At 40.8% G+C, this 261,553-nt stretch overlaps 4 protein-coding genes across 5 annotated transcripts; 2 read left to right on the top strand and 2 right to left on the bottom strand.

Annotated features, from left to right (window-relative positions):
• Positions 1–25,039: 25,039 nt before the first annotated feature.
• Positions 25,040–148,200, top strand: AIG1 (androgen induced 1). Its single transcript, XM_084201888.1, has 6 exons — positions 25,040–25,399; positions 61,125–61,280; positions 72,483–72,584; positions 134,660–134,775; positions 144,249–144,412; positions 147,448–148,200. The coding sequence occupies exons 1-6, from the start codon at positions 25,259–25,261 to the stop codon at positions 147,483–147,485; spliced, it is 717 nt and encodes a 238-aa protein (XP_084058014.1). The 5' UTR covers positions 25,040–25,258; the 3' UTR covers positions 147,486–148,200.
• Positions 148,201–178,537: 30,337 nt separating this feature from the next.
• Positions 178,538–189,506, bottom strand: ADAT2 (adenosine deaminase tRNA specific 2). 2 transcript variants are annotated; one of them, XM_084202291.1, is made up of 6 exons: positions 189,434–189,506; positions 189,172–189,276; positions 182,245–182,395; positions 181,596–181,702; positions 179,853–179,925; positions 178,538–179,737 (listed from the first exon to the last, which is right to left on the bottom strand). In XM_084202291.1, the coding sequence occupies exons 1-6, from the start codon at positions 189,488–189,490 to the stop codon at positions 179,697–179,699; spliced, it is 534 nt and encodes a 177-aa protein (XP_084058417.1). In that variant the 5' UTR covers positions 189,491–189,506; the 3' UTR covers positions 178,538–179,696. The 2 variants fall into 2 exon arrangements, with proteins under 2 accessions (XP_084058417.1, XP_084058416.1); XM_084202290.1 differs by having other exon boundaries at positions 181,596–181,657.
• Positions 189,507–189,548: 42 nt separating this feature from the next.
• PEX3 (peroxisomal biogenesis factor 3) lies at positions 189,549–210,982 on the top strand. The gene is made up of 12 exons (XM_084201591.1): positions 189,549–189,679; positions 197,842–197,973; positions 199,300–199,381; positions 202,967–203,010; positions 204,109–204,233; positions 205,561–205,627; positions 205,726–205,780; positions 206,048–206,204; positions 207,090–207,160; positions 207,948–208,070; positions 209,232–209,328; positions 209,727–210,982. The coding sequence occupies exons 1-12, from the start codon at positions 189,607–189,609 to the stop codon at positions 209,808–209,810; spliced, it is 1,110 nt and encodes a 369-aa protein (XP_084057717.1). The 5' UTR covers positions 189,549–189,606; the 3' UTR covers positions 209,811–210,982.
• Positions 210,983–211,569: 587 nt separating this feature from the next.
• FUCA2 (alpha-L-fucosidase 2) lies at positions 211,570–222,686 on the bottom strand. The gene is made up of 7 exons (XM_084203637.1): positions 221,462–222,686; positions 218,806–218,993; positions 216,799–217,138; positions 215,967–216,177; positions 214,418–214,608; positions 213,165–213,273; positions 211,570–211,819 (listed from the first exon to the last, which is right to left on the bottom strand). Exons 1-7 carry the CDS (start codon positions 221,665–221,667, stop codon positions 211,679–211,681), a joined length of 1,386 nt encoding a protein of 461 aa, XP_084059763.1. The 5' UTR covers positions 221,668–222,686; the 3' UTR covers positions 211,570–211,678.
• Between the last annotated feature and the right edge of the window lie 38,867 nt (positions 222,687–261,553).

Genomic DNA, 261,553 nt, shown 5'->3' with positions numbered 1-261,553 from the left:
TTTTCTCCCTCCCCCGGCCCCTCCACCCCCTTGCTCTCGCCTGGCCGAGATCGCGTTATCTGTCAAGGAGAACAATACACCGCCGGGGTTCTCCGTGCCGGCCGCCGGCCCCGGCTGCACAGCCGTACCCGGGTCTCCCCCGGGCGGGGACCACCCTGACCCTCGCTCACCCTCAGCACGTGGCCCCGGAGGAGGGGCGCGCATCGGGCCGGCCCGGCGGGGCTCGCCGCCGCCCCGGAGGGCAGGGAGCCCGCCGCGCCGCCCCGGGCTGTGCCGCAGACATACGCATTTATTGCAACACCCGCTCGCCGCCAGCGCCGCGGCCGAGCGGAGCGAAGCGCCGGCCCCGGGAGCGACCCGCGCCGCCGGCAGGGCGGGCGGGGGACGCGGGCGACTGCCGCGCCGCGCCGGGTAACGGGGCTCGCAGCCCCCGCCGCCGCTCACGGGGCTGCCCGCGGCCAATGGGGGCCCGCAGCGCCCGAGGCGGAGGGGCGGGGTTCAGCCGGGCCGGGGCCGGCGGCGGGGTCGCTCTCCCGCAGCAGCCCCCGGCGCCGGGGCAGAGAGGCGCTGCAGGGGAAATTCCCTCCCGGCCGGGCGAGGCGGTGCCCGTGCTTCCTTGAGACATCCCGCCGCCCTTCCGCGGTGGTCGGGAACCCACCACGGGTTTTCGGAACCTTCGCCGAAGCAGGACCCGGCCCCGGTCCCGCACCGACACACGCCCCGGGTCCTGCCGCTCACACTATCTTTGAGTTAGTTAAGCCTGGGCGCGATTCCGGGGAACAGCGTTTGTATTCCTGAGATTTGCCACGGCTGCTCGGAGAGTGAAGCTCAACCGGCTGCTTCCCTCTCCCGGCCGCTCCCGCAGTTGTGGGGTCCCTTGCCTGGCCTCGCCTGGTTTGGCTTTGCCGTGGCACCGGCGCCCGCTGGGTTTTTGACAGCAGATCTTCACTTACTTTTCAGAGCAAATTTTCTTTTGGGGACTCCATTCAGACGCGTTTACAGGTTACTAACAGTTCATTCGAAGTGATGCCAACTCGTAGCACCGTCGCGGTGACATCAAAAGTCATACTTGGCATCTGAGGTTATTCTTTTGACTGAAATCAAGAAAAAAATCGGTCTCATGGATGAAAAGGAAAAAGTTTATACATAAATCCTGAAAACAATGTTTTTTATGGTAGATACCAGAGAGAATAAAACCATTATTTCATAATTTTAGTGGCTGAGAATTGTAAATTGTTCCTGCATCTTTTAAGGACTAATAACAATTCAGTGCTCAGAGCTGGCAATACAGGGACATAAAAGGGCATAGAATCCATTAATAAAAATCTTCTCATGCTACTGTGGTCTTTGGCCCCTGTTAATTTCTCTGAGTCGGGTTCCTAGTGCTTCATTTTGCTCAATCCAGGAGGTGCAGGAGAGTCTTGGGATTTCTTGGAGTTTCCCTCAAGTTATATAGGCACAAGATCATGTGACCATAACTTCATAATTTCATTATAAATTATGACTTCTTTTACAAATAAGGCTTGCTCCTACAAGCATGTTCAATACTGAGAGGGCTGAACAAAGAAGGTTTTGCTCCTTGATAGGTCCATGAGCATGTCTGTCTTTGTTTTCCTGATTTTGTTGTAAGTGATACTCTCATTCCAGACACTAAGTATTGTTTGACTGGAATTATTCTGTCTGAGCAAACATATTGGCTTTGGGCTTGTGATCTTTATTTGATGTCATGTTAGAATAAGTCAATGGAAAATGGGAGTGCTTAGGATTTGTTTCAAATTGAGGTTTTCCCATCCTGCTGTTTTCTACAACAGCAGCATTTATCTCTGCCCCCAAAATGATGGCTGCCAGTATCTTCCCCTCCGGGAGGCTACAGACTCCTGACCAGCCCCTTTGACTTCTTTGTCTATACCCAGGGTTGTCACCCTCTCTCATCCCTCTTGCAAGATTTCAGAAGTTCATTTTTACTGTCACAGAGACCAGCCCACAGAAGGTACTGCAACAAGGTTCAGTGTTCAAAATAGGAGTTTATTTACAGGAGTTTATTTACAGTCAGTCTCAAAGCAAAGTAAAAAAATGCTTCTCCATAATGCTTTTCAAAATAAGGGTCTTTTTCCAATTACATTGGTTACCTCAAGAAGCTATACTGTGTGTGCTTTCCCCCATTCTCATAGTATTGCACCATCTGAGCCACAGCCACTTCCTTCACTGTGGCTCTACAAGCTATGTGCTGGAGCTACAACTCTTTGGCACTTTGGTGCTTCCAGGGGAGAGAGTGAAGCTATTCCTGTGCTCAGAGAGAGACCCTCACTGTTCTACAAAATTTGTTTGGCTCAAGCCCCAGAGCAGGTTTTGACAAGCTGCACAACTTGCAGCTGCAAGGGTCCTTAGCTTAGAGGAGACCTCCCCAGCCAAAGAGGCACAGAGATCCTCACAGGGTTCCTTCAGCCCTCTCCCTCTTTGTGCACAGTCGGAGGGGAGTGGGTGTAACTGAGTACAGGCTGGCCTTCATCCCCGAGCGATGCCCCTTTCCCCTCCCACGGGGAGCATGAGGCAGGAGCACTGGCCACAGGGGACTGCAGCTGGGATGCTGGGGTAGTTTTCCTCCCAGACTCCTGCCACTGACTCCGCAGAGAGGCATCAGACATCTGAATCACTTTCTCTCGCCTACTTGTGGCAACAACATAACTTAATAAGGATGTCCTTGCTTCATACCATCCTATCATTTCCCTCTAGATTTTTTTTCTGTGTTTACACCTAGCATTTAACAAAACTATCACTCTAACAAAGAAGATAACTAAGGGAGCTCTCAGATGAAAGATTTACAGCTGTTATTTAAATATAGATTTTGCAGATTCATCAAAAAATAAGTCATTCTTGATGCTTGGAAAGCACCTTGGCCATCACAGCTGCAGCTCACAGCAAACACAACATACAATGATAATATTCAGCAATGATGTTCACAGATAATTAAATGCTATAAATTATTCTGAAAATTCGGTTTGATCTTAGAGCACACAGAATCCATCAGTTTTGTAAACTGTGCTGCTCTTAAAGTAGATAATAGAAAGAATTACATAATTTTTCTATAATAGTGAAGTTGAATTGAAATGTTAAACAACCATTCATTCCTAAAATAGCTAATGATTTTAAAAGAATTCATCCTTTCTTAAGAAAAAATTACTTTGTCCCCAAACCTGTACCCACAAGCTCATTGCTATTCTTCACAAAGTTGTTAGAGATAGAACTGCAGCAAAAGGGACAAGTCCTTTATATAAGGCATTGATACCTCTTTACTGATTTCACTGTGAGCAGTGTAAAGCAAAGTGGACCAAATGTATCCAATTTTCTGAAAGTCTCGGAGGGTAGGAGTGCAAAACAAAATTAGTGGTGTTATTTTGCTGTTTAGATCCTCTTTCTGAAGGTTTGATTAAATTAGAAAATCTATGGGAAACTGCCTGTGAATGGCTTTCCTCATCAATAAATACTAGAAGTTTCCTGCCAATGCTGTTTAAAACACATTGTCCTTATTTATACAGGAGTTTCCTCCCATATTCCTTCTCCCATTTTTCTGACCTGCTGTTTCTCTGCTCATCAGAGAGAGAAGGGCCCTGAGCTGGGTGCTGTGTGATGAACAGCCTGTGAGAGTGAGGGTTCCAGCCACCAGGCCCTCCCAAGGACACATGGCAAGTCTGAGAGGGGACACCCAGTGGCTCTGGGGCCAGCAAGGAGGGTGAGAAGGGAGACCCAGATGGATCAGAAGAGTTGGCAAGAGTACTAAAAGGGCAGCATTTGCCTCTGACATTACTTAGGATGTCAAATACATCACAAAATCCATTTGAAGAGCAGTACTAATTCAGGTAACTGATTTTTTATTTTAAGAGATCACCTTCTACTGACCATCTCAAGCTCTTCTCAGAGATAACTAGCAGCTATGAGTTTCACATATCATTTAATCATTTAATACCATAAAATGCATTTCCAGCCACAGCATTCCACTATCTAATTTGTACATATTGCTTTCCTTTTGCTCAAGTGCCATCTTATCATATGAGAAAAGAGGAAAAGACACTGCCATTTCACCCTCTCAACACCTCTTCCTATGTGTTCCTTGAATCCAGGCTGCTGTATCTTGTTTGTCTCCTCTCCTACGTAAACAAGGGTAATCTTTCCTCATGGGGGAATGGGCCCATGACTCCTCCACAGAACACAAAGGAGTCACAGTGAAGCACTTCTTTATCCACAACAGCTCCAATCTCATACAGTATCAAATGGTGTGAAGGAGCACGAAGCCAAGGTGGTTAGCTTGAACAAGCCTGTGTGTAAATAACTCTGGCAGAGGGCCCAAAGGAAGGGGAGTCCTGTTTGCTTGGTAATGAACAAATGGCTGTATTTCCTGAAGGAAAAATATTTTTCTGCTATCTTGAGATTTCCTTAAAAAAAAAAAAAAAGTGATTTTCTCCACATAAAGTATTTCCAGATGCAGAACTAACATGCTGTGTGCATCAACAACTTGATAATAACATGTCATCACTTGACCTTGGAAGAGGGTGAAAAAATGAAAAAGGCAGAATTTTCTGAAATTATGCCCTTTCATGGGAACATTTTTTTAAAGCCCGTGAATCCTGGGAAAATGTTTTTTTAAATAAAATTTGATTACTTTTACTCATTTTAATTTTTTTTTCATAGCTAATTGACTAGCTGAATAGGAAAATCTACACTGCTGACTTGAAACTCAGGCAAGGGATTATGTGCACTTCTGATGTGAGATAAATAAAGCCTGTAAGTTCTATAGCCAGGTTCTCTTTGCTTGTCCTTTTTAACATCACAACCCAATTAAGTTTTTGAAAAACTTCTAGGCCTCTGGAAAAAATATTTTGCCTTACTGACAAGTGGAACATGTTACCAAGCACTGGTTATTTCTCTTTAAAGTATTAGCTCCTACAGATTTTGTATACTGGACTCAGTTCTCCCCCTCACCCTGCCCCATTTTTTATAGGAACAACTGAAGTAAGAGCCTGCCAAAAGCATGGCATGATTTAGCAACTTCTGAGTTATATATAACCTGAACTATTAAGTGACTTAATTTTCTAAAAGCTTACCTATTTTTATTCCCATTAGCCCTGATAGCCTTTCATTTAGCATTCTTCTCAAACAGGCAACTCTTTTGCATCATCTTCCAATTCAAAGAAACCTCCAGTGCTTCATGCATAGAGAATTTTACATATGGGCTGAAGAGAGCAGAGGGGCAGACTACTCTTAACAGTGAGTAGTGACAACTTGAAAACAGAGTAAAGATATCTCAAAATGGCAGGGTGCACTTTGGATAAGAAAAATTGCATTAACTAAGTTGCAGCTATCTAGAATTTCACCACATTATCCTATCTCCTTAACTCCTCTGGCACATGTCATGGGAACCTTCCTAACCACATTGGTTACCTTCCTGGTTTTGCATCCCTGGAATCTTCCCACAGGCAAGCGCCCCAAGCATCGTGCAAATACTTTCCTTCACAACTGATTGAGAGGGAAGTGTGCCACCTACTGAAGGACCTCAGCCACTTTCTATATGTCTTGGACTTTAAGTTCTTCCCCATTTCTGAACTTTCCAGGCCTTCACACTACTGATTTGAATTAGAAATCAGTCTTTGATTTATGAAAGTTTGTAAGCTCAGCAACTGGAAGGTCATGAATATGGACATGAGCAAATGTACTCCAGGCTGGTTGCATCTAATTCATGTGTAAGCGGCATGATTTGATAAATCATCTGAAAGCAGTTACTCCTACACTGCCACTTTTTGCCAGAAATGAGATAAATATCAAGAATTATCTCTACAAATGTAAGAAAATACTAGATTTGTAGATAATTAGTAAAATACACAGATGACTTGGCAGTACTGACATACATGGTATTTGCAGTTTAGGTGTTAGTTAGGCATTTTTAACAAATGAGTGAACAGCTTCACTGCCAGGCAGTAGCTGCCTCTGATGGTGGGTGCACTTTGTTCAAATAATCATTTGGTTGAACAAGCTCAAAGCAAACTTTACACAGCTGCTGTCATAATTTGCTGTTTCACACACCTAGAGAGTGTCCTTTGGTTACACGAGCCTTACACCACTGACTTATTCATGCACAGTAATGCATTATTTTGGCTACCAAAAAAGCTGAAACAGATGTCAGTGTTGTTTCAAGTGTTTTAATAGTGGATCATAAGAAAAGAATTTAAGACAAATTTATTTCATTAATATCTATGAAACTGCTTACTGAAAAATTTTCAGCGTTGAGGTTCATCAGAGCCTTTCACTTTTGAGTTAGCAATATAAATTCTGTTATGTGCATTACAGTAGATGATCAAAACTTCTAAAATTGTGATTCACTGAAATTAACAGATAATATATGCCTTTAAAATTTCTCACACTTCTATATTGGACTTATATGTTCCTAAGAAATATTGTTCTCAACAATTCTCAGTAAGAATGTCATCAAAACTTCTGCTGGAATGTAAGAAATAAAATAATGCAGTTTAGAATAAATATCTTAACGGATTAACAGTTTGAGGACATGTCAAACAAAAGTTTGAAGTGTTTCTACCAGTTTTGTCAGTCTTAACCAACTTGTCATACAGTACATTAAAATCTGTGTAATACCTGAAACTGCTAATTTCAAGGTTTCACATGTGTAGGACATAGAAGGGAAATAAAATTAATTGTCAGCAAGCACAAAACAGGGAGAAATCTATCTCTAGACTCACCATCATGTCTATACCTACTATCAGTTAAAAAAGTTCTGCAAGTCATTGCAGACAGTCCAGCAAAACTATCAGCCCAGTGACCAATGAAAGCACCGTTATCAGGAGTAATTCAGAAACAAAAGGATAAAAAAGTGTTACGCCTGTATAGATGCAGGTGGCACACACCAAATGCTCTTCTGCTCAGGCACAATCTGAAACATAACATGGTGCCATCTTTCCCATCTTTATTCTTTCCCAACAAGAAAATGATGAGGTTCAGCAGATCTAACAGGCAAAAAACTCTACTTACTTAACACAGCACATGGCAGAAGTGTAGACCTGAGGCAGAAGAATGCTGTGGGGTGCCTGACTATGAATGTCTTGAAAACAAGATTGGCCTCATTAGCTGTGAGAGAATCCCTTACTGCCTATTAAGAAAAGCTCATATATGTGCAGAAGCTTAGGGGTCAGTCCCTAAACTACTCACTGACTAGCAGAAGTGGATGTATCATGGAAAAACTCTATGAGACAAAAAGAAGAAATTCTTTCCCTAAGTGTTGTAACTGGCCACTCTTTGATGACAACAAATTACATGGAGTTCTCATCTGGCTGAAATAATGGCAGCTCTTATCTTCCTACTAATTTATGGTGGGTTGTTTCAGGGGGCTTTTTCCAGTCACAACTGGCCTTTCTTTCTGCAAATGTCTGCCAACTTTTGGGCTTTTAAAATTATTTTCGGTTTCAAAGACTGTATGGAGAAGCATTCAATGAAAATTTCAGTTCATCCTTGAATTATTTTTCTTCTTCATAATAGAAGAGACATTGCAGAGCATGTTGTATTTTCTGCTTTAAAAGCCAAAATGCATTAAAGATCTCTAACAAATTACTGATTTGTCATAATGTAACCAATTCTAGTAGCTAAAATATCAACATAAGCTCTATTTCCTGAATACCACAAGTTTGTAAATGGGAAATACCCAGGCAGAAAACTTTGTATTACCTGAGTTTTTGAACTTATAATACTTTTGAGCCACTGGCAGCCCAATTAGGTGTTCAGCATATGTCTTGCATTTCAGAATCCATACACCATTCATCTGGAGTAAAGAGATATGAAGGGGATGTGAGTCATTAATCATATTCAGGAAACAGGTTTCTGAAAATTAATATATGACCAGTTGCCAGTAAGTAACCATCTGCTACATATATGAAAAAAAAGTATGTTCTAAAGCTACATATTTTAATGATAGTCTTAAAATGTTCAAATTGTAAATGGTAATGGAAACAATGTTTCTCTAATGGAATATCTAAGATCACTTAAGACCCACTAAGGGCTGCACAATGATTCTGATCAATGGGGTCTGGGTAAAATTGCATAGTCAGTATAGTACAGACAAGTCTGAAGTCAAGGTAGTGTGTAAAGGCATAATTACTGTTAAGTGCAGAGTAAACCTAGTGATTTCAGTGATGTTCTCTTGGGCTTAAAGTTAAACAAATGCCTAAGTGTCCTAGACTTCACAATCCTGTGCCCTCCATCCTTATTCACAGACACTGACATTTCTTGCACACCTCTAGGAGAAGATGTACAATCTGGCCCCATCTCTAGTTGATTATGAGTATGCAAGTACATGGTTTTCTTTACATTTTGAAAATTTTTGGATTTTTCCAGTGGGTGGACACTATTAAATTCAAAGAGGTTACATTCATTGGAGGCTGTCTGTTAACAATTTGAGTTGTAATTTCAGTATGTGTCACCATTGCATCACTGCTGGGGGCAGGGGAAGGTGTGGGGGCAAAGAGTCGAATTGTGTTCTTGGTCAATAAGGACATTGTCAGACTGTTTAAGAAGCATATTTACCCAAAAACTAAGAATGGAAATTGCCAGCGTAATTACAATGTTTTGGCAAGGAACTTGCATGAAGCCTGGGAAAACTATGTTGGTGGACACTGACATGTATAAAAAGAGATTCACTCCTGGGCTTACAGTATGGCCAGCAGTGTTCCTGGCTCAAGGTCTGTGGACTGTAGAAATTAGTAAAACAGCAAATTCAAAGTTCTGTTCTAATCTTCACTTAAATTGTAATTATATTTCAACAATCCAGAAACTTTTGAAACTGCAGAGAAGTTGGCAGCAGATAACCCTGTGTGCTATGAGCAATAGGCGCTCACAGCCATATAGTAAATATATCATATACTTCTCTGCTGCAGGTAGGTGTAAAGGTCTGTTCAATATTTTAGGTTAAATTCTTTTCTTTCAAAAGATCAAAATTGCATCTTCAGCTTCTGTGCATGAACCAAAATATGACTAAAGATAGTTGATGATTGTAGCCAACAGATATTCTGAAGTGTAATTTAACTCTGATTGTGGTGAAAAGATACAATGTAAAAAATATTCTAGCAGCCAGATACAACGAGAAGTAGGATATCTCATGGAGGGGGGAAAAGAAATCACTGAAACGAACCAAACAGATTGCCAGTCCTTTTCAGTACCAGTCATCTGTTATCATCCCAGCACAACTTCAGAGATTGGTAGGTATTAGCCATTTACATTAATAAAACAAGATATTGCCTACATACTCTGTACTGTTCAAGATCCCACAACTGAAGAAGGTTTGTGGAATGCCTGACAAACTTGTAAGTACTGAGAAAACAGAGTTTCAAGTTTTGCTTCAGTGAAATGATGTTAGTGAAATCATGAATAAAATCTTCTGGTTAAAGAAATATTTGGGGCCAACAAATCAGGTAGCTGGTGAGCTCAACTTCTCTACAGTTTGGGATCTTCACTTACACTGTCTTGGACCGACTAGCTGACTTGCAGTGCAGTACTCACAAGCCTTTTTATATCCCTTATCTACCTCTCCAAGGCCACAGGACAGCAATGAGAAATGGTGCAGAACTAGATTTTTCCTCCACACCCTAGGTTCTGCTAACAGAAGAGGCTGGTAAGGAAATCTGAATCCAGACTTATTTTAAGATATTTAGGCTTTTTAATTAGCTTCTCTTTAATTTTCTTCAGGACTAGTATAACACAGAAGACAACAAAGCTATTGCTATAGTAGTCAATGAACCAGGGCCCATCCCTGAGGATTTGTATCTTTATCATCCTGTATCTTTAATGCCTTCCTAAAATAGTATGGCACCACACGCACACTCCACCTAAGAGAATGAAAAGATGCCAACCAGCAAGTTGAGGGCTGGCTGGCAATGTGCAGAGGGAAATGAAGTACATATTGGCAGGAAGTGAAAAAATAAAGAGAAATACTGAGAAGGAAATTATCTCAATTCAGGAAGTTCTTAATAATATGTTTAAAAATAAAGCATATGCTTCAGTATCTTCTTATCAATAGCTTGTGTGCCTCAAGTTAGGCACATATTTGAGCATCTTGCTGAGCTGGTGTTCTGCAGTGAAGTTTCACGAGCTGCTTAAAGTGACACAAGTCTGTGGTGTCACTGAGAGATGTGAACCTCCCCTTCCCAATGTCCCTAGCCCTGTTGTTCCACCACCTCTCCCCTCCTGGCACTAGAACTTGTGAGAGCTGCACTGTCAGCAGCATTAGCAATACAATTGCAATGGGGGTGGAGGAAAAGAGCAGGTAAGGAGAGGGCAAGACTGGCTTTTCTGCACATGCAGGTGAACTGGACACAAGCTGAAGACACTTGTCAAACCACACTCTGTGTGTCCTCAGCCACTCCACTCCTCTTTTAGCACAGCTAACAGAGAATTCAAACTCATCTTGGATCGCCTGCCTGGGCCTTTGCAACCTTTTTCTGAAGTGGCTAAATAGGCATCATATCTCCATGCAGACATGTTTCAAGATACATATCCTTCTACATGATTTGAAAGAAATGAAAAAGTATTAATTTGCATTTGCAGAACAAACATTTCTAAAAATTGTGTTTGTTTTTTCTTTTTTTTTTACTGGAGAAGTGCCTGACAGATGGTTTGAGTGAGGAGTGGTGAGGCACTTAAACCAATTTCCCAGTGTTCTGTCAGCTATTTACAATTTCTGTTGCACACATTCATCGTTCATAATCTTTCATAAAATTCAACTTTACCTTTCAATGTATAAGGAAAAAAATGTTCTGATGTCCCATACTGATGCCACTGTATGATACTGTTCAAGTTATTGGTCTCCATCATTCAAGTAGTACAGTATAGATATAGACTAGTTCATTAGTCAGGATGAGACAATAAAACAGCTCTAACCATTTAAAACCTATTAATCTGGATAGCACCATTAGCATAAGCAATAATTTATTATTACCAAATTAAATCCATTATAAATATCTTGAGTTTCCAATCAGGTTAGCAATAAACTGACTAAAGCTATCTACCCAAATGACTGTACTCCTTGATGGAATGCTTTTGGGATTGCTATGCATTAATCTGACTTTTAGTGGGCTGTACTGTTATTTATAACTCTGATAAACTGACTTTCATAACATGTAGAACAGCTAAACATCTCAGAATAGTTAGAATGGTTTCATAGGCTCTGTGATCAATATTTTTTTCCCTTTTTAGAGGGCAAAAGGCATTTTCTACCATATCACAGTTCCATCAGTTAGATAATCCCTGATCAATATGAAACCTATGTAATTTTTCCTTCAGATTTTACAGGACTTATGTTAAAGGAAACAGCAACAAAGACAAAAGTTAAAATACTTGAAAACAAAACAGAATCCTAAATGGATACTCCAGATGACAAGAACTAACGTGTTCTCATTGTTCCTATAGAGCTGGAGCCCTGCTAGCACTGGCTGAGCACAGCACACTGGGTGTGCTAGTCTGTTGGGACAGACTAGGATTGAGACTGCCCCTCAAAAAATACTTTAGCTATTTAGAAGTGACAGAATAAAGTCACAGATTTACTAAGAAAAATTTTAAGAAGAGAGGTAGGGAGTTTAAACTATTTTTTAACTATTTAATAGAAACATTTAATTTTCTTGCTAAGGACATGGGCATGGGTTTTTGTCCATTAATTTTAAATTATTTGTCCAGCTATTTTAAAAACCTGCTACTTCTTGTAAATGCTACATATGCTAAATATTGTGTGTATGTATATGTAATGCATGGTAAAATGTAGGGGTCAGTTAAAAGGAACTCTAGGCTTCCCCAAAGGCTTTGCCAATGGAGGCTGTCTCTTTATTGCAGTCACTCCTGCTGCAGCATGTGACTGCTTCTAAAACTGTTATTCTTCCCAGTCTCCTGTATAAGCAAGAAAATAGACCACTTTGCACTGCTAGGCAAGAAAATCAGCAAGAGCAGACCTCCCTGGTGCTTTCTGCGACCTTTTTTATGGAGTGGATACAATGTCTTTCCTTTTGGTGCATTTCCACCAAACAGTTTGATGGGATTGGTATACAGGACAGCAAGTAAAATCAAGAACTTGATTCCATTTATCAGAAGTCAGATGTTAAGCAATTGCTGTCATTGTCAGCGATTGCATTGCACATATATTTTGAGATATACAGATTAAAAAAAAATATTTCCCAGCGCTCTTCCTCATGCAGTAGAGCTATGCTTTCACAGGGACAAATGTGGGATAAGCTGCTTGTATCCACTGACAGGAGATTTTTATCACTGGTTTGAACTTTTTTAATGCCTTTGGAAATGAATGTGGTAGGATCAGCATCAAGTTTAACTGGTGCCCAGTCTCAGTCCAGTAACTTACTCCATTGGTGGGATCATGGGCAAGGAACCAGAACAAATACCCAGGTTCACAGGATATCAGGAGTCTACTGGGGTAAACTAAGTTGCAGCACTGATGGGCTGGCATGGGAAGAAGGGGAGTGTATTGCTTTCGTTTTCCTGTTGCTTCCATTTCTCTGTTATCTGACACATCTTGGTAGTCAGCACCAGATTTTTCTTGAAGCTGTTGTGATTTTCACCTGAAGTAAGAAAATATATGACTGGATCTTTTCTGACAAACTGATGGGGCAATAACTTATATACACGAATCAGATTAGTTGACAGTAAAGATACATGGGATGTGTTATTTGAAGGACATGAAGAGTTGTTGTCATTTTTCAGCCTGAAACAACTTTGCTCTCCTGAATACAAAAACCTGCCAAGAAAAGTAGAGTGCACGTAGCTCAGTGTCATAAAGCTGACAATAAGATACGCCTTATATTTTAAGCTGGCCTCTTACTCCTTTTTCCAAGGTTCAGCCATAACAGTTACTCTTCTGAAAGTCAGATTGTTTTTTGGGATTTTCCAATGTAGCATAATTCAGTTGCTTAAAAGTCTTTGAAATTCAAGAAGGAAATAACCTAATGGAATTAGAAGAAAAATCTACTGAATTTTAAATCACAGGGCATCTCTCAGGCTCACTGTTTCTCCCTTATGCATGGGTAAATAAATTTAATTTGAGGATAAGAGATGTAGCTTTCTCCCACAAAATTAATAGATTAAACAGAAATGAATCCTTTTCTGACAGTCCTTCAAAGAAAGTTTTCATTGGTTAAACTGAACGGGCTTGCACTCTGATCTTTTTTGGCTGTTTTCACTACAGTCAAAAGCAGCTTATGCATCTATAAAATTTCCCTGGCTGTATCTGGGGACTCCTCTTAACCAAGGAAGAAAGTTATTATTAATGGGAACCTGAATCTTTGCTCCCTGGCTTAATGCAAGTGATGAGCATGACTAACATGACAAGTGGCAGAGAGTAGAATCAGACTTGCTCCCTCACTATCATCACATGAGCACCTTAAAGGCTAAGCTATAGAACAGTCAAATTTTCTAGAGATGACACTTTTTCCTTTGCATAAAACAAGCTGTCAGCGGCTAAGGTCACAATAAATCCTCAGTCCTGCTTTAGAGATTAAACCCGAACATTAATCTCCAAAAGAAAGTATTTTATTATTTATGCAAAATATATAGTCACCAAAAATAATTAGAATTCTTCCCCACCCAAGCATATCCTCCAAGATGTAAGACAGAACAAGCAGTGGAAGTTGCAGATTATAGTCTGTTCTGCTACGTGGCACAACTAAAAGAAACTTTCTCACATACTTCATGATTTCTTCAACTCCTGCATTATTTGGGGAAAAATGCCACCCTTTCAGTTTCATGTATCCGTTCCTTCTCTGCTTTCTCTCACCCATCTTTCTCAAAGTATAGTGGTTCAGGTCACATAAAAAAGGTTTGTCACATTTAAGTTATTTGCATATGCCCTTAGACACCAACAGTTTGATGGCAATTTGCTATCCACTTGCAGCCACAGACCTCTCACTTTGAACACCAGGAACTGAGGGAACTATCAAAACAGGATAGCAGCACTTGAATATTGTATTACCCATATAAAGATTAAATGCAATGGGCTATCAAAAGTAAGAAGGCTCTTAGGAGCATCGAAGTAAAAACAAAGGCATTATGTAAGGACAAATAAATTATTAATTAGATTGATAGAACCTACAACAAAATTTTGTTTCAATGCAGCATAGACATATATTTGTGACAAACCTATATTTAAACTACAGACACATATTTGAAAACAAATCTCTATGTAAATTGTTGATCTTCCATAATCTTCCTTATGTACTGATGAATTCCAATCACAAATTTCTACCTGTAACTGGAACTTTCACTGGCAGTCTGGCATAGTGGCTGTTTCTATAGATTTGTGAGACAACTTGGCCAGCAGTTCTACAATTTCACATTTGAGTTCCTTCAAAATCTTGGTTGAATGCCAACCTGCCCTGGTGACTTACAGATATCTGTCTATTTGATTTAATTCCATTTGGATCCACGTCCCTATAACCGAAGCTGATGGGAGCAGGGACTTGAAGTAAACTGTCTTTGTCTCAGCCACATTGTCAAAGCAGTAGTGCTATGTTAAAATGGAAATCTGTGGAAAGAAAATAGGTCTAGTGATTCTATCCAGTCACCCAATCTGCATTGTGCCAAAAACACTAGGCAGGGTAATGGCAACGATCATAAAGGCAGTAGTGAGGCACCTTGTGATTTGCACATCTGTCAGAGCCATGCCAGCCTACTTATGAGATGATAAAATGAACTAAATTAAGAATGATCAGGGAACCCCATTCACATTATTGAAGCATCATACAGTAAGTGCAAGAGACAGGTGGCATAAGTGCTAAAACAAGGATGGAGAGCGTGTGCTGCAGGGAATCAATCTACTGCATTAACGGCTAATGGCACACTAAGTATTTATCCATTATTTATCACATAAATGAGTATGTACTGTCTAGACTGCAGAGGTGCTTTCATAACTGGAATGACACTGATTACTGAAAATTAAAAAATGAGAGATGATCTTAATAAGTGAATTGAAAATTAGCAAATGGTAACAAACTCCATATGGTATATCTGCTCAAACTAATAACAGTGGGTTTTGTTTTGGTTTTATGAAAATTATTTGATCCACTGCTATAATTTTAGAGTTTAAAGAATAATGCAAAATCTGGGAAAAAGGCAGAGGACTCAGGATGCAATCACTTCCTGCCACTATCACATACTTTCATTTGCATACATACTTTTTATTCTGAGATGCTTTTTGTTTTGCTTTAAAATTCTGCTCATTTATTTTTCCCTTTAAACTTACTGGCACATTAGTGAAAACTATCTACTCACACGGAGAAAAGAATTCTGTTACTCACCATGTACTATGTTCCAGTTGTGGCATAGAAACCACACTCTCTGCATTGTTTTTAATATTTTAATGACACCAGAACACTGGCCTTGAGTAAGTCAGTTACATGAGCTCAGGCTTGATCATGTATCATTATTAGTGGAAGCGGCATCATTACATTCAGAAGAAGAAGCGTCAAATTTTCACCTGAGACCCACTGACGGTGTTAAAATTGGATAAAAATTTTAGATGGTTAGTTGAATCAGGAATCTTTAGAGATTAATTCTAATAAAAGTAGTGCAAGGTTTTTTAGGCATGCTAATTTGTTAATGAGGGGTAGAAGAATGATATCAAATAAGTGAAAAAGAAGCCCTTAAGTGTTCCCACTATATAAAATATCTTAAGAAGATGACTTCTGGATTAAGAGAATTTTGTTCCTAGAGACATAGGTAACCATTTAAAATTTATACTAATGATAATGTTAGCTGTTTCCATTCATCCACATTACACTCAATTCTTACCACAGACCAGGAATTCCCAAGAGACAAATCATTATATCTTGCAGTTGATAAGGTTTTTAACTAGGTATGCTGGCCCTGAAAGAAACCTGTGTATTTCTTCCATGTGAATCCATCATAGCTGATCAGTTCTTTCATAAGCACCAAACTGTTGTCCTGCAGTGAATCCCTTACGAGGAAAATTGATGTTTTCCATGACAAAGTGAAAAACATAAAATTTCCTCAGCTGCCATCAGAAATGTCTGAAATTTTAAAAATCCCTATCTCCAATTATTTCTGGGAATATCCATGATATAATTTGCTCTGATAAGAAGGGTATATGTTATATTAAGATGCCAACAACAACCAAACAAACAAAACCAAAATAAAAAACCCTCTCAAACCTTGAATTGCCTAGGTTAAGAAAACATAGAGGACAGTTTTGTGATTAATCTAAATCAGCCAAAATTAAATGGAGTCTTACAAAGATTTAGATTGTGTTCTGAATCATAGTGTGCCATCTGGGCTGCTCATAAATTATAAAGCTGCTAGGCCAGTGGCTGCATAAGTTCATGCAAGGCTTGAAGATGCTTGAGAATAGATTATATTTTTTGCAAAATGTTCATAAACAGGATTTCTTCCACCCTCATTCACATGAATATTTTGGTTAACAAATTTCAGTCCTGTGCATTTTCAATTATTCCTAGCAGTTGTATATTACTAGCATAACTAGTCAGATTTACTAGTTAATATACTCAAAAAAGGCACCTAAAGGCTTTCAAAGGTATCTTAATTATCATATTTACAGTCTCCAGGGTTACTTCCAGCAAAGACATCCTAATTCAAGCTCTCCTGGTTCATCCAATTGCACTTTATTAGCTAGTAACTATACTGCTAAGACTTATGCTGCTCCACATCTGCTTCAACTGCTGTCTCTTCATGATGCATATGTGAAATGGACACAATTGTGCTCCTTCTATAAACAGAAAAAAAAAAAGGCAAAGTGACTTGTGGCTAGTCTGTTCAGTTGGTAAATCTGAGATTCATGGGCAGGAGCTCTGGTAGCCAAAGACTTCCCATGGATATTAAGTACTAGCTTTTCTTTGCAAACACCCATTTTTCCAGTGTGTCCTCTGCAGTGATTTTGAACATTGTGCAACACTGCTGTCATCCAGGAAAACAAGGATTATGATTACCTCATTCACTTCTAGAGAAATTCCCATGATTTAGCTTGAATAGCTTTTTTGTTTAGCAAGTGGGTAGCAATAATCATAACACGAAAAAAGGTATTTGTAAGAAAGTCTGAAGTAATTTCAGTGTGTTCACTTATTCCCATTTGCATTTGTGGCAATTTACCTAAGAGTTCAAATATGCAATTACTGGTTTCTTTCTGCAGGTTGGTCTCAACCTCCTGCTTCTCCTTTAATTTTCTCCTTTAACACACATTATCTTTCCATCCTCTGCAATTAATCTCAAATGATCATCAGACTATAAAAACATACAAAGCTGAAGAAACAGTGGAGAAAGTTATTCATGGTTGTTTCCCTAAACCCAGTTTGCAATTCACTTTTTGTGTCACATCAATATGTGTGTTTCCTTCCCTTTTTACTTCCATCTTGAGGTTTCTATTGTGGATTTTTTTTCAAGCTCATTTTAAGAGAGGCTTTTAGTTATGGATATGCAGACACATGGCAGATTAATAAGTGAGGAAATTACAGGAATAGTTTTCTGTCTACCATTTCCACAGTGGCTTTGTGTGTCTAAGAGCAAGACTTGAAAGAAGGCTGGAAGAGTGTAAATTAGTGAACAGGGAAGGAGTTTAACCCATCAGCATAGCCATGGACTGAACTAAAAAGGCAGGAAAAAAAAGGATGCTCCAGAGGCATGAAGATACCTTACCCAAAGATTTCTTGATCATGTTCTTATTTTCCAGAATATGAAATGGTTTTGATACATAGACCAGAAAAATAAAACAAAACAAAGCAAAACAAACAAAAAAAAAAAAAGCATCAGTATCCAGGAAAACCATCCTACGGAACCATCTGTTGTGCAATATCATCACAGTAAGATGGAGACCCCCTGCCATTGTTAGCCCAGAGAAATGTGAGCCTTCAGCAGCAGATTGTATCAATGAGAAGGACACACACTGAAAAATGACAGTTTCCACAAGTTGTGTGAAAGACATTTTGAGGATGAGCACTAGAATAAAAAATTAGATAGAAAAAGAGCTTCCAGCTGGTGACAGAAAGAGCTTGGTTGCTGCTGTATTGTCTGGCAGATAGCAAAAAGCCAGAAGTGTGGCATTCTGCTGAGAGTCATTCCTACCAAGAGAGGAGGAATTGGCAAGGATCAGCATTCCCTGCAGGGGGGCTAGCAGATGATGGGAGGCACCTCCAGGTTTGCTTGGCAGCCCAAACACAAAACAAGCTTCTGCAAAAGCATCAAAGCAAAACTAGTTGAAAAAACTGGCCATGCCAAGTCTTAGAGATGGGTATTCAGTCACTCCTGTCCTTGCTAGCCACTGCTGTCTCTCTGCTACTGAATGAAACACGCTATCTCTGTCCTGGCTGTTGTGTTAGATGTGTATTACTGCCTCCCTTGATCAGCTAAATCTCACTGCAGCTGAACCAGACAATTTTGTCATTCACAATAGAAGATATTTTATGTTTACTCTATTTTTCAGTACTGCCTATGAGTTGGTTGTCACAGAAAAAATAATGCTGTTTGTTTAAGAAAATTCTGTACTTTTTAGTATTTCATGTTTCCTCAGAATTCCAGGATGTAATTGAGTGAAGAACAGTTACATTTTTATAATTTCAAAATAAATTAAGAAATAGCTCTTGCTGAGATGAACTTTCAGTCAGGACAAAGACATAAAGTTTTACTAGTCCAGAATTATGAATACGATTTTGGGGTACAGACATGGTGCAAACAATTAAGTTTACAACTTCTGATGGGCAGTTTCAGAGTACACATTTGTTCCAATTCAATTAATAAAATACACATGTAAAGTCTCCAGCACAACTTAACAATTATATAACTTTTTTTATGCAAGCAGTGCTACAAAAGAGGTGTGGAGCACCACTCCCATTCCTTCTTATTTTACTAACTCCATTGCCCAGGTGCTCAGGGAAGGTAGCATGGTGATGAACTTAGCAGATTTAAGCCATCAGAGAAATTATTTTAACCATCAACAATTTAATTTATTGTTAGTTGTTAAATCTAAGAATTTAAATTAATAATTAAAGTTAGCAATTTTAATTAGTTGTTAAAATTACATATTAACAACTTTTAATCTAGAAAGTTCAGGCAGATTTGGTGAGCCATGTGTTAGTCACTAAGCATAAATGCAAATGTATCTCCGTTTACACTAACACATCACATCAACCTGTTGAGGTTGGAAGGGACCTTTTGAGAACATATTGCTGAATCCCCCTGCTTAGCTGGGGTCAAGTACACCAGTTTGCCCAGGACCATGTCTAGATGGGTTTTGAATGCTGCCACAGATGTAGAGTCCACAGTCTTTCCACACAACCTGTTCCCATGTGCAACCAATCTGAGAGTAAACAGCATTTTCTTTTGGTCAGATGGGATTTCATGCGTTTCAATGGTAACTAGTAAAAATTCTTTTGCCAGGACTGTCTTTTACCAAAAGAAGAGAAGGCAGATCTTCAGTGTGCAGTTCCACACAGGGTTAATTTTTCCGGCTTTAAAATTATTTGTGGAAAATTGGTTTGTCTTCATTTGTACATTTTTAATGAACAAGAAACTGACTCACATTTCCCCATGGCAAACAGTTCTGCTTTTTTACTGTACTGATATTCTTAAACAACAATGCATATCCACCAAAGTTAATTAACACCAAGGTTGTGGGTTTAGCCCCCTGTATGGGCTTTACTTAAGAGCTGGACTTGATGATCCTTGTGGGTCACTTCCAACTCAGAATATTCTGGAAATCTTTTGACTCCAAGATCAGCTCGGTTGGTTAGCGCATAGTGCTAATATCCAGCTCATTCCAAGAACTTGACAATAGCTAGATGCAGTGTAAGGGATAAGCTCTTAAAACATGACAGCAGATAATTTATAACTGTGCACTGCATGTTCCTAAACCGTTTCCCAAAAGCCACATCCTTCTGTGAGACTGCAGCTACAGTAGGAGAATATTTGCTCTGGTTTACAGAAGGCCATATGATCTGTGGGCAGGTGGAATACTCCCAGTCAGTAGCACACTTCTGTGCCTCAGGGCCTGCTACCTGCCTTCCCTTTGTGCCCTAGCACTGTCTGATGTACTCAACAGAAAGTATATGAAACTGAGCTATTAAATCCTGACCGAGAAACAGCTTCGTTACATGCAAACTATCTGATCCAAATGTGGAGAGAAGCTAATCTGCTTACACAGTCCCTGCATCACTTACATATTCAAAATTCCTGATCTGTACAATAAGGCTTTTTCTTTATAAAAATCATCCTTTTGGGGCATTATAATTAAAGAGGGAAGATGAAATAGTGAGTTTTTTCACTAATTTCATCTTTATAGCAAGAAAGTACATGTTTTTTCAGGAAAAAGCCAAGTTTAACTTGCAGAGAAGATAACTCAATTTCCATCTGCCCCAAGCATTGTTTAACTAATCTCCTGGTCATCTCTGCTCCAGCTTTTTTCTCCATTGTTAAATACATACAGATAGATATACAGTACAATATACAGTGCAAAATATGCCAAATTAGTAACTTCACTATAATTCTTAAACCTAAATGTGAAACTAAATTGGCAAAAATCAGTCATTGGAAAATGAAGTAGCTCCATAAATCTAGATACTTTGCTCTTTACACCACGTATGAATGCAGTCTTATAATTTTTGTTATCTTTTTTCCTCCACCCTTCAATCTTTATTATATAGGTAATTTATACCTATTAAAAGTAAATGAAGAAATAAAAAGTTGCCTAAACTTCATCAGTACTTTTAATAACAGGCCTAGTTACAGCATCTGTTTTAACCAAACATTTTGAGTTGAATCCTCTCCTGATACATCGGCCATTTCTTACCCAAGTGGTACTTTATTCAAATGAAGAGCTACATATTAAACACATACATATTAACTGAGAACATTTCTAAAAACTCTCCTCTTAAGCACTGAGAAGGTTTTGCAACAATTTCCTGTTGATTTTTAACTTGCATTGTTCCAATAATTTCACTTATGTTCCTCACAAGAAAGCTTAATTTTTGCATGTCTGCTTATGTGAGTCACACTCCCACACATCCAAGTACTTACCTTGGCACAGTTTGTACTCTATGCCTCAGATATTAGAAACTGCAGTAACAGGTGCATCATCATGAGCACATTGTGTTGAGGCAGTATTACCCACAAGCAATTTCCTACAAGTACAAACATTTACTATTATTATTATTATTATTATTATTATTATCATTATTATCATTATCATTATTATTATCATTATCATCATCATCATCATCATCATCATCATCATCATCATCATCATTATCATTGCTTTGGAGGGAAGTGTTTGTGGCATAATTCCTTGTATACAACTAATCTGCATTTAAAGCAATTAAAGAAAGGCCCATTATGGGTCTCAAAATCTCTCTCACAGATAATTTACCAATATCTTATGATATTCACAAAATAAAATGCTGTTCAGAAATTCAAATGTCATTTGTTTAAAAAAATGGGAAAAAAACAAAACACAAAACCATTTTAAAAATCCCAAGCAAAACAAAAAACAAAACAAAAACAAACTCCCCCCCCCCAAAAAAAATCCACCAAATATTCCTTCAACATTCTTGTTTGCTAGCCTGCCTAGAAAAGATCAAAACTTGGACTCCAAGATGTTATGTTTTATTCTGTCAAGGTGCCAAGTAGAAAGAACACCATGCTACTCATTTTATATAATTGGATGGGAACCCCCCCACCCTTTTTTTTCCCACTCAGTTCTCTGACAGATTTTTAGGCATCTTGCTCCTCCCCTGTAGTAGACAGCCCTTACTAACACCTCCCATCCCAGACACACCAGAGTTTGAACTCTTTCTCCTTTCCAATGCCTTCCCTCATCTCAACTGAATGACAATTATGACCTGTATCAAAATCCCACTTTCAAGTAAATTTACAGTATGTGGCTTATGAAAATTGAGTGTTTTCACAATTTACATATAAACAAGTATTTAATCATTGGAATCTGAAAAATGACAGGGTAGCCCTGAATATTGGACTTTACATGGTTAAAATCTACCTAACAATGATTTAAGCATTTAATCCAAAACCTGAAATGTAAACATTTTACCAAAGTACAAAAAGTACATACAGCAATGTAAAGGTCAAAGCAGTAAACTTCTAAATTTTACTTTGCTGGAAAATATTTAAGACGAAATCCAAAGGAAAATAAAATGCTTTGCAGACTAACTTCAGCAACAGTCACAAAAGTCTTTGCTGCTTGTCTCTCAATAAACAGAGTATGAGATCCACAGCAGCATATACAGACTAATGACAGCCTCCAGTCTAATCTAGTCCTTATAAGAATACTGTACAGAGAGTCAACAGATACTCCTTTAGAAAGGACACAGGTTCAAATAACCCATCCACAATGTACTTACGCTTCCTTTCAAAGGTAGAAATTAGAAATGCATAATAAAGAAGAGATTTTGACTAAAGACTAATAAAGAAGAGTTTTTGGCTGAGCCTGGCACGATAGTTAGCCTGCCTTGAGATTTTCTTCACTGAAAGAAAAAAAAAAGAGGAACAAGAGTGTTATTATGTGCAACATTCTGCTTCATTTAGACTTTCACCTTGACTTACAAGGCTTAGTGAAAGCCTTTCTAATGAGGTTAAGATTTTCTGTGAGCCTTGCTGAGATGTCTATTGAAGAGTGGAGAGTAAAACTGAAGAATGTTCAAATGGGGCCCCAAAATACCTGCATGGTTTTACAGTTTTAAAAAAGTTTTGAGGGTGCTATAACCTTGGAGACTGTTTCACCAACACACAACTAAAATGCAAACTGCTAAAGATGGCTATCATGTAATGTTCAGTGAGTGTTAGTACCTTATTATTGACAGAGATGACCAAAGGAGTGAGTATATTGTAGGAGGTGGTGGAGGAGAAAACTAGGGGATGGGGTGCCTGAGGCTCAGACAGCCCCAAACTCTTGCTGACAAGAGGCTGATCATAACACTCTGTGTTGAGTTCTGCACAGAGTAACTCTCCTTTGAGAGCTTTTGCAACTTGACACAGTTTCAGAAAGCAAGCTGGACTCCTTTTGAATAAAACCAAACCAGAAGATGTGCTCCAGGATTTCACTTAATGCACCTCAGCCACTAATGAATATTCACAGGTCCAGAGAAGTGAAACCTCCTGCATGCATACAGAACAGACATCAGGTCCCCACCAGCAACTCTGCTGATTTACAGACTCCCTTCTGTTGGGTCACACTGATAATGTCACTAGTCTGGTCTCCTGTTGTACTCCAGACCACTACATTCCACTCAGGTGACTCTTACACTGCACCTTGAGGCTTCAGGGAGACTGCAAGACTTTCAGCCTGCAAGACTAAAACACATGCCACAAACAAGGGTGTGATTGCCCAATGTGCTTGCTGGGTCTGTGAACTGATGGATAAGATTATCTAAAGCATCTGGTGCTAGATTCATGCTTTGTGCTTCTAGAGGATTCTTTATACATTCATACATACGACATACAACTCCTCTGCATAAGCAGACCTTGAACAGTGTTAAATTCATTGAGGATAGCTGCTAGCATGTGTTCTTCCTAAATGCCCTTTATTTTTGCAGAACTTGAGCACAGTTGATATCAGATGAAAAGGCTTTGACTTTACTTGGCGGAATAGAAGCAGGGAATGCATTGCACAATCATTGATTCTTTTTGCCTTCCAGTAGCTTAACTATGATAAAGCATCTTATTGTTCAAATATTTATTTCATAAGACAGATGTATGGAGATGGTTTTTTATAGAAGTGATTTATCTACCCAAGGCCCAGACATCACTCCTCATCTGTTTTATCCCCTTTAAAATAACTCTTCCATATAGGGAGCAATTTAATACTTACCCTGCAGTCAAACACCTTAAGAGCTTTCTTTTTTAAGGTGTAGGAGTCCAAAACATGAGCCCCCCCCTTGATTTCTCCTAGTATCAAGGATCCCTGTGGTGATCAAACCTCTGCTGACAGGACAGAATCACAGAATGGGTCAGGTTAGAGGGGACCACAGTGGGTCATCTGGTCCAACCTCCGTGCTCAAGCAGAGTCATCCTAGAGCACATGCCACAGAGCATGGTGTCCAGATGGTTCTCAAACATCTCCAGTCAGGGAGACTCCACAACCTCTCTGGGCAACCTGTTCCAGTGCACAGTCACTCACACAGTAAAGAAGTTCTTCCTCATATTCAGGTGGAACTTCCTGTGTATCAGTTTCTGTCTGCTGCCTCTTTTCTTACTGCTGGGCACCACTGAGCAGAGCCTGAATGCATCTTCTTGACACACTCCCTTAAGATACTCCCAGACACTGATGACGTTCCCTCTCAGCCATCACTTCTTGAGGCTGAACAGGCCCAGCTCCCTGAGCCTTTCCTTGTAAGACATGCTCCAGACCCTTGGTATGATGTCCCAGGGCAGCATGCCTTACAATGCTGGTACTTCATTTCAACCCAGGGAATCAGAGGCTCCCATCTCCCAGGCTTGTAGGCACTGGAGAGCCCACTTCTAGCAAACGTCTGTGTGCGATGAGTGGAAACCTGAAGGTTCCTCAGCAACACAGAGGGCAAAACAAACGCATTGCCCGGCGGGGCCGCTGTGTGGACAGACGAAGGGTACGGACACAAGCGGGGTATGGACGCACGGAGGGCAGCCCCGGAGCGGCAGGCAGGGCGCCCAGCCAGAGCCGCACCCCCTCCGCGGCCTCACCCGGGCGTCCCCGGCCGCGCTCCCGCCCATTGGCAGCGCGGGCCGCGGAGGGGGGGCGGTGAGGGGAGCCCGCCCCGTGGGCACACGCGAGCCGGAGCGTTGCTCGGAGCCAGGCAGTCATAGCCCATAACTGCTGACTCATTGTAGCTCCCGCTTGAAAACCGGCGGGCAGCCGGGTTCTGCAGTTAACTCGTGCTCACACCGGCGTCCCTCCCCTCCCTCGGGAACGGCCCGGCCTCCTCCGGCCCGGCCCGGACGCTGAGCTGAGGCTCGGGAAAGGGCCGAGCCAGCCCGCCCGGCCCTGCGGCCCCCCTGCCCTGCGCTGCTGCCGCCGCAGCCGCCGCCGCACCGCGCGGGCCCTGCGCTCCGCCCCGGCCGGGGCCGCGGGGGCGCTCGGAGTCCCGCCCGCGCGGCGCGCACACACACAGGGATACACACACACACACCAGGACACACGGACACTCACACGCGGGGCACTGGGACATAGACACAGGTACACGGAGGCGCACCCCGCGCCGCAAACATGGCGCTGGTGCCCTGCCAGGTGCTGCGCGCCGCCATCCTCCTGTCCTATTGCTCCATCCTGTGCAATTACAAGGCCATTGACATGCCCGCGCATCAGACCTATGGAGGCAGCTGGAAATTTCTGACCTTCATAGACCTGGTAAGTGCCCCCGGCGGCCGCCGTGGCCCTGCCCCCTCCCTCGGGCTGCCCGTGGAGCGGCCGCGGCCCGGGTGCATTGCGGCCCCCGCGCTCGACGGCTTCGCCATGCGGTGACCTTAAAGCGGGGCGGCGACATGTTGGGGCTGCAGGGCCGGCCGTGAGAGGAGCCGGCCGGACACCGCGGAGCAGGGTGGTTTGAACGGAGACAGGCACGGACAAAGCCGAGCGGCTGCTGCCTGTAAGCGGCCGTGGGGAAGGTGTGCCTGATGGCCTGCACCCGTCCCAGTGCTGATGATGTGTTTTGCCTTTTCTAATGGCCGACAGTGAACACCAGAACCTGCTGGCCCAGCATCTGGCTCCCGTGTGCTGTCAAAATAAAATATATGTCTTGCTCCTTTTGGCCCTTCTGAGGAATCCATCCGTGACAGGTGCAAGTGTGTCAGCGATGCAAAAAGCACCAGGCAACTCCAGCTTGCCAGATCCAGTTAGTTTTGGTTGCAAATCCATAAACGAGTGTATGAAATAAAAGACATGTCATTTCATCATATTTCTTCATAAGGGTCCAGATCTGTAAGAGTCACCAGCATGCCGGCCTGCTGGAGAGCACCAGGTGCTAGTCAGGGCTATTTTTAATGTGAGCTTCCTAGGCGTGCTGCCCCCACAACAAGTGTTCCCTAAGTGCAGGTGGGAGGAGAGGGGGCGGGAGGAAGAGAGGAGATGGGAGGAGAAAATTGGTTTCTGGTTCAGAAATATGATAGCCAGCTTACACCTAGTACCTAGATCAAAATACTTTTTTTCTTTGTATCCACGGTGTAACTAGGTGAGAAATTTTGCGGTTCCAGCTCACTGAAAAGTCCCAAAATGCAAGTATTTCAGTGCCTCCCAGTGATAACACCTCTCTCAGAACTTCATTGTAGATTCACAAGTACTGCTGTTGCTGTTGCCTACACGCATGGTACTGACTCAATAGGTTGAGTTTGTGGGCTTGGACACCAAAGACTCAAACACTCATAGCCAAGCAGGTCAAGTGTGCAAATTTCTCTATCAGGATTAAGTTAAGGTTCACTGAGGTCTGTACTTTATTTGCAGAGAAGAGGCATCTGCTGTATTTTTCACTTAGCCAGGATAATTCTTTTTGCAGGTGCAAAAAAATGCTAGAGCTCTGAGATTCTACAGCAGTAACTAGTACTTTTGCTGCAACTCTAAATTAGTGTCTCAAGGCTTGATGTTTCTCTGGAGGACAAACTAGAATCAATGTTTTTTACCTTTTGGGTTGCTGAACAGTACTGTCTCTAATATTGGTTAATAGACGTTAAAATAAAATCCCAGTAAGTTAGGGGGGTAGCTGTTGACTTCAGTGACAGTTGAACTGGAAGTGAACCAGCCAAAGGTAAAAGCTGATAATCTCTTTGAGTCTTCTTCACCTTTTTCTCTTTTCTCTAGCCCTGACAGTTGCTTGAGGGCTAAGTCAACCAGGGCTGTCATACAGTGAAAATTTAACTGCAAATGATTGTCATCATTTCCCAAAAATTATAGCCTTGTCAATGGCAAGTTCATGTGGGGTTTTCCATCAAAGCATGTACACGGTCCAGGCTACTTCTGTTGAGGCTCAAAAGGTCATGGTAAATATGCAATGCTTTCTAAAATAGCTAGAATAGTTATCAACTGCAGCTAGTTATTTCTGTCCTTTACCTAATAGTTGTCATGTGTTTCTCATAGTCAAGCCCAGTAGTTGAGAAAAGATTTAGCTATTTCTTACAATGTTCAGTCCTTCAAAATAACACACAGTTCAATGACTTGAATGCCTTTCTCAGTGACTAGCCAGCATGTAGAGCTCTCCACTTGCCAGTGATATGTCTTTATGTCCAAATGGCCCTGCCAGTATCTTCTGTGAGCAATTGTATCTTTCTGTTCCCTGGGACAGCTAGGAGATTTGACAAAACAAAACCAGTTAGGTTCCTGAGGAGGATTCCAGGAGGTATGGTTGGAGGATGTTAGGCACATTTCCAAAATCCTGTATCTTGACTAAGTCTTGAAAAGCTCTTCCATAAGTTTCAGTTTGCTCAGCCATGTGCACTGTTCCTGTGTCAGTCACATTCAAAGGCTGTCTAGACAAAATATCATCAATGCCAGAGTCTTGGCAGACGTGTGTTCTTGCTACAGATTGTACCTCCACAAACAGAGATTTCATCTTTGACATCACAGAAGCACGTAGAAGTTCTTTCTGCTTCCAAAAACTGCTACCAGTTTTTGAGAAAAGTCAGTTTATTACTTTAATCTGAAAAGTAATTTGGAATTTTTTCCATCTGTCCATTTGCAAAGGAATGTTTGTTCCAGTCTCAGTATCCATAAATCTCTTGGAGTCTTAAGTAGCCAGTTTTGTAGAGGTGCTGTGAGAAATGATTTACAGTTATCAGCAGGTATTATACATTTGAACTGAATTCTAGTAGTTTGGACTCTAAAACATGGGGCAGTAAAACATAAGTGTATGCAGTGGCTTGAACAGTAGACTTTGAGCCCTCATACTGTTCACAGAAGTTAAACACTATGAGGAAGTTTTTAAATACAAAGGTAATGTCCGTGTCGATCCAAAGTATTTTGGATGTTCATATCTAAGTAGTGTCTTGGATAACAACGTTCATCCTTAATCTCTCCTGTCCTTGAATTAGGAAAGAAAACAAATGCAACCAATGAATTTTAATTGGTGTCATTCTGATGACTTACTATTTTTTTTGCAGTTGCAAATCTGGTGACAACATTCCCTAAAACACCACTGACAGTGGAGTATTTTTCTGGTTTATGAAGCAATGCACAGGCAATATGTTTTGACATTACATTCAAGATGCTCCTGACTGTTGCTACTAAAAGTAATACCTCCACTTCAGCCTTTCTTCTTCATATATAGGGGTGGTAGATACTTAGCCTGCTTTTTGAAAAGGTGGTAAAGAGACCTGCCTAGTACCTGTATATTCCAAAGCCCACCCAGAAAAGACAGCAGTGTCTTCTTTGTCATGTATAGAGCGGAAAACCAAAATCAGTTGTTGGACCCAGCAGATGGAATTATGAATATTCAGGCTAGTTCAAAACTACGTGTTGCTTTCATTTAAACTCAAAACACAAACCAAGCCCTGAGGTTAGTGCCTGTGAAAATAGCAAAGAATTGGATTCACATGGGATATTTCAAGAAATGGGCCTAAAATTTCTTGTATAGCTGCCTTTGTTTAACTGAGATTCGTGATTTTGTGCTTTAATAGTAGGATGCTGCAAGACAGCACTGTCCTGTGCCGCATCCCATAAATACATTGTTGAGCCTCATAGCTGAAATTTAAGTTTGGCAGGAAATGATGCCAACAAATATTCTTTGCAATAAGTTTGTCATCTTATATAAATCTCTCACAAATTTTCCTTACGCAGTTCTGTAGGTACTTGAAGTAGCTGGATTAAAGATAATAGTGTTTGGTCATCCTCCATACACTGCAATCACACACTTGCCTTTATAAATACACATTTGTTGAGGAATCCATTGCATCAACTCGTTTAAAAGTTGCTATTGCATTTTATTCGTCAGTTTCTCTTGGATCTCTTACTTTTGTTGGGAGAGGAGGCAAAATTGAATAGAATTTGTCTTCTGGAATAAAGTGGAGAGTCTGTGGGTGCCAAAAGAAGACCGAATCTACTTTATGTGTTTGGGTGTGTGTAATAATTAGCAGAAAAGTAACTTAGAGTTCTAAGTATATACCTCCTTAGTAAAGGATGTGCTGGTCTAAATAGCTTCTAGTTTTCATTGTGCAGTTTTTCTGAAAATCTTATTCCTCAAAGAAAGTAGAGTAAACCAAGATACGAGTGCACATATATTAACAAATTATGTTTTTTTGGTTTTGTATTTTTTAGTCTTAAGGTCTCCCTGATAGGCAGCACAGGGTAGTTACAGAGACAGAAAGCAAGGCCAGATTTTTGGAAGCAGTCTCAAGTGTTGTATTTTATGATTAATCATCATAAAATTAATAGTCCCATTTTGAATATCAGAAGGTTAACCTGGGTATTCCTATGACTTGATTCAGCACAGCCAAAGCTAGAGAGGAACAGATTTTGCTCATATATAAATCTGCCTGAGTTATACATTTATTATTCTCTTGAAAGAAATAGCAGGATGTCTATGTGAACTTTTTATACATTGCCTGACAGATTGAGTTCTACAAAAAATAGGTATGTGCTCTGTTCCTAGCACAGATTTTTTGCCAGTAAATGCAGGTGGTTTTTTTCAGAAAACACCATTAGATTTAGTTTGATTAAGTTCAAATAAATGATCAGAATTTATATCCTTGTCTCTGAAAACTTTCAGAGGACCTTGTTATCAACAGGACTAGAAATTTGAGTTGACTTATAATTTATTTAATTAGTGTATTCGTTATTAAGTTGTATGAGATACAGTTACTGGACAACAAAAAAAGATAACAGTTTAGCAAAATGCAGCTAAAACGTTTTGGTGATTTGTGCCTAATTTGGATTTAGTGGAGCTGATAAGAAATAAAAGGACATGAAAATACCAGAGGCCAATAGTTTCAGGATGAAGGAATAATAAACAGTACCATTGATGTATTATTTGAAATTGAGTGAGTTTCATTGCTAACTGTATGGGTTACACTTGCCACAAGCAGAGGACAAAAGTGAAAACACATTCCACACTCTGTGGAATATAACTATGACTCTTTTACATGATTTCCCTTAGAAAAATAAATTTCACCTTATAATTTCCTTTTTCATCATCTGTAAAGTTAGCCTGATATGCAAGTGTTTTATGGCTGTTGAGTGAAAAGGTTCCAGAAGCGTAAAATATTACTATGCATTATTCCCAGTAGTAATTAACCATCATATCTAAATACCTCTGTGGTGTTACAGAGAATACAGTCAATGGAGAATTTATCAGTACATAAAAAAGGATTTTTTTTTAAGGAATAACAAGATGAGGTTTCTTAATGATACTTAAGGTATTTGAGAGAAAAGGTAACAATATACATAGAAGAGCCTTTTAAGTATTTCAGAGCTTTTTTTTTCACTCTTGGGCCGTAAACATGTCTGGGGAAGAGTAATGTACAGTGCTGTTGATGCAGTTATAAAAATGTAATAGTGTCACCCTTCTTTATTCATAGATCTGTGTTTTCCATTTGCTGTTGGTAGGACTATTACAAATTGAGTGGAATTTGAGCACTACATTGAAGTGTTCCATTTTCACGTTGCATTAGTCTGCCCTTATTTTACAGTAGTACTTAAGTATGATGTACATTTAATTTGGGAATTCTCAGGGAAGTTATGGCTATCCTGAACTATTTGTGTTGGCAATAGGGTTGGCAGCATAAAGCAGGAGAATGGAAGAGAGGAAAAATTGGGATCACTTTCCATGATGATAGATTTACCTAATGTCAGTAATATTATTTTAGAACTTGGAGCAGGTAAATGATATGCAGCAGTGCTGTGTTTTACACTGGCATACAGTCTGTAGAGTTTTGCTAGAAGAGTTTCAAATGATGACAACTTCAAGAAGTTGGTTTAGTAGTCTTTCAGTTGCCCTTTGAAAAACATCCTATTTACTTAAGTTGTATAACAGTTCAATTGTTTTCTTTAAAATTTTATTACAGCAGTAAAGATAATTCAGATAATCTTATATGCCTTCATATGGCAAAATTGTTTTATACAATTAGTTTAAACAAGGACAACACATCTAGTGTTCCACATTAGTGTTCTTTGCTGAAGTCATTTGGGTTCTGAGCTGTCCTAATCCATTGTGAACATAAGTATTTAAAAATTATTTAATCAATGTATCTTTGACCTTATATTTGAGTTATGTTAATGCAGCCATGTAAGTTTATACAATAAATAGATTCTGGAAGATTGGCCTTTTTAAGTGTAGTAAAGATCTATATAAACTATCAAATAATATTCTTAACTAATATAGAAAATTGCCAACTTAGTGTTCTAAATTAAATATATTTGTAATAAAAATCAAATAACACTTGATTCTTTGCAGTTACATGAACCTTAGGATGTACAACGACTTGTAGGGTAGATTGCCATGTGTTTAGGCTGAAAAAGAGTATGTGGTAATATGCCACTGTACAACAAATCTGAAGTTGACCTTTAAGTAAAGAAAAGCCTTTATGAAATGACAGAACCTTCACATTCCACAGACATAAGTTTGAAGATTTGATTAAGTAAAATGATAGAATGTAATTTGGAAAAAATAGGCAATTCTGCAGTCTGTTGAACACACTATATGAGATTCATTGTGAGGGATTATGGTATGTATTCATCTGAACAAACCAATTAAAAAGAAATCTTAGATTCCTTCTATTAGATGAAGTATTTTCTATGCTGCAACCTTCCATATCTAATAATAGGTTTTGTGAGGGCCTGCATATCCTAATGCAATATTTAGAAAACATTTTTCTAATTGTGCTACTTTAGTACAGTCTCTGATGTTGGGAGGAGCTCATTGTGAGTGGAGAATTTCTTGTCATTTGGAGTTCTAATTGCTAATGAAATTCTAGACAGTAAATGTAAAAAAGATCACCAGTGACAGGTTCGTATGCTTTCTGCAGAATTCAAGAGTGAAATAAGTATTGGTGTACGAGAAAGTTCACATTGGATATTTCTGTATTTGAAATGAAAGTGATGTTATTGCTTGCAAAACACTCATACAAGACATCAAACTCCTCTCAGTGTAGATTTTTGAGATTTTTTTAAAGTATTTGAATCTGAGGCCTAGTCTTCTCATCTTAATGTTTCACTCTATGTATGTATATATGGATAAATATGGCATATAAGGTAGAAACAAAATTGACAACTGACTTATTTTGTAGACCAACTCTTTGAATGAGTGAGTATGAAAAGCTTTCATCCTTCCAGTGAAAGCTTTTTCAAATTTTGCCTTATTTGCCAGCATTTATTTGTATAATTACATTTTCCCCGTACTGTATTTTCCAAGGCTCCGAATTTGTTATTAGTCTTCAAAGCTTTGCAGGCTTTGTTCCATTACTCTTACTATGTATAATGCAAGATTTTTTTCAACTCAGCATAGTTAAGTATGCTACCAGTGAAAAAGCTGTGTTTAACTTTAGTGGATGGAAAACAACCCAACTCTGAAGAAAAAAAAAACTCTTGGAAGTAAAACTTCCAGACTTTTCAGACAGGAAGAAACTCTAAGTTAAAATTTATAAGTATGTGTTGGTAAGACTTAAAAACAAGCCCCTCTCCCAATTAGAACTGTGATTAGGTTTTGGTTGTTGCAAAATTGCTTTTATGCTGCAAATTTTAGGGATTCTATTGGTTGAAAACAGGCTAAACTTATGTGAAATGCTAGGGAAAAATAAGAACCTGATTTTCATTTGTATGAAGGCTTGTTCTGGCAATGTAGCTAGATCCCAATTTTCCCTTGAGAGTTTCAAAGTACCATTTGAATGCCTCTAGTTGTATTCCCTGAACATCCTGTCTTGCCACTGCCCATACAAGCATCCAGTTTACAGTAGGTTTTCCAAACAAATATGCCAAAAGGTGAAGTTGTATAATAATTTCCACTTATTCTGTTTGTGGCTGACATGGTTCAGGTATTTTTGCTGCAGTTGTCTGTCAGGTTAGTTGTTTTAAAGTGCATGAGGACTCTGCAGTGTAGCTTAAAACAAAACTAGTACTGCTGCATTTTTCCTAGCTGAATATTTGGTGTCCTGGTAAAGTAGAATAGAATGTGCAGGAGAGCAGGATGTAAAATCCCTCACTAATTTCTTCCTTACTTGTAAACACACAAGGGGTAGTGGGTTTTTGCAATTAATTGGTCCAGCTGAAACAATTTAAGAGGCTGAATCTTAACTCTACAAATGCTGCTAGACTCTTCAGACTGTTTGAGCTGCTTGTGCAGGGAGGGACCTAGCTGAGAAATTAAATTTTAATCTATTAGGGATTGATTGGCTCATTTTTAGTTTCAGGCAGTGCTTTCTGTATGTGTATATTTTTTTAAATCTAGGGGTTTGTGTGCCTGAGGGCAAATTTACTTTTTTCTTCCCTATATTTGTGTGTACTTTCTAATGTGTCTTGAAGCCTTCTGGTCCTGGCAGCACATAAGTAATAAATCATTATTTATTATTATTGCTAATATTATTAGAATTCAGCACAAGTGGGAGTTCCACATGCAAAGTACAGGTGGCATATGTTCCTAAATGTACTTGATCAGATGCAAAAGGAAGAAAAAGAAACTGCTGACTTAAACTGTGGCTATATGAATTGGTGAAATGCAAGAATACAAAAGGGATGTTTGCCCTGCGAGGTGCTTAACAAGTGCGTGCCTGTGAAAGTGGTGGGAGCCTTTCAGACAGCTGATGGCGGGGCAAGTGGCTGATCCTGAGGCACGGCAGTGGGGCCCTTGCCCACAGGGAAGACACAAGTTGTTTATGGCCAGTGCTTGCGCAGGCTCAGCCGTGTAAAGAAAGGAAGTAGGGAAGTGAGGGAGAAAAGGAATCGGACATGACAGCGCTTTGGACCTGGGGCGCGTAGGTGTCAGAGTGCACCGTCTTGTGTTGTGACAAACTGGTATTTAGGTATTTGACTGCTGGCTATGGGGACAAAGTGAGGGAAAGCAAAGGGTGGAGTTGCAGGGTGGCTGGTATTTCTTGGCTAAACCAGCATGTGTTAGCTCCCTCAGACTTCCCTCCTTTCCTTTTCCTCTCTGTCATTTCTTCCTCCCACACACCCACACAGTCTCCCCACACAGCCCCCCTGGCTGGGGGCACTGGTGCCACAGCACCACTTCTCTGCGCATACGTGTTTGGCTTAGCATGCTGTGCTCAGCGCAGGGTGCTTGCAAAGCTTGTCCCTAGTTAGAAGCCATATGCGCTGACAGATGCAGAGGTCCCCATTTGCTGTTCACTTAGGCTTACAAACAAATGGAGACTCCATGCTGTGAAAACTTTCTTAACCTGGGTTTACTTGTTCTGTCTATGTTCTAAGGACTGTGCAGTAAACACAATTGTCTGCATTCCAGTAGGTCCCAGGCAGTGAGTCCCAAGAGTGTGTGTCGCAGTAGAAATCTCTGCTATGCGGAACTGGATGGCATTGTACTTTTAAACTGGACGTTCAGGAGGCTGGAAGGGATTGGTGTGTTCAGGTGTGGATACACATCTTTGTGTACTTTTGATATAATAGTTATTTACCTATGCTGCACATAATTTGAAAATACCAAACTGTCAAAGAGCTACTCTGTTCCATAGCCTCTCCATATGCTGTGCACATCTCAGGGTAAATTGGTCTGCTACTACTGAAGTCAGTTTAGGTGACCAATTAATGAGCAATGGGTCAAAGATTACACCAGTTCAAGATGGCTGTTCAAGTTTTTCAGTGTCGACTATAGAGGACAGGAGAGAGCAGACAGCGTTTGGGTTAGCTGTCTCATGACCTACCATGGCTAGAAAGGGATATCCCTGCATTTATTAAGGAGCTAATGATCTTTCTAATTCTAATATATTATTATCAAAGATTAGCATTCAAATCTCCTTGACTCATTGCCAGTATAATTTCAGAAGCTAGACACCTCTGGTTTTCCACAGATTTTATTCTCTGCTTTTAAGTTATATGTCATTTCAGGCTAAGTTTTTTTTTTTTTTTGTCACGGTTTGAGGAAGAAGCTACTTACAATTATTACCAATATCACCAAAATACTTCAAAGCTGTTTTGCTCCCTATTAATTACAAGGCTGAGTTCAAATGATGAGGTATTTTATGACAATACATTTTAGAAAAGTGTGGTGGGACCTCTTGTTACTTTGAGGATTTGGACCAGTGGGATCTGAACTTCTTGATTTTAAAATTCAACCTGCAACATAAAAGCAAAATATGAATCTTGAGGGTGTGCAAGGGATGACTCTTTTCATCAACTGCTGGCTTTGTCAGTGAAAGTGCTGTCCCTTTGCCCTGATCCATTTCTGCCTCTTATCACCCAATCAGGCTCCTCAGTTACAAGTTGCTGTCAGCTATCAGTATATTTTCTGCCTTTTTTTTTCTTATAGGAAACCCCGTCTCCGATATCTCTTCCCCATTTTAGTATCTTCTAACCCAGCACAGTCTTCTTGATCTTTCAGCTCTGCATTGCAGTTCCAATTACACTCCCAGTGCTCTTCCAGAAGCCTGTGTTTTCCTGTCAAATGCTGCTTTTCTTACCCCACATACTCCTTACACTACTTCCCCACCATTCACACATACTGTCTTTCCTCCCAGTACATTCACTCTCATATATTTTTCTGCATTCTCACCCTGTCCTTCCCAAATAACAGACCTACTCAGTGTCATTCATTCTCTTGTGTTTTAAAAACACCTTGTATAGACCCAAACCAATAAAAAATAAGCCATTTTCCATTAGAAAAACTTGGTTTGGTGTGGCCTTAAATAAACCAATTTGGAAATTATGCTGTTACATAAGACTCTTAGCTTTGCTTTCTGTTTTTGAACAAGTTTTTAAGCATCCCGGTTACAGGAAAAAAAAGCCTGTAAGTGTTAAGCATAATGGATCATGATCCTAATGTTTATTATGGTGTTAAAATCTTGTCATTTCTTGGTAGTCTGCCATTCAATTTTTTTATGATAAAATTTCCAATTCAGAAGCAGGTCCATGATAAAAACTGACATTTAACATGAAAAATCAAAATTATGTACAGAATCGGCATCAGTATTTATTCCAACATTTTCCATCTTTGCTTTTTGTAATGTACTTGTTTTAAATGAGATGCCAAAATTATTTAAATTATATTTTATATTTCTTAATAAGAAAACTTGTCTTTTACAATCATCGTGAGGTTAGAAATCTACTACTTTCAGTGAAATGAACAAAAATGTTTTTGCACATTGCTTAGCTTTTCAGCTGTTAATAGAAGCAGCTTTTTTTTTTTTTCATGTGAACAAATACAAGTACTTATACCTTTGTAGGTGCAAATTTTGGCTGTGTGCAGACACACCGGGTGCAATTTAGGAGTAAGGAAAGAGAGAAATATACATTTCACAGTGGTAACTTTCTCCTCAAACCCACATGAAAACATACTGGTTTTTGTCAGGGGTTACCAGATACAGATGAGCCTGCTATGGCTCCACTCCCCCATTTCCAACAATAAGCAAGGCTGAACATATGCCCAGTGGACACATACAAAGACAGGCATGTAAAATCAGGTTGCCTGTAATCCAGGTCAATACAAATAAAATTCGAATTGAACTAGATGGTTTAGAGTCATTATCTTTTAAGATATGTCAGCCAGGATGTCAAGTGATGTTTGGAACAAGGAATGCTCAACATATGACCCACTTGGAGTCTGTATCCTGCCTGCTTAGCCTTCCTGTGCTGAACACAGGGCTGGGCTACAGTCAGAGTGCTGTGTTCTGGTGGGGGCACTTTGGTCTCAATGTCACTTCTGTCAGAGTTCAGCCCTAGCACAGGGCCTACCTGTGTGACACATCCCTGGAACCACTGTTCACAATTGCCTTGTGATAAAATGTTCCAGGAGGTCACTGCATCTTGCAAAGGTCCAGATCTACAGGGGTATTTTGGTGTTGCTTTTGACAGCTGATGGGAAGGTATTCTCTCTGTATTATTCACATGGGTTCTGCCTAGTTTGCACAGGAGTTGAGGTCACACATACTCCCAGCTCTGGGAGATACAAAGCATCCAGATATGCACGTGACTTAGAAATATGTGATTTTTCAGCACCTTGTAAGATAGGACATAAAATATTGAAGGAAGCTTTTTTCTGGTGTTTTTTTTGGTTTTGTTTGGTGGTTTTTTTGTTTTTGGTTTTTTTTTTTTTTTTTTGGTTTTTTTTTTAAATGCCTCTTCTGGTGTGATTGTAAATTTAGAAATTACGAATTTGCTCCAGAAGGGAAGAAAAAAATCAATCTCACAATTGCTTGTGAGGAAAAAGATTTAGATAAAGTATTTCAAAATCATGGTTTCAGAGCAGTTGAACTGATCAAGTGAAAACAAGACATTTGATTGTCTTCATTAAAATACTTGGACAAAATGACATTACAAAGGAATCAGCCAGTGCAGTGAGGAACTGCTATTCAGAAATATTTTGTCAGTGGTATTAATTGAAAGTGTGTTAAATTTCCCTCTACAAGGGACAGATCAATGTCACAAGAAGACCATAACACTGAAAGTTGTGACTTAATCATAAATATTACCTTATTTCATAGGAATTGTACCTGTGCTGTGTGGAATAGTCAATGCAAACTTAAATTTGAAAGTGAGAGTCAGAAGAGGATGTGATAAATCCAACCCCAGAAAATAACAACTGTTTAACCTTTTTCTTTTTCTTTTTTATTTATTATTTTTTAACTATGTGCAGCCTGATTACAAGAATTAGTGATGATTTTGAAGACAAAGCCAAATAATAATATGGTACAAGTTCTCTTCTGGTCAGTCTTTCCTTTGCAGATCTTGTATTTTGCCTGTCTTGTTTCTTGTGCTAAGTGAATGTATTTGCCAGACAAAGAACTGTAGTGATGGAGGCAAACATGTTTTATGAGATACTTATTTGCATAGTGTGCCTGTATCTCAGCGGTGTGTTTTCAGACAAGGTCTCTTTGGCTAGGCTGTGGTATAGACAGCCTTGAGCACTCATTCTGAATCACTCCAGTGTCTTCGTGCTAGTCTCAAGTGTATATATCTTGTGTGAGAGAATACATATCCTTGATACTCAGAATTCCATAGAGTAAACTGACCTTTTTAAAGAACTTTTCTAAGCCAGGTAGATGGGGGTTCAGCATTCTGAATCAGACCTGGAACAGACCCATCTTTTATTAATATAATGTCTTCTGATTTACTGCAGGAAGACACTGAAATGATTAAGTGTACCAGCAGTCTGCATAAAATGCCTGGGTGACCTCCGAAGCACTATGATAAATATCAAAGAAAAAATTTTAAACCTGTATGATCAGCTAAAGGAAAATTAAGGCCATATCTCAGTTTGTTGGAAATGCTGGTAAAGTAGGAAGACAGGTAGTGCCTGCAGAGTGGCAGAAGATCTAGGTCACATCTTTTTCCATATGACCTAAAATGAATGAGTATGCTGGGTTGAAATATCTTTCCACTGGAGTTTGCTTTGCAGTTTTTCTCCTTGGTGGTCTTCCCAAAAGAAAGCACAGATAAATAGTATAAACAGCTAATTGACCATTCTAAATGATCAATCTTGTCTGTTCTCTTTAGGGATGCTTACATGTGTACCATCTCCTTTGTTCTTCTTATTCCAAAAAAGAAGCAGTACACACATAGATAGAGACCTTCCAAAAAAAATTAACATCTTCTGATAGCAAGCGTCTTACTAAAATTCCTTTGTAGTGCCATTGTACCTTTTATTACAAGTTCTCAAAGCATTTAAGAAATATTTGCTAACTAAGCCTCACATCTCTCTGTGAAGAAGTGTGATTTGAACCAAATGCAATCAGAGCAGACAAGACACTGAAATTGGTTGGACATATAGTCATTAAAATCCTGTAGGAATTATCTTAGTTGTGTAATCTGTATGTATAACATTGTTAATCTCAGGTGGTTCAGGAGGTGGTGTGGGGCAGAGGCTGCCCACAGATTACCCCTATTCAGCCTTCGGGTTTTTTGCAGGGTGGGGCTGGAGGCTATTCAACCTGCTCTGCTTGGGCTGTTAAGCATCACCTCCAGTCTGCCCTGTCTCACCTAGTGACTCGCTGCTGCTGCTATTCACTAAGATATGGGAAATGTGTGGATATTGCCATTGGGTGTGAATAAACCCAGGTGCTTCTCCCTTGGTGGATCAGGAGCAACCTAACTCCACTTTGGCCCCACCTTCTTCTGCTGTCCAAGAACCACAGCCTGGGGTAGTTTTGGCTCTTCTTGGTGTTGCAAGAGGCACTGTCTTCAGCGTATGCCTACCCGCCACTGCAGAGCAAGAGATGGGAGAGGCAGGGTGCATGTTTACATGCTGGATGTAGGCGAGTGCATTTGATGGTACAGGAAGGGTGATCTGAGTACAGGCTGCTGATGAGGGAGGAAGGAAGAGACACAGCTATTTAAGTGATAGAACGTAGGCTGCTGCTGTGGGTGCAGAGTGGGTGATCGCTGCAGCAGCGCTTCAAGAGGCACTCCAGCAGGGCAAGTTGACCTTAAGAGAAAAAAGATGAGGGCTGTAGACTGGAGATCTGCCTGTATGCATGCTGAGTCCAGGACAGCCTCAGTCTGCAACAGCTGTTGGAATTACGGACATATTTCTGGACAGAAGGAGGTGTACCTGCACTGTGCAGCATATGTGGCATAAATGAAGAATCTCTGGGAAATGTTTAACCTGCTGGGTGTATACTGTGAAGTTAATCCCTGTGTGAGCAGTAGGTGTTTATGCAGGAGAACCAGGCATTCAGCAGCCTGGACAAGTACCACGAGTCCTCGCATGCTGCCTGAAGACAATTTCTAGCTGGAAAGAGGGAAAAATGAATGTAGGGTAGCTCTAACCTACACAGTGAACATGTAGGTTAGCATGGAGGCTTCCACCCACATGACCTACTTGTGGAATAGCTTCTTTTTTGAAATAAACAGCGCAGTATCATCCATGCTGGTTTGAGTAGGACGTGTATTTCTGTTGGCTGGAAGAAAGGAAGGTACAGTTGTCAAGCCCAGATGGAGGCTTTGAAATATGCATGATAGTGGCAGCTGTGTGTGGGAAGAATGAGTTGAAGTGTGTTGAGGAGGAGGAGGCTTGTTTACTGTGCTACTGTCTTCTTGTAGCTGTGGAGTTGAATGAGGAGAGAAATGCGGAATGTGTTTCATGTCTGTGGATTATTGCTTCACTGTGCTGGACAATTTTTCTCTCCCAATATTCATTACTTCTTTGAAAATTCATAAAGGATCAGTGATTTGCAGCGAAAGAGATTGCAAAGACATATCATCCATATTTAGACAATCCTCGATCCCCATGGATCAATCCCTGATTTCCTGAACTGGGCCCTTCTGCCTAAAGGATCCATCTTGAAATGGATCTGGGCTGAGGCAGCTGTGTACGTGCTTTGGGGAGGAATGTATTGTCCTGTCAGCCTTTCTGAACTAGAATTTCATGTGTGCCCTTATTTATTAGTGTATTGTGTAGTCTGTGGTTATGTATATGGTTAAGCCTATGTATGACTGGCATTTGGGGGTCGGGGCCATGTTTTTTTGCTGTTGTAGTCACTGGTTGGCTGTGATGCTCAGGGGTAGCTGCAGGTGAGTTCTGGCTGAAGGCAGTGGTGTGCAGCTCACCCTCTTCCTCATGGGGAAACAGGGGCAGCTGGGGACAGATTGCTGAGGCCTTCCAGCCAAGCCTTGCCCAAGGCAGCCTGCTGCTTGGTTCCTGGGTGTCTGCCCTTCTCTTCCTGCTTGGAAAGGCAACTTGTGGTGCTGAGCTGGGGCAGCCTGTGAGGAGATCCAGCTTTCATGGCTGTGGAGTGCACCCCCTCTTTTCAGGACAAAAGGCAATGCCAACCCTAGCCAAAAGGTTTAGTGATTCATAAGAGAGACTGTATGTACTTAGGATTATAAAAGAAAGGAGGTTGTGCCATACACAACAAAAAGCATTGCATTTATGTAGTGAAGTGGATAGGGTCAAGTTAATTCACAACCTCCTTTGGGTTTTATGTTTTCTTTAGATTTTTGTTTACAGCTTTCAGTTATCTCATTAATTAACACTTTTCTGTGGGGATAATAAGGGTTCATGTTTTTTTCTTTTTCTCACAAGAATATTTTCTAAGCATGTTTTATTATGTGTATGTTTTTTGCGTTCCCATCCCAAAGCTTGAAATCAGTATTCTCTGAATAATTCCCAAGTATCTCTTTGAGCTATGTGGCCCAAAAAGCTCTTTGACTTAAAGCAACTGATCTAAAAAAGAAGTCTGAAGATCTAGAGTTTTCTGTTAGAAGACTGTCAAGAAGGCATGAATCCTAATTACTTCTAGAATCAGAGAGTCAGTTTTAGTGTCAGGTGTTTTACTTTGTGCTAGTGCTTGGTTTGTCCTGTGCTGTCCTAAGAGCCTTTGCTCTTACACTCAGATAAGGTGTATCTGCCTCTGCAGAATGCCAGTTAATGTAGTGAATGGTTTCCAGATACACCTGATCTTGAGAGTGGCTGCCATTTCAATCTCTAATCATATGACAGTGACTTCCAAATTTTTATCAGTTGAAAGTCTACATCCCAAGTCAGTAATCTGATTTGAGCTTTAAGCTTACAGCTATCAGATTTCTATTATAAACGTCCTTCCTTCCCTCTTCATTTTCTTGTTGGTCTTTGAATAAACTGTGTTTCAGACCTTTGTAATTCATGAGGTATGTCCAAGTATTTTATAAAGAACCATAGCCACATAAGGAAGCAGCATTGGTATTTATCCTCACTATGACTTTTCCACAGCTTTAGTTTTCTCACCTCAACTGCAGCATGGACAGCAGTGTAAAGAGCCAAAGTTAGAGGTCATAAAATGTTTCGTATGGCCAGTTCTCAGGAAATTTTATAAGTCTCTAAAATCTAGTTTTCTTGAAGTCATGAAAGGCACTGAATTGATCAAAGTGTAGAACCATCAAAAAGTGAAATTTACAAGTGTTTGTGTTGGACAAACAGAAGATCTTCACAACACTTCAAACAGAAGATGCTGCTGCAAATGGAGTGTGAAAAAATTATCTGCTTAATTAGTAGTAAACAATCATGGCAGCAAAAGGATTTTAGGTGTTTATATTCTCTTAATCATAGCCCCGATCTGCTTCTAAAAATTTTACTTTGAAAATTAGGCTTGTTTTATTATTTTTCTACTCTTTTCCTAATGAGGATGTAACTTTTTTACTGCTAGAATTTCTTTGCATTCTTCATTTTTAAGGCCTTCACTTTTAAGGCCTCTAATTTGCACCTTGTGTTGCCATGTACAGCTTAGCAATACAAGTACACATCGTTATCATCTGGTAGTGCTTACATCTTGTCTTCACTTTGTATGTAGATATAGAGGAAGTGGAAAGTTCAAGACATAGCCTTTATCCAGAGTCAGTCTAATTTTCTTTCTTCCGTGAAGCAGACACCATTTAGAAATAATCTGGTAAGCAGGCAAACTGACCACTCATTTAAATTTTTGATCTCCTTGTCAAGGTCTGCAACTGAAAATATTTTTTTTTCCATGATAGAATTATCATCTGTGCATTGCTTTATCAGCAAGAGGCAGATGTAAGTGGTGTTTATTTAGAAGTGTGCATGTCTATATTTAAGTATGAGCATTCAAAAGATGTCTATAGGAGAGGGAGATAATCAAATCATGAAGAATTTCTGCCAACTGACTTCTATCAAGGTCAAAAGGATTTCTTAATAAGTCTTGGTCAATCAAGAGTTTTGACTGTCTTCTTCAAGAATGTCCTGAGCTATAAGATGTCATCACAGGAAGTAAATTCTCTGGGCTTTATTGACAATAAAAGTAGCTATTGTTACTTCCCTGGATGACGTGTTCAGGTAAAATATTATTTTCCACGGCTTTGTACCTTGGGCTATGAATTCTAGTAGGTTTCCTTATCAGTTTAAAGTCCTACCTGTAAATGTTAAATGGTTGTAGAGACTCTTCTGAAATACTAGCTGTAATTCTTCTTCACAGTTTCTTCAAATAAATCAGTAATACAGTATTTTTTTACTACATTAGCGAATATTTGTTGCCTTAATATGTAGGATATTTTATCAATTGTTCTGAACATCAAGGAAGAAATTAATAAAAGAAACACAAACCAGCAGCCTAATTTTGCCTGACAGTATGTAGAGGAATCGGTTATGGCCCTTCAGTGCGGCTTATTTGAAAGTCCTTCATGTAGACTTTTTCTATGCTTTCATTCTCCAAATGCTTAAAAAAAATAGCTTTTTTCAGAAACTTTGCTGCAGTTAAAATTCAGTAACCACCAGCAGTAGTACTGTCATGATTTAACCCTGGCCAGCAACAGAGCATCGCATGCAACCCTTGCTCATCCCCCCGTAGTGGGATGGGGGTGAGAATCAGGAGCGCAAGAGAGAGAAAACCTGTGGGTTGAGTTAAAGGCAGTTCAATAGGAAAAGCAAAGGTGATGCACACAAGCAAAGCAAAACGAGTTTGTTTGCCACTTCGCCTGGGCAGGCAGGTGTTCAGCCATCTTCAGGAAAGCAGGGCTCTGTCACACAGATGGCGTCACTCCAAACATCCCCCTCTTCCTTCTTTTTCCCGCCACTTTATGTAAGGAACATGATACCATATGCTATGGAATATCCTTTTGGTCTCTTGGGATCAGCTGTCCCAGCTGTGTCTTCTCCCAACTTCTTCTTCACCACCAGGTTCCTCTCTGGTGGGGCAAATAAAGGAGAAGGACACCCCTTTCCCCCGCCCCCTTCCCCCCAACAGGACCTGTAATGAGAATGGTTGAATCTTGTTTGTGGAGTATATGTAGGCTATAGAGAACTGAACTTGTTGTAGGGGGAAAGGTAGCAACAGTTGTCCTACTGCAGTCTCCTTGTTCTCTTTTAGCTGAATTTATCTCTGCAGGCTGAAATAAATGTAATTGTGGTGCCTTAAACAGGCATTAAAGTTCAGAGTTCTAGCTCCAGTTTTCAGGATTGATGGTGAGGAATGGCAGACTCCTTTTGAGGAGTGTACATGTCCAAGGTATTAAACTGGAAGACTCCAGTATCCCAAGACAAACTGAAACTTTCGGTTCAACCAGCAACGGAGAAAATATCTTTGGTTACATCTGTATCTTACCTCTTATATTTTAACTGTCAGAGGACTCAACTAAGTGAAAAGAGAATTTCATCCTAGTTTGTTGTTGTCTTGTCTATATTGCACACAGACATGAGCAACCACCTATGGGAATTCAAATCCTTAAATTCTTCTCCCAGTTGATAAGCCCTTTCATAACATACATTCATAGCTGTTGGAAAGACTACCTGCAAAACTTTAATAAGCCTTTTCATGAAATTACATTAGTGCTGCATTTCATATGCAACTTGCCTGGCTGATACTGAAGTGGTAACTTTTTTATCAACATTGTGCATCTTGCTTAAAAGCTGAATTGGTGTTAGTTTGCTGCTGACACCAGCAAGGTGGATCCAGGATCCATAATGCAGACCTCACCAAAGAATGGATAGCATCCCTTTAATGTAAACCAGAAATTTGACATGGTATGAGTAAGAATTCTTTGTATGACTGAAAAACAGTGGACTGTAAATTCACATAGAAAAGACTAAGCTGTTTGTTTCAATGTCTTTCAGTTTCATGGAGATGGATTTTGAACAGTCTTAAAAGGCAGTTCTGGTATGTAAGTGTGTATGTAAAAACTTCCTGACCTGTTTAGACAGAAAAAGGCAGTGAAAGAATCAGTAAGGTACATGCCTAAACATGCACTGATAACTCTTTTTTTGTTCTAATGGATGAGTTGAACCTGTCGAGTGCAGATGTTGCAATTGCAGAATGATTTCCAGATTTACCTGGATGACAACTTGGATAGGGTTTGAATTTTTTTTATTGTTTCTATATGAGCATATAAAATAGCAACCAGGTGCTACTAAGTACCTCTTAGTTAATTATAGTCTAGTATACAACTTCACACTCAAATCTTCAGTTGGTCTATCTCCCCTGGCTTTTTTTTTGCCCTCTGAGTAACATGTTTGAAGTCTTACCAACAGGGTGACCAAGTGCTATTGAAGCAGTGTAGGTTCACCAGAATCCTCATGTGAAGCTTAAAACTGTAATGACCATAGGAAAATTCCTTCAGTAGATTGTGAGAATAGTTCAGAAGTGTTTAAAATTTTGTGATCAGCTGGAGTAGTTCAAGAGATATGTGAATTTCATAAACAATGAAGAGATTTCACAATCCTTGATGCAGCTAAACACTTTCCTTACATGAAGCCCCAGACATAATGCAAGCATAGGATCACTCAAGTTGGAAGGTAAGCCATGAGGTCATTAGTCCAATCCCTTAGTCAGATCATGCTCAACACTGACCCAGGTTTCCTTAGACTTTGTCCGCCTGAGTTCTGGCTTTTAAGTTGGAAACCTCCACTCTTCTAGAGTTACACATCCATCTCTTTATCTTGTGTTGTACAGAACTGCTTGATCACAGTGTCTGCTAAGGATCTCACTGGTGGTGGTCCAGTGTGCTGGATGTGTGATAGTGTAAGACGCTCATAATCCATCATGTATCCTAGTACAGCGTATTTTCAGGTACTTTTATAAGCATGTACTACACAAATAGATTTTTCAATAGTTCCTGTTAAATCTAGATGGAGACTCTGCTATTGAAGTTTTTAACAAGAACCACACCACAGACCTATTTAAAGGTAATGGTTAAGGACCAGTTAGAGTTTCCTTCAGTATTAATTGGTTTTTTTTGACAACACTGCTCTCCTCTGCAGATATAGAGAAAGTATTTCTTGTTATTCATTAGGTTAGTTCAGTAACTATTTCATTCACACAGAATGAAGAGAAATCAATTCAGTGAGAAACCAGCTGGGAGTTAGAAAGTAGGAAAACTGGTTTTCTTCCTACTCACCTGTGAATAACAATGAGGTGTGGGAGGATAATATCTACTACCTCTAAAATCTTGTAGAGCACAGTGAAAAGAAACACTAAATCTGTTTTTACTTACTGCAGAAAACATATAGTATTTCTTTAGTATGTCATTTAAATACATAATGTGTTATTTTAAGCTTTTCTTTGCATTTGCTACACATCTGAAGTTAAGATAATTTATTTAGTTCAGAACTGTTCAATATTCTGCTTGGAGATATTTAGCATATTCCAGCCTATCACCAGTCATGATACTTATCTAACAGAAATAAAATAAATGCACCATTTTAGTTACAGTTTTTTGGTACAACAAAAAATAAGGAGTATAGCAAAAAACAAGATTCCATGTTTTAGGGGAAGGGATTGCCATTGTGTTACTTGGTTTTGGGCCTTACAAGTCTGGTTACCTTCCCAAACTCTGTAGTTCTTTTTTCTGCCTGTGGTTGACTCGGTGGCTGTGTTCGGTGTCACATTTGTGTAATGCTCACATGGCATCAGTGCCTTAGGCCCTATTTCTCTGCAGTTTTCTTCACCAGAAGCTTTATCCAAAAATGGCAAGTAGTTCAAAATGTAGCAGTCTGCTTACTAAGTATATCTTACCACAAGGAAATTGCTTTTTTTTTTTTGTTTTGTCCGGCTACAGTAGTGTTTCCTGTATTTTTTTCAAGCTGAATTTAAAGCACTGATTTTGGTTACAAAACAGTAAATTGCTGTGGATTTGTCTGCTTTGCTCTTGGTTGCTCCTCCTGTGCTATTATGCAACAGTGAAGTTAACAGATGTACTATTTTGCCTTCTTATGAAGTAGCCACTGATAGGGAACATCTCTGTTGTAAATCTTACTCCTCTTTTTGATCTAAATAAATACAGTGAGCTATGAAAAAATTATATATGAAAAATCTCTCTTATTAGTTCTTTAAAAAGATTACCATTTATAAGAGTAAAGAAATTAAAATTGGAGAAGTGGCCTTAATTGTTTTTGAGGTTTTATTAAATATAGTCAGCAATTTATTGGTCTCTGCTTCATTATTTTCTGTTGCTTTTTAAAAAATCATAGCTCAATAGAAATATTACAATTATGGATGTTTACACTCAGTTTACACTGCTGAGTAATGTGCATTGATATAGTTTAGGCTGGTTTATGACAGTTCCATGTAAAGCATCCTTTCCATATGACATTTAGAATAATTTAAATAAGAGCTGCATAAGAAATAAACAGATAATCTCTTTGATCAGTTTCAAGTTTCTTCAAAAGATGATAATGGCCTGATAACACCAAAGAGAAAGTCCTATCTGAAGCTGGCTGTCTCTGTATTTAGCAGCAAAATAATTTCTAATTGACTGAGGGTTATTAAGGGAAAGCAAACCTGGAACTGAAGTACATGAGATCCTTTCAGGTTCCTTCTCTGATTTCTTGAGTTGTTTAGAGAGGCAAGAGTCCCTCTAATACTTTCTCTGTCTTCAGTCTGAAAACCTGGGAAGTGGTAATGACAAAAAACAAAATAAGGGTAGGAAAATTTCTGTAGACAAGCAATCATAATGCCATAGTAATACTGTGATATGCAGATTGATTAATTTTTTTTCAGCTAAATACATTTCAAATATGGACATCATGATATGATAGTTATCCTTTTACCATACAAGGTCAATAAACACTTGGTTAAAATATGACCATTTCTGCTGTAGATATTTTGTGCTTATTTTTCAAATTGACTATGGATTAACGTGCTGACCTTGGCATTAATACAGGTGTTGTAATTATAGACAGGAAATTCCTGAAGTAGTAGTTTTATATTAATTATAATACTACTTTGTTTCAATACTATATAATGTTTTGCTTTTAGATGAAGTACATGTTTTGACTATGTTCATAGCTGGATAAACCCTGCTTCTTGAGAAGAAAGCCCATTGCAGGGAAGCAAAATGTGCTTTTACTTCACTGCATGTATGCAAGTTGATGATTGAATGTCAAGCATTTTATAAATCAAACCAGTATTTAAATTGTATTTTCCTCTGAAAGATAATACAATTTCATGTAAAGGCAAGCTGTGGTATTCTGACTTGAAGTCTGTGTGCATTTTCTGGGTTATTGTTTTGTTTCAGTGTTTTCCACTCAAAAGAAGATGTTTGCCTACCTCTGTTCAATTTGCCATACTTGTAGGTGCTATTGCCTTTGTTTTTTAGTTATCTATTTTGGATATTTTGGAAGCAGATACAAGCAATGCCTGAAGTGAGTCCAACAAAATTTCATGATTCTCATAACAGCTATCGCTGTGTTGTAACTTCTACTACACCAAGGACTCAGTTCCTTGAAATGTACTACTAATTTGGGTCGCACTGTGGCTGCACATGTGTTCCCTAAACACATAAGGAAAACAATTTATCAGAGCACTAATTCCAGCAGAGTAAGTTAACACACATCTGTGTGGATACTGTGGGAGATTACTGCTGAGTGGTATCTCATACTGAAGGTCAGTTAGATTTTCTGGTAAAGTATTCTTCCTGAGTTGGCATCAGAACTAGTAACCAATAATTGCAGGTAACCAACGGGAGTAAAAAAAAGAATAATTTGTATGATCCATATAGTCATTTCACAATTGTCTGCTTTTAAAAACCATTTGAAGTAGATAGAAGACATTGCTGGAGCTGTAATGGAGCGGACTTTTGCAGTCAATAGGCTAGGCATCCAGCCAGTTCGCAATTCAGTGAGACACAGTACATTATCTGTTTTGACAGTCTCCATGGCTAAATAGTCTGGCTCTTTTAATACCTAACTTTATTTCTATAAATAGAAATAAAGAAATAAAATGGCTGATCTTGACAGCAAACTTTGGATATGGCCAGAGTTCACACATGCTTCTTCCCTTCAGTGGATTGGGAAGAACAAAGTTACTGAGTTAACTTACTGAGTTAACACAAGAACTTGAAAAACATCTCCAACATGTGTTTTCCTTGAGGTTTCAGTAATGTATGAAGAAATGTGATATTTATGAGCTCTGCAGTGAGACTTCTAAAATATATTTGTTTTCACCCCAAGAAAACAATTACTTTAGTGGCAAGATGGTAGACAGCTTTCACGAAGAGCAGTACTTAGAGTAGTGGCTGTCCAGTTTGCATGTTGTGTGGAGAAGGATGGGACAGGAGGAAGTTGTCCTTGTTTCTGATTCCTATTTCTTGCTCCAGATAAAGTGTTTTAGCAGGTAGTTTTTGTAGTGAAATACAGGCATAGGGCTGGAACCTCAGTATAAGTTCCAAAGACATCTATGGATTCCCTCCTACACTAGCACAACTTGTCAGGAAAGGTGGGCACAATACTCTGACATTGTCAGTAATATATATCTTCTTGAGGAATTATTCTTTAAGCTCAATGGGGGTTGAAATGGGTGTAGAAGGTGCATCTGTTAACAAGTAATATACTCTGATACTGCACAAAAGTTGACACCAAGAATTTGTATTTTCTTTCCATCATATATTACAGCAAGTAATCCCAGAAGTTAAATTCTGGGGTCATAAAGCCCTTCTTGGGCATCAAGCTGTGAGTGCTCATCTCACACAAGAAATTGACTGAGGTCGCTGAAATTCTGCATGTATGTGCCTTGCAGGAGAGGTTGGGATTCCAGACATACTTCTTTACCTTACTATATCCAGTTCATTTTTGCTTTATTTTCATCTCACTTTTTGGTCTGCTCCTTGGAAATTAGTGTTGTGTGAGAGCTGTGGTTTCCACTTTAGCCAGGTATCTAAAAACTCTGTGCATTGTTGCACCTGAACCTCCTGGTGGGTACAGGCATAATCCAAACCCACCTTTTCTGAGTGTAAACAGAACAGCCCTTTGTGGTGCTCAAAGTCCAGGTGGACTCAGTTCAGCTCTGCATTGAGTAGTTGGCCTTGATTTCATGTCATGGGGGGTGGAAGGGTCCAATGCCCTGGTCAGGCTGTTTCATATAAAATTTGTAACATGTCTCTGAGCCAGGATTCTTGGCTGATTCACAGCTAGAGGTTGAATGTGACCCAGTCTCACTGTTAGTCAGAAGTGAGTGTCTCAAGATGGGCGTGCTGATAGGGGCTGCTCAGCAGGGACTCCAGTGGGAAGTTTCTTGTTGAGTGGTTACAGGAGGCCTGGACTGGAGAGGTTCTTGTTCTGTTGCAGGGGTGTCTGGGTCTGGTGCTGCAATGGGCTACTGCCAGATTATAAACAAATGGGCTTGGCCTAAAAGCCTCCAACGTTTATAAACGTTATCTGGGAAACCAGCTGGGTTTTTGTATTGTGAAGAACAGGGCAGAATACTGTAAAGTATTTATTTACCAAGTGTTTTGGGAAAAGAGTATGTATTCTGCAAATTGGAATTAGAGATACCTTTCATAAAATCATACAGTAACACCAGATACATTTACTTGGACCAGTGTTCTTAAACTCTAGGATAATGTTTTAAATCTGTGTGGCATTTCATTGTGGTCAGTTTATGTGGTGGTAGACTCATTTTCTTAAGAGACTGTTCTGGTTCATGTTACACACTTACTGTTTTATGTGTTAGCTAACAGTCTTGTGTTGCTGTTGTCACTGTTGTGACAGTAAGGCCAGTTTCTGACCAGGTGATGATAGGAGTCTCCATCACAAGTATCCTTGTAGCAGCATTTTCAGCTCGTTTGGATAAGAACCCCCCAGCCTCTGGTTTTGTTCAGGTGGCCAGCCCCTTATCAACACTCCAGTGTATGCATGATGAGTTTCTAGTTAAAATTATCTCATCTGCGTGCAGAAAGTTGTCTGGTTCAATGATACACATATCTCAATAGATAAATAGTGTCCATTAGTTCACCATTTACTTCATATGAGCAAAGCAGGACCCGCCTGGGCTGTTCCCAGGGCTCCTGGGAACTCCCTGCCTCCCCAGTCTCTGACATGCAGTTGATTATCTTGTTAACATGTACTGGGACTGCCTGTGGAGTTCTTTTATCGATGCCTCAGACCTCTGGTGGAGCTGGGACTGCCCGGGGCGGGTTCCAGTAGCTATCAATCAGTTATCTCATCTGCACAGAAACTAGCTGGGGAGTTCCCGGGACTGCCCAGGGAGTTCCTCTGGGTGACTCAGCACGCCCGCCCAGCATGTGCAGGGGCACAGCCCTTGTCCCCAGCTGAATTACAATTACAGCTGCTGTACTAATTCGGAGTGCACGTGCATGTACCCACCTGGAGCATGGAGGCAGAAGTGTTGGAGGACCAAGAGGTTTTGCAGAGGCCAGCTGATGCTTGGGCATTTCCTGCCGTGTCCTGCTCCACTGACTAGTAGGCTGTGTTCTTTGGTAGGCGCAGATGCCTTTTTTGTTTTTCATGCCAGGCTGCCATGTTTACAAGCTAATACAAAGTGCTTTTCCTGCCATGGACAATCAAAAACACCTTGCTCGCCATTACTAGAACTACACTTCAGCAAAGGTCTCTTTACTGGAGTGATTTGCTACTTTCTTACCTGCTACAACAGGTGTTGTTTGAGCCTTCTGTTTCTTCAAGAAGAAAGGGCAGTCTGTTGTTGAACTTGTAGTGCTTACTGACTGAAAAGTACATTCATTACAGATGGAGAATATCTAAATCTCATGGGTTTGGAACCTGCTTTGATATTAGGTAGTTGTCATAAAGTGGCTTCCCCTAATATGTAAGGGGATGTAAATTTAAACTTCCATATAGTTAATATCTTTTTTCTTTTGCAAATGAAATGAAAAGTAGTGAGCAAGCCAGATGTACAATAAACAGATGTGTCTGAAAGGATAGTTTGAAAACTCAAGAAACAGTTAAAGTTGGTTACAGTAAGAAAGAGTGGGACAGGTTTGAGCTGTGTCTGTTCATGAGCATGAGGCAAGATATGGTTGCATGCTGGTTTCTTTTTCAGACCACTCTCTCCAAAGACAGTCTCCAAGTAGCAGATTGAGGCGGTTGTGCTGCTTCTACTCTGTGACCTGTCCTACGGGGATGCTGAGAAGCCAAGTGTACACCACATTAACATTGCAGCGCATCAAACTTACTCATCCAGAGCAAAACAAGGGGAAAAATTAAAAATACACATTTACTACTAGTGTTGTTCAAAGTCAGTATTTGCTGTATGAAATATGATGTAAGAACAGTGAAGCTGGAAGTGGTATAATGGACAAGAAGATCTCCAAAGTTGTTAGAGACCTTGGTAACTAGTTTGTTGGCAGAAATAGATCAGCTGGTCAGAATTATCGTATCTAACTATTAAAGACACAGTACACTGAGGAAGGTCTTTGTAAACTCTTATCACTGTGAGCTACATAAGAGGAGAAATATTTGGATTTACACTATTAGTACATACATACAGAAGTATGGCTGCGTTTGGAAGGAATGAAATGTGTGTGCATTGGAAATGGCTGTTTCTATAAGAGTGAGTGTAAGTGCATGGAAAATAACCTTGATACAATGCCTGGAGAACTGCCTAGGGGTCAGGACACCTGAGTTCACCTTGGCCAGCTCATTTCCCCCTGCCTTGCTTTCACCAACAACAATCAGGAAACAAATCCTTCATTTCCTCTGAGATTGATTCATGAGAAAGACAATGAAAGCAGGGAAGTGTTATCATCTGTGGCTGGAATGCCACACACCTAGTGAACGCTTAACCCCAGCTTGTATTTTTAATTTAAATGCAGTTAGTTTATATCAGGGGTTTTCCCATGGTTTCTTTAGAGATGTGAGATAATGAGATTTTTTTTTTCTCCCAAAATGCAACTCTTTAGAACAGTGTCTTGCTTGAAGTGCTGTGTAAAGAATAGTCTTGTTTATGAGGACGGTATAACATGTTAGATCACCTTTCATTGAACCACAGGCTTTATAATTATGTACAAAATTATGTCCTGTCTTTTCTTCAAGTGGAGCTTGAATAGCAGCATCCTTTGCTGTGGTCTAAATTGCAGAAAATCCTTATCTTAGTAATAACTTTATTAATGAATATACTTTTCCTGTCATAAGTTATATTTCAGCTGCTGCAGCAGTGTGCAAAGGAAGAAGAGTTTAAGCAAAAGCTGAGCCTGATCAGAGATTTGAGCTGTTTTCCACAATATGGGTTTGCAACTGACTTATTTGTGTATTGTTGGATGAATGACAAAGTGGGATAAAGCCCTCAGTGTCTCCTTCCCTTACCTTCCCTGGAGAGAAAGAGAATTGCCCAACTTAGATGCATATCATGTAAAAGCCTGTCTTTCTGGACTGGTGTGTGGAGTCATTCATTACTATTTTCACAGTGTTTAGGGAACATACCTTTAAAACCTTTTATTTCCTAAGCTACAGTAGGGCAGCACTGAGGTTGCTGTGTCTCAGAAGATTGTAGTGACTTTCTCATTTGCATTTCCAGTTCTGTCCCCATGTTGCTGAGATACATTTGTAATGGCCTTATCTAAATTCAGGAGTTTAGAAGGTAGCTATTACCTTATTCATTAAAAAGGGAAGAAATTAAAAGCAAAGTCGGGTACTCTGATCAGTCAAAATTGCTTCCCTGTAGTGGTATTCAAACTGTATTTCAAAACATGAAAAATTTGGTGCAATGCAGAGGTTTCTGGGGTTTTGAGAAAACCATTTTTTAAATAAACTTTGGAATTAATAAAATGTAGTTTCTTTTGGGGGGTAGTTAATTTACAAACTTTTTGGGGCTTTCCAGCCATGGGAAACCCTATCCTAAAGCTCATTTTAGCACAGACAGCTGTAGGACAAGTCTTACCTCCTTAGCTAGCTATCCCAAACATTGTCTAGAGGGCTGCTTTTCCTGCCTTAACTGCAAGGGCACTACTGCAGAGAGTGTACCAATCACACTAAAATGTGTAAAATGATCATTTATGCCAAAATAATGACATAACCTTCTGAGCAGTGTATAATCCTAATAAGATTAAGCTTTACCAAAGAAAAACATAGAATATATAACTTAATAAAATCATAATCTATTCTGAATAAACTGTATTATACATGTTTGCTTAATGGATTATATAAATTTAATGAAATTACACTGTCTTATAAGCAGGATACAATAAGTAGTAATGGCAGCTTTTCTATAGACAATATAAAAGAGCAAGGAAGAAGATGGGGATTATTAGAAAATGAGTTAAGTCAAAACAATTAAAAAGATAAAGATAAAAATAGAATAATAATTTCTTAAGTACTGCAGCAATGACCATCATGCTTCTTTGAGTGTATTAGCCAAGATCAAAGTAAGATATATGAACATCTAAGAAGAAGACAGACATGATGTTGGAGAGGAATGACATAGCTGATATAGTTGCAAAAGATTTGAGAAAATGTAGTATTTTCTCAGCATCTGTTCAAATTTTTATTCCTATTTCTTTAGTACATTGTCCATTCCATCTCTTCATTGGATATGTGGCAGTGGATTCCAGGCTGTTAGCACTTCTGAGCCAGATGGCATACACTCTGTCATGCTGAGATCATGTTAGAAATGTCATCTATGCAACTCAGCTGAGATAGAGTAGCACTTTAAAATGAATTCCTCAGTTGTCCGCTATGGATATTTCTTTTTTTTTTTTTGCTGGTGGTGTTGCACCCATGTAAAAAAAATAAAGATGCTTCTGTTGCTGTCAAAGAATATAGCATTTCCAAATTTTTTTGCTAGTGTACCGAATTTCAGTTTAATTTGCTGTAGTAAGGAATATTTGTCCTTACAGAAGTACTTAAAGTATTATAAAAACTGTTTTAAAAACTATGTTAGCACAAATGCATTATTTCTCCAAGAACTGTGCTGCATATTTTTGGAAATCTTTATGAGACAGTCAAGAATCATGCTAAAACTGAATGGTCTGAGTTAACCTTTCCAGTAAGAGTAGCAGAGTAAGGGATTTTCCTGGGTTAAGTGGAGGGAAGATGAAAAGATAAAGGAAGAACCTGTTGAGTTGCTTTTTTGTCTGTCCAGATTAAAACACGTCTTGTATTCTAATAGACATGATTTTAAAAGGCATCTCTTGTCATGGAAACACAAGATCTTTTTATCTTACACAGCTTGGTCCCCATTCCACACCTTCGTAATAGGTGCTTAAGCACTAGGAGTTGAACAGTGTAGTACCTATAAAAACTAGACCAAGAGTGAAACAATTTTTTCTTTCATGCATATTCATTTCTTAGTAGATTTTGTTCTTTTATATATCTATATGATCTCAGTGGTTTAAAACCCCATCCTTGGTTATATTTGGACAATGCTGGTGGGCTTCAAAGAAGGAGACCACAGGAGGTTATGTAGAATGTAAAGGATTATATTTAAAGGAGTCCCTGAACTTACATAATACGGTAAGGGATTAGGCATGTTTATTAAGCTGATTCATATCTTATGACTAAACCATGAAAATGAAGTTAAATTTCCTACTAAGGACTAGTCTTCATGTGCAACATGCTGGGTACAAGAGCTGTCCCCGCACTGATGGCTGCAAAGGCAGACATGAGTCATTAGCTTGAATGAGGACAGAGCAGGGCATTTATAAGGCTGTCCCTTATCCAGTTACTGAGATTCTAATGTCTCTTCTGATAGAAGTGTCATGTTTTACTCGTATAGTTTGTAGTTCTAATTTGTGTAAGTAAAAGAGAAGAGGGGGATAGGAGAGATACTTAACTTACTTCAAGGCTCCTAACCAGTAAACAACTCAAAGTAAAATAGATGGCATTTGCGTTAACTATTCCTTTGGCTTACTCTGTTTTTGTTGCCTTGTCTGTTACTTTTCTTCGGTGTATGATGTATTTGTTTTCTGAGGTTTGATGTATTTGTTTTCTATGATGTATGTAACAAATATCATGTATTTGTTTTCTACTGGCTTTTGGTGGGCCAGGGGCTCATCCTTTTCCATGTTGAAGTGACCTACGATGTTGAAACCTGCTTAAGAAACAAAGCAACCTAAAACAACCATGACACTTGCAGCTGGTATGGAAAAAGATAGGATATAAGCTTGCATGTTTGCCTCAGCTTACTGTCAATGAATCTTCTGGGGTGATGCTTCTTTTTTACTTCTGACCTTTGAAATATGAGTATTTTTCCCTATTCTTTGCACAGAAATAATGATTCTGAGTAGCACACAGTGCTTTTTCATGGTTCTTGCACCCTAATTAATTGTAGGTTTAGTGGTTAGATGTATTACACTGTATTTTAGTATTTAAAAGGCTCTTGGTTCTTGCATTTTTTTCTTTAGCCTCTCTTTCATTTGTCTGTAGACACAAAGATCTGCCTTCTTCTTATCTGAAGTCTGTAGCGTTTCTGATACAAAGATTACATGTTGTAATGTTGTCCAGCTTCTGCTTGCTATCATAACTGATGAAGATACAGCGAGAAGTGAGAATAAAGCAGTGTGCCTGTGGGTAGTGATGGAATGGCAATGGGCAAGAACAATCAGTACTTCCATACAATCAAGAACAGTAACATTTGTTAAGCAGCTACAACCCATGATTTCATTTGAAGCATTTTCTATTAAAAATACCTTGTTATTCTCCATCTCTCATCCTGGACTTCCTCTGTATGTTGCAACTAAGATAACCAAGCTGTTGTTAAGGATGCAAGCTGTCCACAGGTGCCTGCAAACAGCCCAATACTCAACACTACTTGAAACAGTCATCTTAATTGCTGAAGCATAGTACATCTGTTACAGCAAGTGATGGTGTTCAGAGGCTGGAGAAATTAAAGCTAAGGTGACAGTGAGCAGTGATACTCCAAGGTTATAAATAATTTTCCGTTGTTTGAGGAGGAAAATCAGACCGTGTTCTTTATATGACAGATTGTAAAATCTGAAATACAAGAGAAATGACAACTTTCAGCAATTTGATTTTGCATGCTGGTAGAGCTAAACTTCCACCTTCTTGTGGAAATACAACATGTTCTCAAGCCTCAGTGGTTTGAGGGGTCAGATTATGTCCCCCCACCTGCGAGCTGGTGGCTTGTCCCCAGGGGCGTGCGTGATGCCCTGGGCTGGGACTGACCCTGTGCCGCTGGCTGCCCTGCTCCTGGCTGGGGATGGGATGGGATGGGCCCTGACTGCCCCCCTGTCACACCCTTCCCCCATGGATCCATAGGGCTTCCCTGACACCCTTCTGTGAATTAGTCATCTTATCATGTGGGTTATGTTTGGTTACTTAGTGTTTTTTTGTTATTGCTTGTGGATTTTTTGAATGTTGCTCCCATGTTTTATTCTGGCAGTGCTGTCTATTTGCCTGCCTAGACTGGAGCCTTATTTCATAGAGGGTCACATGAAGTAAGCTGTGTTAATCTCGAAAATGATAACTTTTTTTGAGGACAGTGATTTTTCATAATCACAGGTAGGCAGAGTAATAATTACCCTTGAATGGCATTAGTGCTTGCAGAGACTTTTCCAGTTCTGCCCTGAGTTCTAAGGAGCGCTTCTGATTATGAGAGTGAACTTGAAAAAGAATGAAATTCCAGATTCAGTGATTTAATGGGGGATTTTCTGCCTTGTTAAGACTAGTAGCAGAATTTTCATAATCTCAAGAGATCTTGTCCACACCATGGAGTTTCATGGCGTGGGGGAGAAGGGAGTCTCCATGCCCTGGAAATAGATTTATGAGGAAATAGGTTTTCTGTTTGACTCTTAAGAAGTCAAATTAGGGGTAGTACAAGGAGGTCATTAGCTGCAGTCCTTGTGAAAAAACTGTCCTACTGAAGCAAGTTTTTATTTTCTTTTAGTAGATAGACACATACAACCAGTTTATTCTATGTAGTTCAACACATCTCACTGTTTGAGAAGGTTTCTGTGCTGCTTGGTTTAATCTTATGTTTATAGCTGTTTTCTCTGCTCTGAGTTTTGTTTGCTGATGTCCTTTACATGGCCATTGTTATTACTTGTAATTACATTATCACAGTTTAGAGGTACTGTAGTATCAACTCTAGTGACAGTGGCCCCTTTAGGCTTCTAGGAGAGAAAGGATCAGCAGTAAGTATTTCATACCTGTTCAGTTATTTGCTTGGGATTGCATACTCTGCTCATAAGTTTCTGATTCTGTCTATACTATTTATCTGCACTGTTACATGGTATAGGGAAGCTCTGTCTATTTTCTGTCAAATTTGTCATTTTCTAAATCGCTGTTTTCCTTCAAGCTCTAGTTAGAGGCAAAGCTGGAAAGTATTTCCTCTGAAATGCTGTTCTTGCTTACATTTCCAAGGGGAAAAAAGAAGTCAGCTGTTTAACAGCTTGAGAATGTTTTATATATAGATTTACCACCTGCAAATTTTCAAAATAATAAAAATAAATTTTCATAATAATTTTCTTTTGAAACCTGAGGTAACACCAGGGCACATTGTTTAAAGGGAATTTCTATTTCCTTGCTGTGCTTTTTTTCATATCTGTTAGCCAGCATTCATACTGAGGAGCATGGGCTTAAAAACTTTGTTTCATACCAAAAACCACCAGTAGCTGCATGCTGTGCTTTTCCTATGCCAGACCCACAAAGGATGTAAATCATTACTGATTCTGTTTAATTAATGTTGCTGAGACTCATGCAGCTCTGGAGGTCCTAACTCAAATCCCAGGTGTTGATAGGTGTCAGAGGAGTTTTCATGTATATTCTAGAAAGGAAAGGAAGTAGAATGAATGGAGTGAATGTATGTACATTATTTGTATGACTAAGCTGTAACTGTTCCTCCTTGAACACTGTACAAGTTTTTCATTGGCTCTGAATGTTCCCAATAAAGATGTAATTTTCTCTTTCCTATATGAATTTTTATTTGTTAATGTTTTTGTAAAGTAGTCTGCTTCATACCTACCCTCTGAAATCTTTGGGTATTTCCCTTCAGGGGTTGTCACTCCTAATTGAGATTTCATTCCCAATGATATCATTATATTTTCTCTTGAAGGTCTGTGTTCATAAGAGGATATTAGGGAGGGAAGTTGCTCTATTTGTGATTGATTAGTGGATGTACAATCTCAATTCCCTTGGAAAGTGGGTGTGTGATTGTTTGAGACTGTGTTTCTTTGGAGAGGGACCATTTCAGGGAATTGTAGTTAGAGCTGCAAACAATCCATTAGTCACTCTTCCAAGCCCTGCCAGCATAATACCGTTCCCTGCAGTACATTATTGAGTGTTTTGTCCAATATCGGTTTGAGTGACTCAAGCCATGAGGCTTCCACCACTTCCTCTGAGAAACTATTTCATGGTCTGACGGAGCTAACTGTTAGGAAATATTTCCTGGTACTCAGCCTAAACTTTTTAACACCCAGATTGATCTCCTTACTGTTAGCTATACTTTTTTCCCATCTCCGTCTTGTTTGGCATTCACACTCTTGAGTGAATAGTAGATGGTATCATATCTCCTCATAAGTCAAGCAAATGCATAATTAGTTCTTCTATTTCAGCTCTCCAAATAGGCCATCTGTTTGGTGGAAAACAGGGCTGAGTATGGGAAGATTTTTTTTTCTACTAAGTGCTTATTTCAAACAAATAATATGAAAAAGTGCATTAGGAGTTCTTAGTAGCTCCAAGAAGCCCCAACATTTAAAAGGATTTTCAAAAATTATGTGGAAGATTGTAACTTTTCCAAGCAGTCATTTGAAGTAGTAATACCTTTTTCTAGTGCAATATACAGCTCTAGCACTAGTAGCCTGTCACATCTCATGGCTTCAGGGAATGTTTTGTAATGTTGCTTCATCTATTTATCAAGCAAATTCTATGTAGCTACAGCCTGGAGAGGAGAAAGCAATGGCAACAGAATTGCAAGCAGATCCAGGGGCCATTTGAGTGTTTGTCATTCACAGCTTCACAGCCAGAATTTACAAGTGTTTGGGTCATATAAAGATTGTTGAGGAAGGAAGCGTACTTTAATCCATCCAATCATTACATATCTCTGGATTTCTTCCTGGTAGCTAACATCTGTTTGGTATTTCTCTCCGTCCATCCTTCCTTCCTGCCTGCCTGTCTTGCCTTATTGTAGTGTAAATTCTGCAAAGGTGTATGCAGATAATAAATTGTATTTTGCAGTATCTATTCTTATTTCTAATGGGTAGTCTTCTGCTTGGTCAGAGACTCCTAGTCAGTGGAACACTTAGTTTACAGTAAGACTGCTAAACTAGGACTCCATGCTTGCTTTAAAATACATGAAGTATGAATTATAAGCATATATGTGTTTATGTTTTTTGACTAATCACTGTCTAATTTGGGAACCAAGCCCATGTTTTGTTAATTTTTTACCTGAGATTACCTGATGTGTGTGGGTTTGTGACCCGGGCTTCCAGTTTGGGGAGTAAACAAGCAGCATGCACTTCCTCTGAACTGTACTAGAAAGGATGTGTAAGTCCTCAGGCAAGAGCATTCCTGAGCTAACTTATTACAGTTTTACTAAGCCAATTAGGGAGAAAAACTCAGTGATCACATTAAGACTGAGTCAAGTTTGAACCAAATCAGTGGGTTCAGGTGATTATACTAAAGATTTAATATCATAGATAATCTTATATTGCACACAAATACGTAAATGCAAAAAAGGAAAAGTTGAAAAAAGAATGACAGACTGCCATCAGGAAAAGAAAGTTAATAACTCCTGCAGCTTTCTCATTCTATCATCACTACCTGAGATGAAGTAGAGATAGATTTGCTGACACCTGGGCCATGTGCTGTGTCTTTCAGGAAGTCTCAGGCACGTCCTTTACCTTTAGGTGGAGTGTCTGGGGCAGGCAGAATCTCCAAGAAAGACCTCCTGTCACAAGGGAAGGAAACACTCTGTTTCTTTTCCATCTTCTCACAGGGAGCATTCCTCACTTTTCTGCCTCAGAGGCAGTTGCTTTGGGGATGAGCTGTATGGAGTGACACAGGAAGGGGTGGCTTCAGTTCCGTCCCCAGCAGGTGACACATACATGAGGTGAGGGTGGAAAGCCACCTCTGGAATGGTCCTTCCACTCACATGGATTCCCTCTACGGATGCACCTGCATGCAAGATGCATGCAGGACTTTGAAGCACATGTGGCTTTTATGTGAATAAACTCTACCCATATTAAAGAGACTGATGTATTCCCACTTGCCATGTAGATTCAGTAGCAATATTCTTCATGCATGCCTTTGTCTGACCTGCCCTCTGCTGAAGGGCTGGTCTTCTCTGTTCAAGAGAAGAAGAAATGGGAGAAGGAACACAGAAAGATAAGGATGTATTCAAGAGTTTGTTTCCCTTCCATGCAGGTTATCCAGGCTGTCTTTTTTGGGATTTGCGTCTTGACTGATCTGTCCAGTCTTCTCACTAGAGGAAACGACAGTCAAGAGCAAGAGAGGCAACTGAAAAAACTCATTTCCCTCCGTGACTGGATGATGGCTGTTCTGGCTTTCCCCGTGGGAGTGGTAAGTACAGTGTTAATCTGTGCATGTCTTTGCAAACTGGGTGAACACTGTTACTTACTGAATGTTTTCTTCCTGAAAGGTTTTCCCATCACTATACGAAAGACTACGCAGAAAGGGGAAAATGGGAGAGATGATTTTACTACTCTCTTGTTTTTCATAGGTGTAAGGGAACAGAATATACAGTGTGTTGCTGAAATAATTTTTGGTTCATTATAAAAAAGCCATGTTACAATAGGAGCTTGATTGTACAAGTAATCTTATATGTGTATTGTACCAGCAGCATCTTGAGATTAAATTTGGACTTTTTCTGCTCCACATATCATCAGGAGTAGTGAAAGTGCTGACTGTGGCATGTTTTACATCATAATGATCTGAGTGGATCTGAGCTGTAAGACATTCTGACATGGGCAAGAAGAGAAGCAAAAGTCCAGGTTGCTCCTTGTTAATTCCACAGGGGATTCAGAGCTGGCAGAATAATTGAGGTAGAAAAAAAAGGGTTTTGTTAGTAATGTTAAAAAGGACACAGAAGGTATGTGAAAATGTGGAATTGACATGTCTTTTTTCAAAAGAAAAACATTCTTTGGATCAGATCTTGCTCCACTGGGACATTGGTCATCACTTTCAATGGTAAGAGGTGTTCAGTGTCTTTACATAGCTAATAAAGCTGCTAAAAATCCAAAATTTTATGAGTTTTTTCGTGGAAGTGTCATCTATATCAGTCTAGTTCCAAGCTTAGGCTGCAATGCAAAAATGTGCGAACATTTCGTTAAAGTTATTGCTTTTATTGTAATTCAGGATCAAACTTCAATTCTCTTTTTCTTATTTCATTGTATAGTAGTTCAAAATAAATTCACTAGAAGCAGATTTTTTTTCATGGACTATTAGAAAGCTGTATGAGGTCTTTAAAGCTGTACTTTCACAACAGCTGATCGCTTTCTGTCAGTTAACAGCAGCTAACATATCAATCTATCACTTATAATTTCATATATTCAGCGATGCTTCATTAGAATTTCATTTCACCATTTATGTGGAATTTCACAATACATGGAGAAATACAGAATGCTTTTGCAAAGTTACAAAAGGAAAAGCATATGTGAAACACTGCAGGTACTTCTTTAATAAAAACCCAGCTGGTAGCCTTCCCTTATTATACTTGCTGGGCTGCCTTTTGGGAGCTGCCACAATTCATGTTGGGGTAGCAGACTGCAGTTTTCCAGCAATGTTAGAGGAGACTGGATCAGGTAATACAGCTAGTAGAAAATCTGTTCACAAATAGACAAGTTCACAAATATGCATTTTATGGGTGCAGAGATTTATGTTGCATTTGTGTTTTTAAGGGAGATGGGGAGTTAGGAGTAGTTGTGATTGAGAGTAGCAACAGATGCTTTTCCTACTGTGTTGATAGTAGAAGTGAAAAAGGAGAACAACTTCCCACTATTTGTCTGTGTTTAAATATTTTAAGTGCCTTTTTCACTCTGGAAGTGTACTCCTTCACATGCATCAAAGCACACCCTCCTTGGATCTCTCACACCTCTCAGGATTCAGGGTTTCTTTCCTGTCACTGTTTTAGCTACATACTGTTGTCTGTGTGCTCCTCCACTCCTGCAATGCTCCTGACCTTGAAACTTCTCGAGATCTTGGAGAATTTCAGCTTCACTTTGTCTTGGCAATTCTGAGGATTTCTTTTCAGGTGATGTTTCTCAGTACACAAAGACTCCCAGTTAGCCACTGCCTGCACTACAGGTGTTGTTGCAACATTGACAAATTAGCAATTCCCAAGAGATGTGTCACATACCTGGAGATATCTGCTTTCCCACGGGTTTCATATAAGAACAACTTGTGTCTTAAACAAACGTAGTAAGGAATGGCTATGCTCATTGTACAGATATGCTCCATTTCCAAGTGTGACCTTTGTGTGGAGAGGGGGAACAATTGTTTACCACTTTACCTCTTACTAAGAAATCCTAAAAGGGTTGGTTTTGTTGTCATTTCTTCTCCTGCCTGCTGAGAGACAAACAGCAGCACCTCATAACTTTACACTGGTCTCAGCTCCTTCCTGAAATCCGATCCTCAGCAGCAGCAGAGATCTCACCACACTGCAGCTGTCACTTGCCAAAGCCTGGCCAGTGCCTGAGAGAGTGCTATGCACTGCAGGCTCTGCTTTGGTGGGATTACAGATAGGAAGAGTGCAGGGCCCAAAAGTAGCAAACATCTAAGGCAGATGTTGTCGTCTGAAGAAAACAGTGGAAGAAAATAGTGAAATTTTGCTATGATGGAGGTTCTCATTAGAAGGAAGTTATTGAGCACCGGAGTGTCTGCAGAAAAAAAGTTTAAAAGTTCCCTTGTTTCTCATATTCTTTTAACAGCTTCCTCACTCCAGAAAAAAAAAAAAAAAAAAAAAAAGAAAATAATTGTAAATGCAAACTTTCTTTCCTTGAGACTCACCCACCTAGCTCTCCATGGAGCTTCTCAGTGGTTTCCAGTAGTGACACAAGGGAACCTTCACACATAAAAATTGGGCAGATGTGAATAAAATCTTTGTTGGGTTTCTAATGTAACAGTAGTTGTCCTGCTTAAGTACTTGTCAGTTACCTTAACATCTAAATTATTTTTATTGCTCAGTGTTTTACACAGGGCATGCTTAGGCAATAATGCAAATACTAGGGGAGCATTTTAAAGCCTAATAACGGCAGCTTTTCAAGAGCAATTCACCACATTTTTTTTCTGTATTTCCTGCTTACTGGAGCCCTTGAGATGACTTGTTCTGAAAAACAGATGAGAAAAGGGGTATCCACTCCCAAGTTAAACAGTGATGTGAGAAAAAAAAATGTAACCAAGTTCTTATTTTTTAAGACTTCCTGAGAAACTAAATGTACAAACCATCTGGGAAGTCTGACCACCAGCTTCTTCCCACCTTCCAAAGGAGGGAAAGAACAACCCAAGGGTAAATAATCTCCTTTTGTGGCTTCACAACAAATCAAATCTTGCAAACAAATCAAAACCTGAAAAATCTGTGCAGCAAATCACATCTCTGAAGTGTTGTGATATGCATTGTGTATCTTCAGGGACTCTAGAAGATAAAATTGAATTGCCAACCTATATTTCACAGGAGAGTTAAGAAATAAACATGAACCTCTTCTAAGGACATAATGGCTACTATTTACCTGTTGTTGCTTTTTTTAACATGACTCTTCAGAGAACCAAATCAGAAACCAACAGATTAATTTTCTCTGCAGTAAAGCCTTACACCACAAAAAGTCTGTGGGCAACAGTTCCTAGCCCTTTTTTAGTTTGTTATAAGCCTGTAATACTATTCAAATGCCTAAGAGACTAGAAAGCATCCACTGAAGAAAATTGCTTGCATAGGCATTTTAGAAGTTCATTACCAATTTTCATCTATAATTACTTGGACTTGCCATCCCTTTATCTGTGTAAAGGAGATATATATTGAGATTGATTTACACTGCTAAAGTGATGTGAGACATGCTTAAAAATCAGACATTACACCAGTGGTTTGGCTTATCCCTACTTTTTTTCTAATTGTTTGATATAAATAATTAAGTTGCTGTGTTTCTATGGTTAATTAGTGTTTTGGTTTTATCAATATGTTTCTTGTAATTTATACTGAACAAAAGGAAAAAGAGATAAATCAGGCATTTTTGGTTGTTTAAGACTGTGTTTATTAAAAATAGGAAGAACAAAAATTGATCTCATTACAAATCAAAAGGGAGATTGCTGCCTAGAAAATCACAAACTCTACCACAGACATTTTATATCATGTAGCATCAATATCTATGTTTGAATCTGAGTCTAAACTGACCAGAATTACCTCATTTTTTGTTATGCTTTTATGGGTTTAAAAACCTGTGATACAAAGGAGAGAAAATCAGGCATGCTTTATTATTTCATGTTTCTCTGTATAGTAGAGTCAAGGGAAAGCTGATCAGCCTTCTGTAGATCATCAATTATGCTGATCTGTGATCTTATGCCAAGTAAAGATGTGTAGGCATTTGCTGCCGTTTCCTAGTTACCTCGTTACTTGACCAGACTATAGCATAATTTTATTTCCATAACTGACTCAACCAGGCAAAAATCTCTCTTCTAAATTTTACCCTCATCTGTTGTGACAAGATGACTGGTGATGGGATAGTTAGCGAGTAGTGGTACAATTGCCCCCTGAAGTCTTTTCTCTGAGAGGGGTTTTCCCTGGGCTTTTTCCCCCACTCTTTGTGATTCTTGTCACTGGCACTTTTCAAATCCCTTTGGTGTATTGTGCTAGCTCAAGATCCCACCTGAAGACACTACCATGCTAAGTTGTACCTACTGTGGTCTGCCTTTAACATCACTTTTCTTCTAGATGTAATACCTCTAACTGTCAAAGAATTTCACAAACAACTCATTTATATTCACACTTAACCACAAGTGTCTGGGAGATAGGCAGAAATCTTACCTTTAATTGTACTTATAACAAATTGTGTCAGGGTCACAAGGGTTGGGGTTTTTTTCCTTTGTCATTAGCCATCCAGGAAATGACTGAACTGTGCAGCACAGCCAAAACCAAAAACACATAGCGTAGGAAAATAAAGTTCCACTGGGTTCATTCTTCGTTTGCGTAACATTTCTTGGTTGGACTCACGTAAAAGTGCAAATTGTACAATTCTTTTTGTTGGCTTTACTTTCTTAGTTTCTCTTTGCTTCCATTTGTAGTGTTATGACAAAGCCACTTGATTTCTCTTTTGAATAATTATCCATTTCCCAACCTGTCCTTTAAAACTTTTCCCTTGACAGGGCCACATGCTGTGCTTGTATCCTCTGAAGCTTCAGAGACAGAGGACAAACACTCAAGGAATACCTCCTTAAGTGGGAAGACAGCAGTTTGTTTTCAGCCTTATTTTTTTTCTGCTGCTGTGTATTTGTTCAGCAGTCTTTCAGATGCCTGTAATAAGTGAGCTATTCTATATTTCCAGGTTCCAAGGTCTTCTGGCAAATCTGAGGTTTCCTTTGGTCTGTAATGACTGGACCCTAGATAGATAATCATTACAGACAGATAGAATCATTACAGATTCTAGACAGGATAAGTCACAAATGAGGGACTTTTCTGTTCTATACATTGCTTAATTTTATGTTTAAAAATACTATTTTAAAAATAGTATTACTATTAGTAAAATAGTATTATTATTTTAAAATACTATTTTAGAAATAGTACCCCAGTACTATTTTTGCAAATCTGTCAATCTTAGGAGGCTCCTGTGCAAAGAAATGTAAAAAACAATTTCTGGTGCCTGTTTTCTTCCTTGAATTCAAAGCCTTGAGTGTGTCTACAGAGGAAGTGGAAGGGTAATATTTGTGCCATTTCGACTTAGGAACAAAGGAAAATAAAGTATTGGGCTCTCTGAAATTTTTGTTTCATATGAGCAGTCTGTTCAGCCTGGCATGTGAGTATAGTACAATGGCTGTCTCCACAGGAGTAATGAATTATGCCACAAGGAAGGCAACATGAGCACAAGGGCTGGAGTTCTGTTTGAGGCTTACATAGGTGTGAGAGACTGGAGAAAATGAGTACTGGCTCAGAACAACTAAAGGAAAGGAGGAAGAGGGGCAGGGCAAGTCCTGCATTGGTGGGATGATACCACACCCCCTGGAGCTTCTAATCCAGACCCAGACTGGCTATTAGCCACTGGCACACACAGATATAAAAGCTGCTGGTATGAATGAAAGAGAAATGGGGAGAAATTCTGAAAAGTGCAAGATCCAAAATGTTATCAGTTGGATGGGTACCAGCCCATCAGAAGGGGGATCATCCAGCCCACATCTTAAATGACCAAGTGGACTCTGTCACTCAGTTGGCTGTCTTAGCTGAGGAAAAGGAAGCAGAATAAGAAGAGAAATGGAGATATTTCTTGGAATGGCTGCCTGTGAAGCATGGCCACTCTGGGATGAAAGACTTGTTAAGAGAGGTGGTAAGTAGAGGATGGCCTGTCACCCAAAACAGTCATTTCTGTCTGCAGCCACTGCTGCATCCGGAAACACCCCCTGCACATTTCCCCCCTGCACCTAAGGATGGGAAAGGAGTTGTGGGAAATTTGGCAAGTAGACTGCATTGGTCCTTTTAACAAATCAGGAGCAAAATAATACATGCTGATAGGTGCTCAAACAGTGTCAAGTTGGGTGCGGGCTAAAGCAGTGGCATGGTCTACAGGGGAAAGTACTGTGAAAGGATTAAAATTATGATTCAGTTTCCTTCCTAAACCAAAATCAATGCAGTCAGATAATGGCAGTCATTTCACAGCAGGAATTGTCCAGGATCGGGCGAGAACTGAAGAGTTACTGTGTGTTCCATGCCCCCTACACCACATCCACAAGCCAGTGGGATAGTAGAAAGGACAAATGGTCTCCTGAAATGGTTTTTGAGACACCAAAGGTGCCTGATCAACTGTGGGACACTGTGACCCAAGTCAGTGGCCCATGGAGAGTAAGTGGATGTCCATGACTTACAGCATTTTGTCCCACGACACCTACCACACCTTCCAGAAATAAAAGGACTGATGATCCCTGGAACCCCACACATTTTCCTGGCCAGCCAGTACTGGTAGGCCTCCCGGCTATCGGGGAAGTCCTGCTGGTATTAAAGACCCCCCTGAACATGCATGCATGGGTAACCAAAGATGCCCATGGCAGAGAACACAAAATTAACAGCAGATGGATAATTCTTGCTTTTTAAAACTGGTCCAAGTAGGAATCAGTTTTTTGTCTCTCCTTCTACCAGCATTCCATGCAAAGATGTGGCTGTGAAAAGATGAAGTGGCCACAGGACTGAAGATTTACATGGTTTTTTGCTGCAGTGACTGTTTGTTCATGTTTTTATCTTAATATGTTTTGTGATATTTATATTTGTATCTGTTTTGCCTCAGTAGTTTTGCAGTATGTGTATAAATGTCACAAGCATTGTTTTGGGCTGTTTGTGTCTTCTCTCTGGTTGCCACAGCAGGTGGAAAAGATTCCTTCCTGAATTTAGCTTGGAAGCTCAGACAGGATTTCATATGATTATGAAATCAGATTTGTATACCCCTTCCTACCTCCTCAGAACAAGGTATAAAATTACTTTGAACTGAGAAAGAAGTGTAGTTTGATGCCAGAGGAACCACACGTAGTAGTGGAAAGTGATGTATGAAGCGTGATCGTACAGAGAAGGGGGTTGACGGAGACTGAGGCAGCGGCTGGAAAGTTTTCTTCAGCTGTAAGCAAAGAAGTCTTAAGTGGGCAAGATGTCAGAAGAAAGGATTTTGGATTTGGAAACCAGTGAAGGGTTTAGTAAGTTAGGAAGGTATTTGATTTGAACCCAGGACCCTGTCTAGAAAAATATGCCAAGTAGATAGAAATGGCTCGAGTGTTTGTTATACCTTTAACCCCCCTGAGGCAACCAGACTAAAAACTTGCACTTGATGTAACTTTCCCTTGGTGCACCCTGATATTCCCCCTTATCCTGGCATTTGGATCTCTAGCATTGTAATAAGATAATTGACTGTAATATGGACTCTGGGAACCCCCCCGAAACCACACTAGTGGAAGGGACAAGGGTGGTAATACAGGAAATGTGTTCAGGTTACTATGATACCTGGACTTGCAAAACTATCAGCTCCAAAATGTAAGGCAGCCTAACTGTTGAAAATTTGCCTTATCCTTAAGTTTTCTATTTTTTGGTGAAGCATACAATCACATTGCAATAGAGAATCTTAAATTGGACTCATTAGGCCATTTTGAAGCTCAACTTAGAAGTCCAGCAAGTATCAAAAAATATTTTATAAAATTGTCTAATCCTCGATAAATTGTTACTAAATGGGTGAGGACTATGTGAAATGCTGAACCTCACCAATAGGAAAATGCTATTTTAAGCAGCACAAGTAAAAGTAAAGAAAATTGCCAACCAGTCTGCTGAACTCTTCCAGTCACTGCAGCCAAAAGACTGGTTTCATGAACTCTTCCCCCCAGATCCTGGTTTGCATCTTTCTTGCCATCTTTGGAACTGACAAGGTGAGGGATGATGGCTTGCATAGGTTGGAATCCCTATACTGACTGGACTTCTATTTTTGATTATTGAAGTAGCAGTTGTCCAAGGTATGATTTCTTGTACACTTTCCTCTTTTTCCTCTCCTTTTTTTCCTCCCTTTCTCTGCTAGGTTAGAATCCCACTACTGCCACCATGGAAGAAGAAGATCCTGTTTCCCATTTTTCTGGTGGGGTCATGTACTTTAAACAACCAAAGGCACAGGGACAGGGTGTTTCCTGCATAGGTGGAATGGTGCACTGCTCCACCCCCACCGCACCCCCACTGCTCCACCCCACCGCTAGACAAGTCTCTAGTCCAGCCCCAAAATGGCTATTAGCTACTGGGACAGCAAAAGCACCACCAAAGGGAAAATGCACTGAGAGATCAGGGCAGATAAAAGCAGTTGCATAGGCACATTTGGTCACAGCCCACTGTTAAGATTTCACAGTAGTTGAGATCACACAGTAGAGATCACACTGGAATTCAAACAATGATTTTTAATCTTTCTCTCTTCCTCCCCTGATTTCTTCTTCTCAAAATCTGGGTAATTTAAGAGTTGAATGGTTTGGAGTTCACTAAGCCAATGCCTTGTGAAATGCTTGATTTTGATTGAATGTTACTTTAAAATTTGCCAAGTACCCTTATTTTCTAATGTTTGCGAATGAAAGTTTGTTGTTTAACCTCCTGAGAATGTTGTCTCATTTCTCCTGTGTGCTGCCTTAGGTATTAAAAAAGCATAAGAAACTCATCCTGCAGGTCTGGGACATTACAAGAGGGAGTATAAAGGAGCAGCTCAGTTGTGTCATGGACTGGCACTACATGGGCATGTGGGATCTTAGCAAAGCCCAGCCCAAATAAAAAGTCTGCCAGTTGCAAAATTTAAGCATAGTAGAGAGGACTTAAAAGTACCAGACCAACAGTTGCTCATTAATCAAAGTAAACAAATTCAGAAGCAGCCAAAGTAACTATGTTGCAAGCCCTCATTATAATTCCTTTTATCAAAATAGTTAATTTTTGTAGTTCATTTTATCCAAATGAACTAATTGTAAAGAAGAGTAAGTTGAACCATTCAGAAACTGGAAGGAATCTTCCCCAGGGTGTTGTGTTAAGTCTCATACCAGGTCATCCTCTGGGACAGGTTAGTTCTGTAACACGTTTGGTTTTGTGCACTTCCTTTACCTTATGTCTGCCATGTGATAGTGCTTTGCTAAGCAGCATTTGCCGTCTGTAGCTCCAGATGGTTGCAACCAGCTAGGCTGATCCTGTTCCATCCATTGGCTGACTTTGGTTAAGGGACAGATGGCATGTCCCCTCTTTTCTTGTCTTTACCTCCTTGACAAAGTCTACTGTTTTATTCTGCTCTACACAAAAATCACAGGTCAAAACATGCTAGCTCTGTTCTATTCAGTGTAATAAAGTCCAACCTAATCCTGGTTGATTTTTCTTGTTTTGAAACTTCCTTGGGAAAAAAAAAAACATTATCAATCTTGGTCTTCATATGCCTGAGAAGATGTTTTTATGCCCCAGTTGATCTTAGCAGGTTCTCAGAGACCCACTGTGATAATACATGACTTCTAGGAAGCCTATAGAGAAGAGGATACTTTGCTTCCATTTTTCCTGCTGTTCAGCTATTCCTATCTTGGCACTTACGTGTCAGCAGGTGCGTAAAGAGCTGTGCTGTGCCAATGCCAAGACTGACCCAGAAGAGAGATTTCTTGTGGGGTGCTTTACACTTGAAATACTTTTTGGGCTGTCCATCATAACTTTTTTTTTTTTTCTGGGCCTCTGTGCACTAATCAAATAGTCCAAGCTTATTCTGAGCAGGCACCGATAGCTGTCGTAACACATGGACAACTGTGCTGGAAACCAAGAAACTATGTACTGTATGCACACTGAGGGAACAGTGTGCTGGTTCAGGTCATTCACATAACTGGCTGGCCGAATTCTGCATGTCTGTGGTTAGAACAAGGTGCTATTGATTAACTGCAAACCTCAATTTAACTTTCTAAAGTCAGAAGCTAATGAAATAACTTATGCCTACACTATTATACACGCTAGTAATTGGCAGGATGTGCTATGCTCACCCCATATTTCTTTCACTGATCCTATAAATGATCTGTAAGATCATGAGCCACATCAGTTTGGACGTAACTGAATACTTCCCTTCTATCTCAGTGAAAGTTCTATCTTTTGGCTCTCACTCTTTGAACTTCGATTTAGCATTACTGTTTAGAGAGCCCCTGTAAATGGTCATTGAAAAGCTCCTGGCCCAGGTATTGGGTTTTACTGCTGTGAACAATAAGCCTTTTTATTACTAGAAAACTATAATTCAAATTCAAGGTAAGAAAGCAGTGGTGTTTTAATTAGAAAAATACTTACTTGCCACAGCTAAGGTAAGCTAAAACTATTATTTCTGTACATTTTTGTGGGTTTGTATTGTCTTTGCCTTTCAGACATCAGGATAACTGAAAAGAACATGGGAACACTTTGGCAGAAATTTAGCCTACTGTAAACTTAATCTGATCCATTTGTCCTATCCTCAGTCTACAGGAAATAATGGTTGTTTTCTGGACCCCTAGTAAATAGTCTCTGAGAAGAACCAAGCCAAATTTCATAATGACAAATGAGCAGGGTACTAGACCTCATCTCTGTGGATCCCAGTCCATGAAATGTGTGAAGTCATCACAGGTTCTTTGGGTTTTTTTTAAAAGCTGACTCAGAAAAGTGCAAATATGAATTTACAGGCCTCTGTTCAGGAGTGAATGTTTCATATTGATATGTTGTATGAATTCCAAGTGATATTTTAGCTGATTTTCCATTTGTTTTCTATCCTGTTAGTGGAGAAACATTATTTATGTGCCACATCTGCTACTAAAATCTAATATTCACTTGTAATTTGGCCACAGGCATGTAAGTCAAAAAATGAGATTTTTTTTCCTGGCTAAAAGTTAAGGAAAGAAAAAAAAGAAGAAAAGTTAAAACCTCAGTGAATGCAAAGAGTAATCCAGATTCAAACAGTATTTGGTCAAAGAACAATAATGCCCATGTCTATCTCTAAATCATTTGCTAAGTGACCCATTTTTCTATCTAAAGAATGCAACTAATTTTTCAGAAGCATATATTTAAAAATGTCTTGTCTTTTTTTTTCTCCTTAGTTTGTTGTGACGATGTTTTGGAGCATCTATATCTATGACAGGGAACTGGTTTACCCAAAGCTGCTTGATAATTTTATACCAGCGTGGCTAAATCATGGAATGGTGAGTAAAGTAATGTAAACACTTCCTGCATAAACAAAAGTGTAAGACACTGATTTCTCCATGCATGATTCTGCATACTCTTGGTGCTAATCCCCTCAGAAGTGATTAAGGAATGTGATTTGCAAGGAAGAGTAACATCTTTCCTTCTTTGTCTCCTGGAGTCGTATTTGAATCCTTACTAGGTTGAAACTGGAGATTTGAACTTACATGTCCTACATCCCAGGCTTGTTGTGGGGGTCAGCTCTTTCCTGTATAAGGTAACTTTCCCAGAGAAATGTCACCATGGTCATGAGGAAGAGACTGTTCCATAAAACAGAGGTTCTGAATTTGACAAATCTTGCTCTAAAATGACAGAAACACTTAATTGAATGTTTCTTTACCAGTCTGCCAAAGAATAATTCATGATGAAAACCTTTTGGTTTAAAATGCTTTTTCAAAAAATCTCTATTTTTTGGACTTGGGTGTTTTTAGAAAAATAATTCAAGCACACCAAACTTATGTATCAGAGCCTGTATCTGAATATTTTTAATAATGTGGAATTATATGTATCAATGCAAAGCTTTAAAATTGTTGCATTGGTATTCATAAAGGTAGTTTCCTGAGAAGAAATCTGACCTTTTAATCCCTCTCTGCTATGTGAAGTCAGACATCCTTTCTCTCAACTATATATTTAAATGCCAAGGGAAAGTTAAGGCCACAATTTGCCATCAGGTACTTTCCACTGTTGATGCAGCATTTGGAGCTGAAAAGTGTCATGTTTACTTCTCTAGTTGCATCTGTGCAAAATGTTTCATTATTACTTTGTTTTCCTCATCAAGATGTGGCAAACCATTTGGCACTGCTGTTCATCACTAGGCGACAGCAGAATTCATCCTTCCAGGTGTGTGCACTTTATCACCACAGCAGATCAAGATTTGCCCACCATTGCTGCGCTTGATAAATGGTTCTGTTGTGGAGTGGGGCAGATGACATTGCTGTTTTATTTGTTCCCCAGATTTTGTGTCAAACAAGCGATATGAGAGATGCTACCAACAAAAGGAGCACCAGCTTCTGCTAGATACTGTACTGTTTTATGATGTTTTGAAAGGAACAGCATGATATTATGTGTGTCTAGAGCTGAGAAAAGAGTCTGATTCCTGCTATATTTGTTCAGGCTGTCGTCCCCTGAACTTTGAGTTTATGAACTGAAAACTTGAAACACTGCTAAACCATGCACATCTTGATTTTTTTCCCCACAACAGATCAGTCCCAGCTCTGATGACATTTCTTTCAGGTGACATTCCATATACTGGAAGTGTCTAACCTATAACATTTTTCATGAATGTACGTTGTGAAGCAGTTGGCAGCAAAAGGCCATAGGTATTCAGGAAGTCTTCTCTGTGCCATAACTAAAAGGCAACTCAAGCTCATGTTGCTTTGTAGAAATGTATATTTAGTGAGATATGTGAAGAGGTCTTTTGTTTAAGGTTTTTTGATATCATAGAGTTTGCTGAAATGTATTGTGTCCAACTATTTTAGACTTTTTTTTTCAACTTGAAATAATATAGAAAGCATTTTTGAAAGACTTTTGTAGAGGAATTGGTTTCTGTGTCAGTCTCCATTTATCCAGGTGTTCTTCAGTTAGATCACAAGGGAAGCTAATGGCTGTGGGGCTTTTCACCACATTTAGTACATTCTTTCTGATGTTTTATCCATCATCTTATCCTCACCAGCTTTCATGCTAATTAATTCTGATGCATTGCTCATCATGAAAGGGTTATTAAACTACCTTAAGAATGCTTGCACCCCACTTAGTAGTAGTTAAAATTTTGACACGGCAAATTTTACAGAATATGATAGAGGCCCACTTGGTGAAAGGGTAGGACCTCTGGGAATAATTTAGAAAAGTCAGGATCCCTGGCTATTGCTTTGTACTGAAATAAACATTTATTCCCATGTATTCCTGCACATTTTGACAGCAGTTGTGTACATGGAATGATAACTATTCTGAAAGCAAGAGTGGCCATGCTGGAGCCCAACCTTGCACAACAAAACTCATACAAGAGACTCTCATCTGTCAGTGAGAGGTGGGTTGTTTAGCTTCTGTCACATTGCTGATTAATCCCACTTTTGTGTGAGCTTCCCACAAAGTACCTGGTACAGCTCCTAAGGATCTGAGGTCAAACGTTACTTAACCTGGGAACACTCTATCCAGAATTTTTTCACAGCAATTTCCCCAAAATATTTCTTTAGCACAAAAAAAAAAAAAAAAAAAAGCACAATTAAAAAGCCTTCTACTGTATTATGATCAGCTGTAGATACTTGCTCAAGTGTCAACATCAACCTGCAAAATGCATACATAGAAAAGGAGTGAAGAGTCATGAAATCTGGGTGTAATAACAGCAATCATATTTCCTTTAGTAATATGGACATGTATTAAAATATTTGAGAGTATTCATACTTTAGAAGCATTTTAGGTAACTATCTTGAAGGCTCTGTGAAGAAATTGTTTGAAAAGCTCATCCAATTTAGTGTCAGCTCAGGAAGAAGTGGTTTGGGCTGCAGTGCCTGCTGCTTTTTAAGCTTGTAGTAATTAATTCTCCTTCTCCTTTTGCTTTTCCTCCTTTCCCATACGTTTTTTGCAGTTACAACATTGTCCATATCTAAACCCCTATTTTCTTTAACACACTGTAATGTCTTGTTAATACTCAGAGATACTGGTCCTTCATAGCAGCACCTTTTCAATATTAAAAAAAATCAGAATTATAGGAAAACTTCCTTTCTAGAAATGGGAAATGAACCTTGGAAATATGCAGTCCCATTACCAATTCAATTTTAATATTTTTTATAAATTTTCATAGAAAAAGAGGAGAGGCTTATTGCTATGCAGAACCTATTCAGCATAAAATTGCATATAGTTTCAAGAACATCTTTCTATTAACTATGTATATATTTGTGTATATATATATATATATATATATATATATATATATATATATATATATATAATATATACACAACCCCACACCCTGTATTAGTTACAAATATAATTCCTGTATTTGGGAAAATCTGTGTATAAAGTGATGCCTTATGGTACCAGATAGTACCTCATATGTGCAGATTCATACACTTGTGAAAGAACAGAGTTCTACTGTGCCATAAAACTGATGTATTGCATCATCTCAGTCAGTTCATTAATCCATAACCAATGGTATCACTATGACTTGATAAATGACCATGGAAATCAATAGCAGGGTTGCTGGTGATTTGACCAACCCAAGGATTTAATTTCTGTTTATTATCTGAAGGAGCACATTTGAGTAGTTGAAGCTAAGCTTCTGTCCACAGATATAACTACCTGTCTAAAGAGAGTTGTTGCAGAGTAGAGCTGTGTCTCAGCCTTGGTCTGTTTCTGAACTGTGAAGTGCACTTCCTGGATTTATTAGTTATGCAGATGAATTCATCTTTGTGGGCTACAATTTCAGTTGCCAAATTGCTGAACTCTTTCATCAAAGATGTCATTTGTTTTCTGGAGACTGTCCTGCAGTTTGGAACCATATCAGTTCATAATTCCAAATGCATATTTTCCATGGGAAATACTCTTTTACATTTTCTGATGGCTGGCTATCTGATCTTTATCAATATGAGGAATTTTTAATTGAAGACTAACCTTTAGTGTGTAAAATGGATGTGTCATAGTAGTAGGATTTTTTTCAGCTCATTCCTTGCAACTTTTTGTGCTGGGGCTGGCCAGGTTGATGCATGGATAATTCTTCCAGAAATTATATTCTCTTTAATATTAGCCCAGGCTGTAAAACTAGAGGTTGCCCGTATTCTAACCAATGCCCACATAAACAGATATGTAGACTGAATTAATTTACGCTTGAGCATTGCTGATTTTGAGCCAGGTTACATGGCAGGACTGCCTGCAGTATCTGTCCAAGTTAGCATACCATTTCAGCAAAAGTCCTTCTTTGGTTTTTGCAGATGCTGTCTCAAATTTGTTTTAAAAATGTGAATCATCTTTTGTTTGTGGGAAGGAAAGCAAAATACAGAGATAGAAATTACTTACTGAGGAGTTGAAATGCTCTGGAGGTCGGAAACAAAGTAATGTCTTCATATGAAGACCCTAGAGGAGAGGTCAGGAAGGGGGGAAGAGAAATATGCTCTGCATCTGTGGAGTTGGAAAAATGATTATTTTCTGAGTTCTGTGCCACTACAGTCTATATAAGCTCTTCCAGTTTTGTACTCTGTTATTTTTAAAGCTGCTTTCGGGAAATGGGAAACAAAGGCATTTCTAGAAAGACTTACACTCTGTTCTAGTATTCAAGAGAATGCACAAAAACTTGGACAAATAGCAGTTAAAGGAAGGAGAGAAGAAGGAAGAGGAAGGAGCCTGTCCAAGAGGTGTTTATCACAAATTGTCTCCCTTTTCTTATCGCTGACTACTCAGCTGAAAAGTTGAGCCTATGGGAGAGTGGTACAATATCACACCAGCGACCTCTCCAATTGTTTGTCCTGGCAGCCTTGTCCAAGGCCTGGTGGCCATGGTTTGTGTGTCTTTTTGTTTTAATTGTGGAAAGGACATAATCCTGTTGGAATGAGTCTGGAGGAGTGCCACAAAGGTGATTACAGGGATGTAACATCTCTTCTATGGGGAAAGGATGAGAGAATTGACATTGTTCAGCCTGGAGAAGTGATGGCTCCAGAGTGACTTTATTCCAATCTTTCGGTACCTGAAGTGGTCCTTCAAGACAGCTGGAGGGACTTTTTACAAGGATCTATAGTGACAGGACAAGGATATGTAGTGACAGGACAATGGCTTCAAACTGAAAGAGGGCAGGTTAGTTAATTAGACATTAGGAAGAAATTCTTTCCTGTGAGGGTTGTGAAGCACTGGAACAGGTTGTCCAGAGAAGCTGTGAATGTCTTGTCCCTTGAAGTGTTCAAGGCCCGGTTGGATGGGACTCTGAGCAATCTATCTAATGGAAGGGGTCCCTCCCTATGGCAGAGTGGTCAGAACTAGATGATCTTTAAGGTCTCCTACAATCCAAATCATTCTGTGATTTTATGAAAGTTATTTCTCTGGTATAAATCCTTTTTCCTTGATGATTTACCAAGAACAATAGAAAAGGCATGCAAAAATCAAAATCCATCGTGACCTGAACACAGAGATTGGAATGTCCATAAGTGGTGAGTTATTTGACAAACCCATCTCTCCATTAGGCACCAGTCAGGTGATACACAGTGGTCACTCTGATGTATGAACAAGGAGATACTCTGTTTTTCATCAGGTTGTTTCTCTCCATGTAGACCTAAAAATCCTTTTCAGCAATTGTTAATTTGAAACAGTGCATTTTACTTCCTGGGGATGCTTTCCTAACATAGCACATCCCATGGATGGGCTCTGCTTGTGAAATGTAGTGCAGCTTTGTAATGCTTCATGCTTCTGCCTATTTACATTTTTCTGGGATTCATTTTCTAAATCAAATAAATGTGTTTCAAGGATAGTACAACTCAAGTGCTCTTCTTAATTTATTTACAATATTTTCATATGTTAGGTGTGAATAAAATTTTCAGTGCTTCAGGAAGGTGGTCCCACTTTCTACATAAGTTGCAAGGTTTTCTGATAAAAATCAGGGAAAATTTTTAATTTAATTTCCAACAGAATAACCACTCCTAGACCACTATTTAAACATCTGATGGAGAGAATAACAATTGAAGCTGGTTGCCTGGGGACTCAGGATATTTGCAAAACCCATGAAAATAGTGTTGTTGAATTTGTACACTTTTTGCATGTTTATGCTGCAGTTACGTGGCTCCGTCTGTTATCTCTCCTCATTATCTGCCAGTTCCACCACTGGAGTGTAACTACAGGGGTACCAATTGTCTCCCTGCTCTGGGGAGAAAAACAACACCAGCTTAAAAGATTTTTTTTAATTTTCTCTTACCTGTGTGAAGGGCTTGGAAATTGGTGGTATGTCAAAACCTCTGACAGCATAGCATCTGAAAACTGAGAGAGGCTGCTAGGGTGAAGAAGTCCTTGTTGTCCAAACAGCATCCTCTGGAGGCATTAGGAAAACCCCTTTACCTAACACAGTAACAGCACAGCAGTTTTTGTGATGTGGGAAGCTGGCCTTAACCGTGTTACGTATCTGCCAGAGAACACTCATCAGGGTAAGGTGAAGACAGTTTTTTAACTGGACACACATGCTGAATTTTTCCGATTGTTTGCTATTTCCACTAATCTGGAGAAAACCCACACAGAGGCTCCTCCTGATATAAACATCCCTAAACCTTAGTAACAAGGAACCCGAGCGCTTAATAATAGCAAAACCTGCAAGCCCTATTCTGGGTGTGAACATTGAAAATTAAAGGCCTGAGAGCTGAAATCCCCAGATGAAATCTCTTTCAAGAAATTTAACCACCTTCTGTTGACAAGGTCACGTAACTCAGTCTTCTAGCAGAGAGCATGAGAGCATCTAGTGTCAACACCAAGTTGCAGAGTTACAACCAAGGGAAGCGAGAAGGGGAGAGAGCCAGTGAGAGAGCACAAAAAAGGGTGGTTAGGGAAATATGGTTGAATGAGAGGAAAAGACAGGCAGGAGGAAAGAGATGAATTAAATAGTCAGCTGATGCTGTTCCAACTCCTACCTAGGGGGAAAAAAAAGCAAAGAAAAATAACAGATGAGGCAAGTGAATAAAAAAGGAGCCACAGAATAATGTAGACAATCTGGAAGAAACTCAAAATGTTAAAGAGGACTTCAGGGAGGAGGAGGAGGAAGAGAGAAGCAAGGAAATAAACAGATGAAATAAAGAGTATGTTTTCTTCCATCTCATCACTGGGTAGACTTCCCTGAAATTTATTCGTTTGAGGAATTGAGAGCAAGGAAATGGCATATGGTGCTGCTCTGAGGAGAAGAATTGTTTCTGTTGTCGTTGGATATAAGTTTACTGGTCAGGTAAAGTAATATTTGCACAGTGCCATGCCAGGAGCTTCAGAACCTTGGAAAAAGTTTAGGATTAAAACCATCCACAGCCAAGCAAGAGTATGAAACCTGTGTTCATATAAAACTTCCTGTGTGACATCTGTAGAATGACATTGATGTCCTTGCGTCTGTCTATATTTTTATCTGACAACGCTGTACATAATTTTGATCATCTGACCCTCAAAACAGCATCCTTTGTTTAGAAAAGACCCTTTTTTTCAATATCAGCTGTGAAGTGTGAAATGTATTGCATATTAAAACAGATGCAGTTTGCTGAAGGTTGCAGGTGAGCTGGAAGGTCGCATATTTGAAATACCAGAGGTAAAGAGGTGTTCTGTCTGTATTTCAAACTGCCCTCTTTAACAGCCAAAGCTAGGTGTAACTCTGGAAGTAGTAATTATGCTGATAGTAATCATACTGATAATGAAAGCTTAAAGCCAGATTTTCAGCGGAAGTTGCTCATACAGATGTTTGTTAGAGTGATTACTATGGGCACAAAGCGAATGACCAAAGAAAAGCCCCCAAAGGACACATGAAGGGAGTCTTAGCCTTTCTCTGAGTGTGGAGTACTGAGCTATGTTTCCTAGAAGCGGAGTTTGGCCCTGGACTGTTAGGTTTGTTGTTACACCAGCAGTGATGTGGGATGGACATGCATTTGGTTCAGTCACATAGTTCTGACAATATTAGGAATGCTGGTTTTGTGTTAACATTCACTTTTTGTGCAGCTTATATTGCTTGCCATAGACACTGCTGGAGCTGTGGACAGCTCTTCTGTAATGCCTAAGTTGGTACATTTTCTGGTGCTACTGCACCATATATCAGATATATAGTTACAGGGTATAAATGTAAATAAATGTTCAACTTTAAAATCAGTGCAAAATGCATTAATAAGTAGTATGCCTTTTCAATAAAAAAATATATGTGCTTTCTTCTCTCTGCTGAATCAAACACTTGTTTTATCTTTCAACAGAACAGATTTTTGGTTTCTTCCCTGAGTTTTTTTTCCAGAGAGCATAGGCAGATAGTAGAGTCAAACATTACGGGATAGATTGTTATGACTAATAATGAGTATATCCAAAGTCTTTTATCAAGAAAATAGAACATTTCACTGGAAAAAATTAAGTATTGGGGGAGGATGGGTTATATTGATGGAGGTTTAATAAGTCAGCTGCCAGCTACAAGTTTTGTACTCCAATAAACACCCCATACGTGAGCATCCTGGAGGCTATCGTGATGAAGAGCTTTGTCTCCTTAGCAGGTCTCACAAACATGAGGAAGGATGCAAATATCTCTTTGAAGGTACAATAGTTTAATAGGCATTTATTGTGTACCTTTATGTATTTAAGGGACTATGTTTTGCCCTATGATTACAGGGAAATGCAGTGTTATGTACCCTTGGACACACTGGTTACCATTAGCACCCAGAAAAGAGTTAGACTTAGCATACAGTAAAAGTGGGACTGTACTATATTGTACCCACTTTACTAAACTGTGCTGTTAGTGTTCACACATGTGGCAAATATGACTTAATCAGACCACAAATATTTTGCAGCATTCCATGGTATCTCATTTATTTGTTTAATGTGCCACTATAGCAACTGAATTCCATCCTTTTAGATTCTTTTTTTCACAGACCTATGATCTACTTGATTGAAGCTTGGCAGACAGCTTTTCCTTCAATTGAAGGCATATGTATTAGCTCAGTGACCAGATTTTTACCTATTTATCATTGTTGGAAAGTGGGTTATTTCACATGGACACAATACCAGAAGAATCAGCAGACCTGGGGCAGGGAATCTGAGCCCAAAAGCTTATATGCTTTTTCCAGCCCTTGAAGTTGATGGAATAAAAAATACTGCTTCTCCCTGTATCCAGAGATCATTATTGCTTCAGGGAAACTAATACAAAGAAATATTTTGACATTGTTTTTGTAAAAAATTACCACTTTTTAGAAGTAGCTTTTTTCTTTGTTAAATGCTGTCTTCTATGTGTCTTCGTATTTGGAAACAGACAGCATTTCTGCAGAAGTAATTTCATATTCAGATGATTAATATGTTGAAATAGTGCCACAGCAGTAATGTTTTATACATGCTGATAGGCAGAAATCAAGAATTTGGGGACAACCTTAGGACCTCTGCTCTTGGAAGACTAAGCTTTAACAAAACCTGTTATGTTCAATCATCATATTTTAAAATTTCCCACATAGATACAAAGAAATAAAAACAGTGCACATTTTTAGTAACCGGAGGTAGCACAGAGAATGTTTTTGACAGATGTGTAAGCCATTGCCATTAATCATGCAGTTCTACAATTGTCCCTTCTACCTTTGGATCTTTACCCAAGTTCCATCCTGGTGCCCTACTCAGGAAAAGCCATAACCTTTCAGAGGTGTCTTGTTTCTGTCAGAGACCACAAGTCTGACTAAGGTGACCCTTTCCTTCCCTCTGACACCAGAGTTATGTGAGCAGGAAACAACTCTTACCATGGAGAAATAGCAGATGGTGTGAAGTGTCTCAAAATGGCAAAAGGCGGACGAGTGGCGGACCAAAAGGCGGACCAAACATGATTTGCTCTTTCATCTCCATTGCATTATTAACTGATACCCTTCAATTCTTCACACCTTGCTTTCTCTTCAAAACAAGGAATGCTGGATGTTTGAAGTGCTGCTTTTAAACCCCATTTTTATATTTCTATTTTTATTCCTGGATCTATTTTACTAAACAATCTGAGGGAAAATATGTAATGTTTGATCAAAAGCATTTCTTATGTCTTCATAAGCTAGTGCCTGTGTTTTGTGGGGTTTTGTGATGGTAGCTGGAAAAACACTGCTGTCTGTCAGAGGCTTATGCTACTCTGCCTCTGATTCTGGCTGTGAAGTGTCCCAGGCAGGGCTGGGCTGCTGTGCCAGACCAGGCTGTCTGTGCCTGCCCTCTGCTCCTCACCATGCTGGGGCTTGCTGAGACCTCTGAGGGATTTCCCATTCACGTGCCTCACCATCCCATTCATTCAGTTACAGCGAAGAGAGGAATTGCCTCTGCAGATTCCTCTGAGGTTCATGGATGCAAATGCAACTAAGAGAGTTTGTCCATTCTGCTGCACAACACAAGTGGCCTCTACTACAAATAATAACATTACCCATGGTTATGTTCAAATTTAGTGCTCCTGATGTATCATAAAAATTCTAGGCTGATGTAAGGCATGCTATAGAAAGTCAAATATACTTAGAAAGGAAATTCTTTATAAAAATGGCTGTAACAGTCAAATCACATCTTTCAGTTTATTTCCAACAGGAAGAAATTTTATATGCTTCTTGGGGCTTTTAGCTTTTTATTCTGTTATTTTGAGCTTTACCAGCTTTCTATAAAGCCAGTATACAGGGTTCCAACTTGCTGAGTCACTGCAATGCACATTTTTGTGGCTTCTTTTGCAAATGCAATATGTAATGTAGATTTTTTTTTTCAGTGAACTGTTTATGAGATAAGAGGAAATATGCACATCAGTCTACTGAACTTCATATTCTAAGGCAGTTTTTAAAATAAAGGAATGGGAAATTATATAATTTTCTATTAAGGAAACATCCATTAAAAGTGCCTTTTTACTAACAGATTTACTGATGTCTCCATTAACAAACAAAATTTTGTTGGCTGCAAGTTGTTTTAAAATTCATACAGCTGCAAATCTTGTTAGGAGATGAATATTCATATTCTTAGATCAGAGACTAAGGTGGATGGTATTTTGGTCTCTGCTCCTGAAACAGAGGAATGAAAGATGGAAAAGAAGAAGGAATTTGAAGGAGAAAGAAAATCAAGTGTCAGGAGCTAAGAGAAAATGTGATAGCCTTATAGGTTGTTAAGGAGAAGAAGACAGAAAACAAAGTAGAGGAAACCAAATACTGAAATAAAGAGGTGCTAATAGTAGTCAGCTGGAGAGAGCCATAGAATGTGGAGGTGATAATTGTGTGTACTGTACTTCACTGAGAAAAAGCTTGAGATAGAAGTTTAAAGTACCCAGTGTATATTGAAAATTGTTTGCATAGTTTATTTTAGACCAACATGCAGAAATTTAGCTTCATTTGGTTTCTTATGACCACTGTTTTTACAGAACAGTTCTCTTTTTCCAGCATTTTTGCGCATGCAGAAACCAAAAGAATGCCCTGCTTTGCACACTTGGTGCCTCTACTGTTGCCAGAGTTTGTGGGTCTTTAGATCTCCCAGTTGTTTGTCTGAACACTGTGCTACTGAGCCTCCCATAGTTTTTTTTTTCTCCATTACATCAGCTTGGTAGGATTATTATATACAGTAAATCTTTAGTAATATATTTATCATGCATGTATGTATATTGTGTGTATACATAGTGTATGTATAGTGTTTGTGTATATATGCACACACACACCATACATAGAGAGAAATACTTTATATATATTGCCATTCAGCTATTATAATAATAATTGTATTGGTAGATAATACAATTTTAAAGAATATCTATAATTCTATCTAAGCTGATCTCTTTTGATACAAACAAAAGATGTTTAGTCCTTAAATTTCTCTCAGCCTAAATGAATGGACAGGTAAAGACTGGCAGAAGAGAGTATTTTCCTTGCATTACAGAGGAGAAACAAAAACATGGAATTTGTGGTTTGCCTGAAGCTACAGGCAGTTTATTAAAGTTTGAACTGCAAAGTGAATCTGAGTTCGCTTCATTAGTCAGTACTTTTGTTAAGAAATTATTCACTCTCTACAAACCAGGCAAAGACAACAAATTCATAGTCTATGAATGGGCATTCACTTGGGTTTCAAACTTAGGCTCTATTGGAAGGAAGAAGTGACTCAATTTTTGAATAGGGAGATGTTGCTCTAAGTCCTGCTTCACTTAGTTACAATAGGCGTTTCATTATTTTCATTTTGTTTATATCCCTGGAAGTACAGGTTCACCTCACCAACTGCTTTTGTGTTTATGTTTTCTTGTAGTATAGTAACTATTGACAACTTATTCCAAATAATTTGATTTTGGGCGTACCTTTTCTCTGTAAGGAGGAAAATCCCTTAGGTTTCCATTCCTTCTCAGATGATGATTGATTTGAGAAGAGACACGCTGGTATGTAAACAGAAGGATGATTTAAGAAGGATGAACTTGGAAACTGAAAATATGTCAAGGGAGAAGAGCTCCCTCTCATATGCCCTTGCCCTGTCATTTTGGAAATGTTTTTTTCTTTTGTTGTCCAGGAATGCTGTTGGGACCAAAGTGGGAGACGGGGGCAGAAGGGGTGGGTGGGTGTTACCACTAACCAAGATCAAGGAAAGCTGAGAAGTTGAAAATTTTTTAAAGATCTTTCAAATGTATGAAACTCATTTATGGAGTCAAAGCTATTTCAGAAGTTATGTCACTAGTTGTGATTGTGGGTAAGAGGAAATAAAAATACCCAAAAGACAGAAAATAGCTTGTGCAAAAGTGGATCACTGACAGTGAAGTGTAAGAACTGGCCATGAGGAACTCCTTGTATTTTGATAATTTTGACTGATGTAAAAAGGTGTATGTTTACTAGACAAAGTTACACCTCAGTGAGTAGCAGCACGATGTAGAGGCCTGGATTGACTTTGGGAAGTACCTTTCTTCAGGCAAGAATTCCGTGTTTACCAGTTCTGTCTCAAATCTGAACTCTACTGCTTAGCTGGCAGTAATACAAATATTCACAGCTGTATAAAAAATGTTATTTAGTTCACAACAGTAGCCATGGTTACCTGCATACTTTCATTGCCTTATTCATGTGCAATTCTTTTTTTTTTCTGGAAATACCATTACCATGTAATATTATACTCTACAGCCTCTTGGTAAGTTTTACAGTGTCAGGAAGAAAATTCTGTGGTGAACCTGAAAGTGTATTTTATTGAGTTGACTTCTTCAAGGAAGATCACACCTATACATTGCTAGGCAGAGCAGGCAAGTCTGAACATTCTGTGACTGCAATTTCAAAATATAAATAGTAATATGTAAAATTCCTTGGCTTTGAAAATTCTCTGATAATGTTTTAACTGCACAACATTTTAAATGAACTAGCCCCTGCTTGGTCCCTTCACAGGTGACACAGACCTGCCAGTTCCTGTCAGTACATGTTAGAATAGCATGACTATCTTCATTTACTCTTGCAAGAAATGTGAACCCCAGCAACCTCAGAAGGGTAGAAAAGTACTATGATTTTCCTCTTCTCTCTTACTTCTGTAAGTATAACTCAGTGCACTCCATGCAGATGAAATATACTTGAGAATCTAGTGTTTCCGTTGTGTTCATGGAAACTAGTCTCGCGTGTATTACTGCAGCAGAATTCCCAACCTAACCTTTGCTAGGAAAAGAAAATAGTACTTAATTTTCCAGATATCTCAGATCACTTTGCAAACAAATGAATTAAACTTTACAAGAGTATTGAAGACAGTTTATTTAGGCTTTTATATTCTTTTCTTAATTGAAAGGTGTGACATTATTTCTGGAGGATTAAAATTGCCTATTGCTTTAAATTAACAGCAGCAAAAGGAGTAAAGGATATTTGCTTTTTTAATCTGGCAAATTTATCTAAAGAATTTCAGTATAAAGTTCCTTACCACTATTGCTACTTTTGTAGAGAACACTTACTAGACTGAATGTAAAAGTCGTATTTCAGGGTCATATTCCTTGGCATTTTCATGTAAACAGTAAAACCTAGGATTTTAGTATGTGTTGCATAAAGATTGAACTGAATTTCTAAAACAAAATTTAAAAATTGCTCATGTAACCTTATGAAACCTTGTTAAAAGCCTGGTAGAGTTTTAAAATACTATCCAGGCCTGTTTTTAATGCATCTCCTACAGGAAGAAGGAAGATGGCATTAAGATGAAAATTTCTATAGTGAAGCCGGCTGTTACCAGTCTGGCTTCTGTTCCTGCCGTAGCAGTGCCAGCTTGGAGCTATTTATAAGCATTAGCCTATATCTATCCACATACATGGATCTACTACTCTCTTTAGCAGTAGTTCTGCTCCTGAAGAAGTTGGTTGGAGGTTTCAAGCTTTATTTTTCCTTTCAGAGACCAATTTCTTCAACTATCCTTATTACCAGTTAGTGGGAATTTGGCAGGCATTCACTCCCTGCCAGAGCTCTTGCATCAGTTTTCCTGCACTGGCCTACAAGGCAGAAGGCTCAATTGTGGTGCCTTCAAATTCCTCAGACCTAGTTTCTTACAGTACTGGACCCTCTGCATCATATGATTTCAATACCTTTTCCTCCTGAAGTGAAAATTATAAGACTCTTCAAAAATGTTAATTGGTCCCCTTATCTCAAAGATACAACTTGTCTCAGTTACAAAAACAAAATTGCCTCTTGTCAGATATCACACCAGAATTCAATCTGCTTCTGACTGCAGTGAAGTATTCTGTTCCTGTACATGATTTACAGTACAAATAAAACCTGTTTTCTTTCATTTTCCTGATGATGAATTCTGGGCAATAAATGCTTTCCCCAGGAGTCAGTCCTTGCTTGGAGCAAAGGCATTGTTTAAGTTTGCTGCACCACAGCACGGCTGCAGCCTTGTGTGGTCTGCAGCATTCTCTTAACACTTCATGCCTTCGTTCACCCTCCATAAATTAGATACAAGGCAGCCAAGCAAGCCTTTCTGCATCTTGCACTACACCACCTTTATCCATGACATGAATCCCAAAATGATACATGCTCCCTGGCAGAGTCTGAGTGAGAGCATGCTCCACTGCCATAGCAGCAGCAGCAGCAAGCCTCCAGCAGTGGCCTTGGGGTGTGTTATGTCTTCTTCCACCTCATGCAATACATTTATGTAGCACTGAGGAGAGCAAAAAGCTCTCATGGCTGGTACATTTGCACTGATGGGCTCAAAACTAAGTTAAACTGAGAAAGCAAAATAACAGAACAAGTATTTTATGCAAACGATCTTCTTCATTCTCACATTCTCAGTTCTAACAATTGTTTCTCTGCCCCACAGCTTAGGCACATTGGTGACCTAATGCAAGAGGGTTTTTCCTGATTAAATGGAGTGGAAAGCATTCTGCAGCCATTCAATTGGTTCTCCCTGTTAGTGGTGATTTTAAAATAAATATAATATTTTGATTTCTTTATCTACTTGTGGTAGTTTACTTTTGAAGAACATTTAACTTAGCCTTCTGGCTTTTACCAAAGAGTGGCTCAAATGTTAAAGATATTTGTGCAGAAATGTGCTTGCACCAAATTAGTCTTTGATATCAAATTCATAACCTTCTGGAAAGGTAGTAAATTTTATATCCAACAAATAGGTAATTTTTCCTCCACATTAGCAACTTAAAACCATTTTTACAGCTCTAGTCAGCACTCCCCCCACTTTATTTATCTCTTCTTTTATGTAGCTGCATAATGTATATGTATATGTATATGTATATGTATATGTATATGTATATGTATCTTTTACCCTCTGCAGTGTTTTGTCCTTCAAAGATTTGAAGCAATGTGCTCAGTGTCTGCTAATAAAATTTTTTCCATGGCAGAAAATTATGACTTTGCAGAAAGAGAGTTTGCTATAAGTTATGGGGAAGTCACAGCCTCATAGCATCAAGTTTGAGTTTTAGCTGGGACTTCCGCCCCTCATATGTACTTAAGCTCTCCTAAACAGAGGAGATGTCATGCTTAAATTATTTTCAGCTTCTGACCTCTTCAGTTCTGAAATTCCAACCACTAAAATGTGAGGTTTCCCTAGTATTGATTTCAAAGGACAGGTCAAGGTGAAATGTCAATGTGAAAAGGAAGGGAAATACAGGTCCCCATGGGTTCCTTCCAACTCAGGATATTCTATGATTCTATATAGTATTATCTGGGTATCCAGTGTCCAGTTAATATAAATAAATCAGTTTTACTAGAATTTGTTGGAGTGTTTTTACTGCTAGAACTCAGACCCCATGGGATACAGTTAACCATCTCCAGATGGGAAATGGAAAGGACCATCAGCAGCACAGAAAAACTTTTCCTCAGTGAGGAGGGCTACTGCAGCTGGAATTCATGGAGATGCAAAGGGAAGCTAGCTGCTCAGACTTTGAGAGTCAACAATCTTCTTCCACTTGCTCTCTTCATGGCAGGGCATTTACCAAACCTGCTGTGCTAAGAGAGGTGCAAAGGAGATGGTGAGCTACCCAGGGAGAGCTCTCTAAGAGGCACACTCCTCGAGGCAGGGATCGATGTTTGCCTGTTGTTAGGATGGCATTTAGATGAGCTGTGTGTTGAGTGAAGTCTCGTGGGACTGAAATGAGTGCAGAATCTTCTTTCCTTTCTTTTGCAAGTCTGTCTGCAGGGAAGCCTTGGATGACATTTGACACTGTCTCACTTTTCACGTCTTTATCGAACTCTGGCCACATAGAGGCTCTGTAAAGAAACTGGATGCTGGGACAAGGAGTGGGTTGGAATCTGTCTGCTCACAAGATACTCTGTGACTAAGTACATTTCTTTCATCATAACCTTTTCCACCTTGCTGATTGAGAAACTGGGTAATGATGATACACAGATAGTTTTTCAGAAAATTTTATGGACCTATTGACTTGTAAGGAACATCTTTGTGGTTAAATGAGATGTCCTGCTTTTAAAATGTTGTTTATCTCAGCTGGTCTCTAAACAAGTTCAGGGAAAATGAATGGGCAGAAAAATATGTCCACCACCAAACAGCCTAAGGTGCAGTACAGAAAGTTGTATTTAGAACATAATGTTATAGACGCGTTGTCAGGGAGTATTCCTGTTGCACAATGTTCTGAAAACATCTCTGTTTGCCTCGAGGGAATGCCCGTCTGCCCTTCTTATGATCCATGGGGAAAACTACCCTTGTGGTAAACGCAGATGGAGTGTTTCCAATGTCTAATACCCATCCTGTTTTTGTTCCTAGTACAGCAACTGATGTGTTTGTGGAAATCATATTGGTACACAACAGAGAGAGGAGGGTTTTCAACTTTTAAGGTTCTCTGATTACAGAAAAACTCAACTTTAAGGACACAATTATAATGCTAAAGTTTTCTGGTTTGCAATTATTAAATGGTTTTGAAATGTTTACCATGTTTTATAGTTGATATCCAGTAGCTGTGACACTGTTTAAATCCTATCCCCAGTGCCTCTTTCCAATTACTCTGCCCCTGCAGGTGGACATTATTCTTTCAAGGAACTATACTCCCACAAAACCAGTGACTCAGGATGCTTTCAGGAGCTATCCTGTGGAATGCATCATAGGTGCTTGTACTGCTCATGCACCAGTTCTAATTGAGCATTTCTTTACATACCTCCATGAAATACAGAGATTAATCCTGAACATCCTACACTGGTATCATTATCTTCACCAGGTGTCAGTGGTTTTGAGGTGTAAGCTTGCAAATATTAAGGTATGAATGGTCAAGATTAAATATAGCAGAAGGCCAGAAATATGCAAGTTTGTGAATTTTATCTTGATAGGTTAGTCCTTATGGTCTCAGTTTGAAGCTCTTCTTCATACCATGAAGGACTGGAAAATCTTTTTTATTCAATAAAATCTGAGATTATCAACTAATCATGTAAATTGAGCATTTGATACCCTAAAGAGGAGGGCAGAGTGAACATCTGAATTTCACTTTTGGTTTGCCCTTTTACTTCAATTGAATGCTTCTTCACAGCATTCAATCCTGTGGCATAAGCCCTTTAGGACAGCATTTTTCTCTCAAGACCATGTTCTGTCTTCTTTCCTCAAGTGTTTTACTTGTCAGTGTAGAGCTCTGTGCTGGGAAACCAGGGTGTTTCAGTGTGTTGCTCTCTATATTTTCCGTAAAGACAAACTATGTGGTGGCAATGGTATTATCATCATTATTACTTTATTTACCCTCTTTGCATGTCCAGTGCATATTCTTAGCACCTTGTTCATTTTTCTATTCTTTAGAGCATAGTAAACTGTGCATAAAACCAAGCATAGTAAACTGTGACTACATCATTTATTTTGCACTTGGAGTTGCTTTCATTCATTTTACGCTGAGAAAAAGAGACAGGTCACCAAGCAGGTGCTGAGAGTCTGATGGAAGGGAATGCCAGTTGTCCTTTCAGAGCACTTAAGCTCCAGTTATGACCAATGAGCTGAGCCCTCATTCTTGCTCCAGAAGAAGAGAATCCATGACACAATTTGCCTCTGAGTACCACATGCAGCAAGAGGACCTAATGCCCACCTACCCTGCAGCTGGGTAATCACTGGGGTTTGCTGTGGCCTGGCCTGTCCCCATGTAGTACAGCTCTTGGTCTTGAAGGCCCTGCATCCAGTTAGCCTTCTCCTTGGCTGGGCTGTTTTGGTGGCTGATGTGGCTGTACTGCTGCCAACTTCAGCATGAACACCATGGGCTCTATCTCAGAAATCCTTGCACCATGATCCAGAGCATGGCACAGACATGCTTCCTGTTTCCTTATCTGTAAAAATGCACGAGGTTGGCTGGCTTGTCAACTTGCAAACTAAGGGATAGGTGTGTCTAGGTGGTATTTTGCAGACAGATGCAACTTGATTCTGTGTTGTGATCTTGCTGATACCCAGTCAGGAGCAAGTTATAAGGTTGGTTGTGCATTATGCTAATCACAGCTACACACTCCTGGTTCATTGTTGACAAGGATTCATCCAGACTCAGAGAGTGAGTCCTCACCTACCAACAAAATACGTACAGACAAACTGAGACATCCATGGCATGTAAGGTCTGAAAAGAATATTAGGTGGTTTTGTCTGACCTCCTGCTTAACACAAGCCATAACATTTCACTTGCACCTGTAATGAGCCCAGTAATTTTCATTTGGCTGAAGTTTGTCTTCCAGAAAGGCATTTGGTCATGATCTGAAAAGATAGCAATCTTCTGTTTTCCTTAGCAGCTTGCTCCTGTCATTATTCACTGTCACTGCTAATTCTTTTCCAAATTTCTAACTTTTCCAGCTTCAGCTTGTTATACTTTCCACTGGTCTGTTAAAAGAGTCTTTTATTCCTCATCTTGTATCATGGTTTTCCATACAAGGAGAAATCTTTTATCTCTTTTTGGAGAAAGTGATCCAGTTAAGACCCTTGAAAGTGTCATCTCAGGAGATGATCTACAACCTCCCAGGCACCAAAATCTCTTATTACTGTTCCTGTACCCTCTTTTAATGGATGGTACCTGAGCTATCCTTATGCTGTGATCTACATGAATCCATGGGTCTGGTGTCCCCTCGCAGGTCATTTTGATCATCCCTAGCAAATCAACACACATGCAAGGTAAGATGGTCACCACCTACTTTTAATTAGGATTAATGCCTGACAGAGAAAATGAGTTATATATGGTAAACTGTTTACATGTGATTGACCTAAGTACCAGCTGTAATGCTTCAGCTGCTTCTGGTGCTGTTACAGACAGATGTGAGTTTGTCACTTGTTGATGCCACTTTATGCCTGCATGCAGTTCCTCTGCCTTAAACTAATTTTAAAGCTCTCTCAGTCCATTATTCTTGTTGCACACTAAAAACATCTCCCACATGAGGGGAATTGCATGCAGCAAACTCTGCACTTTACTTTACCTGACTGTCAGTTTGCATTAATTATTCCTCTTTTTTTTTTCCTTATGCAGCCTGAAATAAGCCAGCCTCTGTTTCTCTCTTACTTGGATAGAATGATAGCACTTACCAAAAATATATTGTACCTACTCATAAATGCAGCACAGGTAGGGCTTTCCAAGGTCTCACATCTGACAAACCTAAACACACCATTTTTATAGACACCCAGCAGTCTGCATAGCCATTATTCACCAGTTTTTCATACATTTATGGATTGTATTTACTCTTTATATTATTAATGGAGACAAAAAATTGTAATGGTAGTCTTTTTCTGGGTTTTTTTCCTTTGGTTGGTTAGTTTTTGTTGTTGTTGTTGTAGGATGGGGTTTTCTCCATATTTTGTACATTTTAAATCTGTAAGTCACAAAACAATTTCTTCTGAGTTAGTGTAAACCTGAAGTACATCTTCATATGGGTACTTCATGGTTGCACTCCAAACTGATTGGGTTGAGAGAAGGAAAAACTGTTGTGAGAGCCAGAAGCTAAACCCACAGCCCAGACTGTTGTGTCAGGTGCTTGAAAACTAAATTCTTCCGAGGTTACATTGTTCTGGAGAACTGCTGGGAGAAGGCAGAATGCCACCAGGGCAGCCATACTGAAGTAGCCTGATGGATCTTTTAGATTGTTTATAAGCATGGAAAATTTTTTAAAATAATAAAATTTCAGCTGTACCCAAACAATGTTTCCTGTCAAAAATTTGTTTTGAAAGACATTTTCTAACCCCAACATGCAAGTTTGTGACTATTTTAAGTGTGATGCTTTTTTCAGGCTCAGCTTTGGGTATACCTGAATTACCTTGAGGTTGGATTTTAGTAACGTATCATAGAATTAGTTGGCAGAATGTTATTCTTTTTAAAATTTACATAAACAGCTCTTTACAGCATCTTACAGTTTCAAGGTAGTTTATGGAGGTAACATGGAAGTACAGAAGGGATGATGTTAAATAAGCCAGTCACAATAACTTGTTTGCCAGATGTGTTGTGGAATTTTGGGTGGAGTTTGTTAAATCCCAAATAGGGGAAAAGAAGGTTGGAGAGTCACTTCAGAAATATTGCCTGAATTTAAGCTGCACTGGGAAGTAAATTTAGCTGCTTTTAAGCTTTTCAGGAGCTAGTGTGAGAAAATCCAGCTATGAAGATCAGTTGGGAAATGGGTACGTCTTGCACACGGGTCTGTAGTTCAGCCATATCAGAGTGGGCATAGCAATGCGCATGTTTGAAAATAATGGTTTCCATCATTTGCAGAGAAAAGTTCTGGGGTCTGTGCACAGATGGAAGTAAAACAGCTGTCAGCAGGGCCCTCCCAGCCTGGAGGCAGGGTGTCTGCAACACATTGCTGTTGCAGCCTAGCAGGTGAAAGTGTCACCTGTCCTGGGTGACACTCTGGGAACTTGTGTATGTGCTGCATCTCACGCTGTTTGCAGTATCTGATTCTCATCCCTCTTGGGGATGTGCCCAGAGCTCGGGTGCAGCTATGCCATCATATCTTGATGAAGGGGTAGGTAGCAGGATGTGTTCATTAACCTAATTAATTTCTTCATTGTCTCTACATTAACCTTTGAATCCATTACCACTCTTGTTTGTTTTTCCTATGTGTTAGAGGCCAATTTTCCCCACAGGCTTTGCCTATCAAGTTATTTTGCAAACAAACAGCTTCTCTCTGAAGAGATGTTTCTCCCCAGAGTTCTAGTGGCAAAGTCTAAACAAGCAAGTAAAACCACTTTTGGTAGGTTTAACAAAATAAAAGGCATGCTCACTGGGCTAAAACTGCCAGGTGTTGCTGTAGTGAAATTAATGGCTGCCTCCTTGACTTTGACATTCCAGGTAAAACAAGGAGGGTTTTTTCCTGCTTATAGGGTAGATGAGCATGATCTTTAGTTTCTTTCACATTTTCCTAAATTACTAGAAAGGAAGCTGAACTCTTGAACTCTTTCCAAATATGCCTTTCTGTGGATGTCTGCAAATCCCAGCAGATACTGGGATTACATTTTCCAGGATTCCTTCTAGATGAAATCAAGTGAAGATGTAGCCTGTGCAAGTCCTGGTCCTTGCTCTAGGGCACCTCAGGTGCAAGCTGGACTCTTCCCAAACCACGGGCTTCCACCTGAGACCGCTTCTCCTCACCGCTGTCCCATGGCCCTGCTTTGCTTAAAACAGCCCATAGAAAGGGATTTTCTGACCTCTGGTACCTCACTATTCTGTCTTAAAACGTAACTGTGCACTTGTACAGCCTCCAAACTGAGACAAGGAATACTCACAGACTCTCTGCTTCCCTCTTGAAGGAGGAATAGAAATGTCAGATGTTTCTGTCTTTTTTTTTCAGCAGCCTCTTTAGAGCAATGTAGACATAGAGGCTAGAGCTGGGATATGCTGTTTTCATACCTTTTCTAGTTTGCTCTTTACCAAAAATTTACTGGTTATTTAAAATCCCACCAGAACATCAAAATTGTTGTTTGCATGCCTCTCCTTGTGTTGTTTTTGGATTGCCGCATGAACAGCAGCATAACAGATGTGTGTTCCTTCTGTGCATTCATGGTTTTTTTCTTTATTTGAAAGTTCCTGTTCTGACCTTGTAAAATCTAGGGCCTTTCAGAAAAGAGAAATTAGAGCCTTTAGTTTCCAAAATCTCTTTCACACACAGACATCTGGGTACACACACCCATACTGATTACATTTTGTTTATAAAGAATTCGATTTTTTTGCAAAATATTTCTTAATGCACTTTAAAGAGAAAATTAAATATAGCATATGGTGTCATACAAATTATTAAATGTCTTCTTTAGTAGAACTTGGTGATTACTGTAAGTATTACTGGTAAATATAAAATCTGTTTAAATTTGAGAACATGGGCATCTGGCAGAGAAGAACATTGGCTATTTGGGCCTCAGCTTCCATACAGCGTGAGTCAAATGAAACTTGGCACTAGTTGTACTGTTTAGTCTTAAAACATTTTTTATAAGCCTCCTTTCTCTCAGTGAGATCAGATCAGCCAGTGAGATGATATTCTGATCAGCATGGACTGGTGTTGCTGTAGTAGGCTGTGGAAGATAGTTTTAATTATATTTTGAAAGGAATAAAATCATTAAAAATTCATCAGTTTCCCTCCATAGATTTAAGTTCAATATAATTCTTAAGATTAAGGGCAGAAAATAGCTATAGAAGTAATTTTTCTTTTAAGTCCACGGCATTGTTAACTTAATTTTTATTTCTCAGCTTTCCCAAATGCAATCTTCTAACAAAATCAAGAGCATATCTAGATGAAAGATGTAGCCAAAGCTTGACTCACAACACTCCAGTCCTACCAGATTACTGGAAGAAGTAGACTTGGCTAGGTCTTTGGGTGGAAGATGGCAATATGAAAGACACCTATAAATTAAAAATTTAGAAATACGTAGTTCACAGGTGTGGGAGCTGTGGGCAAATTTCTGCATTGAGCTTCTGAAGGGTTCAACTTGTCCACGAGAACAGAGAAACAGTGGAGGTGTTAGGTTTTCTAAACGCTGTCTTGCATCTTTCCTTACCCCTTTGACATCAATACAAGTTAGGCCATTCCTTTCAATGCAGTGAGGTATTGTCCAATGGTTTTCTTTTTAAGAAACACATTCACAGACTTTACATATAACTAAGTTTTCTAAGCAAAATTTTAAAATGTTTTTCTGGAGTTGAACGGAATTGTTGTTTAATATTTACCTGCCTTATTAAGGTCTTTCCTCATCATATGTCATCTTAGGCACTGTCAAGATGCAGTGTGAATTTCTTCACTGCAGTAAACAAAATTGCAGAAACTTGGTCACGTTTTCTGGGCTTAAAAAAAAATTAAGTACTGCAGTCTGAATTACCAGATACACCAAAAGGGGTGTATTGCTTCTAACCAAGTGTCTTGAACATGGCATGTACCGAGAAAAGGACAAGTCTTCAGGAATGTGGCAGAACTGAAGGGATAGGCAGTGCATGTTCATGGCTGAAATTGGATGCAGGGAGTGAGCGTACAACACGCTGTGCATTCCTCTGGGTCAGGTGCTAAACAGAGCAGGTCAGAGGACTAGGTCTGTGTAGTTATACTCCTCTGCTGGCAAATACCTTATTTCCTGATCCTGTTAGCTGCTGTCTCCTCACTTAGTCACTGACTCTATCCCCTCATTCACTTGGCTTCAGTGAGGTTTTATAGTTGTTAAACACATGGAATACCTTATTGAGAGAGGCTGCTGAGGAGAGCAATAACTTTTTTTGTTGCTGTTGAAACAGCAAAATGACTTTTATTTGGACTGTACTTACTTTTTAAGAATAATTGCTGGCTTTATCTGAAAATAAATATGTATAAGTGAGCTATAATTTTTTAAGTATTTAATTACATTCTTAGAACTTCATTCCCTGATCCATCAGAAGACAATGAAGCTTATTAGCAGTCTGAAGCATCTCTTATGAAGTAGGCTGAGGGAACTGGGCCTGTTTATCTTGGAGAAGAGATAATTGAAAGGGGATCTTATCAATGCACACAAGTATCTTAAGGGTGGATGTCAAGATGATGGGACCAGCTAGTACTGTCCAAGAACAAAACTAGGAGCAGCAGATGCAACTGAAATACAGGAAAGTCCTTCTGATTGTGAGGAAAAGCTCCTTCACTTCGGGGGTTACAGAGTTATTTTGAGGGTAACAGAGCACTTGGACACATTGCCCAGAGAAGTTGTGAAGTCTCTTTCTCTGGAGGTGTGCAAAACCAGCCTGGATGCGATCCTGTGCAGCCTGCTGTACGTGAACCTGCTTTAGCAGAGGTATTTCACTGCATGATCTCCAGAGGTCCCTCCCAACCCCAGCCATTCTGCAACTTAATTGGGTTAGCATTTTCAGAAATGTGTCCCTTCCTCCTGTTTCATTGTTCTGTCCCTGAACCCAGTAGAGTTTGTCCTGAGCTGAAGTACCACGGGACCTAGGTGGATCTTCCAGTCACTGTTAACTTTCTGGTCTCTGGTTAGTCTGTAGTTGAGTTGTGAGCCAGAAAAGGACACAAGGCTAAAAAAAGGGAATGGCTGCTCAGAATTTTATTTCCCTTTTTATCTATAGTTTTGACTGCTTTTGAAAGGTGATCAAAAAGCTGTTCTTTGACCAGAAACCAGCATGTGCTGTGAGGCACACAACTGTTTTTCTCCAGTCTTGCCCTAGAAATCTTCTATTCTTCCTTCCTGTCCAGTACCAGCAGAGCTGTGCATCGTGCATCTCCATGCCTGACCAGTGGCTGGGTTTCTCTGAAGCTCCTTGGCTGGCTGCGCTTTGGCAATACTGCAGAGCTCCAGTCACAGGCAGGCACCAATGCACAAGATGCATCAGAAAAGCAGGACACAACCAAATGTTGGGACTCATCCCTATACAAGCCACCAGTTGTTGGTGCTTGGCACCAATCTGACTGTCACCACCAGTTTATCATCTTACTCTAAAACTTTCATACCTTCTATCTGTGAGCTCCCAAGGGCAGCTTCTCACAGCACTGACTCCTTCCTGTCCCTTGCACAACCACCAGACCCTTCCTCCTCACAGCATAGCCAACAAACACCAACTGCCCTCTCAACCAGCTAACCCAGTCTTTTATAGCACCCATCCTTACTGGACACAGCCGTGGCCTATTAAGGGCAGGGCTGTTCCTACTCTTTGGTAATTAGTACAGCTGCAACTCCTCAGGGGTGAGATTGCCTTCACCACTATCTCTATTCTCCTACAATCCATCCTCCCACAACCAAACATCTGGTTGTGGCTTCCTCTGCTGGTTGTGGCACTTCTGTTTCACTTCTGATAAATAAGAAAAAAAAAAGGATATGTGAGCAGTTGTCTGGGGGAAAAGAAAAGGAAAAAGAGTAAGGGAGAAGAGCATAGGGATGACACAGGCAAGGGGAGTGAGGAGGACAGAGCTGTGACATGGCAGGGAAAGGACAGCCAAGGCTCAGGGTATGGCAGGGAAGAGCTGTGCAGAGGACATGTCCGGCCTAGCGGATGGGGATGAGGACAGTGGTGATACAGAGGAGGCATTGGCCTAAGAGCATGGCAGGAAGGTCCTAAAATCAAATGGGAGGATCCCGCATAAAGGATTTCTGAGCTTAACCAATATAGACAATGTAGGAGGGGAAACCAGTGTTGATGTTTGTTTGATGTGATATCCCTGAAGCTGAATAGTAGCTTATGAATGTGCCAAAGAAACAAAGCTGGAGAAGTTCTTCTCAGTGCAAATAGTAAATATAGTCAAGAATTACTCTTTTAAAAATTGAGTTTGGTAGATGTTATCAATTTATGCCTCAATTTATTGTCTCATGATTCGATGAGACATTTTGGATGCTACTGTCAATAGCAAAGTGTAGCTGAAACAAAAATTAAATCCTTCTGGCATTCTACTAGCTTTTTGGTATGGCTTTTCCTCGTGGACTGGTGTTCTTTGCTGTGAGCATGCCAGAAGTAGCAGAGGTCAGTCAGGGACTAGAACCATTAGCTGGGCTTGATTGTAAATGCTGTCCAAAAAAATTTCCTGCTTAAATAAGTGGTATTCTCTTCTCTATAAAAAGCCTACTAATATCTCCCGTATGAAGTCTTTACCTCAAAAAAAACACCAAAAATGGAAAAGAAGGGAAGGGAAGGGAAGGGAAGGGAAGGGAAGGGAAGGGAAGGGAACTGCTTGCCATTTATATTAGTGTTGTGTGGCTGGGGTAGTGACAGAAATTTCCTCAGATAAACATTCAGATATCCAACATAATTTTTTCAGATTCCGTCTTCTTCCTCTGTCTCTGCATTCCTTGTGACCCTCTTCATCCTTTGCATTCTTTTCACCAATTTAGGGGTTTTGTACTTTGCCTTACAGACAGAAAAAATATTTTTCTGGCACCAGTCATAATAGTATAAGAGACACGGAATCTCTGGCATACTAACCTCAAGATACAGATTATTTTAATCCAAAATTGCATGAAGAAGGACTGTTCTATTGGAAAGGAAAATGCTTTTTTATTTTACTTCTTAGTTGGTCCAAACAACAGCACCTGTCTGTAGGGTTCCACCCCCCCCCCCCCCCCCCCGATTATTACTGTAGACATTTTATGTTAGACATAACACTAGAGTTACAAACAAGTGTTTACCATGGCATTGTTACAGATGTGTGCTGAGCCCTTTAGTTATGTTCACGTAGCTTCTCTTTATTTAGTAATTTATAAGCTGGATGTTTGCTTACTTAAATAATGGAATTCAGTTTTGGTGATCATCACTTCTACTAATTGCCTGGCTTCAGCAGAGATCAAATAATTATGTTCCTGAAGCAAGTCTTTGTTTAGTCTTTATTTATGACTCCTTCTCTATAGCTTCACTGTGAAGGCAGGATGGGGGACACCCTCTTTTATGTGTTTTGCTGCTCACCTGCAGGTGGAATGGATGTGTCTTTGACACGGACAGTTTGGTGTCACAGTTTGGCTCTTCCCTGGAGAACATGCTACACTGAAAGGAAACTTCCCCCTTCATTACCCAGCCCTTTCTCCTGGCACTAATGATTTTTATTTTTTTTTTAACTGTAGGGAAAAAACATTTTCACAGCTCTGAAAAGGATTCATTCAGCCTTTCCGTAATAGTTCAAGTGGTTGGTTTTCTTCTGGCTTCTGAAATACATTACAAATCACAATCTGGAAAAAGTTCTAATATGGTTCCAAGTCTTGCTGCTGAATTTGGATACGTTGCTGGGACTTACTTTGTAGCTCATCCTTAACAACTGACAAAATATTTACTCGGCACAGTGCAAAGAAGGCGAACTTTCTCCAAAATATTATACAGAGTTGGAGTCAGAACACAGACAATGAGGCAAAAAATTGGACCTGCCCACCAAGCCATTAGTTGAATAATTTTCCAGAATGTCATGAGAAAGAGCTTCATGAAATTACTTGCTGCATAGCTGCTTCTTGTGATATGAGGGTGGAGAGGGCAGCCAGGTCCCCAGTAGTGAGGACAGCATATTGTAGATACTGAAGTCTTAAGTGTATATTTGCATAGGCAGTTCCAGCAAGGAATGTTCTTTACTGCTTATTAAACATTTACTTCATATAAAGGTGGTTTCCCTAAACTGATCTTCTGCATACAAACTGAACAGAAAAATCTTTAACCCAAGCTGGATCAGTGTTGTTTCTGTTTTGGTATTTTCAGAGTGTTAGTTTTCCCCTGGGGAAGAGATTATTAAACTATTAGAACCAGACTGGAGTTTTTCTAGTGTTATCTGCTGTTTATCTCCTAATCTAGAAAATGTGGGGTTTCTTTCACAGGTTTCTCCCCACTTTTTTGAGAAACCATGGAGGGATAAAAATTGCAGTAAATTAACTTAAGTACAAGAAAGCCCATAGTGACAAAACTCTAATAATAGGTTTATGATTTTATGTTGTCATCCTGCGATCCTTTGCAAAAGAGCCTCCTCAGTTATATCCCATTGTCTTTTTGACAGTGGTACTTGGCTGGTTTAGTCCAAGTAATACAGGGTATGTCCCAAAATATGATTAGATCTCACTGTATGCTTAAATGCAGTACACTGTGGTCAATATTTCTGGCAGATTCCTTATTCTCAGTGTATTTCCCCCCACCAAAATATATCAGACATGATGAGGCATAATAATTCAACCCTTCTGAAACTAAGGAGAAATGTTTTCATAAAACAAGATATTTTTGACAGTCTTAAACTACAATAAACTTCTCTTACAACCACATTTATATCCATTGATGTCATGTTACTGTTTTTCCCATCTTGTTAAAATAATAAGAAATATGCTGTCCCAACTCTCTAAGAAACAGCATGGCACAGCTACTACAGCTGTAGAGATTTGGAGGGAGGGGATAAGGGTGGGGATTTTTCTTTATTTTATTTATGTAATAGTTTATACATTTGTCTTTAAAAGTAGCAATCACATGGATTGGTATTTTGGCTGATTTATCTGTAAAATTATCTGTTGTCATTGTTTTTGAACCCTAAGAAAGCAAATTCTTTGTGGGGTCCTCAACCATCCATCAAATGTGTTTGTAAGACTAGGAATAACCCACCGCTTCCATAGGCAGTGGAAAAGCAAAGAACACTTCCATACACTTGTTTAAAAAAACAGTGAAAAGTGCTGACTTTTCATTCACCCTGAGGTTTGAAAAACAGACATGGATGTCCTGCAGCTGACTTTCTCTTGGAACTCAAAACATTAAAATCCATTGTGTAGTGCTTTTTAGTCACTTGCTTTTTTTGAGATGTTGTGTAACCTAAAGAAAATAGGGCTTTTCAGGGTTGTTTAAAAGTTCTATTTATGGTACAGAAAACATGACAGTCGAAGTTAATTACTATTTCAGTTGCTGACAAACTGGAAGCATGAACAAAAAAGGAAGATAAAGTAACCCTTAGAAAGATTTTGTCAGTTACTCCTTCAGGAATACAGCTAAATTGTTATTATTTTTATATAAAACAAATGGGGAAAACTCTGTGCTGTGTTTGAATATAGTATTTCATTGGTAAATAAGAACAACATACCCACAAATCAACCAACATTTCCTCAAAAACCCAGTTGAGATGAAATAATGAAATAACTATCCAAATTGCTGTTATCCCAGAAACCAAACTATCCATACTCAGGAAGCATGGAATCAGTTAATTCTTAAACAACTGAACCATTCATGTTACATCAACCACATTATTACTACTTTTGTTTTGGCATAGTGTTTTATCAAGGGTTGAGATTTTCAGAAAATTGCATGAAAAGGTTTGCCCACACCTTTTTTTCTCAATATGAACAGAAGATGTGGGGCCAAGCCTCTGCCAGCTCTTTAAAAATACGGGTTTTTAAGGAAAAACACAAGGAATTTTTATCGGGGGGAGGGAGGTGAAGCACATTTAGTCATTTGCTCCCTCAGTTTTTATCCAGGTTTTAAAAATATTTTCTGTTGTGATAGAAAAATGCTGGCCAATTATAGAAATAAGTTATTTTATTCCCATCATGTGTGAAAACAGAACCACACAGAGAAACCAATCAAAACACAACAAGAGCAAAAACCTTTGTCTAACTCTCAGTTTCTCCTGAGAATTGGTTAAATTAATTGATAAAAATTGTCACAGTTCAAGTTGTTCCTCAAATCAACTGCTTTAGAAGATTTTGAAAATATGTAAGAATCTAAAAAAGAGAAGTACATAGAGTTCTACAAAGAGAGATCATAATATTGCAGTTCTGTATCTTCTGAAAAAGAAAATAGAACTTAACATACCTATACAGTACATTTAAGCCATTGCCTTTATAATGTCCTATACCTAGTGCTTGTTAAGGACTTGCATTGCCTCCCTGAGGCTTGAGCAATTCACCAAGCTGTAAGAGTTTCAAGTGAGTCAGTGTAGGGCCGGGCGGCAGCCAGAAGGGAACTGGAGCTCACTGATGCTGCTCTGCTGTGTCATGTATTTGGAGACAGGGTGTGTGGGAGAGGAATGTGAAGAAGAGTGTAAAATCAATGCTCTCCTTTGCCTTTTCCCATAAGAAGTTTTAACAAAATGCTACTGTTAGTATTGTGGATTTTATAGCTCCTTTATTTCATTTATTTCATTTGTTTCATTTGTTCTTTCCCTAGTGACCCAAGCTAAAGCTTGTTGAGAAAAAAGAGAGAAGAGAGTGTAAATGGCATTCTCCAGTTTGATCTCATATTTTTACCTGTAGTGGCCAAATAGTGAGAGAATCTGAACAAGGACAAGGCTGCTGAAGCATTTTTTCTGCAGCAGGGAAATCACTTGCAACAGAATGTAATGAAGTCCTTTTCTTCTTCTACAGCCATCATTTTCCAGCCCCTTCCATCATCTGCATCTGAGACTGATTTAGAAGAAATGTGATAGCTAACATATGTGAAAGCTGGCTCTTTATGAAACTGTTGATGCTGTGGCAGTGTTGGTTTAGGTTGCCCAGTGTTGCTTCCTTTCTATACCAAAGTGGATGTGGTTATACGTCTAAAAGTATTTTTGTCACTGTAGCCTATTTTGGTCAAGGAATTTTCTGCCAACATAAACTGCCTGTGCAGAGTTGGGGTTACTTGTAGTGTCTGTGTAGATACATCTCATAGTCTGCATTATATTTTGGGAGACTGACATCAGTGGCTTTAGTTAGGACCAGGTAGTGCAAAAGGTGAAGGGTTTGTAATGTTTGCAGGCCAGCACTTGCTCTGGGTTTATGCTGACAAGAGCATGGGTGTGATGAAGAACCGGGCCCTTACTGTCACCTTTAAATTCAGTACAGCAGTTTTGCTCTCCCCCTCAGTATGGGTTCTTGGCCCCGAGGTGGACAGCCTTGAAACATGTCTCTCCTCCTGCTGAGAGAAGGGCAGGCACCGCAGTGTTTCAATTCCTTACTTCTCTTTTCTGCTCCAGCATAGGTCTTGCCCTCCTTTTACATTCCCACTTTGTAATGAGGGTAATGGTACAGTTGTTGTATTTATCAGTGAAAAGCTGTTATGTGAAATAAGCTGGTACCCATACTCCAAGACAGAAGTTATTACCTAATACCCATTTCTAGTGCTTGATGTGCTTAAAGACCACTTTGTCCTGCTTAAGGAGTGAATGCTGTACTTTGACTGTGGAAGTCAGACTGTTTCTCAGATACATACTTTAATTGATAATATATTTGACAATGGTATTATTTTATGTCAATTGCTGTAGGAATCTAATAAATTCTTCTTAAAGACTCAGACATAGATATAATTGTCTGTAATGAAAGCATGTATCTATTGATTAACAAGTACAGCTCTTTAACTGAGTTTTGTACCTCAGATGTTAGTAACTCACTGCTTGATGTTTTCATATTTTTTTATTTTGTTTTTACTAAGAGACACTATGAATGTATCTATTGCAATTAGAAATGTTTGGAATCTCGACTTGAAAAGTATTATGGAACATAATCTTATCCAAAAAGCAGCAGTAAACAGTGAAAGCGCATGAAGTCAGAAATAACTGCTATTTGGCCTAAAAAACTGGCATGTTGTGCTTTACTTCAGTTATGTCCATCCCTCAGTTGCATTTTTCAGAATTTTTAAAAGTGGTAGAAATCTAGGGCAATTTTCTCTATTTATATTTATTCTGTCACAGTATCTGTCGCCAGGTCTGTGCCTGTAGGTAAAGTTTGTTTGGTGGGATAATATTCCTGCAAGACACTACATTCTCTTTTTACCACAGTCTTAACTGATTGTGTCCTTCCAGTAAAAAAGTCATCAGAAGTCATCTTAAGCTAGGTTTTTTCTGACTTTTCTTCCCTCCTCCATCTGGATACTATCCTTTAACTATCATGTTAGTTTACAGGAGCTAAATTTGACATGACATGTAGCACTGTCATCCTTAACTTTGTATCATCATCTGTTGTTCTGGTTAACATCGAGCTCCTTTAAATGTAGTAGTCTTTGTCTGCCCTAATATTTTAATGATGAGTTATTTTATACGTATTAATGGGCAGTAATTTTGTGGTACAGACGAGGCTGTCTTCAGCTGATTTTTTTTTTTTTTTATTTTGATATAAAATTTCAGGGAAAAGAATCCTATCTTCCTCAGATGCCTTTAACCTTTGCAAACTGTATTATGCTTTCTACTTACTTTGGAAGCTGTCTTATTTCTCTTCTGTATGGCTCATCCAATATGTCTGCTTCTTGGTTTTACCAAAAAAAAATCCCGTAAATCCCTCCCTGACCATATCCTATCCTGTAGCATTGCCTTAAGTACTCTTTGGCAGTTGGTTATGTTCATGTCAGCCCCTTAGTCCCTATGCTTCCTTCATAATTAGGTATTTTTTAGGGTGCAGAGAATACGTTTGGCACAGGTAGTACAACTTCAAACAACCCTACCTGTGTACGGATCACATCAGTTAGATCTTTAGTAGTAATCCTGTATATAGCTGTGAGGTTTGCTTCCAAACTTCAGAAGACTTCTTTCCCACCTCCTTGGTTTGGTTTGGTTTGGTTTGATTTGACCTTGAAACATAACTAAGACCCATCATAGATAGCTAAGTATCATAAAATGGAGCAACAAGCCCCTGAAGTTAACACAGTTGTGAAAAAAATGCTAGATAGGGTATGGAAGATTCCTCATCCCATCCTGATAATAGTAAGCATGCTGCAAAAATATCTTTAGAGGATAAGGGTGGAAATATGTTGGACAAGCTGGTGAAAAATCCCACTGACCCTTGTGGCTGGCTGCAAGGCTGCCTCTGGTGGCTAATACCCATTTAAAAGCACTGGTTCCTCCTCAGATGTGCAGAACATAGACATTGTATGATGTCCTGAACTGAGGTACTGAGCTCAGGTACCAAGGGATGGGTAAAGTAAAAGCATCATTTTCATCCTGCTCAAGAAACTCAGAGACAGGTGGCATCATCAGTATCATATATAAATCTTCTTCCACAACAGGAAACTGGCAAAGAGAGAGACAAAGGTGACTGCTGTGAAGTATGCTTTCTACGTAGGTTGACTTTGCGATGTTTGTTTAACTTCTGCTGCCCATGAGTTAGAATATAGATATGATAATAAATACCCCTTTTCAAAGTTAGCAGCCTATGGTGTGAATGCTTGTCTTAAAAACTTCACAATGATATATGGAAGACAGGGAACCGACCCTTCCTGCTCATATTTTGTTTTGCAGAAAGTTTCCCTCAAATGTATATACAACTTTGCAGTTCCTTGGAGGGGGGAGAAAAAATATTCAGATGATATACTAAGCTAAGATCGTATAAGAAAAACCTTTTTTACTGTGAAGGTTACTGAACACTAGATCAGGTTTGCCCAGAGAGGCTCCATCTGTACTTGTAATCAAAATTTAACTGGATGCTGCCCTGTGCAATTTGTTCTGGTAAAACCTTGTCTGAACAGGAAGCTTGGACTCTGGGATCTCCAGAGATCCCTTCACACCTCAGCTTTGGAAAACTCTATCCTATGCTTAGCAACTTAGGAAATGCATCTTTCAGACATAGAACAAAGCAGAAGCTATCATCAGTCCTTATTCAGGTGGGCTTTGCTTGACTGCATATGGCCTAAAAGGCTGCCATTTTTGCTATTTTCCAGTGTGAGAAGTAGATCACTGCAAGCCATCATTGCAAGCCCAGGAAACAAGAAGCCGAAGTGTGCATTTACTGACCTGTTTATTTGAGCAGAGGTTCTGCAGCATAGCAAGATAGTTGCAAAGGTACCTCTGACAGAGGTGTCAGGATAAGTCCATTACAAGCACATGGGAAAATTCCTGATAACTTGCGAGTAGGAAGTGCAAAAGATTTAGCAGATGCAATAGCAGCATGTTTTGCTGGGCCTGTGTGCCCTTGGAAAACTGTAAAATACTTCTCCATTGATTCTGCATCTCTTGAAGGCAGCTGATGAAATGTCACTATTCTTCAAGCACAACTTGCAGAACCATCACTGTAGTGGCTGCTCTGGGGAGATTTACAGCCTTTGGAGCCACAGCAACACAGATAGGGAAAGGTTATCTTCATGTCTACTCTTCTGTGTTTGCTGACAGGGAATTGCTTCTCACTGGCTACGCAGGAGAGATTTATAGCCTTTACTCTTCCAAGAGCGGACTATGTAATGTCCACCCCACATTGCCAATGTTCAGCAGGTGTTTGGAGTTGCATTTTGAGTGACTGATCACATTTCAGCAGGAGGAGATGTGACATTGCTTTTAGAAGTTGCAAGTATTTAATTTCATAGGTTTTCCCCTGCTTTAGCTGGAGGGTGAGAAGAAAGCATTTGAAACAGCTCACAGCTAAATAATTTGCTGAAGTTGATAGTGTGTGTGTAATTGCTGTGGATTACAATTTAATTTTGTGATGCACTTGAAAAGGTATCTGTCTTTCTTTGAGTATTTGTACTTTTTAGAAACCTTCTCAATTATTAGAAGGGATTTGGTCATGGGTTTTGGACAGAAGAGAAGGAAAATAATGGAGGCCAAAGACAAGTGTGATTTTTCCACAAGTATTTTTTCATAAGTATGTTTAAAGAACAATGCCAGAAAGGGATGAGGAGAAAAGCATGCGCTGAAGTGATGTAGGAATTAGAAGGGAATCCTGTCTTTGTGTGAAGGATTTACTCAGTGAAATCCTCGTTACTGAAAAAACACCAACCCTCTCAAAACTTTGACCTGCAAAGGTAGGTAGAGACTTTGTTAGCATTTCGGTAAAAGAGTCAGACATGAAGACTGTATTAAAATAATCCAAATTTTTTTGTATTTTCACTTTTTCCTCACCAACCTGTTCTTTCTACTGCGAAGAACAGTACTCTTAGATTAAGGATGCTGTTTCGATGCAATCATTAGCTCTCGGAAGCAAGAGCTGCAGGAGGGCATGATGAATAACCATATGGCTAGACTGTAGCCTAAAAAAATAAAACCTGGAAAGCCCCTGGCCCCGAGCTAAAAATTGCTAAATTCTAATCCAGTACAGGTAAAAGCACAATACCTAAATGCAAATGAAAAAAAAGGGCAGGTAGAAATAGATAGTGGGTTGATGAAGCCGCGACAAGGGCTTATAAGGAAACAAAAGAGGTGGTGTGGGTCATTGTGAAAACAAACAATACATAAATATGGCTGGAGCAAGAAAGCATTGCTTTTTGTTCCAAGTGTCTGGGACATTTGGAGTCCCAGACAGAGTGAGAGTCTGGATCTTGATGAGAATGTGGATAGGATTGATTAATAGAGAAAAGCCTTTCTTGAAATGAAAAATACCTGCTTCTCTAAAATTGCTGCACCAACAAGTGTGCCAAGGACATGGTATAGTGCTGAGTAAGGGCAACAGGACCTCCTTTCTGCACATGCCCCTGTGTGCTCAGGGAGCAAAAAGAACCTCCAGTCCCTTGCAGGGGTGAGTGAAGGGGTGTAATACAATTTGGGGGATGATGTTTCCCCCAGAGCATGTCATACCTTGAGCTACAGATAAGCTACTCTTGGCTGCAGATACAGAGCCTGGATTCCCATTCTTCATGATCACCTTAAGAGCAACTCAGGCCAACTTGATTTCAGGCGTGAAGAGGGGGAGACTGTGTTGTGCTCTGTCTCAAATCCATCCTCTCAGGAGGCAGGTGCGTTGATGTCTTGTTCATCAACAAAAACAGCTTGGGGAAATAAGATTTCTGACAGCCCATGGAAGCTGTTACAGGCCTCAAGTGAATCAAGCCAGGTAATCAAGCTAATAGGGGAGGCATCAGAAAGATTAATCACTGTTATTTATATTGTGTGACAGCTAAAGTCCTCCACCCTTTGTGCTTGGCACTGTACAAAGCACATACTAGAGGATGATCCTTGCCCTGAATTCTTGCTGTCTAATGAGAGTATGGACTGCTACAACTTGTAGAAGTGGGAGCAGGGCTGAATTTTACTAGCTGAGATCAGTAATGTGGATTCACTTCTGGAATACTTAACAGGTCCACAGAAGGTTATGGTAATTTCCTCCATGGCCAAGCTGTTGCATGTGGTCTTTTGACAAATATGGCACAAGAGCTTTTATTCACACTTTAGCTTATTAGAGCCAAAATTCTTGGCGTGATCTTCTTGTCCTCTTGTATGTTCCCACAGAATCTGATTATTCTGCCTGTTTGGGTGACTTAATTTCTCTTTCTTTTTCACTCTTAAAGACTGATTAAAATTTTAGTACTTAAGTGAAGTATCTGGGATTTATGATGATTGTGACCTAGTACTTCATAAAGACAGTGATGTTATAAATAATGAATGATGAGATTGCAGATTAATACCACTGAGATGACCACAGTGCAACCAAATGTTCTTCTTACCATACATATGGAGCCACAAATCTGTATTTGGATTTTCATAAATGCTCTTTCTAAAAAAAAAATTGTAATAAAAACAAAGCATCCCAAACATGGCTTGCTGGTATTTGTAAGCTAGGTTTTTCCTTACTTGTTTTCAATTGTGCTGAAAAAGGCTCAGATGATCAGTGATCTCTTACAGCTTTAAAAACTAGAAATTAATTAGCTGTCTGTTTTGGGGACAGCTGATTCACATTCATATATACTCTGATTCAGATTCAGGATGTTTCTTCTTCCTTGCTACTCTGATCATGCACACCTCCAAACCTGCTAATATTATTTAATGTAGCTGTTTCGTGTAGGGTGTCATGTCAACAGTTTTCTATTCTGCATTTGTTATAAGGACGGGTTCCTTGTGTATCTCCATTTTTCCATCCTGCTGTCGGCTCTTGCAGTGTCATTTCCTTCTGTTCTTGTTTCTTCCTTCCCACACACCTCCCTTCTCCCAGGTTCACAGCATGATTACAGCCTAGAGCCTGACCCAGAGCTCAGTGGAGCAGTTTGCAGCCACGAGGAGTTGCAGTGACCATGATTGAGAGTGACAGAGAGAATAAAGCTTTCCACTTTTGTGAAGCATCTTCATGGCTACCATGAGAAGCTCTGTGACATATAGCAATAGCCCTGAAGGAGGCTAAAGATATAGACACAACATCAAGAATGCTTCCTTTAGCATATTCAGATGCCAGACAGGACTTTTTCCTAGCCTGTCCAGGAAATTTAATGGGCAGTCCTAACCTTGCTCACCATTCCTTTTCTGTTTCCACTGTTTACACAATTCAGATTTAAATAGGCACATAGCACCTCCTAACTTGTTAACAACGGAATTCCTCTTGCAATTCATTATTTCCCCACCACAAGCTCCTCCGTGCCTGTGCAAACACCTGTGTGCTGCTCCGTGCCCCCTCTGCACACAGCCACAGCCTCTGCCTTGCATTAGCAGCCTTGCTTGAGCCCGGCACACGCTGTTCCTAATGTGTCGTTCGTATTAGTGTTCCCTTTTTGATCAGTCTGGGTGAGAACCCAGCAAACAGGAAGGTAGCCACCCTCTTATGTTGTTAGTTCTGTGGTGGCAAGCGTTCTCACCCTGTTGTCCCAGCTCTCCTCAGCCAGTTGCACCATATTTAGGGCAGATTTGAAGCTCAGCCAAGCTGACAGTCAAAGTTCCCCTCGATAAAGCCTCCAACAGCAGGAGGCTCCCGATGGTGTTGTCATTCTCATGCCTACTGCTCAGGTTTTTATTTTTTGCCCTAACACATGGGATATGCTAAACATGAGATGAAGGAATGGGTGGTTCTTAGATATCCATCATGAAATGTGATACATATCTGAGTGATTTTGATTTTCCTTTACCAATTGTAGCAGCTGAAGTACTGGTCCATACAGTGAAGTTGTATTATGATTTCTAGTCCAGTTTTCTTTTTGAAACTGCTTGTGAATTTCTGAAACTTTTGCTATTTGAAGTACCCCAGCCTTTGTCACTGTTTTACTTTAATCAAAGTTTTCTTTCACTTTTTCTGAAAAATGATTGAAGTCTCCCTCAAAATCAAATCAGGCAAGTTAAAAAGTTTGTTAGCTGTGCAAACAAAGTGGCTTTATTCTGGAAACTGAAACACAGTGTGGAAGCAGTCTTTGGTCAGACAGCATGTATTTCATTGCCCCTGGCTTTGGCTTCGTTAGGCTCCCTGGCAAATGGTGAATGTGTGGACTTGCTAACGGTTTAAGTTAAAATAAGGAGTTTCCTCTTTTTTTGCAGACAGATGAATGTTGTCACTTTCAGGTAAAGCTTCCACAGTTGTTAGGAGGATCAATAAGGCTTGTGTAGGTTAAAGTTAACTTTCTGAATCTTCAGTGGCTGTGTTTCAATAAATCTGTGAGCTCCACATGCTGTAGCTGTACTCAGTATTAATGCAGACATTGAGATGGGTGTGCGAATTAGCCCTCAGCCCTCCAGCTGGCACTGAAGTTGTTGTTCACGTAGCTGCATGTCAGTCTTGAGCTGCTTGGAGCTGTGTGTGGAGAGGGGCAGGGGCCAGACCAGCTGAAGCTGGCTTGCAGCAGCTTGAGTCTCCCACAAGGGCATCCTGATACCCTCTACTTCTGTCCTAGAGGGGGACAAAGCGGGAGCTGCCAGGCTCTGTGCAGAGCAGCTTTACACTGGCAGAGTCCTTCTCATGGAAGGATTTCCTGCAGCCTGTGCATTATTGCTGGAGTGGAAGGACACAAAGGCAGCCTGGTAGCTCCAAGGGTCTGGATTCCAGACTCCAGTGGCTGTGTGGGGGATCTGAGGGTCAAAGGCCCAGACCCAGGCATGCCTATATGCTCTTCCTCTCGCCTGTATCGGGCTCCCATCTCCTTCCCGCTTCTGCAAAAAGTCCTGGATGTTTTGGGAAAAGCTGCACGTTGCTTGCCTGGCTGTCCGCTGCAAGGGTATGGGAGATGAGGTCATGTGGGAAAAAGGCTCCAGTGGAGTCAAGAGGAATGTGGAATTTGGGCGGCAGCCAAATTCAGATTACTTTTACATGGCCATCTGCACCTGTGTTTGTGGGGGTGGGGATTTCTGATTCTGTTGAACTGACTCAGCAGTTGTACACACAAAGGCTGGCAAGGTTTCTCCCCTCTCTTCTCATCTGCTCAGTGTCCCTGCCAACACCCCATCATTCCCATCCAGGTGCAAGTAATCTCTATCGAGAAATCAGAAGAACTCATCCCAGGAACTGACGTGAGATAGTGGAGGAACAACTGCCGAGGTGCTACGTCCAGAAAATTCTGGCTCATTGTGTAAAACATGCCTGTCCATAAAGCACCATGCCCTGGAACTGTGGTCTGGAGGGAACAGCACACATGGTTTTCTGTAAGCCCTGTCCTGCTTTCAACACAGGCCCATAAAAGGAGGTGTTGGTGGTAGTGAGGGGATCTGCTCTCTCCACAGCGCTTGAGTGGACTTGAGTCTGTACTGGGACTGTCTCTGAAGGATTTCCTTCAGTCTCGGTTGTGGCTTGGGCCTGTAATGCAAACAGAAACAGAAATTACTGGGTTTTACATGTACCACCAGAAGTCTGCTTGTACTTCTGAAGACAAAGAAGTTACATGTTCCAAGGAGCCTTAAAACAAAAAAGAAATGTAATGCATAGATGGATGTAGAAGAAAATTATAAAAATAAAATATAAAAATTACAGAGTGATAGAGATGGATGTAGGCAGCAATATTGCCCTTTGGTTTGCAAGAAGGGAAGATTTTCCATATCTGTGAAATAGGCATCACTAACATCTATACCATTCTCTGCTTCATAATCAGCCAAGGAGGTAAATCAGGGTTAGGCAGAAATTCAGAGAGCTGTAACCAGCTCCCTAATGGCCCTGCTGTCCTTTGTGTGGACACCAGCCTGACACAGAAGGCAGAGGCATGTATTGTTCACACTCCAACTCCCTTCATTATGTAGGAGTAATGCTAATAAGCATATTTTTCTGACCCCCAAATTGCCAACCTCATGTTATCTGCCATGGGAATTCCACGCTCTCCAGTGAGATAGTTGTGTTACCCAGAGATGAACTGCCAGAGAGAAAATATCCAAGTAAACAAACATATGCTTAGTGACCTAATTAAGCAGAATGTTTATATTCCATTCAAGTATGAGACCATTTCAGTTTATTTCCTGTTCTGCATTCTAATTTTGCATTCAGAAGTATAAACAACTGGCTGAAGAGTTTTTGTCTCTCAACAACTGACCCTGTCAGACATTGAAAATACAGCAAAGATATGAGGTGTCAAGGAGTATCAGCAAAACTTTCACTTCAGAGAGAAGTGAAAATTATAATTATTCCACTGATCTCAATTTAGTTCCTTACATTTTTCCACATCATCTAGTAACTCAGTTAAGCAGCCTATACACTTAGGAAAATAGAAGTGTTTTTAATGGGGTTCACTAGCCAATTAATTGCAATGTATAATAAAATAGTCCCAATATAATGTTTTATCATAATTTGATGGGCAATATCAGAACAATAAGGTCTAATGTTAATAGCAGAGCAAAACTGTTTCTAGAGAAAAATTGTTAGAGGGCAGTTCCTGCCAGGATGCAGGGTTGTCCTGCCAAACTAATATGGTCTCAGATAAAGGCCATCCACATCTGTGCCAAAGGATGTGCTGAAGGGTGGGCATAAATATATGTGCAGTAGCTCTGTGCACCACTTATCTCAGGCTTGTACGTCCATGAACTTAAGTTGTTCTAAAAGTAAAATTGAAAAGTGAAGAGAGAAGAGCAGTGTGAAATTGATTGGGAAAGTCAGAATTAGGAGGATTTTAGGAGGATAAAGATGGAGAAGTTTGATGCAGTGTATAATTAGTGCAATCTGACAAGGAAGAGGCATTTACAGGATGTGTTGTGTCAGTTCTTTTTCTAGACAACATGTTGGTTATGCACAGTAGCAGTGTAGTAAAATGGCATTTATTTATACATAAATACTTAGGGAAGGATGCAGCTTTCATAAAAGAACATGCATTTGGTGTAATACTGCTTTTGCGGACATGCCACTAAAAACTGGCTGCTGTTTGAACTATCCCTCAGCTGGAAGAGTCCTTCAGGAGTCGCACAGGCCAAAGGGCTTCAATGAATACTGTCCTGTTAGGCCTGAAGCCTGTTAAATCAGCACTAGAAATTTCCATCAGTTTTAAAGTTCAGCAGGAGTCAGTGATGTTACCCACTTCGGGCAGAGAGGATATGTTTGTACCTCTACACAAATTCATATACATGAAACGAAGATTTCTTTGTTTTGTTTATTGAATTTGCTATTAATCACTTAAATGGGACAGTAGGAAAGTGTGTTCTGTGCTGCAAATAACAGAGTATACTGGCAATCATCATAAAAAAGTACCATTTCACTGAGATAAATCACATCAGTGAGTTCATCAGTTAACCAGCTAAACATGCATGAAGCCCCATGAATGCTTTATAGTAATTTTGAAATATGGTTGCATACTTACTTATATTAATAGAAATAAAATGTAACAATAATAACTTTTTTAACAATATACAGAAGTCCAGAATTTGTATAGGTGTGTTTGTGTTTATATACATATTTATACATTTACAGTTTAATGAATAATCCAGGACTGAAATCATGTTCAGCGCTTACTTCCAGTCTTTTAATATAAGTGGGATCATCTGAGCCAGATATGAGGAAGACTCTTCCTCTCAGACCCTGCTACTTAAACAAAAAAAAAAAGCTTCAGGGTCGGGGGGAAGTCATTCTTCAGGCTAGTTCTTTCCTCTTTTGATGTCCTCAGATGCTCCCAAGGACTTTGGGGGCTTTTTGAGCTCAGCTTGGAGCCGCCTGCCAGTCCCATTGGGTGCCATTTCCTCTTCAAAGAGCTATTCCTGCAGCTGCTCCCTTCTGCGCAGGGAGCGGAAGCCTTTGAAATTGCTGCAGCTTCGCTGCACAGTCTGTTGGAACAGCTCGCATCAAAAAGGAGAGGAGGAGAAGTGCTTGTATCTGTTTAAATTAATTATAGAGGCTCCAGCAGAAATGTGAAGGCAAACAGAGAGAGGAGACCTGATTTGTGGGGTACTTCTTAGAAAATTGATTGCTAATCTCTGCATCGACTTTCTGCTCCTGGCAGAGGATGAAGGAGCCGTGCCAAAAATTCTTTTTACAGGAAATGTTCTCCAATGGGACAGGCAGACAACGTGTGATCAGCTCAAAAGCTGCAGTGCTGCTAGGAAGCACCACAGGGAGGTTAAATCTTCAGCTGCTTTGATAATGGAAAGGTTCAAACCTGTAAACAACATGAAGAAGTCACTTCAAAAATTATACCAAAATGTCACATCTTTATTCTCAGGGTGGGCAGTCTCTGAAGTCCCCTGATCTGCCCGTGGGACCTGTTTGGCACTGCGGCAGCCCGGGAACTAGGCCCCACAGAAGTCCATTCTCTCTGTCTTTCATCATCTGGGAGGTGCTACACAGACAGGTGGTTGTGCTCAGCAGTGATTGCAGATGAACTGTGGGGAAGATGATATTACATCAGGTGAGCGTGTGATGAGTTTCTTACCCCATGACAGAGATCAGAAATTGTTCTGGAACATGCTGAAAAATAGAAGGATTGAAACAGATTGGGGGGGGTTTTTTTTTGGCCTCCAAGTCAGCTTTATTGCTTCCAGGTGTGATGGACGGGAAGAGGAATCATTCCCTGTGTGAGGCACTAACACTGGTCAGACGGACAGACTGATAAACTGTTTTGACCAGGGGGGCTGGAGAAGACCCTGAAGACAGCAGAATAATCGCTGCCTTTCCAGCAGCCCTGTAAGGTGGAGACTCATGGCACGTACATGCTGTTCTGTCCATCAAATGAAAGAGAGATTATGCAGCATCCACCTTCAGAGGAGTTTGAACTTCAGTGTCCTTGACTGTGTGGTGCCAGCATCCTTCATATGAAGTCATCAGAAGCAAAGAGCTTGGGTTCAAATGTTGCGCTAAAGTGTGGATTCACTCTTAACTGTAAGATTTATCCGAGGTTTTGCCTGAAAGGAACTGGCTTACAGGAAGGCTCCTGATCTGCATATCTGATTAGGGGAAATAGGCAATATTTCTCTTTATTTTTTTATTCCTCTGGTTTAATCTTTGTGTGTATGTTGAATATACTGTGGAAATTAGCTTAGCAGTAGCAGTGCTGGTGCTTTTTTACATCTGCATTCAGTAATACAAGCAGACTTTGAAAGTAGATGGTTTGGGTTTCAGTGCTTCACACATTCCTCAGCTGTGGTTCAAGTCTGTTGTTGCTTTGGATTAGGGGTCTGGGGACATTGTGCCAACAGGAGAAACTGATCTCAACTGTTGGATTTGTGACAGATACTGTGGCATGAACTTCTTAGGTGGCATCTCCTCATTCCTCAGTGGCCCTTTGAAAGGATGAAACAGTCTTTTAGCCAGAAGGTCTCTAGCTCCATTGCCCCAGCTTCAGGACTTGAATTGCTGGTGGTTTTAGAATCATGACAGTTAGATATGGGCAAATGCTGGAATAATGATATCTTGATACTCGAGGATTCAGGACCCCTAAGGTATATTGCACCACTTTAGGCAGAGGAACTCTGGATTTTAATAAGCAGCTGATATTTAGGAGGACAAAGCAGGGTCTGAGCTTCTCTCGTTAGAAAGAAGCAGAGTTCAAGATACCAGGCTTGGATGCTTCTGGAATTGCTGTCCATGGATAAATGCTCTTAAAGAAGGAAAGACATTTTCCAGCTCTGCCTTGCAGAATTTTTCCATGCTTTTGCTCAACTGCAAGGAACAAGTTAGTTTTGGGGCAATAATGGAGACGGCTTTTTTCATAATGTACCAGTCTTAATTGCATATTCTGCAGTGTTTTTCTCTGCCTGGTACATTTGGCTGCGCTAAATCAGAGTGAATTTATAATCTTTTACTTCTGGAGGAGGTGGCAGGAAGGCAGATGACTACAGTACCTCTTATAGAATATTATTATAAAAGAAGTGTGAATTACCTCCTAGCCTCTCATGCTGTTGAAAAAATTGATTTCAATGACATTTTCAAGGTGTTGTTTCTAAGACATTCAGTAATTGTCATTCATCCATGAATGGTTAGTGAGATGAATAACAAAAAGTTGTTTTGGATTCATAGGAGGAAGTGTTAAAAAATAACATTTAGAAAGAAACCCTGGTTATTGTAAATTCTCCTGTATATCTAAACAGCACCAAGGTTATCTAAGTGGATTTAGGTAATCCAGTAATTGTGAAAAACATTATTTGAGACATAGAAGTGGAAAGATCATTTCTATTTGTGTGTGGACTCTTCAGAGTTATCTGACATGGGCAGATGCATACGATATTATGGCACTGTGGCTTTGAGGAAAATAAAGCAAGCCTCCTTGCTGGTCATTGTTTAGGCAGATAAAATATAGCAGTATTGCTTTTGACTTCATTCATCCTTCCAGCAAGCAAATGTCAGAATTCAAACATGGCAAAGAGAGAGGAAGGAAATTAGTGAATCTTAGAGGACTTCATCTTTGAGTGGAAACCTTGAAAATAATTGACCCTCAGGGAGACATATACTTACTGGGTAGTTGCATGTAGGCTTTAGGAAAAGCTTACAATAGATTTCTTTCTGAAAATATCAAAGAGGTGGTGTGCCTCAAGAAACCAGAATGCTTTATCAGGATTTAAAGAAGATCCATGTAGTTCTCATGCTAATGGGTGAAAACAATGTGTGTTATTTTGAAGGTGCATGACACTTAAAACTTGCTGGTATCTTAGGCTGAAAATGGAAGGAATTATATAAATACAAAACATCTCCCTGAGCAGTGCTGGCACAGCATCAGCGTTGTCTGTTTAACATTTACCCCTCCATTCAGGGGCTGGAGTGGGCAAGTTCCTGGAAGGGGACGCAACCAGGCCAGATGAGCCAAATTAACCAAAGGGATATTCCATACCATATGACATCAGCTCATATAAAAAAGCCAAGGGAGGGAGGAGGAATGTGGAGCTTTTGTTATTTTACAATGTTCACCTTCCCTTGTGAAGTGCAACCCCTGTGTGTGCTGCAGCCCTGCATCCCGGGAAGTGGCTGAATATCGCTTGCCAATAGGAAGTAGAGATTAAATTTTTTTTCTCCTTTACTTATGCACGTGCAAACTTTTGCTTTAGTAAACTGCTTTATCTCAATTTACTGGTTGTTTTCCATCTTGTTTTCTCTCCCCTGTCCCACTGGCAATGGGAATGATGGAGCGGCTTGGTGGGCACCTGATGTCCCACCAAGGTCAACTTACAGAGACATGCATCCTCCAAAAACATCATTAGTAGTGCTGAGCTTCCATCCTGTTGGTCTGATTCCCAAAACTTATATCTGCATGAAAGCAATCAGTAAAGCAAATATTTTTTGGTTCCTTACAAGAAAGAAACTTATGCTAAAGGAATAGGTTTCTAAGGGAATGCTAAGAGCACTTAATAAAAAAGTCTTATACCTATCTGCTTCTGTAATATCTGTTTATAGAGTGTGCTTTGACTCACATGTTCTCCATCTGCTCTGTTCCGCCTCTCTGTGCTTTTGCCGTGCATACATCTGCTTGAGATGTAAGGTACATTGCCCATCTCTACTGAGAAGTAAGCACACAGTGTAAATATTTTTTGCCACATTAATAGCAAGAACTTGCATTTATGAAGTGCATTACATTGTCTCTAGTGACTTCTGCACCTTGCCTACCTTCCTTATGTTCCCTGAGCTCTGAATGTCCAATTGGCTTGGTTTTTGCCAGTGCTTTCTTTTTTTTTTTTTCCCATCCTTGAAAGATTTTTGCAATGTTAAAAATACTAGTGATGTGGGTCATTTCTTTTCTCCCATTCCACATTTTAAACCAGAACATCCTTAAACAATAATACTTCTTCTCCAACCTCCACAGGCTCTCTTCTTTGGAGGACTTCATAGCTGCCCTATCTCCATAAAGCCTGCCTGTTGCTGTGGCTGTGAATGAAGCAGCTCCTTGTCTTGTGAGTGATACCAGAATAGAGCATAAAGAAGAAAGATAGGACATTTAATAGGAATTTCTTTCCTATTAAAAGCCAGACACTGATAAAAACTTAGTTAACACTCATATTAACGCTGTTCAGCACAGGTGGAGACAGAATGGAGAAGCTGAGCAGCATCCAATGTGAAGCTGGAAGCAGAAAGGGAAAAGGGATTTCATAGAGAAAGAGGTGAAAGGTGGGAAGAGAAAGAGCACTTCATCTTGTGGTTGCTCATCAGACTGAAGCTGGCTGGAGGTTTCCCTGCTCTCAGTACAACCAAGGCACCAAAACCGTAGTTGAAGTGATTTAGGAGTCCTTAGAGGGCAGAAAGCATGGTATCAAATACTGAAGGCTTTTGCCATATTACAATTAATCTAATTTTTGTTTTCTCACTTTCAGTTTGAAGGACTATTAAATACATCTGGAACTGATAAATGAATGAATGGACTGCCATTTACAAATCCTCACCCAAAATGAAAGAATGTGGCTTCCTGTTAAATGGGAGATTATTACTGTCCCAACATAGGCAGCAGCATTAGCAATGAGTCCAACAAAATTAAGGAGCTTTCTGAATGTTTTGACAAATAGAGTGCTAATGGCCTTGATGAAAAATGGCTTTTAGCAAGAGCTTCCAAATATTTCCTCCAATTTCAACTCTATTTCACTCCCACTACATGCATCTGTTCTTCTTAAAGGAATTCTAGCAGGCGGTAGGACATTTTTCAACATCATTGGTCAATTACATTACCACCAGGGCTGGTCACATATTAAATTCAAACAAAGTTATGGTTTGCAGAGACAGAAAGCCAGTGCTTTGTGGATACTGGGGCTGGAAAAGTCATGCCAAGGGAATCACAGCATGGCACCATCATTTTTTGCCTCCCCACTTTTCTAATGTGGGCCACCATTGTGCTGGAGACCTCAGAAGCAGCCCCAAGATTCCATTATAGTCAGTGTTAAGGTTCAGAGAGTCAGAAATCGTAAAGGTTCAGGGACACTGCAACTGCAGAAGTCATGCCAAAGAGATAACTGCAGAACACCAACAATTCTGCCTTCACACCCTTCTAATCTGGGTCACCCATGGTGATATGGACCTCAGCCTTAGCACCAAAGTTCCATTATTGTTAGGATTAGGCTTAGAGTTCAGAAAGCCAGTTCAGCTCAGGGGACGCAGGGGCTGGAAAAGTCATGCCAAAGGAATTATTGCAGGGCACCGGCATTGCTGCCTTCAGCCTTCCCACCTTTCTAATCAGGAACACCCACCATGATGGAGTGGGGGTAGGCCATATGAAGAGTAGCTGAGGTCACTTGGTTTGTTCAGCCTGGGTAAGAGGAGACTGAGGGGAGGCCTCATATTTCTCTACAGCTGCCTGGTGAGGGGAAGAGGAGGAGCAGGCCCTGATCTCTGTGGTGACCAATGACAGGACCCAAGAGAATGGCATGAAGTTGTGTTAGGGCAGGTTTAGGCTGTATATTAGGAAAAGGTTCTTCATGGAGGGGGTGGTTGGGCACTGGAACAGTCTCCCTGGGGAAGTGCTGACAGCACCAAGCCTGACAGAGTTAAGGAGTGTTTGAACAAGGCTCTTGGGAACATTGTGTGATTCTTGGAGTCTCCTGTGCAGGGTTAGGAGTTGGACTTCAGTGATCTTTGTGTGTCCTTTCCACTTCAGGATATTCTTAATGTAAAGAGGTGTTTCTGATTGACTCAAATAAATACTTCAATATTTTTTTATTTTGGAGCGAAAAGTAGAGCTGTTTTTAAAATTTAAAAAAGGACTAAATTCACATTGTTTGCATTTACAGAAATAAAATATTTTTGTATTAACACTTGCACCACAAAAAGAGCTGTTAGCAGTTGATTTACTGCAATTCTCAACACCTAGAAAAGGGCTTACTGGCTGAAAGGGCAGTTGACCTTTCCCCGATACAGAGTGAGAAGGCCTCTCCACTTTTTGGCCAAAACAGTCCATCATCTGTTAAGTTCCCTCGGGGAAGTACAGTAAAGCTGTCCTTCAGTCCTTCTTCCTGGGATAGGAGCTTGTGCCTCAGCTTCCAGCAGAGACGAAGGATCAGTAGGGGTTTCCTGAAGGATCCAGGCATAGGTGTTAGTGCTGCCACTTACACATTATATGTAAATAATTTACAGTTACAAAAACCCGGTTCTGTTTCTAAAACACACTGTTTCTATTAGCTCCTTTAGACTTGTGGTTATTCCTAAAGGTGTTGTTGACTTTTCCTGGGAAGGGGAGATGGGAAACAGTACAGAAACTTCTTCACAAATACTATGATGATGTTTGTGGCTCCCCAGTCAGGGAGCTGCATCCTTTCTGCATTCTGAGATGTGCCTAACTGAATACTTGCCATGAATCCTTGAATCTCAACCACATGAGTCACTAAGATGCATGCTGCTAAGCCTGGGCTCAGGTTCATGGAACCTAAGTTGCTCTGAAGCTGAAGTCCACTGGTTTTAAGCCCCCAGTTGCTCTCTACTTTCACTAGAAGAGAGGGGTCAGAACAAGAATAAATTTAACAGGCAGCGGCCCAAGTATTCCTCTGGCCTTTTTGTGTTCCCTCTAGCTTGTTTACATTGACATTTAGAGAGGCAGATGAGCTCACATTCAATTAAAAGTTTTGAAATAATCAGCTTTGATAGGGTGCCTAAGCTATTGGATTTTATCCACATGATTTTCTTCTGCTGCCATGAATGTAAGAGGTCAGTACACTGATGCCCCTATGTAGCTGCGCTCTTCCCACCAATGTTGTTCTGACTCTGACCTTCTGACAAGGGAGTGTTATAGTGGGGTGAGCCCAGTGGAAGGCATTGCCAGCACCTGCATTCCAGTTCAAAATCCCTCACTGTTGGCCTTTTGCTTTGGTTTAGTCAAGATGTTTTTTCTTTCTGTATGCATGTCTTAACTGATAAGATGCTTTTATTTCTCTTCCCCACTGTCTCACAGAAACATTGTGAGGGTTAATTGGAATTTTTATAAAGCATGCTGACAGTCAGAAGTTATTTTAATTAATAAGACCATTACAAAGAATTATGCTCTGGTAATCCTAACAGCTGATCCCATAAGGTTGTCAAGTGTCTCTTATTCCGCTTCTTGTCCCAGTTTGCTAAAAAGTTGCGAGTTTTGGTTTATTTCACTCCTTTGTTTTGCAGTGAAATGGCAAAGTGGTAATTGATATTTCTGAGATGACAAAGCAGTCTCATGCACTGGAGAACGTGTAAGAGATGGCTGTTTAAAGTTTAAGATTTATCTAAGGACCATATGGTAATATTAAGTCTTTTTTTAGTGATTCCTCTGCCTGTGGACATTGCAGCAGAGCAGCAAGCTTTTCCTATTATTTTGATTTTGTTTAATAGTGAAGGTCATTAAGAAGTTGGTTATAGAGCTGAAGAATCCTGCCCAACAAGGCAGTCCAATAGATCAAGTAATTAAAATACAAATATTACTCTACTGCCAGGTCCCTTCTGCAGAAGTGCCAGTACAGAGTTTAGTAACCCGTTAAGAACGCGCTGCAGCAGCAGCAGCAAAGGAGAAACAAGAGTGCCAAGTGTGTGTGTGTACATTATGTACCCTCTCTGTGCCCAGCGCTGCTGCCAGTCACACAGGCCGCCTTCGATCACTTAGGTGTTCTTGCTGAAAATAACACTGGCACAAGACCCTGCCTAGAAACTTGCAGAAGTGAATTACACACGTGGGTGCCCCTGAGCAGCAGTGCTTAACTACTTGCTAGCAGTGGCTCCAAGGTCCTAACACAAATACAGTCTTATTTGTGGGGGGGAGGTACAATAAACCAACAGTATTAGGTAAGTCTCCTCTTCTTTTGGCCTGCCTTTGCAATGCTCTTCCGTCCTCCTCCTCAGTTCTGGGAGAGTAGCTGCCATCCTTCTGGTCTCCACCATGGGCTCCCTCATACCTTGTTGGCCTGGCTTGGCACCAACCCAAATCTAAGCCAGTCTTCAGCCAGCGCAGCTGAGGTGGCTGCAGCTCCAGTTCTGGAGAAGGAGGCTCTAACCAGCCTTTCTCAGCTAGCCTGCTGTTTGGAAGAGGTCTCCCTTCTCTCACACAGCTTCCTGGGTACAACCTAGCCCACCATGCTGGCTCCCACACCTGCACTGCAGCCTGATGCACTTGGGATGGTTCTCAGGTCTTTCTCTTAGCAATTGGGTTATCCTTAGTGCTTCTTCCCAGTGGAAAATATTAGTGCTATGGAGTTCAAGTGGTCCTAATTGTGTATTTTCCTATTCCCAACACACACCATTCCCCAGTATAAGGTCAATCAGTTCAGCAACTTGGGATCACAGTTATTCTTCAGTTACACATTTGTAGTGATCTTCCCTGTTTTAAAAGGGTTTATGCTGCAATTCTTGTACTTGGAGCCTGCAACAGAGCAATGTTATAGCTAACATTATGAAATACATTTAGTGACTGGTTAGTCCATTCCCACCTCAAAGGCATTTCCATAATCTTCTGCTTCAAACACACATTTGCACACCACATAATGTGACCATTAACAATGAGACAAACACGTAGAACTGGGGATTTTTGACATCTTTCTGCTCCCCAGTTAAAAAATGGTGAGTTACATTACTATTAAGAAAACACCGAGAGTCTTCAAGAGAGGAAATACTCGAGAGACGTTTCTGAAGGGCAGAGGGCAGAAATACTGCAGGTCAGGTTGATTCATCTCTCTTTACTTTTCTGATGCAGCAACTTCTTTCAGACCCAGTGTTGTCCAGGGAGCGAAGATGGACGAGACACTGAGGGGCTGACAAGACTGGCTATAAAGGCCAGTGACCATAAAAGCCAAGACATTAAGGTCATAGAATCAAAGGCTTGCTGAGGTGGGAAGGCACCCATGGAGATTGTTTTGTCCAAACCCCCTGCTCAAGCACAGTCAGCTGGAGCCACTGGCCTTGGATAGCGTCCAGTCAGGTTTTGAATACCACCAAGGATGGAGATTTCACAACCTCTCTGGGCAACCACTTTCTGTGTTTGATCACCTTCAGAGTAAAAAATGTGGTTTTTATGTTTAAAGAAGAATTTTCATTAACCACTTGTATGTGTGGCTGACCTCTGTCCCAGTGCTGGGATTCATCCCACAGCACAGAAGAGTTCAGACCAGCTGGAGCATACATGACAGAACTTCACAGAAGACTGATAGCACAGCTTTATGAGCAGGTGCAGCAAAGGAACTTCTGTCTGGAATCCCTGTGGCAATAGGAGAATACAGATAAAATTTCTAGTACCAAAAAAATGCATTATGATATTACAATTATCATCAAAGTAACGAATTTTTTAGGCCATATTTATCAGCATCGTGGGAAGGCAACCAAGGGTCACTCCACTTTAACTACCTTGGACCTCATCTGGGAGGATGGAGCAGAAGTTTTTGAGGACTTTACTCCATGATAGAGCTGTGATACCAAGCAGAGTAAGAACTCCTCTTTCCTTCAGCATTCTCCCTAGTACAAGACATGAAGCCATTCATCCCATTGCAGCCCTTCTGTGCACATGCTGCTCTCCCAGCAACTGACTTTACACATGGTGACTGCTGTTGTTCTGCTCCTCTGCTTGCTAGGAAAAATGCTACTATGGTTAAGAAGAATCTCTTTTTTTTTTTTCAGTTTTCCTTCCTTTTTCACATTTAAAATAGAAAAGCCATGCAGGTCACTGACAGCTCAGTGAGATCAGCCTAGCTTGGGACAGAGCTGTAATTGAGGGAAGCAGAGACAGGCATACCAACATTAAACTGAAGAGAAAAAATCAGGCCAGAGTCTGCAAGAGAATCCAGAAAAGCCCATAGGTTTAATACTATAAATGTCACACCTTCACTGCAACCTGATCATTGTGGAGCCCTTTGATACTATATATGTTCAGTATCACTGTCCGCTCATGATGTTCTTATATTGCCCATCTCTGTAATCCTCAGAAAGGTATTTGACTGCAAGAAAGGCCATCTTCCACTGAAAGGTTTTTTTTTTTCTTATCAACTCTGTGTTGAAGCAAGATTACTTATGTTTACAGAGTTCAGAGTCTAAAACAGTAGCGAAATGTGAAAGATAAACTCTTTACAGCAGTGTTAACGTCAGTTTTATTTGCATCTTCTATTTTATAGTATTCAATAAATATCTACAGAATACATTTGCAGATTACAGTATCAATGTCCAAATGTTCTGAGAAAAAACAGATACATGGAAATGTGTTCTGTGTAAGGACTGAGGTTGGATTTTGTTCTAAAAGAAAACATCACTTGTAATTTACTGATATTTGACAATATAACAGTATAACCTGTAGTTACATGATGTATGTTGTTTTCAGCTCTCATCTGTTGGCAGGGATGGTTCACAGAAGATATGACTGCCTTAGTCCAGGCATGGGTGAAAGGCAGAGCACCTGTCAGTCTCTGAATACGTTCCTCTTCTCCTGCCCTTCTCCCCAAATGTGTACCTTTTCATGCTTGTCTAAACTGCACTTCAGCCATGCACTGTGTTTGGATTTTAGAAAGAAGTGACGTTATCAGGATTCATACATATTTAAGAGCAAGGACAAACACTTTCTTGCATACTATACTGGTTAGCACTGAGATCTTTCTTAGTCCAAGCATTTATACACATGATTTAATGTGATTCCGCTTGTAAAAAGCATGCCACCCTCTTGAGACCCTTGTATTTATCTGCTTTCAATTACATTTGAAGTATTCTGAAAGTCTCCTATACTAATCCCATCCAAGTTGGAAGCCACATAGCTCATGCATGAGACTGTCAAACATGAGTAGTTGCAGATGTCAGTGCACCAGTGGCAGGAATCCAGAAAGATAGATCAAGGCTTAGTCACTGAAAAATACACGCCAGCACATCTCAGATACATAGCATTGTAGCACCTCATGGGGAAAACGTGTCGTGACAGGAGATCAATAACCTCTTGGAGGCGATCTGGTTTTGAAATATTCTTGATTAATTATGCCAGGGTGTGTTTGGCAACTTAGCCTGATCCAGCCTTAACCTAATGCTTTTTGCATGAAGCACTATTGTTACTAGTCTCATAAGTCAAATCTGATGGTTCAAGTTGGGTTTTAAAGGGTCAGGCTATAGATTTTGTAATGTCTTTGTGCCCAACATTGCTGTCTTTACTATGGTATGTAGGCTTTTACTATCAATCAAAATAACAGGTGTTTTGAGATGAACAATAGCATTTACAACTAATTGCATTTGAAGGAAAATGACTCTCCTAAATAAAGTGTGTCATACAGTGGGTAAAACAAGTAGGGAATGTCAGTGTGTTTTCATGGCAGGTGTTCATTCAGGATGTTCCCTAGGCTTGTTTGCTCATGTGCCTTCTTTGCAGAGGAGAAGCAGCTCTCAGAGACCCACAAGCAGGGCTGCCAGCATCTCTGTCCTTCCCCTGCCTTCCTGCACAAACTCATTCTTGCCCTCAATAAGTTTTTCAGCCATACCTGTTATTCCATCTGCCTTTCTACCGATGCAGGAACCCAGCCCATGACTCTTGGCTTCCCTATGCCCCCACCACGTACCCCCTCTTCCCTGCACCTCAACACATGCTAGTGCTTTAGTCACTCCTGCTCTTAGTAATCTGTGATGCCACTAAGCCCAGCCTTGGCCTTCTGCATCCTGAGCACAGAGTGTGAGACCAGCAGCTGCCTTGGTGCCTGGCCATGGCTTGTCACCGTCTGTTAGGTGGCTCGGCAGTAACTGCTTGTGGGCAGCTGCTGTCACACAGGCATGCACCTCTGCCTTGCAGTGGAGTAGGTGCCATTTAGAAGACTCAGAGCAATGCACGTCCAGTAAAACTGGACAGACAGACTGAGTGTTGGGTGCAGCAGTAAGACTATTCTCACCTTAGTCTGCTACTGCTTTCTGTAATACAACAGAAAAGCTTAGGAGGTTACATCCTCTAGAGCTATTTGTTAAAGGAGTTTGCATGTACAATGTAAAGAAATAATGAAATAAAGATAAAAACAATATCTGTGAGATAAATTGTTTGAACCACATTGCAGATAGTTGCAATCACCATGTGATAGACCAAAGTCTGACCTTTGGCTACCTCACCTACACAACACCCAATAAATCCAGTCCCTCAGTAACCACTTCCAAGATTTTAGATTTCCAAATAGCATCAAAGAGTCACCACTTGAAAAAGAAACCGAAAAATAATGGGGTTTTTTTTATTTTCCCAAATGTGAAATTTCTTTCCCCAGATATACTGGCCCAAAGCCCAGGACAAGCAATATTTGGTCCTGGACCAGTGACAGATTCAGAGTCCAATGTTTTCAGGTTGGAAAAAGGATACTTTGGCTATCATGAAGCCAAAAATATCCCTCTGTGAAAGCCTTAGTACTAGTCCTGGGAGATTGCCAGATGTTAGAATTTAATATAGAATATTTTATGTACTGATAAACTTTTCAAGTTAGTTAAAGAGATTCACAAAACATACTGATACAAATTATTTTCTCCCTTCTGAGGCCTTTGAGTATGGAAAGAGTTCACTTTTCAGGGAGAAGAATACTATTTTCCATATGAGTAATCTCATTTAAACCATTGGTAAAATGCATCTTCAAACTCTCTTTAGTGATTTTTTTGCTAGGAATACATGAGGTTCAGTGACTTTACAAGCACTTTTTCAGCATGACCTGCAAAAACAGTCAAATATTCATTCATGCAAATTAAATCTTGGTAACCCATGTAAAAGACTCAGTGAGTATGAGTGTGTGTGTGTGTGTGTGCATGTGCATGTTTAATTTTAAGGATAATTTTAAGAGACAACATTACATTTCTTTGCCTCGATAAACCTTTTTGCAAATAGTAGCTTGAGAAATTCTAGGGCAGGTGGCTCAACTGGCAAATAAACTGAGAAAAATATGTAGAAAAATTACATAACACTGTGATTAATGAGTGCTCCTTGCACAGGATATATCTGTATGTATATTCCAAGTTGTTAGTAGCATGTTTTCTCTAAGGACTTCATGGCAAAAATAAGAACTTGAGGTTGAAAGTAAATTAGGGTCTGGAGGGTTTGCTCAACTGTGGCTGAGTGCACAGAACCAGGAGATTGTCTGGTCTTTGCTGATTGTCTTGTATTTTAAAAGTCTGCTAAGTGTCAAGCAGTGCCTGCTGGCAGGAGCAGACTGGAGAGTTTGGGCATGGCTCAGAATGAGCAAGAAAGCCTGGCTAAGGGATCCCAGCAAAAGGAGAGAGTTGGTTTATGTGACATTGCACTTGGCATGCGTTTAATGATATCTGCATATATGAAAAGCATTAAAAGTAGTTGCGTTGAATTTTAAAACTTAAAGAAAATGAAACACGTAGCAATGCTGTTCTGTTTGACAACATGGCACTGGTTTTACGCAGTTTTTTACTGTGTGTACTCTGTCCACTCCCTACTCTCATCTTGTTTCAAGTCCAAGTGACCAAGATTTTGTGTGTCATGTTAAGGTATTAAGGATGGGAGCTGCTAGAAAGCAGCTTGCAGCAGCAGGAGCTGAGATGAAAGAGAGACAGACAGCTCAGAGGGAGACAATTGAAGAAGCCTCCAAAAGCAGAGGGGAACCAGGACAGGGGGTCAATCAGGGTAACAACTGATAGATGCTGAAAGGGCCAAGATGTCTCAGAGCTGTAAACTTGAAGGATTACATTGGCTTTCATACCAAATTTTTTGTTATTTCTCTATACATGTTTGCTCATCTTAGGCTTACACCCAGGAATGGAACTGAGGAATGTGATATAGTTCTTCATTCCTCCATAGCTACCCTACATGACCTTGAGTGAGGCATGCCGTCTCCATCTTGCCCTTCTTCAAAATGAGGATAGGATATCCTGCTCCTACAGATCAGGGCTGCTGTGAGGGTATGTTTAGTAATGCTTTTGAGGTGCTGAAGTGCTTTAGTGATTGGCACTGTGGAAATTCTATAGATAAACACCTATATATAACCTCCCTGACACTAGTACAGTCATAGGGTGAGATCAGATTGACACTGCTATTTCAATATATATTATATACTGCATGTGTCTGAAGAAACGAAGAAAGCTGTCAACGTCAGGTATGTGTGGGTAAAGTGATACAAATCCTCTTAAGTCAGGAATGCCATGTCCACTGTGTTTTTCTGCAGAAAAAAAAAGGGAAAGAAGGGGTAACATTAAAGAGGAAGTGTTAATTTTCTTTTCAAAGAACTCCACACTCTCATATTGATTGAGAATGGTTATCTTTGGCTCTTGTGTGTTTTGTGGCATTCTAAGGTATTGGTCTTCATTTAGATCATATAATACTTCTTCCTCCCTCCAACCTACCATAACTATTAGTGAGCCATCTGTGGCTGCCTTGGAGTGCATTCTGTGCATCAGCATGTCTCATTTAATAGTCATAATTTCTCATTTGTAAGAGGAAAAGTGCTACCAGCACTTTCAGTCTCAGAAGGGCTCAGACTCACTCAAGGATTCCAATTTATTATGCACCCAGCTCTGATATCCTGCTGCTCTCTTTATGGATTAGGCTGACTTGGTAGAAGGTATCATCCTTCAGACAACACATAAATACTCTCTTGCCAGCTGTTCCTTTCTCATAAGTTTCTCAAGGAGTAAATCATAATCATGCCTCTATTTTACTAGTTCCTGATCTGGTTTTCCATGGTACTCTGCTAGGAGCATGCAGATGGTACATGGTCTACAAATGGTACTGACTACAACTGTAGAAATTTTTAGACCTATTAGTATTGGTTTCCAGGATGAACCACTAGTAGTGATTTTAAATTTAGAAGAATAGGCATAGGTCAGTTTGCTGCTGGTTTCTGTTTTCATTATCTCAAGGTGCTGCACAAACCCCTGGGAGGGAAGAAAGAGTAGCAGACTGTTGCACTCATTCTGAGGTGGAGCAGCTGTTTAACATCATAATCTTGTGAGTTCACAAGAAAAAGGGGAAGGATAACATCCTGCTGATGGAAACTGTATTTTATAGGCAAATTTTAAAAGAAAGCAGAGGCAGCCAGAAAACACACCAGTTTGCACAGAAGGGTGCAAAGAAGGGGAGCACTGCCAAATTTACACCAGCATAAGTCTCAGACACAGAGGCAGTGTGCTGCAGGGTAGTTTCCCTAGCAGATGTTGAAGCAGCTGTCCTTGCCAGGGTAGAGGCTTTGACATGGACACAGCTTTGGGTGGCAGATGTAGCCCTCCAGGTCCTGGGCTGCACAAGTTCTGTGGGTGAAAACCTATCTGCAGCCTCCTTGTTGCAGGACACACCAGCACTCCCAGGAGGCTCCCAGTCCGTCAGTTAACATGTTGGTGGATATCAAAACTGCAAGACCTCCTTTCTGTCACTGCACTTTTGTTGACTCTTAAGAACATGGGCTGAATATCATGATGTAGGCCTCAGAGGTGCACAGTATTTCACTGAGCTAAAATGTTCTATACCTTGTAGTTTTCAGTCTGATCAAACTGAGTAATGAGTCACAGTCTGTTGATTGAAGTGAATTATAATCACAATTTTTTTGACCCTCAGTTTAACTATTCCTACATATCTTCTGTGAGCTACCTGGGTATATGAGATGCCTCTGGAGACTGAGCTCCTTGTCATAAAGGTAGTTCTGGACAGTCAGTGCAGATCAGGAAGATGACTTGGGAAGACATCACTACCGTGTTTATGCTGATGATACAATACATGAAGCAGTCAATTTAGCACCTTTTGAAAGGTTTTAAGATTCCATTTAAAACACTGTTAAGGGAGGGAGAAAAGGCCAAGTAAGGTACTGTTGAAACCAGTGTTAAAAAAAGCAGCACTTACTGGTTGAAAGATAAAATATATAATCAGGCCTTCAAGAATGAGCACTTAATTGCCTATAAACTATTACAGAACTCATTGTTAATGTACCTGATTTGCATAAAATATTTTTTTCTAAGTAACTTTTGCAGAACACACCTACAACAGGGAAGCACAGTTCTCCATCAAAGCTCAGCTTCCCAAGCCAGCACTTCAGGTGTGGAGCGTATTTGTAATGTGATTTCCTGGTCTCAAATGTTATTAGGCACATATACACCATGTGGGGGGTGATACATATTTTCATAATATCTTTTAAAGAGTTATTAATGAGCAGAGTTTCTCTCAGGACACCATGACAGTGGCTCAAGGAATTAATCCACCTGCAAGATCCCAGGATGGCTTGCTTTATAGTGTGTGCTAATTCAGCTTCACTCAGAGGTTGCTTCTTCGTCTCCAGAGTGTCATGTGGGTCAGATTCTCCCTATGATAACCTTCCTGCACATTTCATCCAGGCTCTGTGCATTGTGCTGGTTTCTCTGTTTTCTAGCAGTTGGAGATTTGGCAAGCTGTATTTCTTCACCACTTATTGGTGATGGGTCCTGGGGAAGCAATGCCATGTGGTAGGCACAGAATAAGAGGAAGTTGCAGCTTTCTACTCTGCTGAGACCAGCACTTCCTCGCAAAAGGATTTATCAAGGTTGGCTTTCCAGCAGCAGGGGCAGGCAGTGAGGGGTCTGAGCAGGCAATGCTGTGGCTGGGTAAAGGGGGCTTGTGGTCAGCTCTTCAGCCTGCAAAGTGGTCTTGGCAGATGGATCCTTCAGAGAGGGGTAAATAATGGGCCTGCAGGCTGCTGTCTTGGCACTCCAGGGGAAAAAAAGGTTTGTGGCTGTGAGGATGCCTTGCAGATAGCACCACAGTCACAACTGGAGAAGCTGACAAGGTGTATTTTCTTGGAAGTAGATGCAGTTACTGAGCCCTGAAAAAGCTCAGTCTAGGAGCTCCTGCTAATGCTACAGGGTTTGATATCTCCCCCACTGCTGCCTGGGCTGAGCTGGGGGCTGGGGACTACCCTGAGCCTGCAGTCACCCCAGAGAACATGTGCAGAAAGGGTTGCCTTCCTGGGACAGTGGGAATGGTGCTCCCTGGTGTGGCCACAACAGCGCTCAGCACAAGTCTCTTGTGTCAACACAGTCATACAGGCAAAACTATCTCACAGGGGCAGCTGGTCTCAGTGGGAGAAGAATAGGATGTCCAGGTAAAAATACCATTTTGCTTTTAACTACTTAGTCCATATTAAAAATGCTTTATCAATATAGCATTAATTAGTAGTGCTAGCATAGTTTACTACTATTATAATATTATACTAGTCATTATACTCTAATTATGTATTTGTTCTTTTCTTAAAAACTTTTAATGGTGCAAAATGGCAACTAATGGAAAGCTGTTAGAGCAGCTAATCATCCTTACTGTTTAAACCTCCTTGTTATTTGAACTTCCTCATTCCTCAGTCTTCTCTGAAGTAAGCAAGCCCCAGGAGACACTTTGGCAAACAAGGTGAGAAATGTGGTTTTGTCCCCCCGTGTGCCAGTCGGTAAAAGGGATCAGTCCCAGAGGTACCAGTTGGGTATGTTTGATCAGCACAGCGTGATCTTTAGGCAGGTCAGGGAAATATCAATGCTATTTTCTCTCTAAGCCTCAGATTCCCACTGGCCTGTTTATTCAGAAATCAGGTGGCAAAAACATTAGAGGATATGAAATCTTAGGCCCCCTGCAGAATACCCAGCCCTGATGGATCCCACTGCAAGCACATTTGACCCCTGACCATCTTCATTATGCTTCAGTCTAGAGTTTTTATTGACACTGTTGGATAGAAGGCATCCCAGACTACAGAATTTCATATTTTTTAAATCAAGGTTTTTGGAGGAGCTGAAATGTAGAGAAAGGAAATTTTAACTTGGTTGTGGTTTGGGAAAGGATCTGAAGCAGCTTTTTAAGAGTGGCACTTTCACAAAAGCATTTTAAACCAAAGTTCATACTCCAAATTTGTAAAACTGCAATGTTTGCGTGTAGCATTCACATTTGCTCTAACAGACTGAGATTAAAGTTACATATCTCTGATTTTCTCCTTAGACTTCTAATTCCACTGTACTTTTAACAGGATTTTGTACACAAACTTTTTAGTGGCACTGCTTATTATCTGCTTTCCCCTCCACCCTTACCTTTAGAAAAGAGCAGAAGTGAGAATTTAGGAAAATAATAACCTATTTTATTATATAACCACAAGAATTGGGAGGAGGGAAAGGAGAAGAGTATTTGAAATTAAGGCTTGATTGTTGAAATTGTTTTAACTACTTTTTAATTGGCAAGCTGTTGAGTTGTTATCATCAATGAAGAACTCATCAACAAGCAGTATCGAAAGCAGTAAACATTTACATGGAGAAACTGAGCTCACAAGCTCTGTAACAATCATCCGTAGAGTGTAGAGTTAAAACTAAGTGACTGGATTACAAGAATACATTGTACAAGGAGTATCAAGGGTGGAGTTTGGTATTAATAGTTGTTTTTCCTCTGTTTTTTTCTCTGAATAAGTTATGGGAGCAGGGCAGGAGACATCTGCACAGCCTCCAGCTGCTCTGCTTTGGGGGCTCTGCAGAGTGAGGCACTGATCTCTCTCTTCCTGGAGACCTTTTCCATACAGACACAAGATGTGCAGGTGAATCTCCAGGGCTTGCTTTGCTGTCAGTCCCTGATCATGGATTTTGAAGGTCCGCTGCAGCTCGTAGACCTCTAATCTAATGGTGGGCACCTTTATAGCAGACCACACCGCTATAAAACATCTCTGCATTCCCTTGATGATGCTTTATACTGTTTAAAGCGATGGGGGTGGAACAAGTTGTTAAAAAATGAAGAAATTGAAAGCTCCCCTAACTGCTGTATTGTCTACCTGACATTCTCCAAGTGCTAGTCATTAATTACCAACGCCTTGAAAATCAGAGCAGATATCCAATTCAATTACGTTACATCTCTCAGCAGGAGCATTTCCATTATCTTACCATTTTCCATTCAAGCCATTCTTCTTTGCAGTTTTTAAAGGCTTAGACCCACTGTGTTTCTTCTCAGCTGAACCTGTAATCCACACCAAGATATTTCTACTCCATGCCTCTCCTACCTGCACTCAGGCGAACATCAGTGTGGGTTTACATTGTAATTATTGCAAACTTGGAAATCTGACCTCCAGCATCCCCCAGAACTACATGATGGCAGAACGTGGCCAGTGTATGCCATAACTTTCCTTTCCAGTTGGTGATCAAGTACTATGGGAAGGACTGAACTTGCATTAGGACTTAGGCTGCCCTTGCAATCCTTACACCTCCAGGCCTTCTTGTGGAGAGGGCAGAAGAGTTCACAGTCAGTCTTACTGAACCCTAGAGCTAACCTCTCAACTGAAGTAATTCCCTTTAGATGCCAGCAAAAACTTGGCTCCGTGGAGGCAAGGCAGGGTATGTTTCTGGAGCCACCACTAATGCTGGTCTTAAGTGAGCTGTATATTCAGAAATTATGGGGTTTATTTCCTGGCACATTTGTTCTTTGCTTATGTATATTTTCATGCTTGCCAGCACTCTGAAATGTAGACATTGAGTGTTGGGGGCAGGCTGGATGCAGTTTTTCACACTGCTGACATTAATTGGGTGAACAGGCCTTCTCAGAAGGGGCAGTATAGGAAATGTGTATGGGAAAATAACAAAATAAGGAGTTTCACAGCTAAATAAAGACAAGTGGCTGAAAATGGTTTTTACAGCTTTGGCTTTCATATGATTCATTTAGGAATCTAAAATGATTTTGTGCAACTGAAAAATTAAGATTCACAACACCTTTCTGAGTGTAATTGCTTCTGTCTTGCAGATGGAGGAGCAGAGGTATTGATGCTGTCATTTGAAAGTATGTCCCCTGTTTTCAAGTCCCCAGATTGAGATACATTTAAACCTAATTCTCAGAAGCATTAAATACCTCAATTTATATTCATTCACTTGGCATTGTTTGTACTTAGTCTCTGAAAACCAGATGTATTGCTTTCCAACTAGAATGGTCACAATAACTGAAGTGACATGGCAGAGATCACAGAGCAACTGCAGGGCCAGACTGGGGTTGGGACCTGTGTCCCTTCATGACACATTTCCTTTTTACTCACTGAGTATCTGCCCTGGATTCCTGAACAAAAGCACATTCTGGTCACTCGGTTTTCCTCTGCTAGCTAAAACAATTGGACATTTTAGAGATGATACTGGTTGGGTTATTGATCAATTTTATAGCTACTTTACCTTTTCTTTCTAGCCATCAAGTATTGTCTTCAGGTGCCTTTAATTAAGTTTCTTATTGTAGAATTGAAATGAAAATATAGAGAACCACTTGTATCACCTGCTTTTCCCCATTGTTTTGTTTTTTTTCCAGCACACAACAGTTTTGCCCTTTGTATTAATCGAGATGAGAACAACACATCATCAGTATCCCAGCAGGAGCTGTGGACTGGCTGCAGTGTGCACCTTCGCTGTTGGCTATATTTTATGGTAAGGGCTGTACATGCTGTGTTTTCACATTGTATTGGGGGTTTTGTACTGCTAAATTTGGGCACATATTTCATTATGGTTATAATCGCTAACAGATTCACGCTGCATGCCTCGTTTGGTCCAAGACCTGGGCTTTGTCTGGTTTCCCCAGATGCTTATATTTTTAGAAAGTATATGCCAAACCTCACACAACAGGAATTTGTTGAACAATCCCATGTAAGCAGTGGTCTTTCCAAGGGTACATTTTTCAACCTTTTTTCAAGCTAAATGTTTTTCTTGGACCTTAGTTTTATTGCTTGGGGTTTTTGTTCTATCAAATAAAATTGAGACTAGGCAAATGATTTCCTGCATCAGTATTTAAGCAGCAAGAGAAAAGATAGAACACTGTCTTTTTTCTTTACTGATTCATAAATTCTTTCTGTAAAATTGATTACACAATAAGTCAGTAATCCAAACACTCTAAAGTTTGTTTTAAGAAATGAAAATGTTGGTGAGAAATTAAACTAAAACAGAAATAATCTTTCTTATACAACATTAAATTAAGTCTTCGGGCAGTTTCTAATCAAGCACCTGACTTGCATGGCAGAGTTAATATACTTTAGTCACCCCGGTATTTGTTTTTCACTAAACCTTTGTTTTATTTATATTTCTCCTTTGATGCCGTCTATCCCTTATCCTTTCTACATTTCCTGACCCCCATTTCATACTCTTTCTTTTTACTGCACAACATCCTTCTCTCAGCTAAGAAGATATTTTCCAAAATTTCCACCAACCAAGAGAGATAAAACTAATGTGAGACTAACATGGTCTTGAGGCAGTACTATCGCACTGCTTTAACTATGCAATTTGTCCCTTTGATCCAGTGAAAGAGAGGTCATTATTCATACATATCCACACACACTCAGCGATCACACAATGCTATTAATCCAGCTGAAGTGGGATGTTGTGTCCCAGGACAACAGCAACATTCTGCCATTTGCTTTTATAAACATACATAGCCTTCTTAAAAAAGAATAATATTTGTAATCGTAAGATAAAGGCAGCCTCATGCAAAAAGGCATATAATTATGTTCTTAAACCATATACAGTAATGCTTAACTGTGATAGTTCTTGACCTTCCTCTAATGGTGCCTGGAGACAGATTGGCAGGTAACTATGGCTTGACCTCCTCTGGCAACTCTTAAAACCATCTAAGTAGACACATGCAATAGTCTTTTTATAAGAATTTAAAATTGAAATAATCCAGTTTTACAAGTGAAACAAAACCAGATGTGTCTTAAAATCTTTTAAGAATCTGTTACAGTATCAGTGTGATGCTCATCTAGTTTGATCCTACCTACTGTGGTGCATCTGTATCCTGCAGCTGCAAGGTTAAAGGAAATTGTAGGACAAGTAAAGCAGGAGAAGCAGATTCTGCATTAAATAATTACTGCATTAATAATTACCCAGGCATAGACTATGGTTATCTCCCTTTGCTTTTGCTGTTTATTGGTTTTGCCTACACATATATTATTTCCAAAACAGGTAGGGCTACTCTCAGGTGATTTGCCTTCTTCCAAGTTGTGATTTCTCTTTAAGGGAGATGAGACAATCTTAAAAGTTCATCCTGCAAAATTATGCACATACAACCCATTTCTCCTTCTACTGTTATGGAAGGAGGCCTTTGCAGGTTAGTGGAGGCAGACAAAAGCTACACTGTGCCATCCTTGGAAGTTCTGCATATCTTCAGCATGCAAGTTCTGCGTGCTGTTGATGACTATATCCAAGATGCTCTTGAAGCTGCAAGCCAAATCTTGGTCCCGTTACATCAATATGATATGTCATATTCACAGGTTGGAAAAATCGACCAGAAAGTATGAAAAATGAGGAGTTTGTCATCCCTCTCATTCAGGGTGTGGCTTCTTTTCACAGCTGAAATCCACTGTCTTCCTGTTGCCAAGTGACCACATTAGAGTAGAGACCTTAATCACTCAGAGGGCTTTTAATTGCTGAATTCGGATTTGTTGTCCTTGCTGGCAGCACCCTCAAGGTTAGCACAGTGTATTAAAATGAGACTATACCTGCACATGACCTAGTTCCATACAGCCTGGTGAAACTTCCTTTCTTTGTACCTAGGGTTGACTATGGGTCCTGTTCTAAGGCTTAGTTTGTGGTTTATGTATTTTTAACTAGAATTTAGGGATCTGCCACTTGAGAATTTGTTCTTTTGCCTATTCCATTTTTCCCTCAGCAGAAGTGTTTTCACTGCAACCCTCAGAATAAAGTGAAGACAGTTGCTAATCAGATGTTCTCTGTGTTTTGTTCTTGAATTTTGAATTCTCTTCCAATCTCAGCTGAAACTTTCTTACCATCCTACATGTTTTATGTATTGTGTTGCACTTTTTACAGGGAAGGAATATACAGGAGGATGTTGTTTAGGTTTGATTCTTTGAATGCTCTTCTCAACTCCAAGTAGAGGAAAGCTTGTTTTATTTTATATGTGACTGAATCTGTCATGTATGAAAGAGGTGGTAGAATAGCAAGTGCATTTTAATGTATAATTGGTAAATAAAAAAATTGGCAAACAATTCTGAATAGCATCACTGAAATTGGAAGAACATAGCTAAATAACTTGATATCTCCTGAGCATGATTCAGAGACTTGTTTTCTGAGAAACATCCTTTTTTGAAGAGTAAAAGCTTTTTCTGTTTCTCTTTTTTTTTTTTGCATTCTCTCCCTTCAGTCAAAGAGTTTTTGAGTAGGCACACTTAGCTCATGCACTCTCTCAGAGGGAGCTCACAAGGAACTGTGCCCAGGCAGAACATCCGCAGATTTGCATTGCATGTTGCAGACCATACATGGACTTTCAGGATCGAGGCCATGGGATAAGATGGGAAAAGCCTATTGGCTTTATTTAGCATGGCTTGAAAAGGTCACAGTTTGTGTTGAATTGTTAAATCTAGACAGTGCTAAGAAAACCAGAGCATTTGCCAGTACTACCAGAAAATTCTGCCAATAAGTGTATGGAGTTAGTTGTCAAGGAACAGAAAAGAGCCAGAAATGTGTTGCTCCCTGTAACAAGAATGACCTCATGGTAACTAATATCAGAGCCTAATATGTCCCTAAAATAAACTGAGACAAATATGTTTATTTTAAATGGTTTTCTTTTTCCCTCTACTTCTGAGCACTTGAGGATGCCAAAAAACCAGACCCTAAGAATCTGACTCCACTGCTGTAGTCGTGCTGGGCTGCATGTTTGGGAGCAAAAGACTTGATCTGCTCTCTTACAGCTATCTCAAATCCACTAGGAGCTGCCTCCACATGTGCCAAGCTTGGACTTGATTCATTCTTTCATTCTTTTATAAATCTATTTAAAGAGGTTTTAAACTTTGATTTGAAAATAAAGTTTCTCTTGAAGTGACTTTAGGAGAGTTCCTTAGATTTGCTGAGGGAGAACATTTAGATGGGGTAATTTGCAGAATTCTTCTTGAACAAATTTAAGAAAGGAATGTACTCTGAGGATTTGGAATGAATTTGAGATTGATTCTATCAGGCTTGCTGTAGGATTTCCACTAGCGATTCTCCATAGAAGGAGAGGAGGATCTGAAAGAGCAGATGTTGGCACAGACTGCTAGGACAAACCTTGACATTCAGAAGAGAGGGGTGGTGGGGTAGAGTGTGAAGCTTGGTGAGAATTGACAGTCATGTTGATAAAGAAGGACAGGATTAAGAAACCAGAAGGATTTTTGAGGTTGGTGGTGCCAATGGAGCAGGAGAGGCACAGCATGGCTTTGCTAGGCTGCGCTGAGGGTTTGTATGCAGGAAGGGCATCATGCATGCTTTTGGAAGTGAGCACTGGGGATAAAAGTTCTATAAAGATCAGAGGAGTCCATGGTTAGAGGAAAAAAAAAAAAGTAAAATGTCCTGGGGGCAAGTAAAAGAAATGAACTAAAATCATGGTTCAAAGAGAAGTGGATAAGGAAACATACAGCTCACAGGTCAGCAGCTTCAAAGCTGAAATTGTGAAAGTAAGTGGGAAATGCTGGGAGAGAGAGAGAGAAACAAACTTTGAAACTGGAGTGGAAGGCTGATGTAGAAGTGGATGATAGATGAGACAATGCAGAGGAGGAGAAGGGAGTTGGAACTGGAGCTGCCCCAAAGAGGAAAGAGTAGGAAGAAACAGAAGCAGCAGAAATAGGCCAGGGGAAGATTAGCGCCCCTTGTACCTGACCCAGAAGGTGGATGGCAGGGCAGAATTGCTTTCAGCAAGAGAAGGCTGTATGGATCCCCAGCCTGTTAGGTATCACATAGCCATTTTGGACTGTTACTTTCTGGCTTGCCTCCACCTCCACATCCTCAAATGTTTCAGTCAAAGCAACAGCACAATCACAGATGACATGCATGGGTAATATGTTCTCACTTCCTTCTGCAGCTTCTTCAAATATAGCTCAAGAAGGCATAGCAACCATTACTATATTTAAAATGAAAAATTATTTATCAAAATAGATGACTTGCAGAGATGACAGTGCTTTGCAGTGAATCTGCTAAATTTCTGTCATTGTAGCTACCTGTACATAAACACGAATTTCTGCTAAGCTTTGTTCCTCCCAGAGGATGCCAGCACCTTGTCATGCTGAGTGGATGTGACATTATTTGCAGCTGCAGTTTCTCAGGTCTTGTCTGCTTCTGACTGCATAAGCCACTCCACACCAGTAGCACAGTCCTGTGACCCATGTATTGTTCTCCATTCAGATGAATGGAGGAGAATCCAGCATTAAGAAAATGGAACAAGAGGGGATGATTGCTGTTGTTTCCTAAATGATGACTGTTTATTGAACTTACTTTTTAGTCTTTAAAATTCCTAGACTATGTACATTCCTGGTGTAGGTGTATTAGGTCTGGCTGGCTGTTAATATAAGAAGCCCAGCATTTTAATATAGCTGAGATCTGAGGAAATCTGATTCGATGCAGAACAAACTCTCTTGTGTTTTTGGGGGGAGTTTTGAAGATGTGTCTCACATCAATCAGTATTAGAAACCAAAAGTAGAAGAAATTTAGTATGGGTCATTGTGCTCCTGTCCCTGAAAACACAAGATTGGACCTGCACTGTAACCACAAATTATTTGTTTGTTTTGAATGTCTCAGCTTCTGTAAGCCCATCACCTTGTTTGGAGGACATTCCACATTTTAATAGTTCTGGGTGAAGTTATCACTCTCGGTGGAAAAGGAAGAGAGTGATGCTGGAAAAGATCATGAAATAAAAGCATAGGAAATGCCCATCTTGTGTTTGCTAAAGAGTAGCCACTGGGAAGGCATCTACGATTTGTCTGCAACCAAGGATTCAGCCTTCCTTTGTGCCAGTCACTGGAAATAGGAAGAGCAGTGAAGATCTGGGAGAGGATTTGCTGCTGCAAGAAGTAACCAGAAAGGAACTGCCATTCGTGGATGAGGGTTGTCATGTACCCACGCTCCAGGTAGAGCTAATGTCAGGTGCTTCAGAAGAGCTTAGCAAACCATTATGAAACAACCAGCCTTGAAGGGGGAGGTTTCTTCCAAAACTTATGTCAAAATGTAGGTGCTTAGATCGTTTTGTACTCTTTAAACTTAGGCATAATTGTGCCCATTCTTATTGCTTGTACAATCTCCTGATTTCAGAAACTGGCTAGAAGTGCATGATTGGGCCTAGAGAAGATGAGTGAACTACATAGGCTTCCAGACTTTCATACTTCAAAACTTTTTTCAATATCTCTATTTCAGTGATGTATCACTGAAAGGTAGGGTAGAGCATTCCAGAGATTAATTAGGTATCATTCAGAAAGATATTTCCATTATCAGATTTGAATTTCTTGTCTCTGAGTTGCATTGAGGTGATTCTTCTGTCACAAGGAAGAGAATTGGAAGCTCTTCACACATTTTATGTCATGCATTATTATTCTGTGTCCTTTCATTTGCTGCTCTTGAGAAGTTACATAGCCCCTCATCTAGCAGCCCCTTTTTCCTGAATTCATAGTACTGGTTGTTGATGATGACAGATTATGATGAAGGACTCAAACTGGGCAGGAAATGGGTGGAGACTCTGAGAGTACTGCCGAGCTGTAATAGCTGAGAGCAGCCACCATGAAGGAGCAACCATCTTCTGCAACATCTCCCATTACAAAATTCATGAGCTGTCATGGCTATTACCTGCCATTATACTCACTTGTTGAGCTTGATTCTGCCAGGACTAAGGTCTTACACGTGCTGTTGTTACAGCTGTATCATTTAAACTGACAGAGTATGCATAAACCACAAGGTTCCAACAAATTTTTGTGCTTAGTTTTCCTCATTAACAAAAGATCTACATCCAAAGAATAAATGTAAATGTATGTTCCCTGCATAGTTTTCATTTTCTCCTGATTACTTTGATAGGAGAGATATAAAACATCTACTGTATAGTAGAAGTGAAAACTAGCTACAAAGTCACATTTTTTGACAGATTTGTTAAAAACAAGCAATACTGTGCATTTTCAAATAGCTTTTTCTGATTTCTACACCAACTGGTTGAAAATTTCTAAAAACAACCACTTTTTTTTTACAGACATTTTAATTTAAATACAGTGTGTGAATATTTCCATTCCTTCTCTTTTTACTGTTTCTAACAAATGGCTAGATGAACTCCATGACCTGTAACACATTCATCTTTGAAAGTATACAGTTATGTCTACATACAGCTGCTACTGTTCCAAATCACAGGGAGGTTCAGGTTAATTTTATCTTCTCAGAAGTAGCCAGTCCAGTTTTACTCCTCTTTTTCTCCTCAGTTTATTTCTGTCTAAACAGCACATTTTTTACACCTGTTCAATAACAAAGTCTTCAATTTTATCTAGTTTTTGCACTCCTAAGTAAATCTTAATGCATGCTTCTCTGTGCTTAGCTAATAATGAGGTTGGATAGGAGTAATGGCTACTGGAGTGGCAGCACTGAAGGCATTCATTAACGTTGGCAATCAGCATTCTTGTGTGGAAGCTTTATGCTAATGGTTGATCAGCCCTTTATAGTGCAGCCTCGAGAATGCCTGTATTGCAGCAGGAGCAAACCCACTAAGAAAGGCCACCAGGTGAGGTTTCCATGGCAGCAGTTGTCCCTTTGCTGCTCCCGTTTGTAGTACAGACAATGCTGGAGCAGTCAGTGTGTCACTGCTCAGTGAGAGAAGGCTAATATTACTCCACCCCAGCATAGCCAGCAACGTGCTGCGGCTCATTTTTAGAAGGATCAGGTGCGTTTGTGACTGTTGTCTCCAGAGTGGTGCTTGGTTCCTCTTGTGCTCAAAGCAGTTCTGACAGTGTGGCCACTCCAGGGACAGGCGAACAACAGCTACACTGAAGGCACGAGCAGCATCGACATGCAGGGAGTGGGCTCCTGTGCTGGGCAGCAGGGAGCAGAGTATGTGAGCTGTCTGCAAAGTCTGAACTAACCAGATATTGCTGACATGCAGGAGCTCATCAGTGACTCATTGGTTGGATTTAGAAAATGCTTCCTGTTTCTAGCATAAATGTGTTCTAGTAAAAGCCACTTCTACTTGGTTCGTAAAACTGGCTACGTAGATGCCGTTTAGAAGGTCCCTTGAAAAGTCCCTCTGTAAATGATAACTTTATAATCCTGGGAAGTTTCCTCACACCAGAGAAAATAAGTGGAGAAAGAGACTGGCTCTTTTTCAGTCTTTTTCCTTGGAGCTTGTTTTTCACAGAATGATCGTTAGGGAAAAAAAAAACCCAAATGAAAACTGGAAAAAGTAAATGAAACTGAAAATTGTTAGGGAATAATAGACATTCCCTGCTAAGCGGACCTGGTAGCAGGGGACATCCCACTACCTTCTACCCAACTGTCTCATCTTTTTCTTTCATCAAAAAGAACATGGTGTCCCCTGTTACCATGGGTTACGCAGGAACCCTTCATTTTTTCATAGATAATTTTATCTTGTCAGGTTAATTCTATCACAGAAGAATGCTGGGGAAAATAACTGTAAAGTACAGAGATAATTTCCCATATGTGAACTGATTTGGAGAAAGGGGGTTTAATTGCATTTAGATCGTGCAGATTAATTTACTGACACATGTAGTTTCCCAAGTGAAGTGTCCAACTGTTAAGGGCTGGGCTGTAATAAAAGCTTTTCCAGGGAGGAGAGAAGCTATGACAACCATGTACATTTCCAGAGTGATTGTTAAACAGGGATTCTGTACTCCCTGTGTGACAGAATTTTATGGTAACAGTTTTCTGTGGACTTCTCTATCTCTGCCCTTCAGGAGCGTTTGACTGTTGATCTAGCGATGAAAAATCTTCCTTGAGCAAATAGAAACATCAGCAAGGGAATGAAATAATGGAAATCCCCATGTATAACAGTGCAGCTGCTCTAGCTGTGCTTCACTGTGAGCTTTTCACTCAAATTTTCAGGTCAGAAATGAAAAGATTTACATTCTTGAAGAGAGCCCAGCAAAGACCCAGCTTGCCTGCACTGAGCACTTTACCCAGTTAGCCTCTGAGGTGTTTGCTCAGTTGTTTGCCAGTATTTGCTTTTCTTAACTTCCACCTACTGGAATGTATGGTCTCTCTCTGCTCCCTCTGACTTCACCGCTCACTGCATTACATCTCAACACAAAAGCAATCCCATCAGAGGATACAGGTGTCCACTGCAGCCGCACACAGCAAAACCACACACCTGGAGTGCTTCTTCAGGCTGCACTGCAGTAAAGCTTGCAGTCTGTCTCCTGAGCTAGGGTACCAACAATGTTCTCTGCAGTTGAATGCTAAAAATCTCTGTGTCACCAGCAAATCACCATCAGTCCTTTTCTTTTACTGTATATTGGCTGTGGGGCTGGGCACTACTTTTGAGGTGTGGTTTTGTTTGGTCTTTTAAAAAAAGTATTTATCTTACCTAGAGAAAAATTACTAGATTCCAAATTATAGCAGGTAGCTGAAAGAAAAGGCGGACCAATCTAAAACACAGTTGCTGAAGAAATTATTCCCTCAAAGAGAATCTAAACCATATGCTTCTGGCAAACCCAAAAACTGATTACCATGTGTAGCGAGGAAAAGCAAAAGAAAAACGCAAATGTGTATGAAGTGAAAGTAGGATAACTGCAGAAAGCAGAGAGAGATGGTAGGAGAGCCTGTAGAACCCTGAATGCTTTTAGGATAAAGAACCTGCTTGGAACAGAGGCTGCTGCAGTTTCCATCTTTGGCACAAAACAGGGGTTTCCTCAGAAATATAAGTGAGCAAGGAAATACCTGCCTACATCAGAAATGAAAACGGGCCAACTGCTCATAATAAATTGAAAGCAAAGCAGTAAGAATGTGGGAAATCAGTCATAGTTTCATCATCTGTGATGTCTGTTCCGGGTGGATGCCATCCACATGCTCCAGTTCACCTGCAACTTACAGGCCTTTCAAATAATTGCTTTTTTGGGTTACAGTAGGTAAGCCTACAGGCCAAGCTTGTTATTTTTGTTTTGTTTCAGGGTGTGCTGGATTCACCACGTTACAGGAGTGTGGGTGTACCCGCTTCTTGAGCACCTCAGCCCAGGTGTCAAAATAATCTTTTTTGCAGCCGTTACCATAATAATTAACGTATTCTACTTGGTGGGAGAAGTCCTGAACAACTACATCTGGGATACGCAAAAATGTGAGTATTGTTTTAGGAATATTATCTCATGAAATACACCATCAGGACTTGAGTATGTTTCTCTGAAAGTGTAGAATGTTTTAAGCTGACTAAAACAAAGGAAAATGACAGAAGTTCCACTGAAACATCTTGCTTGCCTGCCCTTAAAAACAGACGGATGAACAGAATGTCTGCTGGAGAGCCTGATGAGCTATGAATATGTATTCTCTTTTATAACTTACAGTACTAATTTAGGAGCTCTTGGCAATTACCTGAGATGTTTGCAACCCACTTATTAGCTGATGAACCCATTAAATGCAGCTAGAATAAAGTATCATTCTGTGCAAATGCCATTAATGGTAGGCTTAGACTGAGAAATGAAAATATACTCTTTTCGTATTTTCAGGTATAAGGCGTTTTCTCACCATATAAATTTACTCAGGGAAAATGAACATGTTCTTGTCAGTGAAATAACAGGAATGAAAGATCACGTTAGTGCAGGGTAAACTTAACTGTGCAGACTCTACATCATCTATCCTGCCTAGGCCACCCATTGCTGAGGAGAGGAAAAGGGAAAATAAGAAACACAAGATTAAAAGTAGGTTCCTTTTATCTATGAAAGATGTTTTTCATTTATCAAATTGAATGAAATAAGCAAACAACATTCATAATAGCTGCTGTGGCAAATTGCAACAGGAGGGAAATAAATTCACGTAGTAGCTAATCGCACACACAACTCTCTTTAACAAGTCCTTCAAAACCAGGTAGAATCTAATGCTAGAAGCTCAAAGCAGTTTTACTTTTTGTTTGCCCATATTAGCATCCAGGTGTAGAATGCCTTTTTGTTTTTGTTCTAGGACCATCAATCGCTGGTCATAGTGTTCAAGACGGGTATTCAGTCCTCAGTTTGGTGTCAAATTTACATTTATTTAACATCTTTAAGTTAATTCAGGAAAGATGTTTCCAAAAAAGGCAGCTGCAAGGAATAATTTCACTTGACCTAAGTCCTGCATGAAGAATAATAGTGTGGTAAAGAATCACATATTCTTAGCAAGTCCATGAATAAGTAGATGGTGGAAAATGTCCTGCACTATTCCAAAGTACACATAACAAAATCCCTGCTCCTTGCAGCCTGCCGCCCTAGAGGAGCTAACTCAGTTTCGTCATTCTCCCAACATCTTTCAAGGTTTACCCTGGCATTATTGTCCTCTCCATCATTTCCTTCACATAGATAAGGAATATTGATCCCAAGTCCTTTGTGGTTCAAGCACTTGCAAAACAGAAAATGCCATGAGTCACGTGCTGGTTTGCTGAGCTTGAAACGCTTTGCGCAAACTTAACCCGAAGTGTGTGGCAGGAACACCACAAACAGCAGAGATGTAAAATTATGCCAGTCTGTCACCATGCAAGACCTGGGAAAATATTATTTGAAAACTGTACACTTAAAAGGGGCTTTTGAGCAATAAGACTGCAAATCAAAACAGTCTGCCATGAGAAGATTTCTGGGGTGAGAAGGGGTTGTTTTGGGCTTAGAGTTTTTTTATTTGCCTCTGGAGATACATTAAAAAGAACCTCACTACTGACAAAATGATTTGCAGTTAGTTTTTCCAAGTTAAACCACAAACATGGTAGGGAAGGAAAAATTTGCCCTTTGTACAAGCCAGCGTCTGTCCACAATTTTGAGGATATCTGCATTCCTGCCAAACTATTTGATGCATCTGCAGTAGAGTGCTTCAGAAGAAAGGAAAGAGGTGCTTTCAAAAAGGCAAATAAAATAGCTTTTAAAATTATTGGAAAAGTTCCTTCTAGGAGAAAGCAGAAGACACTGTTGCTGTAGAGCAACAGTGTAAACTGTCTGTAATCTTTTGGTCCCAGTCCCTTGTTTTGGTTGTTAAACCTTTAACTGTGGCTCTCCCATTACACCGGTGTGCCAGCAACACCCAGGGCCATTGTACTTGGGCTGCTGGCAACATGCAGACCCATTTGTCTGGGTGTTGTTTCTTTCAGCAAGGCAGCTCTGCAGTTGTGCTTTCTAACTGCAGATGAATCTTATTGTTTCCCATATTGGAATTCATTAACTATGTTTTTTAAGTGATTTACGGTGTACTTATTGCCTGTGCATATATTGCACTAGCAGGTGATCTTACTTGTGACTGAATTTTCTTCTCAGCATTCTCAGGCATTGATTCTTTTTTGCCTTTGGTTATCATAAGTCTTTCTTTTCCAGCATGCAGCAGGCCTGAAAAACTCCAAAAGAAATATTTGTATTTGAGATGTCTGGCAGAGAGGGCTTAGTCAGAAGAACAATACTTTTGTCAGATACCAGTAGTAATTCATTGTCCATGAACAGGCATATGAAATAGCTGAATGTTTCCATTGCCAGAAAAAACACAGTCTGTTGCCCAGCCCAGCATAGAAACGAGACAAATCCTGCAGTTAGAATAATTTCTTTAAGGAGCTGTACATTCAACTCAGTCCTCCTGATATTACTGAAAGAAATGGCCACTACAAGAAGAGAAAGGCACCTTCTCAGTAGTAATTGTTTATTCATTCTTCTGCTTTGGAAAAAGGGAGATGTACCTGCAAATATTTAAAAATCCAATGTTGAAATGGAGAGGGGATTCCAATTATTGAATTCTGAAACACAGTTATTAAAATTTTCTTTCAAACAAAGTTGTTTGCTTAGAATCAACTATAGTAGTTGATTCTATTTTAGTTTGCTAGTAAGTAAGCAGAGCAGGTGAGGGAACTAAGTGTTCCCAGAGCCCTGCAGCTGTCAAAGGCTGGGTGTGCAGCAGGGGGTCAGGCTGATCTGAAAACGGGAGTGAGGGAGGGAGGATTGTGCAGTTCATTACTGGACAACCACTGCCATCAGGTGTGCAGCTGCTCTTTACCTTCACAGCAGGTGAGGTAACACATGCAAGCAAGTTCAGGAGAAACAACGTCAATAAAGGGAAAAGAACGATGAGTGCATTAGAGGAACCTCTCTAAGCAAACCCTTCATTGCGTTGTTTTTGTTGAGAGATTTTTAGAAGCTGCTCTCCATATGTTTGCAGGTATTGAAGAAGGAAAAGAAAAGCCAAAATCGGAGTGAAACATAAGAGACAACACAGAGGATTCTTTACGGCTGCGTGGAAGATTTCTCATCCCCAACAGAGTTTGGCCTGGAGGGGAATCTTTTGGAAAGGAAGAAGTTTCATGGGCCCACTTCTCAGTGCAAGGATATTTTTTGGGTTTTCTATGGGGGGAAAATGATTTTAGCTAAGAATAATATTAATATTTCAACCTTCAATTTCTCCATGCTTGCATGTGACATACACATATAAGATGTATATTTATCTCCAAGGCATTCTCAACATGCATTTCTTGAATCAAATAAGTCATTTAACCATCAAGTCATTAGATCTTTTTACTTCTGCCAAGAAAAACAGCGAGTCCATTCTCTGTAGTGTTTGAGAAAAGTTTAACCAGATCGGTCTAATACAGGGAAACAAAGCAATCCCATATATTTCAAATTACAGCCTAGAAGTTAATTGCATGAATGTATCTAAAGAAGAGTTCAGTCTGAGTGAAACATTAATGTAACACTATGTAACAGCTGCCTTAAATTTGTTATGTTCATAATTTTACCAGTCCAGTGAAATCTTACTTGCAGTGTTAAGATCTTAGGACCTAAATAAAGATTAAATTATCCTTGCATTTCTGTTTTTTCATGCTGATTCTTGAAATTTTAGATGGATTTATGGCATATTCAGGTTTTCCATTGTCAACTGTAGATTATATAATTTCTACATGAGAATTTTTCTTCTTATTTTTGTAGTAAAATAACAAATCCTGCATTTTCAAGTTGTAAGTTCTCGGTAGGGGGGCTGGGCTGTTTGTGTTGTAGAAGGGAGAGCATTTAAGTTCCTTCTTACTTCAGGAAGGCACATAAGCAAATGTTTGAAGTTAAGCGTATGCCTGTTTGTATAAGGAATTCAATTGCAAAACACTAGTGATTGTTTAAGTTTAACAGGATTCTGTTTAATTATTAGACAATCAAGAAGTAACTCAAGTAGGCAGAAAAAAATGTCAAGAACTAAAATAAAGGGAACAGAATAATTTTTGGCAAGAGAATATTTATTGAAAAGTAGCTTTACAATCAGAGTATTGCTATTCCTATCACATATTTTTTCATTAGTGTATTTAGTAATTTATTTTAACACATGCAGAGCACTTTGAGTATGTATAGTGTTAATGTGTTGTTTTCAGTAAGGGGATTTCTGCAGAGTTATAATACTGTTTAACAATGTTTCCGCTCTGGAATAATTCTGGGGGAAACTGATCTCGTGCAACTCATTACATGCCTCCACAGTACTTTTTAAACATATTTATGTACACACTATCATACAAAACAGCATAAGTTCAACAATGTCCTTTGGTTTGTTTCCTTCAAAAATAAGACTCAGTAATTATATTGGCTTTGTCTATCCATCTGCTAGATTATTTTTAACTTGCTGATCAAGAGTTTCAAAGCTAAGCAAATTACTAGAAATTTCATGGAAATAAGTGGCCAGATAGAGAAGGAGCTCTTCTAATGATCCTACAGAGGGAGAGGACAGGACACACAAAACCAGCAGAATTTGGAAGCAAATGGCCATAGCCATGTGGCCTTGCATTAAGGATATTATGTTCGGCTGTTCCTGAATTCCCCATTAGATGTGCACGATGTTACTTGCAACAGGCTTTTAAAACTCAGGAAGGAAAGAAGACATTAATTCAGTCATGTTCAGTGAGCTAGGAACTGTTTAAAGTCACTGCTTCTGAAAGCTGTGGTAGCACATGAAAGTAGTGGTGGACAATGAATGTTCTGGGGGATCTGGCTGTACTTTACAACAGCAGCAACTGTGGCTTAGGGCAGGAAGCCCAAAGCACAAATCCTGTTGACTTTTTGTCATATGAAGAATTTGCATAACCTATACTCTGCTGTTAAGTCTAGGACTTTTTTTTTTTTTTTATTGTTTCCTTCACAGAATTCCAGAATTCATTCTGATGGGAAGAATGTGTTAAATAAAAATAAGAAGTGCCAAAATGCCACACAGCTGTACCCATTCTGCTAGAGCACACTCACTGCTCATTGCTGTATATATGGCACCACTGAATACTGAATGTCTGAGATCTCAAAAATTGACATTGATGGAAAGATTCCTCCTTCTCGGCAAGTTTTGTACCTGCTCAAGATAGGTTTTTCTTCTAATACCATGTCATTATATGCAATGTAGAAAATGTAGTAAGAATATAAAGAGAACAGAACTGTCAGAGATCAAGATTTCATAGATGAATGCATAGGTAGGTGTCCAAGTGAAAGAAGGCTCCCTTTCAGAGGTGTAGCATAGGCATGCTTAAAGTTGTCATCCCTCATATCTGTGAATTTGTGAATATTCAGCACCTGAAAAAAATAGACACCAAGCTTAGATCTTGGTTAAGCCCCTGAGGTTGGCAGTGTTAGCCAAAGGCAATATATGTGACACAAAACGTGGTGGGTTCCATTTGGTTTAGGAAAATTTATAGTATTCCAAGAAGGTTTGAACTCCATTTGTCTTCTCACATCTCAAAAAGTTCTCCACCTCCTGTGAGCTTTGAATCATCGTACTTAAAGTCAAAAACATTTTAGAGCATTAAATCCAGCCTCTGATGTATGAACCATGATATAAATAACTTGGGGGCCTGTGTACCCAGAGAGCACTCTTCTAGACTATGTTCATTCCCTTTAGGATTACACAATCTATCATTCTTAAGAAAGATGATGGATGAATGATGACTAAAATAAAAGTCACTTGTAAACTTGCCAAATTTCAACCATCTTGGCTGAAATTGTCCCTGAAAGGTATTTCTCTTGGGGGAACTATTTTTTTGGTGGAAAGCTTTTTGTCAGAACAAGTAATTTATTTCCAAGTGAAAGTCTATGAAAAAAAAGTCTAGAAAACTTTTCTCTAGTTTTGCTGTGGAACTCAGGCTGAGGACAACATTTATGTTTGCAGCTTTTCTGAGGTTATGGGGAATATTTATTTGTCTTGGTCCAAATTTTAGGAAAAATATTAAGCCTGCATTTCCCTTTAGTGCACAGGTAATTCTCCAGAGTGTTTATCAGCTTTGGGAATAATTAAAGTTGTGGCTGAGTAGGATTTTCCCTCCCATCCCTGGTCTGTTGATCCTCTCCATGCCTTGACTACCCAAGACACAGACCAGAATGGGAAGCCACTTTGCAACCCATGTATTGTCAGTAATTCCCCAGAGCTGATGCAAATAAAGGTGCGTAGAAGTGTGAGGGAAGCCAAGCTTTGATAACAATCTGAGCAATGAGAATAGGTTCTAGATGGATGAACTAAGTGAAAAAAACTAGCTTTTCCCTTGAGGACTGCAATAAAATGAAATTAGTAGTGTTTGTTATAGCTGTTATGATAAACCACATAGAAAACTCTGTGAAGGAATCATTAGTTTTGTTGTCGTAGAAGAGCGCAGTGTGCAGTAAATAAGGAAGGCTGCCACACCTTGAACCATGAGGAAAAAACAAAATACAGTTTCATCATTCAGTGAGCACCATCCATCAAGTGTTATGAATGAGGCACAGGAAAAAATAGTGTGATCATCCAATTAAAGGCAATATCATTATTCATACTCACAAGGGGCCAAATTAAGGTTGAACAGACAGCCTAAATGCTGACATTACCTCACTCTTCAATACCCAACCTTTCAAACTTAGTCATCTCTTTTTTTAGTAATAGAACACAAAATAGGGGATTAGAAAAAAAGGCTGGTTAGAAAGCCTAGCCACCATGTTGTCATGAATTTCATTGTGACTGTGTCCCCTATTTGGCTTTAGAAAGCTCATCCTGACTTTCTGCCTGCATGTGGCTGCCCCAAAAGACATATTCATAGTTCCCATACCATTCTGTTTCAAAGGCTTTGCCATAATTCACAAGCTTGTGCCACAATTTCAACATTAAATTATTTCAATCTGTGATTTGGCTTGTGTGGGATAAAACTGCAATTTGATGTCTTTGTATAGCAACCATTGCTTTATTTTAAAGGAAAATGACAAATATTTTCCCTAATTTTCCCTAGTCTTTGCTTCTCTGCCCATGGGAGTAATATTAGCAAAATCACCACCAGTGCGTGTCAAAGCCACTTGGACACTGAGTAGACTGACAAATGGCTCACCATTCTGCAGGCTCCAGGGGGCAGTTTGTAGTGGCAGTGTATAACTCAGGCACTTCTCAGTTCATTTTTCCTATTGAATTTGCTTTTCAAAGACTACTTCAAATCCTAACAATATATTCTTTGCCTTTTATTTTCTACAAGGATTGGTCAGTCTGCTCCGATTCGTACTTCAGTAGCCTTTGAAGACTCTGATACCATTAGAGTGACCACTGAAAAGATTTATCATCAAAAATGTATAGTCTTGAAGAGACCATGAGCCTGAGATGAGCATCACCAAGGCAGGTTTGGTGTAAAGGAGCAAGCAATAGAAGAGGTGTAGGTGAGGTCACCTCTGAATGCAGACTTAGAGAAGTGCTACTAGTCCTATCTTTTAATGCCTTCTGGGAGTAGGGTCAAATGTTGGTGACAGGTGTCTTCTGTCTGCAGCAGCATAAGAAAGCTCCTGATCAAAGCCTGGTGCATCCTGGAGGTAGTCTCCACTAGGGTACCCCATTGCTCTGCTCCTGTGGTTCAGAGCTTCACCTGCTGTGGCCAGCTGGTTAAACTGGGGTCACCAGTGTTGCTGGGAAGGACAGAAACCTGGGAGTTTAATGACTGCCAAAGTCACAGGGAAGAAAAGAACAACTGGAAGTTTGGCTGGTCAGCTCTCTACAGTAGCAATGATCTCTCTCCTCTTTTTAAAGTAAGAGCAAAGGGAGAATGAAACTAAACTGGAAAGTAAAAGGATGTAGCTGTTGAGGTCTGTTTAGAAGAGTTCTTGGGCACATCCTGACCTCACAGCAATGCACTGGTGCTTTTGATTGCAGGGGCTTTGCTGAATGAGGGGGCAAGTGGACTGGCAAGTGGGGCATTTTGTGTGGTGTAATGACAGGCATTTGGGCTTAGAGTGAAAATGTGCATTTTGAGCATAGCTACTGCCTCTTGCTTGTATTATTTAAGTAACTAGGAAGAACAGAACTGCCCAATTTGCAGACCACAAACGTGAAATATATTTAGCGTATATTCTCCAAAATGAGCAATTTTATTTTTATCAAAATGCACTCTGTTTTGTTCAAGTAACAGATGGAAATCAATGGGTTTTAATGTAACCCAGAAGAGCAAGTTGTAGTCTTATTCCCTTAAGTACCCCTTTGTTGTTCAGACCACAGCTGTAAAGGGATTTGAACCTCATCACAATAAATGCCACTACAGAAATTTGAAAGGTAGGCCACAGACTTTGTGGCCCACTGGAGAAGGTATCTGCTGTTCCATAGAGTTGTGTAAAATGAGACAGAAATGAAATAGCATCTTTTTTGTGTTATTAATGTCATAACATGGTGTTCAAATTCAGCATTTCATATATGGCTTGTGTATTAAAAAATAAACGTCTACCATTAGGCTGGAGAAGTATCTCTGCAGTGTGCATTCTGAATGTAGAGATTGCTATAGTGCAGTCAGTTCTAGGACTGAATATCTCTTTGCTTTCTATTATGCAGATAGGCCCGTCTGTATTTGTATTGTGTAGATAGAAGTTCAACACACACATGGACACACATGTATACACATATGTATACACACAGGATCTGCTGCAGAAACAAGTGATGACAGTTGGATGTTAAATGGCAGTTACTTACTTAATATGGGAAGAAATCAGGCGCTGTGGAAGGCATCATTCTTGACAGGGGCAGTAATGCCACCATAACTTCAAACTGACAGCCCCTTGTCCTCCTACTTTTCTCCTGGGAATAAGGCTGGTCAGCTGCTGGCCATCCTGCCCAAAGCAACAGGAATAGTCTGTGGCTGCAGGACCCTGCAGTTCCTGCATTTCTGCAGGCAGAACAGTGCCTGGATAGCTGTCTATATATAATTTTCTTAGCTTATTTACTATGTACAATAAAATAAGTTGTTCTTATATAATAATGGTTCTCAGTTTGGCTCTGAAGTTTACACCTGGCAGATGAAATGGGATAAAAGAGAGGGAGGTACACCTCTTCTGTGACTGGTATTAAGCTGAAAAACCATTCTCTAGAGAATGGAGTGGCTGAACAGGAGTGCTATTAGTCATAGAGTAGGAAGAGGCAGTTAGTCATACAATACTTAGTGAGGCAGCGAAATTACAGTAATGGAGGACCTCAACTACCTGTGCATATTCTGGCCAAGAGTTACCATGGAACAAGTTATGAAGAGGGAATTTCTTTAATCTTGGAATGGAAAGGTGTAGTATACACCAAGGCAGGGAGGGCTTTCAAACATGGGTGAAGCTCAGGAGATGGCTCATTGGAAATGTAATCCTAGCTGAGCCACTAAGCAATGCTGACCACTAGATAATTAGATTCACCTGCCTGGAGTGTCATGGGGTCCTGGTTCCTTTGCTACCGTGTAAGGTACCAAGCTTTGTACAGTAACCATAAACATTGGGGAAGAGAGGTGGAGAGGACAGGAATGTGGGTGGGGGAAAGATGGAAGAAGCTGTTACCATGCAAAGGTTGCCTGCCTCCAGCAGACAGTTGTACAAGGGAGGCCCCTTGGCACAAACAATGGGAGCTTTTTCCATCCAATGGGAATGTTTTGCAGTGAATGCTTATTAGGCAGCCAAGAGAGGATAAAACAACCCGGTTAGAAAAATTACCTTGCTCAGGTGTAGCCCACAGGTAGGTGCATATAGTCCAGAGAGAGCACTCAGTCAAAATGGGTTTTGGTCTCTTTCTGCTGAGGCCTTAGAGTTATGCAGGATTTTGAGCCCATTCCTTAGAGAAGGCGTTTACTGAAGCCAACCTGTATAAAGAAATGGTGCAATAGGCATCCTGCCAAGGATGGCACAGTGTGTAAAATCCCAGGTCTGAGGAGAAAGTATGCAGGTACGTGACAGTATATTGTGCTACTTTTAATGTCAGAACCAATGGTGGGATAGCTGTAGTTGGAGACACACATAAATACATTGGTGTCATTATATTCCAACTCTTTCTAACATTACAGAGGTTTTGACAGGAGCCACAAAAGCCACAATACTGACTAGGCAGTAAGCTTAGAAAGGGGTCCACTGGATGGACCTATCATACAATTAATCCAAGAGCACTTGTAAAGTCAGGCACCTGGCTGTCACTGCTGTCAGGGTTACAGGCATGGCTGTCACTGCACAGTGTTGCAGCACCCTGTTTGTAATGGCCCACAGCTCAGCCCTGTGTGATGTGTAGTGCTTTTCCTACAGTGGGAAGTCCAAACAGCCAAAGCCATCCCAGGGGTTAGCCAGACCCTGCCTGCAAACAAGTATTCTGCTCTGCTTGTGAACTCAGCTCCCACACAGGGTGGCATATATATACTGGCATGTGCCATAGGAATGGTTGATGTGTGTGTCTGGAGATTTCGGGCTAACTCAAAGCAAAAAATAAATAAATAAAAAAACCAAAATAAAAGAGATGTAAGGCTTTGCTTAATAGAGCATTAATTATGCAGGTACTGAAAGATTTCTAGTCCCTTTCAGCACTCAGAATTTAGATTCTGCTGGATATACTTAATTTTTTAAAGCTCTCTGCATTTTGCAGTTTACACATTTGCATAGCGTAGGACTACTGTCAGGAACATATATCTACAGATCTGGGGCAGGAGCTGTTCTCATCATTACAGTGGGATGGAAAAGAGAAAACAGTTCAAAGGAGGAGGATGGGGGAAGGGAAGCATTTCCATATATTTTTTAAGGACTCATAAAGACACACAGGCAAGTGTGTCAATCATGAGACACAGTTCTCTCTTTAATATTGTCAGGCACACAAAAGTTCACAGAGCACATGTGTGAGAGGGTGCTGCGCTGCCTTGACTACATGATCTGCATGATACATGTCAGAAGATGGGAATGTTGCTATGGCAATTCTTCTCTCTCCTGAATACTAAGTTGTCGAAGAAGCCAGTTCACAGTCAGGCAATCTCACTTATGAACTTGCCTGCTTGAAGATGCTAAATACTATTTATAGCTTCTCTTGCAAGGAGACAGCATTGTTTTCTGCCCTGGCCTCTTAAGGCCCTGTGCCCCAGCCCTCCAATATTCCTGATGTTTATGTGATTTGGAAGCTGCTGAGGGCAGAGATTTAACTGAATTTTGTGCTGGAGAGTGTTGGGGTTTTCCCTCAGTCTATACAGTGTCCTTCAATTTTCATCTTGCTAAGAAGGCAGCAGACGGATGGGTCTTTCTGCATTTCCAAAAGTCATCTTGCTGTTTTTATAAAGTTCTGGATTGAGTAATTAATTTATCTTTACTTTCAGTCTGCAGAGAAGTAGCCTGTTCTCTCTAATGCTTTCCCCTGGCAGGACAGCAAGAGAGCGACTGGCAGCCTGTTGGTGCCCCCTACCAATTTTTTCACTGGGTGACCCTTAGAGCCCATCCTATCCTTGCTTCTGTTATGGAGCCATTCCCACTGTGCTGTGTGGGTACTGCCATGGGAAAGGGATGCCTGCACCGACAGCTCTTCTACTGCACCTGTGATTTCCCTTAGAAATAATGCTCTGTTCTCCTTCCTTCCCTAAAAACCTGTATAGCCCTGCTTCGTGGGAGCAAGGCAGCTTTCTTGTAGAGGTGGCAAACTTAGGTAGATGCAGGGATTCCTGTATTACAGTGTCTCCCAATGTCCGTGTTGTATCATGTTTTCTGGTGGCAGTCTGTTTTCAGCTATTTTCCTTTACCATAAGTTTCATTTTGTAGATTGGAATATTCCTCACTAGGAAATTCTACATGTCTAATTCAGGCTAAATTTTCTAAGATGGCTCAGGCACTCCAAAACTGAAGATAAGCAAAACCAGACTGTATTGTCCATATTAAGAAAAAAAAAAAATCCTTCAAATTAGCTGATCATACTGGTTTTATCTTGGACTTTTTTTCTTTCCCCCCCCCCCTTTTTTCTTTTTTTTTTTTCTTTTTTTTTTTAATGGGGATGGATTCTGGTGTAGGAAACTCTGCAGGTAGGCAGAATGTAAAATCCTGATCTGATGTGCTGTAAATTAATTAGGACAACATAGGAAGGAAAAACCAGTTGCTCTGCTTACCTGTGTGATGCCAGGTATTTTACTTAATTTTACCATCTTGCAGTTGGCTAGTAACTTCTTTTATAGTTTGAAGTGTTTATTTAGCACCTCCCATGGGCTCTAAAAGTACTAAAACAAATGAGGTCTGCAAGAGCAAATGATCAAGGCAAAAGTGCCATTGAAAGTGATAATTTGTATACCAAAGTACTCCAATACCCACCTCAAACAGAATGTACCCAGCGTCTGGATTTGATCCTTCAGTGATCAGTTAAAGAATAGCAAAGCCAAGAGAGAATACAATAATCTGTCACAGAGAGAAATGTGACCAAAAGAACAATAAAAGGTCATTTTAATGTCCAATTCCAAAAAGACAACAAAGCTCTCAGACAAGTCACAGGATCATGTACAAGAAGAGACATTTGCAAATACAGGACATCTTTGGAAACTGCAGGAGCAGATGCTCTCCAGAGAAATGTGTCTTCTTGATATAGCATTCATTTGCACCTGTAAGAACAAGAAATAAGTGGAAGAATTTCAAAATCAAGCCTTGACTCTGTAATGCATATGCAGGCATAATTTAGATCGCCCAAAAATGTCAATGACTTAATCATTTATTTTATGTCTTGTTTCTGCTGTGCTCATCAAGACAGCATTACTTAGTCCAGCTGGTCTGAGGATTTTGATACCCATGTGACTCAAAGGCAGGGATTCAAACCACATTGGCCAGTACAGAGATGTCAAAAAGTTTCCATAGTGCAAGGGACACAGAAATGAAAAGTATTTGCTGGTTTAGAGGGATTAACACAGGGAGGTCGATTAGCAGCTTGCAACTACCCAGACCTAGGATTCTTAAACTATGCTCTTTCTTCTTTCTTTTCCATCTGAGCCCATTTTGTTTCCAGAGATTAAAGGGACAAACTTGAGAAGCACTCCTGCTGCAGGTACTTTCCGTGTTTCTGAGCAAGCAGGCCAAGAAAAACAGCAGACCGAGATAATTTTCCTACAGAGTTCCACACGAGCTAGAGAAGGATGATGAAGTGCAGAAGATTTGCTGACGGCGCAGCTCTCTCTGTTGAAGGGGACCGGCATGTGCTGCTTCCTTACAGGCAGGAATGCCCCCAGGTCAGAGTGTTGTGCTGCTGCAGCTTGCCCAGAGCAGCTGTAGATGTCATATCTGAAAGACTGAAAAGATTAAAATTCCCTGCTCAAAGAGCAGCTTTTACCTCGTGCTGCCAGAAGCTGTTCGTGACCACAAAGCCTCATCTGGGATGTGACCATGAGAACTTCCTGAAACAGCCGCGCAGCTTGCAGGCTGCCTGCCTCCAGTGACCACAGTGTGATCCCTTTGCTTTCCCCACTGCAGCCGAGGATCACTTACCCATCCCTGGAACAGCTCCTCTGCCTTCGCAGCCATGAAAAACCACAGGAGCTGGAGTAAACCGGGATTTATTCAGAAAGAGGGTCTGAATCCAATTAGAGCAAAATAAACAGTCAACATGACACATTTCCTTCTCACCTCTGCAGAAGCTAATCTAGCTGATCCCTTTGTGTTGTAACAGGAAAATCCCTGATATCTTACAGCTCCACAGCCAGTGCTGGAGGACACGGCACAGGCAGCAAACACCAGCTGGGCCTCCAGCCCACCCAGCTCTGCCTTTGGTACTGTGAGCCAGCAGCTGCCTCTGGTGCCTCCTCAAACTTTCTGCTACAGAGCCTACAGGCAAGCGCTGACTTGGGGCCACATCTCATTTTCTTTTCCCAAATAAGCATTCTGCTTTGCTGCTGTGATGCAAGTTTCCTAAATAAGATATTCTGGGAAAGAGATCTTCCTGTGTGCTTTTGAGAGGAGGCAGCCCTTTTTTCGGGAGGCATGGCATTCTCACAGGCTGCACTGACATCCTGTGGCACGACTTCCCCGCCTGGAAAGAGCGTCAAGGGACAGCTTTGCCCCTCCATGTCCCCTCGCTGCAAGTCACTCTTGCCTCATCCAAACCCTTTGGGAGGGGAAGGGGCACCTGCCCCGTTGCTGGGTCCGGCACCAGTTCCTGCCCACTGTGCCTGGCAGGCACAGCTCCTGATGTCACCTCAGCTGCCACTCATCCAGCCACCACCGGCCTGGGAGTGAGGGACCGGCCCCCCGCCCCATTTTGGCGTCTGAATCACTGCCCAGAGCATCAGGGCTGTGCGAGCATGAGCTGCACTGACACAGCACTGGGTGGGGTGTTGCTGGAAGGGTGGGGGCTTTTTTAAGGGAAAAAATGATGAAAATCCCTCATACCTCCCTCTGCACCCCCAACCTCCTCTGCTCACAGGGCACTGAGCCCTGCCATGGGGTGGCCAGGGTCTGCAGTAAGCTGCATCCCTCAGCACAGGCTAAGGCACTGTGCAGAAGAGCACCCAGCCCCTCAGAAGGCGAGTTTAATTTTACTTCCCCTTGGAGAGTAGCGTTAATCCGGAACTTTTTAAGCACCACTCGATCAGCTGAATTACAGCTATTAGCTTTGGACTCTAGGCATTTTTATGAGATATTAGTTCCAGGGCTTGTGGTTTGGCATAGAAAGCATATTATTCACACACAAAACAACTGCATTAAAATAACATTAGGAATCTGGCTTAAACTGACAAAACCTAGGAAACTCGGAATTAAGGCTGAAAGTATGTCCTTAACTCACCCACTGCGTGCCCGTGTGGCCGCTTGGGCGGTGTGTTGGCCCCGCTGCCTCCAGCTGAGCCACACTCCCATTGCTGTCCCAGGGAGGAAACAGGCTGCCCCTCGACTGAGGTCCCACCACCCCTGGGAGCAACAACCCCACCTTGTGCCTTGGAGCCCTCGTCCAGTCAGACAAGTTTTAGGACTTAAGTGTAATGCAACTTTTTTTCTGCGCATCTCTACCTAGAGCCAGGTTTCCTCCCCTGTCACCAGCACCACTGTGGTCAGAGCAAAAGCTGCACACAGCTGTGGAGGCTGGCTGGAGGCAACACCAGCCCCAAGAGAGGCAGATGGGCCTTTCTGGAAGCTGCTGGGGAAAAACCCTTGGCTCAGAAAATGCCTTCTAATGTTCACTTTGTGGATCACCTCATTATGAGGGAGCTGAGGCCAAGAAGAATTGTGAAGACACAGGTTGCTGTCACTGGAGCTGGGGAGGGGTGGGGGGAAACTTGTGTAGGAATTGTCCCAAATGGCTCCCCTTCTGCAGGGCTTTCGATCACAGAAAGTTGTGTCATAGCATCCAGTAGCTGAAAAACAAAGGAGTGTCCCTAAAAGGGTCACACAGCAGGTCAAGAAGGAGCAGTGCTGCATGCAGTCCTGCTCTGAACATCTGCTGTGCTCCAGTTTTTCTCCCAGAGCCCTGTCCTTGATCATGGGACACAAATATCAAAATGCTCGTCTGGGCCCTGGCTTTCTGGAAGGTGCCTCTGAGCTGTGGAAAAGGCGATCTCAACTGCAGCATGTTCACTGCGAGAGCAAACAAACAAAGCAGCAGCCTCAGCGGAATCACAGCTCACATCATCCAAGAAATGAATTACCACAGGCCTCTAGGAAGGACCGATCTGCTCGGTCCTGGAGCATAGCTCATTTTTAAGATGTTCTTCCTCCGCGGCCAAATATTTGCCTCCACATGGCAGCAAAATCAGCTCCTCTAAAGCCCTGTTTGAAATAAGCTTCACTTCAGCCCTACCCATTCCTTTTATTTAGGATCTCTGTAGTTCTGTAGGAAACAATCCAAGATGCTCAAGCATGAGGGATCTCTCAAGAATAAACCACATTAAAAGGAAAAAATCCAGAAGGCAGCAGCTAAAGAAAAAAATATTGTGTTGAAGTTGCAAGGTTGTCACATTGCTCTGTAAAAGGGGGTGCACCTTAACCATATTGGGTGTGATTTTTTTCCTCTCAGTGAGGTGAGAAATACATTTACTATTCCCATCTTGGAAGCAAAATAAATAGAATAATTATTTCCTTTCCCAGCAAAGGAAAATGAAGCTGAGTTTTTAAAAGCTGTGCTTTTTACTTGCGTGCCTTAAACCAACATATTCCCTCGCTGGCTGGCATTTGCAACAGACCACAAACACATTGCTACACGTGGCACCAAATTTGTGTTTCAGGTCAGAATTGAGATGTTCTGGTGATAAATGAGGGATGCTTGTTCTATGGACATCTTGTCCCAGAAACACTATAGCTAAATTTACCATAGAGCGCTGCAGTTTAATTCTTCCTTAGGAGGTCTTTTAATGAACAAAAAAAAAAAAAAAATTGATTGTTCTGGAACCATTCTTTAAACATAATTTGGGACCTCACTATGAGGCCACCTTGGTTTTCTTTAAAAGTTGCTGAGTGTCTCCGTGTATCTCAGAGTACAGACAGCACCATGGATGTTCACCACTTTAAAAGATGAGTCTGAAATGAGCAGGTGTTGCACAACATAGAGGTTGTGTCACCCTTGTCCTTTGGATCTCATGAAACAGACACTCAGAGCTGGGCCAGTGTGCATACATGCAGAGCATTTCCAGAAAATGATGAAATATAGGCCAGGATGGGTTTTCAGGTGTCATGGGGAAGGGTGTCTTATCTTGCCCATGCACATCTGCAATTTTTTACCAGAAAATAAAAAGAAGTTGAGACTGCAGGTGAGTGCATTTGATTAAACCCACTGTGTCCCTTGCAGAAAATAGTTGAAATGGAAGGTGATTTTTTCCATATTAAGGAAGCCTTAAGAATGACTGACAAGATCCACTTCTGCAGTTTTATTTCTGCCAATCAAATCACTGAGGACAACAGTGAATAGTGCATATTTAGAAAATGTATTTTTAAAGTTGGGCTTTGACTGAACAGTCTCTACTTCATGAGAAACTGAAGCCTTCCCTTCCCAACAAGCTGTGACTTAAAAGCAGCAAATGAAAGAGGAAAAAAAACCCAAAGGTATAAATGAAGAAATAAAACTATAAAAAAATGTGGTCTTTCTAAATGGGCACCAGGACCCTACACCCTCTTTTCAGGCTTGGGAGCAAACTAGATGCTTGTATACGAGGACACAGATCAGAGGGAATAGGCAAGGAAGAAGAGACAGTGTGGTAACCCTGTATGTTAGGGATTGTTTTGATTTTATGAAGCTTACTGATGGTGGCAATAAGGTTGAGTGTTTATGGGTGAGAATCTGTGTAAAGGCCAACAAGGCACTGGGTTTTTGAAAGGCAGACTTTGACCTGCCTAGGACTGGTTGACAGAGTCCCATGGCAGTCAGTCCTCAAGGGCAAAGGGGTCCAGGAAGGCTGGACATTCTTCAAGAAGGAAATCCCAGAGGCGTGGGGGGTAGGCTGAAAGATGAGCCAGTGGGGAAGAAGACCAGCTTGGCTGAACAGAGAGCTTTGGCTGGAATTTGGGGATGATAAGAGCATTTATGACCTTTAGAAGAGGCAGGCAACTCAGGAGGACTCCAAAGATGTTGTGAGGTTATGCAGGGAGAAAATCAGAAGGACCAAAGCCCAGCTAGAACTTAATCTGGCTACTGCAGTAAAAGACAATAAAAAATGTTTCTATAAATACACCATCAACAACAGGAGGGCTAAGGAGAATTTACATCCTTTATTAGATGTGAGGGGAGGTGATAAAGGGTGAGGAGAAGACTGAGGTCCTTAATGCCTTCTTTGCCTTAGTCTTTAATACAACCGGTGTTTGTTGGGGCACCCAGTTCCCTGAGCTGGAAGACAGGGGTGGGGAACAGAATGAAGCCCCCATGATCTAAGAGATGTTGGTCAGTGACTGCAACACAGTTTAGATGCACACAAGTTTATAGGGCTGGATGGGATCCACCCAAGGGTACTGAGGGAGCTGGCAGAAGTGCTCTCCAATCCACTTCCCATCCTTCACCGGCAGTCCTGGCTAACTGAGGAGGTGCCAGTTACCACATGTGAAACCCATCTGCAAGAATGGAAGGGATGAGGATCCAGAGAACAACAGGCCTGTAAGTCCTGGTCCTAGAGAAGATTGTAGAGTAGATCATCATGGGTGCCATCACAGGGTAAATACAGGACAACTGGGAAATCAGACCCAGCCAGGGCGGGTTTATGAAAGATGAGCCCTGCTTGACCAGCCCGATTTAAGTTTACAATAGGGTGAAAATCTTATTAGTAACTAGTAAATCCTTAGACACCATTTTCTACAGCATTCTCCTGGAGAAGCTGGCTGCTCATGCCTTGGTCTGGTGCGCTGTTCACTGGGTAAAAAGCTGGCTGGATGGCAGGGCCCAGGGAGTGGTGGTGAATGGTGCTGCATCCAGCTGGCAATCTGTCACCTGTGGTGTTCTCCAGGGATCAGTGCTGGAACCAGTTTAGTATTTGCATTGATGATCTGGATGAGGGGATTGAGACACCAAGGTAGGCAAGAGTGTTGGTCTGCTGGAGGGCAGGAAGACTCTGCAGAGGGATCTGGACAGGCTGGAGCAGTGGGCTGAGGCCAGTGGAACGAGGTCCAGTAAGGCCAAGGGCCAGGTCCTGCCCTTGGGTCACAACAGCCCCAGGCAGGGCTACAGGCTGGGGAAGGGCAGCTGCAAAGGGGCCTGGCAGAAAAGGACCTGGGGGTGCTGGTCAGGAGCTGAACATGAGCCAGCTGTGCCCAGGTGGCCGAGAAGGCCGATGGCTCCCTGGCCTGGATCAGCAATGGTGTGGCCAGCAGGGGCAGGGCAGGGATGGCCTCCTGTCCTCAGCATGGGGAGGCTGCACCTCGAGGGCTGTGTCCAGCTCTGGGCCCCGCACTGCAGGGAGGACTGAGGGGCTGGAGCATGTCCAGAGAAGGGAGCTGGGGAAGGGTCTGGAGCAGCAGTCCTGTGAGGAGCAGCTGAGGGAGCTGGGGGTGTTTAGTCTGGAGAAAAGGAGGCTCCGGGGAGACCTCATCACTCTCTACAGCTATGTAAAGGAGGTTGCAGCCAGGTAGGGGTCAGCCTCTTCTCCCAGGTAACAAGAGACAAGATGAAAGGAAATGGCCTCAAATCATACTAGGAGAGGTTTGGATTAGATATTAGGAAAAAAAAAAATTCACTAAAAGGCTTGTTAAACATTGGAACAGGCTGTCCAGGGAAGTGATTGAGTCCTCTCTCTGGAGCTATTTAAAAGACATGTAGATGTGGTGCTTGGAGGTGTGGCTTAGTGGTGGACTTGGCAGTGAACAGCTGAATTTGATAATTTCAGACATCCCTTCTGATAAACAATTCTCTAATTCTAACCCTTTCCTCCGACCTGGCTCCCACCCACATCTCAACTTCATCAGTCCCCTCCCTTTTCATCTGCTCCTGCTGCCAGGTGGTCTGGCATTCCCTTATCGCATTCCCTCAAAGGACTCTGCAGTGCGGGGGATTGGAAAGACAAACCAAATTCTTCTCCTGAGATAGGCAGGTAGGTCCCCAGGTGCCTGTCCTCATTACAGATCGTGCTTTGGGAGCTGGATCCAGCTGGCAGAAGTTTCTCATTAAGATGGCAAGGCTGAAAACGTGAACCCAGAGGGAAGCTATGTAGTTGTGGAGCAGAGGTGGCCTTGAGGTTAGGGTTAAAGAGGAGGTGATAAGACTATTCTATTTTTATTTTAGCTTAGTATTGTGGGATTCTGTTAGTTATGGAAGTGGCAGCATGTTTTGGGTGTGTTCAGGTTTATTTGGATTTCCCACCCTTACCTCCTCTGCTCTAAAAATGTAACGATCTTGCAAGTGTTAAATTTTGACTAGTTCTAGCATAGGCTTGGGACAGGAAAAAGCTTGTTTTAGGACTGCTAAAGTCTGGATCATGTACAGTGAGTGGGAGTTATGCTCCAGCTATTTTTCTGGTACGTATTTGAGGAAAAGCAGGAAGAGTAGGCAGAGCTCAGGCTCTTCTTATTTTTGTGCTAGCAAACAGCACAGCTCTGGCAGAGGAAAAAGAATTTAAAGTGTTGATCTGACATGCTAAAGCCATGGGCAGCTCCTGACAGCATCTTCAGACATATGAGGTGGTCAAGGGCATGGGCTGCTACTGCCCTTTTTTACTGGAAAGTGTAAATACCAACAGAATACAAACAGAAGAAAGAAATCAGATGCAGGACAATTGTGGAAGCTTTAAGAGTCTCAGGTTTTTGAGGTTTGCCAGCCCTGCAGACTCTCTGTCTCTTTTAGCCCGTCCCCTACGTGACAGCCCACCTGTGTGGCTTCTAAGGAGCTTTTGCAAAAAGCACTTGACGTGGCCAGCTCTGAGCTCTGCAGCGCTGTGCCAGCAGTGCAGCCCTTGCTGGCTGGAAGTGTTGGGCAGCTGGACCATGGTGTGTGCAGACACACCTTCCCAGCAGCGGGTGAGGCGTGTGTTTGCACGTCCAAGGAAGCTTTACTTGGAGCACAGCTCCACTGTGATTATTTCAGTGGCTTTTCTCCCCCCGATTTTGTGTACAGAAGGAGAGGTGTTCTGAGTAACTCTGCCAAAACTCTGCTCCACATATGTTTCAAAGGATCAGTGGGTCTAACAGCTGCACTTCTTTAGTGATAAATGGTGATAAACACTAGCTGAGGTAGCTATCCTCTGTTAAGAAAACATCCCTGTGTCTGTTGACTCCTGTTGTCTCTTATTCTGCTCTCTGCACTGCTGGCATCTGCCACATCCAGTGCTGTCTGGGTGCCAGCTGACCACACGATCCAGCCCTCTGATTGCTTTTCGGTGATGAATGGCTACAGCTGCTGCTGGCTGCATATGGCAGCTCAGTGGCATTTCCTGGTTACATCTGGGGAATCTGCACTGCAGCTGCTCCTTGCTAAAGAATGTACCTGAGGAGAGCTCAGAAAAAAGAGGGGGAAGGGGGCGACACCAAAAACCACGTGAAATAATATTGGAGAAATCTAGAGAAGTGTTTCATTCCTTAGCTCTGTAGCCTAGTTCAGCTGAGGGCATAGGAAAGCTGGGCAAACAAAAATGGACTGCCAAACTTCAAAATAAGCCCACCTAATCTGTCCCTATTTTCTTCCATTGCAAGGAGGTTCAAAATCTCCATGAAGAAAAATTATAATCATTGAGTCACTGCAATAGCAGTGATCTGGCTGCCTGCCCCTGCCAGCCTGCTACACAACTTGTGTGCTAATGTTTGGATTTTAGTGGTGGGAAACTAATGTCAGGCTGTACTCCCTTCATGCACCATTGGGCTGTGCTTATGGTCGCTCTTGGCAGCACCAAATGATTAAACAGATAAAACCATCAGTCTTGTTATTTCCAAACATTAACCTAAGTGCTAATAAAGCACAACCCGTGTCTTCCTTATGGACTCTGCAGAGCTGAGTCACAGTAAAAACAGATCTGAGTGCTGGAAAAAGCCTCATACTTCTTTCCTGTGCTGAGAGGCAATACCTCTCTGTGAGCAGAGCTTGCCTTGGAGAGCTCTGCTGGGAGAAGGGTGATGGAGCTGGGCTGCCAAGGAAAGCAAGGAGGGTGTGACCCCCACCCTTCAATGTGATGACAGGAGGTGCTGTGCTGGAGGGATGGATGGATGGATAGCAATGTCCCTGCCCCTTCTCCTGCCTTCCAATGCTCCACAATGATCTCTCAGCCCCCAGGCTGGGTGGGGAATGTTTCTCAGGCCCCAAGGCAGAGGAAATAAAGTGATTCTCCCTCTCAGTGGACTTTGCCCTCAGTGGCTGAAGATATTTTTCCCAAAACATCCCCAGAAAAACCGGAGGGCTTTGTAAATTCATTATGTCATTGAGGAATCTGTTTAATCGGCTGCCTTTCCCTGGAGGCACTTTACACTTAATGAGAGACATGATGGAAGGAATCAAAACTGGTTTACAAGAGTTTAGCCTCAAACCCCTCAGATGATGTGTTACTGACTGTGCTGTAATTCAGAGGAGCAAATGAAGACACTGAGTATCTCTCACCCTGTCTGAGAGGGATGGTGGTGGATGCATGAAAGCCTCGAGCTCTGTATTGCATCATTCCTTTCCTAGGTGTCATCACAATGAATAGCCAAAGCCTCCCTGTTGCCAGGAGCCTGATCTATGCTCCTGGAACTACTTGGCAAGCATGCTTATTCCCCAGTTCACTGTGCCAGTTACATGATAAGGCATATCCTAATTTAGCTTATTTATATATGAAGATACTAATTAAAAATGCAGCCAAATGAGAAACATTGCAAATATATGAGAAGGAGCTTTGTAAACTAGACAAACAGTGGGACCAACAGAGATGGAATATGGAATAGTTTTCAACTTCAGGTTACAAAACTCATTTTGCATGCAATCTTAACATGAAAACAAAAGGCACTTGCTCGTTTTCTCTGCCTGCTTGCTTTCCCCAGTTGCACATGCTGTGTCTAGTCCTTTCAATTTACTTGTACCCTGCCTTCTTACTGTGATGGGACATGATGATGGCCCAGCATCTTTTCCACTATAAAGTTAAGTGAGCACATACAAGGTCCTCAGGAAATCTTGCTGTGAAGGACTCTCTCAGGACCCGTGTATGATGTTGTGCCCATAGACACATGCCAAGTATTTTATTCCTGTAAAATAATTCCCATACTGGTATTTCATTAGCCTTTACCTTCTAGCTTTTTAGTTTTTTCTTCTGAGTAAATAAAGACTAAATTAGTTGGAACAGGATTTTCCTGCAGTGTAATTGTGCTGGCAGCAGCCAAGGATATTCCATAGATAAAGGGAGCAACACTCTCTGCCAGGAGGGAACGGTGATTTCGTACAATCATAGAACGGTTTGGGTTGCAAGGGACCTTTAAAGATCATCTAGTTGTAACCTCCTGCCATGGGCAGGGACAGGTTCCACTAGACCAGATTGCTCAGAGCCCCATCCAGCCAGGGATGGGGCATCCAGAATTTCTCTGGACAGCATGTTCCAGTACTTCACCAGCCTGATAGTGAAGAATTTCTTCCTAATAGCTGATCTAAACCTGCCCTAAGCCATTCTGTACTGTCCTGTCACTACATGCCCTTGTAAAAAGTCCCTCTCCAGCTGTTGTGTAGCTCCCTTTAGATACTGGAAAGCTGCTCTAAGGTCCCCGCAGAGCCTTCTCTTTCTTCTCTAGGCTGAACAATCTCAGCTTTCTCACCTGTTTTCACTGGAGAGATGCCCAGCTCTCTGGTGACCCTCCTCTGGACTTGCTCCAACAGGTCTCATGTCCTTCTTATGCTGGGGGCCTCAGCAGAGCAGAGTGGCAGGATCCCCTCCCTCACCCTGCTGGCTATGCTGGTTTTGATGCAAAAGGCTGGCTCTCTGGGCTGCTAGTGCACATTGCTGAGTCTTGCTGAGCTTCTCCTCCACCAACACCCCCAAGTCCTTCTCCTCAGGGCTGCTCCCAATCCATTCTCTGCCCAGTCTGCATCTGTTGGGATTGCCCTGACCCAGCTGCTGGACCTTGCACTTGGCCTCACTGAACTTCCTGAGGCTCACACAGTCCCACCTCTGAAGGCTGCCCAGATCCCTCTGGATGCCATCCCTTCCCTCTGTGTGTCAGCTGCACTGCACAGCTTTGTGTCATCAGCAAACTGGCTGGGGGTGCACTCGATGCCACTGTCCATGTCACCCACAAGATGTTACACAGATGTTTGCTGGGTTCCATCAAGCAGGGGCTGCCAGAGCCAGTGCTGGCTGCAGAGATGGGCTCCTCGTGATTCCACCCTGGGAGCTGGGAAGGAGCAGCACCCCTTGGGCCTCATGCACTTATTGAAAAGAGAGCCACGAGTGCAAACCTTTGAACTGTCTGATTGGTTTTTTTACCCACTCTGGATTCCAGTGATCTTAATGTTGTGCTGCTCTAGATTATAAACATACCATCCAAAATCACACCCCAGAGACTCATCTTTATTGAAAGAAGTGCAATTTAGTGTGAATGAATCTATTTGTTTACCTGCCAAAACATGATAAATAGAATAACACTGAGAAAAGGCCTAAAACTATTGGGTTTTATTAATTTATATAGTCTATAATACACTTTTTTGTAATTGTGCATGTTTTGGATGTAGGTATTTAGATTTTGATATTGCTGATGTGTACAGTTTGTTTGTGATAACTTTATGAGGTATATAGCTTAGAATAACAATATCATTTTCTCAAGATGAGATGTAATGAATAGTAAAGTAGATGTACAGTCATGACATTTATTTTACTTTCAGCTGTTATAATTGATAGTCTATATAATGTACACATATGAGGGTTTTTAAGATAAATATGGGTTTGTGAGAGTGCCACTTACCATCAGTCTGTAACAAATTATTTAGAGATTGTCTATGGGCTGTTGGTATCTTTCCCATTTTTTTAAATTAGTTGAAAAGGATCAAAGAGGAAAACACAATTTAGCATGGAATTGATTTTTGCATCAGCTGGTTTTACATTAAATAATAATACAGTATTAAAAAATTGCATTGTCATCTCCTCCTGTGAAGTTGCATTATGTTCTGTAGCCTTGGCTCGCTTATTAATCCTTCAGTAGCACGCACTTAATTGTTCAGCAAATGACACAACATGTGAAGAAATAATACCAACAATGTGATTTATATCTCTCCAGGCACAACCACTGAGGACTGGATCATCTGCCTTCACTTATTATACTGCAACACAGGAACAGCCTGATCCAAGAACTGTGAGCAGGTAGGACACACTGAAAATATGTACCCTGGAAACAAAAGGTATGTCTGCTAGATGAGTCAAGCACGAGTCTGAATTGCTCTTCAAACTAAACACGTGCAGGGTGCTCAGAACCTTTGAGGCTCTGGGCTGGTCTGTGCAGAGCAGAACAAGCACACTGGGACCACCAAAACCCAGCCTGGCTGCTGAACATTCACTGGAGGGAGCTGGGGGATGCAATCAAAGAAATGTGTCTGACTCCAGTGGGATGTAGGTACATGGAGCCTGCAGGAGGAGAGAGAAGAGAAAAGTGGGGAGAGGGAAGGGATTTTTATAGCTGGTGCAGCTTCCCACTATGAGTCCACCGGGAGTAGCAAAGCCACTTTGCCAACACAGGCAGGCACCAGCTCACCAGTTTCTAGACAGTGGCTAGAAGAGGTGGAGGGCAGAGCCTGCTGGACATAGTTTTCAACAGCTAGCTCTGCCACAGCAGAAAGATTGCCTCCAGTCCAACCCCAAGCTTCGGCATGCCAGGCCTCGAGTCTTCCAAGTGCAGCATGCTTTAAAGATGAAGTAAAAAACCCGGTGTGTGTAGGTTGTGTGGCTCATTTTGTTTACATCTCCTTGTGTCTGCTCTGTCCTTTGGAGGATAAAGGGTGCAGATCGTCTGGTGCAACCAGCTATGAAAGGAATAACCAGTTCAGCCCATTTGCTCTCCTTCAGCCTACAGAAATATCTGAAGAGCAGAAACCTGGTGCCCACCACGTTATGTAGGTGAACATTTCATTTTTTCCAGTTGGAATTTATTTTTCCTCCAAATCCACTGCTCTCATTTTTCTTGCCTTTTCCCAATGGAATTAATTTAAAAACCAATATGTTTTTAGCAAAAGGAAATTAGAAAATCAATATATTGAAAATAGGACTGTTTTCTTTCCTTGTGAATAAAGCAGGCTCCCATGTATGTCCTACACATTTCTCAGGGTCAAGGCTTCAGGGATGTTGCATATTGGCATTTTGCATTGTGGCACTCTGACTTGCCCTATCTTTTGCATTTGTTTGGATTTTTCTATTCTGTCATTTTTTCCAATTCACTTCTATTTCTGATCTTTTTGTTTTGTCAGACAGAAGACAAACACACTCTACAGGCCAAAAGGAAGCATCACAGATATTTCGTGGGTTGCATGCAATGCTATCCCTGGAGAGCAGTAACTGAAAAGAGTTAAGGCAGTGGCAGCCCAGTTCAGCCACGTTGCTGAGGGGCAGAGCCCTCACACACAGGTGTCTGTAAGGGGGATCTCCAGCTGATTCCTGTCCAAGCTCCGTGTGCCACCGGCACAGCTCGGGGCACCTGTGCAGCATGGCTGCAGCTGTGCCCAGCTGATCTCTGAAGGAACAAGCCCAGGCACACTTGCCAGCTTAGTGTGTGTCCCAGATTGTCTGGGTCAGCCAGCCATGATCACATCTGAGCCCACCAGGAAGGGCAGCAAGGCCTGCTCTTCATCTGCAGAGTGTGGATGGCCCAAAGCAGCCAGAAGTTGCACAGTGGAGCTGGAAGGTGGTGGCATAGAAGGAAGGTTGGATGGGTGAGTCACAAAACATGCTGTGCTTTTCACCTCATGGTGCTTTTGGACTTAACAGCACTTAAAAACCTTTCCAGGCTTCTTGCTTCAGTTTGGGAGAGCCTCTGAACTCCACTGAGAATCCCTTATACTGCTGATTTGGTTGTTTAATCTGCTCAGGTTCTAAATGTTTCTGTTCTAAATTTTCAAGCTGTGTGGTTATGCAGTAGCAATAGAGTGAGGGTCTCTTGCTTATTGGGGCTGAGATCATAATTCCAATTCTATAGGAATTAAAAGTGGAGAATCCTTTGCTTAGGAAATAGTGGAAAAACAGAAAATAAGAGCCACGAGGAAAGGTCTGTGAACTGCTGGCCATATAGTTCAGGAAGGAAAGCAAGCACAGGGTGTTATATGATTGCTGTGATGGTCATCTGTTGTACAAGCTACAAACACTGTGGACCTTAAAGACATCTCTCTTGAATTCTAAAATCCCTTAACTAGTCTGAGTCATTTTTACAGCTGAACAGACTCAAGGTCTCTGAAGTAAATTGGAAATACCTGTAATTCTGCAGAAAATTAGGGAAGAGTTATGTAGTCCCAAAGCAGAGGAAGAAATAAAAAGGAGTCATAAAACCTCAGGTCTCTGGGAAAGCTCTGGGTGAAGATGACTTTCTAATAGAATTTTCTAAACTCTCTCAGTCTCACTTGGCTTCTGACATATGGAAAAATTTTTGGAAGGCCAAAGCAAAAGGGTTCAATTTCAGCATTAATTGCAGCGTTGGGTTTTCTTAACTCTCTCTCCTAGGAAATAACTCACCAATGCACCATTCTCAATAATTAAATTACAGGCCAATTCTTCTGACTAATGTGACTCAGAAGATGCAGGTTAAAACAGCATCTAGAAAATATCTGAGCAGAGTACCTTATGGACAAGAACTCAGCATATAGCTTGAGGTTGACATTAATCAGAAACCTGCTAGAGAGTCTTATAGGCCTGTTATTATAATTTTCTATTTTTAAAATTCTCTGAAGTAATCAGAAAATCAACCAGCTCAACATCCCTAAAGAGAGCTGCTTCCCACCCACCAGCAGTGGCTGACTTCACTGTTGACATAAAAACCATGAAGATCTCAGTCTAGTATTCTGCCATGTAATTGTATCCTTAATTTTGGCCTTGTTGAAAGTCTGCTGGAAAACTGATCTTGTGTGTCCTCATTAGAAGCAATTCATATGTAAATCATTTAAGATTTTTTTTTTTAACTTAAAGAAAGAAAACATTCCTGTGACTCAAACATTCTGCAGGCTCTTGCTCCTCTTGTGGCTCCTGTGTGGCTGTGACTCCTAGGAAATCTGTGCCTCCTGGCAAATCAGAGTGGGAGGGTTGCTGGCTAGGCTCTCACCTTCTGTTGCCTTAGCTGGTGGAGAAAGCACCTGTCAAGAGACTTTATCTTTTCCCTGCCTTGGGTCAGTCATTGAAGGGATGCGAGGTGAAGCTCTGCTCTCTTCTACACTCTTCTGCCTGGCATACACCCATGGAAGGTGCTTCACTCCCTTCAGCTAATACTAGCCATGCAATTACCAGCTTTTCTGCATATTGGAAGGCTTAATTTTTGCTCTTTTATGTGCAAAAATAAGTTGAAGTGGTATTAATGGAATGACATCCTAGTGTTAAAATGAAATGACATTGAAACAACATAAAATAAACATGTCGGATGACTTCTCTGGGCCTTTAGCAATAAAACTGATGAAACAGCACATGAGGTAACAGCCAAGTTCTTGTCTAAAAGTACAACTTTGATAAAGTTTGGGCACCTATTTCTTCTGAGTATTTCTGGAGCTGGAAATGGAAGTCATCATGAAAGTGTTGACAGCAATTTGAAGGTGTAAAGGAATACTGCATCTTTACCATGATTTCTATGTTTTTGAATTGGATGAGCTGAGCCCTTCACACTCTTAACTGTTCCTAAAATACAATGTCTGAGATATTTGTCTCTAAGAAAGCTGAGTTTTTGTTGCTTAAGAATAAATTTTGAACCACTGCTGAAGGTGTTTGGAACTTCTCTTTGGCATCTTGTTATTATAGGCACATAAAAATGTAGACGAGTGGGACTGGGTAGCAGATGATGAAATTTAAGTTGATTAAAATCTATTTGTCAAAACCCTGTTTTTCCCTTGTAGAAGGAACTCTACATGAAAAGGTAGGAAGGGAAAAATAAAGGTAGAGCTTGAGGTAATTTGGGGTATCTTGTTCATGAGTTGTCCGGTTCGATACAAAAGAAATCTTGCAGCTGCTAGGAATCTGACCTGGTGCCCAGAAATGTGTAAAAGCACAGCTGGCCCTGTCTGGGCTGCAAATCAGCTTTAACACTAATGGCAACGACTTTATTTCAAGAGAGTATTTAGCTTCAAAAAATGAATAGGGGCTGCATGTTCCAAATGTCATCTGTCAATTTAACAAATGGCAACTATATACACATCTTAATGCCAGATTGCTGTTTCATTAGGCTCCTTGTGAGTTATTCCTTCTTGGTAGCTGGCATTATTCTAGCTGGAGCAGCAGCAAGGCAGGAGGGAAGAAGCTCCTCTCCACTGCGATGCACAGCAGCTCCTGGCTGCTTTTCGGGGGGCAGCAGGAGAGAGGTGAGGGCACGAAATGAAAATATGCCAGGGGAGAACAACAGGGGGTGTGTTCCGCGGTAGAGCCGAGTGAAGCTGGTCACAGGACCGGAGTTCGGAGTGTGCCGGCAGCCTCGGCACGGCGGCAGCGCTGCGGGCTGCGAGCAGCCCTGCCCGAGGGCGGGCCGAGAGCTGCAGGGAGCGGGCGGGCGGCTCCGAACGGGAGCGCTCTGGAGCTCTGGCGCAGGGTATGAAGGCACATCAAAGCTCGCAGGAACGAGCAGATAAACTCCCAGGACAATCTGCTGAAGTGAGTGAGCGCCGAGGGAACGGCCACGGCACAGGGTGAAGGTAAAGATGGGCAGGAGTCTGAGCTGTCCCACTTTGCCTGGCTCCAACCCACTGCAGTGCCATTTCTGAACCGTCCTCTGTGGCACAGCAGCACTGCAAGGACTCTCTGCATCTATAGGTCAGTCCATAGGTTCACTCTCCCGGAGCTGCAGTTGCCCACACCGAAGTTATCAGATTTTCCATGCAGTGGAAATGCCTCTGAAGTGTCCTACCTTGTAAGTAATCAAGGTTTTGTGGCTGCCACGGCTGAGAGCCTTCAGCCCTCCCCCTTACCACAGGTAGCTCAAGCATCCTTATGGAGCACCCTGACAGGATAAACACATTGAAATATTTAAAAGTGCAATAAACAGGTATAGTTTTGAATGACTCATTCAGGCTGCTGCCAGTGCAAGTGCTGCACAGCATGACTGGAAAAAGGTTGCAGAGGTCAAGAAAGGACTTATTTTCTGTCTCTAGGGCCTGGTAATAACAGGCTGGTCAATACAGGAATAGCAGGCTCCCTTGCCAAGCAGCTCTGAATGCACAGGTGAGGCAGCTAGGTAACTTTGTGCACAGGATAAACTGACTTTGCTTGCCTGTACCTCAGCAGCCAGGGCAGTTCATGCTGGGATTCATAAACCATGGGTAATGTGAACCACTCTCCCCCGTCCCACAGCATCCCCACTAGGAACCTGCTTCTCCTCAGAAGTCTTGCTTGCTCAAGGGTGAGGGGCTCAGCAAATGAGCTGTTGCATTCAGCACCTTGCTGGGAAGCTTTGGAGAAGGGAAACTTGTGTTGGATCCTCACAGAGTGCTGGCATAAGTGCTGACACATCCGTGCAGAGGCAGTGGAGAGTTCTGCTGGAGAGTTAGAAAGCTTGCCGTGAGTCCAGCCTCCAACCACACCTCTCCTGCTCAAACTAGCTAATAATCAAATTGTCCCTTTTTTTTTTTTCTTTCAAGAAAAGCAGGTTTTGCAGGGAGATGGAACACTTGTTACTCGTCTTCATTTCACTTTAAATGTGTGGAAAAAGCTGGCAAGCTTTTGAACTCGGTGTCCCTATGGCTGGATGTTGAAAATCTTGCCTGTTTTTCCCAACTGTCATTTGGCTCAATAGAAGATGTTGCCCCTCCCTACAAACCTTGTTTCTCTTTTGCAATGTGACTGCACAGATAATGGCTGTTGTTTATATCCTCCCAAACTAATGTGGCTGTGATGGCTGCCTCTAAGGCTTGAAAGGAGAGAGTAGGAATTGAATCATGGGAAGCGTTAATTTTTACTGCACTGCCTCCTTGCATGCAGAGAAAGCTCTCAGGGTTAAAGTGCCATGGCAAACCTTGCCCCACAGGTAAATGTGAAATGCTGACACCAGAAAAATCAGTGCCCCCCCAAGAACACTACCATCTCAGTCATCATTTCAGAAGCTGCTCCTGCTTTATCCAGCAAGACAGCACACACAGGCACCACAGCAGCTGAGGACAGTGCATCACTGCTCAGGCAGAAATCAGAGATGAGCCCAAGTTTCTGCCCCTGGCAGAGCCCTTCATTTTATTTTACCCCCACCCCTCCTCTACCCCCCCGCCCCCTGTTTCTTTTTTTAAACCACTTAGATTTTTAAAAGACAAAAGGAAGGCACCATGTGAAAACATCACTATGGAAACATCACAGGCTCACTTGCACTTGCCTGCCAAGCAACTACCTAACTGAAGTTTTACATCCTATTGGATCACTGTTGGCCATCTGCTCTCCTTCAAACTTCTCTGAATTCCATATTTTCCTGAAAAGTTCATTTTTAGAAAGGAAGGAGGAGGAGGGAAAGGGAGAATCCAGTATTCTTGGCTAGTGCAGAGCTATTGTGAAAAAGGAAGATAAACTCACTTTGGAGCAGCCTCTTAAAAAGACAAAGATCCATGTCTCGTGAAGTAATTTCATAGAAAATACCTTGTTTCTAGATGCACTTTAATGATAAAAGTATATATTGGCAGCCACAAGGCAAAACACAAACAGCTGCTTCTAGTACTCTTGCACTAATTGTCGTCCTCTCCCTTTCTCTCATTTAGCCTCAAATGTATTTTCTTCTAAAATGTAACAGTTACTGCCTACACTGGAGTTGTTGGCTGCAGGCTCCACAGCCTTGCTCCAAATAAAACACAGAAACAGATTTCCTGCCAAGCACTGAGGAAGTTTGAAGACTTTAGTTTTTAAAAATATAATCTTTTTATCAGTGCCCTAAGCCTGCCAAAGGTAATTATGGGCCATGGCGCATTTACATTAATGCATAGGACCTACAGACATTTCAAAAGCCTAATGGAGAAACTCCATAAATGTACCTATCGAAAAACAAATTAATTAAATTAAACTGTCATGTAAAGATATCACTTAATTTTGCAGAGCGGAAGGCACTCTTAATGGGAATGGAATGGATCAGTGAGCATTTCAAAACCCAAAGCTATAATTTAAATTCAGGCTCTCCTCTCGTGTGCAAGTCACAAGACATATTTATTATAGCCTTGGATTGTCAATTGTAATCGGTTTAGCAGAGACAAAGCTGTATTGTTTTGCTTCCTGCCCTCCTAGCTGGATCAATATATTTTGATGTCAGACTATTGACAAGCAAACCAAAGGCTGAAATAAAATCATGTTTACCTGTAATGAACTGGCAAAAATGCAGTCCAAGGTAAATGTAACCCTGAAGCACAAACGCTTATTTATCAAGCAGCAAGGGGGAAATGGTGAAGCATTTTAAACTTCTCTAAATAAACCAGCTGAATATATTTACTGCTACTCTTGAGTCCTGCTATGTGGCAACCTAGAAACAAATAGATAAAAATAAACAAAAGCACTGTGAAAATGAATAGCACCATTTATATGCTGCTGTTCTCGAGTTTTCCAGGTGTCAGTAACAATTAAAGTTGTCGCTCTCGACACTCCTCTAAAGCTAGAGCCAAAGCCTGACACCAGGTTCCCAGCAAACAGACAGCAATTCTTCTGCTCTGGGATATGCAAGCCAGTTTGCTGCAGGATTTCACCTAGTAGCAGCAGTTCCAAACCCAACCTATGCTTCTGCAGCCACGAGCAAGCATCTTGTCATTGAATAAGCCTCCAAGAATGGTTTGATTCGTTTCCTAACATTCTTTCTGTATTCTCTAATTCTCTTGTTAAGTTCACTTTCTGATGTAGAGCACTGAAACCAGTCAACTCATCAGGTTATGATTGCCATGACTTCCTCTTGCCTTTTTTCCAGCCCCTGTGCTGAGCTTAGTCATGGAGAGGTTTCTCTGAGCCTGAACTTAGAACCTTCTACCCAGGATCTCTAATTTCTTGTGGATCTCTCAAGTTTCCAAATCTGACTCTAAAACATGCTGACAAGCTCCAAAGTCGTGGTTAGGAAGAGCTGTGGCACAGCAGGCTGTGACACCTCTGAGGGCAGTGGCACAGCACCAGCCCGCCGGGCTCCCGCTGTGCAGTGGCCGGGCCACTTGCAGGGAGGGAGGAGAGCACTGCCTGGGGCAGCGAGGAGGAGCCAGCTGCACTGCCGGGGGGAGCAAGGAGCTGCACAGCTCTGAGGAGGGGCTTGTGTTCACACAGGAACTGATTTGTTTTTTTTATAAAAAATACCTGCCTATCTGCATTTGTTCTTACTTGGCTAAGTAGCAGGATTTTCAGGTGAATAGGTTCCGTCTTCGCTTCTGGTGTAATCTTTCAGCAGTTTGTTCCTCAAGCTAATTATTATGCTAAAAAACTCAAACCCAATCAACCAACAAACAAAAAGAGCGAAAACAAATCCCTCCCCCATCCAAATTTACCTCAATACTAGACCATTTGTCTTTTGATTACACATTACATTAAACAGAAGTATCTTTTCTAACCTTTCTGAAAAATGACAGTTTTTATTGTGCTACACTATTTTTCTTCCATGTCTCTCTTCCAAGAGGCACATTATTAGCCTTGATTGCTCTCAATTTTTATTTTTCTCATCCTCTTCAGCCTCTATTGGCTTAGCACAAGATTTGAACTGTTTATTAAGTGACAGGCTACCACTGACAAAAAAATTCTGTTCCATCTTAAGGGCTGAAAAATTGGACAAAGCTTTTAAAATGTGTTTTGTCCTACTACCAGTAATCTTTCTACTTATTTACATGGCTCCTACTGTCACACATGTTCCAATAACAACATTCTTCTTTGAAAGAAGGCAATGGGAAAGGAAAGTGTTCATAGTCCCTCTGAAAAACAAAGGACGTTGAGAGATTTAGGTCGTGGTTCAAAACAGTATGAAGGCTCTGATTCCTACTGTCACTGATGTCAGTGACAAGCCAAATGTCTGATGTCTTTAATTTGGACTTCAGTGATTTCTTCAAGGTATAAGAAAATTATGGTCCAGCTGAGATGTGAATACATCTATAGTGATAAATTGCCATCTTCTATCACCAGCCAAATACCATAAACACAGGCATGCCTGTTTCTTTCCAATAAAGCCATCCCAGTCATTAAAAATGGTCTTTTCCTAAATAGCTTTTCCAGCTTAGCTGTCTGGTTCACAAGCCCTTCGAGCTCTGAGGCAGATTAAATCTACAAACACAGTCATAACTTTTGTTTATGGAATAGGACTCAAAGATAGCTCTAAGTAATGGTCAGGAGAATAGGATAGGCTACTGATATCAGTTAAAGGGCTTAAGGCAAAGAAATATTATTTCTAAACTCTGAAAATAGCTATTATGGTAAAAACGCTTCTTTCCCATGTCATTTTGTAAACATTAAGTAAAAACATAAAATACAAGTTATTAAGAACAATAGTGACAAAGTAATGGTTTTAATATTCTTCTTAAAAACACTTTTGAAAGTATTTAGTTGAAATATCAAAAAAATTTAACTGCATTCAGTTTTTATAGTTATAAAATTTTGAACACTCTTCTTCATGAAAAAAAAAGCTACAGTATTTCTCAAATTTTTGAGTAACAGCCAAATAAACTACCAACAATGTCATCCTTCATGTAAGCATCCACTAAGCGATATACAATCAAGATTGAACTGTACTTGTATTCTTAATTCATTAGTGGAACTTGAAGGCCCTCTTCTGGATTATAAATTACTGCATGGCCAAGCAAAGTACACGGAAATGATAAAGCCAACCAACACTATGAAAAGATAAGTGTCTTAAATATATTTTATTCATGTTATTACCAACTTCATTTCCAGGTTTTAACTTGTATTTGCCCATTTTGGTTACTATAATTTAGTATATAATTATTTTATATATATGTATCGTATATAATTTTTATAATTTAGGAGCTCAGAACAACTTAGTGGATTCTTAAAAATAAAGTATTTCTTATACTGATATTCACAAGAGGAGTGGACAGTCTAAACAGAGTTGTGGAGAGTTTCTCCACAACTCTGTATGAAGGTGTTGTGCAACCAAGTGATATTTGCTTATCCTCATTAAGCAGCAGCACACACAGACAGACGTGTGTGTACGTCCCTGTCTACACAGGTGTGTGACTTTCAGAAATTACCTCTGAAAATCTGGCTTGTGCTAGGGTAGAAAAAAATGAGGAAACATTTGCAATGGTCTTAAGTCCTCAAGGACTGTACAATTCCTTTATATGCCTTTTGAATGAATATACACACACAGACTGTAAAGGACTTACAAATGTGACCTTCCAAGAGAGTTACTTGCCTGCCTAAGCAAACATTTGCTATTGAAAAGCAAGATGCTTCTCCACATACAGAATGAAAAAAATATTCTAGAATGTGCTGTACAGAAGCACCATTTTAATGGATCTGTCTGTAAACAAGTGGACTTGAACCACCAATTTTCCTCTTTCTAAAAACAGCCATTTACTATTTTGTTTTGTCATAAAAACAAGAAATCATAAATATAAAAATGCAGGAACAGGTACTAAGTATCCTATTAGTAAAAACTCTGTAGAGAAAATTAAACAGAGTTTGATTGAACTACACATTTTAAAAAAGCAGCATGCTGAAGAAACCTTCACATATCATGTTTTGTAAGTTTCTGTGTCCCACCAGTGTAGGGCTACTGACGACGATCCTTTTTCCGTACTTTGGATTTTGGTGCTGCCAAGAAACAGGAAAGGAGAAGAATCATCAGAAGTGAATTACAGTAATTCCAGTGCCAACATTCTTTTAAATTAGGTTGGGATCAAAATGGATGCATTAATGTAAAACCTACCATTGGGATTTTCTTGTCTGTAAAAAGCTTTTAACAATTCCACTGCTTCTTCAGCACGATAGCCAGAAGAGCACTGTTCAAATTAGAATGATGTTAGTGAGCACATCTGAGAATAATGTATTCCATGCTTCACAATAATGCCTTGAGTACAGAATAATTTTAAACAACTGTACTGTCAACTTAAGGGTCAAAAAAAAATCTCCTTTTCAGGTTTAACCTAATACACTTTAAAAACACTATGTTGAGGCTTAATAGAACAAGTAATGTCCCTAATAACTTAATATTTGGTACAATTACTTTCTTACTAAATTATGTAAAATTTTTATGAAATCTACAATTGCTTTATTATTAATGTGTTTCCAACCTCCCATACTCCTCAAGCACTTGTAAACATAAGAGACATACACCTAGGTATTTGCAGATAAGATTCCTGACAGAAAACACTCATCCACATATCTATTTTCTACTCCTAACAGTCACCTTTCAGATCTTTTTGGTCCTTCTAAAATACTTTTCTATGCCATGAACACTAATGACAATGCATTTAAATGTCACTCACACTAAATAAATCTCCACCCATACTAGAAAATAAGTATTTACTCCTATACATTCCACTGCAGTTGCCTAGAGAAACAAAGGATTCATAGTATCAAGAACCTTCTCCTTTCTGTCTTCTGAATGTATAAAAAAATGAAATACCACATGCCAATATTAGCAAATGAACACTTTTCCAGTACCAACTACACCAATTAATTCAGATGTTAGTCTCACTGACACACTGACAGAAAGATGCCTAGTATGTTTACACAGGAGTGCCAAACAGTATTGTTTTCCTGACTGAAATTCTTTGAGCCTTGAGCCTTTAGTGTTTATTTACAATGCTGAAATACATGACTTGTTTTTTACACTCATTAAATCATTAATGTGAAATGTGGAAAAGAACTCCAGGAATCAGTATCACTGTATAAGGCAAGATCATGTACAACTGTGAATAATGTAATAAATAAAATGCTACAAATACTCTCTACATGTATGTATGGGTACACAGGTAGTATCATGCTGTAAAGCACCTGGATTTATTTATACTCTACCTCCACTAATGGTCCAGCCTTTCTCACATGACAAAGATGCCTAAATCATCCCAGACACTGTTCAGTCCTTCAGTATCCCTACTATTCAGAAAGTTTCTGGATAGGTAAAATGAATTTCCTCTGCTACTGTTGTAGTTTAGATTTATTTTGGGATTTGAATTACATGAAGTAAGTCTAAGCTAATACATTTTACCTCATAAACACACAGACTGAAAACAAAAATACAATCATTTCCAGTGGCTCAGCTAAAACCCAGCAATTTTTTAAGTTGCTGTTACTTGATATTTATTGATTATGTGTTTGTACATTCTGCAGCTTAAAATAATTTTCTCCCATCTCTTCCTGTAGCATATACTTACTGTTCTAAGTATTACACATATTTTAAATTCTTACCTTGTTCCACAACCATAATTCTTTCCCTTACCCTTTGACACATCCTTTTAAATAATTTAACACTGTCATCAGGGTTTCCTCAGTTTTCTTTTAGGGCGTAATTTTTTTTTACATTATTTTCTGATTAGGCCAAGTTTACTTCACTTTGATCATCTTCCATCTGTCCTCTTAAAGTGATGCATAAGATTCTAAAAACCTGGTAGCAAAGCCACCCACAGTACCCTAGCTGGAAAACAAAGGGAAATATTTTACAGCCTACTTCAAATGGGTCTCCTGAGTCCACCATATCATCAGATGAGATGCTCAAAACAGAGCCACAGCCTCCAAATCGCTCATTTCGACAGCCGTACACGACCCGTGGAATTTATGGGAGTGAGTCAAGGTATTAAGTGAAAAACAAGCAGGAAGTACAGAAGCCCGATCTAGGCAGACATCAAATTTCCTAAAATGTGCTAGTACTCTTCAAACTAAATTAGCTTGAGCTACAATTCCTCCCTCATAAAATCAGAACTTACTTTTAAATGATGTAAGATGTATCGCTGAAGATGCACATCCAGCCTTTCTCAGAAAAGGGGAAGCATGAATCCCCAAAGCAGGGTCATACAAAGACATGATTTACTGACTGATACAACATGCAAAACTCAACACTGAACTCCACTTAGCTCATTTTACATCCTAACAAACATCTCTAAAATGTATTTTTAATCTATTAACAGTTGTTTGTCATAACTGCACCATCTCTCTTTCACTCTTGAGCCCCTCGCTGTTCATCATGGAGGTGGGTGCAGACCCTCAAACCACCCGTCATGGCTTTCCCTGGCACTGTCCAGCCCTTCTTTGTGGGCTCACTGTGAAGGAGTATTGGTTTGACACGGAGTTTCCTGGTGTGAGTCAGCAGGAAAGGATACTCATCAAGCGCAGAGCAGCTGCACACATGATACAGGGCTCCACAGTTACGTACAGCACCAGCTGCGGAAACACCTCCCTATAATCCCTCTTGTGCTGCTTGCACCAGTCAAGGACCTGGTCGATTGCCACCATTTCTGCATGTCGAGTAGCCTAGAAAAGAAAAATAAGTTTTTTCTTTAAAGTTTGCACTTATTCACTTTTGTTATAGAAGTAATGTAATGCTCTTTGCTGATTCAAGTTGTGAAAGACATTTTATAGCACCCAGACTGCAGAAGAAATACTCAATCCAAGAAAGAAAATATTCAACCCCAACCTCTTGTGTGTAGCACACAAGATCTACAAGTGACAGTTTTTTCTTCTACTTTTTCCAAGGCAGAGGAGCATGCTCAGGAGTTCTCCTCTCTCAGTCATGCCAGCACAGTGAGGCAAGACGTGAAAGCTCTGCTTGAGGCTTAAGGGACACACAAAGCTCCCTGGCAAGACTGATGTAGCCCACAGCCTGCTCTACTTCCAAAAGCAAGAACACAGGCTGGATTACCTTCTCAGGAAATATTAACAAAGTGTTCCTCGCTGGTACCTTTTCCTCCCTCTGCCAATATTCCTGTGCTCACAAGGAATGAATACACTATGAACATGCAACAATTTCAGCATGTCTCTACAACTGCCTGGTGTGCTCTGTACACACAATATTTTCAGTTTGCCTCAGGTTTAATGCTGCCTGGGGATACATGTACAGTAAGTCCCTCAAGTAATAGGCAGGGATTTCAGCATATGACTGATTACAAAAAGACAAAGGAATATTAATTTCTCCTTTTTTTATCCCAGCTAACTGAATGATTAGTATCTCAATATTTAAGCACAAAAACCTGAACAGAAGTGTTGACTTTAATAGCAGAGAGACCAAAAAAATCAGTAATGTCCCAGTAGCACTCTGAAATGTCTGCAGCACTGTGTTATGCCAATGAAACGTCCCAGCAAAAATTTCAGCAAGTACTAGTTTTGAAAGGACTCTTCAGTTAGAGCCTGATGCTTATTTGAATTAAGACTTAGTTTTTTCCTTCCTTCTCTATGTATTCTGAAAAAAAGGATGTTTTTGACACAAGTAAGATTTAATCAATCCAGATTATATTTGCACTTCTGTTTTGTATGTCCTTATATGACCCTTGATAGTTTCCTCACAAAACATGACTTTGGTTTAATGTTTTAGCACTGTGAAGATCTGTGGTGATAACACTGAGATGCTCTGCAATACACGGCAAAGGAATCATAACTTACTGCTATGTTTAATACTGTTCAAAAACATTTCAAAACTCCTAGAAAGGCCATGCAGCTGCTGCAGGTCCTACTAGCTTCTGCAGTAATAGAAGACAGCTACACAAATGAGATTACACTAATATAGAACACTACTACACACCAGTGTACCCATATCTTAAGTAAAACACACTTTTGCTCATGTCATGTCTTGAAGACACAGGAACATCAGGACAAATTCACCTCAGGGTGAGAAAGGATTATCCAAGTCACAGAACAGTCTCCATTTAGAGACTAATTCGACTCTGGCTCTTAACAGATACAGTCAATAGTTTTCCAAGTTAAGAGGACTACAGTAGAGGTTTCTAAAATAATCAAGAAAAATGTGGAAAAATCACAGTTTTAACTGTGATTTATTATTTCTCATAACAAGTGAGCACCCAATGAAATTATCAGGCAGCAGATATAAAACAAACAAAAGGAAGTACTCTTTCACAAATTACATAATTATATTGTGAAACTCATTGCCACAGGATGCTATGGAAGCCAAAAACATAAATGAGTTCAAAAAAGGTTTAGACAAATTCATGGAGGATATGTGCACAGATAGCTACCAGAAACAATGATCCAGATATAGTCTTGGACTCTGGAAGTCCCCAAGCTATTCACTTCCAGAAGTGGAAAGGATGTGCAAGGGGAAGGTTCACATTTGTTTCTTGAGCTCCCTCCTTACACAACCCATTAAAGGTCCATCTTAAAGACAAGATAAAAGGCAAAAAACTGACCTTCCAGGTCTGTCTTAAGATTTTATTTTGTATTAAGCTATGACTAGATAGCCTTTATTTGACTTGCTGTATAAAGTAACATACAAGAGGGATTATTTTAATTTTGAATCACTGACTCAATTCATAAACTTAACTTGCCAAATATTTGTCGTGGTTTGAGAGGAAGTAGGGTTTTTTTTGGGATGCTGTGGTCAAACCAATAGGTGCTCAGATTTGAATATTGGCACCTGGTGTGGCCACTGAGGACATGGATACGCCTCTGAGAACACAGGGGTTTAAAAGCTGAGAATTCCAGGTGGAAAACCCTCTTGGTTCTGGCTCAAACCTCCCCTGCCTGGCTCCGAGCTGGGCAGGGGAGGGGAAGCCACGAGGCCTGAGTGAGGTAGGCTGGGGGGCCTGGACAGAGAAGGGAGGAGAAGGCCCTGCAGGATGGAAGGGTGGAGGAACATTGAGAGACATCAGGCAGCTCCCCCTGCCGGAGGGGAGAGAGAGAGGGCTGGTGTCTGTGCCTGTGCTACCTTGAGATTTGATAGCACGGCCAGCCGAGAAGGAGAAGGGGAGGCGGTGAGAAGGTGCCAGCAGGGCAGCCGTGGGAGTTCTGCACAGCCCGAGCCTGAGACTTTTAACCCTTTTTTGGATGATGGGAACCTTACAAATGCTGATCCTCCTGGAGGTGAATGAGAAGAGAGATAGAGATGAAATAACAGGAAATGGGCAAGTGTGATGAAGGTCCGTGCAAGTGAAAGATGTCAGAAGAGTTGAGAAGAATCCTAGGTGGGAGGAGACGATAGAGTGGCCTTTGGCTGGACTTTTCTTGAATAGCCATGGACAGAACCATTTTTCCTGTGACACAGAGACTGCTTTTGGGGGAGGCAGTGACTCAGAGCCAAGAAAGTGCAGTGATGTGATGGAGTGCATGAACAGAGACGACGGGTGAGGAGGGTGGTGGTGGTGCCCTCTGGGAAGAAGAAGAGGATCTCTGTTCTTGAGACCCCTCGGCCCCAGGGAGTGAAATCGGGGGTGGAGGTGTCCCAAAAGTGAGGGACTGTACTTTTTGGAACTGGGCAAAGCGTCCTTGAAAAGGAAAACCCTAGAGGCAGCTCTGGTCCATGCACAGTGGTGAGAGCACTGGGCATGGAAGGAAGAGGTCACGATGGGGTGCTGCCACGTGTGACAGGGTAACACAAGAGGTTTCAACTGTGTTTCCAGGGGAAGCCCATGGTGCAAGAGAGACTCCTTTCTCCTTGATGATTTGAGAATTGATTATCTAAAGGGTGGTGACAGATCAAGAATTGATGATCTGAAGGGTGGATGCATGAGAAATTTGGTGAGGGGAGGAGGAGGAAGGAGACATGTAAGGTTTTCATTCCAAATTGTGTGTGTTTCTCTTTGTGTAGAGTTGTAGGTTAATAAATTTTTCCCATTTTTATTGCTAAGCTGGAGCCTGCTTTGCTCCATTTCTGATCACATCTCACAGCAGACACCAGGGAGAAGGTCTTTTCATGGGGGCACTGGCATTGCGCCAGGCTCAAACCATGACATATTACACACTATTTTAAAGTCAAGAAAGCAAAAGCAGGTTAAGAGTAGCAAGGGAAAATGAGAATTGTTACAGAGTGGCAAATGGTGTACCAAGAGAAAAAAGCTAACTCAGCGTAAAGCCTTGACAGTGCCCCAAACTGTGGCAAACATTTCACAGACAATAAAGGTATCACCACTGCCCTAAAAAGCTTACTTTCTAAATTTTAGGCCATAATTAACAAGCAAGAGTAAAGGGGTCCAAAGCTCAAATTTGTGTTATTTTGTGGCTTCACTACACAAACAATACTTCATATTCAATTATCCCCTACTGTACCTGCAGGACACTTGCTACAATGACCCAACAGGATAGAACAAAGAGGAGATCAACAAAGCACCTAAGAGAGAGAGCATTTTACTGGGAAGTGAATTATTTGATCACATGTTGGAATAAAGATGCCAAAAAAACATTTCTAAATGGGCAGGGTCCCACATGCTGTAGGGGAGGAAATTTTCAGGTTGGTCTGAGGCAAGACTGTGAACAAGAAAGTGTGGGAGCTGCCAGAGGGAACACAGGACTGGCAAACGCTTGTGAATGAATTGCTAGGCTGTCTAAACCCAATGTCTTACACAGACATTTGCTGCACTGTTGCCCAAGGAAGACAAGTAGTGTCATGTCTATTTTAAAATGCTGATGCCACAGCCATGCTCCTAAAAAATAAAATCAACCAAATACAGCTGTATACAAACTCCCTTCTCCCAAAAGCAACTCCTCCCAGAAGACTGCAATGATCAGAAATTTTGCAAATAACTTCCAGAGAGTAAGCAGCAGTATAACTAATTTTTTTTGCCAAAATGAGGAGTTTAGGAACATAATGAGAGAGGGCATAAAGAAGACACTACCTGCTCCTAACTTCAGCCCATTATATCAGAGGTCATGGGGACCTGCTTGAGGAGAAGGCAGAATTTATTTGACTCAAGGCTCCGAGGGAAGCTGATTCCTGACCAAAGGCAGAACTGCAGGGAAGGACTGAAAATCTAATTGGATAAATGATCACTTCTTCAAAGCAGGAACAAAGTTTTCATGGAGTTAAAAAAGTTAGCATGCTATAAAGCTGCATTTTGGAGGCCGGAAAGCTGCCAGTCTCATAGCAATGCTATAATGCATCAAGGCAGAGTGTTACATGAGTGAAACCTTCAGAGCAAACAGAGTCACTGTAATAAAAACCAAGAAGGATATGTGTCATACAATCCTGACACCTACAGATCCAGTAGGGCCTCAATAATAAAGCAGGCAAGGTAACAAACCTTTAAAAGTAGTGTTATAAGGGCTAGTCTTTATAAAAGGTAAATTAAACAAAAAGCCATTAAGATAGCTGAGACTAAATTACCTTAGTAACTTTCTTTGACAAATGTTTTTTCTAGGCAAGAGAAACATCAGTCTCTCTGGACATCTCCAGTGCGTCTGGCACAGCACAACCTGTGAAATTGCTGTGAGTGGGGAAAACAGCCTAATGCAAGGTGAGCAAGAAAAGAAGTGACATGGCATTGACAGGGGAAATATTTGTCCAGAGGGAACTCATTACCACAGACACTCAAAGATCATCTGGCTTAAACGTTTTCAGTTGTGTCACTGGCATTACCTGGAAAAACCCCTACAGAAAACAGCTGATGATGTGATGCCTTTTGTATGATGAAAGACATCACAAGAAGCGACAGGGTGAGAGTGTCATTCAGGAGATGGATGGCCTTCAAGATGGGAGTAAAGAAAATTTCAAAATAACAAATGAAGAATAACAAAACAGCATAAAAGACCAAGGAAGCTCCAGAAAACACGGGTGGACTTTCTTCCAGGAAGAATGTGAAGTACTATTTTAATCAAACAAAGCACAAGTCCATCTGGAATAAAATTCCAGTTAAGTGTTCTTAAGAGTTCTGGTTAAGTGAATTCAAGAAAAAATGAATCAAAGCTGGAATGGCTATGTAAAAGAATTATTCTAATGAACACAGAAAGCCAGCCTGTCTTCTGAGAGGAAATTAAACAGCTGGCTTGAGAAAAACAAAAGCTGAAAAAGAATAAGACTTTAAATACATCCAAGCTATGTAAAATAATGGATGGTGCTGGCACAAGAACAGGGAGATATGAACAGAACATAAAAAGTTTGAAACTGGAAATCAGACATTTTTTAGCCATCTGAGGAATGATGTTCTGGAGAAGTCCTTTAGTATACGGTGGGACAATAAATTAGTTTTAAAACAGACCTTGACATTTATGATGTCTGCTGGAACTGCCTCAATGGTTCAAGAGGACTGTTTTTTTTCTCCAGGATGGTCCCTAAATAATGCCAGAAATCGTTAGGAGAAAACTGAAAACAATTTCCTATGTTCACATTTCATAACAAGTACTGCTTTCAAGCTTAGATTTTTTTCAGACCACATGGGGCAATTATGTAACTGATAAAAAATTTAGAAGCACTAAGTACCCAGCATTTCCAGTTGCTATAATATAACATTCATGAAAATTGAGCCACAAAAGAACTGAAACTTGAGCTGAACAGCAATTCAAAAAAAGGTCGGCTTTCAGAGATATTAACAGATTACTGTTTCCAAAATCCAGCTGACTGTTTTTAAATCAGGCTACTTGCATTTTAGTATTGCATTTTACTTGCACTTTACCTTCAGACAGCCCTGACACCAAAAATGCCAGAAAGCTTCCCTGACACTTTTAAGTTGATTTTGATTTTGTTATCAGTCTTGTCAGTTCTGTTCTGTTTGTTTATTAACGTGTGATTTCTACACATTATTACTATCTCTGGCATGATTTTCCCAAGAAGTGTCTGCTTCCCCACAGTGCTTACAATGGTGTAACATGAGACATCTAACTTCTCTGTCACCTGGCTTTCTTAAAGCTGTATTAGAATCCTCTTAATGCATTGGAGATTGTCCTGCAGAACAAGTTACTATAATGATTCATCTTTACTGTTACATTTTTCAGCTTAGAAGACTCATTTTAACTTTTTATTGTGTTTTCAGATTTGAGGCATCTAATATAGATTACAGCCAGATCCTGCAGTCAGATTAATTTATACACAATTTCCAGTTGTTCAAAATCCCTGTTGGCACTAATGGGTCTCTCAGCACCAGATCTTAAAGACAATTTGATCGTTAAGGTTGCAACAGGTCTAAACCGCACAGGAATTAGCTCTTTGTTCTGGCCTGTGGACGGAACATAACCAGGAGAGGCTGCACCGTCATTTGTCACTCTTAACCCCAGGTGACTTTAGGAGAGCACGTTTGAGACCCAGCAGCGGGACAAGCGCGGCGCAGGGCAGGGCCGGCAAAGCCTCGCTGTCCCCGGGCCGCGGGACTCACGTTCTTCGTCTCGTTGACCTCGTTCCTGCCCCTGCCTATGACCTCGCCGTTGTAGACCAGCAGGCAGCCCACGGGAACCTCCCCTTTCTCCAGCGCCTCCTTAGCCTGCGGGACAGACGGACAGACAGACTCGCGAGAGGCACGGGACAGCGTTACACAGCGGGAGGAGATTCCGCCGGCCCCCGTTCCCCGCCGCCCTCAGGGGCCCGGGGCTCCCCGCGGTTTCCCCCGCGGGACGGCGGGAGCCCCAGCCCGCACTGACCACGTCGAGCGCCTGGTCCATCCAGGCCAGCACAGCCGCCTCCCCCGCCTCCGCCATACCGGGCCCGGGCGCTGCTTCCGGAGCACCGCGGGCGGTGCCGCCGCCGCCCCCGCCCCTTCCGCCGCCGCGGGGACCCGAGGGGCGGCCGGGCCGGGGCGGGCCAGGCTCGCAGGATGCTCCGGTCGCTCTGGAGTTTCCTTAAGCGGCACAAGAAGAAATGCCTCGTCCTCGGCACCTTCCTTGGCGGTGAGTGCCCGGTCGAGGGGCGGGGGCGATGATACGGGGGAAGCGCGGTGCCGGCCGTGGGGCCTCCCCGCGGAGCTCCCGCCGGAGCGGCCCCCTCGGAGCTGGCGCTGGGCCCCACGAACCCCCGCGGCCGGGCGGGCCCCGCGGCGGCTGGAGAGGCTCTGTGCCCGCCTGGGGACACCGAAGTGCTCCCTGTCCGCCGCCGAGAGAGCCCGGGTGCCAGCAGGACTTTCCCCCGAGGCTGGGAGGGAACCTACCCGCCGTCCCTTAAGCCCTAAAAGACAGGAGCTCGGGTTGCCCAGATGCTCTTACGGCGGGTGATGGCGTTACTTTGAAACAACATTGAAGCGAGCAAAGCGTGGGTGACACTGGTGTTGTTTTTGCGATGGAGGCTGAAAACCTCCGCTTTTCATATGTGACTCGTGCGTTGAGGTGAATTGTCAAATATCACAGGATCAATTAGGTTGGAACAAATATCAAGGAGTCCAACCTTTGACTGAACGCCACCTTGTCAGACCATGGCACTCAGTGCCAACATCCAGTCTTTCCTTAAACACCTCCAGGGACGGCGACTCCATCACCTCCCTGGACAGCCCATTCCAATGTCTAATCCCTAATGGCATACCTGAACCTCCCCTGGCACACTGTGTGCTCTTGTTCTGTTACCTGGGGGAAGAGACCGACCCCACCTGGCTACAATTTCCTTTCAGGTGTTTGTAGAGAGTGATAAGGCTCCCCCTGAGCCTACTTTTCTCCAGGCTAAACACCCCCAACCAGCCACTTTTTACAGGACATGTGCCCCAGACCCTTCACAGCTTTGTTGCCCTTCTCTGGACAAATATAGATCTGCGTTGCAGACACAAAACTTTCACAGAGAAGATTTGCATTAATTATTCAAGCAATTTCTCCCTTAAGGCTCTAGTTGAACCTGTAGGATGGTTATGGTCTAGTAAGCTCCACCTTCCCTTGAAGTTATTTTTGGTTTGTTTTTAGTTGGAAGTACATTTAAAAGAGCACATTGGTTCTGTCTCTCTGTTTAACAATGAAGTGCATAGCTGTGCAGCTGGAGATCAGATGCTCCTCAAAAGGCACAGCCATGTCTTTGTGCAGTCAGTCTTCAAATGTTCTTATATCCAGTGTAAATGACACTTTCCCTCTCCAAGAACTGGAACTTGCCTGAACAGTTGAATGTTCTGAGGGCTACAGGGCTTTCCTAGTATATTTTGTCATATATTCAGGTGAAGTTCCCTATGAAGGTGAATTGTATTTACTTCTGGCTTGCCGTGGTTCTTGTGTCGTCTGCATTCTTTCAACATTAATTCCTTCTGGGGTTTTCCAAAGAGTGCCAATTAATCCATAATGACAGGCTGGGGGATGCTGTACTGGTCAGACTGCTCCTCCAGTTCACCCCTTCACCTGCAGGTTTTGTGGCTCTGTGACACATGCGTGTCATGTTTACTACCACACTTGCAGCCCACCACGTTAAGTAAATCGATTTGCTTTCACACGCCAGGCTGTACACTGGAAGATGTTCTCTCTCCTCTTCAACTGTCTGTGTGAGAGTGGTGGAATAGTAAAAAATCACTTCTCCCAGTTTCACCAAGTAAACACGGATCAGTCCCCAAATGGGAGAGCAGGGATCTGGGAACTTGTGGCTCTCACAGCCTGAAATCTTAAATTCCTCATGCCTGACCAGCCTTCTGCCAGGCTGCAAGCCAACCTAGCATAACTGAGTTTGCAGTTTTTTCCTTATGATTGGTGTTCTTTATATACAGCTCCGTGTCCCTTTCACTAAAATGCTACTCATTGAAGTGTGCTTAAAATAATAATTATAGCCTAAATTAATGTCATTTAAAGTATTACCAAACAAACAAAAACCCCAAAACCAAACAAAAAACCTAAACCCCAAACAAACAACAAAAAACCCCAAAAAAGCAACCCAAGATGCTCTTCCTCTAATAAGCATTTCAACTTCTGACTGAAAATATTAAACTATGCTATCATTTTCTGCAGCATGGATCAATTATCTATTTCTTCAGCCCATGTAGTATTTGAGGATTGTAGAGAATTGCTTTTTATGCATTTGAGACTGAAGTAAATCTGGGCTTCCACAAGCAGGTGAACATCATTAGCTGCCACCAGCAGCAGCTTTGCACTGTGGTGTTTTAAGGGAGGCAGGGAGATGGAGTGAATTACTGCAGTGCTGCTTTATAGTTGTTCAGCAGCTGAATCTTGAGTGCTTTGGTCCTCTACATAGGTATGGATCAGATCTTAAAAATCCCCATGAGCTACAGTAACACCACCACTAGTGAATCAGAACTCTGAGGTCTGTGGTGGACTCTCCAAAAAATACTGCCGAATCTTGAAAGATGGAATGTAGCCTTACACACTGCTTTTAAATGAGGACAGAATATTTGGAAGTGGCTGAATGATTTAAGGAAATCCAAATCTGCTGACGTAATAGCAGAGCCTGGAATCTACGTTTCTGTGGTGTTTTTTTAAGAGCTACAGGTGCATATTCTGGGAAGGAGGGTATAACAAGGAAAATGGGATGTCACAAAATTTAGTGATTTTAAGTCCTTAATTGGTACATGGTCAGAGATTAATGTGAATATTTAATGGTCAGAGATTAATGTGAATATTTAATGATTAATTAGACAGTACAGAAGAGCTTCTGCATTATTACTGATACAGTATTGTATCAGTGTTGTGTTACTGAATTACTGCACCAAAATCTGAGTTGGTTGGTAACTTTTCCTCTCTTTACTGAAGTGTATTCCATGTGTGTTATCAGTGGCTGTCATTCTTCATGCAATTTCTTTCAATCCCAACACTACAACAGATTTTACTGCTTATGAAGATACAAATCTCATTAAATAAGAGCTCAAATTGAGGGAAAAAGCAACTGAAAAATATGTAACTCCCCCTTAACCACAAAGTGTGGTTGAGAAGGCCTCACCTTAGCAAAGATCCTGTAAAAACACTTTCTTTAGAAGTTCTTTCTTTAACAATATAAAATACGTTGCATACTGAAAAGACTTAAATCTCTTCTAGCAAGCAAAACCTAGTGGTCTGGGATCTAACCCACTAGAAATATGGAAAGTAGAGAGAGAGCATGAGGGAGCTGCAAGGACACATTAGGTTTAGGTGTTTATTGGATAGTTTGATTAAAGTAGATTTTATCTCAGTGCTCAGCATTCAAGGTAGATTTCAGTAGATATTACAAAATGATTCACCATTGAAATTCTGTTGCCACAGTGGAAGAACAAGCTCAGGGTGTGTCTGGAATGTATGGTTCTGATTTCAGTGGTGCATTAATTATTGCTGAATTTAATCTGTTGCAACCTTTGGCCTGCAGAAAAAGCATTTCAGTTCAGAAATCTCTTTGCTTAGCAGAGAAAGTTGGCTTGGTTTATGAGTAAGCACAGGGGCATTAAATATGTTCTGGTGAGACTCAGTGTTACCAAGAGAATAAGACTTTAGTGACTGCCTGCATGTTTTAAAGATTGTTTCCAACCATAACAGGACAATTGTATGTCCCTTGATGCATAGCTTGCTTGAACATAAGGACAAACCACAACTTACAAAGCTGTTTGTGTCCTGGAAGGATGCAGGCTTCTGTGTGTCAGCACAATTTCTGCAGAATAAAATTCTTAAAACTGAGATTTTCCCTTTTTTTCCCCCGATGTAAGTATGACAGTGAGGGCAAAGATTACTTAGGGTTGTAAAAGAGGTTTCCTGAAAACTTGATGCCTCCTAATTACCTTACATCCCATTTTTATCCCATCCCTTATTACCTTATATCCCCTTCTTCTGCTCAGCCCTCCATTCCACCTGTGAAGAAGGGAAAGGGCCGAGGGAGAGGGAAGCCATAACTTATGTGATGTGAGAAATATCCTACCTCTTGGAGGCCACTAGGTGAACCTGTAAGAGCCTGCAGACTTGGTGAACTTCGTGTATTGCTTACATTTAGGTGGGAAGAGACTCTACAGTACTACAGCCAAAGAGGGATATGGAGACATATCACGGCATATTTATCTCAAATCGAGGTGTTGCTTCCTGATGATATAGGTGCTATAGACCTCAGGGTGCTTCCCATCTGGCAAGTAAAGCACCACAGAGCCGCTCACACACACACAAACACACACCCCTTCTCCAGTGGAATGAGATAGAGAATCAGGCCTGACCAATGCTCAGCTGTCCCTGGACACGCTCCCCCCTCCCCCTGTATTCCCCCCTAATTTTACTGCACAGATGACATCCTATAATGTGGCGTGTCCCTCTGACCTTCTGGGATCAGCTGTCCTGGCTGTGTCTCCTCCCAGCTCCTGATCCCCAGGCTCCTTGCTGGTGGGGTGGTGTGATTGGCAGCCAAGGCCTTGGCTTTGTGTAAGCCCTGTTCAGCAACTCCAAAACAACTCTCTACTACCAACACTGTTCCCAGCTGTTGTGAAGAAACTCTATCCCAGCCAAATCCAGCACAGACAGCCAGTACATATGTAAATATGTTTCACTCTCTAGATCACTTGTAAAACAGTATCAATTGTAGTTTGAGATCCTTAGTGAGGTTCCTGTTCTTGAAGGATCTGACTTCAGGTAATGGTTTTTTTTTTATCACTCATCTGTTTCTGAACCCTCCAAATCAGATGTGTTGGGACTATAGTATTTTCTGTAGTTTATATTTTGATGAAGATAGAAAAAAGTTTCCATAGGAATTATCTCCTGCACAGCCTCACTATTTCTGAATTTTCTTAATTCCTGGTTTTGTGTGAAACATATGGGACGATTCAGCACAAAGTTCCATCTATACAACAGTTTAGCTCATTAGACATGAATAAATCTTGCTGCTGCAACTTTTTGCAGACCTCCTATCCTATACTGAGCAGGAAAACTAAGTTATATTAGTTATTATAAAACGCTTATATTGGCTTTGCGTGTTTATAACAGGAGACTTTAAAAATGTCGGCTTAATTCTTTACAGGTTTGTTAGCTAACTTGACATCATGGCAGATTTTGGATGTAGCTTTCTCTGGTCCTGCTTCCAACTCCACATGATGATGTTATGTGATCTATTCATTCTGGACTTCTAACTCCAGAATTAGTCTGGACTTAGCGTCTGTATTATTGTCAAGTCCTCTGAATTAACACAACATATTAATATAGATACACATGGTTGTCCTGAAGAAAAATGCAAACACCCCTGCAAGCCGACCCCCTAGCTGGCAGCTCCTTGAAATGCCTCATAAGCCAGAGACTTGCAAAGGCTCCCCTGGTGTTCTCAGGAGTGAGTGCAGTGGGCAGAAGTTCATTGGCGCAGCTGAGACTTGGGTTTCGCAAGTGACTGCTGTGTCCTCCAGGCCACTTAAAGGTGCTTACAAGCCCTGCCGCTGGTAGCAGAGAGAGTCTGCCGCTGGCAACCACACCTCAAGCTTACTGCTGTTTGCTCGGTTTGCTTAAGGTGGTGCGCAGCAGCTTTTCCTTTGGTTAACTTCTAATGCATCACTTTCCAGAGAAGAGGATAATCCTGGATCAAGCAACATCTGTTGACAGTGGGTCAAAGTTAATACTTAGTACAGGGAAGGGAGGGAGAAACGATGTTGTATTGTACTGTTGTGTTGTATTGTGTAAACGATGTGTTGCATTGTTTTGGACAAGTGTTTTTGTTTGGAGATTCCTTGTTAAACCTGGGTGACAGCTGCTGCAACTTTGTACCCTCCCAGGCCACAGCAGCTCTGAGTACAGAGTAGGCGCACAGCCCTAAGAAGCCGGTGTTAAGCAATTAGCTGTCTCAATCTCAAAGCTGCTGCTTCTGTGCATCCCTCCAGGGCACACACATGATTCTTCTTGAACTGATTGCATGTCTGCTATGACGTTCATGTCTGTCCACATTCAGGAAATCTTGTGTTTGTGGGTGTGTGAGTGGCTCTGCGGTGCTTTAGTTGCCAGCTGGGAAGCACCCTGGGGTCTATAGCACCTATATCCTCTGGAAGCAACACTTTGGTTTGAGATAAATATGCTCTACTTATGACTTTTCTGCTACAAAACCTGGAGTTAAAAGGATTTATTTTGGGGTGCAGGGAAAGTAAACAAAAGTAGTAATTTGGACAAATGACTATATGTTAATGTAATGTGAAAAATGTAGTGGGGTAAAATGATTGGGAGAATCTTGTGTTCAAGAATTGATCAGTAATGCTAAAAAAATTGTTTCTATTTCAGTATGTTAGCTGAAAAAAAATGAGTAACCTGGTAGTTGTATTCTAAATAGATATCCTTGGCAGGAACCGGTAACATTTTAGATGAAAATAATCTTGATTGTGAAGTCTTATTTTTGATTAACAATTAATGAAAAATTGCAATTTTTGTGTATGGACCGATAATATTAAAGTTTGCATATAGTGAAGTGAATATTTCATATGGCAAATGGGCAGTCTGCCCAAAAGTAGAAGTGAGGGACAGACTTACCCATTTCTATTTTATGGGGCTTTTGGGAAATGGAAGTGACTGTGGTTGTTCCAGACTGGTCTGGCTTGTAGTTGCCTGTGGGCAAACATATTGCCAGTATAAATAGCTGGATTTTTTTACAGCTATGGACATTGGAGCACAAAGTTGACAAGGCTTTTCAAACACTGATTATAGTTTTGGGGAATATTTTGGAAGGTTTTAATAATGTAAAAAATGTAGCTGAATTCAAAACCTTGGGAAGTTTGGGTTTGTTTATGGGGTTTGTGTGTTTGGTTTGGTTTTGGTTGGGTTTTTTTGGGGGAGGAGTAGGGTTTTTTGGTTTGGATTTTTTTTTTTAGTTTTTGTAGGTTTCGTTTATAAAATGAGTTTTGAAATTTTTAGCTTTCAGCAACTGTTAGATGCCTCATTTGTTCCAATATTGGCTTCTAAATTGCACTTTGAAGAAAACTTTGTGTTTACAACTTCAGAAAGTATTTTGGGGAAAAAAATTAAAAATACTTGATTTGTTGCTTGCATTTCTTCTGTGTGCTCTTACTGACCTGGCAGATTTGGAGCTGGCTCTCTGTTGAGGAGCTTCATTAATTGAAGTATTAGTCCACACAGATAGCAGATTATTAACTTGTACTATAGTCTTTTTTTGCATGGGTTTGTTCCTCCCTTATCTCTGTGTCCCCTCCAAATCTTTCTTGAGAGAACACTGGTTACACACCTGAGTAGGAAACTGCTGCTGCCAGTGAATACAGGAGGCAGCAGATGAGCCTGACACGTGGTAGGTGCTGTAAGAAGGCCTGGGTGGAGGGGGAGCAATTAATGGAAAGCAGCTTACAGTGGGCAAAGGTGCTGAGGATAAGCCTAGAAGGTGTAGTGGCATCTGGAGGAATGGCTTAGGAAAGGGGGAGGAGATGAGGAAAGATGGGAAGAGGGCAGTGGGCAGCCTGGGTAGATATCTGAACCCCTGGTGGTGTGGGATAAGCAGTTGGGGAAAACTTCAGAGGGATGGATGTTGGAAGAGATGAAAATACAGAACAAAGATTTTTGATGTGTCTTAATGGAAATGAAGATTCATAGTGAGAGTGATGAGGGATGGTCAGACCCTCAAGAGAAGAGTGTGGCTGAAAAATAGGAACCAGGTGTGGTAAAAATAGAACAGGCACAGTCAAGCCCCATTGAAACTAAGGTTCTTCCTACAGAAGTTTCAGGACCAAATGAAAGAAGTGTTATCTATAGCATTTTTCTCATATGTGATCTTTAGTACTTGAATTTTATTTCTAACTTCTATTAATTTTAGAAATATATCTTTTTAAAAAATTTAATTTTCATCCATCTCTAGACCTATGCATTTGTTTGTTTTCTCTCTTCTTTTTTTTCCTACCCTACATTGCTTCTCTTTTTTGTTTCAGTCTCTTCAGTACTAGTTGTTCACATTGCAGTAGTACCAAAAATGTCTTCTATGAATGGCAAGATACCTCTTCTCAGGAAAGTTTCTTCTCCTGATTCAAGTCATAATCCTTGACATTTTAATTAATTTTGAAAACATTCTTTCTGAGTATTGCTTTGCCAATAATTATTAAAACACTCAAGACCCCCATATCAAAAAAAAAACCCCACTATGCACCCTTATGCTTTAAAATCAAATAAAGGGGTTAAAGGACCTTTATCACTTTTTAAAAGCATCTTTTAATATGGCTTTTTCTCTGTAGGAGTCTATTTACTGGGAAAATATGGGCAGAAGAAAATCAGAGAAATCCAGGAACGAGAGGCAGCTGAGTACATTGCCCAGGCACGAAGGCAGTACCATTTTGAGAGTAATCAGAGGACGTGCAATATGACAGGTAAGAAAAGGAAATAGCTGCTGTTTTAGATGAGGGGGAGGTATTTGGGGATTTCTGCTACGTATTGTCAGGATGGAAAAGGAATAAGAAATGTAGGTAAATTCACAATCTTAATTAAATACTGATGCATAAATAGAGTTGTTTTGCAAATAAAGAGAGTCTGAAGAGTAGAGGATTAAAGGGATTTTAGGGGGCATCTGAACCCTTACCATCAATAAATCTACAAGTATACATGCAGGTTACAATTTTTTGTCAAAAGGGTCCAGGACCCTTTTGCCTTAAACTACATGTAGTATTGAGGTGTGAAAGAGCATTTAGATTAAAACAATACTGAATTTACAGTGGGATTATTTTATTCATTATATCACATTGTTAGTAAGCTGCATGGAGAACTTGGTGGGCAATTTTTAATAAGAAGCACATCAGCCATATACAATGTGAAGGTACCTGACTAGCTGGAGAGCAAAAAGCAAAAGTACTTTTTCTTACTGCACCAGTCTTAGGATTTTTGGAAAGGCGATGACAGAGAAGAATTTTAACAAATTCCTCGTCATTGTAAATACAGGCCATTCAAAACTATTTTTATTAAACAAATTAGGCAGTATTTTCTTTTTCTGTTTAAATTTGTAATGGCTTCTTGGATGGCTGTAAGTCAGGCTGTTTACCCTGACCATTTGGTATTTTATTTTCATCTTTTCCATTTTGTACTGCTGGGAGTGATCTTACTGCAAGGATTAGGTTATTCTTTGCCCTTCTTTGTGCAAAGTATCTTATGTTTTGCAGCATGCATTCTTGACAAGGTTTTTCATACTTTGTTCTTAGTATTTATCATATTTTCCATCTCCTGTCAAGTAATAGCAGATCAGACATTGTTCTGAAAGTAAAGGATTTTTTTCCGCTAGCTTTCTCTCATTTATAACATACCTATCTCCAGTTCTCTTGCTAGAAAAAACAAACCTCAGATCTTTTTCTTCTCACTGGAAGAAATGCAGCAGTATAGGCTTTTGCCAGATTTTCTTTTGGGGAGTTAGAGGCATGTATATGCAGGATGTGGATACACATCTGCAGCTGGAGCCAGTAAAACCACATGGTCATGTAAGGGCAGCATTGTGCCCCAGCTCCTGAAAGGCACACAGGTTATTGCCCTTCTGAGTACTCTCTGGGTTTCCTATTTTGCTTGTCCTCCCAGCTTTGCCTGTTGAGCAATGGAATGTACATCCTATAGCAGCTATTGAGTGTGAGCTGAGGATGGGTTTATAATGGTTTGGGGTTTTTTTTGTTGATGGTAACAGGTTTTGTTGTTTGTTTTTTTCCTTTTAATAACAGTACTGTCAATGCTTCCAACACTGAGGGATGCCTTAATGCATCAGTTAAACTCTGAGAGTCTCACATCTCTTCTTAAAAATAGGTAAGACTGTCTTAAATGTGTTGAACTCTACTTGTTTTGATGACAAGTTTTTTTCAAATTATATAATGTAGAGAGCATGCGGAATTTTGTTTTAGTGTCCCACTGAATCATTAGTCTTACGGTATTTTGTCATGTTACATGTATTTTGATAGGTATGGCATTTTCCAAAAATTACAGGAAATAATACCTCCTATAAGGTGCTGCAATGAGAGCCATGTTTTTTGTTGAAATGTTTATAAGATAGGTAGATAAAAGTACTTGGAGGATCTAGTTCTCTCTTAAACAGAACAGAATATTATGACTGAGTATGACTGAGTTGTTTATGTTGTGTTTGTAAAAATGTTTATGTAATCTTACCGAGTTCAGACATGAGTAGTATGAAAAGTATCCAAGATGAGACTGCAAATGCATGTAAGTGATGAGAAGTAATTTTCTGAAATTTATCTTTGAAGTTGAACAAATAGGGACATGTCGTACATTAACAGAAATGCTTCCCTGACAGAAAGCACTTTGGAATTCCTTACAAGTGCAGGGACAAATAGCCTGTTTTTAAATACATAAAGTACATAATAGCATATCTTAAGCCTAAATTGTTTGGCATATGGCACAGAGTAAAAGTGTTATGTAGGCAATTAACCACAGGATTTCTGACTCACTCTAGACTGTCTTTCTAGTTTACCTCCAGCTAGTTTATTTATACAGTTATAACTTCAGCTGTCCAGCATTTAATAGGTTACCTATTCAGTCACTGCTTCTTTCAGTCCAAAAACTTTCACAACAGAGCAGCCTGATTTAAAGGGGGAATTGCAGCCTGAATGATGTTTTTATAATAAACTCTGGGTATTTGCAACTGTTATTGAATATTATTTACCCCAAACAACAAGAAATTGGGAAAAGTTAATTTTAATGGAATAAATGTATTTATCATAATAGAAGTCTTATTCAATGAAAAAATTGAACTGAGTGAACAAAAGAGCTTGTTGGTCACCAGATATATAATCTGAACTGTGCAGCAAATAGTCTGCAACAGTTTGTAATCCTTTGTTCACTGGTGAAGACAAATAGTACCTTAGTTTGTTCTCTGTAGCAAGTGTTCTTTTATCAAGATACTCCTGCTGTCTCTAAATCGTTTGACCAGTTGAAACAGTGTAGGGGTACATTGATGCACCTCTGTGTTCCAACAATCCTAGTGAAAATAGAGATAGGCTTTTCTGTTGTTAGTGGTATGCATTTATGAAAGGAGAAATTTTTTTAATGCTTGCTACATGCAACATTCTGTAAGCACGGATGGCCTTTTAAAGTGGAATTTGTGTCTTAACACTTCTTATTTTACTAACACTGAGGATGTTTTAACTGGATACTTGAAAGTTTTGAACTGAAATATAGGGAAGGGGTTGTGAAGGCACAGATAATGGAATCAGCCATCAAAGCTCACTCCTCTTTAAAGTGATTCTTTGAAGAAGCTCTGTTATGCATGAAGGTATAGATTTCTTTGCTTTCCACTTCCATTTGAGAAGATCAACCAAACAGCTCCAGACCCTTGAGTGCTGTTGTTGACTATACAAAAGAGCAGACATGGAGGTTTACCTTTCTTTCATGTCCCTGAAGATGCATTCGTTTTCTCACATAATCTGTGTTTTGGCCTAGCATGTTATGAATCTGTGTTATCATATGTTACACATCATATTATGCCTTAGGTGATCTCCTTTAACTTAAAATCCACTCACTTCCTTAAGTTTGAGGTGGCCAGTGGTACACAGGGGGTGTAAGGAAGCTGAAACCTTCAGACCTCCAGAGAAATTTTTGAAGAGGGAACAGCACCCAAGACCACAGATGTTCTTGCTTGATCTGTCGTCTTCTTTTTAAAGCCCAGTGATTGGATAAGGTGAAGTCCCTGTTTCTGCAGCCTTGCAGATGTTGCGCATCTCCAACCTCTTCAGCACTGAGCTTTATTCCAAATCTCTGGTTTCTGTTTGCATTGCCCTTTGCTTCCATAGTGAGAATGGCCTTCCAAATAAAAAATTATGAAGTAAAAGTTGAGTTTTGAGTAGCAGCTGAGTCTTAGTAAATTGCAGGAGATGAATTGCAGGAGATGAAAAATTAATTTCCACTGTTAGGCTTAATACTTGCAGACTTTAACTGTTATCTGGCTGCTGCCTTACATTGTAAGGAGAAGCTCTGTAAGCTCTAGAAAATGTTTTGATGCAATATGTGCAAGTGTGGTTGGCTGATGATGTATTGGCTTCTCTGTATCTCTTCATTCTGCATGAAGAACTTAGCCCTGATAAGTAGCTTTGAGTCCCATTGTATGTTTTATGTATAGAAATATTACACTAATTTTTTTACAAAGTCCTTCCTTTGTTTTGTTTTAGCAAAGCTTTAAGAACTTGCATAAAGTAGCTTGCAAAAAGTATGTGAATTGGTTATGTCTTTCAGCTACTGTTTATTTAATCTGTCTCTTTAGTTTTCAGAGTTGTAGACTTAAATAGTTTATTGTATCACTTTATTTGCATTATTTGATAGTGATGAACATAAAAATTTTTATTTATGTTAGTGATAGTATGTTCAAATAAATGCCAAAGGGCACATGTTGTGCCTGTAAAGAGAAATTATTTCTGGCGAGAAGTGCTGGGATTTGGATTTTTTTTTTTAAATAAACTGGGTTACTGTAAAGTATTGGTTAATTTGAACTCTTGGCTCTAAATATTTAAGTGTTAATTCTGATCCTAAGAAATTACCAAATGTTTCCCCAAGGGACTTTTACAATATCTGTCTTCCACAATAGACGTACAGTAGCCATTCTTTACTGACAGTGCTTAACAGGTGAGAATGGCTGGTGAAAATTTTGGATGGTTAGCTTGCTCTTATTCCTGCTACTGCTGCTGTATTGCTAAAATTACATCTGAATAGTAGTTATAAATATCAATGTACTTCAGGCAGTTCAGGTGTATCTATGCAATCTATAGTCTTGCTTTGTCGACTGCAGAATATAAACTACGAGGAACTGGTCAGGTCAAAAAAGTGAACAGGCCTCAACAAAAGAAAAAAGATCAACATGTATTGGTGTGGATGGTGCAAGACTTCTTTTCCATGGATGGTTGTGATCTCTTTGGTTTTGATGATCAAATATGAACTTTAAACACATCAGGCAGTGGTAAATCTTGCAAGAAAGCAGGGCAATTAAATTCTGATCCTGCATTTATTGCACACAGAAAGTCCTGCTGAACTGAGTCAGCACTAAATATAGAGTCAAGGCCCCAGAAAAGACCACTTTGTACCACCAGTGGGTTTTTCTGACTGCATGCTGTAGTAACTCAAAATTGATCATGTAAGCATGTAATTGACATCACTAAGTGCTACATTAATACATTAATGTTTGAATATCTTTTCTATGCCTTTATAGAGTGTTGTTTATATACTGCTTTCTTGAACCAGGCCTTTCTTGAATGAGATATAGACCTGGGTATGATTTGAATAATTATGGTAGCTAAATAAGTGCCTTAGAGCATTACTGTGTCATTTTACATACTTGTTAATTTTCAAGTAAAATACAAGTCTTAATATTTCCATTTATTTTTCCCACAGGCCAGCAAACAAGTTAGAAATCTGGGAGGATTTAAAGATAATAAGTAAGTGGAAATGAAAGATTGCATCTGCATAATTATTTATGTAGATTTATAATGTCTGTTACAGCATTTAAACCAAACTTTACATTGGGTTGTTTCAGTAGATATGAGGATAGTGTAACACACATGGCAAACCTCCTCCCTATCCCTGCACCCCCAAAGGCTTCATGAAGGAACTTTTTTTAGCCCCATGGGAAGTTAGAAGCTCAGAGACCAAGGTGAAGAATTCTGTTGGCCTTCCTGCTACTCTACTCAATAAAACTTTGTGAGACCTTTCTGTGTCATTGCAATAAAATGAAACTAGTTTCAAAAATCATATGCTGGATGTAATGGAAATTCAATCAGAAATGTAGGTCAGCCTTTACATGGCCAGCCGTTCTGTCTTTTTGAGCCTGTTGGAGAGAACCACTATAGCAGTGGTCATGAAGCCTTTGGATCATCTTATTTATTGGCTGATGGAAGCTGTGGAAGGGAAGAAAAAAATAAACTCAGATAATTATGCAGTGAAATCCTACCATTACTTCTTTGCTTCCTTTTGGTTTTTCTCCTTTTCATAACACTTTTACAGATCCTACTTTTGATCTGACTCCTTCCTTCCCTTCTCTATCTAATAATGATCCTTCTTCTACACACCCATCATTGCCTACAGGCTGGTAGCTGATGCTCATTTTAATTTTCCTTCTTTAGATCTTAGCTGCTCCTCTCTTAGGTAACTCTTTTGACAAGCTGCAGTTGTGTCTGAATTGCATGATGAGGGCTAATATATAAATTGTGTATTTCCTGGCCTAATGAAGAAAGATGATTTGACACTAAACATTTTGCTTCTGGAGCAACTTGTATGATTTTCATTTTCTCAGAAATAACTTTGTTAATGTTTTGTGTAACTTTGTGTAATGTGTAAAGTTTTAGATGTAGATCCAGCACGTTAGACTCATGACCATCTTGGGTATGTGTTGTGAAAACATGTTATGACAACCAGTGAGAGAAATGTGACTGCATATTTAAAAGTAATCAGCACTTCTGAGTCTTGGAGAGCACTCTGTCCCCTTGACTCACCCTTGTTTCCCAGACTTGGCAGTCCCTCTGCTCTGTCTTCCCAAGGTTTCACCCGCAGCATCGTCGCTGTGTACAGCACCTGCATGCTGGTGGTTCTCTTGCGAGTGCAGTTGAACATCATCGGCGGGTACATCTACCTGGATAACGCTGCGCTCGGCAAGAACAGCACAGTAAGTGTCTTGCTTGGTTTCCAAGGTAGGACTTGCACTTCCTTGGAAGAGATTATTTGGTGAGATGAGAAGGGCATAGTTTAGGACTACTGGAATGAAACCAAGGGTCCTTACAAGGGTGGAGTACAGGGACCATTACTGGCAGTGCAATATATTGATGTCCTTTAATAGCATCTAAATTTGGATGATGTGGTGATTCTGTTCTTACCTGAATACCAGCAGTATTGGACAATGCCTGTTGTCTGCATTTGTCTTGCCTAAGGAAGGCTGTTTTCTATCTAAATGCCAACATGAAATTATTTCTTTGCTTTCATTTTTTGTGAAATGGTAATACCATGTGAATTATTCAAGATATATAAGCAAATGTATATAATAATATTAGGTCATCCTGCTACATACATTAATTTCTCCACTTAAATTTTTCTGAGATTAAAGAAGAAAAATGTTGTCTTTGAAATTTTGACTGTTTGGTTTTACTCCAAAAGACCATCTCCCTAAATGTCTGTTGGTGCGGTCAAGCAAGGTAGAAGAGCTGGTTTTTGTTGACATAGTGTATCACTGCACAGTAAAAATAGAGCACTCCCCCAGAAAGCAAGTACCCTTGTAGAGAGTGGAACCTGCAAATTGCTGGGTGGCTCATCTAAAAATAATGAATACGAGCTGATTAGTTCTCATCTGCCCCCCTGTGATAGCTGCTGCTGAGAGTCAAGGAACAGCATGTCAATGCAGGATGGAGAAGAGCTTTCAATAGGAAGGCCAGAGTTGACTGAGGTAGTGCTTCATTTTGTAAAACCTGAAAAAGCTGTTTTAGAAGGGCAGAATGAGTTTGAACTAGGAACATTTCCTCTCTGTTAGTTTCTCATAGAGAAGTGGGTTGACAGGGCAACTCTGAGGCATTCCATTGGGACTGACTGGAATCCTGTCTTGGTTTCTGAAAGCTTCTTTTCTGTCCAATAAGCTTTTAATAGATTTCAGCATAAATAACTTACTCCATTAGATTTAATTTCTGGGGTGGTGGAGAGTCTAGTTTCACCTGCAGGGCAGGTTTTTAAAGAGTGTCCTTCAGGTGAATGAAAAGTGAAAGATTTTTCTGTGCCACTGAAGATGGAAGAGAAATCTGTATAGGTTTGAAGAAAAGAATGCCAGAAGACTTATGATGCATACAGAGGTTCATGGGCAGGAAGAGTCAGCACAAAGTTGAAGAGAGTGGGGCAATCTGTTTGCTGAAGAGTATTACAAAGATTAAGGAAATTATTTTTGAAATTATTGTTGCATTGTTCTCTACTGTTAGCATGTTACAGAACTGTTGTTTTTTTTTCCCCCACAGACACCACTAGCACCCCCTGAAGTCCAGCAGCAATATTTATCAAGCATTCAGCACCTTTTAGGAGATGGTATGCTGCTTATTAAGAGCTAACTACACTTAAAAAATTCTGCTTTTTTTTGGGACTTGAACAAATCATTAGAATAATTTTTACTTTCTTCCTTTTAGGACTGACTGAGTTAATAACTATTGTTAAACAAGCTGTGCATAAAGTTTTTGGAAGGTAAGAGCCTGTATTTCTTTGTGGTTAGCTTTTAAGTTTTATTGTGATGGCTGTTCCCAAAATAAAGAGTTTTATAAGAATTAGGGGGAAACAAAAGCAGGCATATTGACTTTTTCAAAATAATGTTTTTATTATAGCAGGCTGTGTCTGCCAGTGCAAACCCACGTAGCTGATTGGAATTTTGTTACTTGTAAACATGTTATTGATAGAAAGAGAATGCAGCATTACTCATTTTTCAATCAAAACTGTAGTCTTTTTCCTTTCCAGTATTTCCCTTAAGCAGACCCTGTCTCTTCTGGAACTGGAACAGAAGCTTAAAGATATCAGGGAAGTAGTGGAACATAAAGATTCCGATCAGATTGCATCTTATTCTCCCTTATGTCATTATCTGATGCCAGATGAAGAAAACCCTTTGGCTAGCCAGGTACTTGATTCAGTTCCTTTCATCTTTTTTCATTCTGCTTTTTGTGGGGTTTTTTTTTGGAGAAGGAAGGGTGCATAACAGTCCTCTGGTGTACCGTGGCATCTGTGTCTTTAATAAATGGCGAAGCCTCTTCCATCATAAATCAAATGTCCTTATCTCTTTAATCTAGGCACAGTTGTATTTTCTTCAGATTTGATAGAAAACAAGTGGCACCTTCAGATTGTCAGCTTTGTGCTCAGAAATGCAGCCCAGTTACTGCCTTTAGCCTGTGACAGAAGCTGTGACACAGCACAGCTTAACTCAGCCCTAAGATAAATTGTGTCTCCACGCTTGTGTACCAGCAATATTCATGGAGTGTTGGAGCATCTTGGCTGGTGCACAAGAGAATGGTGTGCTGGAGTCCTCTGGGCTGAAAAATGAACAGGAGTCAAGAGAAAAGTGTATCTAATCTCAGTTGCAACGTTAATTTCTTGAATTTTGTGAAGGTGTTTGTCTCCATCCACACCACAGGCTGGAAAAAAGTCATTTTTCACTTGGTGTTACAGTGGTGTAATGAGGAAACCTGGGCTTCAGCATGGGGCTACATGCACTTATTGCTTTAACTTTATCTGATGCACAGGGATGATTTCAGTACTGAAGGTCAGAATTGGAAAAATTACTTCCTCAAACAGTCTGGTATTTCCGGCTATTATTGTTTTTTGTTAAAAATCCTACAGTGACCATTTAAAACACAAATTATAAAGAATCTCATTTACAACAATATTTTCTTTTATATTTGACTTATACATTTGACTGAACATTTGACCACGATACTCAGCTTTCCTGTTTCTGCTCTTAAGGTTGCTGGTGGCACTTGCTAATAGTGTCTGTCTTTGGTTTTTCTAGGCCTGTGGACTCACGGAAAGAGACATTGCTACAATTAAATTACTGAATGAAACTAGAGATATGCTAGAAAGGTATAAAGAAATATGCTGTATTCACATTAAACTCCTCCTCAAAACTATTGTTTCTGTAAGACAGTTACTTGCATACAAAAAGCTGACAACTTCATTTGAGAAATGTGACCATTTTGCATTAAATGTTGTAGGCTGGGATTTTCAAAATTTGTGAGCTCTGAAACTTAAAAAAAAAAAAATGCTGCCTTAATGAGATACCCAGGATGTCCTTGGCAATCAGACCTATTATCTCTTCCTTACCCACTCTGTAGTAATGTAGAAACAGAGGAGTACTTCTGCTAAAGCAGGGTAAATTGAGAGTAATTTTATTAGATTTACTTGCTTTGATAAAGTGAACACCAGTTTTGGCTTATTGGAATTTATTTTTGATGCATTGTTTTGAGGGTGGTTGTATGTGTCCTTTTACCAGAGAGCTGGTTAAAGTGAGGCTCCTATAATAAACAGAGGATATGAGGGAATTGAGACAAATGTCAAACTATTCTTACAGTTTAGCTGCTAGGGATGTGGGGCACTTCAGGGTTAAGTCTCTTCTATGTTATTACTTAGTAAGAAATAGAACTGAGGAATGCTTCAGGTTTATCTGGGTTCTAGTAATCTTAGCGTAGAGTTCAGGTTGTCGAGGGAGCTGGTGTTTCAGGAGGAGGCAATGCTAGTGGCATTTGTCTGGCTCACACATCACCTGTGAGGGGAGGCACATCTGTAGCACTGAACACTTGCAGAGCTTTTTAGTTTGAAAAAAATTAAAGCCAGGAATAAAACCTTTTTTTCTATTATTCTTTCTTTTCAGTCCAGACTTCAGTACAGTTTTGAGCACATGTTTAAATAGAGGATTCAGTCGACTGCTGGACAATATGGCAGAATTTTTTAGACCTACTGAAAAGGACCTTTCTCAAAACAGCTCTGTAAATAGGTAAATATTTTCTTTTGTTCTGATTTTCCTGTTAGTAATGCTTTGGGTTCATCGTGAATTCCAAAAAGGCTCTTGATTTTCATGCCTTCCTGGAGTTCTTGTGCTAGAAATATTGTTCTGGTTTTTTGCTCTTCAGGGATCACTGGGTTCTCCTCACTTTGGCCAAGTAGGCAGCTAGGAGGATTCATGTTTCCTCCCGCCCATGAAATCACTAGAATTAGGTGACATCCTTTCCCACCATTACTTGTAGACCTAGAAGTAGAGATCAGATGCCCTGTAGCCGCTACTTGCCTGAACATGGTACAGGCAGGCTGCCTTTTGGGCTGGAGAGGGTTCACCTTCTGGTGGTGACTCCTGACAGATGTGCCCAGTCAGGCTGTGAGAAGGAGAACCCTCCCTCCCCTGCAGCCCATGAGCTCCAAGCACCCCAGCCTCCTTCAGTCCCTGTGGCTCCTAAGCAAGGGGGTGATCCTCCAGTGACAGGGAGCCAAAGCTGCCGTGGAGCTTTAGGTTTCACTGGTCTGCAGATAAAATGCAGTAATATGTAGGATTTTCTACATCCTCCTAGAAGAATGTTTAAAAATAGCTTTTAATCTGAAGTTTACTTGGGTTTTAAGCAGTGTGGTGAGAGCATTACAAATCCGAAAGCTGAGTTCAAATCCTTGAAATAATCTTTCTCAAATATTAAAATTAAAGCCTGGAATGATAACTGGGTTTATGTATGTTTATTGTAGTAACTTGGCTTTCAGAGAGTTATGTTTTAATTTTAATATATACTATTTACATCACTTAAAATACCCCAAAGTCTGTAGTTTGGCTATCGGCCTAAGTCTGGTTTAGTGTGAAATAGCCTGAAATTGTAGACAGGCACTTCTGTAACCTGTCTGCTTACATACACATGCAAAGACTCTGAGTAAACCATAATACTCTTGCATGAGAAGCAAGTGTGAAACCGAAATAGGAATGTGTACTGGAATTGAATTGGTATTTCTCTATATTAAAGGAAAACCTTGATATGGAGCAAAAACCCTTCATCTGTACATTTTAGTTTGCAGTCTTTCACTTCTTACTTTTTAAGTGGTAATTACTTAGAATTATATAATCACAGTTTAGTGGCTTCATCTGTGTCTGAGCAGGTCAGTATTTTTTGTTCTTTCCTAGTCTTTCCAGTGTCAGTCTTCCTTTAGCCAAGATAATTCCAATAATAAATGGACAGATCCATTCAGTATGCAGTGAAACACCCAGTCACTTTGTTCAGGTAAGAATCTGCCTTATTTACAGTGTCCCAAGTAAAATCTTGAAATTAATGTTGTGTATTTCTTTTTAATAATTCGTTTAATTTCAGTGGCTTTAAAAAATAAATTGAAAACAGTTGCCATAATGAACTTTTTGTCAATTGGTATCCTACAAAAATACAGTTTTTCTAAAACTTTCTTCAGCTGAACGTGCAGAAGCACAAACTTCTGGCCTTGGTTCTACTTGCAGGTCTACTCCTAAACCTTTCTAAAGCAAGGAGTTTGAGTTGTGCCTGTGGGAGTGCCAGGTGCTTTTCTTAGGAATTCCATACTGCTTTTCTTAGGAATTCCATACTACATAGAGGCAGAATAGTGGGGAATGTTTTTGGTTAAGGAAGTTTATTTTATACATTTCTTCCAGGACCTGTTGATGATGGAACAAGTGAAAGATTTTGCTGCTAATGTTTATGAAGCTTTTAGTACCCCTCAGCAACTAGAGAAATGACCTGCACATTTTTACAAATGGATGGTATATTTATAACAAATCCCTGATGACTACTGATGAGACTTGGGTTAATTTTATAATGGTGTAGGAGTGGCAGACCAGCAGAAAGAGCACTCTGAGGAAAGTGGGAATGAGCCTATATTTTCTTCTAACTGAATTATACTTCACCCATTAAAAATATTCTTGTTGAAAGAAACATTGTAAGTGAAGACTTTTCTATTTAAAAAGTGGTTAAACTCTTCTGTAATTCATTGGATTATTTTCTATTGCATCTAAAAGGCATCTGGTGGCAGTATTACAGCAAGTTACTAAAAAACCCGTTTTTTTGCCTGGGGTGTGGAAGTTTGGGGAAGAACTAATGATAGTGATATAAGAATAGCACAGAGCAGCAGAATGAAGTAATGCTTTTTTCTTCTTCTTCCCCCAGATTTTTTTTTCTATAAAGTAAATATTTCCCCCCTTTACAAATCTTGTTTTAAAGTCTCTCATTCTTTGGAAAGCCTTTGCCAATGGATGCATGTTCCCCTTGAACAAGCTGGGGGTCTGCTCTCTCTCTTACTTAATACTAAAGGAATGTGGTTTTTTAGACATACTCTTGTTTATGCTGTTCAAACAGCTACACTGTACACATTACCTTGTAAATATTTTATCTTAATTTGTATTAATTTTGAGCCCAATTGTCTGTATTGTAATAAAATATTTTAATGTACAATTTGTGTGTGTATTAACATTACTAGGGAAGAGAATAACCTGACCTGGCCAACCAACTCAAAATCTTGACAGAGTTGAAAAAATAAATTTAACTTATACAGTACAACTTTTGCACTCACAACCATTACTCAGGGAAAATAAACCTTCAGTCTCTACATTGAAACAGAAATAATTCATGCTTGTTGTTGTCCTTTATCTCCTCCTCTTTGCAAGTTTCACCTTGTGTGTCTATCCCTACAAATCTTGACACATGATGAGTTTGGAAATTTTTCAAGTTGGATGCAGTCTGCTCTGCTTAAAATGTTGTCACTTCGCCAGAGCTGAAGATCCCTAGCAACTCCTGATTATTTCTCTTTTTCAAGAGTTAGTCACTGCAGTATATATTTTGTGTAATAGTCCACAGAAGGCACCCTGGTAACTGTGTATAAACAAAAGGTGTAAACAAGAGGCAAGTTTTACTCATGTAAAATCATACAAAGTATCAAAACCCCAACCCTCTCCCAGTTTACCTGTGTCCCAATAATGGATGGAGTTACTCAAGAATAGAAACATGTAGAATTAATGACTTCCATGCTGAGAAATTATGATGTACATATGCATTGCCTATATGCGTTTATGATGAATTCCTAACCCTTGCAGGCCTGTTCTTGCAGACATTACCCTATTCAACTGAAACTGCCAGCTACCACTAGCTGAATACACCTGGAAAAAGAATAGTTTTTTCTCTAAAACTGTCAGATTTTACTGTGCAGTTTTGTGGAAGGTAAATTTCTTGCATTAAAAAGGGTGTACGACTGACTTATGTGCATTTGAACACTGGCTTGAGCTTTATTCCTGCTTTTGTCTCTGAAAGTCTAGTGCCTGTTTCCCCCCACCTCATTCTTCATGCAACTTGGCCAGAAACTGACTAAACCAAGTGTAGAGGTCATGGTAGCTGCTCAATATTTCACACAACTTCAGAGAAACAAACTCTGTGCAGAGGATCAATTATCTAGTGCTAGACTTTGTGGGGTTTGTTGCATTCCATCTTTTAATAACAGCCCACCTCTCATAGAAAAAGTGAATTTATTGGTCTTTCTCAGTCAAGTTTAAACCAGTGATTAGAAAGAGCAAAGCATCAGCAGTCCCTGCTAGCCAGGGCTTCAGCACAGTATGGCTCAGTCTACATCAGTCAGTTGTAAGGTCCAGCCCCACTGACATGGCATTTGCTGAGGAGTCAATTGAGGTAGAGCAATAACCATTCCCTTTTCTCCCAGGGCAACCCATTTCAGCAGTTCCCTGTATCCAGCCAGCTTCACCTAAAATAGAAACACACACTATAGTTAGAACAGCGCCTTTTCAAAGTACACGTAAGTACAATATTGACAAAGTAATTATTGATCCATAGCTACCTTACTCACCAAGTATCCTAAAAATGTCATTTACTAACCAAATGAGTGATAATTATTAAAGGTAATGGGAAAACATTTGCAAATAGATATGCAAGTACAAAAGCTACTCATATTGGGTCTTGAGAAGGATTTAGGACTGTAGAAAGTGAATAAACACCTTTTGGAAGCATTTGGAGTAGGATTTAGGTCTAAGCAGAGATCTAGCAGCCACAGTACAGAGCTTTGCATCCCGTGTTTCTAAACTGCCTGCTTCACATGGTGAAACTTGTCTTGAATGAGCATGACTGTTTCTTACAGAGGGCAGCCAGGTATCTCAGAAAGCTGATCTGAAGAACTAAAAACCACAAATAGGTTGATGCTGTCACTTACACCAGCTGGTGACTTGCTGGAGTGGCTGCAGACCAGTCTCTGCTGCTGAGGAACAGTACTTTCTAGTGCAGAGTCTAGCTGCCCCCTCAGAATTCCAAAGGCATCTCCATCACTTCTGAAATGACTCTTCCTCCCATATGATGGAGCTGTCTTTGCATCAGTCAGACTACTTTCATATGGAACTAGACCAAAGGGGGCAGTCCAGAAACACTCCTAATGCATTTCAGCAGCTAATGGACATGCAGCGCATGAGACCAGAGCAGAGCTAAACCAAAGTGAATCTCTCCTTAAATGCCCAGAATTGATACAAACTTTGCTTCCATTGGGTTACTTGCTAATTGCCAGTGTAGGTGTGGCATCACTGTCCTCATCCTCTGACCTCCACTTGCTATAAGATGCACATCTAGGGTAACACTGATTGCTCTTCAGCCTCCCTGGGCAACAAAAACCTCTCTGTACATTCCCTTCCTGCAAGGCTTTGATTTCAAACAGCTGCACCACTACAGCAACTCCGGTATCACCAAAGTCATGAGGACAGCTGCTTCTAAAGAAAAGTCATGCTGAGTTAGGAGTCTATACAGGAAACAGGAGGGGTGGCACAGTTTTTTCCCCTGCTCCTTGGCCTCTTTGTGACTCTTAGTTTGCAAGCTAAAACATATCCCAGCAACGTCTCAGTCTAACTTTGTTGCATAAGAAACATCCCACTGAGAGGACTATGACAAGGAGGTCCCAGAAAGAAAACAAACATTTTGCTGGGTCTCTTCCAAAGTACTCTGTCCTAAGAGCTATGCATTCCCAAAGATGCCAGAAACTTTAATAAACAAGATGGAACATGACATGTCCTAGAAGGAGGGGAGGGGTGTGTGTGTGCACTCTCTTTTACCTGTGTTTCTCCAGGCTTAGCCCGTGGCTCACCAAGTTCCAGAATCCCAGAGACTGGCCAGTTAAGGAAGATAGCATTGACTTTCCCTTCTTTAGGGGTGAAAGTGTACCTGGTTGGAAATGGGGACCAAAAAGGCATGTCAGCTTTTCCTTGTAAATCTTTAGAAGTGATACATAAGAGTGCTTTCAAGACTGGAAAAGTAGATTAGAAAGGTCATGATTAATTACGTTTTCACACACATAACCCCCTGGCCCTTTAATAATGTCCTGCTCCTTGAAAATTTGTTTCAACAAACTAGAGGTAATGAAAACTATCAAAGGACTGAATTCAGAGGCAAACATCTGTTGTAACTTTAGCACACTGTATCAACTCAGCCATATAGGAAGGAGATACTTGCAGGATGGGAAATCATTAACAGATAATTGTAGGTTATATTCAGAAAAACATGGTAACTCCCATCTATACACTAACATGCAGACTAAAAGAACTCAAAAATAGTATGAGTGACAGTTTCCACCTTGCATAGCTAGTTTTTAAAAATACTATTTTCATCACTATGCCATTGGAAATCTTGTGGCATACCCCTGAAACATTCCTCCCTCTTTCCTATTTAGTTACAGTTTTTTATTGCTCTTGAAAGGGATTTTACTAAACAGTCAACAGTTCAGCATCTCCAGCCTAAAGCCAGATGGCCAAATCTTACTGGGAATGGGAGTAAAAACACCCACTGAGACACAAGGGCCAAGACCAAAACCCTGATGGATCATGAAGGTGTTAGAGAAGCTACAAGTAACAAGGGCAGAGGGGAGGCCAGAGACTGACTGTATTTAGTGACCAAATAATTGCTGTTATCTTCCCACTTTCTTTCTAAACATCAAGTGACATTGAGTATTCCTTTGTTCAGATAAAAACTTCATAGCAATCTTGTATTTCCAGATTTTTTTTTCATTTCTGTTGCCCACTAGGCACAAACAGAATTACTGAACAAATTAGCCTACACCAAGAAGCAAAAGATCACCACAGAAATGCTTGCAGCTTTCCTTTCAACCTCACCATCATCCCAAAACTAGTGTCTGCCTACAGCTTTATACACATTTTAGATGCAGTTACTTACTCTAAAAAAGGCATTAATTCCTTCACCACATACAAACTAAGATGGTGATTTCTGTAGCATCAAGCCCTTAGGGATTTCAAAGCTTCACTTAACATTGGTGCTGCTTTCCAGAGCCTGCATTTTGGCTCAGTGGACTTACCAGACTCCAGGTGTGACAGTGTCGTTCTGTGCTCTCCATGGTTTCGTTCCATAGATGGCCTCTCCATTGACCTCCAGCCAAGAGCCCACCTGCCTCAGGCGCTCCTCAAACACAACAGCGATGCGACCGTCGTGGGTGGGCCCGATGTTCATCAGGAGATTTCCTCCACAAGACACTGTTTCTGCAAGTTGCTGAAGTGTTTTTAAACACACAGAGCATATGGTTATGAGTAATGAAATCACATATTTGCAGTACTTTCTAAAGTCTGCTGTACTGCTTCAGAATGATGAACCACATCAGTTATGCTACTTTTGCATGCTGAGACTTTGGGGTTCATCCCAAAATCTAATAGAAAATTTAAGCTCTCATAAAACAAAGCTCTACTGTCAATTTTTACATCCAAAACCAGCCCCAAATACTTTCTTGCACCAATGTCTGCCTGAATCTACATTAGAATCAGATCCTGCAACCCTTTATCATTTCAACTTCTGCAAGAATGTATTGAGGGTTTTACCAATAGGACAGATGACTTCTCTGCACCAAAGTAGAATAAGGCGAATAGTTGCTACTTCATCTTTACTGAGTTTTAGAAAAGCAACTTCTTCCTTCCTCCTGTTTGATGCTTTTCCTATTTTATAGAAATATCTGTAAAATACAAGGAAGCCTCCTACAAAGCCTAGAAAATTTGTGTTTGCATCCACACTGCCCTCCAGAGATCATGGATTGAGATGCATAAGTCTGAGAAACAGACAGCTGCAGACATGCTGCTGAATTAATTCAAACCTTCTGCCTCTGAAAAGAGGTTACTTCAATTTCAAATTGTCTTTTGTGAGGATAGCACTCGAAATCGCAACAATATTAAGCAACAGTAACAATCTTTCCCTCACTAGCTGATATTTTGCAACTGAATGCATTATTCTGGAAGACTGATGAGTCTTCCTTTCATTCGGGTTTCCTAAACTTCAGATCTTTTTTAATATCTCAGCCTAGTAAGGGAATCAATGTTCTTACACCACCAGCTGTCTGCTTCTGGTAGCATTTATCTGTATGCCTGTAAGGAAAGTTTCTCGCTACAAAGTAAAACTACTTCTGAGTCATAAACTGTTTCTATCTATAAGGGGAAAAGATATAGGCTTCCAGCAGGGGTTCCTAAACAGGAGCTTTGGTTAAACTACAACTGTTTGCTTCTCATCAGTTTGCATATGCAGTTACCAGAGAAACTTATGACAAAAAGGTAATGATGAGACTGTCTAGATCAGTCCTTGGCCAGTTACTCACAGGGAAAACAGCTTCTAAGAAACTGACTGAATTTTTACTAGAAATTCATTCTATAAAAACTACTAAGAGAAAGGTTAGGAATTACATGGATTTTCCATCCTGCCAGCGTTAAGGCTGGAAATTAACAAAATTAGTTATTGTTTCATGGATTCACTATTGAATTAAAATTATCTTATTCATAAAAATAGATACATAATCGAACAGTCAAACAGCACAACACAACAAGCAGGAGAGAGAACCGGGAGTGGCAGCAGCTGCTGTGGCCCTGTACCTTCACCAAGTCCTCGATGGGGAGGTAGTCGTGGAGCCGCGCGTCCCGGCGGTAGCCCCAGGACCTGCGGTCGATGGTCATGCAGTTCTCCCACTTGTGGGGCAGGAGGTGCCCGGGGTTGTAGCGGTCGCTGCACGTGTAGAAGCCGCCATGGGTGCAGATGCTGCCCGCTCCCCAGCGGTCATTGGTCACCACGGTGTCCCGGACCGGGCTGGGAACGGAGGAGTTTTATTATTTTTATTCTATAAAATGCGGTCACAGCCTGCAAAATCCCTTCCCACACACATCCCTCCCAGGAACTAACATTTTGGATGACTTCTGTACTATTAATTTATTGCAATAAGATTAAGTGCAATGTCAGAAATTCTATTCTCATGCTTTGCTAATAAAAGGTCCAGATCAGAATTTCTTAGGGAAATAAGCTCCAGACTTTTACAGGAGCTCTGCCAGAAATCACTCTGCACTTCATATTCACTGCCAGATGTTCAGTCTGCGCTGACAACAATGTATCTGTATCTCAAATTGTCCTGCTATCCTGTCTTTCTGTGCAACAGCAAAGACTTAAGGAAGACTGTGATTAAGCAGAATAGCCAATACCATCTTAAATGATTAATTTGCAAATGTGTTAAAAAAATACAAAGCATTATTTTTCTAAAACCAGCTTTGACAGTTCTAGGAAAGGTCTGGATTCTGTATTTCAGGAGAATTAATATTTTGTAAAGTCCTCTTAAGCAGAAGTAGCAGGTTCCAAAAAAAAAAAACAAACAAAAAATGAAACAAACTAGACACAGCAGAATTTCAGATAAGGAGCTAAACCAGCATCATTATGTACCTGTCATTATATAGCCAAGCCAAGAAACCAGTGCTGTTCCAGTAAGTATCTGGAGCATTTCCATCCCCATCAGACCAAATTATTTCTGGCTGGTACTTGGTCACAATTTCATAGAGTTCTGGTAATGATTTGCTGGTGGGAAACTTGCTTGTATTAAAGGCATTGGTGGCATCCTCAAGGAAGAGAGGATTGAACCATTCAAACAGGGAATGGTACAACCCAAAATGCAAGTCAGTCCTGTTTCTAACAGATGTTGCTAGTTCAGCAACAAGATCTCGCTTTGGTCCCACATCAACAGCATTCCAGTTCCAAGAATATTTGGACCCCCACAAAGTAAAGCCTAAAAAGAGAAAAATCAGAGGATAAGAAAGGAAAGAAGAAGAGAGGACATTACAGTTCTTTCTGGAAAGTGGTTGGAAGTGTTGCAAAAAATAAAATAATAAAAATTAAATACACAATATGTCATGGTATAAAATGTGCCTATAACCTGTTTATGCACAATGGAAGTAGTTTTAATATCAGAACACCATGTATTTTTATATGTATGCATATACATTTATATTTTCCAGTTCTGTACTGCTTAGGATAATTATTCCTTCTCTTTAATGATTCAGTCTATTCATATGTGCCAATTAAATTAACTAGATGACTTTTAAGGCCCCTACCGACCCAAGGCATTTTCTAACTCTAGGACTCTGAAATTAATCAAAAATAAAGCAGCTTTTGAGGCATATACATCAAATGTGAGCTGTAAATACACAATCAGCAAGTGAAAGATAGAATTGTTTCTCAGCTGCAGAAAGCCCAAGCTATCATTTGCATTCAAAGACTGTTCTCCTCTTTTCTGTTTCCATCTTATGCAAATGTTCACTTTTTGTTTGCCTTGATATTTATAACAGCTCAATCAACTACTCTGTACATGTATGAGGAGAGAGCAAAAACTCCTGAAACAGCCTGTTAAAACATCAAGATTAAATATCAGAAGGGATTTGACCTTTTAGACATCCATCAATCCAGCACGACCACAAATGCTACTGCACTGCAGACTCAGACCACTGCCAGAGGAGCTCCACTCTCACTTTCTAACCCCTTTATACTCACTGTCTAATCAATCTTGTGCTATTTCTGTGAGCTGGATACATGCAATTGTATGGACTAAACAACCTAAAAATTCATGCATAAGGCTATTGGACAGACTAAATGAATCCGGGTTCTTTTGAAGTCACTGGGAATTTCACCACAAGTGAAATTCAAGATCAAGAATTATGTGTGTCAGAGCTGAGATTAAAATTGACACTTCACAAGTTGCCAGCCTTGAACCCACAGCTGACAAAGACCAACAACATTCATTAGATGTATTGTAGAATATCTTAATATTTTATACTTTCTTTGCTAGTGTAGTTCCTTCCAGAAGCTTTCTTTTTCTTTACTTTTCTCTGCAAAGTACCTTACAATTACAGTGCTAAAAAAAATTGTACCTGTAAAGCTATAGATCTGGTTCAAGGTTTTGGCTTCTGTGCACTACATCAGGAAGAGCTATACCTTCCTAAATCTGAAGGTAACTCCTGGAACATGTTCCTAAATTCCTTGGAGAAACTAAGGGAGTTTGCTAACTGCCTACTCACAGCAGCTCTCCAAATGTTAAACACTGCAGAATTCACTTTTAGGTTCCTTCAGCAATACATTGCACAGGAATAAAAAATAAACTGTGGCCACTGCATGAAGCTCAGCTGCCACCACCACTTCAGGCTGTCTTACCTACAGCAAGAGAAGAGTGGCACAATCTACTGCTCCTCCTATGCAAACTCCATGGCCACAGCTTTTGTGTAAAGGTCAAGAAAACACCTGCATATTTCTTGGGTGGTTTTTGTTTCCTCTTTGGCTGTGGTGGGGCAGGTAAGCCTGCCTGGCTTTCTCTATGTCTCTTAGAAGGTAAAAAGTCACATGTTTTTTACATCTGTTGACAGAAATGCAGCAATTACTAACATTCACAAAACTTCCACTTACCCTCATGGTGTTTTGAAGTTAAGACAACATATTTTGCACCTGAAGCCTTCAGAATATCTGCCCACTGGTTGGGATCAAAGAATTCTGCTGTAAACAGAGGACCAAAATCTTCATAGCTGAAGCCAGGTGGGTAATTTGCATTCATAAATTTCACATAGGGCACTCTCTTTTCCTTCTGCCAGTACCACCTACAAAATACAGAACAAAGCATGTCTGCTGATGTATTTTTAGATAAAGAAAAGATAATTTAAATTATCAGCTCCTATTTAACACAGAGGTAGAGGCATTGGAGTACATGACACTTGTAATAAGACAAAATCGCTCCAGAAAGTATTGATTAGAAAAGATTTCATTTTTTCTATCTTATTTGTCCATGTTCTACATCTTTGCACTCCACTTTGGAAAGGTCTCATGATTTCATTTGAAGTAATGAAAAAAGCAGCTACGCTGTGAGAATGGAAAAATGACAGTCTTGGTCAATACCCAAATCTCAAAACTGTACTAGAGACCACAGACAGCCTGTGTAAGCAGCTCAGGAGACAAGAAAAATGCATTTTTCCTGGACTTGCATGTCTCACCTCCTCAAGTCTCACACCTCAGCCATTGGGCTCTGCCCCCAACAATGCAATCCCTGCATTGCATTGCAGGGATCATCAGCTTTACCCCTCTGACAGTCCCAAGCCCTCTACACAACTGCAGCTGAGTGACCCAATGTCCACAGCCCCAGGGCCAGAGAGAGCTGTGACCAGGCCACTGCAGACTCTGCACACCTGAGGCCTGCAAGCAAAGGCACCCTGCTAGAAGAAGGCATGTCCTCCATCCAAAACATGCAGGGGCAAGAACACCACACACTTACAAATGCACCTCTGTCACCCTTCTATGAATGAAACCAAGCAGCAAAAAATCCTCTTGTCAAATTTAGACTTATATGAAAATATATTGCAAGTGAAGCAATAAAACAGGCCAGAATCTGAATGTTTGAAATTAATTTCACTCTCCTGTCCTGAGCTGGACGCTGACCTCAGTTCTCTGAGGCCATAGTGTGAATATTGTTGTAACCTTCCCAAAAACACTTTAGCTTAAACCAGCACAATCTCTGGCAGCCAACAGGGAAAAAAAACTTAGAAGAAAGAGGCTGAGACAGCTTTCCTCATTGAAAGAGCCAGGGGCAGAGGAAATAACAACAATAAAGCAAAACAAGTTTTTAAAAATAAAAACAAACAAAAAACCCCTCTGATTTCAAAGCATGTAATTTCTTAAATTAAAAAGTAACAACCTTGCTTCTCTCCCATAGTCACATGGTTTGCTAACATGAACACTTCCATGCTGACAGGATTAGATTCTAGAAACATTCTAACCAAGGCTGTGGAGCTCTGAGGGAAGGCACACAGGATGGGTGATAACAGTTTGTGACCTTCCATTTGACGCTGCTAATGCAGGACCTCGGTCATCTGACTGCACAAGCAGCTCTAGACCCACACCTGCCATGGGATAGGAGAATACAGGAATATAAAAAGCAATTAGAGTTTTGAGGTCAAAAACCAAATACTCCATCCTGAGCCTGCACACCACTATCAGAGTGCAGCACTCTGAGTGAGGCTTGAATCCAAACTTAGTTCTGTCCCACCTCTCTAAAAGTAATTTATTAGTAAATGCAATCTGCATTAAAAACCTGCTGAAATGCTTGAACTTAATTCTGAAAAGAACAGGTTACAGAAAACACTGGTTTGATTAGATACATGTTGGCTTGTTTTGCAAATATAGTAACTCAGGTTCACCATAGCTCTGCCACAAAGCTGCCCTTATCTTCATATTGTAAATAATAGTGCGTCTCACTTGAAGTCTCACAGGAAGTACTTGGTAGAGCATGGAAAGGTGACAGCAAAAACATGCTTACAGCTAAAGGGCCTGAACCAGTGAACACTCACAGAACAAAGATTTCATTGAGCCTCTGAACTAAAATTATCTGCAAGATCAGAGTTTTAGGTTCTCTTAAGTGCAAAGCACTCTTAAATAATAGTAATAACAGTAAAAAAAGGAGAAGAAAACCATCAGCAGCACAAAATGTGCTCATGAAAACAGCAAGGCTGCTTGCCAGGTAAGGGTAGCAATGGGCTCCCGTGCTCCCAGAGCGCTCCAGCAGGTGCACAAGGCTGCTCCAGAGGCGGGCAGATCCCAAACGCCTGTCCTCACAAGGGACACAGACCCCTTCACCCGTCCTTCATGGTGCTCCTGGAGCGGTCCCTTGCGGCCACTCCACCAAGCACCTCTCACCAACTCTGTTGTGCTGCAAGGCCCTTCTCTCAGCTCTACCAGCTCTCTGCTTGATTTAGTCACTTCAGCCTAGATATTCGGGAGTTTTAGGGCTGGGCAGACGGGTGCTGAGACACACCAGAAGCGCCTCAAACTCCACCTCCCCTGCAAACTGCGCCATGGAGTCCGGGACCTCCGGTGGACACCGAGCTCTTCCCACACACCTGAGCTCCATGGTCAGCCTGCAGAGGGGCTCCAACCCAAAGCACCGCCGTGCGGGGGGACACCACACCATCCCCGCCTGCCCCGAGCGCTGCTCCCCAAGCAGAGCCCTGGGCCCGCCGGCACGGCCTGTCCGCCGCAGCGGTTCCGGTGCGACCGGAACGCTCTGGCTGCAGCTCACCAGAACCACTCGCTGCCGAAGCTGGGCACCGAGAACACGCCCCAGTGGATGAAGACGCCGAACTTCGCCTCGTCAAACCAGGCGGGCAGCGGCCGGGCGTCCAGCGAGCCCCAGGTGGGCTCGTAGCGGGGCCGGGGCTGCGGCAGCCCGGGCAGCCCCAGCAGCAGCAGCAGCGCCAGCGCGGCGCGCCCGCCCGGGCCCGACATGGCGGCCGCGGCGGGGCAGGAGTTCACGGCACTGCTTGGCCGGGCTGGGCTGGGCTGGGCTGAGGAAGGAAAGGGGAAAGAAGCGGGACATGGGCAGGGCGGGCCCCGCGGCACCCAGCCGGCACCCAGCCGGCACCGCTGCCCCTAGGCTCCTCCTCCGCCCCGCCCGCCGCCCGGGGGATCTTTCCCAGCGGAGCCGCTCCATCTGTCTGCTCGACCACAAACTGCCCCCTGGATATTAAAAATTTTAAGAAATTGAAGTAACCGGCTGATGCCTCGGCCGACATCCCGCCGTGCTTTCCCCCGCCCTGCCGGCTCCTCCCCCGGCCGCCCCGTCCTCTCCCGAGAGCGGCCTGACGGTGTCTGCTGGATCTGCGGCCGGAGCCGGGCCCAGCCTTGGATCTGCAGCCGCTCCGCTCCAGAGATGGCCTCGGCAGCCTGCTGGGTTCGCCCTTCCCGCCTGCTTCCCACCACAGGCTCAGCTTCCCTCGTCCTCCCAAGAAGGACAGGGTGTAACATCTGCAGCTCCTTCCAGCCGACTTGTACGTGGAGGCTTCCCGGGCAGAGAGGTGGCCCAAAGCCTGTCAAGGAAACATTTCTCTCTTCGATCGTTAGCATGGCCCGTGCGGAAGCTGCCTCAGTTCAGTAGATGACGCTTGGCGTTTGTGCTGCGGATCACGGGTGGCAGGCACATACTTTAAAAGTTACATCTTCCAGCAATTTGTTGCCCACCCTGGTGCTTCTCCGATCTTTCCTGATGCCCGAATTTTGTTTTTACTTCAGCCCCCAGCTGCCATGGGACAGACTTTGAGAAATAATTTGGTTTAATCAGCAAATACTAACTTTTCATAATCAGCACCACAAACAGAAAATTCTGTGGCAGTCTCATCAGAACAGTCAAAAATGAATGAGCAGGCAGCTGAATTAATCTCTCTCCAACTTTACTGCTGTTCTATGGAAATAGAGCTTCAGTTTCCAGAGCCATTAACCACAGCTGTTACATCTAATTCAAAAAATATTTAAAGGGCTGTGAAAACAAGATGTAAATGATTTTGTAATTTTTTCATTTCTATACCTTGATTAATATAATAAATTACAGGCAGATAAAATACATTGTGATTTCCAGCACATTATTCTTTCTGACTGTTCACGTAACTCCGATTTACCAAAGCACTTTGATATTACAACAGGAGCCTCTTCATATCTCTTTTGCATTCACCACTGACCTACTTTATGTCTTCTTTTTGCCTCACCCCTTTAGGTGTCATTTTGCTTCTCAAAAGGAATCTTTAGATTCCTTTGACCTCTTGTACGGTATCCTTTCTAGTTTATCTTTCGATTTCGTCATGTTCTCCTTTTTGATCACACCAAAGGATTGCAGACACTGAGCAGCTCCTTAATGTGAGAATTTTGAAGCATACATTCTGTACATCAAGACAAAGTTACAATTGCTCTGTCTCTCAAAATGTTTGGAAGAAAAAATGATGTTAAAAAAAGTCAGGGTGTCTGACCCAAAGCTCGCTGACCTGCCATAAACTTTGGTGAGGTTTGGAGTGGGGACTGTGTATTTCAATATTGAACTTGAGCACACCTCTTTGGGAAAAAAAAAAAAAAAGAAGGGGAAAGAAAAGTGGCAAACATTTCAGTAAACAGCAGCAATGAGTACACTTCTGATTGAGGCATAAACGGGTCCAGAAAATGTCACCAGCCCACACACGCCCAGGTACAGAAATCCCTGTTGGGGAAAAAGGTCTTTGGTGTACAATCACATTTGTAATGATGCAAGCTGCAATGGGTAAATGATAAAAATAGCACATTGTCAGATTTTGTAAATAACACAGGGCTGGTGCGCGCAGCTGCAAATAGCTCTCTAAGCATGGGTACTACGTTCCTGCCGGTGTGACCATGGAGCCTCTGGGCCCGTGAGAGGGGCGTAAGCGTGGAGTTCACTGCCGTACCCTGCGAGGTGCCCGTGCCTCTCCCTCTCACACCACAGTCCCGCTGGGAAAGCTCTGTGGCTGGGGAAGGAGCAGGCTGGTCTGTCAGCAGAGGGAAGAAGGAGAGAAAATAATGAAGGCAATCTCCTGAGGGAAGCTGAGCAGAAAAGACCTTTCGACCTGACTAATGGCTGACATACGAGACTCCTGTGCCGGATCAATTGCTTCGACAAATGCGAAGGGTGACGGCTGGGAAGATCACAAAACCCCTGCGCCTGGGGAGCTGCACGGGCTCGGCATTGAGATGAAGGCACTCGCTTGCCTGGGTGGAAGCAGAAACCAGAAACTGAATTTCACGTGGACAAATTTCACACTTGATAGGTTTTGATTCAGACCTGGAGAGTCGTAGTTGTTAAAATGCAGCCTAAATGCAACTTTCACATTGGATAACTAGATAACGCAACTGTGGATGAATTAAAAATATAGAGTGCAGTCTTTTCTGTGTTTGTCATTGTGGCTGCACGACAGCGAGGATTTTATTCAAGGTAGAATGTGGTATGACTTGCCTGTAAGAAGCAGTATGAGCATAAAATTTCCTTTTAAAGGTGCATCTTGTTGTAGAAAGGTTTCTGTAAAAGACCAGGAAACGAAACCATGAAGCTTGATTTTACTTCTGCCTAGGTCTGTGTGACTGATCTGAAAGGCAGTACCTTCCTGCCGAAGTTAGTTAAGTCTCTTACATGCAACTCAATCCTTAAGAAAGATGGGGAGGGAGGTGATGGCTTGGGGAGGATATTTGACTCGTCTCTCTCGCGGCTCTTTTGCAGGGATGCGGTGCCTTGTGCAACCTTCCGGCTTTGCGGGGGAGAGGGCACCCTGTTACACAAAACAGAAGTGCTGGTGTGGGTTACTCGGCTCTTTTTAACTGATTCTCTTTTCCTTTTTTTCCGTTTTTTTTTTTTCCCCTGAGAGATGGCAATGGAGGGAGCATGAAGACACCCTGGGGGATGGGTGGATCCGCGCACCCAACCCCCACTTCTCTTTGCTCCTGTGCAAACACAAAATATATGTTCCCAGAGACCCAAAATCGCCGCCGGCGTCCCGGCGGGGCGGTCGGAGGAGAGGGGCGGCTCTTCCTCTGCAAACTTTCCCTGTCCCCTCCCTCGCCGCCTCTCTCCGTCCTCTTCTCTCCTCCCTGCCGTTCTCGGCTGCCCGTCGACGATGGCTGAGAGGCCAGGGAGCAGCGGGGCAGCCCAGCTGCCCATCTGGTCCTTGCCCGGTCCCCGCGGCCGCTCCCAAAGCGACATCTCCTCCTTCTCCTCCTCCCGGAGGACCTGCCTGCTGCGGTCCAACGTGGGCGGCTCAGGTAAGGGGGAGGGAGGGAAGGGTCCTTGTATCCGAGACCTCGGAGCCGAGCTGAATTTGGGAATTTGGGAATTTGGGGAAAGGCATCCTCGCCGATACCCTGTCCCGCTCTCCCAGGCGTAGGATTTGTCTCCTCTCGGTGTGGATTCTCTCGGCCAGTGGTGTGGATTTCTGGGGTACATGGTGCTTGATCTTCTCCTTGATAAGATGTTTGAAGAGTTCCAGGTTTTTATACCCATGTTCACACAAATGAATGAATGAATCCTGGTAGCATCGTGGCTGCACATCCATTTGCCAAAGCATCTCTGACTGCAAGGGCAGAAAAGTTCCAGGAAAGATTCAGGTGTATTGCCAGGACATCAAAACCCTTCATCTTGCTCCTTCACACATTACACTTCAGCTGCATGTCAGAATTTTACCTCGTGCCCTTGTATCTGCTTCGGGATTTTAACAGGTGAGGAAAGCCAATGTGTAAGTCAGAATCCCACCATCTTCCCTCTGGTGTCAATCCCTGCTAGTGCACACAGGATGATTGGGGGTGGAAGCTGACCCTTTGGGACAGAGTAGGCTTCCTGCAGGATTTGGAGAAGCTTTGCTGTGTAAAACGAGAGGAAGTGAGGGTCCTAGTTTACAGTGCAGAGACTTGAAAGTTGCCAAAGTGGCTGCGCTGTGCTTTATTCAGTCTATTTCCTGAGGTAGGGCACTAAGGAAAATGAATCCTGGTCTCTGTAGGGCTGAGCACATTTTGAAAATGTGTGCTTGCCCAGTTGCAAATCAGCCCTGCTCTTTTGACTAGAAGTCTGTAGGCACACACACCCTGGCGATGTTGGTATTTTGGATGCACTCACACTGCTGCACAGAGGTACTCATGAAACACCATCAGGGGAGCTCCAGAGTGCACTGAGGGACCTCCTCTGCTGCAGCACAGGGCAGTGCAGTGTGTGGTTGGGCCTGAAATGGACCACAATGTTCTCTTATGTTTGTTCCTCAGGGAATCTTAAGATGAAGCAGAACATTTGCTTGGGGAAGATCAAGTATACAGCTATGCCTGCCTGATGAGGAAAGAGGGAATGAAAACTTGCTTAGTCACATAGGAGCAAGTAGATTCAGCTTATGGGGCCAGAGGCTGCTAGCAAAAGCAACTCTGTGCCATTTTCTGTATAATTTTCAGTTTTACCTTTTTCTGTGCCTGCTTAAAATTTGTGGTGAAGGACATTTGGGACAAGGAGGAGGGAGGAGGTTCTAGTGCTTCAGAAAGGACTACTTTTAGTGTAAGGTATATTTCAGCACCACCTGGAGAGTGCTTCATGAACAATGCCCTGTGACTGGGTATGTACACCCCTGGATCCCCAGAGAGGGATCACCACAGAGGCTGACAAGATTGAGACCATATTAATGTAGACTGTGTTGGTTGGTGGCTTAAGTACAAAGATGCCAATGAGCTGAGTTGTAATTCTGAGAGACTGGCAAATTTAGTGGAGGTAAAACGACAGTGTTTTCAAAGATGTGTTGTTATTTGTAGTTTTTTACACATGAGATTTTAGCATCCTTGTTGCCTGACTTGATTTTTTATTTTACTTTTGAGGATGTGCTTCCTGCCAGTAGAGAGCAAGTGTTGCTTTCTTTGTTTTTAATTTTTTTTTTGGTCATATTTTCTTTAATTGTATATTTTCTCTCTTGCTGCTTCCTGAATATTTTTCTCCAGTTGCTCATTGGACACAACAAAAACACTTACATATGGCCACACAACTGTTGATTCTGTCTTCAAAAAGGAAAGTATGCATTAAAGATGCAAAGCTGTTTAATGTTTAATATGGTGGTTAGAGAATTGGTTTTATACTGAGGTGCCATTGAAATAACCTGCTTTTTCATTCCCCTACTAACCTGGAGAACAACTGTAATGGGGGTAGAAATGTGAAGAAACAATATGAGTCATTGTTTTTGCTTCTACCTTTTTCTCTAGCCATATCATTTGATTAAAGTAGGTGACTCATTTACATCAGATGTTACCTGTGCTCCAACAGCTGCATGTATAGAAGAACAATTTGCATTTTAAATAACCTGCAAAATGTTTATGCCTGTTCCGAGACTGAGTCACTTGCAACTGTTGGCAGCTTCTGTTGCATGCTTGTTTCCATTTTCTAGAACCTGACATGAGTTGTGCTGAGATGATGTCTCCTCACACTCTTCCAGTGATGGGTTGGTATCCCTGTAGAGGTTCACACTGTCATTTATTTTACCGCTTCCTGATCCAACATTCTCAATGCAGGATCTATTAAAAGGCAGTATTTTTAGAGACCCTTCTAGCTAGGGGAAATATAATGGCTTTTTATAAAGCATCTTTGGCAGTGGTTCATGAAATGCATCTGTTTGTTATTCTAGGTCAGTACTGTATGTATCTTGATAGTGCAGTGAGGCTGGTCAGGGGTCCCCATGTTTATGCTCTGTGCTTTCTTAGCCCCACTCCTTCTTCTGCTGCTCTTACACACTGACAGAAGCAACTTCCTGGCATCACTTCACAGCATCTCACTTCATTAGCTGCTATCCAGTATGTGAGGACAATATATTTTCAGGATTTTCTTCTTAAAGCTGGGCTTTTTTTTAGTGCTAGTGGTAGAAGATGATTTCATTTCTCTTTCTGGGCTATCACCTCCATCCACTGTTTTGTCAGGCCTTTTTATTTGTGGTAAGCTCCTGGGAGGAATAAAGTGATACTCATCACGAGTATGGGTGACATGATCTAGAATTTTGATTTGGACTCTGAAGAAGTGTAATGTTAGCAAAGTTCAAAACCTCTGTGGCAGGCATAGCTTGTGCATCACTTCAACATTGTGGTATGCCCCAGCTGACAGCTGGCTGGTTTGTCAGAGCATCTGAAGGAGATGAGTAAAGCAAAACATACTCTTCTAAAATTTCAGGCCAACACCAGAGCCACTTGCAGAAAGCTGCTTGAATTACATACCTTTAAGTAGTCTTCCATGTTTAGTGACTAGATTTAAACCCACCTTAAAGGTGGATCAATTTAGTCGAGTTTCTTAATGTGTTCAACACAGATGGACTGCAATTGGAAAAAAAAGACCCCGTTCAAACGCTTTCCCAGAACTCATCCAAAACCTAGATTTGGTGGTTGTGGGGCTGAAGGTAGGTCTCAGCATGAGCTGTGGGTCCTGGGTTGCAGGGTGGAAGAGGTGCTGTTTCACATCACATCCGATGGCAGAGCAGTGGCAGTGGTTCTCTTTGTGACAGCCCTCAGGCACCAATCTCCGCTGCTACGGCGCCTGCTCTTTTATCTGCATTGATCTGCATGTCCGTGCAGTTTCCAGTTCGCTCTCCTTTTAGTGTTGTGGGTTTTATTGTACAGCCTTGCACTTTGTTACGAAGGTGGTGAGGTCTGTGGTGAAGTACGTCTTGGTGAAAAGGGAACCTTCCTGCTCAGATCAGAAGTCAGAAAACCACCCATCTCTCTGCTCTGGGATTGATGCTCTCGAAATGTTGCAGTTCCTCTTGAGGTTGCGCTCTTTGGCAGCAAGAAGTTTCAGATAATTTGTTCCATTAGTGAGAAATGCACCTTTCAGGTGGAGGGGTGAGCTCCTCACGCATCTTTCCATTTCTTTCATGGGGTTCTTTGAGCCCTTCTGACGACAGACAAAAAAAACCTACCTAAGAATTCAGACAGCAATTCAGGCTCAGTACCTCAGGCTTTAGCCCAGATGTTGGGTTGAAGAAGAAAATGAAAGCCTGAATGCAAATGGCAGTCCTGTCTCAAAACTTGTACATCCCAGAATGATTTTGGCTATTTTTGTGGGTTAATTTATTCAAAATGATAATGAGTGACATCTATGATGCCATCTCCTGCTAACTCCAAATTAGGGTGAGTGAAAAGATTGCTTAAAATCCCCCAGTTAAGTGAAGAACTGGGGAAGCTTTCTTGTAGTGATCAGAGCATCAAAGTGGCTGATGCTATATGAGAAGAAAATTTATGATTTTTGGACTTAGGCTTTTCATGATTAGAGTAACCACTTTGCAAACTTAACAAATGTCAGACTCTCTTTTTATTAAAAAAATTCTCTGGTTGATGCAAAGGACACATTTTTGACAGCTGAAAGTATCTGAGACTCTAGAAAGGGTGAAACCCAGAATACACTCTAGACGTTGACCTGGTTATCTGGGAGAATGGAATCTAGGGGAGAAGGTAAATTTTGGGTGGGTAGGTAGGTAGCTGTTAATGTGTGCCTGCATTTCCTTCTGCACTTGTATTTCCCCAAAAACCTACAGATTCCAGTCGCAAAGAGTCCTACCAAGCTGTCTGGGAGCTAGAAAAATGTTGTTTTTTCAGTAAGATGGGGTTGATGAGGGAGAATATTCATGCTGTGGGACAACATGATAAATAAAGCAGCTGATTTTAATACATTTTATGAAAATATGGGAGTTATAGGAAAACATGATTCTCCATCACATTAAGCAGGACTTGTTTACAACATAAATTGAAGTACAGAATTTTGTAAGAAGCCCAAGGCAGACAATTTTTGGTGGAAATCAATAGTACAAGTTAAGACAAATAATAATTTGGGAGGATTTAGAAACTCAACTCAGCATGACTAGGTCATTACCAAGAGTTAGTATATCCTGTCCTAAGTTCACATTAATATTTTTGCATCAATTTTAAAATTCAAACTATCAGGAAGAGGCAACAAGCGTAACCAAATGAAATTTGCCTTATGCTTATAGAACTGAAGCAGCTACTTAGGCCATCATGTGATAATGTTAAATCCCATCCTGGTCAACCTTACATGTAACTTGTAGTTTCAGAATGATGCTGAGGAGAAATTTAGGAATCATTTGTACTGCATACACTGACAAAGTTCAAGTCTGCCTGAAAAACAGTTCAGTTCATAAAATAGATGGGCATATAGAGAAGAAGCATGTGTCAGAAGATAATCAACTATTTCTAATGTGAGTTTATACCAAAATGTACACAAAATAAGAACCTGCTTGTTTTATACTGGACTAAAAGACATCATTCCCCATGAACTCTTGCAGAAAACTGGAGTAGATTCTTGCTATTAGCCCAGCCTGATTAAGCGTGAAAGGGGAAACCCTGGGAATACCATGGTTTACATATATAAACCATGTGTTCTACATGTCATTTACACATGGCATAGTTTCTGAGACAAAAGCTTTATAATAATATATTCAGACTTGGGCTCAGGCTTAAAAAAAAAAAAATTACATGTGATGATAATCTTCATGGCTGACTAAGTAGAAATTTAACTCCAAACAACTGCAGTAGAGTATTTAATGCATGTTTTGCAGCAGCTAGACCAGTAGCTGATGGTGAGATCTGCTTAGTGGTTTGCTGCTGAGTATTTTAGTTTCTCAAGGCCCTTTGGCATTTAGCACTTCCTGCTGCTCTGTGGCTCCTAGCAAGTAACCACTTAATATCAGACTGCATGTCAAGTATGAAGGCTGAAAAAGTGATTCAAAGAGTAGCTGAAGAAAAATTGTTCTTCTTCTCTTACTGAATGTAAGCAATTTGTTCTAAAGAAGCTTTTGTTTTGATTTTAAAACCTAAATGTTTTATTAGCTAAATCCATCATTAGGATAAATAGTTTATCTTTCTTTCCCACCCCACTCCTGCATATCCTTTTCTTTTTGCCATTGTTTCCTCAAAAAGCAGGCACAACTTACGGTCAAAAGGCTGGGGAGAATTAGCAGGTTTTTTAAAGCTCCATGAAGGAGCTTTGAAATCAGAATTTTTCCAGGGCCAGAAATACTGTAAGATTTCAGCTTTCAATAACACCAATATTAGTTATGTTTCTGAATTTTCACTAACTCTCATTGAATATGCTTTATCATAAAGCAAACATACTTTTAGTGAAAATCTTTCCTTTTTCTTCTTCCTTTTCCCCTAGCATTTTACTTAGCATGTTGCTACTTTTAACAAATGCAGAAATTGTTTTTTCTGAGGTACAAACTGAATGGCACAAAAGGAAAAATATCCAGAAGAAAATAGAAAATTCTGACTTCAGTGTTCTGAATTCATTCACTTCTCACCTTATCTTTGAAATTGTCAGTCTTAAACCCCACCACAACAAGGGCTACCCTTGCTCTTCATTCATGTGGAAGGACTGTGATCTTCCTGAAATGCAAGCAGAGTTTGTAGGCATTCAACACTTCCCTTGGTGGTGAGCTGAGAAAACTTGTTCCCCATCATGAGGTTTTGATGCAGAACTGGACTTCTAAGATGGTGTATTGTACAAATTCTGTTTGTGCCTTAGATGTTGTCACGATTTTTGAGTTTTGAAGCAGTGAAATGTTAGTAAATTTTATCAGCATCAAGGCTTTAGTATAATGGGCTCGGAAGTGTTCTCCCTGCTTTAATTCATCCTGAAGCTGCAAAGCCGCCGTGCTTTGCAAAGCGGACGCGCTCTCCGGCGGAGGGAGTGCTCCACAGAGGAGCTGAAGAGCAGCTTAAACCACTGCATCCTTTGCTGATGAGGCACTTTTCTACCCTCTCCCGTTTCTCTCACATGTCATACATGTTTCTGACACATCCTGCTTTGCCCTTCACATTTCTCACACTTGGCTCTATTCAGAGAAATACAGGACCTAACAGAGTGGGGCTGGGAGGGAAATGTGGAAGAGGAAGCATTCAGCCACAGATGGCAGCGTGGTGACACTTCACACGAGATAAAATATTAAAAAAATATTTTCAAAATAATTATAATATTTTTACAGTATTTTTCAGACAATGTAGCATTTAACAGTAATTTTGAATTCATTATGTGCATTGTAGCTTGGCTCCCATTTTCTAACATTTGCACAATTTATAGTATCCAGGAGAAAATTTGTTTAGAGAGAGTGGACTCCCATTAAAAGCAGTTGCTTTTTGTTTCCCTTTAACTTCAGGCATATCTTCAGTTTCACACTCAAATTTTGGTGGCTCCCACTTGGGGAATTTGCCCAGTTGCACAGCACCACACACTGTTTCCCCTAGATGGCTTCATCAGTCAGCAGCTCTGTTTTGGCACCTTTATCAGGTTGTTACTATCCAAACTATACTGGAAATAAGAGTCTTTCTTCCTTTCATCTTTCTTCCTTTCACCTCTTTCTCGCTTTCACCTTTTGCCCTGTGTTTCACTCTCCTCTTCCCTACTAACTTCTTTTCTGCATTCTCCATAGCTTCCAGTTAATGTCATTTATATTGTGTTGGTAGCCTACACATCACTTTGGGTGGTCATCTGCCGAGGTCTGGTTAGGTACATGTGAGGTTGTTGTATCCTGCCCATCTGAGTCTAATGCACTGAGATCTGAAGGGACTAGGAACCTCCAATTAATGACATTAAGTTTATAAAATAATAATGCAATTGCCTGCAATTAATAACATCAAGTAAATAAACAGTAAGTGTATTTTCTGTCTGTCACAAAGAGATAAGGTCAGAGTTTGTACAGGCCAAGCAGAGATTCCTTCAGTGTTAAGAATTCATTGGGAAGGGGTAAAAGATCTCCTAAAAATTCTTAAAGAAAGGGTTGCTGAGTATTAGGAATGAAGGAGAAGTGCTTCAGAGCCTTTCCAAGATAAAGCTTGGCACAATGGCAAGGATCAGGAAACATGGACTCTGGCATCATCCTTACTTTATTTAAAGTTACTAAGTTAACTTAAATTTCTTTGATTGCAGTTTTTTCCTGATAAAATAAGAGTTTTGTGAAAATCAACTTTTCCTTTTTTCTGTAGATCCTGATTTCAGGCATATTTCTTAATTTTCAGGAGAAATATCCGACAAAAAATTTGAAAATGGTAAATTGTCACTTCAAAAAATTAACTGAGATTTCTATAACTTTTCATCATACAGCTTTTTGGTGTAGGGTTTTTTTTTCTTCTAGTTTGGGGATCAGGAAGAGGAATTGAAGCAGCAGAGAAGTGCCAGAATTTCCCCACCACAGAAATGTGATTATCCTAAGGGATCCTGTCCATCAAGCGCGCACCCTTCCAAGGCAAGGGTAACCACTGCCAGATTCCTTTACAAATTATTGGATATCAAAAGGTGCAAATGCCTTCTTGACAGAATAAGGATGTTGAATATATCAGAGAACTAGACTTTAAGGAGCATGTTGAGCAAAGCTCTCCCTCCAGAGCATGTGTGTTTGCTTTTCTTGTTTTTGGGGGTAGAATCACAGCTTTTAACATATATCCATGACTAATACACACATTACTGAAGAAAATTACAGCCACTAAGTAGAATTGGTATTGAGGTATTGTTTTGTATCCTCTACAAGCACAGTAAAGAGGGGTTGTGGTGCATTTGCAATTGAATGTGCCCTAATTGCAGGCCTTCTTTGTGTTCAAACACAGGCAGCTATATTTAAACTTTATGAGTGAAAGGATAATTAGCAGTCATCTGCTTGCCAGTTTTTAATTTAAGTCCTCTCTTGCCCAGTGTCAGGGCTGCCAGTAAATGTTAGTGGTTTGAACCACCAATGAAACTGTGACTTTTTATCTGAAGAAAGATTAGTGATACCAAGGAGTAGCACAAAAAGGCAGAGTCTGCAACACATAATTCTGATTTTTATTCTGATTTAAAGCAGTTTTGGCAAGATCAGAAGGGTTAGATTTGAAATATGTTATTTTGCTTACACAGCCAGAGCCAGAGTAATTGATCAGGGACTAGTGGACATCCCAAACCAGGATAAGAGCTGCTCCAGTTCCAAGGATGAAGCATGGCAAAGTTGCCTTTGTTACTTAGGTTTATAGGTACCTCTTCCTGTGTTTCTGAGTTGACTCTTGACTCTATATCCTTAGCCAAGAGAGAGAATTGCACCTCCCCAGGGGCATGGCATCTTTCTTCCAGCTGTCTGACTTTTGAGCCCTTAATATTTTTTAAAAGATCACAGTGCCTTCCTGTTATGTCTTCCTGCAAACAAAACTGAGAGGTAAATTTCACATCATGTATTTTAGTGAATAGCAAATTTAAAAAAAAACAAGTTTGCCACCCAGCTATTTAAGTATTGGAGACAAATCTGCTACAAATTTTGCCTTTCTTTAGAAGTTGAGATAAACAATGGCTTTTGATCTACAAATAGCAAAAATCATTTTGGAGAAAGATTTCCAAAAAATTGATGCAGTAATTTTCAGAACTTTCTCATATTTAGCTGGTCATCTTGGGATTTGTCTAATGGGATCTTCCTGAAGCAAACTGGTGAATGTGTGTGCAATTTTGTAGGCGATTTCAGCTCTCACGCCACAAGCCTCTCTGTGGTGCAGATGTTTATCACCAGCCACATGGTAAATGAGAGCTTTGTACACACTCCTGCATTTATTGGTCTACCTGAAAGAAGCTGTGAAAGCTACACCCTTGCATGCAGCACTTGCCAGGCCTGGAGGGAATGAGCAGAGTGAATGACTTCCTTTCAGCTACAGGGGCCAAAGACTTCAGGACTTCAGATGTGCTGCCTGCCCCTTTTTTGGCTCTGTATCAAATAGCTGTCCTGATCATCGCCAGACCCGGAAGAAAGTTCCCCCCCTTGAAATTTCCATAGGTTTTTTTTTTTTTGTTGGTTTTTTTTTTTTTTTTTTTTCCCTTCGCTCAGTGCCTGCCCTGGAGGCAGTGCCAGGCAGCTCCACAGGTTTGCCTATCCTTGGGTGAGGGAAGATGGCACACCATCTCAAATAGCAAGGTAATTGCCTAACAGCAGCTAAGGCATTACTTTGAAATCACTTTTAATTCAAGCTGGGTTAAGTAAAATGCAACCAAAGCACTTCTTTTTATAATTTTTAAAATAACTCAGTTGCTGGTCTTTTAAAAAGAGAAAGAAAACATCACAGACAGAGTGAGTGCTGGCAAGATATTTGTAACCAGTCTGCTGAATACAGGGGGAGAGCAACCCATCAGACTTTTCCTTGGTGTCAGCAGTTTAAAGATTTTCCAAGCTTCTTTTCCTACATTTTCTATGAGGTTTGTAATAATATTGTCTGTTTTGGATGGCTTTGCGTTTCAGTAGAAATTTGTAATTTATTGAAATTTTAAATTATGTCTTGCTGGCAACACAGAAGTTGTTATCCCATAAATTTCTGGTGAGTGGAAGTAACTCAGTGGTGTGCACAGCTTTTGCAACTTTATTGCGTTATTATATAAACTCTGTGGGGGAAAAGATATTTGTTCCACTCACGATAGGCCAAGATTGGAAAAGTGCTGTAAGCACAGGAGGGGATGTGTGAAATTTCTTGGGAGTGAGATTTATTGGGCTGGGAAATGGCCTCCCAGGAGGAACAATGAAAGTTGCTCTCCTTTAAGTTCTGGAAGCACTTGAAACCAGAGCTGGAATCATACTAAAAAGTACTTGAAAAGAAAGTTTTTGCAGCAGCAATGAGCAGGGTCTTTTGCAGTTGTGTTTTGTTTGGGTTTTTTTGGTTTGGTTTTTTATTGCTGTGTTGAGACCAAGTCAGGAATGACAGCAAAGGGACAAAGGACTGAGTATACAAGCCATCTGCCAGACTCACTGGGCAAAGGAAATCAAGATGGATCTTGCTTTGTCAGTGGATGGGAGGACCCACCCTCAGCGGCAGTGTCCTATCTGCCTCCTTTAAAAGCAGACAAAAGTGAAAGAGATGGAAAGGAATTCTCCCAAGCAGCAAATTAATAACTGACAATTAGATAAACAAAATGAAATGACAAAGCCAAATCCACCTTTAGTATTTGGATGAGGAGTTCTGTTACACACAGTTTTATCCTAAGCTCAAGATAATATATATACAAATATATATTTAGATCATTTTGGGTGAATATTTAGAATATTTAGATGAATTCTAGACAATGGGGTTTTGACACTGAGAAGTTCTTTAAATAAACAAGCTTAGTCTGCTTTCTAAGACAATCACCTTCTTTAAAGATATCAAAGAGATTTTAATTCAGGCACTAATTAATGAAGTGAATTCTAATATTTATTAGAATTCCATACTTCTTCAATGAACTTGTCTCAGTTATATATACCCCACAGAGAAAATAAATCCCAGAAAACTAAACTTCATGCATCTCATGTATGGAGTGATATTTGATACAAAATGTTTTCATACAAATATTGATTATCATAATAAAAGGAGAGGGGGGAAAAAATCCAGAAAGAATTCTGCAAGTGGCAATATGCATCTCTCTCAGACTCAGAATTAGATCCTTCAAACTATGCACATTTATAAGAAGGACTGAATTTAAAAAAAACCATTCAAATATTTTCTGATTCTAATAATTTTATTTGTCAATAACAGCTATCAAAATATGAGCACTTGGCAGTAGTCATAAACTCAATTTGTTAATGTGAGCTTAATCTATAGAAGTAGATTTGCAAGTGTGACTTTTTTGCAGCAATTTGGGATTCCTGTAATTTGGCCAGTCTGACAATTATACCAGGGAAAAATCAGAAGCCAAGTTCAATGGCATTTGGTAGATGCCAGATATCTGTGGGATTTACTCTGATGTTGAAGACTCCTGAAGGATAAAGGCTGGTATGGTTCAAGGAACCAAAATTCCTTGTTTCTCCTGTAGTGAAATACTTCCCTTCTGTGCCAGTCTGAGGGGTGCAACGTCTCTAAGTGGATTTCTCTGAGCCCTGGAATTTCCATAATAACACAGAACATTGGCTGAGTCATGTGGATAGCAGGCACTGAAATAAATGCTGCCACAGAACTGCAGGACAGTTTTTATTAGCTGTATATTTTTTTCCTGTAAAACTGCAGTAGATTCTTCTGCTGGGAGTTCACGGCACATGAGGAGGAAGAGCTTGTCAAGGGTGCCCTGTACATAGGCAATGAGGAGCTCTTGGGTATGATAATGTGTGTATGTATGAAAAAATAGCTACCCAGCAGCTTCAGTTTAGTCCAGTCCATTTAAGTGACATTTCTCTAAACCCCTGAAATATGAAGATCAGACCGGTGGGGGCTTACTTTCTCTGCTAGAAAATACAGGTACACAGCCACAGGGAAGGAAGGAACTGTTCAGTAGCTGTTGAGTATCTCCAAGAGAAATGCTGAAGACTGGGCACAGGGACCCTTGCTCTGAACAGGGCAAGAGGCTTCAGTCACTGCGCTTTGAGATTGCCATGGGAGGAGAAGGGGCTGGGCACCCCTTTCCTTTCCCTCTTGAATCTATGCTGTCATCTTTCCTTCCCATTTCTATGATTTGAGGTAGTGTGAGTAGTTAATACTTTTTGGCTTTTTGATCTCTCAGCAAAAGCATTGGCTTTGAGAGCAGGAGGAGATGCAGCAATTCCAGCAGACCAAGCATCCCTCAGTGGAGGATGCCACCCAGGCTAAGCCAGAGAGGTCCAGCCAAGCCATCACTGGGACTGCATCCCACCCAAGCTGCCCATCCAGGTGCTGTGCAGCCCCCTTTGAAAGGCAGGAGTGCACTGCCAGTGAAGGCTACTGCCATGGGTCTGGCCTTGTGACTTCATTGTGACTTTCCAGTGCTTAACATTGTTTTGGTTTGGCTCTTACAGTCACATTCTCAGTTGTGGGCTTTTTTCCCTCCAGTGGCTGCTGGACTTCTTTGGTGTTGAAAACTTCTGAAAACACAATTCTCTCATGGCTGGGCATTCAGAGGTTTGGAGAAAGAGGCAGAAAAACTGTCTTTTTTTATTCCAAGAGAAGTTATAATATGCTTTCTACTGCATCTCCATGTTCCTGGAGGCTTGATTCATGATGTTGGTGCACTTGTGGTTGGCAGTGCAGCTATTGACTTCAAAGGGTCAAAGCAAAGTTTGGGCTGGGATAGATTGCTGCAGCTTTTATCCCAGGAAGGATTCTTTGCAACACTTTACAAAGATGAGGTGACCTGCAGTTAAATATCATAGTCCTGTAGAAGGCAAAAGTGCCTTTGGGAGCAGACTGGCTTTTTTCAGTTCCAGCCTCTTAAGAAAATACTGATGTAAGCAGGGATGAGATGCATTAACAGGGATGAGATACATTAACAGGTTTTGTGATTGGCCAGGGTCAATAAGGATCAAAATAAATGTGAGATTGTTTTCCAAAGGAAATTAGACAAAGAGCAAGTACAAAGCATCTACAGCTGTTCCACAGTAGGTAAAAATACACAGCAGCTTCTACCTTTGTCCTGTGAAAGCCCTATGAAGGTCCACTTGATGATGTGGGAGTCTGCAGGCAGCCAACGTTCAGAGAAGAGGATCTCCTCATGGGAGGAGAGCCCTCCTCCAGCTCCTTGTTACTCAGGTAAGGACAGAAAGAGGATGGGATTGTCCATGATTATCTGTGACTCACTTCCTCTGCTGCTTGTGAGTGGGAGAGAGGAGTGTACTAGCTCTTCTTCTCTGGTGTGAGCAGCATTATCTCCCTCCACACAATTTGGCCTTTTATTATAGTACCAAGAGGAGTAGGAAGGGCCAGGAGAAATCAAGAAGAAAAAGAACTGAACTCATATAGCAAAGAAAATTTGAAATGGTTTAAAATGTAAAAGATCTCCATCAGAAACAAAAGAAATTACTTCACTGAAAATTCTGATACCTTTTTTTATGTTAGTCTGCCCTTATGTCCACCAACAGAGCAAATGATTTCTTTATATAGAAAAATCCTTTGATTCTGCTCTGCTTCTTTCACTTTATTTCCAACAAATGACCTTTTGGGTCAGCATCTCTGATTCCTGTTCACTGGAAAGTGTTTATTTTCCAAGTCTTTTGTATTACGATGTCCACCAAGTGTGGGAAAAGTAGAGATGCTCTCCATCTAGCAACAATTAGTGCAGGAGCCCATCTGCCAGTGGTGGCCAGCAGAGATGACATGCTGGACCCTTACCAGCTCCAGTTCTGCTCTGCTATAGATAGGAGAGTTGTCCATAGACTGAGATTTTCCAGCAGGTCTGTGGAGGAATCTGAAAATATTGACAGACAACAGCAAATGACAAGGTTGGTGGCTTTAAACAATTTTTTTTGTGTTATAGTAATTGCCTGAAGAATCATCACTTATGTGAGCAATGTTTTTCATTTTTTTCCTGTGTAATGAAGGTGTAAGGTGATGGAGCTTTCTTCTGCTACTGCTTGTGCTATTTCCTGCCCTACAAGGCCCAACAGCTTCAGTGACCTTCCTACAGGGGGAGGGAATTGGGAAAAATTTGGAAAAGCCAAGCTTTTTGGGTTCGTGACTATGCTTATGTTCATCAATACACGGTCAAAACAAAATATATTGCCCAACAATAAGTTAGAATCAACCTCCTTATGCCTCCTGTTTCGTTACATCTTCCTTACTCTAGTCATTTTTGATCGGACTTCAGGGCTAAAGCACCCTTACTGTAATTACTGCAGCACCTTCCCTTGTCACCACCCAAAGAGCTTCCCCTGAGCCCAGCCGCACACGCTGAACGCCTCACACCGTGTGCTCCCAAAGTGCCCCTCTGCCTTCAGACCCACTTGCTGTGCCTCCGTCGTCTGTCCCCTGCACAGCCTGGCGAGGAGCCTCCACCTCCCCTGCCAGGGGCTGCTGGGGAGCGCTGGGCTGGGGAGAGGCTCCGTGTCTGGGGTAGGGCTGCCGTGCGAGCCTGGTACACTAGATGGAGCGGTTGTGGTGCTGAGCTGCGGAGCCTGCCTCTCTCTCTGCAGAACCTGCCGCTCTGCCCTGGGGTTTTGCCTGGCTCAGGCACCTGCCCGCAGACAGGATCTGAAATATAGGCTTGTTTGTAGGGAGTGAGGGGCAGCAGATCGCCCTGAGCTGGTTTTGCCTGGTTTCTGCTCCTTCCCAGAGGAAGTCACAGCAGGGTCTTCATTAGTTTCAGTGCCTTAAGTGTCTGTAAAGGCACAAAGCTGGAGTGGGGTAGGATGGGGATGGTGTATCAGCATTTTAAATTTCCTAATGCTCCCTTCCCTCCTCCCCCCCTTTTTTTATTTTTTAATCCATAAAATGTCTATTTAAACATCACAAAATGTTATTATCAGCCATTGCTCTTCCCTCAGCCAAGGTAATGCTGCAAGCTTGGCATTATCAGCTGTGCTGGTGAAATTGGATCTCCCTGTTGTATTGATTCTGATGTACTTTGGTCAGGGCTTGTGGGTTCTGCATTGATCGGTCAAAGAAACTGCTGAGGAGTGGGGGAGCCAGGGCTGTTGTCTGTGTTGTTTGGGAACTAACAGAAGCTCTTTTTTCTTGCCAGCAGCCTGTTGAACACTTGGATATTGATTCATTAGGAGGGAATCTGGCTTTAATTAGCACCAGGTTTTCCAGTATTTGTATAGAGGGCTTTGACCCCAGTCCACAGCCAGTTTGCAAAGGCAGACTCTCAGTCTGAGTTTTATTACATAGTCTTCTGAGAAAGAAATCATTAAAATAATTGGACTAAAATTTCTGTGTGTGCTGAACATGAAGTACTATTTTCTAAATCCAAATTCAGTTGGATCTATATGAAATGTGTTCAGAAATACATCTAGGCCTTGACTAGCATTGTGCACTTAAATACCCTGGTGTCTTCCTGGCCTGGTAGGCATTTAGATTTGGTGTATGCAGCTCTAAGGGCAGATGCAGAATCCCTTGACTAAACTGAGTGAGGCTGAAAATAGTAATTCCTTCTCCCAGCCTGGAAATTCCAACATTGGAAAGACTTTCCCTAGAAGCCTAAAAGAGAGACTCACTCATTCTTTCCAACCTCAAAACAGTTTTATGGCAGGAAAAATCTTTTGTTTTCCTTTTTTCTTTTTTCAATTCCTTTTCTTTTATTCTTGGAGGAGGAGAGCCTGGTAGATTTCTGCTTTTAGACTGTATTTTATGAAAAATAACCCCACAGTAATGCTAAGTGGTTCATATACAATTGATATGTATCAAAGATATCATCAAAGTTTTCATGTCTGCTAGTCCATCTGCAACAGAATTTTTTTTCTACATGAAGTAAAAAAGATTATAGATAGTAGATATATGACTAAAAGTAAGTTAAAGCAGTTTTCCCGTGACATACCACCAAATGAAACATGAAAAGAGCACTCTTACTCACTTACCAAAACATTTCTCTGTTATTTATTCAATGCTGCCTGAAACGATCCTAAAAAGTGACTCAGAGAAAAATGACTGTGTCAATTGATAGAATGTAATCCATGTTGAGAAAATTACATCTGTAAGTCCCGTATGTCCTCCTACATATATGTACAGATGAATAAAGAGAGAGAGGGAGAAACTTTAAAAAAAAAAAAGTCTTTAAATAGCTCTTCTCAGCCAGGTCCCAGGTGAGTACAAGCCTGGAGCTGCCACACTCCTCCTGCCACCTCTGAGTAACCACTGCAGCACCTGCAAGACTGAGGAGCCAAAGCTCCTTCACTCCACAGCATCCACAGGAAATTCTTGGTGTCTTTCAGCTCCAGTGGCTCAAGAATATCTGGGATTGCTGCAGGTTTTCTGAAAGCTTTGGGGCAGGCTCCGTTGTAGAGCAGGGTGGTAGAAATTCTTCATTGCTGGACCCCGGGGGAGATAGCATCGTGTAATTCCATCCAGGTCTTGAATGAAATGTGTAATTGATAATATTCTTATGTCAGGATGAAAACCACAGTTTTTTGGTTGGTTTTTGTTTCTTTGTTTGTTTTTAATTGGGGGGGCTGTTGTTTTGTTTGGTTGTTTTGTTTAGGCCTTTTTGTTGGTTGGTTGATTGTTTGATCTGGGTTTTAAAATTAATTTTAAAATGATACACTAATCTAGTTTGGATTCAGATGAAACATTGACCTAAAACATTACTAGGGGGGTCTACTACATTGCTTGTTGCAACCTTAGAACAACATAATACCCAAATTCTTCCTTTTAGATCAGCTGTTTGGCCTACTTCCAAAGGGATTTCATTCCTGATTTGGACTTAAAAACCTGTGGGAGATAAATAGCAGAGAATCTTCTTGTCTTGACTAAGCACATTAATGTTTATCTAGTTCAATTGACATTTCCTTTATAAAATAGAAATGTAATTATTAAACTTGTCCTGTATTTGTGGACTGGTCTAGTTCAGAAATCCATGTCATGGAAACCTGGCCTAGATGTTATCTTCATTAAGTGTACAACAGCTTGATAAATTATTCTCAAAAATATGTATCCGTAGTTTTCTGTCAGTCCAAAAGGGCATCTCCTGCTGGATCTTTCATGGGGCAGTCCCAGCTCTTACTCAATGCTTCAATTCTGATATGAATGTAGGGTTACAGAATATCCTTGCAAATTTTGTAGCTATTGCCAAGCCAGGAAAGTTGCAAGCACTGGAGAGGATAGCGCTGGGAGTCAAAATGCTCTTGACAAATTCAAGCAAAGAGGTAATACAGCTTTCTGTCAATTGATATACTCCTCCCTTGGTTTGATTTTCATATAATTAGGGTGCACAAAGAAAGCATTATCAAAATCCAGGTAAAATTCCAAGCCACTTGAGAGGTTAATCACTGTCAAGTAATTTACATCCAATACTAAGTTTTTGAAAGGATTTAAAGATATTTGAAAAACTGCTTTAGAGAAATGCTGAAACTACCACAAGAAATGTTCCATTTCAAGGCTTCATCAAAACACTTGTAGTTTGGGGGGCTTGTCAGACTTGAAGGCTGCAACCTGAGAGAACAAGTAGAGAACAGAAGAGTTGTGAGGTTAAGATTGCATGTGATTGTGCCATTTACCCACACTGCTAAACTGAATGCAAATTGGAGGGAAGAAATTGTTGAAAGACACCACACCTGTGCTTTAAAACCACAATGGAAAATGGGGAATCAAAGAAGAAACAATCTTCATTGTAATCCCATTGTCCAGGCTGACCTCAGTAACAAAAGAAAAATGCAATAGTAAAATAATTAGCTATTTCAGATTCATTACATTGTAATAATCAAACCACTATTAATAAGGTAAATAAAAATATTTCAAATACTTTTTGGTCAACATTCTTCTATAATATTCTTTTTCTTAGTGAAGGAAAGAAGCTTAAATTTCTCACCACCCTGCAATGCAAAGAGAAGGGCAACATAGCTCTGAAATACTCAACCACCAGCTTTAGTGAGCTTTTTCTTCTTGCTCTCAAGAGGGCACCTTTCCCTGCAGTATCTAAATATGCTCTCCAGGCAAATTCAAGCATCACATTCTTGATGAAATGTTGTTATTTTTAGAAATAAATGAAGCAGGATACATAATTTCCCTTCCTACCCCTCTGTTGATGCTTTTATGGAAAGACCTGTGTTCAGAAGTTAATTGCAGCATCCCGGATTGTACACAAAATAGGCACTGCAACTGCCAGTGGGTGCTATTGTAAGGGAAAAAGAAAAGGAACAATGCCATACAAATGTCACTTTGGAGTTCTTTTTACATGTTATTCCCACGCCAGGAAGAGAGCACTGACTTGTTTGCTACAAAGGGATTAAATGGCCTTGCACGACACCCTGGGAAGCAATGCCTAGGTGAAAGGTATGTTACAGTTAACAGGGTGTTTTGGGTAACAGCTAAGGAAGGAGAGAAACTTCAAATATCAATTTGCCATGTGGATCTGACCCCTTTTTGAACTTTCACACAACTTTATGTGCTGTTTCGCTTAGGATCACAAACTGATAATAGGAACAGAAATGTCTTCAATGTCTTCATCTATCAATACACCAGATCTGTTTCCCAAAACCAGCAGGAGTCAAACAAAAAGGCATCATTTCACTGTTAGCAGCACAGTGTTTTTCAGCTGGTGTTTGGTCCCAGGTTTCCCTCGGGGTGCATTTCCCTGGCTTCCTTGTTGCCTCTCTGGTCAAATTCTCTGGTCTTTCTGCCTTTCTTGCCCAGATATGCACACTGCTGTGCAAAGCAACCAAGCAGTCTGAACCAGCTTTACAACATGCTGATTGCATTGCAGTGCACCTTTCAGCACTGGAAGTTTTTATGTTGTTGTGTAAACAGTAGTTTATCCTCTGGCTCCATGCTACAGGGGAGTACAGTTGGAGTTTTGACTCTGAATAAAAAGGTTTGGAATGCTGAAGTATCAGCATTATGACCTGAAATGACCCCAGGGTTTCCCCTCTGCTATACTGGCTAGCTGTGGCCTAACAGAAGTACAGCCTATGGTGACACAGTAACATCCTGGAGTGGAAAATATTTACCTTGTCTATTCATTCAGAGGAAGCAAATTCTTTCTAATGCATGTTTTCCCAACACCTGCGTGTGGCACATCTCCAGCTCGCCAATTTGCCTGAAGTACTTTGCTGATATCATCTAGGCTCTGTGTTTGTCACACACATTTTACAGTAAGTTCTGGCAAGCACACTAGCTACCAAATAAGGTTAAAATAACTGGTGTTGTTAATGAGCTTCTGCAGGTAAAATATATGTTTTTTAATAATTACAGTATACCCGTCCTTTCAGTACCTTTGAGGTGCATTTGGAGGTCTGTTTTGTTGATGGTATTAGAATATCATCGAGCTGCACAAGCTAAAGTGGTCCTCTATGTGGCACTTAAAGCAGTTCAGGACAGGAGTTGAGCAGCAGTCAAATTGATCAGACATTCCTGTAACTGACCAGAGTGCTGAGAGTTAAATTACACATACACCAACAATCAATTCACCACACTTTCTGCACTTGAATAGGTGAAGTCAATCTCTGACTGTTAGTCATTTAAAAGAAATATCCTTTGGTGCGAGTGTGAGGCACCTTGGACAATATCTAAAGATGTGATTCTAGTCCAGCTGGATCCCTTGGGTAGGTTGATCATGCAGACAAAGTTCTCAATCATAAATCTCTTCCTTTGAGTCAGGAAAGAGCAAGAGAAATAGATATGGGAAAAAAATATGTTTTGTTTCAGGGGTCTCTACTGGCAGAACACAGACAGAGCCCATTCAGGCACGCTGGGCACTCTTTACAGTAACACAGCCCATTCAGCTTGAGCTCCTGCCAGTGAAGGAGAAAAGCAATCATTGCAACTCCATGGAAACCCAAGGACTGAAGTAAGAGTAACCCTGAGCTTGAAGAGATGGGATGTAATTCCATCAGACCTTGCACAGATACCAATTGCTCGTGTGCGTAGCATAGCTTGGGCCGTGGGTATGTAAAGCAAGGCCCTTCCAAGTGGAACAGAAGTTGTGATTAATTAAGTGAGAGTGCAGTCCCAATATGGTAAAATATAGAGTAAATTAATAGGTAAATATAGATAAAGAGGTATTTTTAAAAGTCATTTAGGAAAACACGCTCAAGCAGTGTTTTTCACTCTGCTTTAGTTACACTCTCCTGCCATTCTCCTTTCCAACTATTGCAGAATATCTGGCAGCACCTAATAGTGGTCCTTTATTTGATGGTCACTTCTGGATGATGGATTTTACTTCAATAATGTGCACTATGGAGTTCAAAAGCAATAGAGGTTAGTGGCAAGATCTATATGATAGCAAGCAGTACCAGGAGGGAAGAGACAGCAAGGTAGCAAGCTGAGGTTATACTTCTCTCTAGTGCATCTTGTCAAGTGTGACCTCTGTTTGTTTCCACTTTATGTCTGCTTGGATTTGTGTCTCAAAAATCAAGTTACAAAACATTAACCTCCAAAGAGACAGTCACGTTTGTCTGGCTAAATGTACAGTGCATCGTGTACAGCACATGACTGCACACCAGCAGTTGTTTATCAGCCTCTGGAGTTTGAAAAGCTTTTTCTTTCTTGATATTTATTTGTTCATTTTCCTAAGGGTGACATTTGACATTTAAGTGATCATTATCTAGCTCTTCCTTGCCTAAATTTTACTTCAGCTGGGAGACAGGGTTGAGACAAATGCCAATAAATATCTTAAATGCAGTCTTCTATTCCATTGCCTAAGACTTTATTGCTGTATTTTCTCTCACACTACTTAAAGCAACTGAAACTGAAACCCCCAGAATCTTCCCTATCCTTAACATAAATGTGACCACATGTTTTATGTCCTAAGTCCTGGCCTAAGTGGAAGTTTTGCTGTTGGCTTCACTGTAAGTTGGTATCACTTTAGATCCTAAGACCAGGATATACTGTCTTTCCTTGTTTTTTTCTTTACTGGATTATCTGTTAGCAGATTTTAAGGGAAAATATAAATAGAGCTACGTTTATGCCTTTCACTGAGGTTAAATTCCCTCGCTTTTTATTGTACATAAGATTGTAAGAGAAAAATCTGCAGAAGACACAAGAGGAAAATTGGGGGGCAGAAGGTAAGAATAAGGTCCTGAGATAAGGAGCAGGGTAAAATGTTCTTTAAATCTATTGTATGCAGTCATTAGGGCATGATAAAGGTCTGACACTTCACCAAGGATAATGAGGACTGACCTTTTTACATGGATTCATGGCACTAATGCCAGAGGGGTTATTAGGTCTGACCTGTGTGATACAAGCCCTTAAATTATGCCCATCAACACTTTTGTTGAGCTCAGTGACTTGTGTTTTACTGTTGTCATCCTGAGAGACATCTAGTCCTGATGTGAAACTTCCAGAGACAGAAAATCCACTGATAGCCTTGGTAACTTAATCACATTTGCTGTTGCAATAGATACATGTTTTTACTTGAACATGCCTAGTCTCAGCTTTGGACCAGCTTTTTATTGTAACTCCCACTGACAGAGTAAAAGGCATTTTGTTTCTTCTTGGTGCCCTGGCCCATACGACTCAAAAGTGTGCTCACTACTCACATTGCAGTAGAAGGCTGAAGTAATTTTGCTTGTTGTAAAACAAGCCAAATGCTGAGATGGAGCTGTCACCACAGCAGCCTCAGTGTGACCAAGACAGAGCCAAAGTGAGACCCAAAACTGGCTGTCCCTGTATGCAGAGCTTCAGCTTGGCCTCTTTGTAGCAAATCTGTTCTGAGACAAACACTCAATCTGGTCAAATATCGTAATGGTTTCAGAACATCTAAAGATGTTATTGGACTCTCAAAGTCCACAGAACATTTTGCAACAGGCTCTGTAACTGTCTGGCTCAGGTGTGAAAACCCTCCAGCTCATAAAATGGAGTTTGAGTGTGGAACTATTTCTGTGGACATGTGGAAGCAAATTTTTTATTCCTTGTTTTAATCATATAATACTGAGGATTATAGGAGCCTGATCCCTTAAAATTACACTTAAAAATTCCTATTTTGAATGGATTTTACCTATTTGCTGCACCTGATTTAGCTTAGCACTCTGGGTAGCAAAGGCCGTGCCATGAGGTAAGGTTTTGATTGGAGCTCATCTCTGTTTCCATAGGAATAGAAACTTGTTTCAAAGCATTTGTTTGTGATATTTAAAGAGAAAGGGAGAGAGGTTATTTCGGTTTGCTTGACAGAATTCATTTATGTGAGCAATATGTTATATTAATGCATGAACACCCACGCCAAGCACTGTAAATGCCTGCCCAGGTCCTGTAGCCTTTCACCTGGAACACTTACCCAGTTTTCTGACAGAGAGGAAAATACATCTTCTGGACATTTCCAAATCATAGCCCCAACCCCTTTGGTAGCCATTTGTTTTTCAAAGTAATTTCCAATTTTGGGAGACTAAAAAGCAAACAGAAGGGCATATTTTGATTCTGACAGCAAATGCTTGGCAGTTCATGTGGCAGTTTCAGATCTACAGAACTTCCCTCTGTAGCAGCCGCCCTTGGCTCTGTACAAGCTGGTACATGGCTGAGAGTCTGACTTACAGGAAGGGCAGGACACAGAGGAATAACCACAGCCCAGGTTGTGTGTGGATGTGTGCTCATGAGAGGGAAGAGGAGGGAAGAAGGGCAAGAGATGCAGAAATAATGGCTGGCTACAAGGAGGATGGAGCACAGACAAGTCTGCGACTCGAGGCATTTTTACCAGCATGTCAATTAGACCTGACTCTCTGACTCTGAGTAGATGAAATTGTTTTCTCAAGGCAGACAGCCTGCCAATAGTTCTGAGCTGGTTTAATAGTAGTAAAAATGCTTGAAGCCACTAGACATCTTGTTTGTGAGGCCCCCATCACCAGCCATGCACCCATGCTCATGGTGTCACCAGCACATAGCTAATACATATTTACTTTTGGTAATGCCAGGCACAATTCATTCAAGCATATCCAAATCCAAGAAATCCTCTTAAGATTTCCAGGGCTGGGTAGGCAGTTATGCACATGCAAAGCCTCCATAAAGGAATCAGTGAGAAAACTATAGAGGAAAAACTTGTGTTTATTTTTCCAGGTATTTCAAACTGAACACATACCATGCTGCTTTGTAGACATGAATTCACTAAAATCCAGGATTCAGAAAAAAAGTTCTTCTTAAATAATGAAGTCTTTAGGGATGTTTTTCTTGTCCGTGCTTTCATCTCCTGCTGATCTCCCCTCTTTACCATATGCTGAATCCGATGTCTTGACCTGTCCCCATGTCCCTGCTTTCCCCTCCCTCTTCCTCTGTCTCCTCTCACTCAGCCCTGCCACCCTCTCTGCGCCGAGCTCAACATACGCCCAGCCCCTTCCTGCTCCCTCCAAACCCATCTGTGCTGTGAAACTCCCCACCTACAACGACCCCATATCGCTGTCTCGATCCCACTCTCTACTTGTTTTCTCAGTTTAAATCTGTTGATTTCAGAGGTGTTGCTTCTCCCCTTGCAGCTTTCAGCAAGAGTCAGAGCCACTGCATCTGCCCAGGCTGTTCAAGGATAAAGTCTTCCTGGGGAACAAGAGGCTCCTGCTGTTTGCTCAGCAAAACAAAGCACTCTCTGCACTGCCAGCTGGTATGAACAACATTTCCAGGTTGAACTGGAGCTTCTTCCCAGGAAAAGAGCATCCTTGTAACTGTCCTGCTCTCAAATCTTCTGCCTCTGTAAGGCAGGGGAAAGGCATTTGGCAAAACCTTCTCCCAGCAATGCTGAGAAATGCTAGTGAGGCTTAGGGAAGGCTTCTGCTTGAGGTTGCTTCTGCACTTTGCCAAATCCTCAGCCCTTACCCAGGGAAGCCTATTCCATGCATACTGCCCAGCATATCCTCAAGAGGTTTTCCCTTTTGCCTAGCAATTTTCAAGAGCGTGCCGGAGACAGTTTTCATACACATAAAGCCTGAAGAATGTGTATCTGTATTTATAGACGTTACTAATTCTGGATTTTGGCGCAGTTCATGAGGACCAAAGCCACATTGTGACAAGCATCAATCTCTGTTACTGACAAATACTGGGAAATGTCTGTAGCAGAGTGCGGATCTTTTGCTGTCATTCCCTTACTTTCTCAAAGTGTCCTTCCTTCCCTCCCAGTGAAAGCACCTCAGCATTGGTGGATGGACAGGCACTTCAGGGAAGGAGATACCTTCTGGAGGGCTACAGACCCATTGTACTCAGCACAGCTGTTGCCCTGGGGCTTGGTGGATACTTACAAGAATTGCATGAAGTTGTCTATTTAGAGTATTGACGATGACTATTCAAACCCACAGCATCTAAAAACAAGTATAGCTTATCCCAGAGACACCTGCCTGATGATTTCTGTGTGGGAAGAAACAGACACAGTGAAAGGGAAGTGAAACATTTTGCCCGAAATGGCATCTCACAGAATCAGATCTTTGCAGTGACAAATGTGCACTGAACAGAGCCAGATTTCACATTTTCTAAATGTGTTCTTAGGCATCTCTGTCATGATTGGAAACACCACAGCTGAAGCTGTCCGTCGATTCTGCAGGTTTGGCAACTCTTAAGTGTTTTTGATGGCTGGGCCCTGAGGTCTCTGTTTACCCTGATTTCTCTATTTGCTGCTTACCTGGGCAGATTTCTGTGCCTCCATGAATCCTCATTGATTTTCCTGGGAGGGAAATGTCATTGCTGCGGCAGGCTGTGTACATCAGGTATATTGGAGAGCAGGATCGTTAGGGTTCTGTGTAATTAGCAGTGCTGCTAATGTACCCTGGAATGTATTCTTCTCCAGGGGTTGGCCCTGCTTATCTGGGTTAGTGACTTCATCGGCTCCTAGCTCTGCACTGGGGTCTCCCACAACCTCCAGTGCGTTCATCCTCACACAGCTGAGGTGTGGGAAGCGAGCACGGTACAAGCTGTTCCTGGCTCAGGTGTTAGAGGAGCCTGCACAAAGTCAGGATGAACGAGGAATTGAGCCCGGATCTTCAGTGCCTATGCCTGAAATGGATTGTTAGACAGGACAACCTCACAGGTGAAGAAAACCAGGATACAGTCTGGTGGAGTATGAGATTTTTGCAAGACGAGCAGAGTGCTTCGCACCTGTGCAGATCTGATCTTCTTAGCCCTTATCTAAAATTGTCCTTAAAAAGACTGAGACATTTTGGTGTCATGCAGCTGTGTATTGTGATGGGGTTGCTCTGTACTCACAAATTAAATAAATGTATGCCTGGAGTATATGTATATTTTACTTCTAAATTACAATCACATTCTCCTTGTTGAATTCCTTCTATTATCTGTATCTTTCTTTCTCCCATGTTCAGTCAGGCCAACATTGATTTAATCCTAGCAATGGTATCTGATTATACCCATCTGTTGATTTCTATGCAATAATCTAATTACCTATAATTTTTTTAAATCCACCCTAATTCACATATTTTGTAAAGCTTTCTCTTTTTTTAAGTTCCCTAGTGAGATACTTTCAGTTCAAATGGAGGAGATTTACATCACATGTAGTATGAAATTTCCATTTATAGTTGGCTTTCAAGAGTTAATAAATTCCAATAACAGTTAATTTCATTAACAGTTCTGTCACACAGCCATGATGAAGCACCCAAATTCAAGGCTTATCAAGCTGTTGCAATTGGGACTTCCCAAACTTGAGCTAGCACCTTACAATCCTGATCCTTAGCTGACTTGAAGCTGTGAATCTGAATTCCATGTCAGGCAGGGACCTGGGTATGCATTCTCCTCTTCCAGGGCATCCTTGGAAGGAAACCTGTGCATGTGGACAGGGTGGACAGGAAGGGAGCTGTCATGTGCTCCTGTAGGTCTTCTCATCGGTGTGAGTGGGGGACCAGCACCCTGAAGGACACCATGCAGCCCATCTGCCCTGCAGCTGAGGTTCAGCCATGGCATGCACACCAGGAGTGCTCTGCACATAGAAATAGTCACTGTCTGGAACTCTTCACTTCCCTGAGGTCTGTGTAGGTGCAGCTCTGCATCTTCCTTTGGGGTCTCTGGCAGGGGGAGTTACCCAGCTGTATTCCCCAGCCACAAGGGTCAGGACTGGCTTCCTACAGCTGCACCATTGCCTGGTGGCCTCTCAAGTGCAGAGCTCACCATTTCCAGCTTCCAGTGAAACTCAAAGCAAATAAGTTGGATTCAAAACTAATCTCAATATCAGTCAGCACAATATTTTCATACTTGGTGGAATTTAAGATATCTGTCCTTCTGCCCTGCAGTGGCTTTGTCACCATCCCGCAGTGCTGTTTGAGCTCAGGCACCCGTAGGATTTGCAGTTCTGCAGAGCCCCATCTCCAAACCAAGCCATCTCTTCTTTTCACCCAGGCAGCTTGCTGTTCCCTGGGTTGGCTCCATAGTAGAGCAGTAGCATCCTAGCACAAAGGCACGATCCTCTGCCTTTCTCTCTGGAGCAGTCTGCCAGCTCTGCAGTACATCGCCTAGCTCTCTCCAGGACTCAGGGGGCTTTAAAGACAAACCTAGAGCCTGTGCTTTTCCTCTTTTCTGCAGGAACCCAGCACTCTACAGGCAGCCCTTTCCCACAGAGGAGCTGGAGAAAAGTGATTGCCTTTATCAGATGGTCATCACACAGCCTCCAGTTTAGTGCTCCTCTGCAACTAGATTTCACCAAATGCACATTAACCAATTACCCAAATTGGCACATTAATCAATTGCCATTAACTGATATAAGATCTAGCAAATGAATAAGCTCCTTACTGGTCATTTTTAACCCTTTGTATTAGTGTGGTTGTAGCTATCTGTGACATGTACTAATGCAACATGCTTATGCTAACTTCTGTTTTTTATAAGCTCTTCATAAGCCACTTATAAATAGAAGCTTAATATGAAGTGTGACAGATCTCTAATCTTTAGTCTCTCCTTAGCCCTCCAAGCGCTTCCTTTCTGGAAATACAAAATATATCCAGTATGCCCTAGATACTCTCCATTCTTGCTGATGACTTTAGGTCTCAGCCATTGATTCTTTCCACTTCTTAATCAGTGTAAATAGATCAGGGCTGCAACAGTCTTTTTATTTAAAATTTTTAAAAGACAGATTACATCAAAGGGACATTTAAGGAGTGATGAATTGAAAATATATTTTGTTGCTCACGTGATGCTGTGAGGCAGAGGGTCAATATAATGGAGACATAAAAACCTGTATTCCTTCTCTACTGCAATAAAGAGGATTGGAGTGAATGATCTAATAGAAGGTACAAATACTGAGAAAATACTGTGCAGCATTTATGAAGTGTCAGTACTTTGTGGCATCCTCTTTCATGAAAGACGATGTGTGTGATGGTGCCCCTGTCACCACTGAGCAAACACTGTGTCACAAAATGCCAGGTTTAGGGTTACACAGCCAATCAGTTCCAAAACAGGGGATGAACCTCTAATATTCTGGTACAAGGAAATTTTTATGAGTCTATACTGAGTTTGTTTGTTTGTTTGTTTGTTTGTTTGTTTGTTTACTTCTATGGGGGAAAACCTGTTCTTCAGAGTCTCAGGCCATATGGAAAATTTAGAATTAATACCTCTTCATTTCAGCATGTCACAGATTTTGTTGAGCCAAATCCCTCCAGCATCCAGTGCTTTTTACTTTGACTTTAAAAGAAGTAAAGCCCTGTAGTTACTTTTCACCTTTCCTTACATTCGTCGATGATCACTATAATAATGTATGTTTCCAGACATGTAATATATTGACATGCATTCACGGATAAGCACATCTACTGTGTTTCTCAGAAAAAGGAGAACATCTGATGTAGAGAACATCAGGTGCAGAACTTGCAGGATTTAAAGCACAGACAAAGCTAATGGCTCAAATTGTAGCCTAACCTAACGCTTTGTCAGCCACAGATTCCTCCCCCTTTTTTTTCCTCCCTAAAACTTTTGCTGTTGCGTCACTGATAAATAACAGCCCTTTGCTTGGTAATAAATCCCTTCTGTATTTAAGGTTTCGCCTTCCTACCCATTAAACCCCTCCTCGTCAGCATTACTTTTACTTTTCAGAAATAAATATTCAGTATTATAGGCTAGGAGTTCTTTTGTTTTCCCCCCATGGATGTAAAACCCTGGGGGATTTACGTATCTACTTGATAGGCTCGCACAATCTTAATCAGCCTATAATGGAGCTAATGGCTGTTTGTCATCCTTGGAGATATAAATTTCCTGGTGATGTCTACTGCAGTCAGTACATGAAGTATGCTCTGACTGCCAGCAAGGTCTAATAACCAGGAGAAGGGCAGCCAGCTTCATTAGCGAGCCCGAGACCGTGCCGGCTGCTTTTCTGGGGAACTGTGCCTTTTGAATGCCGAGAGGGAATAATGGACAATACCGGTAAGTGGAATAAAACAGATCCTCATTCTTAGTGCAGCTCCGGGGTTCGTTTGCATCCTCTCTCACTTGCTGCGGGAGATGTGCTTCTTTAGCCTCTGTGGCTTCTTCCTTTTAAATGTCCTTTATTAAAGCAAATTCTTATGTCTAAAATGTGACACACTTAAGTTGTTAACCCCTTAACAGTCTGATTTTTTTCTGCTCTGTTTCTTGGAAATGTGAACCTAAACTGTAATGTAGGATCTGCCTTTTTAAGGTATTCAGTGTTATTTCGGAAGCTATATGCAGGAAATGTGGCAGGAAGGGAAAATGTGTGTACTTCAGAAAGAAATATCTCTCACAGTTTGAAATAGGTGTGGATAGGTAACTAATGAAGCTAACAAAAAGTGGATAATGTTTAGCTCCCATCTGTCTTATTTTAAGCTGGCTCTGTTTTCTCTGAATAATGCCTTACTCTCTTTCATATATGGTACGTAAAATACTGAATATATTTGCACTTTTTATTTTCTTTGATGCTCCAACTTTAGATCATGCATTTTCATCCCCAGTAATGCACTTCACTAAGGAGGAGCACACATCATTACATCGGTGATGAAATGCATTATTTGCATTCCCCTTTTGCATTACCTTGTACCACAAAGCAGAGAAAAAGAGAGAGCTTTTTGGGACAGGTATTTTGCATGCTGCTTTGACTGCTGTGAAACTTAAACATGTCAAGATCTCACAGATTTATTGGTACTAGTGTAATACATATTAGTAGGCACAGTCTGCAGTAGATTCAGTGCCCTTTGAAACCTGCTCAGCTCATCAGATTTGTCTAATGTTGACCTTAAAAGTGACAATCACCTCTACAGTGTGTGTCAAAAATTATTCTATGGTAGGTTTCAGTGATTTTGGGGAGGTTGTGGGTGGTTTGGTTTGATTTTTTTTTTTAATAGTAGAAGTAAAACTCTTGCTTATGTCTGCTAAGATTTCCAGGTCATTCTTATCTCATATGTATCATTATAAACTTCTGTGACAAACAGATAAAAGGGTCTTGCTGCCTTAATTTCTATAAAGTCCATGACCAAAAAAAAAAAAAAAAAAAAAAAAATTCTAGAATTTAAAATGTAACATCATGGAAAATTACATTGCCAGCACATAAAAAACCTGGCATGGTCCTAGTAAAATGTTCATTTTTGGAAATAAATAAGATTAGCAATACTCTTTGCACTTGGTGCTTTGGCTAGCTTTTAAGAAGCCTTAATAAATGATAATGACTTGTGTTTGATATTGCATGACGAGGCAGAATTTTCTGCTGGAGGAGAAGGATTCCTGCTCTCTGACACAGAATATCTGTGGGCAAGAGATACCCTGGAAGGCAGAGCTGCTAATTCCTCCAGGTTTTTACACTCCTCAGCATCAACAGCTAACACTACTGAAGACTTGATGGACATACCACTTAAATCCAGCTATAAGAATCTGTTCTGGAATGAGTCATGTTTATTTAAAGGCCAGTTTTGGGGGATGAAGAAGGAAGCTAGTGTCTGAAAGCCATAGAAACAGATTTTCATCTGTGGGGTTTTGTTGGTTTTGGGTTTTTTTGTTTGGTTTTTTTGGTTTGTTGGGGTTTTTTTTGGTTTTTCTGTTGTTTTTTGGTTTTTGTCCTAAGGAAGAATCCAGTTTGGTTATTATCTGCAAAAAGTTAAAATAAGTAAGACTTGATGTCTGCACAACTTACCAGCTATTCTCAACACTTCCTATAACATTAGTTTGCTGAATAACTCCAGATATTTTTGTTTCTCATGCAGAAACAGTGACTGATGCTTTCCAATTTTAGAAAACAACCTATATACCATTAAAATTGGTTAAAATTATCCTTTCAGACAATAACTAAAATCTAGTTGTTAAAAAAAAGAAGCCCCAAACCAACCCAACAAGAGATGAGCCATATTGAAGCCATCATGGCAGAGGATGAGGGTAAGGCTGTGATCCAGTTTCTTCTATGGTTACCAGTGATCTCCCTGCTGCCTGTGGTCAGCTTGCTCCAAACCCCAGAGGGTTTCAGCCCCACGTAGGGTATGGACACACTCCCTTCTCCAGGCAGCTCTTCTAAGAGTGCTGCCACTTCCATACCTTAGTTGTTTTGGGAATACATCCTTTCCAAAGAGCCCACAGGGTGCTGGGTGAACACAGCTGAGTCTGTAGAGGAATGTTTAGGGCTCGTGATCCCTAACTGCGATGCCAGTGTGTGCACCTGAATACCTCTGTATATCTGTCCTGTCCCTCAGACACCTGGAGGGGTGGGAGAGCACCTTTGAAAACCCTTGTGGTGTCATCTGGGCACTTATGAGATCAGAGAGCAGCAGGATTATTTGCATCCCTAAGCCCAACTGCCTGATTAATTTGTTCTTCAGCAGTCTGCCAACCAAAATGTAAACACACTGATGTATATAAACTGGATACCTGCCCGAATTCTTCCTGGAGAGATGCTATTTCTGGCAATACAGAATTGCAGAATATTAGCAAAGCTGCGTCTTTCAGCTACTGAGTGTTAGAAATAACATTTTAGTATCAGTGTCAGTGAATCAGGCCTCTGTTATTAAACTCATCATGCTGCTGAAGAGACTTTCAAAGTCAGACCATGGATAATTGTTGGGCAAAACTCCATCTTCTGCTCTGCGTAACAGAAATATCTCTGTAACTCATCGCTCTTCTCCTCTGCCATCACTAAAATTATTTTCTGGCCAAAACTGTCATTTAAAAAGATCAGTGTTGCTAATAGGTCACCTGCATACACTTTTAGTTGTTATGGTTGATGCCATTTTGTGGAGTTTAGAAACAGTGTTTTCGTTTTAAAAGTCCTTTCCTTTAAGTGTTAGATTGCTCTTATTTTTATTCTGTGTACTGAGACAACTCCACATAATTGTTGTCTCGTGTGTTCTTTTAAAAGCCTTTCCTGGAATAACAATAAAATATTCATCCATCTGTGTAGGGCACAATAGGACAGTTCTAGCTGTATTTTTTGCCTATTTTGGCATCAGCTGTTAGTGACGGGCTGTCTGCAGGTATTCATCTGCAAGGCTGCCTGCTGCTCTGGGCAGGGAAGGGCAGCCAGCAGCCTCCACTGGCAGGTCCTGGGCTCCAGCTTTGCTGCACACATCTACTTTGGGCCAAAAACATCAAGCCTGGTGACAGCAGTGACGTAACAAAACTAATTTTTAAAAAATAGGAAGGTTTGGAAATAAGTTGTGGGGTGGAGCGGGGGGCTGGGAAGCAAGTATAAAAGCAGCAAGGAACTTGGAGTAGCAGGCAGAAAGAAGCTGTGGAAACAGAAGTGTGCCCAAGTGATGCATTTGGGGGGGGATTTCCTTTAAGGAGTGGGATCAGCAACATCCCTTCCCCCAGAGCTCCTGGTCAGGCGTGTCCTGCTCAGACAGGCATCTTACCTTAAAACAGACAAGTCTTGTACACTCACTCTCACCAAGAAGAATGCCAGTCTGAGGTGCCAAAGGCCTGGGGGAAGAATCTCATGGGGGTGAATGGCACCGTAGTGAGGTCCTGTGTCATGCATACCATACCAGTAGTGAACAAAACCAGGCCTTGTTTCATGTTTCTTGGGGATTTATATGACTTCTTTGCACTTGAAATATTATTTTAGCAGTAATGAGCTAGCTGTGGTTAATTGTTACCCTGAATTATGTAGGTTCTGCAGCTGTGGCTGCAGGCTATGCCTTCAGGTAAAAAATGTGTTTTAAGGGGATTGGAGGTCTTGTCTGTTGTATAGCCTATCTCTGAGGAACATCCAGTAGCAACATCAAACTTTATATTTGACCTCTAGTGAAACTTAGAGCTTTCCATTGGGGTGAGACTTTAACTTGAAGCCTGAAATGCTGTGGGATGGGGAGGATAGCAAGTGATCAGTTTAGCCTTCTGCATGACATCATGTGTTCACAGGAAGGGTAAGAGACACAGGAAACCATTTGTGGATGGAAATTCCCTTGCTTTTGAAGTAAGTGGTCATTTTTGTCTTTCCATAAGTCATTAGGACTTATTTAGCACTCAGTTAGACTGCTGGGATTGAATGCTGGTTGAGGATCTGACCTTACAGGCACTTTGTTATGTCTTACCTGTTATTTCGAGGCAAACAGGGTACATCTTTCTAAAATACAGAGGAGAAAAAAAAAAAGGCAGAAGAACAAAACTGGGAGGAGGATTTCAGCTTATGATCCTGATTTCTCATCAATTCATAGTGTTCAAAACCCTCTGATTTAGCTGAGCTGATCTGTGTGCAGAACTAGGCTAGATAACAATCTCAATGAGTTGTAAGGTTCATTTGCTGCCCATAAAGAAATCCTGAAACCCTTTGGCCATCTAAGGCTTAAGCTGTATGAATTGTCTCTATGAATCAGGAAACCCATTAACACAAAACCACTTGCAATGGAGATGGTAGCAGTGTCCCCACAGGTTTGTGAGCCCTTGAGACAATTCCCAGCTCCAGCAGCAAAATCAGTCACATCCTGTGGCAGCTTCTGTTTTGATCTTTGCTGGTACTTTGTCCATGTTCTCCCCAAGTGTGAAGGTGTTTTTAGAGGAGACAACAGCACCTCCTTTCTCTGTCCCACTCATGTAAATGGGGCTATCCATGCCATGTTTCTTTTATTGAGTCCATTTGGCATGTTCTACAGATCACAAAATTGTTTGCTCATGAACAATAAAATAAAAAGCAATAAGAAACTCATTTATGCTACATAGTGTATTCTAATTTGCCTCCTATTTTCACGCATGCCCCCGGCTGAAGTGAACACTCTAGTGTACCACAGGTCACTGCCTGCTAGAAAGTTGAATTTCTTCCTGTTGTAATTTTAAAATACTATTCATAGCTTCTTGCCCCTTTACCCAGTAGTTGGCACCGTGTGCTTATAAATCCATGACCTTGGAAAACATTTCTGTGAGGATTAAACTTCCTTGTGGTGCTGCTGCTCCCTGTGTTAATTTCAAGTCTCCATACACATAGTGCATAGAATAACTACCTAGGAACTCACACTAGAGGTAGCCAAACACCATGCAGCACTAAAGTGATGGAGCATCTTCTAATGTGGAGATAGTCCACCCACCCTCCTTCAAATGGCTCTCTTTAGCTGGAACTGCTGTGGTTCCACTGTGCTGACACACACTCATGGTATTTTAAGCAGTGATTCCAGTTGCTGTGGTGCTTCTTATGGAGGAGCAGCATGAACTCTAGCTGGTTTAGAGAGATGGTATAACACTGATTTTACTTACAAATAATTTATGATCCTTTTTTTCTCATAAAAGCTGACAAGCATCAAACCATCTGGTTCTGAGTTCATGCCTTGTGTTTACATCTGCTGGTTGTGTGGCATTTTTGGCCTGCTGCCTTCAGACCTCTGTTCTGCACTCTGGATCGTCACTGCCACCTGTGGCAAAGAAGCAAGTGCTGTGTACAGAAGTAGGAATCCAAGTTTGAGAGGCAGCACTTCTCCATATGCTTCTAGCAAGGATGAAACCAAAATGGCAGGAGCCAATTATTTTGACAGTACAGGAAATCAGTCCAGACAAGGAAAGGTTGTGTTAAGAGGCTCTGGCACAAATCGTTCCAAGAAAACCAGCCTGTGTTCCAGGGGCTTTGAACCCCAAAACTGAGGGGGCTGAAGTGACTGATAAGGGGCAAAGCAAGACTGCATGACCAAAGAGCTGGTGGCTGATATAAGGATCTACCTGCTGCTGTTTCACCATCATTCGTTGTCTCTAACAGTGAGTCTTTTATGAAATGTGACACTTAATTGTGGGGTGACTTGCAGGGGTATTTCTTTGGGCTCAAAAAGTAGACTGGATGGAATTTTACCAAAAAAATCCTCACTTGCTCTATTTTTCCCCCCCTTTGTCTCACTATTTAAGCCTTTTTTATATTTTTGCTTAAAACGTTTACGAGATTTCTTCCTGAGGTATAATTGGAAAATGTAAGTAGCTTAGGACTGTAAGAATACTCAGCAACCTTCTCCCAGCAGACAGGAGCAAATCCTGAATGAAACTGCTGAGTTTGTTCTAATCATTCTGGCTGGCAAGTGGTGCCAGGCCATCCCTGGGCAGCCTGGAGGTCCCCAGGCCATGGTGAATGTCCCCAGCCAGTGCCCATGGAGAGGCAGGGTGTTGGAGAAGAGTGGCAGCTGGATTTGTAATCCTACAGCCACAGAGCTGTGTGTGCCTGATTGGGCACAGCTCCACACCAGAAGGGGTGTCCCATTCACTGCTGGAGATGCAGGAAGAAGGAAGCATCCCCATCCACTGGAACAGATCTATCACCTTGACTGCAGGTACTGGGAGGCTGAGGCTGCTGGGGTTTGTGTTGCTACCTGAACAGAAGCATCCTCTCCAAGCACCCAGGGGGCAGTGGTACCAGCACAAAAACTTCCTGCAAAGAAGGCAAGAAGGGGTGATTTGTCTACTTTCCTCCCAGAGGAGACAAACTTAACCCAGGCTTGTCAGCAATGAGATATTGAATTGCTGTAAATATATGAGGCAAATAGTAGACTTGAGTGAAGAATTGGGTCCCTCTTAACATTCAATTTTCAAAGAAAGCAAAAGTCTGCAAGAAACTGAATTGACCAGGGCCAAATATTTGCTTAATTTTCTCCACAGCACCTTTCCTGTAATGTAGCTATCAGAGATTGCTTATTTTACAATTTATGGGAAATTCCCTTTAAAGGTATTTCTGAAAAGCAACAGAATATTTCATGACAATGATAAAGGCCACGCTATGTCTCTGTAGAGAGGCAGGCACAGTGGGAGACAATCCCAGAAACAATTTTTTCACCCATGGCTTGACCATTGCTAGAAGGCATGCACAATGTAGTTCCAACAGAAATATGACAGCAGCTGGTATTTCCACAGGAGACAAAGTTGTGATCGATTCATCCTAGCTCCAGCTCCTGCTGACTCACAAGTCCCTTCTGTCTTTCTCACTGGGACTCGAGTCAGTCCAAAAAACAAGGGGTATTTCATTATGGAGGCTTGCCTGGAAACCATGTGGAGAGATGAACTGAAAATATGGCGATCTCAGGCATAAAATTTGTGCTGCTGGGAGCTGTTTATTGACATTTAAATCATAGTTCAGCAAGACTTTGTTACAGCCTTACTGTCAGAGAAAATGGTTTGTTGATGGAAGAAGCCTATGGAGTTCATGACTGTGATTTTATCACAGAAACAGGCTATATATTTTAGCTGCTTTTTTTGTAGCTGCAGTTGTTGTATGTCTCCTTTTTCTTCTCCTTTCTGTTTTTGTTTTTATTGTTTAATATTATTAAAATAACTCACATGACACATTATTCTGGTTTAATTTCAAGTGAAATTTGGCAACTTCTACCGGTGAGATAAGGTTTAATTGCTCTTGGCATTTTAAAAAGAAATGCAAATGACAAAGATATTAAACTGACAAATTATGACAGCTCACATAACACTTTTTACAATGTTTTTTTCCATGCATTTTTAATACCCAGAATAGACAGCCTTAATACTACCATATTTACAATAAATCATTATTCTAATGGAGACATTTTGCTTTGTCAGGCAATACACAATCAGCAGTTTTCAATAAAGAATCTGAAAACTGTTCAACATTAATTCTGTGACACAAACTCATAAAAGCCAGACAATTTATAAATGGGGCCAATATGCTGCCCTTAAATTGGGATATTAAGGAATAATTAGAGCACAGTGAGGGCAGGTTGCCAAACATAACTTTAAAATCCCCCAGTTTGTGTCACTTAGCACAGTGATTGTAATGTATTATATGTGCCTTCTGTAAGGCACAAACATGCATTTCCTACAAAACAGCTTAAGGCGCCCGGGAGAGGTTGAAGTAGCTGTTTACTTTGGCATGAGTGGCTTCAAGAGGCATAAAGCACCACAGAATCTGGGAACAACGATGGCTTTGGGGTTAGAAAGGGAAATGGGAAGGCATGGTAGAGTCTGCTTTTCTCGGTGTTGCTGCAAAACTGGGCAATGGGGTGCTTTGTTTGTTTGTTCTCTCCTTTGGTACCCTGTGAAGGCCATGTCTGCTCCGGGTGACAGGAGGTCCTTGAGGCAGCTCTGAGCACCTTGGTGTGGTGTGGTGTGGTGCCTTTTGCCCAGCAGACATTGATCTGAGCCTAAACAGCACAGCCACATCAGCACTGGGGGCTGGAGCCCAACTGGTGATCCAGCTGGGCTGAGGTGG

The sequence above is a fragment of the Fringilla coelebs genome (assembly GCF_963513975.1).
Source record: "Fringilla coelebs genome assembly, chromosome: 3".
Lineage (NCBI taxonomy): Eukaryota > Metazoa > Chordata > Aves > Passeriformes > Fringillidae > Fringilla > Fringilla coelebs.
Note: the sequence above shows the minus strand (reverse complement) of the source record. Positions and strands in the feature narration are given on the sequence as shown.

What these genes read in the sequence shown, in the direction of transcription:
- FUCA2 (XM_084203637.1), bottom strand. Translation starts at nt 221,667, where the DNA reads ATGTCGGGCCCGGGCGGGCGCGCCGCGCTGGCGCTGCTGCTGCTGCTG. An exon ending in GCTTGGCTATATAATGACAG is followed by an intron (nt 216,178 to 216,798) that starts GTACATAATGAT and finishes CTCCGTTCCCAG; the next exon opens with CCCGGTCCGGGACACCGTGG. An exon ending in CTAAGCCTGGAGAAACACAG is followed by an intron (nt 211,820 to 213,164) that starts GTAAAAGAGAGT and finishes TTTCTATTTTAG; the next exon opens with GTGAAGCTGGCTGGATACAG.
- AIG1 (XM_084201888.1), top strand. Translation starts at nt 25,259, where the DNA reads ATGGCGCTGGTGCCCTGCCAGGTGCTGCGCGCCGCCATCCTCCTGTCC. An exon ending in TTCTGACCTTCATAGACCTG is followed by an intron (nt 25,400 to 61,124) that starts GTAAGTGCCCCC and finishes CCTTCCATGCAG; the next exon opens with GTTATCCAGGCTGTCTTTTT. An exon ending in CGTGGCTAAATCATGGAATG is followed by an intron (nt 72,585 to 134,659) that starts GTGAGTAAAGTA and finishes TTTTTTTTCCAG; the next exon opens with CACACAACAGTTTTGCCCTT.
- ADAT2 (XM_084202291.1), bottom strand. Translation starts at nt 189,490, where the DNA reads ATGGCGGAGGCGGGGGAGGCGGCTGTGCTGGCCTGGATGGACCAGGCG. An exon ending in AGGTCAACGAGACGAAGAAC is followed by an intron (nt 182,396 to 189,171) that starts GTGAGTCCCGCG and finishes TTTCTTTTCTAG; the next exon opens with GCTACTCGACATGCAGAAAT. An exon ending in CAGACAAGAAAATCCCAATG is followed by an intron (nt 179,738 to 179,852) that starts GTAGGTTTTACA and finishes GTTTCTTGGCAG; the next exon opens with CACCAAAATCCAAAGTACGG.
- PEX3 (XM_084201591.1), top strand. Translation starts at nt 189,607, where the DNA reads ATGCTCCGGTCGCTCTGGAGTTTCCTTAAGCGGCACAAGAAGAAATGC. An exon ending in ACATCTCTTCTTAAAAATAG is followed by an intron (nt 199,382 to 202,966) that starts GTAAGACTGTCT and finishes TTTTTCCCACAG; the next exon opens with GCCAGCAAACAAGTTAGAAA. An exon ending in GTGCATAAAGTTTTTGGAAG is followed by an intron (nt 205,781 to 206,047) that starts GTAAGAGCCTGT and finishes TTTCCTTTCCAG; the next exon opens with TATTTCCCTTAAGCAGACCC.